We start from the raw sequence: 288358 nt of genomic DNA, 5'->3' as shown, positions 1-288358 counted from the left end.
CATTTTTAAATGTCAGCGGAATTCTGAGAACAATGGAAGAGTTCCGAAGCATTTTTAAACTTCAGCAGAATTCCGAGAACAATGGAAGAGTTCCGAAGCATACTTAAACTTCAGCGGAATTCCGAGAACAATGGAAGAGTTCAGAAGCATTTTTAAAAGTCAGCGGAATTCCGAGAACAATGGAAGAGTTCCGAAGCATTTTTAAAAGTCAGCGGAATTCCGAGAACAATGGAAGAGTTGTGAAGCATTTTTAAGCGTCAGCGGAATTCCGAGAACAATGGAAGAGTTCCGAAGCATTTTTAAACTTCAGCAGAATTCTGAGAACAATGGAAGAGTTCCGAAGCATTCTTAAACTTCAGCGGAATTCCGAGGACAATGGAAGAGTTCCGAAGCATTTTTAAATGTCAGCGGAATTCCGAGAACAATAGAAGAGTTGTGAAGCATTTTTAAGCGTCAGCGGAATTCTGAGAACAATGGAAGAGTTCCGAAGCATTTTTAAACTTCAGCAGAATTCTGAGAACAATGGAAGAGTTCTGAAGCATTCTTAAACTTCAGCGGAATTCCGAGAACAATTGAACAGTTTTGAAGCAATTTTAAGCGTCAGCGGAATTCCGACAACAATGGAAGAGTTCCGAAGCATTTTTAAAAGTCAGCGGAATTCTGAGAACAATAGAAGAGTTGTGAAGCATTTTTAAGCGTCAGCGGAATTCCGAGAACAATGGAAGAATTCCGAAGCATTTTTAAACTTCAAAACTTCAGAAGAATTCCGAGAACAATGGAAGAGTTCTGAAGCATTTTTAAACGTCAGCGGAATTTTGAAAACAATGGAAGATTTCCGAAGCATTTTTAAACGTCAGCGGAATTCTGCAAACACTGGAAGAGTTCCGAAGCATTTTTAAACTTCAGCGGAATTTGGAGAACAATCGAAGAGTTCCGAAGCATTTTTAAAAGTCAGCGGAATTCCGAGAACACTGGAAGAGTTCCGAAGCATTTTTAAACTTCAGCGGAATTTGGAGAACAATCGAAGAGTTCCGAAGCATTTTTAAAAGTCAGCGGAATTCCGAGAACAATGGAAGAGTTGTGAAGCATTTTTAAAAGTCAGCGGAATTCCGAGAACAATGGAAGAGTTGTGAAGCATTTTTAAAAGTCAGCGGAATTCCGAGAAAAATGGAAGAGTTGTGAAGCATTTTTAAACGTCAGCGGAATTCCGAGAACAATGGAAGAGTTCTGAAGCCTTTTTAAATGTCAGCGGAATTCCGAGAACAATGGAAGAGTTCCGAAGCATTTTTAAATGTCAGCGGAATTCTGAGAACAATGGAAGAGTTCCGAAGCATTTTTAAACTTCAGCAGAATTCCGAGAACAATGGAAGAGTTCCGAAGCATACTTAAACTTCAGCGGAATTGCGAGAACAATGGAAGAGTTCTGAAGCATTTTTAAAAGTCAGCGGAATACCGAGAACAATGGAAGAGTTGTGAAGCATTTTTAAACGTCAGCGGAATACCAGAACAATGGAAGAGTTCCGAAGCATTTTTAAATGTCAGCGGAATTCCGAGAACAATGGAAGAGTTCTGAAGCATTTTTAAACGTCAGCGGATTTTGAAAACAATGGAAGATTTCCGAAGCATTTTTAAACGTCAGCGGAATTCTGCGAACACTGGAAGAGTTCCGAAGCATTTTTAAACTTCAGCGGAATTTGGAGAACAATCGAAGAGTTCCGAAGCAATTTTAAAAGTCAGCGGAATTCCGAGAACAATGGAAGAGTTGTGAAGCATTTTTAAACGTCAGTGGAATTCCAAGAACAAAGGAAGAGTTCCGAAGCATTTTTAAACGTCAGCGGAATTCCGAGAACAATGGAAGAGTTCTGAAGGCTTTTTAAATGTCAGCGGAATTCCGAGAACACTGGAAGAGTTCCGAAGCATTTTTAAAAGTCAGCGAAATTCTGAGAACAATGGAAGAGTTCCGAAGCATTTTTAAACTTCAGCAGAATTCCGAGAACAATGGAAGAGTTCCGAAGCATACTTAAACTTCAGCGGAATTCCGAGAACAATGGAAGAGTTCAGAAGCATTTTTAAAAGTCAGCGGAATACCGAGAACAATGGAAGAGTTGTGAAGCATTTTTAAGCATCAGCGGAATTCCGAGAACAATGGAAGAGTTTCGAAGCATTTTTAAACTTCAGAAGAATTCTGAGAACAATGGAAGAGTTCCGAAGCATTCTTAAACTTCAGCAGAATTCCGAGAACAATGGAAGAGTTTCGAAGCATTTTTAAAAGTCAGCGGAATTAGGAGAACAATAGAAGAGTTGTGAAGCAATTTTAAGCGTCAGCGGAATTCCGAGAACAATGGAAGAGTTCCGAAGCATTTTTAAACGTCAGCGGAATTCCGAGAACAATGGAAGAGTTCTGAAGCATTTTTAAAAGTCAGCGGAATTCTGAGAACAATAGAAGAGTTGTGAAGCATTTTTAGGCGTCAGCGGAATTCCGAGAACAATGGAAGAATTCCGAAGCATTTTTAAACTTCAAAACTTAAGCGGAATTCCGAGAACAATGGAAGAGTTCCGAAGCATTTTTAAAAGTCAGCGGAATTCCGAGAACAATGGAAGAGTTCCGAAGCATTTTTAAAAGTCAGCAGAATTCCGAGAACAATAGAAGGGTACCAAAGCATGTTTAAACTTCAGCGGAATTCTGAGAACAATGTAAGCGTTCCGAAGCATTTTTAAACTTCACCGCAATTCCGAGAACAATGGAAGAGTTCCGAAGCATTTTTAAACGTCAGCGGAATTCCGAGAACAATGGAAGAGTTCTGAAGCATTTTTAAACGTCAGCGGATTTTGAAAACAATGGAAGATTTCCGAAGCATTTTTAAACGTCAGCGGAATTCTGCAAACACTGGAAGAGTTCCGAAGCATTTTTAAACTTCAGCGGAATTTGGAGAACAATCGAAGAGTTCCGAAGCAATTTTAAAAGTCAGCGGAATTCCGAGAACAATGGAAGAGTTGTGAAGCATTTTTAAACGTCAGTGGAATTCCAAGAACAAAGGAAGAGTTCCGAAGCATTTTAAACGTCAGCGGAATTCCGAGAACAATGGAAGAGTTCTGAAGACTTTTTAAATGTCAGCGGAATTCCGAGAACAATGGAAGAGTTCCGAAGCATTTTTAAATGTCAGCGAAATTCTGAGAACAATGGAAGAGTTCCGAAGCATTTTTAAACTTCAGCAGAATTCCGAGAACAATGGAATAGTTCCGAAGCATACTTAAACTTCAGCGGAATTCCGAGAACAATGGAAGAGTTCAGAAGCATTTTTAAAAGTCAGCGGAATACCGAGAACAATGGAAGAGTTGTGAAGCATTTTTAAGCATCAGCGGAATTCCGAGAACAATGGAAGAGTTCCGAAGCATTTTTAAACTTCAGCAGAATTCCGAGAACAATGGAAGAGTTCCGAAGCATACTTAAACTTCAGCGGAATTCCGAGAACAATGGAAGAGTTCAGAAGCATTTTTAAAAGTCAGCGGAATACCGAGAACAATGGAAGAGTTGTGAAGCATTTTTAAACGTCAGCGGAATACCAAAACACTGGAAGAGTTCCGAAGCATTTTTAAACTTCAGCAGAATTCCGAGAACAATGGAAGAGTTCCGAAGCAATTTTAAAAGTCAGCGGAATTCCGAGAACAATGGAAGAGTTGTGAAGCATTTTTAAACGTCAGTGGAATTCCAAGAACAAAGGAAGAGTTCCGAAGCATTTTTAAACGTCAGCAGAATTCCGAGAACAATGGAAGAGTTCTGAAGGCTTTTTAAATGTCAGCGGAATTCCGAGAACAATGGAAGAGTTCCGAAGCATTTTTAAATGTCAGCGGAATTCTGAGAACAGTGGAAGAGTTCCGAAGCATTTTTAAACTTCAGCAGAATTCCGAGAACAATGGAAGAGTTCCGAAGCATACTTAAACTTCAGCGGAATTCCGAGAACAATGGAAGAGTTCAGAAGCATTTTTAAAAGTCAGCGGAATTCCGAGAACAATGGAAGAGTTCCGAAGCATTTTTAAAAGTCAGCGGAATTCCGAGAACAATGGAAGAGTTGTGAAGCATTTTTAAGCGTCAGCGGAATTCCGAGAACAATGGAAGAGTTCCGAAGCATTTTTAAACTTCAGCAGAATTCTGAGAACAATGGAAGAGTTCCGAAGCATTCTTAAACTTCAGCGGAATTCCGAGGACAATGGAAGAGTTCCGAAGCATTTTTAAATGTCAGCGGAATTCCGAGAACAATAGAAGAGTTGTGAAGCATTTTTAAGCGTCAGCGGAATTCTGAGAACAATGGAAGAGTTCCGAAGCATTTTTAAACTTCAGCAGAATTCTGAGAACAATGGAAGAGTTCTGAAGCATTCTTAAACTTCAGCGGAATTCCGAGAACAATTGAACAGTTTTGAAGCAATTTTAAGCGTCAGCGGAATTCCGACAACAATGGAAGAGTTCCGAAGCATTTTTAAAAGTCAGCGGAATTCTGAGAACAATAGAAGAGTTGTGAAGCATTTTTAAGCGTCAGCGGAATTCCGAGAACAATGGAAGAATTCCGAAGCATTTTTAAACTTCAAAACTTCAGAAGAATTCCGAGAACAATGGAAGAGTTCTGAAGCATTTTTAAACGTCAGCGGAATTTTGAAAACAATGGAAGATTTCCGAAGCATTTTTAAACGTCAGCGGAATTCTGCAAACACTGGAAGAGTTCCGAAGCATTTTTAAACTTCAGCGGAATTTGGAGAACAATCGAAGAGTTCCGAAGCATTTTTAAAAGTCAGCGGAATTCCGAGAACACTGGAAGAGTTCCGAAGCATTTTTAAACTTCAGCGGAATTTGGAGAACAATCGAAGAGTTCCGAAGCATTTTTAAAAGTCAGCGGAATTCCGAGAACAATGGAAGAGTTGTGAAGCATTTTTAAAAGTCAGCGGAATTCCGAGAACAATGGAAGAGTTGTGAAGCATTTTTAAAAGTCAGCGGAATTCCGAGAAAAATGGAAGAGTTGTGAAGCATTTTTAAACGTCAGCGGAATTCCGAGAACAATGGAAGAGTTCTGAAGCCTTTTTAAATGTCAGCGGAATTCCGAGAACAATGGAAGAGTTCCGAAGCATTTTTAAATGTCAGCGGAATTCTGAGAACAATGGAAGAGTTCCGAAGCATTTTTAAACTTCAGCAGAATTCCGAGAACAATGGAAGAGTTCCGAAGCATACTTAAACTTCAGCGGAATTGCGAGAACAATGGAAGAGTTCTGAAGCATTTTTAAAAGTCAGCGGAATACCGAGAACAATGGAAGAGTTGTGAAGCATTTTTAAACGTCAGCGGAATACCAGAACAATGGAAGAGTTCCGAAGCATTTTTAAATGTCAGCGGAATTCCGAGAACAATGGAAGAGTTCTGAAGCATTTTTAAACGTCAGCGGATTTTGAAAACAATGGAAGATTTCCGAAGCATTTTTAAACGTCAGCGGAATTCTGCGAACACTGGAAGAGTTCCGAAGCATTTTTAAACTTCAGCGGAATTTGGAGAACAATCGAAGAGTTCCGAAGCAATTTTAAAAGTCAGCGGAATTCCGAGAACAATGGAAGAGTTGTGAAGCATTTTTAAACGTCAGTGGAATTCCAAGAACAAAGGAAGAGTTCCGAAGCATTTTTAAACGTCAGCGGAATTCCGAGAACAATGGAAGAGTTCTGAAGGCTTTTTAAATGTCAGCGGAATTCCGAGAACACTGGAAGAGTTCCGAAGCATTTTTAAAAGTCAGCGAAATTCTGAGAACAATGGAAGAGTTCCGAAGCATTTTTAAACTTCAGCAGAATTCCGAGAACAATGGAAGAGTTCCGAAGCATACTTAAACTTCAGCGGAATTCCGAGAACAATGGAAGAGTTCAGAAGCATTTTTAAAAGTCAGCGGAATACCGAGAACAATGGAAGAGTTGTGAAGCATTTTTAAGCATCAGCGGAATTCCGAGAACAATGGAAGAGTTTCGAAGCATTTTTAAACTTCAGAAGAATTCTGAGAACAATGGAAGAGTTCCGAAGCATTCTTAAACTTCAGCAGAATTCCGAGAACAATGGAAGAGTTTCGAAGCATTTTTAAAAGTCAGCGGAATTAGGAGAACAATAGAAGAGTTGTGAAGCAATTTTAAGCGTCAGCGGAATTCCGAGAACAATGGAAGAGTTCCGAAGCATTTTTAAACGTCAGCGGAATTCCGAGAACAATGGAAGAGTTCTGAAGCATTTTTAAAAGTCAGCGGAATTCTGAGAACAATAGAAGAGTTGTGAAGCATTTTTAGGCGTCAGCGGAATTCCGAGAACAATGGAAGAATTCCGAAGCATTTTTAAACTTCAAAACTTAAGCGGAATTCCGAGAACAATGGAAGAGTTCCGAAGCATTTTTAAAAGTCAGCGGAATTCCGAGAACAATGGAAGAGTTCCGAAGCATTTTTAAAAGTCAGCAGAATTCCGAGAACAATAGAAGGGTACCAAAGCATGTTTAAACTTCAGCGGAATTCTGAGAACAATGTAAGCGTTCCGAAGCATTTTTAAACTTCACCGCAATTCCGAGAACAATGGAAGAGTTCCGAAGCATTTTTAAACGTCAGCGGAATTCCGAGAACAATGGAAGAGTTCTGAAGCATTTTTAAACGTCAGCGGATTTTGAAAACAATGGAAGATTTCCGAAGCATTTTTAAACGTCAGCGGAATTCTGCAAACACTGGAAGAGTTCCGAAGCATTTTTAAACTTCAGCGGAATTTGGAGAACAATCGAAGAGTTCCGAAGCAATTTTAAAAGTCAGCGGAATTCCGAGAACAATGGAAGAGTTGTGAAGCATTTTTAAACGTCAGTGGAATTCCAAGAACAAAGGAAGAGTTCCGAAGCATTTTAAACGTCAGCGGAATTCCGAGAACAATGGAAGAGTTCTGAAGACTTTTTAAATGTCAGCGGAATTCCGAGAACAATGGAAGAGTTCCGAAGCATTTTTAAATGTCAGCGAAATTCTGAGAACAATGGAAGAGTTCCGAAGCATTTTTAAACTTCAGCAGAATTCCGAGAACAATGGAATAGTTCCGAAGCATACTTAAACTTCAGCGGAATTCCGAGAACAATGGAAGAGTTCAGAAGCATTTTTAAAAGTCAGCGGAATACCGAGAACAATGGAAGAGTTGTGAAGCATTTTTAAGCATCAGCGGAATTCCGAGAACAATGGAAGAGTTCCGAAGCATTTTTAAACTTCAGCAGAATTCCGAGAACAATGGAAGAGTTCCGAAGCATACTTAAACTTCAGCGGAATTCCGAGAACAATGGAAGAGTTCAGAAGCATTTTTAAAAGTCAGCGGAATACCGAGAACAATGGAAGAGTTGTGAAGCATTTTTAAACGTCAGCGGAATACCAAAACACTGGAAGAGTTCCGAAGCATTTTTAAACTTCAGCAGAATTCCGAGAACAATGGAAGAGTTCCGAAGCAATTTTAAAAGTCAGCGGAATTCCGAGAACAATGGAAGAGTTGTGAAGCATTTTTAAACGTCAGTGGAATTCCAAGAACAAAGGAAGAGTTCCGAAGCATTTTTAAACGTCAGCAGAATTCCGAGAACAATGGAAGAGTTCTGAAGGCTTTTTAAATGTCAGCGGAATTCCGAGAACAATGGAAGAGTTCCGAAGCATTTTTAAATGTCAGCGGAATTCTGAGAACAGTGGAAGAGTTCCGAAGCATTTTTAAACTTCAGCAGAATTCCGAGAACAATGGAAGAGTTCCGAAGCATACTTAAACTTCAGCGGAATTCCGAGAACAATGGAAGAGTTCAGAAGCATTTTTAAAAGTCAGCGGAATTCCGAGAACAATGGAAGAGTTCCGAAGCATTTTTAAAAGTCAGCGGAATTCCGAGAACAATGGAAGAGTTGTGAAGCATTTTTAAGCGTCAGCGGAATTCCGAGAACAATGGAAGAGTTCCGAAGCATTTTTAAACTTCAGCAGAATTCTGAGAACAATGGAAGAGTTCCGAAGCATTCTTAAACTTCAGCGGAATTCCGAGGACAATGGAAGAGTTCCGAAGCATTTTTAAATGTCAGCGGAATTCCGAGAACAATAGAAGAGTTGTGAAGCATTTTTAAGCGTCAGCGGAATTCTGAGAACAATGGAAGAGTTCCGAAGCATTTTTAAACTTCAGCAGAATTCTGAGAACAATGGAAGAGTTCTGAAGCATTCTTAAACTTCAGCGGAATTCCGAGAACAATGGAACAGTTTTGAAGCAATTTTAAGCGTCAGCGGAATTCCGACAACAATGGAAGAGTTCCGAAGCATTTTTAAAAGTCAGCGGAATTCTGAGAACAATAGAAGAGTTGTGAAGCATTTTTAAGCGTCAGCGGAATTCCGAGAACAATGGAAGAATTCCGAAGCATTTTTAAACTTCAAAACTTCAGAAGAATTCCGAGAACAATGGAAGAGTTCTGAAGCATTTTTAAACGTCAGCGGAATTTTGAAAACAATGGAAGATTTCCGAAGCATTTTTAAACGTCAGCGGAATTCTGCAAACACTGGAAGAGTTCCGAAGCATTTTTAAACTTCAGCGGAATTTGGAGAACAATCGAAGAGTTCCGAAGCATTTTTAAAAGTCAGCGGAATTCCGAGAACACTGGAAGAGTTCCGAAGCATTTTTAAACTTCAGCGGAATTTGGAGAACAATCGAAGAGTTCCGAAGCATTTTTAAAAGTCAGCGGAATTCCGAGAACAATGGAAGAGTTGTGAAGCATTTTTAAAAGTCAGCGGAATTCCGAGAACAATGGAAGAGTTGTGAAGCATTTTTAAAAGTCAGCGGAATTCCGAGAAAAATGGAAGAGTTGTGAAGCATTTTTAAACGTCAGCGGAATTCCGAGAACAATGGAAGAGTTCTGAAGCCTTTTTAAATGTCAGCGGAATTCCGAGAACAATGGAAGAGTTCCGAAGCATTTTTAAATGTCAGCGGAATTCTGAGAACAATGGAAGAGTTCCGAAGCATTTTTAAACTTCAGCAGAATTCCGAGAACAATGGAAGAGTTCCGAAGCATACTTAAACTTCAGCGGAATTGCGAGAACAATGGAAGAGTTCTGAAGCATTTTTAAAAGTCAGCGGAATACCGAGAACAATGGAAGAGTTGTGAAGCATTTTTAAACGTCAGCGGAATACCAGAACAATGGAAGAGTTCCGAAGCATTTTTAAATGTCAGCGGAATTCCGAGAACAATGGAAGAGTTCTGAAGCATTTTTAAACGTCAGCGGATTTTGAAAACAATGGAAGATTTCCGAAGCATTTTTAAACGTCAGCGGAATTCTGCGAACACTGGAAGAGTTCCGAAGCATTTTTAAACTTCAGCGGAATTTGGAGAACAATCGAAGAGTTCCGAAGCAATTTTAAAAGTCAGCGGAATTCCGAGAACAATGGAAGAGTTGTGAAGCATTTTTAAACGTCAGTGGAATTCCAAGAACAAAGGAAGAGTTCCGAAGCATTTTTAAACGTCAGCGGAATTCCGAGAACAATGGAAGAGTTCTGAAGGCTTTTTAAATGTCAGCGGAATTCCGAGAACAATGGAAGAGTTCCGAAGCATTTTTAAATGTCAGCGGAATTCTGAGAACAATGGAAGCGTTCCGAAGCATTTTTAAACTTCAGCAGAATTCCGAGAACAATGGAAGAGTTCCGAAGCATACTTAAACTTCAGCGGAATTCCGAGAACAATGGAAGAGTTCAGAAGCATTTTTAAAAGTCAGCGGAATACCGAGAACAATGGAAGAGTTGTGAAGCATTTTTAAGCATCAGCGGAATTCCGAGAACAATGGAAGAGTTCCGAAGCATTTTTAAACTTCAGAAGAATTCTGAGAACAATGGAAGAGTTCAGAAGCATTTTTAAAAGTCAGCGGAATTAGGAGAACAATAGAAGAGTTGTGAAGCAATTTTAAGCGTCAGCGGAATTCCGAGAACAATGGAAGAGTTCCGAAGCATTTTTAAACGTCAGCGGAATTCCGAGAACAATGGAAGAGTTCTGAAGCATTTTTAAAAGTCAGCGGAATTCTGAGAACAATAGAAGAGTTGTGAAGCATTTTTAGGCGTCAGCGGAATTCCGAGAACAATGGAAGAATTCCGAAGCATTTTTAAACGTCAGCGGAATTCCGAGAACAATGGAAGAGTTCTGAAGCATTTTTAAAAGTCAGCGGAATTCTGAGAACAATAGAAGAGTTGTGAAGCATTTTTAGGCGTCAGCGGAATTCCGAGAACAATGGAAGAGTTCCGAAGCATTTTTAAAAGTCAGCAGAATTCCGAGAACAATAGAAGGGTACCAAAGCATGTTTAAACTTCAGCGGAATTCTGAGAACAATGTAAGCGTTCCGAAGCATTTTTAAACTTCACCGCAATTCCGAGAACAATGGAAGAGTTCCGAAGCATTTTTAAACGTCAGCGGAATTCCGAGAACAATGGAAGAGTTCTGAAGCATTTTTAAAAGTCAGCGGAATTCTGAGAACAATAGAAGAGTTGTGAAGCATTTTTAGGCGTCAGCGGAATTCCGAGAACAATGGAAGAATTCCGAAGCATTTTTAAACTTCAAAACTTAAGCGGAATTCCGAGAACAATGGAAGAGTTCCGAAGCATTTTTAAATGTCAGCGGAATTCCGAGAACAATGGAAGAGTTCCGAAGCATTTTTAAAAGTCAGCAGAATTCCGAGAACAATAGAAGGGTACCAAAGCATGTTTAAACTTCAGCGGAATTCTGAGAACAATGTAAGCGTTCCGAAGCATTTTTAAACTTCACCGCAATTCCGAGAACAATGGAAGAGTTCCGAAGCATTTTTAAACGTCAGCGGATTTTGAAAACAATGGAAGATTTCCGAAGCATTTTTAAACGTCAGCGGAATTCTGCAAACACTGGAAGAGTTCCGAAGCATTTTTAAACTTCAGCGGAATTTGGAGAACAATCGAAGAGTTCCGAAGCAATTTTAAAAGTCAGCGGAATTCCGAGAACAATGGAAGAGTTGTGAAGCATTTTTAAACGTCAGTGGAATTCCAAGAACAAAGGAAGAGTTCCGAAGCATTTTAAACGTCAGCGGAATTCCGAGAACAATGGAAGAGTTCTGAAGACTTTTTAAATGTCAGCGGAATTCCGAGAACAATGGAAGAGTTCCGAAGCATTTTTAAATGTCAGCGAAATTCTGAGAACAATGGAAGAGTTCCGAAGCATTTTTAAACTTCAGCAGAATTCCGAGAACAATGGAAGAGTTCCGAAGCATACTTAAACTTCAGCGGAATTCCGAGAACAATGGAAGAGTTCAGAAGCATTTTTAAAAGTCAGCGGAATACCGAGAACAATGGAAGAGTTGTGAAGCATTTTTAAGCATCAGCGGAATTCCGAGAACAATGGAAGAGTTCCGAAGCATTTTTAAACTTCAGCAGAATTCCGAGAACAATGGAAGAGTTCCGAAGCATACTTAAACTTCAGCGGAATTCCGAGAACAATGGAAGAGTTCAGAAGCATTTTTAAAAGTCAGCGGAATACCGAGAACAATGGAAGAGTTGTGAAGCATTTTTAAACGTCAGCGGAATACCAAAACACTGGAAGAGTTCCGAAGCATTTTTAAACGTCAGCAGAATTCCGAGAACAATGGAAGAGTTCTGAAGGCTTTTTAAATGTCAGCGGAATTCCGAGAACAATGGAAGAGTTCCGAAGCATTTTTAAATGTCAGCGGAATTCTGAGAACAGTGGAAGAGTTCCGAAGCATTTTTAAACTTCAGCAGAATTCCGAGAACAATGGAAGAGTTCCGAAGCATACTTAAACTTCAGCGGAATTCCGAGAACAATGGAAGAGTTCAGAAGCATTTTTAAAAGTCAGCGGAATTCCGAGAACAATGGAAGAGTTCCGAAGCATTTTTAAAAGTCAGCGGAATTCCGAGAACAATGGAAGAGTTGTGAAGCATTTTTAAGCGTCAGCGGAATTCCGAGAACAATGGAAGAGTTCCGAAGCATTTTTAAACTTCAGCAGAATTCTGAGAACAATGGAAGAGTTCCGAAGCATTCTTAAACTTCAGCGGAATTCCGAGGACAATGGAAGAGTTCCGAAGCATTTTTAAATGTCAGCGGAATTCCGAGAACAATAGAAGAGTTGTGAAGCATTTTTAAGCGTCAGCGGAATTCTGAGAACAATGGAAGAGTTCCGAAGCATTTTTAAACTTCAGCAGAATTCTGAGAACAATGGAAGAGTTCTGAAGCATTCTTAAACTTCAGCGGAATTCCGAGAACAATGGAACAGTTTTGAAGCAATTTTAAGCGTCAGCGGAATTCCGACAACAATGGAAGAGTTCCGAAGCATTTTTAAAAGTCAGCGGAATTCTGAGAACAATAGAAGAGTTGTGAAGCATTTTTAAGCGTCAGCGGAATTTTGAAAACAATGGAAGATTTCCGAAGCATTTTTAAACGTCAGCGGAATTCTGCAAACACTGGAAGAGTTCCGAAGCATTTTTAAACTTCAGCGGAATTTGGAGAACAATCGAAGAGTTCCGAAGCATTTTTAAAAGTCAGCGGAATTCCGAGAACACTGGAAGAGTTCCGAAGCATTTTTAAACTTCAGCGGAATTTGGAGAACAATCGAAGAGTTCCGAAGCATTTTTAAAAGTCAGCGGAATTCCGAGAACAATGGAAGAGTTGTGAAGCATTTTTAAAAGTCAGCGGAATTCCGAGAACAATGGAAGAGTTGTGAAGCATTTTTAAAAGTCAGCGGAATTCCGAGAAAAATGGAAGAGTTGTGAAGCATTTTTAAACGTCAGCGGAATTCCGAGAACAATGGAAGAGTTCTGAAGCCTTTTTAAATGTCAGCGGAATTCCGAGAACAATGGAAGAGTTCCGAAGCATTTTTAAATGTCAGCGGAATTCTGAGAACAATGGAAGAGTTCCGAAGCATTTTTAAACTTCAGCAGAATTCCGAGAACAATGGAAGAGTTCCGAAGCATACTTAAACTTCAGCGGAATTGCGAGAACAATGGAAGAGTTCTGAAGCATTTTTAAAAGTCAGCGGAATACCGAGAACAATGGAAGAGTTGTGAAGCATTTTTAAACGTCAGCGGAATACCAGAACAATGGAAGAGTTCCGAAGCATTTTTAAATGTCAGCGGAATTCCGAGAACAATGGAAGAGTTCTGAAGCATTTTTAAACGTCAGCGGATTTTGAAAACAATGGAAGATTTCCGAAGCATTTTTAAACGTCAGCGGAATTCTGCGAACACTGGAAGAGTTCCGAAGCATTTTTAAACTTCAGCGGAATTTGGAGAACAATCGAAGAGTTCCGAAGCAATTTTAAAAGTCAGCGGAATTCCGAGAACAATGGAAGAGTTGTGAAGCATTTTTAAACGTCAGTGGAATTCCAAGAACAAAGGAAGAGTTCCGAAGCATTTTTAAACGTCAGCGGAATTCCGAGAACAATGGAAGAGTTCTGAAGGCTTTTTAAATGTCAGCGGAATTCCGAGAACACTGGAAGAGTTCCGAAGCATTTTTAAAAGTCAGCGAAATTCTGAGAACAATGGAAGAGTTCCGAAGCATTTTTAAACTTCAGCAGAATTCCGAGAACAATGGAAGAGTTCCGAAGCATACTTAAACTTCAGCGGAATTCCGAGAACAATGGAAGAGTTCAGAAGCATTTTTAAACTTCAGAAGAATTCTGAGAACAATGGAAGAGTTCCGAAGCATTCTTAAACTTCAGCAGAATTCCGAGAACAATGGAAGAGTTTCGAAGCATTTTTAAAAGTCAGCGGAATTAGGAGAACAATAGAAGAGTTGTGAAGCAATTTTAAGCGTCAGCGGAATTCCGAGAACAATGGAAGAGTTCCGAAGCATTTTTAAACGTCAGCGGAATTCCGAGAACAATGGAAGAGTTCTGAAGCATTTTTAAAAGTCAGCGGAATTCTGAGAACAATAGAAGAGTTGTGAAGCATTTTTAGGCGTCAGCGGAATTCCGAGAACAATGGAAGAATTCCGAAGCATTTTTAAACTTCAAAACTTAAGCGGAATTCCGAGAACAATGGAAGAGTTCCGAAGCATTTTTAAAAGTCAGCGGAATTCCGAGAACAATGGAAGAGTTCCGAAGCATTTTTAAAAGTCAGCAGAATTCCGAGAACAATAGAAGGGTACCAAAGCATGTTTAAACTTCAGCGGAATTCTGAGAACAATGTAAGCGTTCCGAAGCATTTTTAAACTTCACCGCAATTCCGAGAACAATGGAAGAGTTCCGAAGCATTTTTAAACGTCAGCGGAATTCCGAGAACAATGGAAGAGTTCTGAAGCATTTTTAAACGTCAGCGGATTTTGAAAACAATGGAAGATTTCCGAAGCATTTTTAAACGTCAGCGGAATTCTGCAAAAACTGGAAGAGTTCCGAAGCATTTTTAAACTTCAGCGGAATTTGGAGAACAATCGAAGAGTTCCGAAGCAATTTTAAAAGTCAGCGGAATTCCGAGAACAATGGAAGAGTTGTGAAGCATTTTTAAACGTCAGTGGAATTCCAAGAACAAAGGAAGAGTTCCGAAGCATTTTAAACGTCAGCGGAATTCCGAGAACAATGGAAGAGTTCAGAAGCATTTTTAAAAGTCAGCGGAATACCGAGAACAATGGAAGAGTTGTGAAGCATTTTTAAGCATCAGCGGAATTCCGAGAACAATGGAAGAGTTCCGAAGCATTTTTAAACTTCAGCAGAATTCCGAGAACAATGGAAGAGTTCCGAAGCATACTTAAACTTCAGCGGAATTCCGAGAACAATGGAAGAGTTCAGAAGCATTTTTAAAAGTCAGCGGAATACCGAGAACAATGGAAGAGTTGTGAAGCATTTTTAAACGTCAGCGGAATACCAAAACACTGGAAGAGTTCCGAAGCATTTTTAAACTTCAGCAGAATTCCGAGAACAATGGAAGAGTTCCGAAGCATACTTAAACTTCAGCGGAATTCCGAGAACAATGGAAGAGTTCCGAAGCAATTTTAAAAGTCAGCGGAATTCCGAGAACAATGGAAGAGTTGTGAAGCATTTTTAAACGTCAGTGGAATTCCAAGAACAAAGGAAGAGTTCCGAAGCATTTTTAAACGTCAGCAGAATTCCGAGAACAATGGAAGAGTTCTGAAGGCTTTTTAAATGTCAGCGGAATTCCGAGAACAATGGAAGAGTTCCGAAGCATTTTTAAATGTCAGCGGAATTCTGAGAACAGTGGAAGAGTTCCGAAGCATTTTTAAACTTCAGCAGAATTCCGAGAACAATGGAAGAGTTCCGAAGCATACTTAAACTTCAGCGGAATTCCGAGAACAATGGAAGAGTTCAGAAGCATTTTTAAAAGTCAGCGGAATTCCGAGAACAATGGAAGAGTTCCGAAGCATTTTTAAAAGTCAGCGGAATTCCGAGAACAATGGAAGAGTTGTGAAGCATTTTTAAGCGTCAGCGGAATTCCGAGAACAATGGAAGAGTTCCGAAGCATTTTTAAACTTCAGCAGAATTCTGAGAACAATGGAAGAGTTCCGAAGCATTCTTAAACTTCAGCGGAATTCCGAGGACAATGGAAGAGTTCCGAAGCATTTTTAAATGTCAGCGGAATTCCGAGAACAATAGAAGAGTTGTGAAGCATTTTTAAGCGTCAGCGGAATTCTGAGAACAATGGAAGAGTTCCGAAGCATTTTTAAACTTCAGCAGAATTCTGAGAACAATGGAAGAGTTCTGAAGCATTCTTAAACTTCAGCGGAATTCCGAGAACAATGGAACAGTTTTGAAGCAATTTTAAGCGTCAGCGGAATTCCGACAACAATGGAAGAGTTCCGAAGCATTTTTAAAAGTCAGCGGAATTCTGAGAACAATAGAAGAGTTGTGAAGCATTTTTAAGCGTCAGCGGAATTCCGAGAACAATGGAAGAATTCCGAAGCATTTTTAAACTTCAAAACTTCAGAAGAATTCCGAGAACAATGGAAGAGTTCTGAAGCATTTTTAAACGTCAGCGGAATTTTGAAAACAATGGAAGATTTCCGAAGCATTTTTAAACGTCAGCGGAATTCTGCAAACACTGGAAGAGTTCCGAAGCATTTTTAAACTTCAGCGGAATTTGGAGAACAATCGAAGAGTTCCGAAGCATTTTTAAAAGTCAGCGGAATTCCGAGAACACTGGAAGAGTTCCGAAGCATTTTTAAACTTCAGCGGAATTTGGAGAACAATCGAAGAGTTCCGAAGCATTTTTAAAAGTCAGCGGAATTCCGAGAACAATGGAAGAGTTGTGAAGCATTTTTAAACGTCAGCGGAATTCCGAGAACAATGGAAGAGTTCTGAAGCCTTTTTAAATGTCAGCGGAATTCCGAGAACAATGGAAGAGTTCCGAAGCATTTTTAAATGTCAGCGGAATTCTGAGAACAATGGAAGAGTTCCGAAGCATTTTTAAACTTCAGCAGAATTCCGAGAACAATGGAAGAGTTCCGAAGCATACTTAAACTTCAGCGGAATTGCGAGAACAATGGAAGAGTTCTGAAGCATTTTTAAAAGTCAGCGGAATACCGAGAACAATGGAAGAGTTGTGAAGCATTTTTAAACGTCAGCGGAATACCAGAACAATGGAAGAGTTCCGAAGCATTTTTAAATGTCAGCGGAATTCCGAGAACAATGGAAGAGTTCTGAAGCATTTTTAAACGTCAGCGGATTTTGAAAACAATGGAAGATTTCCGAAGCATTTTTAAACGTCAGCGGAATTCTGCGAACACTGGAAGAGTTCCGAAGCATTTTTAAACTTCAGCGGAATTTGGAGAACAATCGAAGAGTTCCGAAGCAATTTTAAAAGTCAGCGGAATTCCGAGAACAATGGAAGAGTTGTGAAGCATTTTTAAACGTCAGTGGAATTCCAAGAACAAAGGAAGAGTTCCGAAGCATTTTTAAACGTCAGCGGAATTCCGAGAACAATGGAAGAGTTCTGAAGGCTTTTTAAATGTCAGCGGAATTCCGAGAACAATGGAAGAGTTCCGAAGCATTTTTAAATGTCAGCGGAATTCTGAGAACAATGGAAGCGTTCCGAAGCATTTTTAAACTTCAGCAGAATTCCGAGAACAATGGAAGAGTTCCGAAGCATACTTAAACTTCAGCGGAATTCCGAGAACAATGGAAGAGTTCAGAAGCATTTTTAAAAGTCAGCGGAATACCGAGAACAATGGAAGAGTTGTGAAGCATTTTTAAGCATCAGCGGAATTCCGAGAACAATGGAAGAGTTCCGAAGCATTTTTAAACTTCAGAAGAATTCTGAGAACAATGGAAGAGTTCCGAAGCATTCTTAAACTTCAGCAGAATTCCGAGAACAATGGAAGAGTTTCGAAGCATTTTTAAAAGTCAGCGGAATTAGGAGAACAATAGAAGAGTTGTGAAGCAATTTTAAGCGTCAGCGGAATTCCGAGAACAATGGAAGAGTTCCGAAGCATTTTTAAACGTCAGCGGAATTCCGAGAACAATGGAAGAGTTCTGAAGCATTTTTAAAAGTCAGCGGAATTCTGAGAACAATAGAAGAGTTGTGAAGCATTTTTAGGCGTCAGCGGAATTCCGAGAACAATGGAAGAATTCCGAAGCATTTTTAAACTTCAAAACTTAAGCGGAATTCCGAGAACAATGGAAGAGTTCCGAAGCATTTTTAAAAGTCAGCGGAATTCCGAGAACAATGGAAGAGTTCCGAAGCATTTTTAAAAGTCAGCAGAATTCCGAGAACAATAGAAGGGTACCAAAGCATGTTTAAACTTCAGCGGAATTCTGAGAACAATGTAAGCGTTCCGAAGCATTTTTAAACTTCACCGCAATTCCGAGAACAATGGAAGAGTTCCGAAGCATTTTTAAACGTCAGCGGAATTCCGAGAACAATGGAAGAGTTCTGAAGCATTTTTAAAAGTCAGCGGAATTCTGAGAACAATAGAAGAGTTGTGAAGCATTTTTAGGCGTCAGCGGAATTCCGAGAACAATGGAAGAATTCCGAAGCATTTTTAAACTTCAAAACTTAAGCGGAATTCCGAGAACAATGGAAGAGTTCCGAAGCATTTTTAAAAGTCAGCGGAATTCCGAGAACAATGGAAGAGTTCCGAAGCATTTTTAAAAGTCAGCAGAATTCCGAGAACAATAGAAGGGTACCAAAGCATGTTTAAACTTCAGCGGAATTCTGAGAACAATGTAAGCGTTCCGAAGCATTTTTAAACTTCACCGCAATTCCGAGAACAATGGAAGAGTTCCGAAGCATTTTTAAACGTCAGCGGATTTTGAAAACAATGGAAGATTTCCGAAGCATTTTTAAACGTCAGCGGAATTCTGCAAACACTGGAAGAGTTCCGAAGCATTTTTAAACTTCAGCGGAATTTGGAGAACAATCGAAGAGTTCCGAAGCAATTTTAAAAGTCAGCGGAATTCCGAGAACAATGGAAGAGTTGTGAAGCATTTTTAAACGTCAGTGGAATTCCAAGAACAAAGGAAGAGTTCCGAAGCATTTTAAACGTCAGCGGAATTCCGAGAACAATGGAAGAGTTCTGAAGACTTTTTAAATGTCAGCGGAATTCCGAGAACAATGGAAGAGTTCCGAAGCATTTTTAAAAGTCAGCGGAATTCCGAGAACAATGGAAGAGTTCCGAAGCATTTTTAAAAGTCAGCGGAATTCCGAGAACAATGGAAGAGTTGTGAAGCATTTTTAAGCGTCAGCGGAATTCCGAGAACAATGGAAGAGTTCCGAAGCATTTTTAAACTTCAGCAGAATTCTGAGAACAATGGAAGAGTTCCGAAGCATTCTTAAACTTCAGCGGAATTCCGAGGACAATGGAAGAGTTCCGAAGCATTTTTAAATGTCAGCGGAATTCCGAGAACAATAGAAGAGTTGTGAAGCATTTTTAAGCGTCAGCGGAATTCTGAGAACAATGGAAGAGTTCCGAAGCATTTTTAAACTTCAGCAGAATTCTGAGAACAATGGAAGAGTTCTGAAGCATTCTTAAACTTCAGCGGAATTCCGAGAACAATGGAACAGTTTTGAAGCAATTTTAAGCGTCAGCGGAATTCCGACAACAATGGAAGAGTTCCGAAGCATTTTTAAAAGTCAGCGGAATTCTGAGAACAATAGAAGAGTTGTGAAGCATTTTTAAGCGTCAGCGGAATTCCGAGAACAATGGAAGAATTCCGAAGCATTTTTAAACTTCAAAACTTCAGAAGAATTCCGAGAACAATGGAAGAGTTCTGAAGCATTTTTAAACGTCAGCGGAATTTTGAAAACAAAGGAAGATTTCCGAAGCATTTTTAAACGTCAGCGGAATTCTGCAAACACTGGAAGAGTTCCGAAGCATTTTTAAACTTCAGCGGAATTTGGAGAACAATCGAAGAGTTCCGAAGCATTTTTAAAAGTCAGCGGAATTCCGAGAACACTGGAAGAGTTCCGAAGCATTTTTAAACTTCAGCGGAATTTGGAGAACAATCGAAGAGTTCCGAAGCATTTTTAAAAGTCAGCGGAATTCCGAGAACAATGGAAGAGTTGTGAAGCATTTTTAAAAGTCAGCGGAATTCCGAGAACAATGGAAGAGTTGTGAAGCATTTTTAAAAGTCAGCGGAATTCCGAGAAAAATGGAAGAGTTGTGAAGCATTTTTAAACGTCAGCGGAATTCCGAGAACAATGGAAGAGTTCTGAAGCCTTTTTAAATGTCAGCGGAATTCCGAGAACAATGGAAGAGTTCCGAAGCATTTTTAAATGTCAGCGGAATTCTGAGAACAATGGAAGAGTTCCGAAGCATTTTTAAACTTCAGCAGAATTCCGAGAACAATGGAAGAGTTCCGAAGCATACTTAAACTTCAGCGGAATTGCGAGAACAATGGAAGAGTTCTGAAGCATTTTTAAAAGTCAGCGGAATACCGAGAACAATGGAAGAGTTGTGAAGCATTTTTAAACGTCAGCGGAATACCAGAACAATGGAAGAGTTCCGAAGCATTTTTAAATGTCAGCGGAATTCCGAGAACAATGGAAGAGTTCTGAAGCATTTTTAAACGTCAGCGGATTTTGAAAACAATGGAAGATTTCCGAAGCATTTTTAAACGTCAGCGGAATTCTGCGAACACTGGAAGAGTTCCGAAGCATTTTTAAACTTCAGCGGAATTTGGAGAACAATCGAAGAGTTCCGAAGCAATTTTAAAAGTCAGCGGAATTCCGAGAACAATGGAAGAGTTGTGAAGCATTTTTAAACGTCAGTGGAATTCCAAGAACAAAGGAAGAGTTCCGAAGCATTTTTAAACGTCAGCGGAATTCCGAGAACAATGGAAGAGTTCCGAAGCATACTTAAACTTCAGCGGAATTCCGAGAACAATGGAAGAGTTCAGAAGCATTTTTAAAAGTCAGCGGAATACCGAGAACAATGGAAGAGTTGTGAAGCATTTTTAAGCATCAGCGGAATTCCGAGAACAATGGAAGAGTTCCGAAGCATTTTTAAACTTCAGAAGAATTCTGAGAACAATGGAAGAGTTCCGAAGCATTCTTAAACTTCAGCAGAATTCCGAGAACAATGGAAGAGTTTCGAAGCATTTTTAAAAGTCAGCGGAATTAGGAGAACAATAGAAGAGTTGTGAAGCAATTTTAAGCGTCAGCGGAATTCCGAGAACAATGGAAGAGTTCCGAAGCATTTTTAAACGTCAGCGGAATTCCGAGAACAATGGAAGAGTTCTGAAGCATTTTTAAAAGTCAGCGGAATTCTGAGAACAATAGAAGAGTTGTGAAGCATTTTTAGGCGTCAGCGGAATTCCGAGAACAATGGAAGAATTCCGAAGCATTTTTAAACTTCAAAACTTAAGCGGAATTCCGAGAACAATGGAAGAGTTCCGAAGCATTTTTAAAAGTCAGCGGAATTCCGAGAACAATGGAAGAGTTCCGAAGCATTTTTAAAAGTCAGCAGAATTCCGAGAACAATAGAAGGGTACCAAAGCATGTTTAAACTTCAGCGGAATTCTGAGAACAATGTAAGCGTTCCGAAGCATTTTTAAACTTCACCGCAATTCCGAGAACAATGGAAGAGTTCCGAAGCATTTTTAAACGTCAGCGGAATTCCGAGAACAATGGAAGAGTTCTGAAGCATTTTTAAACGTCAGCGGATTTTGAAAACAATGGAAGATTTCCGAAGCATTTTTAAACGTCAGCGGAATTCTGCAAACACTGGAAGAGTTCCGAAGCATTTTTAAACTTCAGCGGAATTTGGAGAACAATCGAAGAGTTCCGAAGCAATTTTAAAAGTCAGCGGAATTCCGAGAACAATGGAAGAGTTGTGAAGCATTTTTAAACGTCAGTGGAATTCCAAGAACAAAGGAAGAGTTCCGAAGCATTTTAAACGTCAGCGGAATTCCGAGAACAATGGAAGAGTTCTGAAGACTTTTTAAATGTCAGCGGAATTCCGAGAACAATGGAAGAGTTCCGAAGCATTTTTAAATGTCAGCGAAATTCTGAGAACAATGGAAGAGTTCCGAAGCATTTTTAAACTTCAGCAGAATTCCGAGAACAATGGAAGAGTTCCGAAGCATATTTAAACTTCAGCGGAATTCCGAGAACAATGGAAGAGTTCAGAAGCATTTTTAAAAGTCAGCGGAATACCGAGAACAATGGAAGAGTTGTGAAGCATTTTTAAGCATCAGCGGAATTCCGAGAACAATGGAAGAGTTCCGAAGCATTTTTAAACTTCAGCAGAATTCCGAGAACAATGGAAGAGTTCCGAAGCATACTTAAACTTCAGCGGAATTCCGAGAACAATGGAAGAGTTCAGAAGCATTTTTAAAAGTCAGCGGAATACCGAGAACAATGGAAGAGTTGTGAAGCATTTTTAAACGTCAGCGGAATACCAAAACACTGGAAGAGTTCCGAAGCATTTTTAAACTTCAGCAGAATTCCGAGAACAATGGAAGAGTTCCGAAGCATACTTAAACTTCAGCGGAATTCCGAGAACAATGGAAGAGTTCCGAAGCAATTTTAAAAGTCAGCGGAATTCCGAGAACAATGGAAGAGTTGTGAAGCATTTTTAAACGTCAGTGGAATTCCAAGAACAAAGGAAGAGTTCCGAAGCATTTTTAAACGTCAGCAGAATTCCGAGAACAATGGAAGAGTTCTGAAGGCTTTTTAAATGTCAGCGGAATTCCGAGAACAATGGAAGAGTTCCGAAGCATTTTTAAATGTCAGCGGAATTCTGAGAACAGTGGAAGAGTTCCGAAGCATTTTTAAACTTCAGCAGAATTCCGAGAACAATGGAAGAGTTCCGAAGCATACTTAAACTTCAGCGGAATTCCGAGAACAATGGAAGAGTTCAGAAGCATTTTTAAAAGTCAGCGGAATTCCGAGAACAATGGAAGAGTTCCGAAGCATTTTTAAAAGTCAGCGGAATTCCGAGAACAATGGAAGAGTTGTGAAGCATTTTTAAGCGTCAGCGGAATTCCGAGAACAATGGAAGAGTTCCGAAGCATTTTTAAACTTCAGCAGAATTCTGAGAACAATGGAAGAGTTCCGAAGCATTCTTAAACTTCAGCGGAATTCCGAGGACAATGGAAGAGTTCCGAAGCATTTTTAAATGTCAGCGGAATTCCGAGAACAATAGAAGAGTTGTGAAGCATTTTTAAGCGTCAGCGGAATTCTGAGAACAATGGAAGAGTTCCGAAGCATTTTTAAACTTCAGCAGAATTCTGAGAACAATGGAAGAGTTCTGAAGCATTCTTAAACTTCAGCGGAATTCCGAGAACAATGGAACAGTTTTGAAGCAATTTTAAGCGTCAGCGGAATTCCGACAACAATGGAAGAGTTCCGAAGCATTTTTAAAAGTCAGCGGAATTCTGAGAACAATAGAAGAGTTGTGAAGCATTTTTAAGCGTCAGCGGAATTCCGAGAACAATGGAAGAATTCCGAAGCATTTTTAAACTTCAAAACTTCAGAAGAATTCCGAGAACAATGGAAGAGTTCTGAAGCATTTTTAAACGTCAGCGGAATTTTGAAAACAATGGAAGATTTCCGAAGCATTTTTAAACGTCAGCGGAATTCTGCAAACACTGGAAGAGTTCCGAAGCATTTTTAAACTTCAGCGGAATTTGGAGAACAATCGAAGAGTTCCGAAGCATTTTTAAAAGTCAGCGGAATTCCGAGAACACTGGAAGAGTTCCGAAGCATTTTTAAACTTCAGCGGAATTTGGAGAACAATCGAAGAGTTCCGAAGAATTTTTAAAAGTCAGCGGAATTCCGAGAACAATGGAAGAGTTGTGAAGCATTTTTAAAAGTCAGCGGAATTCCGAGAACAATGGAAGAGTTGTGAAGCATTTTTAAAAGTCAGCGGAATTCTGAGAAAAATGGAAGAGTTGTGAAGCATTTTTAAACGTCAGCGGAATTCCGAGAACAATGGAAGAGTTCTGAAGCCTTTTTAAATGTCAGCGGAATTCCGAGAACAATGGAAGAGTTCCGAAGCATTTTTAAATGTCAGCGGAATTCTGAGAACAATGGAAGAGTTCCGAAGCATTTTTAAACTTCAGCAGAATTCCGAGAACAATGGAAGAGTTCCGAAGCATACTTAAACTTCAGCGGAATTGCGAGAACAATGGAAGAGTTCTGAAGCATTTTTAAAAGTCAGCGGAATACCGAGAACAATGGAAGAGTTGTGAAGCATTTTTAAACGTCAGCGGAATACCAGAACAATGGAAGAGTTCCGAAGCATTTTTAAATGTCAGCGGAATTCCGAGAACAATGGAAGAGTTCTGAAGCATTTTTAAACGTCAGCGGATTTTGAAAACAATGGAAGATTTCCGAAGCATTTTTAAACGTCAGCGGAATTCTGCGAACACTGGAAGAGTTCCGAAGCATTTTTAAACTTCAGCGGAATTTGGAGAACAATCGAAGAGTTCCGAAGCAATTTTAAAAGTCAGCGGAATTCCGAGAACAATGGAAGAGTTGTGAAGCATTTTTAAACGTCAGTGGAATTCCAAGAACAAAGGAAGAGTTCCGAAGCATTTTTAAACGTCAGCGGAATTCCGAGAACAATGGAAGAGTTCTGAAGGCTTTTTAAATGTCAGCGGAATTCCGAGAACACTGGAAGAGTTCCGAAGCATTTTTAAAAGTCAGCGAAATTCTGAGAACAATGGAAGAGTTCCGAAGCATTTTTAAACTTCAGCAGAATTCCGAGAACAATGGAAGAGTTCCGAAGCATACTTAAACTTCAGCGGAATTCCGAGAACAATGGAAGAGTTCAGAAGCATTTTTAAAAGTCAGCGGAATACCGAGAACAATGGAAGAGTTGTGAAGCATTTTTAAGCATCAGCGGAATTCCGAGAACAATGGAAGAGTTCCGAAGCATTTTTAAACTTCAGAAGAATTCTGAGAACAATGGAAGAGTTCCGAAGCATTCTTAAACTTCAGCAGAATTCCGAGAACAATGGAAGAGTTTCGAAGCATTTTTAAAAGTCAGCGGAATTAGGAGAACAATAGAAGAGTTGTGAAGCAATTTTAAGCGTCAGCGGAATTCCGAGAACAATGGAAGAGTTCCGAAGCATTTTTAAACGTCAGCGGAATTCCGAGAACAATGGAAGAGTTCTGAATCATTTTTAAAAGTCAGCGGAATTCTGAGAACAATAGAAGAGTTGTGAAGCATTTTTAGGCGTCAGCGGAATTCCGAGAACAATGGAAGAATTCCGAAGCATTTTTAAACTTCAAAACTTAAGCGGAATTCCGAGAACAATGGAAGAGTTCCGAAGCATTTTTAAAAGTCAGCGGAATTCCGAGAACAATGGAAGAGTTCCGAAGCATTTTTAAAAGTCAGCAGAATTCCGAGAACAATAGAAGGGTACCAAAGCATGTTTAAACTTCAGCGGAATTCTGAGAACAATGTAAGCGTTCCGAAGCATTTTTAAACTTCACCGCAATTCCGAGAACAATGGAAGAGTTCCGAAGCATTTTTAAACGTCAGCGGAATTCCGAGAACAATGGAAGAGTTCTGAAGCATTTTTAAACGTCAGCGGATTTTGAAAACAATGGAAGATTTCCGAAGCATTTTTAAACGTCAGCGGAATTCTGCAAACACTGGAAGAGTTCCGAAGCATTTTAAAACTTCAGCGGAATTTGGAGAACAATCGAAGAGTTCCGAAGCAATTTTAAAAGTCAGCGGAATTCCGAGAACAATGGAAGAGTTGTGAAGCATTTTTAAACGTCAGTGGAATTCCAAGAACAAAGGAAGAGTTCCGAAGCATTTTAAACGTCAGCGGAATTCCGAGAACAATGGAAGAGTTCTGAAGACTTTTTAAATGTCAGCGGAATTCCGAGAACAATGGAAGAGTTCCGAAGCATTTTTAAATGTCAGCGAAATTCTGAGAACAATGGAAGAGTTCCGAAGCATTTTTAAACTTCAGCAGAATTCCGAGAACAATGGAAGAGTTCCGAAGCATACTTAAACTTCAGCGGAATTCCGAGAACAATGGAAGAGTTCAGAAGCATTTTTAAAAGTCAGCGGAATACCGAGAACAATGGAAGAGTTGTGAAGCATTTTTAAGCATCAGCGGAATTCCGAGAACAATGGAAGAGTTCCGAAGCATTTTTAAACTTCAGCAGAATTCCGAGAACAATGGAAGAGTTCCGAAGCATACTTAAACTTCAGCGGAATTCCGAGAACAATGGAAGAGTTCAGAAGCATTTTTAAAAGTCAGCGGAATACCGAGAACAATGGAAGAGTTGTGAAGCATTTTTAAACGTCAGCGGAATACCAAAACAATGGAAGAGTTCCGAAGCATTTTTAAAAGTCAGCGGAATTCCGAGAACAATGGAAGAGTTCTGAAGCATTTTTAAACGTCAGCGGATTTTGAAAACAATGGAAGATTTCGGAAGCATTTTTAAACGTCAGCGGAATTCTGCAAACACTGGAAGAGTTCCGAAGCATTTTTAAACTTCAGCGGAATTTGGAGAACAATCGAAGAGTTCCGAAGCAATTTTTAAAAGTCAGCGGAATTCCGAGAACAATGGAAGAGTTGTGAAGCATTTTTAAACGTCAGTGGAATTCCAAGAACAAAGGAAGAGTTCCGAAGCATTTTTAAACGTCAGCGGAATTCCGAGAACAATGGAAGAGTTCTGAAGGCTTTTTAAATGTCAGCGGAATTCCGAGAACAATGGAAGAGTTCCGAAGCATTTTTAAATGTCAGCGGAATTCTGAGAACAATGGAAGAGTTCCGAAGCATTTTTAAACTTCAGCAGAATTCCGCGAACAATGGAAGAGTTCCGAAGCATACTTAAACTTCAGCAGAATTCTGAGAACAGTGGAAGAGTTCCGAAGCATTCTTAAACTTCAGCGGAATTCCGAGGACAATGGAAGAGTTCCGAAGCATTTTTAAATGTCAGCGGAATTCCGAGAACAATAGAAGAGTTGTGAAGCATTTTTAAGCGTCAGCGGAATTCTGAGAACAATGGAAGAGTTCCGAAGCATTTTTAAACTTCAGCAGAATTCTGAGAACAATGGAAGAGTTCTGAAGCATTCTTAAACTTCAGCGGAATTCCGAGAACAATGGAACAGTTTTGAAGCAATTTTAAGCGTCAGCGGAATTCCGACAACAATGGAAGAGTTCCGAAGCATTTTTAAAAGTCAGCGGAATTCTGAGAACAATAGAAGAGTTGTGAAGCATTTTTAAGCGTCAGCGGAATTCCGAGAACAATGGAAGAATTCCGAAGCATTTTTAAACTTCAAAACTTCAGAAGAATTCCGAGAACAATGGAAGAGTTCTGAAGCATTTTTAAACGTCAGCGGAATTTTGAAAACAATGGAAGATTTCCGAAGCATTTTTAAACGTCAGCGGAATTCTGAGAACAATGGAAGAGTTCCGAAGCATTTTTAAAAGTCAGCGGAATTCCGAGAACAATGGAAGAGTTGTGAAGCATTTTTAAAAGTCAGCGGAATTCCGAGAACAATGGAAGAGTTGTGAAGCATTTTTAAAAGACAGCGGAATTCCGAGAAAAGTGGAAGAGTTGTGAAGCATTTTTAAACGTCAGCGGAATTCCGAGAACAATGGAAGAGTTCTGAAGCATTTTTAAACTTCAGCAGAATTCTGAGAACAATGGAAGAGTTCCGAAGCATACTTAAACTTCAGCGGAATTCCGAGAACAATGGAAGAGTTCTGAAGCATTTTTAAAAGTCAGCGTAATTCTGAGAACAATAGAAGAGTTGTGAAGCATTTTTAAGCGTCAGCGGAATTCCGAGAACAATGGAAGAATTCCGAAGCATTTTTAAACTTCAAAACTTCAGCAGAATTCCGAGAACAATGGAAGAGTTCCGAAGCATTTTTAAAAGTCAGCGGAATTCCGAGAACAATGGAAGAGTTCCGAAGCATTTTTAAATGTCAGCGGAATTCTGAGAACAATGGAAGAGTTCCGAAGCATTTTTAAACTTCAGCAGAATTCCGCGAACAATGGAAGAGTTCCGAAGCATACTTAAACTTCAGCAGAATTCTGAGAACAATGGAAGAGTTCCGAAGCATTCTTAAACTTCAGCGGAATTCCGAGGACAATGGAAGAGTTCCGAAGAATTTTTAAATGTCAGCGGAATTCCGAGAACAATAGAAGAGTTGTGAAGCATTTTTAAGCGTCAGCGGAATTCTGAGAACAATGGAAGAGTTCCGAAGCATTTTTAAACTTCAGCAGAATTCTGAGAACAATGGAAGAGTTCTGAAGCATTCTTAAACTTCAGCGTAATTCCGAGAACAATGGAACAGTTTTGAAGCAATTTTAAGCGTCAGCGGAATTCCGACAACAATGGAAGAGTTCCGAAGCATTTTTAAAAGTCAGCGGAATTCTGAGAACAATAGAAGAGTTGTGAAGCATTTTTAAGCGTCAGCGGAATTCCGAGAACAATGGAACAATTCCGAAGCATTTTTAAACTTCAAAACTTCAGAAGAATTCCGAGAACAATGGAAGAGTTCTGAAGCATTTTTAAACGTCAGCGGAATTTTGAAAACAATGGAAGATTTCCGAAGCATTTTTAAACGTCAGCGGAATTCTGAGAACAATGGAAGAGTTCCGAAGCATTTTTAAAAGTCAGCGGAATTCCGAGAACAATGGAAGAGTTGTGAAGCATTTTTAAAAGTCAGCGGAATTCCGAGAACAATGGAAGAGTTGTGAAGCATTTTTAAAAGACAGCGGAATTCCGAGAAAAATGGAAGAGTTGTGAAGCATTTTTAAACGTCAGCGGAATTCCGAGAACAATGGAAGAGTTCTGAAGCCTTTTTAAATGTCAGCGGAATTCCGAGAACAATGGAAGAGTTCCGAAGCATTTTTAAATGTCAGCGGAATTCTGAGTACAATGGAAGAGTTCCGAAGCATTTTTAAACTTCAGCAGAATTCCGAGAACAATGGAAGAGTTCCGAAGCATACTTAAACTTCAGCGGAATTGCGAGAACAATGGAAGAGTTCTGAAGCATTTTTAAAAGTCAGCGGAATACCGAGAACAAAGGAAGAGTTGTGAAGCATTTTTAAACGTCAGCGGAATACCAGAACAATGGAAGAGTTCCGAAGCATTTTTAAACGTCAGCGGAATTCCGAGAACAATGGAAGAGTTCTGAAGCATTTTTAAACGTCAGCGGATTTTGAAAACAATGGAAGATTTCCGAAGCATTTTTAAACGTCAGCGGAATTCTGCAAACACTGGAAGAGTTCCGAAGCATTTTTAAACTTCAGCGGAATTTGGAGAACAATCGAAGAGTTCCGAAGCAATTTTAAAAGTCAGCGGAATTCCGAGAACAATGGAAGAGTTGTGAAGCATTTTTAAACGTCAGTGGAATTCCAAGAACAAAGGAAGAGTTCCGAAGCATTTTAAACGTCAGCGGAATTCCGAGAACAATGGAAGAGTTCTGAAGACTTTTTAAATGTCAGCGGAATTCCGAGAACAATGGAAGAGTTCCGAAGCATTTTTAAATGTCAGCGAAATTCTGAGAACAATGGAAGAGTTCCGAAGCATTTTTAAACTTCAGCAGAATTCCGAGAACAATGGAAGAGTTCCGAAGCATACTTAAACTTCAGCGGAATTCCGAGAACAATGGAAGAGTTCAGAAGCATTTTTAAAAGTCAGCGGAATACCGAGAACAATGGAAGAGTTGTGAAGCATTTTTAAGCATCAGCGGAATTCCGAGAACAATGGAAGAGTTCCGAAGCATTTTTAAACTTCAGCAGAATTCCGAGAACAATGGAAGAGTTCCGAAGCATACTTAAACTTCAGCGGAATTCCGAGAACAATGGAAGAGTTCAGAAGCATTTTTAAAAGTCAGCGGAATACCGAGAACAATGGAAGAGTTGTGAAGCATTTTTAAACGTCAGCGGAATACCAAAACAATGGAAGAGTTCCGAAGCATTTTTAAAAGTCAGCGGAATTCCGAGAACAATGGAAGAGTTCTGAAGCATTTTTAAACGTCAGCGGATTTTGAAAACAATGGAAGATTTCGGAAGCATTTTTAAACGTCAGCGGAATTCTGCAAACACTGGAAGAGTTCCGAAGCATTTTTAAACTTCAGCGGAATTTGGAGAACAATCGAAGAGTTCCGAAGCAATTTTAAAAGTCAGCGGAATTCCGAGAACAATGGAAGAGTTGTGAAGCATTTTTAAACGTCAGTGGAATTCCAAGAACAAAGGAAGAGTTCCGAAGCATTTTTAAACGTCAGCGGAATTCCGAGAACAATGGAAGAGTTCTGAAGGCTTTTTAAATGTCAGCGGAATTCCGAGAACAATGGAAGAGTTCCGAAGCATTTTTAAATGTCAGCGGAATTCTGAGAACAATGGAAGAGTTCCGAAGCATTTTTAAACTTCAGCAGAATTCCGCGAACAATGGAAGAGTTCCGAAGCATACTTAAACTTCAGCAGAATTCTGAGAACAGTGGAAGAGTTCCGAAGCATTCTTAAACTTCAGCGGAATTCCGAGGACAATGGAAGAGTTCCGAAGCATTTTTAAATGTCAGCGGAATTCCGAGAACAATAGAAGAGTTGTGAAGCATTTTTAAGCGTCAGCGGAATTCTGAGAACAATGGAAGAGTTCCGAAGCATTTTTAAACTTCAGCAGAATTCTGAGAACAATGGAAGAGTTCTGAAGCATTCTTAAACTTCAGCGGAATTCCGAGAACAATGGAACAGTTTTGAAGCAATTTTAAGCGTCAGCGGAATTCCGACAACAATGGAAGAGTTCCGAAGCATTTTTAAAAGTCAGCGGAATTCTGAGAACAATAGAAGAGTTGTGAAGCATTTTTAAGCGTCAGCGGAATTCCGAGAACAATGGAAGAATTCCGAAGCATTTTTAAACTTCAAAACTTCAGAAGAATTCCGAGAACAATGGAAGAGTTCTGAAGCATTTTTAAACGTCAGCGGAATTTTGAAAACAATGGAAGATTTCCGAAGCATTTTTAAACGTCAGCGGAATTCTGAGAACAATGGAAGAGTTCCGAAGCATTTTTAAAAGTCAGCGGAATTCCGAGAACAATGGAAGAGTTGTGAAGCATTTTTAAAAGTCAGCGGAATTCCGAGAACAATGGAAGAGTTGTGAAGCATTTTTAAAAGACAGCGGAATTCCGAGAAAAGTGGAAGAGTTGTGAAGCATTTTTAAACATCAGCGGAATTCCGAGAACAATGGAAGAGTTCTGAAGCATTTTTAAACTTCAGCAGAATTCTGAGAACAATGGAAGAGTTCCGAAGCATTCTTAAACTTCAGCGGAATTCCGAGAACAATGGAAGAGTTTCGAAGCATTTTTAAAAGTCAGCGGAATTCCGAGAACAATAGAAGAGTTGTGAAGCAATTTTAAGCGTCAGCGGAATTCCGAGAACAATGGAAGTGTTCCGAATCATTTTTAAACATCAGCGGAATTCCGAGAACAAAGGAAGAGTTCCGAAGCATTCTTAAACTTCAGCAGAATTCCGAGAACAATAGAAGTGTACCAAAGCATGTTTAAACTTCAGCGGAATTCTGAGAACAATGTAAGCGTTCCGAAGGATTTTTAAACTTCACCGCAATTCCGAGAACAATGGAAGAGTTCCGAAGCATTTTTAAACGTCAGCGGAATTCCGAGAACAATGGAAGAGTTCTGAAGCATTTTTAAACGTCAGCAGAATTTTGAAAACAATGGAAGATTTCCGAAGCATTTTTAAACGTCAGCGGAATTCTGCGAACACTGGAAGAGTTCCGAAGCATTTTTAAACTTCAACGGAATTCCGAGAACAATGGAAGAGTTGTGAAGCATTTTTAAAAGACAGCGGAATTCCGAGAACAATAGAAGAGTTGTGAAGCAATTTTAAGCGTCAGCGGAATTCCGAGAACAATGGAAGTGTTCCGAAGCATTTTTAAACGTCAGCGGAATTCCAAGAACAATGGAAGAGTTCTGAAGCATTTTTAAAAGTCAGCGGAATTCTGAGAACAATAGAAGAGTTGTGAAGCATTTTTAAGCGTCAGCGGAATTCCGAGAACAATGGAAGAATTCCGAAGCATTTTTAAACTTCAAAACTTCAGCAGAATTCCGAGAACAATGGAAGAGTTCCGAAGCATTCTTAAACTTCAGCGGAATTCCGAGAACAATGGAAGAGTTCCGAAGCATTTTTAAAAGTCAGCAGAATTCCGAGAACAATGGAAGAGTTCCGAAGCATTTTTAAATGTCAGCGGAATTCTGAGAACAATGGAAGAGTTCCGAAGCATTTTTAAACTTCAGCAGAATTCCGCGAACAATGGAAGAGTTCCGAAGCATACTTAAACTTAAGCAGAATTCTGAGAACAATGGAAGAGTTCCGAAGCATTTTTAAACTTCAGCAGAATTCTGAGAACAATGGAAGAGTTCTGAAGCATTCTTAAACTTCAGCGTAATTCCGAGAACAATGGAACAGTTTTGAAGCAATTTTAAGCGTCAGCGGAATTCCGACAACAATGGAAGAGTTCCGAAGCATTTTTAAAAGTCAGCGGAATTCTGAGAACAATAGAAGAGTTGTGAAGCATTTTTAAGCGTCAGCGGAATTCCGAGAACAATGGAACAATTCCGAAGCATTTTTAAACTTCAAAACTTCAGAAGAATTCCGAGAACAATGGAAGAGTTCTGAAGCATTTTTAAACGTCAGCGGAATTTTGAAAACAATGGAAGATTTCCGAAGCATTTTTAAACGTCAGCGGAATTCTGAGAACAATGGAAGAGTTCCGAAGCATTTTTAAAAGTCAGCGGAATTCCGAGAACAATGGAAGAGTTGTGAAGCATTTTTAAAAGTCAGCGGAATTCCGAGAACAATGGAAGAGTTGTGAAGCATTTTTAAAAGACAGCGGAATTCCGAGAAAAATGGAAGAGTTGTGAAGCATTTTTAAACGTCAGCGGAATTCCGAGAACAATGGAAGAGTTCTGAAGCCTTTTTAAATGTCAGCGGAATTCCGAGAACAATGGAAGAGTTCCGAAGCATTTTTAAATGTCAGCGGAATTCTGAGTACAATGGAAGAGTTCCGAAGCATTTTTAAACTTCAGCAGAATTCCGAGAACAATGGAAGAGTTCCGAAGCATACTTAAACTTCAGCGGAATTGCGAGAACAATGGAAGAGTTCTGAAGCATTTTTAAAAGTCAGCGGAATACCGAGAACAAAGGAAGAGTTGTGAAGCATTTTTAAACGTCAGCGGAATACCAGAACAATGGAAGAGTTCCGAAGCATTTTTAAATGTCAGCGGAATTCCGAGAACAATGGAAGAGTTCTGAAGCAATTTTAAACGTCAGCGGATTTTGAAAACAATGGAAGATTTCCGAAGCATTTTTAAACGTCAGCGGAATTCTGCGAACACTGGAAGAGTTCCGAAGCATTTTTAAACTTCAGCGGAATTTGGAGAACAATCGAAGAGTTCCGAAGCAATTTTAAAAGTCAGCGGAATTCCGAGAACAATGGAAGAGTTGTGAAGCATTTTAAAACGTCAGTGGAATTCCAAGAACAAAGGAAGAGTTCCGAAGCATTTTTAAACGTCAGCGGAATTCCGAGAACAATGGAAGAGTTCTGAAGGCTTTTTAAATGTCAGCGGAATTCCGAGAACAATGGAAGAGTTCCGAAGCATTTTTAAATGTCAGCGGAATTCTGAGAACAATGGAAGAGTTCCGAAGCATTTTTAAACTTCAGCAGAATTCCGAGAACAATGGAAGAGTTCCGAAGCATACTTAAACTTCAGCGGAATTCCGAGAACAATGGAAGAGTTCAGAAGCATTTTTAAAAGTCAGCGGAATACCGAGAACAATGGAAGAGTTGTGAAGCATTTTTAAGCATCAGCGGAATTCCGAGAACAATGGAAGAGTTCCGAAGCATTTTTAAACTTCAGAAGAATTCTGAGAACAATGGAAGAGTTCCGAAGCATTCTTAAACTTCAGCAGAATTCCGAGAACAATGGAAGAGTTTCGAAGCATTTTTAAAAGTCAGCGGAATTCTGAGAACAATAGAAGAGTTGTGAAGCATTTTTAAGCGTCAGCGGAATTCCGAGAACAATGGAACAATTCCGAAGCATTTTTAAACTTCAAAACTTCAGAAGAATTCCGAGAACAATGGAAGAGTTCTGAAGCATTTTTAAACATCAGCGGAATTTTGAAAACAATGGAAGATTTCCGAAGCATTTTTAAACGTCAGCGGAATTCTGAGAACAATGGAAGAGTTCCGAAGCATTTTTAAAAGTCAGCGGAATTCCGAGAACAATGGAAGAGTTGTGAAGCATTTTTAAAAGTCAGCGGAATTCCGAGAACAATGGAAGAGTTGTGAAGCATTTTTAAAAGACAGCGGAATTCCGAGAAAAATGGAAGAGTTGTGAAGCATTTTTAAAAGACAGCGGAATTCCGAGAACAATAGAAGAGTTGTGAAGCAATTTTAAGCGTCAGCGGAATTCCGAGAACAATGGAAGTGTTCCGAAGCATTTTTAAACGTCAGCGGAATTCCAAGAACAATGGAAGAGTTCTGAAGCATTTTTAAAAGTCAGCGGAATTCTGAGAACAATAGAAGAGTTGTGAAGCATTTTTAAGCGTCAGCGGAATTCCGAGAACAATGGAAGAATTCCGAAGCATTTTTAAACTTCAAAACTTCAGCAGAATTCCGAGAACAATGGAAGAGTTCCGAAGCATTCTTAAACTTCAGCGGAATTCCGAGAACAATGGAAGAGTTCCGAAGCATTTTTAAAAGTCAGCGGAATTCCGAGAACAATGGAAGAGTTCCGAAGCATTTTTAAATGTCCGCGGAATTCTGAGAACAATGGAAGAGTTCCGAAGCATTTTTAAACTTCAGCAGAATTCCGCGAACAATGGAAGAGTTCCGAAGCATACTTAAACTTCAGCAGAATTCTGAGAACAATGGAAGAGTTCCGAAGCATTCTTAAACTTCAGCGGAATTCCGAGGACAATGGAAGAGTTCCGAAGAATTTTTAAATGTCAGCGGAATTCCGAGAAAAATAGAAGAGTTGTGAAGCATTTTTAAACTTCAGCAGAATTCCGAGAACAATGGAAGAGTTCCGAAGCATACTTAAACTTCAGCGGAATTGCGAGAACAATGGAAGAGTTCTGAAGCATTTTTAAAAGTCAGCGGAATACCGAGAACAAAGGAAGAGTTGTGAAGCATTTTTAAACGTCAGCGGAATACCAGAACAATGGAAGAGTTCCGAAGCATTTTTAAACGTCAGCAGAATTCCGAGAACAATGGAAGAGTTCTGAAGCATTTTTAAACGTCAGCGGATTTTGAAAACAATGGAAGATTTCCGAAGCATTTTTAAACGTCAGCGGAATTCTGCAAACACTGGAAGAGTTCCGAAGCATTTTTAAACTTCAGCGGAATTTGGAGAACAATCGAAGAGTTCCGAAGCAATTTTAAAAGTCAGCGGAATTCCGACAACAATGGAAGAGTTGTGAAGCATTTTTAAACGTCAGTGGAATTCCAAGAACAAAGGAAGAGTTCCGAAGCATTTTAAACGTCAGCGGAATTCCGAGAACAATGGAAGAGTTCTGAAGACTTTTTAAATGTCAGCGGAATTCCGAGAACAATGGAAGAGTTCCGAAGCATTTTTAAATGTCAGCGAAATTCTGAGAACAATGGAAGTGTTCCGAAGCATTTTTAAACTTCAGCAGAATTCCGAGAACAATGGAAGAGTTCCGAAGCATACTTAAACTTCAGCGGAATTCCGAGAACAATGGAAGAGTTCAGAAGCATTTTTAAAAGTCAGCGGAATACCGAGAACAATGGAAGAGTTGTGAAGCATTTTTAAGCATCAGCGGAATTCCGAGAACAATGGAAGAGTTCCGAAGCATTTTTAAACTTCAGCAGAATTCCGAGAACAATGGAAGAGTTCCGAAGCATACTTAAACTTCAGCGGAATTCCGAGAACAATGGAAGAGTTCAGAAGCATTTTTAAAAGTCAGCGGAATACCGAGAACAATGGAAGAGTTGTGAAGCATTTTTAAACGTCAGCGGAATACCAAAACAATGGAAGAGTTCCGAAGCATTTTTAAAAGTCAGCGGAATTCTGAGTACAATGGAAGAGTTCCGAAGCATTTTTAAACTTCAGCAGAATTCCGAGAACAATGGAAGAGTTCCGAAGCATACTTAAACTTCAGCGGAATTGCGAGAACAATGGAAGAGTTCTGAAGCATTTTTAAAAGTCAGCGGAATACCGAGAACAAAGGAAGAGTTGTGAAGCATTTTTAAACGTCAGCGGAATACCAGAACAATGGAAGAGTTCCGAAGCATTTTTAAACGTCAGCGGAATTCCGAGAACAATGGAAGAGTTCTGAAGCATTTTTAAACGTCAGCGGATTTTGAAAACAATGGAAGATTTCCGAAGCATTTTTAAACGTCAGCGGAATTCTGCAAACACTGGAAGAGTTCCGAAGCATTTTTAAACTTCAGCGGAATTTGGAGAACAATCGAAGAGTTCCGAAGCAATTTTAAAAGTCAGCGGAATTCCGAGAACAATGGAAGAGTTGTGAAGCATTTTTAAACGTCAGTGGAATTCCAAGAACAAAGGAAGAGTTCCGAAGCATTTTAAACGTCAGCGGAATTCCGAGAACAATGGAAGAGTTCTGAAGACTTTTTAAATGTCAGCGGAATTCCGAGAACAATGGAAGAGTTCCGAAGCATTTTTAAATGTCAGCGAAATTCTGAGAACAATGGAAGAGTTCCGAAGCATTTTTAAACTTCAGCAGAATTCCGAGAACAATGGAAGAGTTCCGAAGCATACTTAAACTTCAGCGGAATTCCGAGAACAATGGAAGAGTTCAGAAGCATTTTTAAAAGTCAGCGGAATACCGAGAACAATGGAAGAGTTGTGAAGCATTTTTAAGCATCAGCGGAATTCCGAGAACAATGGAAGAGTTCCGAAGCATTTTTAAACTTCAGCAGAATTCCGAGAACAATGGAAGAGTTCCGAAGCATACTTAAACTTCAGCGGAATTCCGAGAACAATGGAAGAGTTCAGAAGCATTTTTAAAAGTCAGCGGAATACCGAGAACAATGGAAGAGTTGTGAAGCATTTTTAAACGTCAGCGGAATACCAAAACAATGGAAGAGTTCCGAAGCATTTTTAAAAGTCAGCGGAATTCCGAGAACAATGGAAGAGTTCTGAAGCATTTTTAAACGTCAGCGGATTTTGAAAACAATGGAAGATTTCGGAAGCATTTTTAAACGTCAGCGGAATTCTGCAAACACTGGAAGAGTTCCGAAGCATTTTTAAACTTCAGCGGAATTTGGAGAACAGTGGAAGAGTTCCGAAGCATTCTTAAACTTCAGCGGAATTCCGAGGACAATGGAAGAGTTCCGAAGCATTTTTAAATGTCAGCGGAATTCCGAGAACAATAGAAGAGTTGTGAAGCATTTTTAAGCGTCAGCGGAATTCTGAGAACAATGGAAGAGTTCCGAAGCATTTTTAAACTTCAGCAGAATTCTGAGAACAATGGAAGAGTTCTGAAGCATTCTTAAACTTCAGCGGAATTCCGAGAACAATGGAACAGTTTTGAAGCAATTTTAAGCGTCAGCGGAATTCCGACAACAATGGAAGAGTTCCGAAGCATTTTTAAAAGTCAGCGGAATTCTGAGAACAATAGAAGAGTTGTGAAGCATTTTTAAGCGTCAGCGGAATTCCGAGAACAATGGAAGAATTCCGAAGCATTTTTAAACTTCAAAACTTCAGAAGAATTCCGAGAACAATGGAAGAGTTCTGAAGCATTTTTAAACGTCAGCGGAATTTTGAAAACAATGGAAGATTTCCGAAGCATTTTTAAACGTCAGCGGAATTCTGAGAACATTGGAAGAGTTCCGAAGCATTTTTAAAAGTCAGCGGAATTCCGAGAACAATGGAAGAGTTGTGAAGCATTTTTAAAAGTCAGCGGAATTCCGAGAACAATGGAAGAGTTGTGAAGCATTTTTAAAAGACAGCGGAATTCCGAGAAAAGTGGAAGAGTTGTGAAGCATTTTTAAACGTCAGCGGAATTCCGAGAACAATGGAAGAGTTCTGAAGCATTTTTAAACTTCAGCAGAATTCTGAGAACAATGGAAGAGTTCCGAAGCATTCTTAAACTTCAGCGGAATTCCGAGAACAATGGAAGAGTTTCGAAGCATTTTTAAAAGTCAGCGGAATTCCGAGAACAATAGAAGAGTTGTGAAGCAATTTTAAGCGTCAGCGGAATTCCGAGAACAATGGAAGTGTTCCGAATCATTTTTAAACATCAGCGGAATTCCGAGAACAAAGGAAGAGTTCCGAAGCATTCTTAAACTTCAGCAGAATTCCGAGAACAATAGAAGTGTACCAAAGCATGTTTAAACTTCAGCGGAATTCTGAGAACAATGTAAGCGTTCCGAAGGATTTTTAAACTTCACCGCAATTCCGAGAACAATGGAAGAGTTCCGAAGCATTTTTAAACGTCAGCGGAATTCCGAGAACAATGGAAGAGTTCTGAAGCATTTTTAAACGTCAGCAGAATTTTGAAAACAATGGAAGATTTCCGAAGCATTTTTAAACGTCAGCGGAATTCTGCGAACACTGGAAGAGTTCCGAAGCATTCTTAAACTTCAGCGGAATTCCGAGAACAATGGAAGAGTTCCGAAGCATTTTTAAAAGTCAGCGGAATTCCGAGAACAATGGAAGAGTTCCGAAGCATTTTTAAATGTCAGCGGAATTCTGAGAACAATGGAAGAGTTCCGAAGCATTTTTAAACTTCAGCAGAATTCCGCGAACAATGGAAGAGTTCCGAAGCATTTTTAAAAGTCAGCGGAATTCCGAGAACAATGGAAGAGTTCCGAAGCATTTTTAAATGTCAGCGGAATTCTGAGAACAATGGAACAATTCCGAAGCATTTTTAAACTTCAAAACTTCAGAAGAATTCCGAGAACAATGGAAGAGTTCTGAAGCATTTTTAAACGTCAGCGGAATTTTGAAAACAATGGAAGATTTCCGAAGCATACTTAAACTTCAGCGGAATTGCGAGAACAATGGAAGAGTTCTGAAGCATTTTTAAAAGTCAGCGGAATACCGAGAACAAAGGAAGAGTTGTGAAGCATTTTTAAACGTCAGCGGAATACCAGAACAATGGAAGAGTTCCGAAGCATTTTTAAATGTCAGCGGAATTCCGAGAACAATGGAAGAGTTCTGAAGCAATTTTAAACGTCAGCGGATTTTGAAAACAATGGAAGATTTCCGAAGCATTTTTAAACGTCAGCGGAATTCTGGGAACACTGGAAGAGTTCCGAAGCATTTTTAAACTTCAGCGGAATTTGGAGAACAATCGAAGAGTTCCGAAGCAAATTTAAAAGTCAGCGGAATTCCGAGAACAATGGAAGAGTTGTGAAGCATTTTAAAACATCAGTGGAATTCCAAGAACAAAGGAAGAGTTCCGAAGCATTTTTAAACGTCAGCGGAATTCCGAGAACAATGGAAGAGTTCTGAAGGCTTTTTAAATGTCAGCGGAATTCCGAGAACAATGGAAGAGTTCCGAAGCATTTTTAAATGTCAGCGGAATTCTGAGAACAATGGAAGAGTTCCGAAGCATTTTTAAACTTCAGCAGAATTCCGAGAACAATGGAAGAGTTCCGAAGCATGCTTAAACTTCAGCGGAATTCCGAGAACAATGGAAGAGTTCAGAAGCATTTTTAAAAGTCAGCGGAATACCGAGAACAATGGAAGAGTTGTGAAGCATTTTTAAGCATCAGCGGAATTCCGAGAACAATGGAAGAGTTCCGAAGCATTTTTAAACTTCAGAAGAATTCTGAGAACAATGGAAGAGTTCCGAAGCATTCTTAAACTTCAGCAGAATTCCGAGAACAATGGAAGAGTTTCGAAGCATTTTTAAAAGTCAGCGGAATTCTGAGAACAATAGAAGAGTTGTGAAGCATTTTTAAGCGTCAGCGGAATTCCGAGAACAATGGAACAATTCCGAAGCATTTTTAAACTTCAAAACTTCAGAAGGATTCCGAGAACAATGGAAGAGTTCTGAAGCATTTTTAAACGTCAGCGGAATTTTGAAAACAATGGAAGATTTCCGAAGCATTTTTAAACGTCAGCGGAATTCTGAGAACAATGGAAGAGTTCCGAAGCATTTTTAAAAGTCAGCGGAATTCCGAGAACAATGGAAGAGTTGTGAAGCATTTTTAAAAGTCAGCGGAATTCCGAGAACAATGGAAGAGTTGTGAAGCATTTTTAAAAGACAGCGGAATTCCGAGAAAAATGGAAGAGTTGTGAAGCATTTTTAAAAGACAGCGGAATTCCGAGAACAATAGAAGAGTTGTGAAGCAATTTTAAGCGTCAGCGGAATTCCGAGAACAATGGAAGTGTTCCGAAGCATTTTTAAACGTCAGCGGAATTCCAAGAACAATGGAAGAGTTCTGAAGCATTTTTAAAAGTCAGCGGAATTCTGAGAACAATAGAAGAGTTGTGAAGCATTTTTAAGCGTCAGCGGAATTCCGAGAACAATGGAAGAATTCCGAAGCATTTTTAAACTTCAAAACTTCAGCAGAATTCCGAGAACAATGGAAGAGTTCCGAAGCATTCTTAAACTTCAGCGGAATTCCGAGAACAATGGAAGAGTTCCGAAGCATTTTTAAAAGTCAGCGGAATTCCGAGAACAATGGAAGAGTTCCGAAGCATTTTTAAATGTCAGCGGAATTCTGAGAACAATGGAAGAGTTCCGAAGCATTTTTAAACTTCAGCAGAATTCCGCGAACAATGGAAGAGTTCCGAAGCATACTTAAACTTCAGCAGAATTCTGAGAACAATGGAAGAGTTCCGAAGCATTCTTAAACTTCAGCGGAATTCCGAGGACAATGGAAGAGTTCCGAAGAATTTTTAAATGTCAGCGGAATTCCGAGAACAATAGAAGAGTTGTGAAGCATTTTTAAGCGTCAGCGGAATTCTGAGAACAATGGAAGAGTTCCGAAGCATTTTTAAACTTCAGCAGAATTCTGAGAACAATGGAAGAGTTCTGAAGCATTCTTAAACTTCAGCGTAATTCCGAGAACAATGGAACAGTTTTGAAGCAATTTTAAGCGTCAGCGGAATTCCGACAACAATGGAAGAGTTCCGAAGCATTTTTAAAAGTCAGCGGAATTCTGAGAACAATAGAAGAGTTGTGAAGCATTTTTAAGCGTCAGCGGAATTCCGAGAACAATGGAACAATTCCGAAGCATTTTTAAACTTCAAAACTTCAGAAGAATTCCGAGAACAATGGAAGAGTTCTGAAGCATTTTTAAACGTCAGCGGAATTTTGAAAACAATGGAAGATTTCCGAAGCATTTTTAAACGTCAGCGGAATTCTGAGAACAATGGAAGAGTTCCGAAGCATTTTTAAAAGTCAGCGGAATTCCGAGAACAATGGAAGAGTTGTGAAGCATTTTTAAAAGTCAGCGGAATTCCGAGAACAATGGAAGAGTTGTGAAGCATTTTTAAAAGACAGCGGAATTCCGAGAAAAATGGAAGAGTTGTGAAGCATTTTTAAACGTCAGCGGAATTCCGAGAACAATGGAAGAGTTCTGAAGCCTTTTTAAATGTCAGCGGAATTCCGAGAACAATGGAAGAGTTCCGAAGCATTTTTAAATGTCAGCGGAATTCTGAGTACAATGGAAGAGTTCCGAAGCATTTTTAAACTTCAGCAGAATTCCGAGAACAATGGAAGAGTTCCGAAGCATACTTAAACTTCAGCGGAATTGCGAGAACAATGGAAGAGTTCTGAAGCATTTTTAAAAGTCAGCGGAATACCGAGAACAAAGGAAGAGTTGTGAAGCATTTTTAAACGTCAGCGGAATACCAGAACAATGGAAGAGTTCCGAAGCATTTTTAAATGTCAGCGGAATTCCGAGAACAATGGAAGAGTTCTGAAGCAATTTTAAACGTCAGCGGATTTTGAAAACAATGGAAGATTTCCGAAGCATTTTTAAACGTCAGCGGAATTCTGCGAACACTGGAAGAGTTCCGAAGCATTTTTAAACTTCAGCGGAATTTGGAGAACAATCGAAGAGTTCCGAAGCAATTTTAAAAGTCAGCGGAATTCCGAGAACAATGGAAGAGTTGTGAAGCATTTTTAAACGTCAGCGGAATTCCGAGAACAATGGAAGAGTTCTGAAGGCTTTTTAAATGTCAGCGGAATTCCGAGAACAATGGAAGAGTTCCGAAGCATTTTTAAATGTCAGCGGAATTCTGAGAACAATGGAAGAGTTCCGAAGCATTTTTAAACTTCAGCAGAATTCCGAGAACAATGGAAGAGTTCCGAAGCATTTTTAAATGTCAGCGGAATTCCGAGAACAATGGAAGAGTTTCGAAGCATTTTTAAAAGTCAGCGGAATTCCGAGAACAATAGAAGAGTTGTGAAGCAATTTTAAGCGTCAGCGGAATTCCGAGAACAATGGAAGAGTTCCGAAGCATTTTTAAACGTCAGCGGAATTCCGAGAACAATGGAAGAGTTCTGAAGCATTTTTAAAAGTCAGCGGAATTCTGAGAACAATAGAAGAGTTGTGAAGCATTTTTAAGCATCAGCGGAATTCCGAGAACAATGGAAGAATTCCGAAGCATTTTTAAACTTCAAAACTTAAGCGGAATTCCGAGAACAATGGAAGAGTTCCGAAGCATTTTTAAAAGTCAGCGGAATTCCGAGAACAATGGAAGAGTTCCGAAGCATTTTTAAAAGTCAGCAGAATTCCGAGAACAATAGAAGGGTACCAAAGCATGTTTAAACTTCAGCGGAATTCTGAGAACAATGTAAGCGTTCCGAAGCATTTTTAAACTTCACCGGAATTCCGAGAACAATGGACGAGTTCCAAAGCATTTTTAAACGTCAGCGGAATTCCGAGAACAATGGAAGAGTTCTGAAGCATTTTTAAACGTCAGCGGAATTTTGAAAACAATGGAAGATTTCCGAAGCATTTTTAAACGTCAGCGGAATTCTGCGAACACTGGAAGAGTTCCGAAGCATTTTTAAACTTCAGCGGAATTTGGAGAACAATCGAAGAGTTCCGAAGCATTTTTAAAAGTCAGCAGAATTCCGAGAACAATGGAAGAGTTGTGAAGCATTTTTAAGCGTCAGCGGAATTCCGAGAACAATTGAAGAGTTCCGAAGCATTTTTAAACTTCAGCAGAATTCTGAGAACAATGGAAGAGTTCCGAAGCATTCTTAAACTTCAGCGGAATTCCGAGAACAATGGAAGAGTTTCGAAGCATTTTTAAAAGTCAGCGGAATTCCGAGAACAATAGAAGAGTTGTGAAGCAATTTTAAGCGTCAGCGGAATTCCGAGAACAATGGAAGTGTTCCGAATCATTTTTAAACATCAGCGGAATTCCGAGAACAAAGGAAGAGTTCCGAAGCATTCTTAAACTTCAGCAGAATTCCGAGAACAATAGAAGTGTACCAAAGCATGTTTAAGCTTCAGCGGAATTCTGAGAACAATGTAAGCGTTCCGAAGGATTTTTAAACTTCACCGCAATTCCGAGAACAATGGAAGAGTTCCGAAGCATTTTTAATCGTCAGCGGAATTCCGAGAACAATGGAAGAGTTCTGAAGCATTTTTAAACGTCAGCAGAATTTTGAAAACAATGGAAGATTTCCGAAGCATTTTTAAACGTCAGCGGAATTCTGCGAACACTGGAAGAGTTCCGAAGCATTTTTAAACTTCAACGGAATTCCGAGAACAATGGAAGAGTTGTGAAGCATTTTTAAAAGTCAGCGGAATTCCGAGAACAATAGAAGAGTTGTGAAGCAATTTTAAGCGTCAGCGGAATTCCGAGAACAATGGAAGTGTTCCGAAGCATTTTTAAACGTCAGCGGAATTCCAAGAACAATGGAAGAGTTCTGAAGCATTTTTAAAAGTCAGCGGAATTCTGAGAACAATAGAAGAGTTGTGAAGCATTTTTAAGCGTCAGCGGAATTCCGAGAACAATGGAAGAATTCCGAAGCATTTTTAAGCTTCAAAACTTCAGCAGAATTCCGAGAACAATGGAAGAGTTCCGAAGCATTCCTAAACTTCAGCGGAATTCCGAGAACAATGGAAGAGTTCCGAAGCATTTTTAAAAGTCAGCGGAATTCCGAGAACAATGGAAGAGTTCCGAAGCATTTTTAAAAGTCAGCAGAATTCCGAGAACAATGGAAGAGTTCCGAAGCATTTTTAAACGTCAGCGGAATTCTGCGAACACTTGAAGAGTTCCGAAGCATTTTTAAAAGTCAGCGGAATTCCGAGAACAATGGAAGAGTTGTGAAGCATTTTTAAGCGTCAGCGGAATTCCGAGAACAATGGAAAAATTCCGAAGCATTTTTAAACTTCAAAACTTCAGCGGAATTCCGAGAACAATGGAAGAGTTCCGAAGCATTTTTAAAAGTCAGCGGAATTCCGAGAACAATAGAAGGGTACCAAAGCATGTTTAAACTTCAGCGGAATTCTGAGAACAATGTAAGCGTTCCGAAGCATTTTTAAACTTCACCGCAATTCCGAGAACAATGGAAGAGTTCCGAAGCATTTTTAAACGTCAGCGGAATTCCGAGAACAATGGAAGAGTTCTGAAGCATTTTTAAACGTCAGCGGATTTTGAAAACAATGGAAGATTTCCGAAGCATTTTTAAACGTCAGCGGAATTCTGCAAACACTGGAAGAGTTCCGAAGCATTTTTAAACTTCAGCGGACTTTGGAGAACAATCGAAGAGTTCCGAAGCAATTTTAAAAGTCAGTGGAATTCCGAGAACAATGGAAGAGTTGTGAAGCATTTTTAAACGTCAGTGGAATTGCAAGAACAAAGGAAGAGTTCCGAAGCATTTTTAAACGTCAGCGGAATTCCGAGAACAATGGAAGAGTTCTGAAGGCTTTTTAAATGTCAGCGGAATTCCGAGAACAATGGAAGAGTTCCGAAGCATTTTTAAATGTCAGCGAAATTCTGAGAACAATGGAAGAGTTCCGAAGCATTTTTAAACTTCAGCAGAATTCCGAGAACAATGGAAGAGTTCCGAAGCATACTTAAACTTCAGCGGAATTCCGAGAACAATGGAAGAGTTCAGAAGCATTTTTAAAAGTCAGCGGAATTCCGAGAACAATGGAAGAGTTCTGAAGCATTTTTAAACGTCAGCGGATTTTGAAAACAATGGAAGATTTCCGAAGCATTTTTAAACGTCAGCGGAATTCTGCAAACACTGGAAGAGTTCCGAAGCATTTTTAAACTTCAGCGGACTTTGGAGAACAATCGAAGAGTTCCGAAGCAATTTTAAAAGTCAGTGGAATTCCGAGAACAATGGAAGAGTTGTGAAGCATTTTTAAACGTCAGTGGAATTGCAAGAACAAAGGAAGAGTTCCGAAGCATTTTTAAACGTCAGCGGAATTCCGAGAACAATGGAAGAGTTCTGAAGGCTTTTTAAATGTCAGCGGAATTCCGAGAACAATGGAAGAGTTCCGAAGCATTTTTAAATGTCAGCGAAATTCTGAGAACAATGGAAGAGTTCCGAAGCATTTTTAAACTTCAGCAGAATTCCGAGAACAATGGAAGAGTTCCGAAGCATACTTAAACTTCAGCGGAATTCCGAGAACAATGGAAGAGTTCAGAAGCATTTTTAAAAGTCAGCGGAATACCGAGAACAATGGAAGAGTTGTGAAGCATTTTTAAGCATCAGCGGAATTCCGAGAACAATGGAAGAGTTCCGAAGCATTTTTAAACTTCAGCAGAATTCCGAGAACAATGGAAGAGTTCCGAAGCATACTTAAACTTCAGCGGAATTCCGAGAACAATGGAAGAGTTCAGAAGCATTTTTAAAAGTCAGCGGAATACCGAGAACAATGGAAGAGTTGTGAAGCATTTTTAAACGTCAGCGGAATACCAAAACAATGGAAGAGTTCCGAAGCATTTTTAAAAGTCAGCGGAATTCCGAGAACAATGGAAGAGTTCTGAAGCATTTTTAAACGTCAGCGGATTTTGAAAACAATGGAAGATTTCGGAAGCATTTTTAAACGTCAGCGGAATTCTGCAAACACTGGAAGAGTTCCGAAGCATTTTTAAACTTCAGCGGAATTTGGAGAACAATCGAAGAGTTCCGAAGCAATTTTAAAAGTCAGCGGAATTCCGAGAACAATGGAAGAGTTGTGAAGCATTTTTAAACGTCAGTGGAATTCCAAGAACAAAGGAAGAGTTCCGAAGCATTTTTAAACGTCAGCGGAATTCCGAGGACAATGGAAGAGTTCCGAAGCATTTTTAAATGTCAGCGGAATTCCGAGAACAATAGAAGAGTTGTGAAGCATTTTTAAGCGTCAGCGGAATTCTGAGAACAATGGAAGAGTTCCGAAGCATTTTTAAACTTCAGCAGAATTCTGAGAACAATGGAAGAGTTCTGAAGCATTCTTAAACTTCAGCGGAATTCCGAGAACAATGGAACAGTTTTGAAGCAATTTTAAGCGTCAGCGGAATTCCGACAACAATGGAAGAGTTCCGAAGCATTTTTAAAAGTCAGCGGAATTCTGAGAACAATAGAAGAGTTGTGAAGCATTTTTAAGCGTCAGCGGAATTCCGAGAACAATGGAAGAATTCCGAAGCATTTTTAAACTTCAAAACTTCAGAAGAATTCCGAGAACAATGGAAGAGTTCTGAAGCATTTTTAAACGTCAGCGGAATTTTGAAAACAATGGAAGATTTCCGAAGCATTTTTAAACGTCAGCGGAATTCTGAGAACAATGGAAGAGTTCCGAAGCATTTTTAAAAGTCAGCGGAATTCCGAGAACAATGGAAGAGTTGTGAAGCATTTTTAAAAGTCAGCGGAATTCCGAGAACAATGGAAGAGTTGTGAAGCATTTTTAAAAGACAGCGGAATTCCGAGAAAAGTGGAAGAGTTGTGAAGCATTTTTAAACGTCAGCGGAATTCCGAGAACAATGGAAGAGTTCTGAAGCATTTTTAAACTTCAGCAGAATTCTGAGAACAATGGAAGAGTTCCGAAGCATTCTTAAACTTCAGCGGAATTCCGAGAACAATGGAAGAGTTTCGAAGCATTTTTAAAAGTCAGCGGAATTCCGAGAACAATAGAAGAGTTGTGAAGCAATTTTAAGCGTCAGCGGAATTCCGAGAACAATGGAAGTGTTCCGAATCATTTTTAAACATCAGCGGAATTCCGAGAACAAAGGAAGAGTTCCGAAGCATTCTTAAACTTCAGCAGAATTCCGAGAACAATAGAAGTGTACCAAAGCATGTTTAAACTTCAGCGGAATTCTGAGAACAATGTAAGCGTTCCGAAGGATTTTTAAACTTCACCGCAATTCCGAGAACAATGGAAGAGTTCCGAAGCATTTTTAAACGTCAGCGGAATTCCGAGAACAATGGAAGAGTTCTGAAGCATTTTTAAACGTCAGCAGAATTTTGAAAACAATGGAAGATTTCCGAAGCATTTTTAAACGTCAGCGGAATTCTGCGAACACTGGAAGAGTTCCGAAGCATTTTTAAACTTCAACGGAATTCCGAGAACAATGGAAGAGTTGTGAAGCATGTTTAAAAGACAGCGGAATTCCGAGAACAATAGAAGAGTTGTGAAGCAATTTTAAGCGTCAGCGGAATTCCGAGAACAATGGAAGTGTTCCGAAGCATTTTTAAACGTCAGCGGAATTCCAAGAACAATGGAAGAGTTCTGAAGCATTTTTAAAAGTCAGCGGAATTCTGAGAACAATAGAAGAGTTGTGAAGCATTTTTAAGCGTCAGCGGAATTCCGAGAGCAATGGAAGAATTCCGAAGCATTTTTAAACTTCAAAACTTCAGCAGAATTCCGAGAACAATGGAAGAGTTCCGAAGCATTCTTAAACTTCAGCGGAATTCCGAGAACAATGGAAGAGTTCCGAAGCATTTTTAAAAGTCAGCGGAATTCCGAGAACAATGGAAGAGTTCCGAAGCATTTTTAAATGTCAGCGGAATTCTGAGAACAATGGAAGAGTTCCGAAGCATTTTTAAACTTCAGCAGAATTCCGCGAACAATGGAAGAGTTCCGAAGCATACTTAAACTTCAGCAGAATTCTGAGAACAATGGAAGAGTTCCGAAGCATTCTTAAACTTCAGCGGAATTCCGAGGACAATGGAAGAGTTCCGAAGAATTTTTAAATGTCAGCGGAATTCGAGAACAATAGAAGAGTTGTGAAGCATTTTTAAGCGTCAGCGGAATTCTGAGAACAATGGAAGAGTTCCGAAGCATTTTTAAACTTCAGCAGAATTCTGAGAACAATGGAAGAGTTCTGAAGCATTCTTAAACTTCAGCGTAATTCCGAGAACAATGGAACAGTTTTGAAGCAATTTTAAGCGTCAGCGGAATTCCGACAACAATGGAAGAGTTCCGAAGCATTTTTAAAAGTCAGCGGAATTCTGAGAACAATAGAAGAGTTGTGAAGCATTTTTAAGCGTCAGCGGAATTCCGAGAACAATGGAACAATTCCGAAGCATTTTTAAACTTCAAAACTTCAGAAGAATTCCGAGAACAATGGAAGAGTTCTGAAGCATTTTTAAACGTCAGCGGAATTTTGAAAACAATGGAAGATTTCCGAAGCATTTTTAAACGTCAGCGGAATTCTGAGAACAATGGAAGAGTTCCGAAGCATTTTTAAAAGTCAGCGGAATTCCGAGAACAATGGAAGAGTTGTGAAGCATTTTTAAAAGTCAGCGGAATTCCGAGAACAATGGAAGAGTTGTGAAGCATTTTTAAAAGACAGCGGAATTCCGAGAAAAATGGAAGAGTTGTGAAGCATTTTTAAACGTCAGCGGAATTCCGAGAACAATGGAAGAGTTCTGAAGCCTTTTTAAATGTCAGCGGAATTCCGAGAACAATGGAAGAGTTCTGAAGCATTTTTAAATGTCAGCGGAATTCTGAGTACAATGGAAGAGTTCCGAAGCATTTTTAAACTTCAGCAGAATTCCGAGAACAATGGAAGAGTTCCGAAGCATACTTAAACTTCAGCGGAATTGCGAGAACAATGGAAGAGTTCTGAAGCATTTTTAAAAGTCAGCGGAATACCGAGAACAAAGGAAGAGTTGTGAAGCATTTTTAAACGTCAGCGGAATACCAGAACAATGGAAGAGTTCCGAAGCATTTTTAAATGTCAGCGGAATTCCGAGAACAATGGAAGAGTTCTGAAGCAATTTTAAACGTCAGCGGATTTTGAAAACAATGGAAGATTTCCGAAGCATTTTTAAACGTCAGCGGAATTCTGCGAACACTGGAAGAGTTCCGAAGCATTTTTAAACTTCAGCGGAATTTGGAGAACAATCGAAGAGTTCCGAAGCAATTTTAAAAGTCAGCGGAATTCCGAGAACAATGGAAGAGTTGTGAAGCATTTTAAAACGTCAGTGGAATTCCAAGAACAAAGGAAGAGTTCCGAAGCATTTTTAAACGTCAGCGGAATTCCGAGAACAATGGAAGAGTTCTGAAGGCTTTTTAAATGTCAGCGGAATTCCGAGAACAATGGAAGAGTTCCGAAGCATTTTTAAATGTCAGCGGAATTCTGAGAACAATGGAAGAGTTCCGAAGCATTTTTAAACTTCAGCAGAATTCCGAGAACAATGGAAGAGTTCCGAAGCATACTTAAACTTCAGCGGAATTCCGAGAACAATGGAAGAGTTCAGAAGCATTTTTAAAAGTCAGCGGAATACCGAGAACAATGGAAGAGTTGTGAAGCATTTTTAAGCATCAGCGGAATTCCGAGAACAATGGAAGAGTTCCGAAGCATTTTTAAACTTCAGAAGAATTCTGAGAACAATGGAAGAGTTCCGAAGCATTCTTAAACTTCAGCAGAATTCCGAGAACAATGGAAGAGTTTCGAAGCATTTTTAAAAGTCAGCGGAATTCTGAGAACAATAGAAGAGTTGTGAAGCATTTTTAAGCGTCAGCGGAATTCCGAGAACAATGGAACAATTCCGAAGCATTTTTAAACTTCAAAACTTCAGAAGAATTCCGAGAACAATGGAAGAGTTCTGAAGCATTTTTAAACGTCAGCGGAATTTTGAAAACAATGGAAGATTTCCGAAGCATTTTTAAACGTCAGCGGAATTCTGAGAACAATGGAAGAGTTGTGAAGCATTTTTAAAAGACAGCGGAATTCCGAGAACAATAGAAGAGTTGTGAAGCAATTTTAAGCGTCAGCGGAATTCCGAGAACAATGGAAGTGTTCCGAAGCATTTTTAAACGTCAGCGGAATTCCAAGAACAATGGAAGAGTTCTGAAGCATTTTTAAAAGTCAGCGGAATTCTGAGAACAATAGAAGAGTTGTGATGCATTTTTAAGCGTCAGCGGAATTCCGAGAACAATGGAAGAATTCCGAAGCATTTTTAAACTTCAAAACTTCAGCAGAATTCCGAGAACAATGGAAGAGTTCCGAAGCATTCTTAAACTTCAGCGGAATTCCGAGAACAATGGAAGAGTTCCGAAGCATTTTTAAAAGTCAGCGGAATTCCGAGAACAATGGAAGAGTTCCGAAGCATTTTTAAATGTCAGCGGAATTCTGAGAACAATGGAAGAGTTCCGAAGCATTTTTAAACTTCAGCAGAATTCCGCGAACAATGGAAGAGTTCCGAAGCATACTTAAACTTCAGCAGAATTCTGAGAACAATGGAAGAGTTCCGAAGCATTCTTAAACTTCAGCGGAATTCCGAGGACAATGGAAGAGTTCCGAAGAATTTTTAAATGTCAGCGGAATTCCGAGAACAATAGAAGAGTTGTGAAGCATTTTTAAGCGTCAGCGGAATTCTGAGAACAATGGAAGAGTTCCGAAGCATTTTTAAACTTCAGCAGAATTCTGAGAACAATGGAAGAGTTCTGAAGCATTCTTAAACTTCAGCGTAATTCCGAGAACAATGGAACAGTTTTGAAGCAATTTTAAGCGTCAGCGGAATTCCGACAACAATGGAAGAGTTCCGAAGCATTTTTAAAAGTCAGCGGAATTCTGAGAACAATAGAAGAGTTGTGAAGCATTTTTAAGCGTCAGCGGAATTCCGAGAACAATGGAACAATTCCGAAGCATTTTTAAACTTCAAAACTTCAGAAGAATTCCGAGAACAATGGAAGAGTTCTGAAGCATTTTTAAACGTCAGCGGAATTTTGAAAACAATGGAAGATTTCCGAAGCATTTTTAAACGTCAGCGGAATTCTGAGAACAATGGAAGAGTTCCGAAGCATTTTTAAAAGTCAGCGGAATTCCGAGAACAATGGAAGAGTTGTGAAGCATTTTTAAAAGTCAGCGGAATTCCGAGAACAATGGAAGAGTTGTGAAGCATTTTTAAAAGACAGCGGAATTCCGAGAAAAATGGAAGAGTTGTGAAGCATTTTTAAACGTCAGCGGAATTCCGAGAACAATGGAAGAGTTCTGAAGCCTTTTTAAATGTCAGCGGAATTCCGAGAACAATGGAAGAGTTCCGAAGCATTTTTAAATGTCAGCGGAATTCTGAGTACAATGGAAGAGTTCCGAAGCATTTTTAAACTTCAGCAGAATTCCGAGAACAATGGAAGAGTTCCGAAGCATACTTAAACTTCAGCGGAATTGCGAGAACAATGGAAGAGTTCTGAAGCATTTTTAAAAGTCAGCGGAATACCGAGAACAAAGGAAGAGTTGTGAAGCATTTTTAAACGTCAGCGGAATACCAGAACAATGGAAGAGTTCCGAAGCATTTTTAAATGTCAGCGGAATTCCGAGAACAATGGAAGAGTTCTGAAGCAATTTTAAACGTCAGCGGATTTTGAAAACAATGGAAGATTTCCGAAGCATTTTTAAACGTCAGCGGAATTCTGCGAACACTGGAAGAGTTCCGAAGCATTTTTAAACTTCAGCGGAATTTGGAGAACAATCGAAGAGTTCCGAAGCAATTTTAAAAGTCAGCGGAATTCCGAGAACAATGGAAGAGTTGTGAAGCATTTTAAAACGTCAGTGGAATTCCAAGAACAAAGGAAGAGTTCCGAAGCATTTTTAAACGTCAGCGGAATTCCGAGAACAATGGAAGAGTTCTGAAGGCTTTTTAAATGTCAGTGGAATTCCGAGAACAATGGAAGAGTTCCGAAGCATTTTTAAATGTCAGCGGAATTCTGAGAACAATGGAAGAGTTCCGAAGCATTTTTAAACTTCAGCAGAATTCCGAGAACAATGGAAGAGTTCCGAAGCATACTTAAACTTCAGCGGAATTCCGAGAACAATGGAAGAGTTCAGAAGCATTTTTAAAAGTCAGCGGAATACCGAGAACAATGGAAGAGTTGTGAAGCATTTTTAAGCATCAGCGGAATTCCGAGAACAATGGAAGAGTTCCGAAGCATTTTTAAACTTCAGAAGAATTCTGAGAACAATGGAAGAGTTCCGAAGCATTCTTAAACTTCAGCAGAATTCCGAGAACAATGGAAGAGTTTCGAAGCATTTTTAAAAGTCAGCGGAATTCCGAGAACAATAGAAGAGTTGTGAAGCAATTTTAAGCGTCAGCGGAATTCCGAGAACAATGGAAGAGTTCCGAAGCATTTTTAAACGTCAGCGGAATTCCGAGAACAATGGAAGAGTTCTGAAGCATTTTTAAAAGTCAGCGGAATTCTGAGAACAATAGAAGAGTTGTGAAGCATTTTTAAGCATCAGCGGAATTCCGAGAACAATGGAAGAATTCCGAAGCATTTTTAAACTTCAAAACTTAAGCGGAATTCCGAGAACAATGGAAGAGTTCCGAAGCATTTTTAAAAGTCAGCGGAATTCCGAGAACAATGGAAGAGTTCCGAAGCATTTTTAAAAGTCAGCAGAATTCCGAGAACAATAGAAGGGTACCAAAGCATGTTTAAACTTCAGCGGAATTCTGAGAACAATGTAAGCGTTCCGAAGCATTTTTAAACTTCACCGGAATTCCGAGAACAATGGACGAGTTCCAAAGCATTTTTAAACGTCAGCGGAATTCCGAGAACAATGGAAGAGTTCTGAAGCATTTTTAAACGTCAGCGGAATTTTGAAAACAATGGAAGATTTCCGAAGCATTTTTAAACGTCAGCGGAATTCTGCGAACACTGGAAGAGTTCCGAAGCATTTTTAAACTTCAACGGAATTCCGAGAACAATGGAAGAGTTGTGAAGCATTTTTAAAAGTCAGCGGAATTCCGAGAACAATAGAAGAGTTGTGAAGCAATTTTAAGCGTCAGCGGAATTCCGAGAACAATGGAAGTGTTCCGAAGCATTTTTAAACGTCAGCGGAATTCCAAGAACAATGGAAGAGTTCTGAAGCATTTTTAAAAGTCAGCGGAATTCTGAGAACAATAGAAGAGTTGTGAAGCATTTTTAAGCGTCAGCGGAATTCCGAGAACAATGGAAGAATTCCGAAGCATTTTTAAGCTTCAAAACTTCAGCAGAATTCCGAGAACAATGGAAGAGTTCCGAAGCATTCTTAAACTTCAGCGGAATTCCGAGAACAATGGAAGAGTTCCGAAGCATTTTTAAAAGTCAGCGGAATTCCGAGAACAATGGAAGAGTTCCGAAGCATTTTTAAAAGTCAGCAGAATTCCGAGAACAATGGAAGAGTTCTGAAGCATTTTTAAACGTCAGCGGAATTCTGCGAACACTTGAAGAGTTCCGAAGCATTTTTAAAAGTCAGCGGAATTCCGAGAACAATGGAAGAGTTGTGAAGCATTTTTAAGCGTCAGCGGAATTCCGAGAACAATGGAAAAATTCCGAAGCATTTTTAAACTTCAAAACTTCAGCGGAATTCCGAGAACAATGGAAGAGTTCCGAAGCATTTTTAAAAGTCAGCGGAATTCCGAGAACAATAGAAGGGTACCAAAGCATGTTTAAACTTCAGCGGAATTCTGAGAACAATGTAAGCGTTCCGAAGCATTTTTAAACTTCACCGCAATTCCGAGAACAATGGAAGAGTTCCGAAGCATTTTTAAACATCAGCGGAATTCCGAGAACAATGGAAGAGTTCTGAAGCATTTTTAAACGTCAGCGGATTTTGAAAACAATGGAAGATTTCCGAAGCATTTTTAAACGTCAGCGGAATTCCGAGAACAATGGAAGAGTTCCGAAGCATTTTTAAACGTCAGCGGAATTCCGAGAACAATGGAAGAGTTCCGAAGCATTTTTAAACTTCAGCGGACTTTGGAGAACAATCGAAGAGTTCCGAAGCAATTTTAAAAGTCAGTGGAATTCCGAGAACAATGGAAGAGTTGTGAAGCATTTTTAAACGTCAGTGGAATTGCAAGAACAAAGGAAGAGTTCCGAAGCATTTTTAAACGTCAGCGGAATTCCGAGAACAATGGAAGAGTTCTGAAGGCTTTTTAAATGTCAGCGGAATTCCGAGAACAATGGAAGAGTTCCGAAGCATTTTTAAATGTCAGCGGAATTCTGAGAACAATGGAAGAGTTCCGAAGCATTTTTAAACTTCAGCAAAATTCCGAGAACAATGGAAGAGTTCCGAAGCATACTTAAACTTCAGCGGAATTCCGAGAACAATGGAAGAGTTCAGAAGCATTTTTAAAAGTCAGCGGAATACCGAGAACAATGGAAGAGTTGTGAAGCATTTTTAAGCATCAGCGGAATTCCGAGAACAATGGAAGAGTTCCGAAGCATTTTTAAACTTCAGCAGAATTCCGAGAACAATGGAAGAGTTCCGAAGCATACTTAAACTTCAGCAGAATTCCAAGAACAATGGAAGAGTTCAGAAGCATTTTTAAAAGTCAGCGGAATACCCAGAACAATGGAAGAGTTGTGAAGCATTTTTAAACGTCAGCGGAATACCGAGAACAATGGAAGAGTTGTGAAGCATTTTTAAGCGTCAGCGGAATTCCGAGAACAATGGAAAAATTCCGAAGCATTTTTAAACTTCAAAACTTGAGCGGAATTCCGAGAACAATGGAAGAGTTCCGAAGCATACTTAAACTTCAGCAGAATTCCGAGAACAATGGAAGATTTCCGAAGCATTTTTAAACGTCAGCGGAATTCTGCGAACACTGGAAGAGTTCCGAAGCATTTTTAAAAGTCAGCGGAATGCCGAGAACAATGGAAGAGTTGTGAAGCATTTTTAAGCGTCAGCGGAATTCCGAGAACAATGGAAAAATTCCGAAGCATTTTTAAACTTCAAAACTTGAGCGGAATTCCGAGAACAATGGAAGAGTTCCGAAGCATTTTTAAAAGTCAGCGGAATTCCGAGAACAATGGAAGAGTTCCGAAGCATACTTAAACTTCAGCGGAATTCCGAGAACAATGGAAGAGTTCAGAAGCATTTTTAAAAGTCAGCGGAATACCGAGAACAATGGAAGAGTTGTGAAGCATTTTTAAGCATGAGCGGAATTCCGAGAACAATGGAAGAGTTCCGAAGCATTTTTAAACTTCAGCAGAATTCCGAGAACAATGGAAGAGTTCCGAAGCATACTTAAACTTCAGCGGAATTCCGAGAACAATGGAAGAGTTCAGAAGCATTTTTAAAAGTCAGCGGAATACCGAGAACAATGGAAGAGTTGTGAAGCATTTTTAAACGTCAGCGGAATACCAAAACAATGGAAGAGTTCCGAAGCATTTTTAAAAGTCAGCGGAATTCCGAGAACAATGGAAGAGTTCTGAAGCATTTTTAAACGTCAGCGGATTTTGAAAACAATGGAAGATTTCCGAAGCATTTTTAAACGTCAGCGGAATTCTGCAAACACTGGAAGAGTTCCGAAGCATTTTTAAACTTCAGCGGAATTTGGAGAACAATCGAAGAGTTCCGAAGCAATTTTAAAAGTCAGCGGAATTCCGAGAACAATGGAAGAGTTGTAAAGCATTTTTAAACGTCAGTGGAATTCCAAGAACAAAGGAAGAGTTCCGAAGCATTTTTAAACGTCAGCGGAATTCCGAGAACAATGGAAGAGTTCTGAAGGCTTTTTAAATGTCAGCGGAATTCCGAGAACAATGGAAGAGTTCCGAAGCATTTTTAAATGTCAGCGGAATTCTGAGAACAATGGAAGAGTTCCGAAGCATTTTTAAACTTCAGCAGAATTCCGCGAACAATGGAAGAGTTCCGAAGCATACTTAAACTTCAGCAGAATTCTGAGAACACTGGAAGAGTTCCGAAGCATTTTTAAAAGTCAGCGGAATGCCGAGAACAATGGAAGAGTTGTGAAGCATTTTTAAGCGTCAGCGGAATTCCGAGAACAATGGAAAAATTCCGAAGCATTTTTAAACTTCAAAACTTGAGCGGAATTCCGAGAACAATGGAAGAGTTCCGAAGCATTTTTAAAAGTCAGCGGAATTCCGAGAACAATGGAAGAGTTCCGAAGCATACTTAAACTTCAGCGGAATTCCGAGAACAATGGAAGAGTTCAGAAGCATTTTTAAAAGTCAGCGGAATACCGAGAACAATGGAAGAGTTGTGAAGCATTTTTAAGCATGAGCGGAATTCCGAGAACAATGGAAGAGTTCCGAAGCATTTTTAAACTTCAGCAGAATTCCGAGAACAATGGAAGAGTTCCGAAGCATACTTAAACTTCAGCGGAATTCCGAGAACAATGGAAGAGTTCAGAAGCATTTTTAAAAGTCAGCGGAATACCGAGAACAATGGAAGAGTTGTGAAGCATTTTTAAACGTCAGCGGAATACCAAAACAATGGAAGAGTTCCGAAGCATTTTTAAAAGTCAGCGGAATTCCGAGAACAATGGAAGAGTTCTGAAGCATTTTTAAACGTCAGCGGATTTTGAAAACAATGGAAGATTTCCGAAGCATTTTTAAACGTCAGCGGAAATCTGCAAACACTGGAAGAGTTCCGAAGCATTTTTAAACTTCAGCGGAATTTGGAGAACAATCGAAGAGTTCCGAAGCAATTTTAAAAGTCAGCGGAATTCCGAGAACAATGGAAGAGTTGTAAAGCATTTTTAAACGTCAGTGGAATTCCAAGAACAAAGGAAGAGTTCCGAAGCATTTTTAAACGTCAGCGGAATTCCGAGAACAATGGAAGAGTTCTGAAGGCTTTTTAAATGTCAGCGGAATTCCGAGAACAATGGAAGAGTTCCGAAGCATTTTTAAATGTCAGCGGAATTCTGAGAACAATGGAAGAGTTCCGAAGCATTTTTAAACTTCAGCAGAATTCCGCGAACAATGGAAGAGTTCCGAAGCATACTTAAACTTCAGCAGAATTCTGAGAACAATGGAAGAGTTCCGAAGCATTCTTAAACTTCAGCGGAATTCCGAGGACAATGGAAGAGTTCCGAAGCATTTTTAAATGTCAGCGGAATTCCGAGAACAATAGAAGAGTTGTGAAGCATTTTTAAGCGTCAGCGGAATTCTGAGAACAATGGAAGAGTTCCGAAGCATTTTTAAACTTCAGCAGAATTCTGAGAACAATGGAAGAGTTCTGAAGCATTCTTAAACTTCAGCGGAATTCCGAGAACAATGGAACAGTTTTGAAGCAATTTTAAGCGTCAGCGGAATTCCGACAACAATGGAAGAGTTCCGAAGCATTTTTAAAAGTCAGCGGAATTCTGAGAACAATAGAAGAGTTGTGAAGCATTTTTAAGCGTCAGCGGAATTCCGAGAACAATGGAACAATTCCGAAGCATTTTTAAACTTCAAAACTTCAGAAGAATTCCGAGAACAATGGAAGAGTTCTGAAGCATTTTTAAACGTCAGCGGAATTTTGAAAACAATGGAAGATTTCCGAAGCATTTTTAAACGTCAGCGGAATTCTGAGAACAATGGAAGAGTTCCGAAGCATTTTTAAAAGTCAGCGGAATTCCGAGAACAATGGAAGAGTTGTGAAGCATTTTTAAAAGTCAGCGGAATTCCGAGAACAATGGAAGAGTTGTGAAGCATTTTTAAAAGACAGCGGAATTCCGAGAAAAATGGAAGAGTTGTGAAGCATTTTTAAACGTCAGCGGAATTCCGAGAACAATGGAAGAGTTCTGAAGCCTTTTTAAATGTCAGCGGAATTCCGAGAACAATGGAAGAGTTCCGAAGCATTTTTAAATGTCAGCGGAATTCTGAGTACAATGGAAGAGTTCCGAAGCATTTTTAAACTTCAGCAGAATTCCGAAAACAATGGAAGAGTTCCGAAGCATACTTAAACTTCAGCGGAATTGCGAGAACAATGGAAGAGTTCTGAAGCATTTTTAAAAGTCAGCGGAATACCGAGAACAAAGGAAGAGTTGTGAAGCATTTTTAAACGTCAGCGGAATACCAGAACAATGGAAGAGTTCCGAAGCATTTTTAAATGTCAGCGGAATTCCGAGAACAATGGAAGAGTTCTGAAGCATTTTTAAACGTCAGCGGATTTTGAAAACAATGGAAGATTTCCGAAGCATTTTTAAACGTCAGCGGAATTCTGCGAACACTGGAAGAGTTCCGAAGCATTTTTAAACTTCAGCGGAATTTGGAGAACAATCGAAGAGTTCCGAAGCAATTTTAAAAGTCAGCGGAATTCCGAGAACAATGGAAGAGTTGTGAAGCATTTTAAAACGTCAGTGGAATTCCAAGAACAAAGGAAGAGTTCCGAAGCATTTTTAAACGTCAGCGGAATTCCGAGAACAATGGAAGAGTTCTGAAGGCTTTTTAAATGTCAGCGGAATTCCGAGAACAATGGAAGAGTTCCGAAGCATTTTCAAATGTCAGCGGAATTCTGAGAACAAATGAAGAGTTCCGAAGCATTTTTAAACTTCAGCAGAATTCCGAGAACAATGGAAGAGTTCCGAAGCATACTTAAACTTCAGCGGAATTCCGAGAACAATGGAAGAGTTCAGAAGCATTTTTAAAAGTCAGCGGAATACCGAGAACAATGGAAGAGTTGTGAAGCATTTTTAAGCATCAGCGGAATTCCGAGAACAATGGAAGAGTTCCGAAGCATTTTTAAACTTCAGAAGAATTCTGAGAACAATGGAAGAGTTCCGAAGCATTCTTAAACTTCAGCAGAATTCCGAGAACAATGGAAGAGTTTCGAAGCATTTTTAAAAGTCAGCGGAATTCCGAGAACAATAGAAGAGTTGTGAAGCAATTTTAAGCGTCAGCGGAATTCCGAGAACAATGGAAGAGTTCCGAAGCATTTTTAAACGTCAGCGGAATTCCGAGAACAATGGAAGAGTTCTGAAGCATTTTTAAAAGTCAGCGGAATTCTGAGAACAATAGAAGAGTTGTGAAGCATTTTTAAGCATCAGCGGAATTCCGAGAACAATGGAAGAATTCCGAAGCATTTTTAAACTTCAAAACTTAAGCGGAATTCCGAGAACAATGGAAGAGTTCCGAAGCATTTTTAAAAGTCAGCGGAATTCCGAGAACAATGGAAGAGTTCCGAAGCATTTTTAAAAGTCAGCAGAATTCCGAGAACAATAGAAGGGTACCAAAGCATGTTTAAACTTCAGCGGAATTCTGAGAACAATGTAAGCGTTCCGAAGCATTTTTAAACTTCACCGGAATTCCGAGAACAATGGACGAGTTCCAAAGCATTTTTAAACGTCAGCGGAATTCCGAGAACAATGGAAGAGTTCTGAAGCATTTTTAAACGTCAGCGGAATTTTGAAAACAATGGAAGATTTCCGAAGCATTTTTAAACGTCAGCGGAATTCTGCGAACACTGGAAGAGTTCCGAAGCATTTTTAAACTTCAACGGAATTCCGAGAACAATGGAAGAGTTGTGAAGCATTTTTAAAAGTCAGCGGAATTCCGAGAACAATAGAAGAGTTGTGAAGCAATTTTAAGCGTCAGCGGAATTCTGAGAACAATGGAAGTGTTCCGAAGCATTTTTAAACGTCAGCGGAATTCCAAGAACAATGGAAGAGTTCTGAAGCATTTTTAAAAGTCAGCGGAATTCTGAGAACAATAGAAGAGTTGTGAAGCATTTTTAAGCGTCAGCGGAATTCCGAGAACAATGGAAGAATTCCGAAGCATTTTTAAGCTTCAAAACTTCAGCAGAATTCCGAGAACAATGGAAGAGTTCCGAAGCATTCTTAAACTTCAGCGGAATTCCGAGAACAATGGAAGAGTTCCGAAGCATTTTTAAAAGTCAGCGGAATTCCGAGAACAATGGAAGAGTTCCGAAGCATTTTTAAAAGTCAGCAGAATTCCGAGAACAATGGAAGAGTTCCGAAGCATTTTTAAACGTCAGCGGAATTCTGCGAACACTTGAAGAGTTCCGAAGCATTTTTAAAAGTCAGCGGAATTCCGAGAACAATGGAAGAGTTGTGAAGCATTTTTAAGCGTCAGCGGAATTCCGAGAACAATGGAAAAATTCCGAAGCATTTTTAAACTTCAAAACTTCACCGGAATTCCGAGAACAATGGAAGAGTTCCGAAGCATTTTTAAAAGTCAGCAGAATTCCGAGAACAATAAAAGGGTACCAAAGCATGTTTAAACTTCAGCGGAATTCTGAGAACAATGTAAGCGTTCCGAAGCATTTTTAAACTTCACCGCAATTCCGAGAACAACGGAAGAGTTCCGAAGCATTTTTAAACGTCAGCGGAATTCCGAGAACAATGGAAGAGTTCTGAAGCATTTTTAAACGTCAGCGGATTTTGAAAACAATGGAAGATTTCCGAAGCATTTTTAAACGTCAGCGGAATTCTGCAAACACTGGAAGAGTTCCGAAGCATTTTTAAACTTCAGCGGAATTTGGAGAACAATCGAAGAGTTCCGAAGCAATTTTAAAAGTCAGCGGAATTCCGAGAACAATGGAAGAGTTCCGAAGCATTTTTAAAAGTCAGCGGAATTCTGAGAACAATAGAAGAGTTGTGAAGCATTTTTAAGCGTCAGCGGAATTCCGAGAACAATGGAAGAATTCCGAAGCATTTGTAAACTTCAAAACTTCAGAAGAATTCTGAGAACAATGGAAGAGTTCAGAAGCATTTTTAAACTTCAGCAGAATTCCGAGAACAATGGAAGAGTTCCGAAGCATACTTAAACTTCAGCGGAATTCCGAGAACAATGGAAGAGTTGTGAAGCATTTTTAAACGTCAGCGGAATTCCGAGAACAATGGAAGAGTTCTGAAGCCTTTTTAAATGTCAGCGGAATTCCGAGAACAATGGAAGAGTTCCGAAGCATTTTTAAATGTCAGCGGAATTCCGAGAACAATAGAAGAGTTGTGAAGCAATTTTAAGCGTCAGCGGAATTCCGAGAACAATGGAAGAGTTCCGAAGCATTTTTATACTTCAGCAGAATTCTGAGAACAATGGAAGAGTTCTGTAGCATTCTTAAACTTCAGCGGAATTCCGAGAACAATGGAACAGTTTTGAAGCAATTTTAAGCGTCAGCGGAATTCCGACAACAATGGAAGAGTTCCGAAGCATTTTTAAAAGTCAGCGGAATTCTGAGAACAATAGAAGAGTTGTGAAGCATTTTTAAGCGTCAGCGGAATTCCGAGAACAATGGAAGAATTCCGAAGCATTTGTAAACTTCAAAACTTCAGAAGAATTCCGAGAACAATGGAAGAGTTCCGAAGCATTTTTAAACTTCAGCAGAATTCCGAGAACAATGGAAGAGTTCCGAAGCATACTTAAACTTCATCGGAATTCCGAGAACAATGGAAGAGTTCTGAAGCATTTTTAAAAGTCAGCGGAATACCGAGAACAATGGAAGAGTTGTGAAGCATTTTTAAACGTCAGCGGAATACCAGAACAATGGAAGAGTTCCGAAGCATTTTTAAATGTCAGCGGAATTCCGAGAACAATGGAAGAGTTCTGAAGCATTTCTAAAAGTCAGCAGAATTCTGCGAACAATGGAAGAGTTGTGAAGCATTTTTAAACGTCAGCGGAATTCCGAGAGCAATGGAAGAGTTCTGAAGCATTTTTAAAAGTCAGCGGAATTCTGAGAACAATCGAAGAGTTGTGAAGCATTTTTAAGCGTCAGCGGAATTCCGAGAACAATGGAAGAATTCCGAAGCATTCTTAAACTTCAGCGGAATTCCGAGAACAATGGAAGAGTTCCGAAGCATTTTTAAAAGTCAGCGGAATTCCGAGAACAATGGAAGAGTTCCGAAGCATACTTAAACTTCAGCGGAATTCCGAGAACAATGTAAGAGTTCTGAATCATTTTTAAATGTCAGCGGAATACCAAGAACAATGGAAGAGTTGTGAAGCATTTTTAAACGTCAGCTGAATACCAGAACAATGGAAGAGTTCCGAAGCATTTTTAAATGTCAGCAGAATTCCGAGAACAATGGAAGAGTTCAGAAGCATTTTTAAAAGTCAGCGGAATACCCAGAACAATGGACGAGTTGTGAAGCATTTTTAAACGTCAGCGGAATACCAAAACAATGGAAGAGTTCCGAAGCATTTTTAATAGTCAGCGGAATTCCGAGAACAATGGAAGAGTTCTGAAGCATTTTTAAACGTCAGCGGAATTTTGAAAACAATGGAAGATTTCCGAAGCATTTTTAAACGTCAGCGGAATTCTGCGAACACTGGAAGAGTTCCGAAGCATTTTTAAACGTCAGCGGAATTCCGAGAACAATGGAAGAGTTCTGAAGCCTTTTTAAATGTCAGCGGAATTCCGAGAACAATGGAAGAGTTCCGAAGCATTTTTAAATGTCAGCGGAATTCTGAGAACAATGGAAGAGTTCCGAAGCATTTTTAAACTTCAGCAGAATTCCGAGAACAATGGAAGAGTTCCGAAGCATACTTAAACTTCAGCGGAATTCCGAGAACAATGGAAGAGTTCTGAAGCATTTTTAAATGTCAGCGGAATACCGAGAACAATGGAAGAGTTGTGAAGCATTTTTAAACGTCAGCGGAATACCAGAACAATGGAAGAGTTCCGAAGCATTTTTAAATGTCAGCGGAATTCCGAGAACAATGGAAGAGTTCTGAAGCATTTTTAAGCGTCAGCGGATTTTGAAAACAATGGAAGATTTCCGAAGCATTTTTAAACGTCAGCGGAATTCTGCAAACACTGGAAGAGTTCCGAAGCATTTTTAAACTTCAGCGGAATTTGGAGAACAATCGAAGAGTTCCGAAGCAATTTTAAAAGTCAGCGGAATTCCGAGAACAATGGAAGAGTTGTGAAGCATTTTTAAAAGTCAGTGGAATTCCAAGAACAAAGGAAGAGTTCCGAAGCATTTTTAAACGTCAGCGGAATTCCGAGAACAATGGAAGAGTTCTGAAGGCTTTTTAAATGTCAGCGGAATTCCGAGAACAATGGAAGAGTTCCGAAGCATTTTTAAATGTCAGCGGAATTCTGAGAACAATGGAAGAGTTCCGAAGCATTTTTAAACTTCAGCAGAATTCCGAGAACAATGGAAGAGTTCCGAAGCATACTTAAACTTCAGCGGAATTCCGAGAACAATGGAAGAGTTCAGAAGCATTTTTAAAAGTCAGCGGAATTCCGAGAACAATGGAAGAGTTCCGAAGCATTTTTAAAAGTCAGCGGAATTCCGAGAACAATGGAAGAGTTCCGAAGCATTTTTAAAAGTCAGCAGAATTCCGAGAACAATAGAAGGGTACCAAAGCATGTTTAAACTTCAGCGGAATTCTGAGAACAATGGAAGAGTTCCGAAGCATTTTTAAACGTCAGCGGAATTCTGCGAACACTGGAAGAGTTCCGAAGCATTTTTAAACTTCAGCGGAATTTGGAGAACAATCGAAGAGTTCCGAAGCATTTTTAAAAGTCAGCGGAATTCCGAGAACAATGGAAGAGTTGTGAAGCATTTTTAAGCATCAGCGGAATTCCGAGAACAATGGAAGAGTTCCGAAGCATTTTTAAACTTCAGCAGAATTCTGAGAACAATGGAAGAGTTCCGAAGCATTCTTAAACTTCATCGGAATTCCGAGGACAATGGAAGAGTTCCGAAGCATTTTTAAATGTCAGCGGAATTCCGAGAACAAAAGAAGAGTTGTGAAGCATTTTTAAGCGTCAGCGGAATTCCGAGAACAATGGAAGAGTTCCGAAGCATTTTTATACTTCAGCAGAATTCTGAGAACAATGGAAGAGTTCTGTAGCATTTTTAAACTTCAGCGGAATTCCGAGAACAATGGAACAGTTTTGAAGCAATTTTAAGCGTCAGCGGAATTCCGACAACAATGGAAGAGTTCCGAAGCATTTTTAAAAGTCAGCGGAATTCTGAGAACAATAGAAGAGTTGTGAAGCATTTTTAAGCGTCAGCGGAATTCCGAGAACAATGGAAGAATTCCGAAGCATTTGTAAACTTCAAAACTTCAGAAGAATTCCGAGAACAATGGAAGAGTTCCGAAGCATTTTTAAACTTCAGCAGAATTCCGAGAACAATGGAAGAGTTCCGAAGCATACTTAAACTTCATCGGAATTCCGAGAACAATGGAAGAGTTCTGAAGCATTTTTAAAAGTCAGCGGAATACCGAGAACAATGGAAGAGTTGTGAAGCATTTTTAAACGTCAGCGGAATACCAGAACAATGGAAGAGTTCCGAAGCATTTTTAAATGTCAGCGGAATTCCGAGAACAATGGAAGAGTTCTGAAGCATTTCTAAAAGTCAGCAGAATTCCGCGAACAATGGAAGAGTTGTGAAGCATTTTTAAACGTCAGCGGAATTCCGAGAACAATGGAAGAGTTCCGAAACATTTTTAAATGTCAGCGGAATTCTGAGAACAATGGAAGAGTTCCGAAGCATTTTTAAACTTCAGCAGAATTCCGAGAACAATGGAAGAGTTCCGAAGCATACTTAAACTTCAGCGGAATTCCGAGAACAATGGAAGAGTTCTGAAGCATTTTTAAAAGTCAGCGGAATACCAGAACAATGGAAGAGTTCCGAAGCATTTTTAAATGTCAGCGGAATTCCGAGAACAATGGAAGAGTTCTGAAGCATTTTTAAACGTCAGCGGATTTTGAAAACAATGGAAGATTTCCGAAGCATTTTTAAACGTCAGCGGAATTCTGCAAACACTGGAAGAGTTCCGAAGCATTTTTAAACTTCAGCGGAATTTGGAGAACAATCGAAGAGTTCCGAAGCAATTTTAAAAGTCAGCGGAATTCCGAGAACAATGGAAGAGTTGTGAAGCATTTTTAAACGTCAGTGGAATTCCAAGAACAAAGGAAGAGTTCCGAAGCATTTTTAAACGTCAGCGGAATTCCGAGAACAATGGAAGAGTTCTGAAGGCTTTTTAAATGTCAGCGGAATTCCGAGAACAATGGAAGAGTTCCGAAGCATTTTTAAATGTCAGCGGAATTCTGAGAACAATGGAAGAGTTCCGAAGCATTTTTAAACTTCAGCAGAATTCCGAGAACAATGGAAGAGTTCCGAAGCATTTTTAAACGTCAGCGGAATTCCGAGAACAATGGAAGAGTTCTGAAGCATTTTTAAAAGTCAGCGGAATTCTGAGAACAATAGAAGAGTTGTGAAGCATTTTTAAGCGTCAGCGGAATTCCGAGAACAATGGAAGAATTCCGAAGCATTTTTAAACTTCAAAACTTCAGCGGAATTCCGAGAACAATGGAAGAGTTCCGAAGCATTTTTAAAAGTCAGCGGAATTCCGAGAACAATGGAAGAGTTCCGAAGCATTTTTAAAAGTCAGCGGAATTCCGAGAGCAATGGAAGAGTTCTGAAGCATTTTTAAAAGTCAGCGGAATTCTGAGAACAATAGAAGAGTTGTGAAGCATTTTTAAGCGTCAGCGGAATTCCGAGAACAATGGAAGAATTCCGAAGCATTCTTAAACTTCAGCGGAATTCCGAGAACAATGGAAGAGTTCCGAAGCATTTTTAAAAGTCAGCGGAATTCCGAGAACAATGGAAGAGTTCCGAAGCATTTTTAAAAGTCAGCAGAATTCCGAGAACAATAGAAGGGTACCAAAGCATGTTTAAACTTCAGCGGAATTCTGAGAACAATGGAAGAGCTCCGAAGCATTTTTAAACGTCAGCGGAATTCCGAGAACAATGGAAGAGTTCTGAAGCATTTTTAAACGTCAGCGGAATTTTGAAAACAATGGAAGATTTCCGAAGCATTTTTAAACGTCAGCGGAATTCTGCGAACACTGGAAGAGTTCCGAAGCATTTTTAAAAGTCAGCGGAATTCCGAGAACAATGGAAGAGTTGTGAAGCATTTTTAAGCGTCAGCGGAATTCCGAGAACAATGGAAAAATTCCGAAGCATTTTTAAACTTCAAAACTTCAGCGGAATTCCGAGAACAATGGAAGAGTTCCGAAGCATTTTTAAAAGTCAGCGGAATTCCGAGAACAATGGAAGAGTTCCGAAGCATTTTTAAAAGTCAGCAGAATTCCGAGAACAATAGAAGGGTACCAAAGCATGTTTAAACTTCAGCGGAATTCTGAGAACAATGTAAGCGTTCCGAAGCATTTTTAAACTTCACCGGAATTCCGAGAACAATGGAAGAGTTCCGAAGCATTTTTAAACGTCAGCGGAATTCCGAGAACAATGGAAGAGTTCTGAAGCATTTTTAAACGTCAGCGGATTTTGAAAACAATGGAAGATTTCCGAAGCACTTTTAAACGTCAGCGGAATTCTGCAAACACTGGAAGAGTTCCGATGCATTTTTAAACTTCAGCGGAATTTGGAGAACAATCGAAGAGTTCCGAAGCAATTTTAAAAGTCAGCGGAATTCCGAGAACAATGGAAGAGTTGTGAAGCATTTTTAAACGTCAGTGGAATTCCAAGAACAAAGGAAGAGTTCCGAAGCATTTTTAAACGTCAGCGGAATTCCGAGAACAATGGAAGAGTTCTGAAGGCTTTTTAAATGTCAGCGGAATTCCGAGAACAATGGAAGAGTTCCGAAGCATTTTTAAATGTCAGCGGAATTCTGAGAACAATGGAAGAGTTCCGAAGCATTTTTAAACTTCAGCAGAATTCCGAGAACAATGGAAGAGTTCCGAAGCATACTTAAACTTCAGCGGAATTCCGAGAACAATGGAAGAGTTCAGAAGCATTTTTAAAAGTCAGCGGAATTCCGAGAACAATGGAAGAGTTCCGAAGCATTTTTAAAAGTCAGCGGAATTCCGAGAACAATGGAAGAGTTCCGAAGCATTTTTAAAAGTCAGCAGAATTCCGAGAACAATAGAAGGGTACCAAAGCATGTTTAAACTTCAGCGGAATTCCGAGAACAATGGAAGAGTTCTGAAGCATTTTTAAAAGTCAGCGGAATACCGAGAACAATGGAAGAGTTGTGAAGCATTTTTAAACGTCAGCGGAATACCAGAACAATGGAAGAGTTCCGAAGCATTTTTAAATGTCAGCGGAATTCCGAGAACAATGGAAGAGTTCTGAAGCATTTTTAAAAGTCAGCAGAATTCCGAGAACAATGGAAGAGTTGTGAAGCATTTTTAAACGTCAGCGGAATTCCGAGAACAAAGGAAGAGTTCTGAAGCCTTTTTAAATGTCAGCGGAATTCCGAGAACAATGGAAGAGTTCCGAAGCATTTTTAAATGTCAGCGGAATTCTGAGAACAATGGAAGAGTTCCGAAGCATTTTTAAACTTCAGCAGAATTCCGAGAACAATGGAAGAGTTCCGAAGCATACTTAAACTTCAGCGGAATTCCGAGAACAATGGAAGAGTTCTGAAGCATTTTTAAAAGTCAGCGGAATACCAGAACAATGGAAGAGTTCCGAAGCATTTTTAAATGTCAGCGGAATTCCGAGAACAATGGAAGAGTTCTGAAGCATTTTTAAACGTCAGCGGATTTTGAAAACAATGGAAGATTTCCGAAGCATTTTTAAACGTCAGCGGAATTCTGCAAACACTGGAAGAGTTCCGAAGGATTTTTAAACTTCAGCGGAATTTGGAGAACAATCGAAGAGTTCCGAAGCAATTTTAAAAGTCAGCGGAATTCCGAGAACAATGGAAGAGTTGTGAAGCATTTTTAAACGTCAGTGGAATTCCAAGAACAAAAGAAGAGTTCCGAAGCATTTTTAAACGTCAGCGGAATTCCGAGAACAATGGAAGAGTTCTGAAGGCTTTTTAAATGTCAGCGGAATTCCGAGAACAATGGAAGAGTTCCGAAGCATTTTTAAATGTCAGCGGAATTCTGAGAACAATGGAAGAGTTCCGAAGCATTTTTAAACTTCAGCAGAATTCCGAGAACAATGGAAGAGTTCCGAAGCATACTTAAACTTCAGCGGAATTCCGAGAACAATGGAAGAGTTCAGAAGCATTTTTAAAAGTCAGCGGAATACCGAGAACAATGGAAGAGTTGTGAAGCATTTTTAAGCATCAGCGGAATTCCGAGAACAATGGAAGAGTTCCGAAGCATTTTTAAACTTCAGAAGAATTCTGAGAACAATGGAAGAGTTTCGAAGCATTTTTAAAAGTCAGCGGAATTCCGAGAACAATAGAAGAGTTGTGAAGCAATTTTAAGCGTCAGCGGAATTCCGAGAACAATGGAAGAGTTCCGAAGCATTTTTAAACGTCAGCGGAATTCCGAGAACAATGGAAGAGTTCTGAAGCATTTTTAAAAGTCAGCGGAATTCTGAGAACAATAGAAGAGTTGTGAAGCATTTTTAAGCGTCAGCGGAATTCCGAGAACAATGGAAGAATTCCGAAGCATTTTTAAACTTCAAAACTTCAGCGGAATTCCGAGAACAATGGAAGAGTTCCGAAGCATTTTTAAAAGTCAGCGGAATTCCGAGAACAATGGAAGAGTTGTGAAGCATTTTTAAACGTCAGTGGAATTCCAAGAACAAAGGAAGAGTTCCGAAGCATTTTTAAACGTCAGCGGAATTCCGAGAACAATGGAAGAGTTCTGAAGGCTTTTTAAATGTCAGCGGAATTCCGAGAACAATGGAAGAGTTCCGAAGCATTTTTAAATGTCAGCGGAATTCTGAGAACAATGGAAGAGTTCCGAAGCATTTTTAAACTTCAGCAGAATTCCGAGAACAATGGAAGAGTTCCGAAGCATTTTTAAACGTCAGCGGAATTCCGAGAACAATGGAAGAGTTCTGAAGCATTTTTAAAAGTCAGCGGAATTCTGAGAACAATAGAAGAGTTGTGAAGCATTTTTAAGCGTCAGCGGAATTCCGAGAACAATGGAAGAATTCCGAAGCATTTTTAAACTTCAAAACTTCAGCGGAATTCCGAGAACAATGGAAGAGTTCCGAAGCATTTTTAAAAGTCAGCGGAATTCCGAGAACAATGGAAGAGTTCCGAAGCATTTTTAAAAGTCAGCGGAATTCCGAGAGCAATGGAAGAGTTCTGAAGCATTTTTAAACTTCAGCAGAATTCCGAGAACAATGGAAGAGTTCCGAAGCATTTTTAAACGTCAGCGGAATTCCGAGAACAATGGAAGAGTTCTGAAGCATTTTTAAAAGTCAGCGGAATTCTGAGAACAATAGAAGAGTTGTGAAGCATTTTTAAGCGTCAGCGGAATTCCGAGAACAATGGAAGAATTCCGAAGCATTCTTAAACTTCAGCGGAATTCCGAGAACAATGGAAGAGTTCCGAAGCATTTTTAAAAGTCAGCGGAATTCCGAGAACAATGGAAGAGTTCCGAAGCATTTTTAAAAGTCAGCAGAATTCCGAGAACAATAGAAGGGTACCAAAGCATGTTTAAACTTCAGCGGAATTCTGAGAACAATGGAAGAGCTCCGAAGCATTTTTAAACGTCAGCGGAATTCCGAGAACAATGGAAGAGTTCTGAAGCATTTTTAAACGTCAGCGGAATTTTGAAAACAATGGAAGATTTCCGAAGCATTTTTAAACGTCAGCGGAATTCTGCGAACACTGGAAGAGTTCCGAAGCATTTTTAAAAGTCAGCGGAATTCCGAGAACAATGGAAGAGTTGTGAAGCATTTTTAAGCGTCAGCGGAATTCCGAGAACAATGGAAAAATTCCGAAGCATTTTTAAACTTCAAAACTTCAGCGGAATTCCGAGAACAATGGAAGAGTTCCGAAGCATTTTTAAAAGTCAGCGGAATTCCGAGAACAATGGAAGAGTTCCGAAGCATTTTTAAAAGTCAGCAGAATTCCGAGAACAATAGAAGGGTACCAAAGCATGTTTAAACTTCAGCGGAATTCTGAGAACAATGTAAGCGTTCCGAAGCATTTTTAAACTTCACCGGAATTCCGAGAACAATGGAAGAGTTCCGAAGCATTTTTAAACGTCAGCGGAATTCCGAGAACAATGGAAGAGTTGTGAAGCATTTTTAAACGTCAGTGGAATTCCAAGAACAAAGGAAGAGTTCCGAAGCATTTTTAAACGTCAGCGGAATTCCGAGAACAATGGAAGAGTTCTGAAGGCTTTTTAAATGTCAGCGGAATTCCGAGAACAATGGAAGAGTTCCGAAGCATTTTTAAATGTCAGCGGAATTCTGAGAACAATGGAAGAGTTCCGAAGCATTTTTAAACTTCAGCAGAATTCCGAGAACAATGGAAGAGTTCCGAAGCATACTTAAACTTCAGCGGAATTCCGAGAACAATGGAAGAGTTCAGAAGCATTTTTAAAAGTCAGCGGAATTCCGAGAACAATGGAAGAGTTCCGAAGCATTTTTAAAAGTCAGCGGAATTCCGAGAACAATGGAAGAGTTCCGAAGCATTTTTAAAAGTCAGCAGAATTCCGAGAACAATAGAAGGGTACCAAAGCATGTTTAAACTTCAGCGGAATTCCGAGAACAATGGAAGAGTTCTGAAGCATTTTTAAAAGTCAGCGGAATACCGAGAACAATGGAAGAGTTGTGAAGCATTTTTAAACGTCAGCGGAATTCCGAGAACAATGGAAGAGTTCTGAAGCATTTTTAAACGTCATCGGATTTTGAAAACAATGGAAGATTTCCGAAGCACTTTTAAACGTCAGCGGAATTCTGCAAACACTGGAAGAGTTCCGATGCATTTTTAAACTTCAGCGGAATTTGGAGAACAATCGAAGAGTTCCGAAGCAATTTTAAAAGTCAGCGGAATTCCGAGAACAATGGAAGAGTTGTGAAGCATTTTTAAACGTCAGTGGAATTCCAAGAACAAAGGAAGAGTTCCGAAGCATTTTTAAACGTCAGCGGAATTCCGAGAACAATGGAAGAGTTCTGAAGGCTTTTTAAATGTCAGCGGAATTCCGAGAACAATGGAAGAGTTCCGAAGCATTTTTAAATGTCAGCGGAATTCTGAGAACAATGGAAGAGTTCCGAAGCATTTTTAAACTTCAGCAGAATTCCGAGAACAATGGAAGAGTTCCGAAGCATACTTAAACTTCAGCGGAATTCCGAGAACAATGGAAGAGTTCAGAAGCATTTTTAAAAGTCAGCGGAATTCCGAGAACAAGGGAAGAGTTCCGAAGCATTTTTAAAAGTCAGCGGAATTCCGAGAACAATGGAAGAGTTCCGAAGCATTTTTAAAAGTCAGCAGAATTCCGAGAACAATAGAAGGGTACCAAAGCATGCTTAAACTTCAGCGGAATTCCGAGAACAATGGAAGAGTTCTGAAGCATTTTTAAAAGTCAGCGGAATACCGAGAACAATGGAAGAGTTGTGAAGCATTTTTAAACGTCAGCGGAATACCAGAACAATGGAAGAGTTCCGAAGCATTTTTAAATGTCAGCGGAATTCCGAGAACAATGGAAGAGTTCTGAAGCATTTTTAAAAGTCAGCAGAATTCCGAGAACAATGGAAGAGTTGTGAAGCATTTTTAAACGTCAGCGGAATTCCGAGAACAATGGAAGAGTTCTGAAGCCTTTTTAAATGTCAGCGGAATTCCGAGAACAATGGAAGAGTTCCGAAGCATTTTTAAATGTCAGCGGAATTCTGAGAACAATGGAAGAGTTCCGAAGCATTTTTAAACTTCAGCAGAATTCCGAGAACAATGGAAGAGTTCCGAAGCATACTTAAACTTCAGCGGAATTCCGAGAACAATGGAAGAGTTCTGAAGCATTTTTAAAAGTCAGCGGAATACCAGAACAATGGAAGAGTTCCGAAGCATTTTTAAATGTCAGCGGAATTCCGAGAACAATGGAAGAGTTCTGAAGCATTTTTAAACGTCAGCGGATTTTGAAAACAATGGAAGATTTCCGAAGCATTTTTAAACGTCAGCGGAATTCTGCAAACACTGGAAGAGTTCCGAAGCATTTTTAAACTTCAGCGGAATTTGGAGAACAATCGAAGAGTTCCGAAGCAATTTTAAAAGTCAGCGGAATTCCGAGAACAATGGAAGAGTTGTGAAGCATTTTTAAACGTCAGTGGAATTCCAAGAACAAAAGAAGAGTTCCGAAGCATTTTTAAACGTCAGCGGAATTCCGAGAACAATGGAAGAGTTCTGAAGGCTTTTTAAATGTCAGCGGAATTCCGAGAACAATGGAAGAGTTCCGAAGCATTTTTAAATGTCAGCGGAATTCTGAGAACAATGGAAGAGTTCCGAAGCATTTTTAAACTTCAGCAGAATTCCGAGAACAATGGAAGAGTTCCGAAGCATACTTAAACTTCAGCGGAATTCCGAGAACAATGGAAGAGTTCAGAAGCATTTTTAAAAGTCAGCGGAATACCGAGAACAATGGAAGAGTTGTGAAGCATTTTTAAGCATCAGCGGAATTCCGAGAACAATGGAAGAGTTCCGAAGCATTTTTAAACTTCAGAAGAATTCTGAGAACAATGGAAGAGTTTCGAAGCATTTTTAAAAGTCAGCGGAATTCCGAGAACAATAGAAGAGTTGTGAAGCAATTTTAAGCGTCAGCGGAATTCCGAGAACAATGGAAGAGTTCCGAAGCATTTTTAAACGTCAGCGGAATTCCGAGAACAATGGAAGAGTTCTGAAGCATTTTTAAAAGTCAGCGGAATTCTGAGAACAATAGAATAGTTGTGAAGCATTTTTAAGCGTCAGCGGAATTCCGAGAACAATGGAAGAATTCCGAAGCATTTTTAAACTTCAAAACTTCAGCGGAATTCTGAGAACAATGGAAGAGCTCCGAAGCATTTTTAAACGTCAGCGGAATTCCGAGAACAATGGAAGAGTTCTGAAGCATTTTTAAACGTCAGCGGAATTTTGAAAACAATGGAAGATTTCCGAAGCATTTTTAAACGTCAGCGGAATTCTGCGAACACTGGAAGAGTTCCGAAGCATTTTTAAAAGTCAGCGGAATTCCGAGAACAATGGAAGAGTTGTGAAGCATTTTTAAGCGTCAGCGGAATTCCGAGAACAATGGAAAAATTCCGAAGCATTTTTAAACTTCAAAACTTCAGCGGAATTCCGAGAACAATGGAAGAGTTCCGAAGCATTTTTAAAAGTCAGCGGAATTCCGAGAACAATGGAAGAGTTCCGAAGCATTTTTAAAAGTCAGCAGAATTCCGAGAACAATAGAAGGGTACCAAAGCATGTTTAAACTTCAGCGGAATTCTGAGAACAATGTAAGCGTTCCGAAGCATTTTTAAACTTCACCGGAATTCCGAGAACAATGGAAGAGTTCCGAAGCATTTTTAAACGTCAGCGGAATTCCGAGAACAATGGAAGAGTTCTGAAGCATTTTTAAACGTCAGCGGATTTTGAAAACAATGGAAGATTTCCGAAGCACTTTTAAACGTCAGCGGAATTCTGCAAACACTGGAAGAGTTCCGATGCATTTTTAAACTTCAGCGGAATTTGGAGAACAATCGAAGAGTTCCGAAGCAATTTTAAAAGTCAGCGGAATTCCGAGAACAATGGAAGAGTTGTGAAGCATTTTTAAACGTCAGTGGAATTCCAAGAACAAAGGAAGAGTTCCGAAGCATTTTTAAACGTCAGCGGAATTCCGAGAACAATGGAAGAGTTCTGAAGGCTTTTTAAATGTCAGCGGAATTCCGAGAACAATGGAAGAGTTCCGAAGCATTTTTAAATGTCAGCGGAATTCTGAGAACAATGGAAGAGTTCCGAAGCATTTTTAAACTTCAGCAGAATTCCGAGAACAATGGAAGAGTTCCGAAGCATACTTAAACTTCAGCGGAATTCCGAGAACAATGGAAGAGTTCAGAAGCATTTTTAAAAGTCAGCGGAATTCCGAGAACAAGGGAAGAGTTCCGAAGCATTTTTAAAAGTCAGCGGAATTCCGAGAACAATGGAAGAGTTCCGAAGCATTTTTAAAAGTCAGCAGAATTCCGAGAACAATAGAAGGGTACCAAAGCATGCTTAAACTTCAGCGGAATTCCGAGAACAATGGAAGAGTTCTGAAGCATTTTTAAAAGTCAGCGGAATACCGAGAACAATGGAAGAGTTGTGAAGCATTTTTAAACGTCAGCGGAATACCAGAACAATGGAAGAGTTCCGAAGCATTTTTAAATGTCAGCGGAATTCCGAGAACAATGGAAGAGTTCTGAAGCATTTTTAAAAGTCAGCAGAATTCCGAGAACAATGGAAGAGTTGTGAAGCATTTTTAAACGTCAGCGGAATTCCGAGAACAATGGAAGAGTTCTGAAGCCTTTTTAAATGTCAGCGGAATTCCGAGAACAATGGAAGAGTTCCGAAGCATTTTTAAATGTCAGCGGAATTCTGAGAACAATGGAAGAGTTCCGAAGCATTTTTAAACTTCAGCAGAATTCCGAGAACAATGGAAGAGTTCCGAAGCATACTTAAACTTCAGCGGAATTCCGAGAACAATGGAAGAGTTCTGAAGCATTTTTAAAAGTCAGCGGAATACCAGAACAATGGAAGAGTTCCGAAGCATTTTTAAATGTCAGCGGAATTCCGAGAACAATGGAAGAGTTCTGAAGCATTTTTAAACGTCAGCGGATTTTGAAAACAATGGAAGATTTCCGAAGCATTTTTAAACGTCAGCGGAATTCTGCAAACACTGGAAGAGTTCCGAAGCATTTTTAAACTTCAGCGGAATTTGGAGAACAATCGAAGAGTTCCGAAGCAATTTTAAAAGTCAGCGGAATTCCGAGAACAATGGAAGAGTTGTGAAGCATTTTTAAACGTCAGTGGAATTCCAAGAACAAAAGAAGAGTTCCGAAGCATTTTTAAACGTCAGCGGAATTCCGAGAACAATGGAAGAGTTCTGAAGGCTTTTTAAATGTCAGCGGAATTCCGAGAACAATGGAAGAGTTCCGAAGCATTTTTAAATGTCAGCGGAATTCTGAGAACAATGGAAGAGTTCCGAAGCATTTTTAAACTTCAGCAGAATTCCGAGAACAATGGAAGAGTTCCGAAGCATACTTAAACTTCAGCGGAATTCCGAGAACAATGGAAGAGTTCAGAAGCATTTTTAAAAGTCAGCGGAATACCGAGAACAATGGAAGAGTTGTGAAGCATTTTTAAGCATCAGCGGAATTCCGAGAACAATGGAAGAGTTCCGAAGCATTTTTAAACTTCAGAAGAATTCTGAGAACAATGGAAGAGTTTCGAAGCATTTTTAAAAGTCAGCGGAATTCCGAGAACAATAGAAGAGTTGTGAAGCAATTTTAAGCGTCAGCGGAATTCCGAGAACAATGGAAGAGTTCCGAAGCATTTTTAAACGTCAGCGGAATTCCGAGAACAATGGAAGAGTTCTGAAGCATTTTTAAAAGTCAGCGGAATTCTGAGAACAATAGAATAGTTGTGAAGCATTTTTAAGCGTCAGCGGAATTCCGAGAACAATGGAAGAATTCCGAAGCATTTTTAAACTTCAAAACTTCAGCGGAATTCTGAGAACAATGGAAGAGCTCCGAAGCATTTTTAAACGTCAGCGGAATTCCGAGAACAATGGAAGAGTTCTGAAGCATTTTTAAACGTCAGCGGAATTTTGAAAACAATGGAAGATTTCCGAAGCATTTTTAAACGTCAGCGGAATTCTGCGAACACTGGAAGAGTTCCGAAGCATTTTTAAAAGTCAGCGGAATTCCGAGAACAATGGAAGAGTTGTGAAGCATTTTTAAGCGTCAGCGGAATTCCGAGAACAATGGAAAAATTCCGAAGCATTTTTAAACTTCAAAACTTCAGCGGAATTCCGAGAACAATGGAAGAGTTCCGAAGCATTTTTAAAAGTCAGCGGAATTCCGAGAACAATGGAAGAGTTCCGAAGCATTTTTAAAAGTCAGCAGAATTCCGAGAACAATAGAAGGGTACCAAAGCATGTTTAAACTTCAGCGGAATTCTGAGAACAATGTAAGCGTTCCGAAGCATTTTTAAACTTCACCGGAATTCCGAGAACAATGGAAGAGTTCCGAAGCATTTTTAAACGTCAGCGGAATTCCGAGAACAATGGAAGAGTTCTGAAGCATTTTTAAACGTCAGCGGATTTTGAAAACAATGGAAGATTTCCGAAGCACTTTTAAACGTCAGCGGAATTCTGCAAACACTGGAAGAGTTCCGATGCATTTTTAAACTTCAGCGGAATTTGGAGAACAATCGAAGAGTTCCGAAGCAATTTTAAAAGTCAGCGGAATTCCGAGAACAATGGAAGAGTTATGAAGCATTTTTAAACGTCAGTGGAATTCCAAGAACAAAGGAAGAGTTCCGAAGCATTTTTAAACGTCAGCGGAATTCCGAGAACAATGGAAGAGTTCTGAAGGCTTTTTAAATGTCAGCGGAATTCCGAGAACAATGGAAGAGTTCCGAAGCATTTTTAAATGTCAGCGGAATTCTGAGAACAATGGAAGAGTTCCGAAGCATTTTTAAACTTCAGCAGAATTCCGAGAACAATGGAAGAGTTCCGAAGCATACTTAAACTTCAGCGGAATTCCGAGAACAATGGAAGAGTTCAGAAGCATTTTTAAAAGTCAGCGGAATTCCGAGAACAATGGAAGAGTTCCGAAGCATTTTTAAAAGTCAGCGGAATTCCGAGAACAATGGAAGAGTTCCGAAGCATTTTTAAAAGTCAGCAGAATTCCGAGAACAATAGAAGGGTACCAAAGCATGTTTAAACTTCAGCGGAATTCCGAGAACAATGGAAGAGTTCTGAAGCATTTTTAAAAGTCAGCGGAATACCGAGAACAATGGAAGAGTTGTGAAGCATTTTTAAACGTCAGCGGAATACCAGAACAATGGAAGAGTTCCGAAGCATTTTTAAATGTCAGCGGAATTCCGAGAACAATGGAAGAGTTCTGAAGCATTTTTAAAAGTCAGCAGAATTCCGAGAACAATGGAAGAGTTGTGAAGCATTTTTAAACGTCAGCGGAATTCCGAGAACAAAGGAAGAGTTCTGAAGCCTTTTTAAATGTCAGCGGAATTCCGAGAACAATGGAAGAGTTCCGAAGCATTTTTAAATGTCAGCGGAATTCTGAGAACAATGGAAGAGTTCCGAAGCATTTTTAAACTTCAGCAGAATTCCGAGAACAATGGAAGAGTTCCGAAGCATACTTAAACTTCAGCGGAATTCCGAGAACAATGGAAGAGTTCTGAAGCATTTTTAAAAGTCAGCGGAATACCAGAACAATGGAAGAGTTCCGAAGTATTTTTAAATGTCAGCGGAATTCCGAGAACAATGGAAGAGTTCTGAAGCATTTTTAAACGTCAGCGGATTTTGAAAACAATGGAAGATTTCCGAAGCATTTTTAAACGTCAGCGGAATTCTGCAAACACTGGAAGAGTTCCGAAGCATTTTTAAACTTCAGCGGAATTTGGAGAACAATCGAAGAGTTCCGAAGCAATTTTAAAAGTCAGCGGAATTCCGAGAACAATGGAAGAGTTGTGAAGCATTTTTAAACGTCAGTGGAATTCCAAGAACAAAAGAAGAGTTCCGAAGCATTTTTAAACTTCAGCAGAATTCCGAGAACAATGGAAGAGTTCCGAAGCATACTTAAACTTCAGCGGAATTCCGAGAACAATGGAAGAGTTCAGAAGCATTTTTAAAAGTCAGCGGAATTCCGAGAACAATGGAAGAGTTCCGAAGCATTTTTAAAAGTCAGCGGAATTCCGAGAACAATGGAAGAGTTCCGAAGCATTTTTAAAAGTCAGCAGAATTCCGAGAACAATAGAAGGGTACCAAAGCATGTTTAAACTTCAGCGGAATTCCGAGAACAATGGAAGAGTTCTGAAGCATTTTTAAAAGTCAGCGGAATACCGAGAACAATGGAAGAGTTGTGAAGCATTTTTAAACGTCAGCGGAATACCAGAACAATGGAAGAGTTCCGAAGCATTTTTAAATGTCAGCGGAATTCCGAGAACAATGGAAGAGTTCTGAAGCATTTTTAAAAGTCAGCAGAATTCCGAGAACAATGGAAGAGTTGTGAAGCATTTTTAAACGTCAGCGGAATTCCGAGAACAAAGGAAGAGTTCTGAAGCCTTTTTAAATGTCAGCGGAATTCCGAGAACAATGGAAGAGTTCCGAAGCATTTTTAAATGTCAGCGGAATTCTGAGAACAATGGAAGAGTTCCGAAGCATTTTTAAACTTCAGCAGAATTCCGAGAACAATGGAAGAGTTCCGAAGCATACTTAAACTTCAGCGGAATTCCGAGAACAATGGAAGAGTTCTGAAGCATTTTTAAAAGTCAGCGGAATACCAGAACAATGGAAGAGTTCCGAAGTATTTTTAAATGTCAGCGGAATTCCGAGAACAATGGAAGAGTTCTGAAGCATTTTTAAACGTCAGCGGATTTTGAAAACAATGGAAGATTTCCGAAGCATTTTTAAACGTCAGCGGAATTCTGCAAACACTGGAAGAGTTCCGAAGCATTTTTAAACTTCAGCGGAATTTGGAGAACAATCGAAGAGTTCCGAAGCAATTTTAAAAGTCAGCGGAATTCCGAGAACAATGGAAGAGTTGTGAAGCATTTTTAAACGTCAGTGGAATTCCAAGAACAAAAGAAGAGTTCCGAAGCATTTTTAAACGTCAGCGGAATTCCGAGAACAATGGAAGAGTTCTGAAGGCTTTTTAAATGTCAGCGGAATTCCGAGAACAATGGAAGAGTTCCGAAGCATTTTTAAATGTCAGCGGAATTCTGAGAACAATGGAAGAGTTCCGAAGCATTTTTAAACTTCAGCAGAATTCCGAGAACAATGGAAGAGTTCCGAAGCATACTTAAACTTCAGCGGAATTCCGAGAACAATGGAAGAGTTCAGAAGCATTTTTAAAAGTCAGCGGAATACCGAGAACAATGGAAGAGTTGTGAAGCATTTTTAAGCATCAGCGGAATTCCGAGAACAATGGAAGAGTTCCGAAGCATTTTTAAACTTCAGAAGAATTCTGAGAACAATGGAAGAGTTTCGAAGCATTTTTAAAAGTCAGCGGAATTCCGAGAACAATAGAAGAGTTGTGAAGCAATTTTAAGCGTCAGCGGAATTCCGAGAACAATGGAAGAGTTCCGAAGCATTTTTAAACGTCAGCGGAATTCCGAGAACAATGGAAGAGTTCTGAAGCATTTTTAAAAGTCAGCGGAATTCTGAGAACAATAGAAGAGTTGTGAAGCATTTTTAAGCGTCAGCGGAATTCCGAGAACAATGGAAGAATTCCGAAGCATTTTTAAACTTCAAAACTTCAGCGGAATTCCGAGAACAATGGAAGAGTTCCGAAGCATTTTTAAAAGTCAGCGGAATTCCGAGAACAATGGAAGAGTTGTGAAGCATTTTTAAACGTCAGTGGAATTCCAAGAACAAAGGAAGAGTTCCGAAGCATTTTTAAACGTCAGCGGAATTCCGAGAACAATGGAAGAGTTCTGAAGGCTTTTTAAATGTCAGCGGAATTCCGAGAACAATGGAAGAGTTCCGAAGCATTTTTAAATGTCAGCGGAATTCTGAGAACAATGGAAGAGTTCCGAAGCATTTTTAAACTTCAGCAGAATTCCGAGAACAATGGAAGAGTTCCGAAGCATTTTTAAACGTCAGCGGAATTCCGAGAACAATGGAAGAGTTCTGAAGCATTTTTAAAAGTCAGCGGAATTCCGAGAACAATGGAAGAGTTCCGAAGCATTTTTAAAAGTCAGCGGAATTCCGAGAGCAATGGAAGAGTTCTGAAGCATTTTTAAAAGTCAGCGGAATTCTGAGAACAATAGAAGAGTTGTGAAGCATTTTTAAGCGTCAGCGGAATTCCGAGAACAATGGAAGAGTTCCGAAGCATTTTTAAACTTCAGCGGAATTCCGCGAACACTGGAAGAGTTCCGAAGCATTTTTAAAAGTCAGCGGAATTCCGAGAACAATGGAAGAGTTGTGAAGCATTTTTAAGCGTCAGCGGAATTCCGAGAACAATGGAAAAATTCCGAAGCATTTTTAAACTTCAGAAGAATTCTGAGAGCAATGGAAGAGTTTCGAAGCATTTTTAAAAGTCAGCGGAATTCCGAGAACAATAGAAGAGTTGTGAAGCATTTTTAAGCGTCAGCGGAATTCCGAGAACAATGGAAGAATTCCGAAGCATTCTTAAACTTCAGCGGAATTCCGAGAACAATGGAAGAGTTCCGAAGCATTTTTAAAAGTCAGCGGAATTCCGAGAACAATGGAAGAGTTCCGAAGCATTTTTAAAAGTCAGCAGAATTCCGAGAACAATAGAAGGGTACCAAAGCATGTTTAAACTTCAGCGGAATTCTGAGAACAATGGAAGAGCTCCGAAGCATTTTTAAACGTCAGCGGAATTCCGAGAACAATGGAAGAGTTCTGAAGCATTTTTAAACGTCAGCGGAATTTTGAAAACAATGGAAGATTTCCGAAGCATTTTTAAACGTCAGCGGAATTCTGCGAACACTGGAAGAGTTCCGAAGCATTTTTAAAAGTCAGCGGAATTCCGAGAACAATGGAAGAGTTGTGAAGCATTTTTAAGCGTCAGCGGAATTCCGAGAACAATGGAAAAATTCCGAAGCATTTTTAAACTTCAAAACTTCAGCGGAATTCCGAGAACAATGGAAGAGTTCCGAAGCATTTTTAAAAGTCAGCGGAATTCCGAGAACAATGGAAGTGTTCCGAAGCATTTTTAAAAGTCAGCAGAATTCCGAGAACAATAGAAGGGTACCAAAGCATGTTTAAACTTCAGCGGAATTCTGAGAACAATGTAAGCGTTCCGAAGCATTTTTAAACTTCACCGGAATTCCGAGAACAATGGAAGAGTTCCGAAGCATTTTTAAACGTCAGCGGAATTCCGAGAACAATGGAAGAGTTCTGAAGCATTTTTAAACGTCAGCGGATTTTGAAAACAATGGAAGATTTCCGAAGCACTTTTAAACGTCAGCGGAATTCTGCAAACACTGGAAGAGTTCCGATGCATTTTTAAACTTCAGCGGAATTTGGAGAACAATCGAAGAGTTCCGAAGCAATTTTAAAAGTCAGCGGAATTCCGAGAACAATGGAAGAGTTGTGAAGCATTTTTAAACGTCAGTGGAATTCCAAGAACAAAGGAAGAGTTCCGAAGCATTTTTAAACGTCAGCGGAATTCCGAGAACAATGGAAGAGTTCTGAAGGCTTTTTAAATGTCAGCGGAATTCCGAGAACAATGGAAGAGTTCCGAAGCATTTTTAAATGTCAGCGGAATTCTGAGAACAATGGAAGAGTTCCGAAGCATTTTTAAACTTCAGCAGAATTCCGAGAACAATGGAAGAGTTCCGAAGCATACTTAAACTTCAGCGGAATTCCGAGAACAATGGAAGAGTTCAGAAGCATTTTTAAAAGTCAGCGGAATTCCGAGAACAATGGAAGAGTTCCGAAGCATTTTTAAAAGTCAGCGGAATTCCGAGAACAATGGAAGAGTTCCGAAGCATTTTTAAAAGTCAGCAGAATTCCGAGAACAATAGAAGGGTACCAAAGCATGTTTAAACTTCAGCGGAATTCCGAGAACAATGGAAGAGTTCTGAAGCATTTTTAAAAGTCAGCGGAATACCGAGAACAATGGAAGAGTTGTGAAGCATTTTTAAACGTCAGCGGAATACCAGAACAATGGAAGAGTTCCGAAGCATTTTTAAATGTCAGCGGAATTCCGAGAACAATGGAAGAGTTCTGAAGCATTTTTAAAAGTCAGCAGAATTCCGAGAACAATGGAAGAGTTGTGAAGCATTTTTAAACGTCAGCGGAATTCCGAGAACAAAGGAAGAGTTCTGAAGCCTTTTTAAATGTCAGCGGAATTCCGAGAACAATGGAAGAGTTCCGAAGCATTTTTAAATGTCAGCGGAATTCTGAGAACAATGGAAGAGTTCCGAAGCATTTTTAAACTTCAGCAGAATTCCGAGAACAATGGAAGAGTTCCGAAGCATACTTAAACTTCAGCGGAATTCCGAGAACAATGGAAGAGTTCTGAAGCATTTTTAAAAGTCAGCGGAATACCAGAACAATGGAAGAGTTCCGAAGTATTTTTAAATGTCAGCGGAATTCCGAGAACAATGGAAGAGTTCTGAAGCATTTTTAAACGTCAGCGGATTTTGAAAACAATGGAAGATTTCCGAAGCATTTTTAAACGTCAGCGGAATTCTGCAAACACTGGAAGAGTTCCGAAGCATTTTTAAACTTCAGCGGAATTTGGAGAACAATCGAAGAGTTCCGAAGCAATTTTAAAAGTCAGCGGAATTCCGAGAACAATGGAAGAGTTGTGAAGCATTTTTAAACGTCAGTGGAATTCCAAGAACAAAAGAAGAGTTCCGAAGCATTTTTAAACGTCAGCGGAATTCCGAGAACAATGGAAGAGTTCTGAAGGCTTTTTAAATGTCAGCGGAATTCCGAGAACAATGGAAGAGTTCCGAAGCATTTTTAAATGTCAGCGGAATTCTGAGAACAATGGAAGAGTTCCGAAGCATTTTTAAACTTCAGCAGAATTCCGAGAACAATGGAAGAGTTCCGAAGCATACTTAAACTTCAGCGGAATTCCGAGAACAATGGAAGAGTTCAGAAGCATTTTTAAAAGTCAGCGGAATACCGAGAACAATGGAAGAGTTGTGAAGCATTTTTAAGCATCAGCGGAATTCCGAGAACAATGGAAGAGTTCCGAAGCATTTTTAAACTTCAGAAGAATTCTGAGAACAATGGAAGAGTTTCGAAGCATTTTTAAAAGTCAGCGGAATTCCGAGAACAATAGAAGAGTTGTGAAGCAATTTTAAGCGTCAGCGGAATTCCGAGAACAATGGAAGAGTTCCGAAGCATTTTTAAACGTCAGCGGAATTCCGAGAACAATGGAAGAGTTCTGAAGCATTTTTAAAAGTCAGCGGAATTCTGAGAACAATAGAAGAGTTGTGAAGCATTTTTAAGCGTCAGCGGAATTCCGAGAACAATGGAAGAATTCCGAAGCATTTTTAAACTTCAAAACTTCAGCGGAATTCCGAGAACAATGGAAGAGTTCCGAAGCATTTTTAAAAGTCAGCGGAATTCCGAGAACAATGGAAGAGTTGTGAAGCATTTTTAAACGTCAGTGGAATTCCAAGAACAAAGGAAGAGTTCCGAAGCATTTTTAAACGTCAGCGGAATTCCGAGAACAATGGAAGAGTTCTGAAGGCTTTTTAAATGTCAGCGGAATTCCGAGAACAATGGAAGAGTTCCGAAGCATTTTTAAATGTCAGCGGAATTCTGAGAACAATGGAAGAGTTCCGAAGCATTTTTAAACTTCAGCAGAATTCCGAGAACAATGGAAGAGTTCCGAAGCATTTTTAAACGTCAGCGGAATTCCGAGAACAATGGAAGAGTTCTGAAGCATTTTTAAAAGTCAGCGGAATTCCGAGAACAATGGAAGAGTTCCGAAGCATTTTTAAAAGTCAGCGGAATTCCGAGAGCAATGGAAGAGTTCTGAAGCATTTTTAAAAGTCAGCGGAATTCTGAGAACAATAGAAGAGTTGTGAAGCATTTTTAAGCGTCAGCGGAATTCCGAGAACAATGGAAGAGTTCCGAAGCATTTTTAAACTTCAGCGGAATTCCGCGAACACTGGAAGAGTTCCGAAGCATTTTTAAAAGTCAGCGGAATTCCGAGAACAATGGAAGAGTTGTGAAGCATTTTTAAGCGTCAGCGGAATTCCGAGAACAATGGAAAAATTCCGAAGCATTTTTAAACTTCAGAAGAATTCTGAGAGCAATGGAAGAGTTTCGAAGCATTTTTAAAAGTCAGCGGAATTCCGAGAACAATAGAAGAGTTGTGAAGCATTTTTAAGCGTCAGCGGAATTCCGAGAACAATGGAAGAATTCCGAAGCATTCTTAAACTTCAGCGGAATTCCGAGAACAATGGAAGAGTTCCGAAGCATTTTTAAAAGTCAGCGGAATTCCGAGAACAATGGAAGAGTTCCGAAGCATTTTTAAAAGTCAGCAGAATTCCGAGAACAATAGAAGGGTACCAAAGCATGTTTAAACTTCAGCGGAATTCTGAGAACAATGGAAGAGCTCCGAAGCATTTTTAAACGTCAGCGGAATTCCGAGAACAATGGAAGAGTTCTGAAGCATTTTTAAACGTCAGCGGAATTTTGAAAACAATGGAAGATTTCCGAAGCATTTTTAAACGTCAGCGGAATTCTGCGAACACTGGAAGAGTTCCGAAGCATTTTTAAAAGTCAGCGGAATTCCGAGAACAATGGAAGAGTTGTGAAGCATTTTTAAGCGTCAGCGGAATTCCGAGAACAATGGAAAAATTCCGAAGCATTTTTAAACTTCAAAACTTCAGCGGAATTCCGAGAACAATGGAAGAGTTCCGAAGCATTTTTAAAAGTCAGCGGAATTCCGAGAACAATGGAAGTGTTCCGAAGCATTTTTAAAAGTCAGCAGAATTCCGAGAACAATAGAAGGGTACCAAAGCATGTTTAAACTTCAGCGGAATTCTGAGAACAATGTAAGCGTTCCGAAGCATTTTTAAACTTCACCGGAATTCCGAGAACAATGGAAGAGTTCCGAAGCATTTTTAAACGTCAGCGGAATTCCGAGAACAATGGAAGAGTTCTGAAGCATTTTTAAACGTCAGCGGATTTTGAAAACAATGGAAGATTTCCGAAGCACTTTTAAACGTCAGCGGAATTCTGCAAACACTGGAAGAGTTCCGATGCATTTTTAAACTTCAGCGGAATTTGGAGAACAATCGAAGAGTTCCGAAGCAATTTTAAAAGTCAGCGGAATTCCGAGAACAATGGAAGAGTTGTGAAGCATTTTTAAACGTCAGTGGAATTCCAAGAACAAAGGAAGAGTTCCGAAGCATTTTTAAACGTCAGCGGAATTCCGAGAACAATGGAAGAGTTCTGAAGGCTTTTTAAATGTCAGCGGAATTCCGAGAACAATGGAAGAGTTCCGAAGCATTTTTAAATGTCAGCGGAATTCTGAGAACAATGGAAGAGTTCCGAAGCATTTTTAAACTTCAGCAGAATTCCGAGAACAATGGAAGAGTTCCGAAGCATACTTAAACTTCAGCGGAATTCCGAGAACAATGGAAGAGTTCAGAAGCATTTTTAAAAGTCAGCGGAATTCCGAGAACAATGGAAGAGTTCCGAAGCATTTTTAAAAGTCAGCGGAATTCCGAGAACAATGGAAGAGTTCCGAAGCATTTTTAAAAGTCAGCAGAATTCCGAGAACAATAGAAGGGTACCAAAGCATGTTTAAACTTCAGCGGAATTCCGAGAACAATGGAAGAGTTCTGAAGCATTTTTAAAAGTCAGCGGAATACCGAGAACAATGGAAGAGTTGTGAAGCATTTTTAAACGTCAGCGGAATACCAGAACAATGGAAGAGTTCCGAAGCATTTTTAAATGTCAGCGGAATTCCGAGAACAATGGAAGAGTTCTGAAGCATTTTTAAAAGTCAGCAGAATTCCGAGAACAATGGAAGAGTTGTGAAGCATTTTTAAACGTCAGCGGAATTCCGAGAACAATGGAAGAGTTCTGAAGCCTTTTTAAATGTCAGCGGAATTCCGAGAACAATGGAAGAGTTCCGAAGCATTTTTAAATGTCAGCGGAATTCTGAGAACAATGGAAGAGTTCCGAAGCATTTTTAAACTTCAGCAGAATTCCGAGAACAATGGAAGAGTTCCGAAGCATACTTAAACTTCAGCGGAATTCCGAGAACAATGGAAGAGTTCTGAAGCATTTTTAAAAGTCAGCGGAATACCAGAACAATGGAAGAGTTCCGAAGCATTTTTAAATGTCAGCGGAATTCCGAGAACAATGGAAGAGTTCTGAAGCATTTTTAAACGTCAGCGGATTTTGAAAACAATGGAAGATTTCCGAAGCATTTTTAAACGTCAGCGGAATTCTGCAAACACTGGAAGAGTTCCGAAGCATTTTTAAACTTCAGCGGAATTTGGAGAACAATCGAAGAGTTCCGAAGCAATTTTAAAAGTCAGCGGAATTCCGAGAACAATGGAAGAGTTGTGAAGCATTTTTAAACGTCAGTGGAATTCCAAGAACAAAAGAAGAGTTCCGAAGCATTTTTAAACGTCAGCGGAATTCCGAGAACAATGGAAGAGTTCTGAAGGCTTTTTAAATGTCAGCGGAATTCCGAGAACAATGGAAGAGTTCCGAAGCATTTTTAAATGTCAGCGGAATTCTGAGAACAATGGAAGAGTTCCGAAGCATTTTTAAACTTCAGCAGAATTCCGAGAACAATGGAAGAGTTCCGAAGCATACTTAAACTTCAGCGGAATTCCGAGAACAATGGAAGAGTTCAGAAGCATTTTTAAAAGTCAGCGGAATACCGAGAACAATGGAAGAGTTGTGAAGCATTTTTAAGCATCAGCGGAATTCCGAGAACAATGGAAGAGTTCCGAAGCATTTTTAAACTTCAGAAGAATTCTGAGAGCAATGGAAGAGTTTCGAAGCATTTTTAAAAGTCAGCGGAATTCCGAGAACAATAGAAGAGTTGTGAAGCAATTTTAAGCGTCAGCGGAATTCCGAGAACAATGGAAGAGTTCCGAAGCATTTTTAAACGTCAGCGGAATTCCGAGAACAATGGAAGAGTTCTGAAGCATTTTTAAAAGTCAGCGGAATTCTGAGAACAATAGAAGAGTTGTGAAGCATTTTTAAGCGTCAGCGGAATTCCGAGAACAATGGAAGAATTCCGAAGCATTTTTAAACTTCAAAACTTCAGCGGAATTCCGAGAACAATGGAAGAGTTCCGAAGCATTTTTAAAAGTCAGCGGAATTCCGAGAACAATGGAAGAGTTGTGAAGCATTTTTAAACGTCAGTGGAATTCCAAGAACAAAGGAAGAGTTCCGAAGCATTTTTAAACGTCAGCGGAATTCCGAGAACAATGGAAGAGTTCTGAAGGCTTTTTAAATGTCAGCGGAATTCCGAGAACAATGGAAGAGTTCCGAAGCATTTTTAAATGTCAGCGGAATTCTGAGAACAATGGAAGAGTTCCGAAGCATTTTTAAACTTCAGCAGAATTCCGAGAACAATGGAAGAGTTCCGAAGCATTTTTAAACGTCAGCGGAATTCCGAGAACAATGGAAGAGTTCTGAAGCATTTTTAAAAGTCAGCGGAATTCCGAGAACAATGGAAGAGTTCCGAAGCATTTTTAAAAGTCAGCGGAATTCCGAGAGCAATGGAAGAGTTCTGAAGCATTTTTAAAAGTCAGCGGAATTCTGAGAACAATAGAAGAGTTGTGAAGCATTTTTAAGCGTCAGCGGAATTCCGAGAACAATGGAAGAGTTCCGAAGCATTTTTAAACTTCAGCGGAATTCAGCGAACACTGGAAGAGTTCCGAAGCATTTTTAAAAGTCAGCGGAATTCCGAGAACAATGGAAGAGTTGTGAAGCATTTTTAAGCGTCAGCGGAATTCCGAGAACAATGGAAAAATTCCGAAGCATTTTTAAACTTCAGAAGAATTCTGAGAGCAATGGAAGAGTTTCGAAGCATTTTTAAAAGTCAGCGGAATTCCGAGAACAATAGAAGAGTTGTGAAGCATTTTTAAGCGTCAGCGGAATTCCGAGAACAATGGAAGAATTCCGAAGCATTCTTAAACTTCAGCGGAATTCCGAGAACAATGGAAGAGTTCCGAAGCATTTTTAAAAGTCAGCGGAATTCCGAGAACAATGGAAGAGTTCCGAAGCATTTTTAAAAGTCAGCAGAATTCCGAGAACAATAGAAGGGTACCAAAGCATGTTTAAACTTCAGCGGAATTCTGAGAACAATGGAAGAGCTCCGAAGCATTTTTAAACGTCAGCGGAATTCCGAGAACAATGGAAGAGTTCTGAAGCATTTTTAAACGTCAGCGGAATTTTGAAAACAATGGAAGATTTCCGAAGCATTTTTAAACGTCAGCGGAATTCTGCGAACACTGGAAGAGTTCCGAAGCATTTTTAAAAGTCAGCGGAATTCCGAGAACAATGGAAGAGTTGTGAAGCATTTTTAAGCGTCAGCGGAATTCCGAGAACAATGGAAAAATTCCGAAGCATTTTTAAACTTCAAAACTTCAGCGGAATTCCGAGAACAATGGAAGAGTTCCGAAGCATTTTTAAAAGTCAGCGGAATTCCGAGAACAATGGAAGAGTTCCGAAGCATTTTTAAAAGTCAGCAGAATTCCGAGAACAATAGAAGGGTACCAAAGCATGTTTAAACTTCAGCGGAATTCTGAGAACAATGTAAGCGTTCCGAAGCATTTTTAAACTTCACCGGAATTCCGAGAACAATGGAAGAGTTCCGAAGCATTTTTAAACGTCAGCGGAATTCCGAGAACAATGGAAGAGTTCTGAAGCATTTTTAAACGTCAGCGGATTTTGAAAACAATGGAAGATTTCCGAAGCACTTTTAAACGTCAGCGGAATTCTGCAAACACTGGAAGAGTTCCGATGCATTTTTAAACTTCAGCGGAATTTGGAGAACAATCGAAGAGTTCCGAAGCAATTTTAAAAGTCAGCGGAATTCCGAGAACAATGGAAGAGTTGTGAAGCATTTTTAAACGTCAGTGGAATTCCAAGAACAAAGGAAGAGTTCCGAAGCATTTTTAAACGTCAGCGGAATTCCGAGAACAATGGAAGAGTTCTGAAGGCTTTTTAAATGTCAGCGGAATTCCGAGAACAATGGAAGAGTTCCGAAGCATTTTTAAATGTCAGCGGAATTCTGAGAACAATGGAAGAGTTCCGAAGCATTTTTAAACTTCAGCAGAATTCCGAGAACAATGGAAGAGTTCCGAAGCATACTTAAACTTCAGCGGAATTCCGAGAACAATGGAAGAGTTCAGAAGCATTTTTAAAAGTCAGCGGAATTCCGAGAACAATGGAAGAGTTCCGAAGCATTTTTAAAAGTCAGCGGAATTCCGAGAACAATGGAAGAGTTCCGAAGCATTTTTAAAAGTCAGCAGAATTCCGAGAACAATAGAAGGGTACCAAAGCATGTTTAAACTTCAGCGGAATTCCGAGAACAATGGAAGAGTTCTGAAGCATTTTTAAAAGTCAGCGGAATACCGAGAACAATGGAAGAGTTGTGAAGCATTTTTAAACGTCAGCGGAATACCAGAACAATGGAAGAGTTCCGAAGCATTTTTAAATGTCAGCGGAATTCCGAGAACAATGGAAGAGTTCTGAAGCATTTTTAAAAGTCAGCAGAATTCCGAGAACAATGGAAGAGTTGTGAAGCATTTTTAAACGTCAGCGGAATTCCGAGAACAATGGAAGAGTTCTGAAGCCTTTTTAAATGTCAGCGGAATTCCGAGAACAATGGAAGAGTTCCGAAGCATTTTTAAATGTCAGCGGAATTCTGAGAACAATGGAAGAGTTCCGAAGCATTTTTAAACTTCAGCAGAATTCCGAGAACAATGGAAGAGTTCCGAAGCATACTTAAACTTCAGCGGAATTCCGAGAACAATGGAAGAGTTCTGAAGCATTTTTAAAAGTCAGCGGAATACCAGAACAATGGAAGAGTTCCGAAGCATTTTTAAATGTCAGCGGAATTCCGAGAACAATGGAAGAGTTCTGAAGCATTTTTAAACGTCAGCGGATTTTGAAAACAATGGAAGATTTCCGAAGCATTTTTAAACGTCAGCGGAATTCTGCAAACACTGGAAGAGTTCCGAAGCATTTTTAAACTTCAGCGGAATTTGGAGAACAATCGAAGAGTTCCGAAGCAATTTTAAAAGTCAGCGGAATTCCGAGAACAATGGAAGAGTTGTGAAGCATTTTTAAACGTCAGTGGAATTCCAAGAACAAAAGAAGAGTTCCGAAGCATTTTTAAACGTCAGCGGAATTCCGAGAACAATGGAAGAGTTCTGAAGGCTTTTTAAATGTCAGCGGAATTCCGAGAACAATGGAAGAGTTCCGAAGCATTTTTAAATGTCAGCGGAATTCTGAGAACAATGGAAGAGTTCCGAAGCATTTTTAAACTTCAGCAGAATTCCGAGAACAATGGAAGAGTTCCGAAGCATACTTAAACTTCAGCGGAATTCCGAGAACAATGGAAGAGTTCAGAAGCATTTTTAAAAGTCAGCGGAATACCGAGAACAATGGAAGAGTTGTGAAGCATTTTTAAGCATCAGCGGAATTCCGAGAACAATGGAAGAGTTCCGAAGCATTTTTAAACTTCAGAAGAATTCTGAGAACAATGGAAGAGTTTCGAAGCATTTTTAAAAGTCAGCGGAATTCCGAGAACAATAGAAGAGTTGTGAAGCAATTTTAAGCGTCAGCGGAATTCCGAGAACAATGGAAGAGTTCCGAAGCATTTTTAAACGTCAGCGGAATTCCGAGAACAATGGAAGAGTTCTGAAGCATTTTTAAAAGTCAGCGGAATTCTGAGAACAATAGAAGAGTTGTGAAGCATTTTTAAGCGTCAGCGGAATTCCGAGAACAATGGAAGAATTCCGAAGCATTTTTAAACTTCAAAACTTCAGCGGAATTCCGAGAACAATGGAAGAGTTCCGAAGCATTTTTAAAAGTCAGCGGAATTCCGAGAACAATGGAAGAGTTGTGAAGCATTTTTAAACGTCAGTGGAATTCCAAGAACAAAGGAAGAGTTCCGAAGCATTTTTAAACGTCAGCGGAATTCCGAGAACAATGGAAGAGTTCTGAAGGCTTTTTAAATGTCAGCGGAATTCCGAGAACAATGGAAGAGTTCCGAAGCATTTTTAAATGTCAGCGGAATTCTGAGAACAATGGAAGAGTTCCGAAGCATTTTTAAACTTCAGCAGAATTCCGAGAACAATGGAAGAGTTCCGAAGCATTTTTAAAAGTCAGCGGAATTCCGAGAACAATGGAAGAGTTCTGAAGCATTTTTAAAAGTCAGCGGAATTCTGAGAACAATAGAAGAGTTGTGAAGCATTTTTAAGCGTCAGCGGAATTCCGAGAACAATGGAGGAATTCCGAAGCATTCTTAAACTTCAGCGGTATTCCGAGAACAATGGAAGAGTTCCGAAGCATTTTTAAAAGTCAGCGGAATTCCGAGAACAATGGAAGAGTTCCGAAGCATTTTTAAAAGTCAGCAGAATTCCGAGAACAATAGAAGGGTACCAAAGCATGTTTAAACTTCAGCGGAATTCTGAGAACAATGGAAGAGTTCTGAAGCATTTTTAAAAGTCAGCGGAATACCAGAACAATGGAAGAGTTCCGAAGCATTTTTAAATGTCAGCGGAATTCCGAGAACAATGGAAGAGTTCTGAAGCATTTTTAAACGTCAGCGGATTTTGAAAACAATGGAAGATTTCCGAAGCATTTTTAAACGTCAGCGGAATTCTGCAAACACTGGAAGAGTTCCGAAGCATTTTTAAACTTCAGCGGAATTTGGAGAACAATCGAAGAGTTCCGAAGCAATTTTAAAAGTCAGCGGAATTCCGAGAACAATGGAAGAGTTGTGAAGCATTTTTAAACGTCAGTGGAATTCCAAGAACAAAAGAAGAGTTCCGAAGCATTTTTAAACGTCAGCGGAATTCCGAGAACAATGGAAGAGTTCTGAAGGCTTTTTAAATGTCAGCGGAATTCCGAGAACAATGGAAGAGTTCCGAAGCATTTTTAAATGTCAGCGGAATTCTGAGAACAATGGAAGAGTTCCGAAGCATTTTTAAACTTCAGCAGAATTCCGAGAACAATGGAAGAGTTCCGAAGCATACTTAAACTTCAGCGGAATTCCGAGAACAATGGAAGAGTTCAGAAGCATTTTTAAAAGTCAGCGGAATACCGAGAACAATGGAAGAGTTGTGAAGCATTTTTAAGCATCAGCGGAATTCCGAGAACAATGGAAGAGTTCCGAAGCATTTTTAAACTTCAGAAGAATTCTGAGAACAATGGAAGAGTTTCGAAGCATTTTTAAAAGTCAGCGGAATTCCGAGAACAATAGAAGAGTTGTGAAGCAATTTTAAGCGTCAGCGGAATTCCGAGAACAATGGAAGAGTTCCGAAGCATTTTTAAACGTCAGCGGAATTCCGAGAACAATGGAAGAGTTCTGAAGCATTTTTAAAAGTCAGCGGAATTCTGAGAACAATAGAATAGTTGTGAAGCATTTTTAAGCGTCAGCGGAATTCCAAGAACAATGGAAGAATTCCGAAGCATTTTTAAAAGTCAGCGGAATTCCGAGAACAATGGAAGAGTTGTGAAGCATTTTTAAACGTCAGTGGAATTCCAAGAACAAAGGAAGAGTTCCGAAGCATTTTTAAACGTCAGCGGAATTCCGAGAACAATGGAAGAGTTCTGAAGGCTTTTTAAATGTCAGCGGAATTCCGAGAACAATGGAAGAGTTCCGAAGCATTTTTAAATGTCAGCGGAATTCTGAGAACAATGGAAGAGTTCCGAAGCATTTTTAAACTTCAGCAGAATTCCGAGAACAATGGAAGAGTTCCGAAGCATTTTTAAAAGTCAGCGGAATTCCGAGAACAATGGAAGAGTTCTGAAGCATTTTTAAAAGTCAGCGGAATTCTGAGAACAATAGAAGAGTTGTGAAGCATTTTTAAGCGTCAGCGGAATTCCGAGAACAATGGAGGAATTCCGAAGCATTCTTAAACTTCAGCGGTATTCCGAGAACAATGGAAGAGTTCCGAAGCATTTTTAAAAGTCAGCGGAATTCCGAGAACAATGGAAGAGTTCCGAAGCATTTTTAAAAGTCAGCAGAATTCCGAGAACAATAGAAGGGTACCAAAACATGTTTAAACTTCAGCGGAATTCTGAGAACAATGGAAGAGTTCCGAAGCATTTTTAAACGTCAGCGGAATTCCGAGAACAATGGAAGAGTTCTGAAGCATTTTTAAACATCAGCGGAATTTTGAAAACAATGGAAGATTTCCGAAGCATTTTTAAACGTCAGCGGAATTCTGCGAACACTGGAAGAGTTCTGAAGCATTTTTAAAAGTCAGCGGAATTCCGAGAACAATGGAAGAGTTGTGAAGCATTTTTAAGCGTCAGCGGAATTCCGAGAACAATGGAAAAATTCCGAAGCATTTTTAAACTTCAAAACTTCAGCGGAATTCCGAGAACAATGGAAGATTTCCGAAGCATTTTTAAAAGTCAGCGGAATTCCGAGAACAATGGAAGAGTTCCGAAGCATTTTTAAAAGTCAGCAGAATTCCGAGAACAATAGAAGGGTACCAAAGCATGTTTAAACTTCAGCGGAATTCTGAGAACAATGTAAGCGTTCCGAAGCATTTTTAAACTTCACCGCAATTCCGAGAACAATGGAAGAGTTCCGAAGCATTTTTAAACGTCAGCGGAATTCCGAGAACAATGGAAGAGTTCTGAAGCATTTTTAAACGTCAGCGGATTTTGAAAACAATGGAAGATTTCCGAAGCATTTTTAAACGTCAGCGGAATTCTGCAAACACTGGAAGAGTTCCGAAGCATTTTTAAACTTCAGCGGAATTTGGAGAACAATCGAAGAGTTCCGAAGCAATTTTAAAAGTCAGCGGAATTCCGAGAACAATGGAAGAGTTGTGAAGCATTTTTAAACGTCAGTGGAATTCCAAGAACAAAGGAAGAGTTCCGAAGCATTTTTAAACGTCAGCGGAATTCCGAGAACAATGGAAGAGTTCTGAAGGCTTTTTAAATGTCAGCGGAATTCCGAGAACAATGGAAGAGTTCCGAAGCATTTTTAAATGTCAGCGGAATTCTGAGAACAATGGAAGAGTTCCGAAGCATTTTTAAACTTCAGCAGAATTCCGAGAACAATGGAAGAGTTCCGAAGCATACTTAAACTTCAGCGGAATTCCGAGAACAATGTAAGAGTTCAGAAGCATTTTTAAAAGTCAGCGGAATACCGAGAACAATGGAAGAGTTGTGAAGCATTTTTAAGCATCAGCGGAATTCCGAGAACAATGGAAGAGTTCCGAAGCATTTTTAAACTTCAGAAGAATTCTGAGAACAATGGAAGAGTTCCGAAGCATTCTTAAACTTCAGCGGAATTCCGAGAACAATGGAAGAGTTTCGAAGCATTTTTAAAAGTCAGCGGAATTCCGAGAACAATAGAAGAGTTGTGAAGCAATTTTAAGCGTCAGCGGAATTCCGAGAACAATGGAAGAGTTCCGAAGCATTTTTAAACGTCAGCGGAATTCCGAGAACAATGGAAGAGTTCTGAAGCATTTTTAAAAGTCAGCGGAATTCTGAGAACAATAGAAGAGTTGTGAAGCATTTTTAAGCGTCAGCGGAATTCCGAGAACAATGGAAGAATTCCGAAGCATTTTTAAACTTCAAAACTTCAGCGGAATTCCGAGAACAATGGAAGAGTTCCGAAGCATTTTTAAAAGTCAGCGGAATTCCGAGAACAATGGAAGAGTTCCGAAGCATTTTTAAAAGTCAGCGGAATTCCGAGAACAATGGAAGAGTTCCGAAGCATTTTTAAAAGTCAGCGGAATTCCGAGAACAATGGAAGAGTTCTGAAGCATTTTTAAAAGTCAGCGGAATTCTGAGAACAATAGAAGAGTTGTGAAGCATTTTTAAGCGTCAGCGGAATTCCGAGAACAATGGAGGAATTCCGTAGCATTCTTAAACTTCAGCGGTATTCCGAGAACAATGGAAGAGTTCCGAAGCATTTTTAAAAGTCAGCGGAATTCCGAGAACAATGGAAGAGTTCCGAAGCATTTTTAAAAGTCAGCAGAATTCCGAGAACAATAGAAGGGTACCAAAGCATGTTTAAACTTCAGCGGAATTCTGAGAACAATGGAAGAGTTCTGAAGCATTTTTAAAAGTCAGCGGAATACCAGAACAATGGAAGAGTTCCGAAGCATTTTTAAATGTCAGCGGAATTCCGAGAACAATGGAAGAGTTCTGAAGCATTTTTAAACGTCAGCGGATTTTGAAAACAATGGAAGATTTCCGAAGCATTTTTAAACGTCAGCGGAATTCTGCAAACACTGGAAGAGTTCCGAAGCATTTTTAAACTTCAGCGGAATTTGGAGAACAATCGAAGAGTTCCGAAGCAATTTTAAAAGTCAGCGGAATTCCGAGAACAATGGAAGAGTTGTGAAGCATTTTTAAACGTCAGTGGAATTCCAAGAACAAAAGAAGAGTTCCGAAGCATTTTTAAACGTCAGCGGAATTCCGAGAACAATGGAAGAGTTCTGAAGGCTTTTTAAATGTCAGCGGAATTCCGAGAACAATGGAAGAGTTCCGAAGCATTTTTAAATGTCAGCGGAATTCTGAGAACAATGGAAGAGTTCCGAAGCATTTTTAAACTTCAGCAGAATTCCGAGAACAATGGAAGAGTTCCGAAGCATACTTAAACTTCAGCGGAATTCCGAGAACAATGGAAGAGTTCAGAAGCATTTTTAAAAGTCAGCGGAATACCGAGAACAATGGAAGAGTTGTGAAGCATTTTTAAGCATCAGCGGAATTCCGAGAACAATGGAAGAGTTCCGAAGCATTTTTAAACTTCAGAAGAATTCTGAGAACAATGGAAGAGTTTCGAAGCATTTTTAAAAGTCAGCGGAATTCCGAGAACAATAGAAGAGTTGTGAAGCAATTTTAAGCGTCAGCGGAATTCCGAGAACAATGGAAGAGTTCCGAAGCATTTTTAAACGTCAGCGGAATTCCGAGAACAATGGAAGAGTTCTGAAGCATTTTTAAAAGTCAGCGGAATTCTGAGAACAATAGAAGAGTTGTGAAGCATTTTTAAGCGTCAGCGGAATTCCGAGAACAATGGAAGAATTCCGAAGCATTTTTAAACTTCAAAACTTCAGCGGAATTCCGAGAACAATGGAAGAGTTCCGAAGCATTTTTAAAAGTCAGCGGAATTCCGAGAACAATGGAAGAGTTGTGAAGCATTTTTAAACGTCAGTGGAATTCCAAGAACAAAGGAAGAGTTCCGAAGCATTTTTAAACGTCAGCGGAATTCCGAGAACAATGGAAGAGTTCTGAAGGCTTTTTAAATGTCAGCGGAATTCCGAGAACAATGGAAGAGTTCCGAAGCATTTTTAAATGTCAGCGGAATTCTGAGAACAATGGAAGAGTTCCGAAGCATTTTTAAACTTCAGCAGAATTCCGAGAACAATGGAAGAGTTCCGAAGCATTTTTAAAAGTCAGCGGAATTCCGAGAACAATGGAAGAGTTCTGAAGCATTTTTAAAAGTCAGCGGAATTCTGAGAACAATAGAAGAGTTGTGAAGCATTTTTAAGCGTCAGCGGAATTCCGAGAACAATGGAGGAATTCCGAAGCATTCTTAAACTTCAGCGGTATTCCGAGAACAATGGAAGAGTTCCGAAGCATTTTTAAAAGTCAGCGGAATTCCGAGAACAATGGAAGAGTTCCGAAGCATTTTTAAAAGTCAGCAGAATTCCGAGAACAATAGAAGGGTACCAAAGCATGTTTAAACTTCAGCGGAATTCTGAGAACAATGGAAGAGCTCCGAAGCATTTTTAAACGTCAGCGGAATTCCGAGAACAATGGAAGAGTTCTGAAGCATTTTTAAACGTCAGCGGAATTTTGAAAACAATGGAAGATTTCCGAAGCATTTTTAAACGTCAGCGGAATTCTGCGAACACTGGAAGAGTTCCGAAGCATTTTTAAAAGTCAGCGGAATTCCGAGAACAATGGAAGAGTTGTGAAGCATTTTTAAGCGTCAGCGGAATTCCGAGAACAATGGAAAAATTCCGAAGCATTTTTAAACTTCAAAACTTCAGCGGAATTCCGAGAACAATGGAAGAGTTCCGAAGCATTTTTAAAAGTCAGCGGAATTCCGAGAACAATGGAAGAGTTCCGAAGCATTTTTAAAAGTCAGCAGAATTCCGAGAACAATAGAAGGGTACCAAAGCATGTTTAAACTTCAGCGGAATTCTGAGAACAATGTAAGCGTTCCGAAGCATTTTTAAACTTCACCGGAATTCCGAGAACAATGGAAGAGTTCCGAAGCATTTTTAAACTTCACCGGAATTCCGAGAACAATGGAAGAGTTGTGAAGCATTTTTAAACGTCAGTGGAATTCCAAGAACAAAGGAAGAGTTCCGAAGCATTTTTAAACGTCAGCGGAATTCCGAGAACAATGGAAGAGTTCTGAAGGCTTTTTAAATGTCAGCGGAATTCCGAGAACAATGGAAGAGTTCCGAAGCATTTTTAAATGTCAGCGGAATTCTGAGAACAATGGAAGAGTTCCGAAGCATTTTTAAACTTCAGCAGAATTCCGAGAACAATGGAAGAGTTCCGAAGCATTTTTAAAAGTCAGCGGAATTCCGAGAACAATGGAAGAGTTCTGAAGCATTTTTAAAAGTCAGCGGAATTCTGAGAACAATAGAAGAGTTGTGAAGCATTTTTAAGCGTCAGCGGAATTCCGAGAACAATGGAGGAATTCCGAAGCATTCTTAAACTTCAGCGGTATTCCGAGAACAATGGAAGAGTTCCGAAGCATTTTTAAAAGTCAGCGGAATTCCGAGAACAATGGAAGAGTTCCGAAGCATTTTTAAAAGTCAGCAGAATTCCGAGAACAATAGAAGGGTACCAAAGCATGTTTAAACTTCAGCGGAATTCTGAGAACAATGGAAGAGTTCCGAAGCATTTTTAAACGTCAGCGGAATTCCGAGAACAATGGAAGAGTTCTGAAGCATTTTTAAACGTCAGCGGAATTTTGAAAACAATGGAAGATTTCCGAAGCATTTTTAAACGTCAGCGGAATTCTGCGAACACTGGAAGAGTTCTGAAGCATTTTTAAAAGTCAGCGGAATTCCGAGAACAATGGAAGAGTTGTGAAGCATTTTTAAGCGTCAGCGGAATTCCGAGAACAATGGAAAAATTCCGAAGCATTTTTAAACTTCAAAACTTCAGCGGAATTCCGAGAACAATGGAAGATTTCCGAAGCATTTTTAAAAGTCAGCGGAATTCCGAGAACAATGGAAGAGTTCCGAAGCATTTTTAAAAGTCAGCAGAATTCCGAGAACAATAGAAGGGTACCAAAGCATGTTTAAACTTCAGCGGAATTCTGAGAACAATGTAAGCGTTCCGAAGCATTTTTAAACTTCACCGCAATTCCGAGAACAATGGAAGAGTTCCGAAGCATTTTTAAACGTCAGCGGAATTCCGAGAACAATGGAAGAGTTCTGAAGCATTTTTAAACGTCAGCGGATTTTGAAAACAATGGAAGATTTCCGAAGCATTTTTAAACGTCAGCGGAATTCTGCAAACACTGGAAGAGTTCCGAAGCATTTTTAAACTTCAGCGGAATTTGGAGAACAATCGAAGAGTTCCGAAGCAATTTTAAAAGTCAGCGGAATTCCGAGAACAATGGAAGAGTTGTGAAGCATTTTTAAACGTCAGTGGAATTCCAAGAACAAAGGAAGAGTTCCGAAGCATTTTTAAACGTCAGCGGAATTCCGAGAACAATGGAAGAGTTCTGAAGGCTTTTTAAATGTCAGCGGAATTCCGAGAACAATGGAAGAGTTCCGAAGCATTTTTAAATGTCAGCGGAATTCTGAGAACAATGGAAGAGTTCCGAAGCATTTTTAAACTTCAGCAGAATTCCGAGAACAATGGAAGAGTTCCGAAGCATACTTAAACTTCAGCGGAATTCCGAGAACAATGTAAGAGTTCAGAAGCATTTTTAAAAGTCAGCGGAATACCGAGAACAATGGAAGAGTTGTGAAGCATTTTTAAGCATCAGCGGAATTCCGAGAACAATGGAAGAGTTCCGAAGCATTTTTAAACTTCAGAAGAATTCTGAGAACAATGGAAGAGTTCCGAAGCATTCTTAAACTTCAGCGGAATTCCGAGAACAATGGAAGAGTTTCAAAGCATTTTTAAAAGTCAGCGGAATTCCGAGAACAATAGAAGAGTTCCGAAGCATTTTTAAACGTCAGCGGAATTCCGAGAACAATGGAAGAGTTCTGAAGCATTTTTAAAAGTCAGCGGAATTCTGAGAACAATAGAAGAGTTGTGAAGCATTTTTAAGCGTCAGCGGAATTCCGAGAACAATGGAAGAGTTCAGAAGCATTTTTAAAAGTCAGCGGAATACCGAGAACAATGGAAGAGTTGTGAAGCATTTTTAAGCATCAGCGGAATTCCGAGAACAATGGAAGAGTTCCGAAGCATTTTTAAACTTCAGAAGAATTCTGAGAACAATGGAAGAGTTCCGAAGCATTCTTAAACTTCAGCGGAATTCCGAGAACAATGGAAGAGTTTCGAAGCATTTTTAAAAGTCAGCGGAATTCCGAGAACAATAGAAGAGTTGTGAAGCAATTTTAAGCGTCAGCGGAATTCCGAGAACAATGGAAGAGTTCCGAAGCATTTTTAAACGTCAGCGGAATTCCGAGAACAATGGAAGAGTTCTGAAGCATTTTTAAAAGTCAGCGGAATTCTGAGAACAATAGAAGAGTTGTGAAGCATTTTTAAGCGTCAGCGGAATTCCGAGAACAATGGAAGAATTCCGAAGCATTTTTAAACTTCAAAACTTCAGCGGAATTCCGAGAACAATGGAAGAGTTCCGAAGCATTTTTAAAAGTCAGCGGAATTCCGAGAACAATGGAAGAGTTCCGAAGCATTTTTAAAAGTCAGCGGAATTCCGAGAACAATGGAAGAGTTCCGAAGCATTTTTAAAAGTCAGCGGAATTCCGAGAACAATGGAAGAGTTCTGAAGCATTTTTAAAAGTCAGCGGAATTCTGAGAACAATAGAAGAGTTGTGAAGCATTTTTAAGCGTCAGCGGAATTCCGAGAACAATGGAGGAATTCCGAAGCATTCTTAAACTTCAGCGGTATTCCGAGAACAATGGAAGAGTTCCGAAGCATTTTTAAAAGTCAGCGGAATTCCGAGAACAATGGAAGAGTTCCGAAGCATTTTTAAAAGTCAGCAGAATTCCGAGAACAATAGAAGGGTACCAAAGCATGTTTAAACTTCAGCGGAATTCTGAGAACAATGGAAGAGTTCTGAAGCATTTTTAAAAGTCAGCGGAATACCAGAACAATGGAAGAGTTCCGAAGCATTTTTAAATGTCAGCGGAATTCCGAGAACAATGGAAGAGTTCTGAAGCATTTTTAAACGTCAGCGGATTTTGAAAACAATGGAAGATTTCCGAAGCATTTTTAAACGTCAGCGGATTTTGAAAACAATGGAAGATTTCCGAAGCATTTTTAAACGTCAGCGGAATTCTGCAAACACTGGAAGAGTTCCGAAGCATTTTTAAACTTCAGCGGAATTTGGAGAACAATCGAAGAGTTCCGAAGCAATTTTAAAAGTCAGCGGAATTCCGAGAACAATGGAAGAGTTGTGAAGCATTTTTAAACGTCAGTGGAATTCCAAGAACAAAAGAAGAGTTCCGAAGCATTTTTAAACGTCAGCGGAATTCCGAGAACAATGGAAGAGTTCTGAAGGCTTTTTAAATGTCAGCGGAATTCCGAGAACAATGGAAGAGTTCCGAAGCATTTTTAAATGTCAGCGGAATTCTGAGAACAATGGAAGAGTTCCGAAGCATTTTTAAACTTCAGCAGAATTCCGAGAACAATGGAAGAGTTCCGAAGCATACTTAAACTTCAGCGGAATTCCGAGAACAATGGAAGAGTTCAGAAGCATTTTTAAAAGTCAGCGGAATACCGAGAACAATGGAAGAGTTGTGAAGCATTTTTAAGCATCAGCGGAATTCCGAGAACAATGGAAGAGTTCCGAAGCATTTTTAAACTTCAGAAGAATTCTGAGAACAATGGAAGAGTTTCGAAGCATTTTTAAAAGTCAGCGGAATTCCGAGAACAATAGAAGAGTTGTGAAGCAATTTTAAGCGTCAGCGGAATTCCGAGAACAATGGAAGAGTTCCGAAGCATTTTTAAACGTCAGCGGAATTCCGAGAACAATGGAAGAGTTCTGAAGCATTTTTAAAAGTCAGCGGAATTCTGAGAACAATAGAAGAGTTGTGAAGCATTTTAAAGCGTCAGCGGAATTCCGAGAACAATGGAAGAATTCCGAAGCATTTTTAAACTTCAAAACTTCAGCGGAATTCCGAGAACAATGGAAGAGTTCCGAAGCATTTTTAAAAGTCAGCGGAATTCCGAGAACAATGGAAGAGTTGTGAAGCATTTTTAAACGTCAGTGGAATTCCAAGAACAAAGGAAGAGTTCCGAAGCATTTTTAAACGTCAGCGGAATTCCGAGAACAATGGAAGAGTTCTGAAGGCTTTTTAAATGTCAGCGGAATTCCGAGAACAATGGAAGAGTTCCGAAGCATTTTTAAATGTCAGCGGAATTCTGAGAACAATGGAAGAGTTCCGAAGCATTTTTAAACTTCAGCAGAATTCCGAGAACAATGGAAGAGTTCCGAAGCATTTTTAAAAGTCAGCGGAATTCCGAGAACAATGGAAGAGTTCTGAAGCATTTTTAAAAGTCAGCGGAATTCTGAGAACAATAGAAGAGTTGTGAAGCATTTTTAAGCGTCAGCGGAATTCCGAGAACAATGGAGGAATTCCGAAGCATTCTTAAACTTCAGCGGTATTCCGAGAACAATGGAAGAGTTCCGAAGCATTTTTAAAAGTCAGCGGAATTCCGAGAACAATGGAAGAGTTCCGAAGCATTTTTAAAAGTCAGCAGAATTCCGAGAACAATAGAAGGGTACCAAAGCATGTTTAAACTTCAGCGGAATTCTGAGAACAATGGAAGAGTTCTGAAGCATTTTTAAAAGTCAGCGGAATACCAGAACAATGGAAGAGTTCCGAAGCATTTTTAAATGTCAGCGGAATTCCGAGAACAATGGAAGAGTTCTGAAGCATTTTTAAACGTCAGCGGATTTTGAAAACAATGGAAGATTTCCGAAGCATTTTTAAACGTCAGCGGAATTCTGCAAACACTGGAAGAGTTCCGAAGCATTTTTAAACTTCAGCGGAATTTGGAGAACAATCGAAGAGTTCCGAAGCAATTTTAAAAGTCAGCGGAATTCCGAGAACAATGGAAGAGTTGTGAAGCATTTTTAAACGTCAGTGGAATTCCAAGAACAAAAGAAGAGTTCCGAAGCATTTTTAAACGTCAGCGGAATTCCGAGAACAATGGAAGAGTTCTGAAGGCTTTTTAAATGTCAGCGGAATTCCGAGAACAATGGAAGAGTTCCGAAGCATTTTTAAATGTCAGCGGAATTCTGAGAACAATGGAAGAGTTCCGAAGCATTTTTAAACTTCAGCAGAATTCCGAGAACAATGGAAGAGTTCCGAAGCATACTTAAACTTCAGCGGAATTCCGAGAACAATGGAAGAGTTCTGAAGCCTTTTTAAATGTCAGCGGAATTCCGAGAACAATGGAAGAGTTCCGAAACATTTTTAAATGTCAGCGGAATTCTGAGAACAATGGAAGATTTCCGAAGCATTTTTAAACGTCAGCGGAATTCTGTGAACACAGGAAGAGTTCCGAAGCATTTTTAAAAGTCAGCGGAATTCCGAGAACAATGGAAGAGTTGTGAAGCATTTTTAAACGTCAGCGGAATTCCGAGAACAATGGAAGAGTTCCGAAGCATTTTTAAACGTCAGCGGAATTCCGAGAACAAGTGAAGAGTTCTGAAGGCTTTTTTAATGTCTGCGGAATTCCGAGAACAATGGAAGAGTTCCGAAGCATTTTTAAATGTCAGCGGAATTCTGAGAAAAATGGAAGAGTTCCAAAGCATTTTTAAACTTCAGCAGAATTCCGAGAACAATGGAAGAGTTCCGAAGCATACTTAAACTTCAGCGGAATTCCGAGAACAAAGGAAGAGTTCAGAAGCATTTTTAAAAGTCAGCTGAATACCGAGAACAATGGAAGAGTTGTGAAGCATTTTTAAGCATCAGCGGAATTCCGAGAACAATGGAAGAGTTCCGAAGCATTTTTAAACGTCAGCGGAATTCCGAGAACAATGAAAGAGTTCTGAAGCCTTTTTAAATGTCAGCGGAATTCCGAGAACAATGGAAGAGTTCTGAAGCCTTTTTAAATGTCAGCGGAATTCCGAGAACAATGGAAGAGTTCTGAAGCCTTTTTAAATGTCAGCGGAATTCCGAGAACAATGGAAGAGTTCCGAAGCATTTTTAAATGTCAGCGGAATTCTGAGAACAATGGAAGAGTTCCGAAGCATTTTTAAACTTCAGCGGAATTCCGAGAACAATGGAAGAGTTCTGAAGCATTTTTAAATGTCAGCGGAATTCCGAGAACAATAGAAGAGATCCGAAGCATTTTTAAACGTCAGCGGAATTCCGAGAACAATGGAAGAGTTGTGAAGCATTTTTAAACGTCAGCGGAATTCCGAGAACAATGGAAGAGTTCCGAAGCATTTTTAAACGTCAGCGGAATTCCGAGAACAATGGAAGAGTTCTGAAGCCTTTTTAAATGTCAGCGGAATTCCGAGAACAATGGAAGAGTTCCGAAGCATTTTTAAATGTCAGCGGAATTCTGAGAACAATGGAAGAGTTCCGAAGCATTTTTAAACTTCAGCAGAATTCCGAGAACAATGGAAGAGTTCCGAAGCATACTTAAACTTCAGCGGAATTCCGAGAACAATGGAAGAGTTCTGAAGCATTTTTAAAAGTCAGCGGAATACCGAGAACAATGGAAGAGTTGTGAAGCATTTTTAAACGTCAGCGGAATTCCAGAACAATGGAAGAGTTCCGATGCATTTTTAAATGTCAGCGGAATTCCGAGAACAATGAAAGAGTTCCGAAGCATTTTTAAACGTCAGCGGAATTCCGAGAACAATGGAAGAGTTGTGAAGCATTTTTAAACGTCAGCGGAATTCCGAGAACAATGGAAGAGTTCCGAAGCATTTTTAAACGTCAGCGGAATTCCGAGAACAATGGAAGAGTTCTGAAGCATTTTTAAACGTCAGCGGAATTCCGAGAACAATGGAAGAGTTCTGAAGCCTTTTTAAATGTCAGCGGAATTCCGAGAACAATGGAAGAGTTCTGAAGCCTTTTTAAATGTCAGCGGAATTCCGAGAACAATGGAAGAGTTCCGAAGCATTTTTAAATGTCAGCGGAATTCTGAGAACAATGGAAGAGTTCCGAAGCATTTTTAAACTTCAGCGGAATTCCAAGAACAATGGAAGAGTTCTGAAGCATTTTTAAAAGTCAGCAGAATTCTGAGAACAATAGAAGAGTTGTGAAGCATTTTTAAGCGTCAGCGGAATTCCGAGAACAATGGAAGAATTCCGAAGCATTTTTAAACTTCAAAACTTCAGCAGAATTCCGAGAACAATGGAAAAGTTCCGAAGCATTCTTAAACTTCAGCGGAATTCCGAGAACAATGGAAGAGTTCCGAAGCATTTTTAAAAGTCAGCGGAATTCCAAGAACAATGGAAGAGTTCCGAAGCATTTTTAAAAGTCAGCAGAATTCCGAGAACAATAGAAGGGTACCAAAGCATGTTTAAACTTCAGCGGAATTCTGAGAACAATGTAAGCGTTCCGAAGCATTTTTAAACTTCACTGCAATTCCGAGAACAATGGAAGAGTTCCGAAGCATTTTTAAACGTCAGCGGAATTCCGAGAACAATGGAAGAGTTCTGAAGCATTTTTAAACGTCAGCGGATTTTGAAAACAATGGAAGATTTCCGAAGCATTTTTAAACGTCAGCGGAATTCTGCAAACACTGGAAGAGTTCCGAAGCATTTTTAAACTTCAGCGGAATTTGGAGAACAATCAAAGAGTTCCGAAGCAATTTTAAAAGTCAGCAGAATTCCGAGAACAATGGAAGAGTTGTGAAGCATTTTTAAACGTCAGTGGAATTCCAAGAACAAAGGAGGAGTTCCGAAGCATTTTTAAACGTCAGCGGAATTCCGAGAACAATGCAAGAGTTCCGAAGCATTTTTAAACGTCAGTGGAATTCCAAGAACAAAGGAAGAGTTCCGAAGCATTTTTAAACGTCAGCGGAATTCCGAGAACAATGGAAGAGTTCCGAAGCATACTTAAACTTCAGCGGAATTCCGAGAACAATGGAAGAGTTCTGAAGCATTTTTAAAAGTCAGCGGAATTCCGAGAACAATGGAAGAGTTCCGAAGCATTTTTAAAAGTCAGCGGAATTCCGAGAACAATGGAAGAGTTCCGAAGCATTTTTAAAAGTCAGCAGAATTCCGAGAACAATAGAAGGGTACCAAAGCATGTTTAAACTTCAGCGGAATTCTGAGAACAATGGAAGAGTTCCGAAGCATTTTTAAACATCAGCGGAATTCCGAGAACAATGGAAGAGTTCTGAAGCATTTTTAAACGTCAGCGGAATTTTGAAAACAATGGAAGATTTCCGAAGCATTTTTAAACGTCAGCGAAATTCTGCGAACACTGGAAGAGTTCCGAAGCATTTTTAAACTTCAGCGGAATTTGGAGAACAATCGAAGAGTTCCGAAGCATTTTTAAAAGTCAGCGGAATTCCGAGAACAATGGAAGAGTTCTGAAGCATTTTTAAACGTCAGCGGAATTCCGAGAACAATGGAAGAGTTCTGAAGCCTTTTTAAATGTCAGCGGAATTCCGAGAACAATGGAAGAGTTCCGAAGCCTTTTTAAATGTCAGCGGAATTCCGAGAACAATGGAAGAGTTCCGAAGCATTTTTAAATGTCAGCGGAATTCTGAGAACAATGAAAGAGTTCCGAAGCATTTTTAAACTTCAGCAGAATTCCGAGAACAATGGAAGAGTTCCGAAGCATACTTAAACGTCAGCGGAATTCCGAGAACAATGGAAGAGTTCTGAAGCCTTTTTAAATGTCAGCGGAATTCCGAGAACAATGGAAGAGTTCCGAAGCATTTTTAAATGTCAGCGGAATTCTGAGAACAATGGAAGAGGTCCGAAGCATTTTTAAACTTCAGCAGAATTCCGAGAACAATGGAAGAGTTCCGAAGCATACTTAAACTTCAGCGGAATTCCGAGAACAATGGAAGAGTTCTGAAGCATTTTTAAAAGTCAGCGGAATACCGAGAACAATGGAAGAGTTGTGAAGCATTTTTAAACGTCAGCGGAATTCCAGAACAATGGAAGAGTTCCGATGCATTTTTAAATGTCAGCGGAATTCCGAGAACAATGGAAGAGTTCTGAAGCATTTTTAAACGTCAGCGGAATTTCGAGAACAATGGAAGAGTTCTGAAGCCTTTTTAAATGTCAGCGGAATTCCGAGAACAATGGAAGAGTTCTGAAGCCTTTTTAAATGTCAGCGGAATTCCGAGAACAATGGAAGAGTTCCGAAGCATTTTTAAATGTCAGCGGAATTCTGAGAACAATGGAAGAGTTCCGAAGCATTTTTAAACTTCAGCGGAATTCCAAGAACAATGGAAGAGTTCTGAAGCATTTTTAAAAGTCAGCAGAATTCTGAGAACAATAGAAGAGTTGTGAAGCATTTTTAAGCGTCAGCGGAATTCCGAGAACAATGGAAGAATTCCGAAGCATTTTTAAACTTCAAAACTTCAGCAGAATTCCGAGAACAATGGAAAAGTTCCGAAGCATTCTTAAACTTCAGCGAAATTCCGAGAACAATGGAAGAGTTCCGAAGCATTTTTAAAAGTCAGCGGAATTCCAAGAACAATGGAAGAGTTCCGAAGCATTTTTAAAAGTCAGCAGAATTCCGAGAACAATAGAAGGGTACCAAAGCATGTTTAAACTTCAGCGGAATTCTGAGAACAATGTAAGCGTTCCGAAGCATTTTTAAACTTCACTGCAATTCCGAGAACAATGGAAGAGTTCCGAAGCATTTTTAAACGTCAGCGGAATTCCGAGAACAATGGAAGAGTTCTGAAGCATTTTTAAACGTCAGCGGATTTTGAAAACAATGGAAGATTTCCGAAGCATTTTTAAACGTCAGCGGAATTCTGCAAACACTGGAAGAGTTCCGAAGCATTTTTAAACTTCAGCGGAATTTGGAGAACAATCAAAGAGTTCCGAAGCAATTTTAAAAGTCAGCGGAATTCCGAGAACAATGGAAGAGTTGTGAAGCATTTTTAAACGTCAGTGGAATTCCAAGAACAAAGGAGGAGTTCCGAAGCATTTTTAAACGTCAGCGGAATTCCGAGAACAATGCAAGAGTTCCGAAGCATTTTTAAACGTCAGTGGAATTCCAAGAACAAAGGAAGAGTTCCGAAGCATTTTTAAACGTCAGCGGAATTCCGAGAACAATGGAAGAGTTCCGAAGCATACTTAAACTTCAGCGGAATTCCGAGAACAATGGAAGAGTTCTGAAGCATTTTTAAAAGTCAGCGGAATTCCGAGAACAATGGAAGAGTTCCGAAGCATTTTTAAAAGTCAGCGGAATTCCGAGAACAATGGAAGAGTTCCGAAGCATTTTTAAAAGTCAGCAGAATTCCGAGAACAATAGAAGGGTACCAAAGCATGTTTAAACTTCAGCGGAATTCTGAGAACAATGGAAGAGTTCCGAAGCATTTTTAAACATCAGCGGAATTCCGAGAACAATGGAAGAGTTCTGAAGCATTTTTAAACGTCAGCGGAATTTTGAAAACAATGGAAGATTTCCGAAGCATTTTTAAACGTCAGCGAAATTCTGCGAACACTGGAAGAGTTCCGAAGCATTTTTAAACTTCAGCGGAATTTGGAGAACAATCGAAGAGTTCCGAAGCATTTTTAAAAGTCAGCGGAATTCCGAGAACAATGGAAGAGTTCTGAAGCATTTTTAAACGTCAGCGGAATTCCGAGAACAATGGAAGAGTTCTGAAGCCTTTTTAAATGTCAGCGGAATTCCGAGAACAATGGAAGAGTTCCGAAGCCTTTTTAAATGTCAGCGGAATTCCGAGAACAATGGAAGAGTTCCGAAGCATTTTTAAATGTCAGCGGAATTCTGAGAACAATGAAAGAGTTCCGAAGCATTTTTAAACTTCAGCAGAATTCCGAGAACAATGGAAGAGTTCCGAAGCATACTTAAACGTCAGCGGAATTCCGTGAACAATGGAAGAGTTCTGAAGCATTTTTAAAAGTCAGCGGAATTCTGAGAACAATAGAAGAGTTGTGAAGCATTTTTAAGCGTCAGCGGAATTCCGAGAACAATGGAAGATTTCCGAAGCATTTTTAAACGTCAGCGGAATTCCGAGAACAATGGAAGAGTTCTGAAGCCTTTTTAAATGTCAGCGGAATTCCGAGAACAATGGAAGAGTTCTGAAGCCTTTTTAAATGTCAGCGGAATTCCGAGAACAATGGAAGAGTTCCGAAGCATTTTTAAACGTCAGCGGAATTCCGAGAACAATGGAAGAGTTCCGAAGCATTTTTAAACGTCAGCGGAATTCCGAGAACAATGGAAGAGTTCTGAAGCCTTTTTAAATGTCAGCGGAATTCCGAGAACAATGGAAGAGTTCTGAAGCCTTTTTAAATGTCAGCGGAATTCCGAGTACAATGGAAGAGTTCCGAAGCATTTTTAAATGTCAGCGGAATTCTGAGAACAATGGAAGTGTTCCGAAGCATTTTTAAACGTCAGCGGAATTCCGTGAACAATGGAAGAGTTCTGAAGCATTTTTAAAAGTCAGCGGAATTCTGAGAACAATAGAAGAGTTGTGAAGCATTTTTAAGCGTCAGCGGAATTCCGAGAACAATGGAAGATTTCCGAAGCATTTTTAAACGTCAGCGGAATTCCGAGAACAATGGAAGAGTTCTGAAGCCTTTTTAAATGTCAGCGGAATTCCGAGAACAATGGAAGAGTTCTGAAGCCTTTTTAAATGTCAGCGGAATTCCGAGAACAATGGAAGAGTTCCGAAGCATTTTTAAATGTCAGCGGAATTCTGAGAACAATGGAAGTGTTCCGAAGCATTTTTAAACGTCAGCGGAATTCCGTGAACAATGGAAGAGTTCTGAAGCATTTTTAAAAGTCAGCGGAATTCTGAGAACAATAGAAGAGTTGTGAAGCATTTTTAAGCGTCAGCGGAATTCTGCGAACACTGGAAGAGTTCCGAAGCATTTTTAAACTTCAGCGGAATTTGGAGAACAATCGAAGAGTTCCGAAGCATTTTTAAAAGTCAGCGGAATTCCGAGAACAATGGAAGAGTTGTGAAGCATTTTTAAGCGTCAGCGGAATTCCGAGAACAATGGAAGAGTTCCGAAGCATTTTTAAACTTCAGCAGAATTCTGAGAACAATGGAAGAGTTCCGAAACATTCTTAAACTTCAGCGGAATTCCGAGGACAATGGAAGAGTTTCGAAGCATTTTTAAAAGTCAGCGGAATTCCGAGAACAATAGAAGAGTTGTGAAGCAATTTTAAGCGTCAGCGGAATTCCGAGAACAATGGAAGTGTTCCGAAGCATTTTTAAACGTCAGCGGAATTCCGTGAACAATGGAAGAGTTCTGAAGCATTTTTAAAAGTCAGCGGAATTCTGAGAACAATAGAAGAGTTGTGAAGCATTTTTAAGCGTCAGCGGAATTTGGAGAACAATCGAAGAGTTCCGAAGCATTTTTAAAAGTCAGCGGAATTCCGAGAACAATGGAAGAGTTCTGAAGCATTTTTAAACGTCAGCGGAATTCCGAGAACAATGGAAGAGTTCTGAAGCCTTTTTAAATGTCAGCGGAATTCCGAGAACAATGGAAGAGTTCCGAAGCCTTTTTAAATGTCAGCGGAATTCCGAGAACAATGGAAGAGTTCCGAAGCATTTTTAAATGTCAGCGGAATTCTGAGAACAATGAAAGAGTTCCGAAGCATTTTTAAACTTCAGCAGAATTCCGAGAACAATGGAAGAGTTCCGAAGCATACTTAAACGTCAGCGGAATTCCGAGAACAATGGAAGAGTTCTGAAGCCTTTTTAAATGTCAGCGGAATTCCGAGAACAATGGAAGAGTTCCGAAGCATTTTTAAATGTCAGCGGAATTCTGAGAACAATGGAAGTGTTCCGAAGCATTTTTAAACGTCAGCGGAATTCCGTGAACAATGGAAGAGTTCTGAAGCATTTTTAAAAGTCAGCGGAATTCTGAGAACAATAGAAGAGTTGTGAAGCATTTTTAAGCGTCAGCGGAATTCCGAGAACAATGGAAGATTTCCGAAGCATTTTTAAACGTCAGCGGAATTCCGAGAACAATGGAAGAGTTCTGAAGCCTTTTTAAATGTCAGCGGAATTCCGAGAACAATGGAAGAGTTCTGAAGCCTTTTTAAATGTCAGCGGAATTCCGAGAACAATGGAAGAGTTCCGAAGCATTTTTAAACGTCAGCGGAATTCCGAGAACAATGGAAGAGTTCCGAAGCATTTTTAAACGTCAGCGGAATTCCGAGAACAATGGAAGAGTTCTGAAGCCTTTTTAAATGTCAGCGGAATTCCGAGAACAATGGAAGAGTTCTGAAGCCTTTTTAAATGTCAGCGGAATTCCGAGAACAATGGAAGAGTTCCGAAGCATTTTTAAATGTCAGCGGAATTCTGAGAACAATGGAAGTGTTCCGAAGCATTTTTAAACGTCAGCGGAATTCCGTGAACAATGGAAGAGTTCTGAAGCATTTTTTAAAGTCAGCGGAATTCTGAGAACAATAGAAGAGTTGTGAAGCATTTTTAAGCGTCAGCGGAATTCCGAGAACAATGGAAGATTTCCGAAGCATTTTTAAACGTCAGCGGAATTCCGAGAACAATGGAAGAGTTCTGAAGCCTTTTTAAATGTCAGCGGAATTCCGAGAACAATGGAAGAGTTCTGAAGCCTTTTTAAATGTCAGCGGAATTCCGAGAACAATGGAAGAGTTCCGAAGCATTTTTAAATGTCAGCGGAATTCTGAGAACAATGGAAGTGTTCCGAAGCATTTTTAAACGTCAGCGGAATTCCGTGAACAATGGAAGAGTTCTGAAGCATTTTTAAAAGTCAGCGGAATTCTGAGAACAATAGAAGAGTTGTGAAGCATTTTTAAGCGTCAGCGGAATTCTGCGAACACTGGAAGAGTTCCGAAGCATTTTTAAACTTCAGCGGAATTTGGAGAACAATCGAAGAGTTCCGAAGCATTTTTAAAAGTCAGCGGAATTCCGAGAACAATGGAAGAGTTGTGAAGCATTTTTAAGCGTCAGCGGAATTCCGAGAACAATGGAAGAGTTCCGAAGCATTTTTAAACTTCAGCAGAATTCTGAGAACAATGGAAGAGTTCCGAAACATTCTTAAACTTCAGCGGAATTCCGAGGACAATGGAAGAGTTTCGAAGCATTTTTAAAAGTCAGCGGAATTCCGAGAACAATAGAAGAGTTGTGAAGCAATTTTAAGCGTCAGCGGAATTCCGAGAACAATGGAAGTGTTCCGAAGCATTTTTAAACGTCAGCGGAATTCCGTGAACAATGGAAGAGTTCTGAAGCATTTTTAAAAGTCAGCGGAATTCTGAGAACAATAGAAGAGTTGTGAAGCATTTTTAAGCGTCAGCGGAATTCCGAGAACAATGGAAGAATTCCGAAGCATTTTTAAACTTCAAAACTTCAGCAGAATTCCGAGAACAATGGAAGAGTTCCGAAGCATTCTTAAACTTCAGCGGAATTCCGAGAACAATGGAAGAGTTCCGAAGCATTTTTAAAAGTCAGCGGAATTCCGAGAACAATGGAAGAGTTCCGAAGCATTTTTAAAAGTCAGCAGAATTCCGTGAACAATAGAACGGTACCAAAGCATGTTTAAACTTCAGCGGAATTCTGAGAACAATGGAAGAGTTCCGAAGCATTTTTAAACGTCAACGGAATTCCGAGAACAATGGAAGAGTTCTGAAGCATTTTTAAACGTCAGCGGAATTTTGAAAACAATGGAAGATTTCCGAAGCATTTTTAAACGTCAGCGGAATTCTGCGATCACTGGAAGAGTTCCGAAGCATTTTTAAAAGTCAGCGGAATTCCGAGAACAATGGAAGAGTTGTGAAGCATTTTAAGCGTCAGCGGAATTCCGAGAACAATGGAAGAATTCCGAAGCATTTTTAAACTTCAAAACTTCAGCGGAATTCCGAGAACAATGGAAGAGTTCCGAAGCATTTTTAAAAGTCAGCGGAATTCCGAGAACAATGGAAGAGTTCCGAAGCATTTTTAAAAGTCAGCAGAATTCCGAGAACAATAGAAGGGTACCAAAGCATGTTTAAACTTCAGCGGAATTCTGAGAACAATGTAAGCGTTCCGAAGCATTTTTAAACTTCACCGCAATTCCGAGAACAATGGAAGAGTTCCGAAGCATTATTAAACGTCAGCGGAATTCCGAGAACAACGGAAGAGTTCTGAAGCATTTTTAAACGTCAGCGGAATTTTGAAAACAATGGAAGATTTCCGAAGCATTTTTAAACGTCAGCGGAATTCTGCGAACACTGGAAGAGTTCCGAAGCATTTTTAAACTTCAGCGGAATTTGGAGAACAATCGAAGAGTACCGAAGCATTTTTAAAAGACAGCGGAATTCCGAGAACAATGGAAGAGTTGTGAAGCATTTTTAAGCGTCAGCGGAATTCCGAGAATAATGGAAGAGTTCCGAAGCATTTTTAAACTTCAGCAGATTTCTGAGAACAATGGAAGCGTTCCGAAACATTCTTAAACTTCAGCGGAATTCCGAGGACAATGGAAGAGTTTCGAAGCATTTTTAAAAGTCAGCGGAATTCCGAGAATAATAGAAGAGTTGTGAAGCAATTTTAAGCATCAGCGGAATTCCGAGAACAATGGAAGTGTTCCGAAGCATTTTTAAACGTCAGCGGAATTCCGAGAACAATGGAAGAGTTCTGAAGCATTTTTAAAAGTCAGCAGAATTCTGAGAACAATAGAAGAGTTGTGAAGCATTTTTAAGCGTCAGCGGAATTCCGAGAACAATGGAAGAATTCCGAAGCATTTTTAAACTTCAAAACTTCTGCAGAATTCCGAGAACAATGGAAAAGTTCCGAAGCATTCTTAAACTTCAGCGGAATTCCGAGAACAATGGAAGAGTTCCGAAGCATACTTAAACTTCAGCGGAATTCCGAGAACAATGGAAGAGTTCTGAAGCATTTTTAAACGTCAGCGGAATTCCGAGAACAATGGAAGATTTCCGAAGCATTTTTAAACGTCAGCGGAATTCCGAAAACAATGGAAGAGTTCTGAATCCTTTATAAATGTCAGCAGAATTCCGAGAACAATGGAAGAGTTCCGAAGCATTTTTAAATGTCAGCGTAATTCTGAGAACAATGGAAGAGTTCCGAAGCATTTTTAAACTTCAGCAGAATTCCGAGAACAATGGAAGAGTTCCGAAGCATACTTAAACTTCAGCGGAATTCCGAGAACAATGGAAGAGTTCTGAAGCATTTTTAAAAGTCAGCTTTATACCGAGAACAATGGAAGAGTTGTGAAGCATTTTTTAACGTCAGCGGAATTCCAGAACAATGGAAGAGTTCCGAAGCATTTTTAAATGTCAGCGGAATTCCGAGAACAATGGAAGAGTTCCAAAACATTTTTAAATGTCAGCAGAATTCCGAGAACAATGGAAGAGTTCCGAAGCAATTTTAAACTACAGCAGAATTCCGAGAACAATGGAAGAGTTCTGAAGCCTTTTTAAATGTCAGCGGAATTCCGAGAACAATGGAAGAGTTCCGAAACATTTTTAAATGTCAGCGGAATTCTGAGAACAATGGAAGATTTCCGAAGCATTTTTAAACGTCAGCGGAATTCTGAGAACAATGGAAGAGTTCCGAAGCATTTTTAAACTTCAGCAGAATTCCGAGAACAATGGAAGAGTTCCGAAGCATACTTAAACTTCAGCGGAATTCCGAGAACAATGGAAGAGTTCTGAAGCATTTTTAAAAGTCAGCGGAATACCGAGAACAATGGAAGAGTTGTGAAGCATTTTTAAACGTCAGCGGAATTCCAGAACAATGGAAGAGTTCCGATGCATTTTTAAATGTCAGCGGAATTCCGAGAACAATGAAAGAGTTCCGAAGCATTTTTAAACGTCAGCGGAATTCCGAGAACAATGGAAGAGTTGTGAAGCATTTTTAAACGTCAGCGGAATTCCGAGAACAATGGAAGAGTTCCGAAGCATTTTTAAACGTCAGCGGAATTCCGAGAACAATGGAAGAGTTCTGAAGCATTTTTAAACGTCAGCGGAATTCCGAGAACAATGGAAGAGTTCTGAAGCCTTTTTAAATGTCAGCGGAATTCCGAGAACAATGGAAGAGTTCTGAAGCCTTTTTAAATGTCAGCGGAATTCCGAGAACAATGGAAGAGTTCCGAAGCATTTTTAAATGTCAGCGGAATTCTGAGAACAATGGAAGAGTTCCGAAGCATTTTTAAACTTCAGCGGAATTCCAAGAACAATGGAAGAGTTCTGAAGCATTTTTAAAAGTCAGCAGAATTCTGAGAACAATAGAAGAGTTGTGAAGCATTTTTAAGCGTCAGCGGAATTCCGAGAACAATGGAAGAATTCCGAAGCATTTTTAAACTTCAAAACTTCAGCAGAATTCCGAGAACAATGGAAAAGTTCCGAAGCATTCTTAAACTTCAGCGGAATTCCGAGAACAATGGAAGAGTTCCGAAGCATTTTTAAAAGTCAGCGGAATTCCAAGAACAATGGAAGAGTTCTGAAGCATTTTTAAAAGTCAGCAGAATTCCGAGAACAATAGAAGGGTACCAAAGCATGTTTAAACTTCAGCGGAATTCTGAGAACAATGTAAGCGTTCCGAAGCATTTTTAAACTTCACTGCAATTCCGAGAACAATGGAAGAGTTCCGAAGCATTTTTAAACGTCAGCGGAATTCCGAGAACAATGGAAGAGTTCTGAAGCATTTTTAAACGTCAGCGGATTTTGAAAACAATGGAAGATTTCCGAAGCATTTTTAAACGTCAGCGGAATTCTGCAAACACTGGAAGAGTTCCGAAGCATTTTTAAACTTCAGCGGAATTTGGAGAACAATCAAAGAGTTCCGAAGCAATTTTAAAAGTCAGCGGAATTCCGAGAACAATGGAAGAGTTGTGAAGCATTTTTAAACGTCAGTGGAATTCCAAGAACAAAGGAGGAGTTCCGAAGCATTTTTAAACGTCAGCGGAATTCCGAGAACAATGCAAGAGTTCCGAAGCATTTTTAAACGTCAGTGGAATTCCAAGAACAAAGGAAGAGTTCCGAAGCATTTTTAAACGTCAGCGGAATTCCGAGAACAATGGAAGAGTTCCGAAGCATACTTAAACTTCAGCGGAATTCCGAGAACAATGGAAGAGTTCTGAAGCATTTTTAAAAGTCAGCGGAATTCCGAGAACAATGGAAGAGTTCCGAAGCATTTTTAAAAGTCAGCGGAATTCCGAGAACAATGGAAGAGTTCCGAAGCATTTTTAAAAGTCAGCAGAATTCCGAGAACAATAGAAGGGTACCAAAGCATGTTTAAACTTCAGCGGAATTCTGAGAACAATGGAAGAGTTCCGAAGCATTTTTAAACATCAGCGGAATTCCGAGAACAATGGAAGAGTTCTGAAGCATTTTTAAACGTCAGCGGAATTTTGAAAACAATGGAAGATTTCCGAAGCATTTTTAAACGTCAGCGAAATTCTGCGAACACTGGAAGAGTTCCGAAGCATTTTTAAACTTCAGCGGAATTTGGAGAACAATCGAAGAGTTCCGAAGCATTTTTAAAAGTCAGCGGAATTCCGAGAACAATGGAAGAGTTCTGAAGCATTTTTAAACGTCAGCGGAATTCCGAGAACAATGGAAGAGTTCTGAAGCCTTTTTAAATGTCAGCGGAATTCCGAGAACAATGGAAGAGTTCCGAAGCCTTTTTAAATGTCAGCGGAATTCCGAGAACAATGGAAGAGTTCCGAAGCATTTTTAAATGTCAGCGGAATTCTGAGAACAATGAAAGAGTTCCGAAGCATTTTTAAACTTCAGCAGAATTCCGAGAACAATGGAAGAGTTCCGAAGCATACTTAAACGTCAGCGGAATTCCGAGAACAATGGAAGAGTTCTGAAGCCTTTTTAAATGTCAGCGGAATTCCGAGAACAATGGAAGAGTTCCGAAGCATTTTTAAATGTCAGCGGAATTCTGAGAACAATGGAAGAGGTCCGAAGCATTTTTAAACTTCAGCAGAATTCCGAGAACAATGGAAGAGTTCCGAAGCATACTTAAACTTCAGCGGAATTCCGAGAACAATGGAAGAGTTCTGAAGCATTTTTAAAAGTCAGCGGAATACCGAGAACAATGGAAGAGTTGTGAAGCATTTTTAAACGTCAGCGGAATTCCAGAACAATGGAAGAGTTCCGATGCATTTTTAAATGTCAGCGGAATTCCGAGAACAATGAAAGAGTTCCGAAGCATTTTTAAACGTCAGCGGAATTCCGAGAACAATGGAAGAGTTGTGAAGCATTTTTAAACGTCAGCGGAATTCCGAGAACAATGGAAGAGTTCCGAAGCATTTTTAAACGTCAGCGGAATTCCGAGAACAATGGAAGAGTTCTGAAGCATTTTTAAACGTCAGCGGAATTCCGAGAACAATGGAAGAGTTCTGAAGCCTTTTTAAATGTCAGCGGAATTCCGAGAACAATGGAAGAGTTCTGAAGCCTTTTTAAATGTCAGCGGAATTCCGAGAACAATGGAAGAGTTCCGAAGCATTTTTAAATGTCAGCGGAATTCTGAGAACAATGGAAGAGTTCCGAAGCATTTTTAAACTTCAGCGGAATTCCAAGAACAATGGAAGAGTTCTGAAGCATTTTTAAAAGTCAGCAGAATTCTGAGAACAATAGAAGAGTTGTGAAGCATTTTTAAGCGTCAGCGGAATTCCGAGAACAATGGAAGAATTCCGAAGCATTTTTAAACTTCAAAACTTCAGCAGAATTCCGAGAACAATGGAAAAGTTCCGAAGCATTCTTAAACTTCAGCGGAATTCCGAGAACAATGGAAGAGTTCCGAAGCATTTTTAAAAGTCAGCGGAATTCCAAGAACAATGGAAGAGTTCCGAAGCATTTTTAAAAGTCAGCAGAATTCCGAGAACAATAGAAGGGTACCAAAGCATGTTTAAACTTCAGCGGAATTCTGAGAACAATGTAAGCGTTCCGAAGCATTTTTAAACTTCACTGCAATTCCGAGAACAATGGAAGAGTTCCGAAGCATTTTTAAACGTCAGCGGAATTCCGAGAACAATGGAAGAGTTGTGAAGCATTTTTAAACGTCAGTGGAATTCCAAGAACAAAGGAGGAGTTCCGAAGCATTTTTAAACGTCAGCGGAATTCCGAGAACAATGGAAGAGTTCCGAAGCATACTTAAACTTCAGCGGAATTCCGAGAACAATGGAAGAGTTCTGAAGCATTTTTAAAAGTCAGCGGAATTCCGAGAACAATGGAAGAGTTCCGAAGCATTTTTAAAAGTCAGCGGAATTCCGAGAACAATGGAAGAGTTCCGAAGCATTTTTAAAAGTCAGCAGAATTCCGAGAACAATAGAAGGGTACCAAAGCATGTTTAAACTTCAGCGGAATTCTGAGAACAATGGAAGAGTTCCGAAGCATTTTTAAACATCAGCGGAATTCCGAGAACAATGGAAGAGTTCTGAAGCATTTTTAAACGTCAGCGGAATTTTGAAAACAATGGAAGATTTCCGAAGCATTTTTAAACGTCAGCGAAATTCTGCGAACACTGGAAGAGTTCCGAAGCATTTTTAAACTTCAGCGGAATTTGGAGAACAATCGAAGAGTTCCGAAGCATTTTTAAAAGTCAGCGGAATTCCGAGAACAATGGAAGAGTTCTGAAGCATTTTTAAACGTCAGCGGAATTCCGAGAACAATGGAAGAGTTCTGAAGCCTTTTTAAATGTCAGCGGAATTCCGAGAACAATGGAAGAGTTCCGAAGCCTTTTTAAATGTCAGCGGAATTCCGAGAACAATGGAAGAGTTCCGAAGCATTTTTAAATGTCAGCGGAATTCTGAGAACAATGAAAGAGTTCCGAAGCATTTTTAAACTTCAGCAGAATTCCGAGAACAATGGAAGAGTTCCGAAGCATACTTAAACTTCAGCGGAATTCCGAGAACAATGGAAGAGTTCTGAAGCATTTTTAAACGTCAGCGGAATTCCGAGAACAATGGAAGATTTCCGAAGCATTTTTAAACGTCAGCGGAATTCCGAAAACAATGGAAGAGTTCTGAATCCTTTATAAATGTCAGCAGAATTCCGAGAACAATGGAAGAGTTCCGAAGCATACTTAAACTTCAGCGGAATTCCGAGAACAATGGAAGAGTTCTGAAGCATTTTTAAAAGTCAGCGGAATACCGAGAACAATGGAAGAGTTGTGAAGCATTTTTTAACGTCAGCGGAATTCCAGAACAATGGAAGAGTTCCGAAGCATTTTTAAATGTCAGCGGAATTCCGAGAACAATGGAAGAGTTCCAAAACATTTTTAAATGTCAGCAGAATTCCGAGAACAATGGAAGAGTTCCGAAGCAATTTTAAACTACAGCAGAATTCCGAGAACAATGGAAGAGTTCTGAAGCCTTTTTAAATGTCAGCGGAATTCCGAGAACAATGGAAGAGTTCCGAAACATTTTTAAATGTCAGCGGAATTCTGAGAACAATGGAAGATTTCCGAAGCATTTTTAAACGTCAGCGGAATTCTGTGAACACTGGAAGAGTTCCGAAGCATTTTTAAACTTCAGCGGAATTTGGAGAACAATCGAAGAGTTCCGAAGCATTTTTAAAAGTCAGCGGAATTCCGAGAACAATGGAAGAGTTGTGAAGCATTTTTAAACGTCAGCGGAATTCCGAGAACAATGGAAGAGTTCCGAAGCATTTTTAAACGTCAGCGGAATTCCGAGAACAATTGAAGAGTTCTGAAGGCTTTTTTAATGTCTGCGGAATTCCGAGAACAATGGAAGAGTTCCGAAGCATTTTTAAATGTCAGCGGAATTCTGAGAAAAATGGAAGAGTTCCAAAGCATTTTTAAACTTCAGCAGAATTCCGAGAACAATGGAAGAGTTCCGAAGCATACTTAAACTTCAGCGGAATTCCGAGAACAAAGGAAGAGTTCAGAAGCATTTTTAAAAGTCAGCTGAATACCGAGAACAATGGAAGAGTTGTGAAGCATTTTTAAGCATCAGCGGAATTCCGAGAACAATGGAAGAGTTCCGAAGCATTTTTAAACGTCAGCGGAATTCCGAGAACAATGAAAGAGTTCTGAAGCCTTTTTAAATGTCAGCAGAATTCCGAGAACAATGGAAGAGTTCTGAAGCCTTTTTAAATGTCAGCGGAATTCCGAGAACAATGGAAGAGTTCTGAAGCCTTTTTAAATATCAGCGGAATTCCGAGAACAATGGAAGAGTTCCGAAGCATTTTTAAATGTCAGCGGAATTCTGAGAACAATGGAAGAGTTCCGAAGCATTTTTAAACTTCAGCGGAATTCCGAGAACAATGGAAGAGTTCTGAAGCATTTTTAAATGTCAGCGGAATTCCGAGAACAATAGAAGAGATCCGAAGCATTTTTAAACGTCAGCGGAATTCCGAGAACAATGGAAGAGTTGTGAAGCATTTTTAAACGTCAGCGGAATTCCGAGAACAATGGAAGAGTTCCGAAGCATTTTTAAACGTCAGTGGAATTCCGAGAACAATGGAAGAGTTCTGAAGCCTTTTTAAATGTCAGCGGAATTCCGAGAACAATGGAAGAGTTCCGAAGCATTTTTAAATGTCAGCGGAATTCTGAGAACAATGGAAGAGTTCCGAAGCATTTTTAAACGTCAGCGGAATTCCGTGAACAATGGAAGAGTTCTGAAGCATTTTTAAAAGTCAGCGGAATTCTGAGAACAATAGAAGAGTTGTGAAGCATTTTTAAGCGTCAGCGGAATTCCGAGAACAATGGAAGATTTCCGAAGCATTTTTAAACGTCAGCGGAATTCTGCGAACACTGGAAGAGTTCCGAAGCATTTTTAAACTTCAGCGGAATTTGGAGAACAATCGAAGAGTTCCGAAGCATTTTTAAAAGTCAGCGGAATTCCGAGAACAATGGAAGAGTTGTGAAGCATTTTTAAGCGTCAGCGGAATTCCGAGAACAATGGAAGAGTTCCGAAGCATTTTTAAACTTCAGCAGAATTCTGAGAACAATGGAAGAGTTCCGAAACATTCTTAAACTTCAGCGGAATTCCGAGGACAATGGAAGAGTTTCGAAGCATTTTTAAAAGTCAGCGGAATTCCGAGAACAATAGAAGAGTTGTGAAGCAATTTTAAGCGTCAGCGGAATTCCGAGAACAATGGAAGTGTTCCGAAGCATTTTTAAACGTCAGCGGAATTCCGTGAACAATGGAAGAGTTCTGAAGCATTTTTAAAAGTCAGCGGAATTCTGAGAACAATAGAAGAGTTGTGAAGCATTTTTAAGCGTCAGCGGAATTCCGAGAACAATGGAAGAATTCCGAAGCATTTTTAAACTTCAAAACTTCAGCAGAATTCCGAGAACAATGGAAGAGTTCCGAAGCATTCTTAAACTTCAGCGGAATTCCGAGAACAATGGAAGAGTTCCGAAGCATTTTTAAAAGTCAGCGGAATTCCGAGAACAATGGAAGAGTTCCGAAGCATTTTTAAAAGTCAGCAGAATTCCGTGAACAATAGAACGGTACCAAAGCATGTTTAAACTTCAGCGGAATTCTGAGAACAATGGAAGAGTTCCGAAGCATTTTTAAACGTCAACGGAATTCCGAGAACAATGGAAGAGTTCTGAAGCATTTTTAAACGTCAGCGGAATTTTGAAAACAATGGAAGATTTCCGAAGCATTTTTAAACGTCAGCGGAATTCTGCGATCACTGGAAGAGTTCCGAAGCATTTTTAAAAGTCAGCGGAATTCCGAGAACAATGGAAGAGTTGTGAAGCATTTTAAGCGTCAGCGGAATTCCGAGAACAATGGAAGAATTCCGAAGCATTTTTAAACTTCAAAACTTCAGCGGAATTCCGAGAACAATGGAAGAGTTCCGAAGCATTTTTAAAAGTCAGCGGAATTCCGAGAACAATGGAAGAGTTCCGAAGCATTTTTAAAAGTCAGCAGAATTCCGAGAACAATAGAAGGGTACCAAAGCATGTTTAAACTTCAGCGGAATTCTGAGAACAATGTAAGCGTTCCGAAGCATTTTTAAACTTCACCGCAATTCCGAGAACAATGGAAGTGTTCCGAAGCATTTTTAAACGTCAGCGGAATTCCGAGAACAATGGAAGAGTTCTGAAGCATTTTTAAAAGTCAGCAGAATTCTGAGAACAATAGAAGAGTTGTGAAGCATTTTTAAGCGTCAGCGGAATTCCGAGAACAATGGAAGAATTCCGAAGCATTTTTAAACTTCAAAACTTCAGCAGAATTCCGAGAACAATGGAAAAGTTCCGAAGCATTCTTAAACTTCAGCGGAATTCCGAGAACAATGGAAGAGTTCCGAAGCATTTTTAAAAGTCAGCGGAATTCCAAGAACAATGGAAGAGTTCCGAAGCATTTTTAAAAGTCAGCAGAATTCCGAGAACAATAGAAGGGTACCAAAGCATGTTTAAACTTCAGCGGAATTCTGAGAACAATGTAAGCGTTCCGAAGCATTTTTAAACTTCACTGCAATTCCGAGAACAATGGAAGAGTTCCGAAGCATTTTTAAACGTCAGCGGAATTCCGAGAACAATGGAAGAGTTCTGAAGCATTTTTAAACGTCAGCGGATTTTGAAAACAATGGAAGATTTCCGAAGCATTTTTAAACGTCAGCGGAATTCTGCAAACACTGGAAGAGTTCCGAAGCATTTTTAAACTTCAGCGGAATTTGGAGAACAATCAAAGAGTTCCGAAGCAATTTTAAAAGTCAGCGGAATTCCGAGAACAATGGAAGAGTTGTGAAGCATTTTTAAACGTCAGTGGAATTCCAAGAACAAAGGAGGAGTTCCGAAGCATTTTTAAACGTCAGCGGAATTCCGAGAACAATGCAAGAGTTCCGAAGCATTTTTAAACGTCAGTGGAATTCCAAGAACAAAGGAAGAGTTCCGAAGCATTTTTAAACGTCAGCGGAATTCCGAGAACAATGGAAGAGTTCCGAAGCATACTTAAACTTCAGCGGAATTCCGAGAACAATGGAAGAGTTCTGAAGCATTTTTAAAAGTCAGCGGAATTCCGAGAACAATGGAAGAGTTCCGAAGCATTTTTAAAAGTCAGCGGAATTCCGAGAACAATGGAAGAGTTCCGAAGCATTTTTAAAAGTCAGCAGAATTCCGAGAACAATAGAAGGGTACCAAAGCATGTTTAAACTTCAGCGGAATTCTGAGAACAATGGAAGAGTTCCGAAGCATTTTTAAACATCAGCGGAATTCCGAGAACAATGGAAGAGTTCTGAAGCATTTTTAAACGTCAGCGGAATTTTGAAAACAATGGAAGATTTCCGAAGCATTTTTAAACGTCAGCGAAATTCTGCGAACACTGGAAGAGTTCCGAAGCATTTTTAAACTTCAGCGGAATTTGGAGAACAATCGAAGAGTTCCGAAGCATTTTTAAAAGTCAGCGGAATTCCGAGAACAATGGAAGAGTTCTGAAGCATTTTTAAACGTCAGCGGAATTCCGAGAACAATGGAAGAGTTCTGAAGCCTTTTTAAATGTCAGCGGAATTCCGAGAACAATGGAAGAGTTCCGAAGCCTTTTTAAATGTCAGCGGAATTCCGAGAACAATGGAAGAGTTCCGAAGCATTTTTAAATGTCAGCGGAATTCTGAGAACAATGAAAGAGTTCCGAAGCATTTTTAAACTTCAGCAGAATTCCGAGAACAATGGAAGAGTTCCGAAGCATACTTAAACTTCAGCGGAATTCCGAGAACAATGGAAGAGTTCTGAAGCATTTTTAAACGTCAGCGGAATTCCGAGAACAATGGAAGATTTCCGAAGCATTTTTAAAAGTCAGCGGAATACCGAGAACAATGGAAGAGTTGTGAAGCATTTTTTAACGTCAGCGGAATTCCAGAACAATGGAAGAGTTCCGAAGCATTTTTAAATGTCAGCGGAATTCCGAGAACAATGGAAGAGTTCCAAAACATTTTTAAATGTCAGCAGAATTCCGAGAACAATGGAAGAGTTCCGAAGCAATTTTAAACTACAGCAGAATTCTGAGAACAATGGAAGAGTTCTGAAGCCTTTTTAAATGTCAGCGGAATTCTGTGAACACTGGAAGAGTTCCGAAGCATTTTTAAACTTCAGCGGAATTTGGAGAACAATCGAAGAGTTCCGAAGCATTTTTAAAAGTCAGCGGAATTCCGAGAACAATGGAAGAGTTGTGAAGCATTTTTAAACGTCAGCGGAATTCCGAGAACAATTGAAGAGTTCTGAAGGCTTTTTTAATGTCTGCGGAATTCCGAGAACAATGGAAGAGTTCCGAAGCATTTTTAAATGTCAGCGGAATTCTGAGAAAAATGGAAGAGTTCCAAAGCATTTTTAAACTTCAGCAGAATTCCGAGAACAATGGAAGAGTTCCGAAGCATACTTAAACTTCAGCGGAATTCCGAGAACAAAGGAAGAGTTCAGAAGCATTTTTAAAAGTCAGCTGAATACCGAGAACAATGGAAGAGTTGTGAAGCATTTTTAAGCATCAGCGGAATTCCGAGAACAATGGAAGAGTTCCGAAGCATTTTTAAACGTCAGCGGAATTCCGAGAACAATGAAAGAGTTCTGAAGCCTTTTTAAATGTCAGCGGAATTCCGAGAACAATGGAAGAGTTCTGAAGCCTTTTTAAATGTCAGCGGAATTCCGAGAACAATGGAAGAGTTCTGAAGCCTTTTTAAATGTCAGCGGAATTCCGAGAACAATGGAAGAGTTCCGAAGCATTTTTAAATGTCAGCGGAATTCTGAGAACAATGGAAGAGTTCCGAAGCATTTTTAAACTTCAGCGGAATTCCGAGAACAATGGAAGAGTTCTGAAGCATTTTTAAATGTCAGCGGAATTCCGAGAACAATAGAAGAGATCCGAAGCATTTTTAAACGTCAGCGGAATTCCGAGAACAATGGAAGAGTTGTGAAGCATTTTTAAACGTCAGCGGAATTCCGAGAACAATGGAAGAGTTCCGAAGCATTTTTAAACGTCAGCGGAATTCCGAGAACAATGGAAGAGTTCTGAAGCCTTTTTAAATGTCAGCGGAATTCCGAGAACAATGGAAGAGTTCCGAAGCATTTTTAAATGTCAGCGGAATTCTGAGAACAATGGAAGAGTTCCGAAGCATTTTTAAACTTCAGCAGAATTCCGAGAACAATGGAAGAGTTCCGAAGCATACTTAAACTTCAGCGGAATTCCGAGAACAATGGAAGAGTTCTGAAGCATTTTTAAAAGTCAGCGGAATACCGAGAACAATGGAAGAGTTGTGAAGCATTTTTAAACGTCAGCGGAATTCCAGAACAATGGAAGAGTTCCGATGCATTTTTAAATGTCAGCGGAATTCCGAGAACAATGAAAGAGTTCCGAAGCATTTTTAAACGTCAGCGGAATTCCGAGAACAATGGAAGAGTTGTGAAGCATTTTTAAACGTCAGCGGAATTCCGAGAACAATGAAAGAGTTCCGAAGCATTTTTAAACGTCAGCGGAATTCCGAGAACAATGGAAGAGTTCTGAAGCATTTTTAAAAGTCAGCAGAATTCTGAGAACAATAGAAGAGTTGTGAAGCATTTTTAAGCGTCAGCGGAATTCCGAGAACAATGGAAGAATTCCGAAGCATTTTTAAACTTCAAAACTTCAGCAGAATTCCGAGAACAATGGAAAAGTTCCGAAGCATTCTTAAACTTCAGCGGAATTCCGAGAACAATGGAAGAGTTCCGAAGCATTTTTAAAAGTCAGCGGAATTCCAAGAACAATGGAAGAGTTCCGAAGCATTTTTAAAAGTCAGCAGAATTCCGAGAACAATAGAAGGGTACCAAAGCATGTTTAAACTTCAGCGGAATTCTGAGAACAATGTAAGCGTTCCGAAGCATTTTTAAACTTCACTGCAATTCCGAGAACAATGGAAGAGTTCCGAAGCATTTTTAAACGTCAGCGGAATTCCGAGAACAATGGAAGAGTTCTGAAGCATTTTTAAACGTCAGCGGATTTTGAAAACAATGGAAGATTTCCGAAGCATTTTTAAACGTCAGCGGAATTCTGCAAACACTGGAAGAGTTCCGAAGCATTTTTAAACTTCAGCGGAATTTGGAGAACAATCAAAGAGTTCCGAAGCAATTTTAAAAGTCAGCGGAATTCCGAGAACAATGGAAGAGTTGTGAAGCATTTTTAAACGTCAGTGGAATTCCAAGAACAAAGGAGGAGTTCCGAAGCATTTTTAAACGTCAGCGGAATTCCGAGAACAATGCAAGAGTTCCGAAGCATTTTTAAACGTCAGTGGAATTCCAAGAACAAAGGAAGAGTTCCGAAGCATTTTTAAACGTCAGCGGAATTCCGAGAACAATGGAAGAGTTCCGAAGCATACTTAAACTTCAGCGGAATTCCGAGAACAATGGAAGAGTTCTGAAGCATTTTTAAAAGTCAGCGGAATTCCGAGAACAATGGAAGAGTTCCGAAGCATTTTTAAAAGTCAGCGGAATTCCGAGAACAATGGAAGAGTTCCGAAGCATTTTTAAAAGTCAGCAGAATTCCGAGAACAATAGAAGGGTACCAAAGCATGTTTAAACTTCAGCGGAATTCTGAGAACAATGGAAGAGTTCCGAAGCATTTTTAAACATCAGCGGAATTCCGAGAACAATGGAAGAGTTCTGAAGCATTTTTAAACGTCAGCGGAATTTTGAAAACAATGGAAGATTTCCGAAGCATTTTTAAACGTCAGCGAAATTCTGCGAACACTGGAAGAGTTCCGAAGCATTTTTAAACTTCAGCGGAATTTGGAGAACAATCGAAGAGTTCCGAAGCATTTTTAAAAGTCAGCGGAATTCCGAGAACAATGGAAGAGTTCTGAAGCATTTTTAAACGTCAGCGGAATTCCGAGAACAATGGAAGAGTTCTGAAGCCTTTTTAAATGTCAGCGGAATTCCGAGAACAATGGAAGAGTTCCGAAGCCTTTTTAAATGTCAGCGGAATTCCGAGAACAATGGAAGAGTTCCGAAGCATTTTTAAATGTCAGCGGAATTCTGAGAACAATGAAAGAGTTCCGAAGCATTTTTAAACTTCAGCAGAATTCCGAGAACAATGGAAGAGTTCCGAAGCATACTTAAACTTCAGCGGAATTCCGAGAACAATGGAAGAGTTCTGAAGCATTTTTAAAAGTCAGCGGAATACCGAGAACAATGGAAGAGTTGTGAAGCATTTTTTAACGTCAGCGGAATTCCAGAACAATGGAAGAGTTCCGAAGCATTTTTAAATGTCAGCGGAATTCCGAGAACAATGGAAGAGTTCCAAAACATTTTTAAATGTCAGCAGAATTCCGAGAACAATGGAAGAGTTCCGAAGCAATTTTAAACTACAGCAGAATTCTGAGAACAATGGAAGAGTTCTGAAGCCTTTTTAAATGTCAGCGGAATTCCGAGAACAATGGAAGAGTTCCGAAACATTTTTAAATGTCAGCGGAATTCTGAGAACAATGGAAGATTTCCGAAGCATTTTTAAACGTCAGCGGAATTCTGTGAACACTGGAAGAGTTCCGAAGCATTTTTAAACTTCAGCGGAATTTGGAGAACAATCAAAGAGTTCCGAAGCATTTTTAAAAGTCAGCGGAATTCCGAGAACAATGGAAGAGTTGTGAAGCATTTTTAAACGTCAGCGGAATTCCGAGAACAATGGAAGAGTTCCGAAGCATTTTTAAACGTCAGCGGAATTCCGAGAACAATTGAAGAGTTCTGAAGGCTTTTTTAATGTCTGCGGAATTCCGAGAACAATGGAAGAGTTCCGAAGCATTTTTAAATGTCAGCGGAATTCTGAGAAAAATGGAAGAGTTCCAAAGCATTTTTAAACTTCAGCAGAATTCCGAGAACAATGGAAGAGTTCCGAAGCATACTTAAACTTCAGCGGAATTCCGAGAACAGAGGAAGAGTTCAGAAGCATTTTTAAAAGTCAGCTGAATACCGAGAACAATGGAAGAGTTGTGAAGCATTTTTAAGCATCAGCGGAATTCCGAGAACAATGGAAGAGTTCCGAAGCATTTTTAAACGTCAGCGGAATTCCGAGAACAATGAAAGAGTTCTGAAGACTTTTTAAATGTCAGCGGAATTCCGAGAACAATGGAAGAGTTCTGAAGCCTTTTTAAATGTCAGCGGAATTCCGAGAACAATGGAAGAGTTCTGAAGCCTTTTTAAATGTCAGCGGAATTCCGAGAACAATGGAAGAGTTCCGAAGCATTTTTAAATGTCAGCGGAATTCTGAGAACAATGGAAGAGTTCCGAAGCATTTTTAAACTTCAGCGGAATTCCGAGAACAATGGAAGAGTTCTGAAGCATTTTTAAATGTCAGCGGAATTCCGAGAACAATAGAAGAGATCCGAAGCATTTTTAAACGTCAGCGGAATTCCGAGAACAATGGAAGAGTTGTGAAGCATTTTTAAACGTCAGCGGAATTCCGAGAACAATGGAAGAGTTCCGAAGCATTTTTAAACGTCAGCGGAATTCCGAGAACAATGGAAGAGTTCTGAAGCCTTTTTAAATGTCAGCGGAATTCCGAGAACAATGGAAGAGTTCCGAAGCATTTTTAAATGTCAGCGGAATTCTGAGAACAATGGAAGAGTTCCGAAGCATTTTTAAACTTCAGCAGAATTCCGAGAACAATGGAAGAGTTCCGAAGCATACTTAAACTTCAGCGGAATTCCGAGAACAATGGAAGAGTTCTGAAGCATTTTTAAAAGTCAGCGGAATACCGAGAACAATGGAAGAGTTGTGAAGCATTTTTAAACGTCAGCGGAATTCCAGAACAATGGAAGAGTTCCGATGCATTTTTAAATGTCAGCGGAATTCCGAGAACAATGAAAGAGTTCCGAAGCATTTTTAAACGTCAGCGGAATTCCGAGAACAATGGAAGAGTTGTGAAGCATTTTTAAACGTCAGCGGAATTCCGAGAACAATGAAAGAGTTCCGAAGCATTTTTAAACGTCAGCGGAATTCCGAGAACAATGGAAGAGTTCTGAAGCATTTTTAAAAGTCAGCAGAATTCTGAGAACAAAGGAAGAGTTGTGAAGCATTTTTAAGCGTCAGCGGAAATCCGAGAACAATGGAAGAATTCTGAAGCATTTTTAAACTTCAAAACTTCAGCAGAATTCCGAGAACAATGGAAAAGTTCCGAAGCATTCTTAAACTTCAGCGGAATTCCGAGAACAATGGAAGAGTTCCGAAGCATTTTTAAAAGTCAGCGGAATTCCAAGAACAATGGAAGAGTTCCGAAGCATTTTTAAAAGTCAGCAGAATTCCGAGAACAATAGAAGGGTACCAAAGCATGTTTAAACTTCAGCGGAATTCTGAGAACAATGTAAGCGTTCCGAAGCATTTTTAAACTTCACTGCAATTCCGAGAACAATGGAAGAGTTCCGAAGCATTTTTAAACGTCAGCGGAATTCCGAGAACAATGGAAGAGTTCTGAAGCATTTTTAAACGTCAGCGGATTTTGAAAACAATGGAAGATTTCCGAAGCATTTTTAAACGTCAGCGGAATTCTGCAAACACTGGAAGAGTTCCGAAGCATTTTTAAACTTCAGCGGAATTTGGAGAACAATCAAAGAGTTCCGAAGCAATTTTAAAAGTCAGCGGAATTCCGAGAACAATGGAAGAGTTGTGAAGCATTTTTAAACGTCAGTGGAATTCCAAGAACAAAGGAGGAGTTCCGAAGCATTTTTAAACGTCAGCGGAATTCCGAGAACAATGCAAGAGTTCCGAAGCATTTTTAAACGTCAGTGGAATTCCAAGAACAAAGGAAGAGTTCCGAAGCATTTTTAAACGTCAGCGGAATTCCGAGAACAATGGAAGAGTTCCGAAGCATACTTAAACTTCAGCGGAATTCCGAGAACAATGGAAGAGTTCTGAAGCATTTTTAAAAGTCAGCGGAATTCCGAGAACAATGGAAGAGTTCCGAAGCATTTTTAAAAGTCAGCGGAATTCCGAGAACAATGGAAGAGTTCCGAAGCATTTTTAAAAGTCAGCAGAATTCCGAGAACAATAGAAGGGTACCAAAGCATGTTTAAACTTCAGCGGAATTCTGAGAACAATGGAAGAGTTCCGAAGCATTTTTAAACATCAGCGGAATTCCGAGAACAATGGAAGAGTTCTGAAGCATTTTTAAACGTCAGCGGAATTTTGAAAACAATGGAAGATTTCCGAAGCATTTTTAAACGTCAGCGAAATTCTGCGAACACTGGAAGAGTTCCGAAGCATTTTTAAACTTCAGCGGAATTTGGAGAACAATCGAAGAGTTCCGAAGCCTTTTTAAATGTCAGCGGAATTCCGAGAACAATGGAAGAGTTCCGAAGCATTTTTAAATGTCAGCGGAATTCTGAGAACAATGGAAGAGTTCCGAAGCATTTTTAAACTTCAGCAGAATTCCGAGAACAATGGAAGAGTTCCGAAGCATACTTAAACTTCAGCGGAATTCCGAGAACAATGGAAGAGTTCTGAAGCATTTTTAAAAGTCAGCGGAATACCGAGAACAATGGAAGAGTTGTGAAGCATTTTTTAACGTCAGCGGAATTCCAGAACAATGGAAGAGTTCCGAAGCATTTTTAAATGTCAGCGGAATTCCGAGAACAATGGAAGAGTTCCAAAACATTTTTAAATGTCAGCAGAATTCCGAGAACAATGGAAGAGTTCCGAAGCAATTTTAAACTACAGCAGAATTCCGAGAACAATGGAAGAGTTCTGAAGCCTTTTTAAATGTCAGCGGAATTCCGAGAACAATGGAAGAGTTCCGAAACATTTTTAAATGTCAGCGGAATTCTGAGAACAATGGAAGATTTCCGAAGCATTTTTAAACGTCAGCGGAATTCTGTGAACACTGGAAGAGTTCCGAAGCATTTTTAAACTTCAGCGGAATTTGGAGAACAATCGAAGAGTTCCGAAGCATTTTTAAAAGTCAGCGGAATTCCGAGAACAATGGAAGAGTTGTGAAGCATTTTTAAACGTCAGCGGAATTCCGAGAACAATGGAAGAGTTCCGAAGCATTTTTAAACGTCAGCGGAATTCCGAGAACAATTGAAGAGTTCTGAAGGCTTTTTTAATGTCTGCGGAATTCCGAGAACAATGGAAGAGTTCCGAAGCATTTTTAAATGTCAGCGGAATTCTGAGAAAAATGGAAGAGTTCCAAAGCATTTTTAAACTTCAGCAGAATTCCGAGAACAATGGAAGAGTTCCGAAGCATACTTAAACTTCAGCGGAATTCCGAGAACAAAGGAAGAGTTCAGAAGCATTTTTAAAAGTCAGCTGAATACCGAGAACAATGGAAGAGTTGTGAAGCATTTTTAAGCATCAGCGGAATTCCGAGAACAATGGAAGAGTTCCGAAGCATTTTTAAACGTCAGCGGAATTCCGAGAACAATGAAAGAGTTCTGAAGCCTTTTTAAATGTCAGCGGAATTCCGAGAACAATGGAAGAGTTCTGAAGCCTTTTTAAATGTCAGCGGAATTCCGAGAACAATGGAAGAGTTCTGAAGCCTTTTTAAATATCAGCGGAATTCCGAGAACAATGGAAGAGTTCCGAAGCATTTTTAAATGTCAGCGGAATTCTGAGAACAATGGAAGAGTTCCGAAGCATTTTTAAACTTCAGCGGAATTCCGAGAACAATGGAAGAGTTCTGAAGCATTTTTAAATGTCAGCGGAATTCCGAGAACAATAGAAGAGATCCGAAGCATTTTTAAACGTCAGCGGAATTCCGAGAACAATGGAAGAGTTGTGAAGCATTTTTAAACGTCAGCGGAATTCCGAGAACAATGCAAGAGTTCCGAAGCATTTTTAAACGTCAGTGGAATTCCAAGAACAAAGGAAGAGTTCCGAAGCATTTTTAAACGTCAGCGGAATTCCGAGAACAATGGAAGAGTTCCGAAGCATACTTAAACTTCAGCGGAATTCCGAGAACAATGGAAGAGTTCTGAAGCATTTTTAAAAGTCAGCGGAATTCCGAGAACAATGGAAGAGTTCCGAAGCATTTTTAAAAGTCAGCGGAATTCCGAGAACAATGGAAGAGTTCCGAAGCATTTTTAAAAGTCAGCAGAATTCCGAGAACAATAGAAGGGTACCAAAGCATGTTTAAACTTCAGCGGAATTCTGAGAACAATGGAAGAGTTCCGAAGCATTTTTAAACATCAGCGGAATTCCGAGAACAATGGAAGAGTTCTGAAGCATTTTTAAACGTCAGCGGAATTTTGAAAACAATGGAAGATTTCCGAAGCATTTTTAAACGTCAGCGAAATTCTGCGAACACTGGAAGAGTTCCGAAGCATTTTTAAACTTCAGCGGAATTTTTAGAACAATCGAAGAGTTCCGAAGCATTTTTAAAAGTCAGCGGAATTCCGAGAACAATGGAAGAGTTCTGAAGCATTTTTAAACGTCAGCGGAATTCCGAGAACAATGGAAGAGTTCTGAAGCCTTTTTAAATGTCAGCGGAATTCCGAGAACAATGGAAGAGTTCCGAAGCCTTTTTAAATGTCAGCGGAATTCCGAGAACAATGGAAGAGTTCCGAAGCATTTTTAAATGTCAGCGGAATTCTGAGAACAATGAAAGAGTTCCGAAGCATTTTTAAACTTCAGCAGAATTCCGAGAACAATGGAAGAGTTCCGAAGCATACTTAAACTTCAGCGGAATTCCGAGAACAATGGAAGAGTTCTGAAGCATTTTTAAACGTCAGCGGAATTCCGAGAACAATGGAAGATTTCCGAAGCATTTTTAAACGTCAGCGGAATTCCGAAAACAATGGAAGAGTTCTGAATCCTTTATAAATGTCAGCAGAATTCCGAGAACAATGGAAGAGTTCCGAAGCATTTTTAAATGTCAGCGTAATTCTGAGAACAATGGAAGAGTTCCGAAGTATTTTTAAACTTCAGCAGAATTCCGAGAACAATGGAAGAGTTCCGAAGCATACTTAAACTTCAGCGGAATTCCGAGAACAATGGAAGAGTTCTGAAGCATTTTTAAAAGTCAGCGGAATACCGAGAACAATGGAAGAGTTGTGAAGCATTTTTTAACGTCAGCGGAATTCCAGAACAATGGAAGAGTTCCGAAGCATTTTTAAATGTCAGCGGAATTCCGAGAACAATGGAAGAGTTCCAAAACATTTTTAAATGTCAGCAGAATTCCGAGAACAATGGAAGAGTTCCGAAGCAATTTTAAACTACAGCAGAATTCTGAGAACAATGGAAGAGTTCTGAAGCCTTTTTAAATGTCAGCGGAATTCTGTGAACACTGGAAGAGTTCCGAAGCATTTTTAAACTTCAGCGGAATTTGGAGAACAATCGAAGAGTTCCGAAGCATTTTTAAAAGTCAGCGGAATTCCGAGAACAATGGAAGAGTTGTGAAGCATTTTTAAACGTCAGCGGAATTCCGAGAACAATTGAAGAGTTCTGAAGGCTTTTTTAATGTCTGCGGAATTCCGAGAACAATGGAAGAGTTCCGAAGCATTTTTAAATGTCAGCGGAATTCTGAGAAAAATGGAAGAGTTCCAAAGCATTTTTAAACTTCAGCAGAATTCCGAGAACAATGGAAGAGTTCCGAAGCATACTTAAACTTCAGCGGAATTCCGAGAACAAAGGAAGAGTTCAGAAGCATTTTTAAAAGTCAGCTGAATACCGAGAACAATGGAAGAGTTGTGAAGCATTTTTAAGCATCAGCGGAATTCCGAGAACAATGGAAGAGTTCCGAAGCATTTTTAAACGTCAGCGGAATTCCGAGAACAATGAAAGAGTTCTGAAGCCTTTTTAAATGTCAGCGGAATTCCGAGAACAATGGAAGAGTTCTGAAGCCTTTTTAAATGTCAGCGGAATTCCGAGAACAATGGAAGAGTTCTGAAGCCTTTTTAAATGTCAGCGGAATTCCGAGAACAATGGAAGAGTTCCGAAGCATTTTTAAATGTCAGCGGAATTCTGAGAACAATGGAAGAGTTCCGAAGCATTTTTAAACTTCAGCGGAATTCCGAGAACAATGGAAGAGTTCTGAAGCATTTTTAAATGTCAGCGGAATTCCGAGAACAATAGAAGAGATCCGAAGCATTTTTAAACGTCAGCGGAATTCCGAGAACAATGGAAGAGTTGTGAAGCATTTTTAAACGTCAGCGGAATTCCGAGAACAATGGAAGAGTTCCGAAGCATTTTTAAACGTCAGCGGAATTCCGAGAACAATGGAAGAGTTCTGAAGCCTTTTTAAATGTCAGCGGAATTCCGAGAACAATGGAAGAGTTCCGAAGCATTTTTAAATGTCAGCGGAATTCTGAGAACAATGGAAGAGTTCCGAAGCATTTTTAAACTTCAGCAGAATTCCGAGAACAATGGAAGAGTTCCGAAGCATACTTAAACTTCAGCGGAATTCCGAGAACAATGGAAGAGTTCTGAAGCATTTTTAAAAGTCAGCGGAATACCGAGAACAATGGAAGAGTTGTGAAGCATTTTTAAACGTCAGCGGAATTCCAGAACAATGGAAGAGTTCCGATGCATTTTTAAATGTCAGCGGAATTCCGAGAACAATGAAAGAGTTCCGAAGCATTTTTAAACGTCAGCGGAATTCCGAGAACAATGGAAGAGTTGTGAAGCATTTTTAAACGTCAGCGGAATTCCGAGAACAATGAAAGAGTTCCGAAGCATTTTTAAACGTCAGCGGAATTCCGAGAACAATGGAAGAGTTCTGAAGCATTTTTAAAAGTCAGCAGAATTCTGAGAACAATAGAAGAGTTGTGAAGCATTTTTAAGCGTCAGCGGAATTCCGAGAACAATGGAAGAATTCCGAAGCATTTTTAAACTTCAAAACTTCAGCAGAATTCCGAGAACAATGGAAAAGTTCCGAAGCATTCTTAAACTTCAGCGGAATTCCGAGAACAATGGAAGAGTTCCGAAGCATTTTTAAAAGTCAGCGGAATTCCAAGAACAATGGAAGAGTTCCGAAGCATTTTTAAAAGTCAGCAGAATTCCGAGAACAATAGAAGGGTACCAAAGCATGTTTAAACTTCAGCGGAATTCTGAGAACAATGTAAGCGTTCCGAAGCATTTTTAAACTTCACTGCAATTCCGAGAACAATGGAAGAGTTCCGAAGCATTTTTAAACGTCAGCGGAATTCCGAGAACAATGGAAGAGTTCTGAAGCATTTTTAAACGTCAGCGGATTTTGAAAACAATGGAAGATTTCCGAAGCATTTTTAAACGTCAGCGGAATTCTGCAAACACTGGAAGAGTTCCGAAGCATTTTTAAACTTCAGCGGAATTTGGAGAACAATCAAAGAGTTCCGAAGCAATTTTAAAAGTCAGCGGAATTCCGAGAACAATGGAAGAGTTGTGAAGCATTTTTAAACGTCAGTGGAATTCCAAGAACAAAGGAGGAGTTCCGAAGCATTTTTAAACGTCAGCGGAATTCCGAGAACAATGCAAGAGTTCCGAAGCATTTTTAAACGTCAGTGGAATTCCAAGAACAAAGGAAGAGTTCCGAAGCATTTTTAAACGTCAGCGGAATTCCGAGAACAATGGAAGAGTTCCGAAGCATACTTAAACTTCAGCGGAATTCCGAGAACAATGGAAGAGTTCTGAAGCATTTTTAAAAGTCAGCGGAATTCCGAGAACAATGGAAGAGTTCCGAAGCATTTTTAAAAGTCAGCGGAATTCCGAGAACAATGGAAGAGTTCCGAAGCATTTTTAAAAGTCAGCAGAATTCCGAGAACAATAGAAGGGTACCAAAGCATGTTTAAACTTCAGCGGAATTCTGAGAACAATGGAAGAGTTCCGAAGCATTTTTAAACATCAGCGGAATTCCGAGAACAATGGAAGAGTTCTGAAGCATTTTTAAACGTCAGCGGAATTTTGAAAACAATGGAAGATTTCCGAAGCATTTTTAAACGTCAGCGAAATTCTGCGAACACTGGAAGAGTTCCGAAGCATTTTTAAACTTCAGCGGAATTTGGAGAACAATCGAAGAGTTCCGAAGCATTTTTAAAAGTCAGCGGAATTCCGAGAACAATGGAAGAGTTCTGAAGCATTTTTAAACGTCAGCGGAATTCCGAGAACAATGGAAGAGTTCTGAAGCCTTTTTAAATGTCAGCGGAATTCCGAGAACAATGGAAGAGTTCCGAAGCCTTTTTAAATGTCAGCGGAATTCCGAGAACAATGGAAGAGTTCCGAAGCATTTTTAAATGTCAGCGGAATTCTGAGAACAATGAAAGAGTTCCGAAGCATTTTTAAACTTCAGCAGAATTCCGAGAACAATGGAAGAGTTCCGAAGCATACTTAAACTTCAGCGGAATTCCGAGAACAATGGAAGAGTTCTGAAGCATTTTTAAAAGTCAGCGGAATTCCGAGAACAATGGAAGAGTTCCGAAGCATTTTTAAATGTCAGCGGAATTCCGAGAACAATGGAAGAGTTCCAAAACATTTTTAAATGTCAGCAGAATTCCGAGAACAATGGAAGAGTTCCGAAGCAATTTTAAACTACAGCAGAATTCTGAGAACAATGGAAGAGTTCTGAAGCCTTTTTAAATGTCAGCGGAATTCCGAGAACAATGGAAGAGTTCCGAAACATTTTTAAATGTCAGCGGAATTCTGAGAACAATGGAAGATTTCCGAAGCATTTTTAAACGTCAGCGGAATTCTGTGAACACTGGAAGAGTTCCGAAGCATTTTTAAACTTCAGCGGAATTTGGAGAACAATCGAAGAGTTCCGAAGCATTTTTAAAAGTCAGCGGAATTCCGAGAACAATGGAAGAGTTGTGAAGCATTTTTAAACGTCAGCGGAATTCCGAGAACAATGGAAGAGTTCCGAAGCATTTTTAAACGTCAGCGGAATTCCGAGAACAATTGAAGAGTTCTGAAGGCTTTTTTAATGTCTGCGGAATTCCGAGAACAATGGAAGAGTTCCGAAGCATTTTTAAATGTCAGCGGAATTCTGAGAAAAATGGAAGAGTTCCAAAGCATTTTTAAACTTCAGCAGAATTCCGAGAACAATGGAAGAGTTCCGAAGCATACTTAAACTTCAGCGGAATTCCGAGAACAAAGGAAGAGTTCAGAAGCATTTTTAAAAGTCAGCTGAATACCGAGAACAATGGAAGAGTTGTGAAGCATTTTTAAGCATCAGCGGAATTCCGAGAACAATGGAAGAGTTCCGAAGCATTTTTAAACGTCAGCGGAATTCCGAGAACAATGAAAGAGTTCTGAAGCCTTTTTAAATGTCAGCGGAATTCCGAGAACAATGGAAGAGTTCTGAAGCCTTTTTAAATGTCAGCGGAATTCCGAGAACAATGGAAAAGTTCTGAAGCCTTTTTAAATGTCAGCGGAATTCCGAGAACAATGGAAGAGTTCCGAAGCATTTTTAAATGTCAGCGGAATTCTGAGAACAATGGAAGAGTTCCGAAGCATTTTTAAACTTCAGCGGAATTCCGAGAACAATGGAAGAGTTCTGAAGCATTTTTAAATGTCAGCGGAATTCCGAGAACAATAGAAGAGATCCGAAGCATTTTTAAACGTCAGCGGAATTCCGAGAACAATGGAAGAGTTGTGAAGCATTTTTAAACGTCAGCGGAATTCCGAGAACAATGGAAGAGTTCCGAAGCATTTTTAAACGTCAGCGGAATTCCGAGAACAATGGAAGAGTTCTGAAGCCTTTTTAAATGTCAGCGGAATTCCGAGAACAATGGAAGAGTTCCGAAGCATTTTTAAATGTCAGCGGAATTCTGAGAACAATGGAAGAGTTCCGAATCATTTTTAAACTTCAGCAGAATTCCGAGAACAATGGAAGAGTTCCGAAGCATACTTAAACTTCAGCGGAATTCCGAGAACAATGGAAGAGTTCTGAAGCATTTTTAAAAGTCAGCGGAATACCGAGAACAATGGAAGAGTTGTGAAGCATTTTTAAACGTCAGCGGAATTCCAGAACAATGGAAGAGTTCCGATGCATTTTTAAATGTCAGCGGAATTCCGAGAACAATGAAAGAGTTCCGAAGCATTTTTAAACGTCAGCGGAATTCCGAGAACAATGGAAGAGTTGTGAAGCATTTTTAAACGTCAGCGGAATTCCGAGAACAATGAAAGAGTTCCGAAGCATTTTTAAACGTCAGCGGAATTCCGAGAACAATGGAAGAGTTCTGAAGCATTTTTAAAAGTCAGCAGAATTCTGAGAACAAAGGAAGAGTTGTGAAGCATTTTTAAGCGTCAGCGGAAATCCGAGAACAATGGAAGAATTCCGAAGCATTTTTAAACTTCAAAACTTCAGCAGAATTCCGAGAACAATGGAAAAGTTCCGAAGCATTCTTAAACTTCAGCGGAATTCCGAGAACAATGGAAGAGTTCCGAAGCATTTTTAAAAGTCAGCGGAATTCCAAGAACAATGGAAGAGTTCCGAAGCATTTTTAAAAGTCAGCAGAATTCCGAGAACAATAGAAGGGTACCAAAGCATGTTTAAACTTCAGCGGAATTCTGAGAACAATGTAAGCGTTCCGAAGCATTTTTAAACTTCACTGCAATTCCGAGAACAATGGAAGAGTTCCGAAGCATTTTTAAACGTCAGCGGAATTCCGAGAACAATGGAAGAGTTCTGAAGCATTTTTAAACGTCAGCGGATTTTGAAAACAATGGAAGATTTCCGAAGCATTTTTAAACGTCAGCGGAATTCTGCAAACACTGGAAGAGTTCCGAAGCATTTTTAAACTTCAGCGGAAATTGGAGAACAATCAAAGAGTTCCGAAGCAATTTTAAAAGTCAGCGGAATTCCGAGAACAATGGAAGAGTTGTGAAGCATTTTTAAACGTCAGTGGAATTCCAAGAACAAAGGAGGAGTTCCGAAGCATTTTTAAACGTCAGCGGAATTCCGAGAACAATGCAAGAGTTCCGAAGCATTTTTAAACGTCAGTGGAATTCCAAGAACAAAGGAAGAGTTCCGAAGCATTTTTAAACGTCAGCGGAATTCCGAGAACAATGGAAGAGTTCCGAAGCATACTTAAACTTCAGCGGAATTCCGAGAACAATGGAAGAGTTCTGAAGCATTTTTAAAAGTCAGCGGAATTCCGAGAACAATGGAAGAGTTCCGAAGCATTTTTAAAAGTCAGCGGAATTCCGAGAACAATGGAAGAGTTCCGAAGCATTTTTAAAAGTCAGCAGAATTCCGAGAACAATAGAAGGGTACCAAAGCATGTTTAAACTTCAGCGGAATTCTGAGAACAATGGAAGAGTTCCGAAGCATTTTTAAACATCAGCGGAATTCCGAGAACAATGGAAGAGTTCTGAAGCATTTTTAAACGTCAGCGGAATTTTGAAAACAATGGAAGATTTCCGAAGCATTTTTAAACGTCAGCGAAATTCTGCGAACACTGGAAGAGTTCCGAAGCATTTTTAAACTTCAGCGGAATTTGGAGAACAATCGAAGAGTTCCGAAGCCTTTTTAAATGTCAGCGGAATTCCGAGAACAATGGAAGAGTTCCGAAGCATTTTTAAATGTCAGCGGAATTCTGAGAACAATGGAAGAGTTCCGAAGCATTTTTAAACTTCAGCAGAATTCCGAGAACAATGGAAGAGTTCCGAAGCATACTTAAACTTCAGCGGAATTCCGAGAACAATGGAAGAGTTCTGAAGCATTTTTAAAAGTCAGCGGAATACCGAGAACAATGGAAGAGTTGTGAAGCATTTTTTAACGTCAGCGGAATTCCAGAACAATGGAAGAGTTCCGAAGCATTTTTAAATGTCAGCGGAATTCCGAGAACAATGGAAGAGTTCCAAAACATTTTTAAATGTCAGCAGAATTCCGAGAACAATGGAAGAGTTCCGAAGCAATTTTAAACTACAGCAGAATTCCGAGAACAATGGAAGAGTTCTGAAGCCTTTTTAAATGTCAGCGGAATTCCGAGAACAATGGAAGAGTTCCGAAACATTTTTAAATGTCAGCGGAATTCTGAGAACAATGGAAGATTTCCGAAGCATTTTTAAACTTCAGCGGAATTCCGAGAACAATGGAAGAGTTCTGAAGCATTTTTAAATGTCAGCGGAATTCCGAGAACAATAGAAGAGATCCGAAGCATTTTTAAACGTCAGCGGAATTCCGAGAACAATGGAAGAGTTGTGAAGCATTTTTAAACGTCAGCGGAATTCCGAGAACAATGGAAGAGTTCCGAAGCATTTTTAAACGTCAGCGGAATTCCGAGAACAATGGAAGAGTTCTGAAGCCTTTTTAAATGTCAGCGGAATTCCGAGAACAATGGAAGAGTTCCGAAGCATTTTTAAATGTCAGCGGAATTCTGAGAACAATGGAAGAGTTCCGAAGCATTTTTAAACTTCAGCAGAATTCCGAGAACAATGGAAGAGTTCCGAAGCATACTTAAACTTCAGCGGAATTCCGAGAACAATGGAAGAGTTCTGAAGCATTTTTAAAAGTCAGCGGAATACCGAGAACAATGGAAGAGTTGTGAAGCATTTTTAAACGTCAGCGGAATTCCAGAACAATGGAAGAGTTCCGATGCATTTTTAAATGTCAGCGGAATTCCGAGAACAATGAAAGAGTTCCGAAGCATTTTTAAACTTCAGCGGAATTCCGAGAACAATGGAAGAGTTCTGAAGCATTTTTAAATGTCAGCGGAATTCCGAGAACAATAGAAGAGATCCGAAGCATTTTTAAACGTCAGCGGAATTCCGAGAACAATGGAAGAGTTGTGAAGCATTTTTAAACGTCAGCGGAATTCCGAGAACAATGGAAGAGTTCCGAAGCATTTTTAAACGTCAGCGGAATTCCGAGAACAATGGAAGAGTTCTGAAGCCTTTTTAAATGTCAGCGGAATTCCGAGAACAATGGAAGAGTTCCGAAGCATTTTTAAATGTCAGCGGAATTCTGAGAACAATGGAAGAGTTCCGAAGCATTTTTAAACTTCAGCAGAATTCCGAGAACAATGGAAGAGTTCCGAAGCATACTTAAACTTCAGCGGAATTCCGAGAACAATGGAAGAGTTCTGAAGCATTTTTAAAAGTCAGCGGAATACCGAGAACAATGGAAGAGTTGTGAAGCATTTTTAAACGTCAGCGGAATTCCAGAACAATGGAAGAGTTCCGATGCATTTTTAAATGTCAGCGGAATTCCGAGAACAATGAAAGAGTTCCGAAGCATTTTTAAACGTCAGCGGAATTCCGAGAACAATGGAAGAGTTGTGAAGCATTTTTAAACGTCAGCGGAATTCCGAGAACAATGAAAGAGTTCCGAAGCATTTTTAAACGTCAGCGGAATTCCGAGAACAATGGAAGAGTTCTGAAGCATTTTTAAAAGTCAGCAGAATTCTGAGAACAAAGGAAGAGTTGTGAAGCATTTTTAAGCGTCAGCGGAAATCCGAGAACAATGGAAGAATTCCGAAGCATTTTTAAACTTCAAAACTTCAGCAGAATTCCGAGAACAATGGAAAAGTTCCGAAGCATTCTTAAACTTCAGCGGAATTCCGAGAACAATGGAAGAGTTCCGAAGCATTTTTAAAAGTCAGCGGAATTCCAAGAACAATGGAAGAGTTCCGAAGCATTTTTAAAAGTCAGCAGAATTCCGAGAACAATAGAAGGGTACCAAAGCATGTTTAAACTTCAGCGGAATTCTGAGAACAATGTAAGCGTTCCGAAGCATTTTTAAACTTCACTGCAATTCCGAGAACAATGGAAGAGTTCCGAAGCATTTTTAAACGTCAGCGGAATTCCGAGAACAATGGAAGAGTTCTGAAGCATTTTTAAACGTCAGCGGATTTTGAAAACAATGGAAGATTTCCGAAGCATTTTTAAACGTCAGCGGAATTCTGCAAACACTGGAAGAGTTCCGAAGCATTTTTAAACTTCAGCGGAAATTGGAGAACAATCAAAGAGTTCCGAAGCAATTTTAAAAGTCAGCGGAATTCCGAGAACAATGGAAGAGTTGTGAAGCATTTTTAAACGTCAGTGGAATTCCAAGAACAAAGGAGGAGTTCCGAAGCATTTTTAAACGTCAGCGGAATTCCGAGAACAATGCAAGAGTTCCGAAGCATTTTTAAACGTCAGTGGAATTCCAAGAACAAAGGAAGAGTTCCGAAGCATTTTTAAACGTCAGCGGAATTCCGAGAACAATGGAAGAGTTCCGAAGCATACTTAAACTTCAGCGGAATTCCGAGAACAATGGAAGAGTTCTGAAGCATTTTTAAAAGTCAGCGGAATTCCGAGAACAATGGAAGAGTTCCGAAGCATTTTTAAAAGTCAGCGGAATTCCGAGAACAATGGAAGAGTTCCGAAGCATTTTTAAAAGTCAGCAGAATTCCGAGAACAATAGAAGGGTACCAAAGCATGTTTAAACTTCAGCGGAATTCTGAGAACAATGGAAGAGTTCCGAAGCATTTTTAAACATCAGCGGAATTCCGAGAACAATGGAAGAGTTCTGAAGCATTTTTAAACGTCAGCGGAATTTTGAAAACAATGGAAGATTTCCGAAGCATTTTTAAACGTCAGCGAAATTCTGCGAACACTGGAAGAGTTCCGAAGCATTTTTAAACTTCAGCGGAATTTGGAGAACAATCGAAGAGTTCCGAAGCCTTTTTAAATGTCAGCGGAATTCCGAGAACAATGGAAGAGTTCCGAAGCATTTTTAAATGTCAGCGGAATTCTGAGAACAATGGAAGAGTTCCGAAGCATTTTTAAACTTCAGCAGAATTCCGAGAACAATGGAAGAGTTCCGAAGCATACTTAAACTTCAGCGGAATTCCGAGAACAATGGAAGAGTTCTGAAGCATTTTTAAAAGTCAGCGGAATACCGAGAACAATGGAAGAGTTGTGAAGCATTTTTTAACGTCAGCGGAATTCCAGAACAATGGAAGAGTTCCGAAGCATTTTTAAATGTCAGCGGAATTCCGAGAACAATGGAAGAGTTCCAAAACATTTTTAAATGTCAGCAGAATTCCGAGAACAATGGAAGAGTTCCGAAGCAATTTTAAACTACAGCAGAATTCCGAGAACAATGGAAGAGTTCTGAAGCCTTTTTAAATGTCAGCGGAATTCCGAGAACAATGGAAGAGTTCCGAAACATTTTTAAATGTCAGCGGAATTCTGAGAACAATGGAAGATTTCCGAAGCATTTTTAAACTTCAGCGGAATTCCGAGAACAATGGAAGAGTTCTGAAGCATTTTTAAATGTCAGCGGAATTCCGAGAACAATAGAAGAGATCCGAAGCATTTTTAAACGTCAGCGGAATTCCGAGAACAATGGAAGAGTTGTGAAGCATTTTTAAACGTCAGCGGAATTCCGAGAACAATGGAAGAGTTCCGAAGCATTTTTAAACGTCAGCGGAATTCCGAGAACAATGGAAGAGTTCTGAAGCCTTTTTAAATGTCAGCGGAATTCCGAGAACAATGGAAGAGTTCCGAAGCATTTTTAAATGTCAGCGGAATTCTGAGAACAATGGAAGAGTTCCGAAGCATTTTTAAACTTCAGCAGAATTCCGAGAACAATGGAAGAGTTCCGAAGCATACTTAAACTTCAGCGGAATTCCGAGAACAATGGAAGAGTTCTGAAGCATTTTTAAAAGTCAGCGGAATACCGAGAACAATGGAAGAGTTGTGAAGCATTTTTAAACGTCAGCGGAATTCCAGAACAATGGAAGAGTTCCGATGCATTTTTAAATGTCAGCGGAATTCCGAGAACAATGAAAGAGTTCCGAAGCATTTTTAAACTTCAGCGGAATTCCGAGAACAATGGAAGAGTTCTGAAGCATTTTTAAATGTCAGCGGAATTCCGAGAACAATAGAAGAGATCCGAAGCATTTTTAAACGTCAGCGGAATTCCGAGAACAATGGAAGAGTTGTGAAGCATTTTTAAACGTCAGCGGAATTCCGAGAACAATGGAAGAGTTCCGAAGCATTTTTAAACGTCAGCGGAATTCCGAGAACAATGGAAGAGTTCTGAAGCCTTTTTAAATGTCAGCGGAATTCCGAGAACAATGGAAGAGTTCCGAAGCATTTTTAAATGTCAGCGGAATTCTGAGAACAATGGAAGAGTTCCGAAGCATTTTTAAACTTCAGCAGAATTCCGAGAACAATGGAAGAGTTCCGAAGCATACTTAAACTTCAGCGGAATTCCGAGAACAATGGAAGAGTTCTGAAGCATTTTTAAAAGTCAGCGGAATACCGAGAACAATGGAAGAGTTGTGAAGCATTTTTAAACGTCAGCGGAATTCCAGAACAATGGAAGAGTTCCGATGCATTTTTAAATGTCAGCGGAATTCCGAGAACAATGAAAGAGTTCCGAAGCATTTTTAAACGTCAGCGGAATTCCGAGAACAATGGAAGAGTTGTGAAGCATTTTTAAACGTCAGCGGAATTCCGAGAACAATGAAAGAGTTCCGAAGCATTTTTAAACGTCAGCGGAATTCCGAGAACAATGGAAGAGTTCTGAAGCATTTTTAAAAGTCAGCAGAATTCTGAGAACAAAGGAAGAGTTGTGAAGCATTTTTAAGCGTCAGCGGAAATCCGAGAACAATGGAAGAATTCCGAAGCATTTTTAAACTTCAAAACTTCAGCAGAATTCCGAGAACAATGGAAAAGTTCCGAAGCATTCTTAAACTTCAGCGGAATTCCGAGAACAATGGAAGAGTTCCGAAGCATTTTTAAAAGTCAGCGGAATTCCAAGAACAATGGAAGAGTTCCGAAGCATTTTTAAAAGTCAGCAGAATTCCGAGAACAATAGAAGGGTACCAAAGCATGTTTAAACTTCAGCGGAATTCTGAGAACAATGTAAGCGTTAAGAAGCATTTTTAAACTTCACTGCAATTCCGAGAACAATGGAAGAGTTCCGAAGCATTTTTAAACGTCAGCGGAATTCCGAGAACAATGGAAGAGTTCTGAAGCATTTTTAAACGTCAGCGGATTTTGAAAACAATGGAAGATTTCCGAAGCATTTTTAAACGTCAGCGGAATTCTGCAAACACTGGAAGAGTTCCGAAGCATTTTTAAACTTCAGCGGAATTTGGAGAACAATCAAAGAGTTCCGAAGCAATTTTAAAAGTCAGCGGAATTCCGAGAACAATGGAAGAGTTGTGAAGCATTTTTAAACGTCAGTGGAATTCCAAGAACAAAGGAGGAGTTCCGAAGCATTTTTAAACGTCAGCGGAATTCCGAGAACAATGCAAGAGTTCCGAAGCATTTTTAAACGTCAGTGGAATTCCAAGAACAAAGGAAGAGTTCCGAAGCATTTTTAAACGTCAGCGGAATTCCGAGAACAATGGAAGAGTTCCGAAGCATACTTAAACTTCAGCGGAATTCCGAGAACAATGGAAGAGTTCTGAAGCATTTTTAAAAGTCAGCGGAATTCCGAGAACAATGGAAGAGTTCCGAAGCATTTTTAAAAGTCAGCGGAATTCCGAGAACAATGGAAGAGTTCCGAAGCATTTTTAAAAGTCAGCAGAATTCCGAGAACAATAGAAGGGTACCAAAGCATGTTTAAACTTCAGCGGAATTCTGAGAACAATGGAAGAGTTCCGAAGCATTTTTAAACATCAGCGGAATTCCGAGAACAATGGAAGAGTTCTGAAGCATTTTTAAACGTCAGCGGAATTTTGAAAACAATGGAAGATTTCCGAAGCATTTTTAAACGTCAGCGAAATTCTGCGAACACTGGAAGAGTTCCGAAGCATTTTTAAACTTCAGCGGAATTTGGAGAACAATCGAAGAGTTCCGAAGCCTTTTTAAATGTCAGCGGAATTCCGAGAACAATGGAAGAGTTCCGAAGCATTTTTAAATGTCAGCGGAATTCTGAGAACAATGGAAGAGTTCCGAAGCATTTTTAAACTTCAGCAGAATTCCGAGAACAATGGAAGAGTTCCGAAGCATACTTAAACTTCAGCGGAATTCCGAGAACAATGGAAGAGTTCTGAAGCATTTTTAAAAGTCAGCGGAATACCGAGAACAATGGAAGAGTTGTGAAGCATTTTTTAACGTCAGCGGAATTCCAGAACAATGGAAGTGTTCCGAAGCATTTTTAAATGTCAGCGGAATTCCGAGAACAATGGAAGAGTTCCAAAACATTTTTAAATGTCAGCAGAATTCCGAGAACAATGGAAGAGTTCCGAAGCAATTTTAAACTACAGCAGAATTCCGAGAACAATGGAAGAGTTCTGAAGCCTTTTTAAATGTCAGCGGAATTCCGAGAACAATGGAAGAGTTCCGAAACATTTTTAAATGTCAGCGGAATTCTGAGAACAATGGAAGATTTCCGAAGCATTTTTAAACGTCAGCGGAATTCTGTGAACACTGGAAGAGTTCCGAAGCATTTTTAAACTTCAGCGGAATTTGGAGAACAATCGAAGAGTTCCGAAGCATTTTTAAAAGTCAGCGGAATTCCGAGAACAATGGAAGAGTTGTGAAGCATTTTTAAACGTCAGCGGAATTCCGAGAACAATGGAAGAGTTCCGAAGCATTTTTAAACGTCAGCGGAATTCCGAGAACAATTGAAGAGTTCTGAAGGCTTTTTTAATGTCTGCGGAATTCCGAGAACAATGGAAGAGTTCCGAAGCATTTTTAAATGTCAGCGGAATTCTGAGAAAAATGGAAGAGTTCCAAAGCATTTTTAAACTTCAGCAGAATTCCGAGAACAATGGAAGAGTTCCGAAGCATACTTAAACTTCAGCGGAATTCCGAGAACAAAGGAAGAGTTCAGAAGCATTTTTAAAAGTCAGCTGAATACCGAGAACAATGGAAGAGTTGTGAAGCATTTTTAAGCATCAGCGGAATTCCGAGAACAATGGAAGAGTTCCGAAGCATTTTTAAACGTCAGCGGAATTCCGAGAACAATGAAAGAGTTCTGAAGCCTTTTTAAATGTCAGCGGAATTCCGAGAACAATGGAAGAGTTCTGAAGCCTTTTTAAATGTCAGCGGAATTCCGAGAACAATGGAAGAGTTCTGAAGCCTTTTTAAATATCAGCGGAATTCCGAGAACAATGGAAGAGTTCCGAAGCATTTTTAAATGTCAGCGGAATTCTGAGAACAATGGAAGAGTTCCGAAGCATTTTTAAACTTCAGCGGAATTCCGAGAACAATGGAAGAGTTCTGAAGCATTTTTAAATGTCAGCGGAATTCCGAGAACAATAGAAGAGATCCGAAGCATTTTTAAACGTCAGCGGAATTCCGAGAACAATGGAAGAGTTGTGAAGCATTTTTAAACGTCAGCGGAATTCCGAGAACAATGGAAGAGTTCCGAAGCATTTTTAAACGTCAGCGGAATTCCGAGAACAATGGAAGAGTTCTGAAGCCTTTTTAAATGTCAGCGGAATTCCGAGAACAATGGAAGAGTTCCGAAGCATTTTTAAATGTCAGCGGAATTCTGAGAACAATGGAAGAGTTCCGAAGCATTTTTAAACTTCAGCAGAATTCCGAGAACAATGGAAGAGTTCCGAAGCATACTTAAACTTCAGCGGAATTCCGAGAACAATGGAAGAGTTCTGAAGCATTTTTAAAAGTCAGCGGAATACCGAGAACAATGGAAGAGTTGTGAAGCATTTTTAAACGTCAGCGGAATTCCAGAACAATGGAAGAGTTCCGATGCATTTTTAAATGTCAGCGGAATTCCGAGAACAATGAAAGAGTTCCGAAGCATTTTTAAACGTCAGCGGAATTCCGAGAACAATGGAAGAGTTGTGAAGCATTTTTAAACGTCAGCGGAATTCCGAGAACAATGGAAGAGTTCCGAAGCATTTTTAAACGTCAGCGGAATTCCGAGAACAATGGAAGAGTTCTGAAGCATTTTTAAACGTCAGCGGAATTCCGAGAACAATGGAAGAGTTCTGAAGCCTTTTTAAATGTCAGCGGAATTCCGAGAACAATGGAAGAGTTCTGAAGCCTTTTTAAATGTCAGCGGAATTCCGAGAACAATGGAAGAGTTCCGAAGCATTTTTAAATGTCAGCGGAATTCTGAGAACAATGGAAGAGTTCCGAAGCATTTTTAAACTTCAGCGGAATTCCAAGAACAATGGAAGAGTTCTGAAGCATTTTTAAATGTCAGCGGAATTCCGAGAACAATGGAAGAGTTCTGAAGCCTTTTTAAATGTCAGCGGAATTCCGAGAACAATGGAAGAGTTCCGAAGCATTTTTAAATGTCAGCGGAATTCTGAGAACAATGGAAGAGTTCCGAAGCATTTTTAAACTTCAACGGAATTCCGAGAACAATGGAAGAGCTCTGAATCCTTTATAAATGTCAGCAGAATTCCGAGAACAATGGAAGAGTTCCGAAGCATTTTTAAATGTCAGCGTAATTCTGAGAACAATGGAAGAGTTGTGAAGCATTTTTAAACGTCAGCGGAATTCCGAGAACAATGGAAGAGTTCCGAAGCATTTTTAAACGTCAGCGGAATTCCGAGAACAATGGAAGAGTTCTGAAGCCTTTTTAAATGTCAGCGGAATTCCGAGAACAATGGAAGAGTTCCGAAGCATTTTTAAATGTCAGCGGAATTCTGAGAACAATGGAAGAGTTCCGAAGCATTTTTAAACTTCAGCAGAATTCCGAGAACAATGGAAGAGTTCCGAAGCATACTTAAACTTCAGCGGAATTCCGAGAACAATGGAAGAGTTCTGAAGCATTTTTAAAAGTCAGCGGAATACCGAGAACAATGGAAGAGTTGTGAAGCATTTTTAAACGTCAGCGGAATTCCAGAACAATGGAAGAGTTCCGATGCATTTTTAAATGTCAGCGGAATTCCGAGAACAATGAAAGAGTTCCGAAGCATTTTTAAACTTCAGCGGAATTCCGAGAACAATGGAAGAGTTCTGAAGCATTTTTAAATGTCAGCGGAATTCCGAGAACAATAGAAGAGATCCGAAGCATTTTTAAACGTCAGCGGAATTCCGAGAACAATGGAAGAGTTGTGAAGCATTTTTAAACGTCAGCGGAATTCCGAGAACAATGGAAGAGTTCCGAAGCATTTTTAAACGTCAGCGGAATTCCGAGAACAATGGAAGAGTTCTGAAGCCTTTTTAAATGTCAGCGGAATTCCGAGAACAATGGAAGAGTTCCGAAGCATTTTTAAATGTCAGCGGAATTCTGAGAACAATGGAAGAGTTCCGAAGCATTTTTAAACTTCAGCAGAATTCCGAGAACAATGGAAGAGTTCCGAAGCATACTTAAACTTCAGCGGAATTCCGAGAACAATGGAAGAGTTCTGAAGCATTTTTAAAAGTCAGCGGAATACCGAGAACAATGGAAGAGTTGTGAAGCATTTTTAAACGTCAGCGGAATTCCAGAACAATGGAAGAGTTCCGATGCATTTTTAAATGTCAGCGGAATTCCGAGAACAATGAAAGAGTTCCGAAGCATTTTTAAACGTCAGCGGAATTCCGAGAACAATGGAAGAGTTGTGAAGCATTTTTAAACGTCAGCGGAATTCCGAGAACAATGAAAGAGTTCCGAAGCATTTTTAAACGTCAGCGGAATTCCGAGAACAATGGAAGAGTTCTGAAGCATTTTTAAAAGTCAGCAGAATTCTGAGAACAAAGGAAGAGTTGTGAAGCATTTTTAAGCGTCAGCGGAAATCCGAGAACAATGGAAGAATTCCGAAGCATTTTTAAACTTCAAAACTTCAGCAGAATTCCGAGAACAATGGAAAAGTTCCGAAGCATTCTTAAACTTCAGCGGAATTCCGAGAACAATGGAAGAGTTCCGAAGCATTTTTAAAAGTCAGCGGAATTCCAAGAACAATGGAAGAGTTCCGAAGCATTTTTAAAAGTCAGCAGAATTCCGAGAACAATAGAAGGGTACCAAAGCATGTTTAAACTTCAGCGGAATTCTGAGAACAATGTAAGCGTTAAGAAGCATTTTTAAACTTCACTGCAATTCCGAGAACAATGGAAGAGTTCCGAAGCATTTTTAAACGTCAGCGGAATTCCGAGAACAATGGAAGAGTTCTGAAGCATTTTTAAACGTCAGCGGATTTTGAAAACAATGGAAGATTTCCGAAGCATTTTTAAACGTCAGCGGAATTCTGCAAACACTGGAAGAGTTCCGAAGCATTTTTAAACTTCAGCGGAATTTGGAGAACAATCAAAGAGTTCCGAAGCAATTTTAAAAGTCAGCGGAATTCCGAGAACAATGGAAGAGTTGTGAAGCATTTTTAAACGTCAGTGGAATTCCAAGAACAAAGGAGGAGTTCCGAAGCATTTTTAAACGTCAGCGGAATTCCGAGAACAATGCAAGAGTTCCGAAGCATTTTTAAACGTCAGTGGAATTCCAAGAACAAAGGAAGAGTTCCGAAGCATTTTTAAACGTCAGCGGAATTCCGAGAACAATGGAAGAGTTCCGAAGCATACTTAAACTTCAGCGGAATTCCGAGAACAATGGAAGAGTTCTGAAGCATTTTTAAAAGTCAGCGGAATTCCGAGAACAATGGAAGAGTTCCGAAGCATTTTTAAAAGTCAGCGGAATTCCGAGAACAATGGAAGAGTTCCGAAGCATTTTTAAAAGTCAGCAGAATTCCGAGAACAATAGAAGGGTACCAAAGCATGTTTAAACTTCAGCGGAATTCTGAGAACAATGGAAGAGTTCCGAAGCATTTTTAAACATCAGCGGAATTCCGAGAACAATGGAAGAGTTCTGAAGCATTTTTAAACGTCAGCGGAATTTTGAAAACAATGGAAGATTTCCGAAGCATTTTTAAACGTCAGCGAAATTCTGCGAACACTGGAAGAGTTCCGAAGCATTTTTAAACTTCAGCGGAATTTGGAGAACAATCGAAGAGTTCCGAAGCCTTTTTAAATGTCAGCGGAATTCCGAGAACAATGGAAGAGTTCCGAAGCATTTTTAAATGTCAGCGGAATTCTGAGAACAATGGAAGAGTTCCGAAGCATTTTTAAACTTCAGCAGAATTCCGAGAACAATGGAAGAGTTCCGAAGCATACTTAAACTTCAGCGGAATTCCGAGAACAATGGAAGAGTTCTGAAGCATTTTTAAAAGTCAGCGGAATACCGAGAACAATGGAAGAGTTGTGAAGCATTTTTTAACGTCAGCGGAATTCCAGAACAATGGAAGTGTTCCGAAGCATTTTTAAATGTCAGCGGAATTCCGAGAACAATGGAAGAGTTCCAAAACATTTTTAAATGTCAGCAGAATTCCGAGAACAATGGAAGAGTTCCGAAGCAATTTTAAACTACAGCAGAATTCCGAGAACAATGGAAGAGTTCTGAAGCCTTTTTAAATGTCAGCGGAATTCCGAGAACAATGGAAGAGTTCCGAAACATTTTTAAATGTCAGCGGAATTCTGAGAACAATGGAAGATTTCCGAAGCATTTTTAAACGTCAGCGGAATTCTGTGAACACTGGAAGAGTTCCGAAGCATTTTTAAACTTCAGCGGAATTTGGAGAACAATCGAAGAGTTCCGAAGCATTTTTAAAAGTCAGCGGAATTCCGAGAACAATGGAAGAGTTGTGAAGCATTTTTAAACGTCAGCGGAATTCCGAGAACAATGGAAGAGTTCCGAAGCATTTTTAAACGTCAGCGGAATTCCGAGAACAATTGAAGAGTTCTGAAGGCTTTTTTAATGTCTGCGGAATTCCGAGAACAATGGAAGAGTTCCGAAGCATTTTTAAATGTCAGCGGAATTCTGAGAAAAATGGAAGAGTTCCAAAGCATTTTTAAACTTCAGCAGAATTCCGAGAACAATGGAAGAGTTCCGAAGCATACTTAAACTTCAGCGGAATTCCGAGAACAAAGGAAGAGTTCAGAAGCATTTTTAAAAGTCAGCTGAATACCGAGAACAATGGAAGAGTTGTGAAGCATTTTTAAGCATCAGCGGAATTCCGAGAACAATGGAAGAGTTCCGAAGCATTTTTAAACGTCAGCGGAATTCCGAGAACAATGAAAGAGTTCTGAAGCCTTTTTAAATGTCAGCGGAATTCCGAGAACAATGGAAGAGTTCTGAAGCCTTTTTAAATGTCAGCGGAATTCCGAGAACAATGGAAGAGTTCTGAAGCCTTTTTAAATATCAGCGGAATTCCGAGAACAATGGAAGAGTTCCGAAGCATTTTTAAATGTCAGCGGAATTCTGAGAACAATGGAAGAGTTCCGAAGCATTTTTAAACTTCAGCGGAATTCCGAGAACAATGGAAGAGTTCTGAAGCATTTTTAAATGTCAGCGGAATTCCGAGAACAATAGAAGAGATCCGAAGCATTTTTAAACGTCAGCGGAATTCCGAGAACAATGGAAGAGTTGTGAAGCATTTTTAAACGTCAGCGGAATTCCGAGAACAATGGAAGAGTTCCGAAGCATTTTTAAACGTCAGCGGAATTCCGAGAACAATGGAAGAGTTCTGAAGCCTTTTTAAATGTCAGCGGAATTCCGAGAACAATGGAAGAGTTCCGAAGCATTTTTAAATGTCAGCGGAATTCTGAGAACAATGGAAGAGTTCCGAAGCATTTTTAAACTTCAGCAGAATTCCGAGAACAATGGAAGAGTTCCGAAGCATACTTAAACTTCAGCGGAATTCCGAGAACAATGGAAGAGTTCTGAAGCATTTTTAAAAGTCAGCGGAATACCGAGAACAATGGAAGAGTTGTGAAGCATTTTTAAACGTCAGCGGAATTCCAGAACAATGGAAGAGTTCCGATGCATTTTTAAATGTCAGCGGAATTCCGAGAACAATGAAAGAGTTCCGAAGCATTTTTAAACGTCAGCGGAATTCCGAGAACAATGGAAGAGTTGTGAAGCATTTTTAAACGTCAGCGGAATTCCGAGAACAATGGAAGAGTTCCGAAGCATTTTTAAACGTCAGCGGAATTCCGAGAACAATGGAAGAGTTCTGAAGCATTTTTAAACGTCAGCGGAATTCCGAGAACAATGGAAGAGTTCTGAAGCCTTTTTAAATGTCAGCGGAATTCCGAGAACAATGGAAGAGTTCTGAAGCCTTTTTAAATGTCAGCGGAATTCCGAGAACAATGGAAGAGTTCCGAAGCATTTTTAAATGTCAGCGGAATTCTGAGAACAATGGAAGAGTTCCGAAGCATTTTTAAACTTCAGCGGAATTCCAAGAACAATGGAAGAGTTCTGAAGCATTTTTAAATGTCAGCGGAATTCCGAGAACAATGGAAGAGTTCTGAAGCCTTTTTAAATGTCAGCGGAATTCCGAGAACAATGGAAGAGTTCCGAAGCATTTTTAAATGTCAGCGGAATTCTGAGAACAATGGAAGAGTTCCGAAGCATTTTTAAACTTCAACGGAATTCCGAGAACAATGGAAGAGCTCTGAATCCTTTATAAATGTCAGCAGAATTCCGAGAACAATGGAAGAGTTCCGAAGCATTTTTAAATGTCAGCGTAATTCTGAGAACAATGGAAGAGTTGTGAAGCATTTTTAAACGTCAGCGGAATTCCGAGAACAATGGAAGAGTTCCGAAGCATTTTTAAACGTCAGCGGAATTCCGAGAACAATGGAAGAGTTCTGAAGCCTTTTTAAATGTCAGCGGAATTCCGAGAACAATGGAAGAGTTCCGAAGCATTTTTAAATGTCAGCGGAATTCTGAGAACAATGGAAGAGTTCCGAAGCATTTTTAAACTTCAGCAGAATTCCGAGAACAATGGAAGAGTTCCGAAGCATACTTAAACTTCAGCGGAATTCCGAGAACAATGGAAGAGTTCTGAAGCATTTTTAAAAGTCAGCGGAATACCGAGAACAATGGAAGAGTTGTGAAGCATTTTTAAACGTCAGCGGAATTCCAGAACAATGGAAGAGTTCCGATGCATTTTTAAATGTCAGCGGAATTCCGAGAACAATGAAAGAGTTCCGAAGCATTTTTAAACGTCAGCGGAATTCCGAGAACAATGGAAGAGTTGTGAAGCATTTTTAAACGTCAGCGGAATTCCGAGAACAATGGAAGAGTTCCGAAGCATTTTTAAACGTCAGCGGAATTCCGAGAACAATGGAAGAGTCCTGAAGCATTTTTAAACGTCAGCGAAATTCCGAGAACAATGGAAGAGTTCTGAAGCCTTTTTAAATGTCAGCGGAATTCCGAGAACAATGGAAGAGTTCTGAAGCCTTTTTAAATGTCAGCGGAATTCCGAGAACAATGGAAGAGTTCCGAAGCATTTTTAAATGTCAGCGGAATTCTGAGAACAATGGAAGAGTTCCGAAGCATTTTTAAACTTCAGCGGAATTCCAAGAACAATGGAAGAGTTCTGAAGCATTTTTAAATGTCAGCGGAATTCCGAGAACAATGGAAGAGTTCTGAAGCCTTTTTAAATGTCAGCGGAATTCCGAGAACAATGGAAGAGTTCCGAAGCATTTTTAAACTTCAACGGAATTCCGAGAACAATGGAAGAGTTCTGAATCCTTTATAAATGTCAGCAGAATTCCGAGAACAATGGAAGAGTTCCGAAGCATTTTTAAATGTCAGCGTAATTCTGAGAACAATGGAAGAGTTCCGAAGCATTTTTAAACTTCAGCAGAATTCCGAGAACAATGGAAGAGTTCTGAATCCTTTATAAATGTCAGCAGAATTCCGAGAACAATGGAAGAGTTCCGAAGCATTTTTAAATGTCAGCGTAATTCTGAGAACAATAGAAGAGATCCGAAGCATTTTTAAACGTCAGCGGAATTCCGAGAACAATGGAAGAGTTGTGAAGCATTTTTAAACGTCAGCGGAATTCCGAGAACAATGGAAGAGTTCCGAAGCATTTTTAAACGTCAGCGGAATTCCGAGAACAATGGAAGAGTTCTGAAGCATTTTTAAAAGTCAGCGGAATACCGAGAACAATGGAAGAGTTGTGAAGCATTTTTAAACGTCAGCGGAATTCCAGAACAATGGAAGAGTTCCGATGCATTTTTAAATGTCAGCGGAATTCCGAGAACAATGAAAGAGTTCCGAAGCATTTTTAAACGTCAGCGGAATTCCGAGAACAATGGAAGAGTTGTGAAGCATTTTTAAACGTCAGCGGAATTCCGAGAACAATGGAAGAGTTCCGAAGCATTTTTAAACGTCAGCGGAATTCCGAGAACAATGGAAGAGTTCTGAAGCATTTTTAAAAGTCAGCAGAATTCTGAGAACAATAGAAGAGTTGTGAAGCATTTTTAAGCGTCAGCGGAATTCCGAGAACAATGGAAGAATTCCGAAGCATTTTTAAACTTCAAAACTTCAGCAGAATTCCGAGAACAATGGAAAAGTTCCGAAGCATTCTTAAACTTCAGCGGAATTCCGAGAACAATGGAAGAGTTCCGAAGCATTTTTAAAAGTCAGCGGAATTCCAAGAACAATGGAAGAGTTCCGAAGCATTTTTAAAAGTCAGCAGAATTCCGAGAACAATAGAAGGGTACCAAAGCATGTTTAAACTTCAGCGGAATTCTGAGAACAATGTAAGCGTTCCGAAGCATTTTTAAACTTCACTGCAATTCCGAGAACAATGGAAGAGTTCCGAAGCATTTTTAAACGTCAGCGGAATTCCGAGAACAATGGAAGAGTTCTGAAGCATTTTTAAACGTCAGCGGATTTTGAAAACAATGGAAGATTTCCGAAGCATTTTTAAACGTCAGCGGAATTCTGCAAACACTGGAAGAGTTCCGAAGCATTTTTAAACTTCAGCGGAATTTGGAGAACAATCAAAGAGTTCCGAAGCAATTTTAAAAGTCAGCGGAATTCCGAGAACAATGGAAGAGTTGTGAAGCATTTTTAAACGTCAGTGGAATTCCAAGAACAAAGGAGGAGTTCCGAAGCATTTTTAAACGTCAGCGGAATTCCGAGAACAATGCAAGAGTTCCGAAGCATTTTTAAACGTCAGTGGAATTCCAAGAACAAAGGAAGAGTTCCGAAGCATTTTTAAACGTCAGCGGAATTCCGAGAACAATGGAAGAGTTCCGAAGCATACTTAAACTTCAGCGGAATTCCGAGAACAATGGAAGAGTTCTGAAGCATTTTTAAAAGTCAGCGGAATTCCGAGAACAATGGAAGAGTTCCGAAGCATTTTTAAAAGTCAGCGGAATTCCGAGAACAATGGAAGAGTTCCGAAGCATTTTTAAAAGTCAGCAGAATTCCGAGAACAATAGAAGGGTACCAAAGCATGTTTAAACTTCAGCGGAATTCTGAGAACAATGGAAGAGTTCCGAAGCATTTTTAAACATCAGCGGAATTCCGAGAACAATGGAAGAGTTCTGAAGCATTTTTAAACGTCAGCGGAATTTTGAAAACAATGGAAGATTTCCGAAGCATTTTTAAACGTCAGCGAAATTCTGCGAACACTGGAAGAGTTCCGAAGCATTTTTAAACTTCAGCGGAATTTGGAGAACAATCGAAGAGTTCCGAAGCATTTTTAAAAGTCAGCGGAATTCCGAGAACAATGGAAGAGTTCTGAAGCATTTTTAAACGTCAGCGGAATTCCGAGAACAATGGAAGAGTTCTGAAGCCTTTTTAAATGTCAGCGGAATTCCGAGAACAATGGAAGAGTTCCGAAGCCTTTTTAAATGTCAGCGGAATTCCGAGAACAATGGAAGAGTTCCGAAGCATTTTTAAATGTCAGCGGAATTCTGAGAACAATGGAAGAGTTCCGAAGCATTTTTAAACTTCAGCAGAATTCCGAGAACAATGGAAGAGTTCCGAAGCATACTTAAACTTCAGCGGAATTCCGAGAACAATGGAAGAGTTCTGAAGCATTTTTAAAAGTCAGCGGAATACCGAGAACAATGGAAGAGTTGTGAAGCATTTTTTAACGTCAGCGGAATTCCAGAACAATGGAAGAGTTCCGAAGCATTTTTAAATGTCAGCGGAATTCCGAGAACAATGGAAGAGTTCCAAAACATTTTTAAATGTCAGCAGAATTCCGAGAACAATGGAAGAGTTCCGAAGCAATTTTAAACTACAGCAGAATTCCGAGAACAATGGAAGAGTTCTGAAGCCTTTTTAAATGTCAGCGGAATTCCGAGAACAATGGAAGAGTTCCGAAACATTTTTAAATGTCAGCGGAATTCTGAGAACAATGGAAGATTTCCGAAGCATTTTTAAACGTCAGCGGAATTCTGTGAACACTGGAAGAGTTCCGAAGCATTTTTAAACTTCAGCGGAATTTGGAGAACAATCGAAGAGTTCCGAAGCATTTTTAAAAGTCAGCGGAATTCCGAGAACAATGGAAGAGTTGTGAAGCATTTTTAAACGTCAGCGGAATTCCGAGAACAATGGAAGAGTTCCGAAGCATTTTTAAACGTCAGCGGAATTCCGAGAACAATTGAAGAGTTCTGAAGGCTTTTTTAATGTCTGCGGAATTCCGAGAACAATGGAAGAGTTCCGAAGCATTTTTAAATGTCAGCGGAATTCTGAGAAAAATGGAAGAGTTCCAAAGCATTTTTAAACTTCAGCAGAATTCCGAGAACAATGAAAGAGTTCCGAAGCATACTTAAACTTCAGCGGAATTCCGAGAACAAAGGAAGAGTTCAGAAGCATTTTTAAAAGTCAGCTGAATACCGAGGACAATGGAAGAGTTGTGAAGCATTTTTAAGCATCAGCGGAATTCCGAGAACAATGGAAGAGTTCCGAAGCATTTTTAAACGTCAGCGGAATTCCGAGAACAATGAAAGAGTTCTGAAGCCTTTTTAAATGTCAGCGGAATTCCGAGAACAATGGAAGAGTTCTGAAGCCTTTTTAAATGTCAGCGGAATTCCGAGAACAATGGAAGAGTTCTGAAGCCTTTTTAAATATCAGCGGAATTCCGAGAACAATGGAAGAGTTCCGAAGCATTTTTAAATGTCAGCGGAATTCTGAGAACAATGGAAGAGTTCCGAAGCATTTTTAAACTTCAGCGGAATTCCGAGAACAATGGAAGAGTTCTGAAGCATTTTTAAATGTCAGCGGAATTCCGAGAACAATAGAAGAGATCCGAAGCATTTTTAAACGTCAGCGGAATTCCGAGAACAATGGAAGAGTTGTGAAGCATTTTTAAACGTCAGCGGAATTCCGAGAACAATGGAAGAGTTCCGAAGCATTTTTAAACGTCAGCGGAATTCCGAGAACAATGGAAGAGTTCTGAAGCCTTTTTAAATGTCAGCGGAATTCCGAGAACAATGGAAGAGTTCCGAAGCATTTTTAAATGTCAGCGGAATTCTGAGAACAATGGAAGAGTTCCGAAGCATTTTTAAACTTCAGCAGAATTCCGAGAACAATGGAAGAGTTCCGAAGCATACTTAAACTTCAGCGGAATTCCGAGAACAATGGAAGAGTTCTGAAGCATTTTTAAAAGTCAGCGGAATACCGAGAACAATGGAAGAGTTGTGAAGCATTTTTAAACGTCAGCGGAATTCCAGAACAATGGAAGAGTTCCGATGCATTTTTAAATGTCAGCGGAATTCCGAGAACAATGAAAGAGTTCCGAAGCATTTTTAAACGTCAGCGGAATTCCGAGAACAATGGAAGAGTTGTGAAGCATTTTTAAACGTCAGCGGAATTCCGAGAACAATGGAAGAGTTCCGAAGCATTTTTAAACGTCAGCGGAATTCCGAGAACAATGGAAGAGTTCTGAAGCATTTTTAAACGTCAGCGGAATTCCGAGAACAATGGAAGAGTTCTGAAGCCTTTTTAAATGTCAGCGGAATTCCGAGAACAATGGAAGAGTTCTGAAGCCTTTTTAAATGTCAGCGGAATTCCGAGAACAATGGAAGAGTTCCGAAGCATTTTTAAATGTCAGCGGAATTCTGAGAACAATGGAAGAGTTCCGAAGCATTTTTAAACTTCAGCGGAATTCCAAGAACAATGGAAGAGTTCTGAAGCATTTTTAAATGTCAGCGGAATTCCGAGAACAATGGAAGAGTTCTGAAGCCTTTTTAAATGTCAGCGGAATTCCGAGAACAATGGAAGAGTTCCGAAGCATTTTTAAATGTCAGCGGAATTCTGAGAACAATGGAAGAGTTCCGAAGCATTTTTAAACTTCAACGGAATTCCGAGAACAATGGAAGAGTTCTGAATCCTTTATAAATGTCAGCAGAATTCCGAGAACAATGGAAGAGTTCCGAAGCATTTTTAAATGTCAGCGTAATTCTGAGAACAATGGAAGAGTTCCGAAGCATTTTTAAACTTCAGCAGAATTCCGAGAACAATGGAAGAGTTCCGAAGCATACTTAAACTTCAGCGGAATTCCGAGAACAATGGAAGAGTTCTGAAGCATTTTTTAACGTCAGCGGAATTCCAGAACAATGGAAGAGTTCCGAAGCATTTTTAAATGTCAGCGGAATTCCGAGAACAATGGAAGAGTTCCAAAACATTTTTAAATGTCAGCAGAATTCCGAGAACAATGGAAGAGTTCCGAAGCAATTTTAAACTACAGCAGAATTCCGAGAACAATGGAAGAGTTCTGAAGCCTTTTTAAATGTCAGCGGAATTCCGAGAACAATGGAAGAGTTCCGAAACATTTTTAAATGTCAGCGGAATTCTGAGAACAATGGAAGAGTTCCGAAGCATTTTTAAACTTCAGCGGAATTCCAAGAACAATGGAAGAGTTCTGAAGCATTTTTAAATGTCAGCGGAATTCCGAGAACAATGGAAGAGTTCTGAAGCCTTTTTAAATGTCAGCGGAATTCCGAGAACAATGGAAGAGTTCCGAAGCATTTTTAAATGTCAGCGGAATTCTGAGAACAATGGAAGAGTTCCGAAGCATTTTTAAACTTCAACGGAATTCCGAGAACAATGGAAGAGTTCTGAATCCTTTATAAATGTCAGCAGAATTCCGAGAACAATGGAAGAGTTCCGAAGCATTTTTAAATGTCAGCGTAATTCTGAGAACAATGGAAGAGTTCCGAAGCATTTTTAAACTTCAGCAGAATTCCGAGAACAATGGAAGAGTTCCGAAGCATACTTAAACTTCAGCGGAATTCCGAGAACAATGGAAGAGTTCTGAAGCATTTTTAAAAGTCAGCGGAATACCGAGAACAATGGAAGAGTTGTGAAGCATTTTCTAACGTCAGCGGAATTCCAGAACAATGGAAGAGTTCCGAAGCATTTTTAAATGTCAGCGGAAATCCGAGAACAATGGAAGAGTTCCAAAACATTTTTAAATGTCAGCAGAATTCCGAGAACAATGGAAGAGTTCCGAAGCAATTTTAAACTACAGCAGAATTCCGAGAACAATGGAAGAGTTCTGAAGCCTTTTTAAATGTCAGCGGAATTCCGAGAACAATGGAAGAGTTCCGAAACATTTTTAAATGTCAGCGGAATTCTGAGAACAATGGAAGATTTCCGAAGCATTTTTAAACGTCAGCGGAATTCTGTGAACACTGGAAGAGTTCCGAAGCATTTTTAAACTTCAGCGGAATTTGGAGAACAATCGAAGAGTTCCGAAGCATTTTTAAAAGTCAGCGGAATTCCGAGAACAATGGAAGAGTTGTGAAGCATTTTTAAACGTCAGCGGAATTCCGAGAACAATGGAAGAGTTCCGAAGCATTATTAAACGTCAGCGGAATTCCGAGAACAATTGAAGAGTTCTGAAGGCTTTTTAAATGTCTGCGGAATTCCGAGAACAATGGAAGAGTTCCGAAGCATTTTTAAATGTCAGCGGAATTCTGAGAAAAATGGAAGAGTTCCAAAGCATTTTTAAACTTCAGCAGAATTCCGAGAACAATGGAAGAGTTCCGAAGCATACTTAAACTTCAGCGGAATTCCGAGAACAATGAAAGAGTTCAGAAGCATTTTTAAAAGTCAGCTGAATACCGAGAACAATGGAAGAGTTGTGAAGCATTTTTAAGCATCAGCGGAATTCCGAGAACAATGGAAGAGTTCCGAAGCATTTTTAAACGTCAGCGGAATTCCGAGAACAATGAAAGAGTTCTGAAGCCTTTTTAAATGTCAGCGGAATTCCGAGAACAATGGAAGAGTTCTGAAGCCTTTTTAAATGTCAGCGGAATTCCGAGAACAATAGAAGAGATCCGAAGCATTTTTAAACGTCAGCGGAATTCCGAGAACAATGGAAGAGTTGTGAAGCATTTTTAAACGTCAGCGGAATTCCGAGAACAATGGAAGAGTTCCGAAGCATTTTTAAACGTCAGCGGAATTCCGAGAACAATGGAAGAGTTCTGAAGCCTTTTTAAATGTCAGCGGAATTCCGAGAACAATGGAAGAGTTCCGAAGCATTTTTAAATGTCAGCGGAATTCTGAGAACAATGGAAGAGTTCCGAAGCATTTTTAAACTTCAGCAGAATTCCGAGAACAATGGAAGAGTTCCGAAGCATACTTAAACTTCAGCGGAATTCCGAGAACAATGGAAGAGTTCTGAAGCATTTTTAAAAGTCAGCGGAATACCGAGAACAATGGAAGAGTTGTGAAGCATTTTTAAACGTCAGCGGAATTCCAGAACAATGGAAGAGTTCCGATGCATTTTTAAATGTCAGCGGAATTCCGAGAACAATGAAAGAGTTCCGAAGCATTTTTAAACGTCAGCGGAATTCCGAGAACAATGGAAGAGTTGTGAAGCATTTTTAAACGTCAGCGGAATTCCGAGAACAATGGAAGAGTTCCGAAGCATTTTTAAACGTCAGCGGAATTCCGAGAACAATGGAAGAGTTCTGAAGCATTTTTAAACGTCAGCGGAATTCCGAGAACAATGGAAGAGTTCTGAAGCCTTTTTAAATGTCAGCGGAATTCCGAGAACAATGGAAGAGTTCTGAAGCCTTTTTAAATGTCAGCGGAATTCCGAGAACAATGGAAGAGTTCCGAAGCATTTTTAAATGTCAGCGGAATTCTGAGAACAATGGAAGAGTTCCGAAGCATTTTTAAACTTCAGCGGAATTCCAAGAACAATGGAAGAGTTCTGAAGCATTTTTAAATGTCAGCGGAATTCCGAGAACAATGGAAGAGTTCTGAAGCCTTTTTAAATGTCAGCGGAATTCCGAGAACAATGGAAGAGTTCCGAAGCATTTTTAAATGTCAGCGGAATTCTGAGAACAATGGAAGAGTTCCGAAGCATTTTTAAACTTCAACGGAATTCCGAGAACAATGGAAGAGTTCTGAAGCATTTTTAAATGTCAGCGGAATTCCGAGAACAATAGAAGAGATCCGAAGCATTTTTAAACGTCAGCGGAATTCCGAGAACAATGGAAGAGTTGTGAAGCATTTTTAAACGTCAGCGGAATTCCGAGAACAATGGAAGAGTTCTGAAGCCTTTTTAAATGTCAGCGGAATTCCGAGAACAATGGAAGAGTTCTGAAGCCTTTTTAAATGTCAGCGGAATTCCGAGAACAATGGAAGAGTTTCGAAACATTTTTAAATGTCAGCGGAATTCTGAGAACAATGGAAGATTTCCGAAGCATTTTTAAACGTCAGCGGAATTCTGTGAACACTGGAAGAGTTCCGAAGCATTTTTAAACTTCAGTGGAATTTGGAGAACAATCGAAGAGTTCCGAAGCATTTTTAAAAGTCAGCGGAATTCCGAGAACAATGGAAGAGTTGTGAAGCATTTTTAAACGTCAGCGGAATTCCGAGAAAAATGGAAGAGTTCCGAAGCATTTTTAAACGTAGCGGAATTCCGAGAACAATGGAAGAGTTCTGAAGGCTTTTTAAATGTCAGCGGAATTCCGAGAACAATGGAAGAGTTCCGAAGCATTTTTAAATGTCAGCGGAATTCTGAGAAAAATGGAAGAGTTCCAAAGCATTTTTAAACTTCAGCAGAATTCCGAGAACAATGGAAGAGTTCCGAAGCATACTTAAACTTTAGCGGAATTCCGAGAACAATGGAAGAGTTCAGAAGCATTTTTAAAAGTCAGCTGAATACCGAGAACAATGGAAGAGTTGTGAAGCATTTTTAAGCATCAGCGGAATTCCGAGAACAATGGAAGAGTTCCGAAGCATTTTTAAACGTCAGCGGAATTCCGAGAACAATGAAAGAGTTCTGAAGCCTTTTTAAATGTCAGCGGAATTCCGAGAACAATGGAAGAGTTCTGAAGCCTTTTTAAATGTCAGCGGAATTCCGAGAACAATGGAAGAGTTCTGAAGCCTTTTTAAATGTCAGCGGAATTCCGAGAACAATGGAAGAGTTCCGAAGCATTTTTAAATGTCAGCGGAATTCTGAGAACAATGGAAGAGTTCCGAAGCATTTTTAAACTTCAGCGGAATTCCGAGAACAATGGAAGAGTTCTGAAGCATTTTTAAATGTCAGCGGAATTCCGAGAACAATAGAAGAGATCCGAAGCATTTTTAAACGTCAGCGGAATTCCGAGAACAATGGAAGAGTTGTGAAGCATTTTTAAAAGTCAGCGGAATTCCGAGAACAATGGAAGAGTTCCGAAGCATTTTTAAACGTCAGCGGAATTCCGAGAACAATGGAAGAGTTCTGAAGCCTTTTTAAATGTCAGCGGAATTCCGAGAACAATGGAAGAGTTCCGAAGCATTTTTAAATGTCAGCGGAATTCTGAGAACAATGGAAGAGTTCCGAAGCATTTTTAAACTTCAGCAGAAATCCGAGAACAATGGAAGAGTTCCGAAGCATACTTAAACTCCAGCGGAATTCCGAGAACAATGGAAGAGTTCTGAAGCATTTTTAAAAGTCATCGGAATACCGAGAACAATGGAAGAGTTGTGAAGCATTTTTAAACGTCAGCGGAATTCCAGAACAATGGAAGAGTTCCGATGCATTTTTAAATGTCAGCTGAATTCCGAGAACAATGGAAGAGTTCTGAAGCATTTTTAAATGTCAGCGGAATTCCGAGAACAATGGAAGAGTTCTGAAGCATTTTTAAATGTCAGCGGAATTCCGAGAACAATAGAAGAGATCCGAAGCATTTTTAAACGTCAGCGGAATTCCGAGAACAATGGAAGAGTTCTGAAGCCTTTTTAAATGTCAGCGGAATTCCGAGAACAATGGAAGAGTTCCAAAGCATACTTAAACTTCAGCGGGATTCCGAGAACAATGGAAGAGTTCTGAAGCATTTTTAAAAGTCAGCGGAATACCGAGAACAATGGAAGAGTTGTGAAGCATTTTTAAACGTCAGCGGAATTCCAGAACAATGGAAGAGTTCCGATGCATTTTTAAATGTCAGCGGAATTCCGAGAACAATGGAAGAGTTCCGAAGCATTTTTAAACGTCAGCGGAATTCCGAGAACAATGGAAGAGTTGTGAAGCATTTTTAAACGTCAGCGGAATTCCGAGAACAATGGAAGAGTTCCGAAGCATTTTTAAACGTCAGCGGAATTCCGAGAACAATGGAACAGTTCTGAAGCCTTTATAAATGTCAGCGGAATTCCGAGAACAATGGAAGAGTTGTGAAGCATTTTTAAGCATCAGCGGAATTCCGAGAACAAGGGAAGAGTTCCGAAGCATTTTTAAACGTCAGCAGAATTCCGAGAACAATGGAAGAGTTCTGAAGCCTTTTTAAATGTCAGCGGAATTCCGAAAACAATGGAAGAGTTCTGAAGCCTTTTTAAATGTCAGCGGAATTCCGAGAACAATGGAAGAGTTCCGAAGCATTTTTAAATGTCAGCGGAATTCTGAGAACAATGGAAGAGTTCCGAAGCATTTTTAAACTTCAGCGGAATTCCGAGAACAATGGAAGAGTTGTGAAGCATTTTTAAACGTCAGCGGAATTCCAGAACAATGGAAGAGTTCCGATGCATTTTTAAATGTCAGCTGAATTCCGAGAACAATGGAAGAGTTCCGAAGCATTTTTAAACGTCAGCGGAATTCCGAGAACAATGGAAGAGTTGTGAAGCATTTTTAAACGTCAGCGGAATTCCGAGAACAATGGAAGAGTTGTGAAGCATTTTTAAACGTCAGCGGAATTCCGAGAACAATGGAAGAGTTCCGAAGCATTTTTAAACGTCAGCGGAATTCCGAGAACAATGGAAGAGTTCTGAAGCATTTTTAAATGTCAGCGGAATTCCGAGAACAATGGAAGAGTTCTGAAGCATTTTTAAATGTCAGCGGAATTCCGAGAATAATAGAAGAGATCCGAAGCATTTTTAAACGTCAGCGGAATTCCGAGAACAATGGAAGAGTTCTGAAGCCTTTTTAAATGTCAGCGGAATTCCGAGAACAATGGAAGAGTTCCAAAGCATACTTAAACTTCAGCGGGATTCCGAGAACAATGGAAGAGTTCTGAAGCATTTTTAAAAGTCAGCGGAATACCGAGAACAATGGAAGAGTTGTGAAGCATTTTTAAACGTCAGCGGAATTCCAGAACAATGGAAGAGTTCCGATGCATTTTTAAATGTCAGCGGAATTCCGAGAACAATGGAAGAGTTCCGAAGCATTTTTAAACGTCAGCGGAATTCCGAGAACAATGGAAGAGTTGTGAAGCATTTTTCAACGTCAGCGGAATTCCGAGAACAATGGAAGAGTTCCGAAGCATTTTTAAACGTCAGCGGAATTCCGAGAACAATGGAAGAGTTCTGAAGCCTTTATAAATGTCAGCGGAATTCCGAGAACAATGGAAGAGTTGTGAAGCATTTTTAAGCATCAGCGGAATTCCGAGAACAAGGGAAGAGTTCCGAAGCATTTTTAAACGTCAGCAGAATTCCGAGAACAATGGAAGAGTTCTGAAGCCTTTTTAAATGTCAGCGGAATTCCGAAAACAATGGAAGAGTTCTGAAGCCTTTTTAAATGTCAGCGGAATTCCGAGAACAATGGAAGAGTTCCGAAGCATTTTTAAATGTCAGCGGAATTCTGAGAACAATGGAAGAGTTCCGAAGCATTTTTAAACTTCAGCGGAATTCCGAGAACAATGGAAGAGTTCTGAAGCATTTTTAAATGTCAGCGGAATTCCGAGAACAATAGAAGAGATCCGAAGCATTTTTAAACATCAGCGGAATTCCGAGAACAATGGAAGAGTTGTGAAGCATTTTTAAACGTCAGCGGAATTCCGAAAACAATGGAAGAGTTCCGAAGCATTTTTAAACGTCAGCGGAATTCCGAGAACAATGGAGGTGTTCTGAAGCATTTTTAAATGTCAGCGGAAATCTGAGAACAATGGAAGAGTTCCGAAGCATTTTTAAACTTCAGCAGAATTCCGAGAACAATGGAAGAGTTCCGAAGTATACTTAAACTTCAGCGGAATTCCGAGAACAATGGAAGAGTTCTGAAGCATTTTTAAAAGTTAGCGGAATACCGAGAACAATGGAAGAGTTGTGAAGCATTTTTAAACGTCAGCGGAATTCCAGAACAATGGAAGAGTTCCGATGCATTTTTAAACTTCAGCGGAATTCCGAGAACAATGGAAGAGTTCCGAAGCATTTTTAAAAGTCAGCGGAATTCTGAGAACAATGGAAGAGTTCTGAAGCATTTTTAAAAGTCAGCAGAATTCCGAGAACAATAGAAGGGTACCAAAGCATGTTTAAACTTCAGCGGAATTCTGAGAACAATGGAAGAGTTCCGAAGCATTTTTAAACGTCAGCGGAATTCCGAGAACAATGGAAGAGTTCTGAAGCATTTTTAAACGTCAGCGGAATTTTGAAAACAATGGAAGATTTCCGAAGCATTTTTAAACGTCAGCGGAATTCTCCGAACACTGGAAGAGTTCCGAAGCATTTTTAAAAGTCAGCGGAATTCCGAGAACAATGGAAGAGTTGTGAAGCATTTTTAAGCGTCAGCGGAATTCCGAGAACAATGGAAAAATTCCGAAGCATTTTTAAACTTCAAAACTTCATCGGAATTCCGAGAACAATGGAAGAGTTCCGAAGCATTTTTAAAAGTCAGCGGAATTCCGAGAACAATGGAAGAGTTCCGAAGCATTTTTAAAAGTCAGCAGAATTCCGAGAACAATAGAAGGGTACCAAAGCATGTTTAAACTTCAGCGGAATTCTGAGAACAATGTAAGCGTTCCGAAGCATTTTTAAACTTCACTGCAATTCCGAGAACAATGGAAGAGTTCCGAAGCATTTTTAAACGTCAGCGGAATTCCGAGAACAATGGAAGAGTTCTGAAGCATTTTTAAACGTCAGCGGATTTTGAAAACAATGGAAGATTTCTGAAGCATTTTTAAACGTCAGCGGAATTCTGCAAACACTGGAAGAGTTCCGAAGCATTTTTAAACTTCAGCGGAATTTGGAGAACAATCGAAGAGTTCCGAAGCAATTTTAAAAGTCAGCGGAATTCCGAGAACAATGGAAGAGTTGTGAAGCATTTTTAAAAGTCAGTGGAATTCCAAGAACAAAGGAAGAGTTCCGAAGCATTTTTAAACGTCAGCGGAATTCCGAGAACAATGGAAGAGTTCTGAAGGCTTTTTAAATGTCAGCGGAATTCCGAGAACAATGGAGGAGTTCCGAAGCATTTTTAAATGTCAGCGGAATTCTGAGAACAATGGAAGAGTTCCGAAGCATTTTTAAACTTCAGCAGAATTCCGAGAACAATGGAAGAGTTCCGAAGCATACTTAAACTTCAGCGGAATTCCGAGAACAATGGAAGAGTTCAGAAGCATTTTTAAAAGTCAGCGGAATTCCGAGAACAATGGAAGAGTTCCGAAGCATTTTTAAAAGTCAGCGGAATTCCGAGAACAATGGAAGAGTTCCGAAGCATTTTTAAAAGTCAGCAGAATTCCGAGAACAATAGAAGGGTACCAAAGCATGTTTAAACTTCAGCGGAATTCTGAGAACAATGGAAGAGTTCCGAAGCATTTTTAAACGTCAGCGGAATTCCGAGAACAATGGAAGAGTTCTGAAGGCTTTTTAAATGTCAGCGGAATTCCGAGAACAATGGAGGAGTTCCGAAGCATTTTTAAATGTCAGCGGAATTCTGAGAACAATGGAAGAGTTCCGAAGCATTTTTAAACTTCAGCAGAATTCCGAGAACAATGGAAGAGTTCCGAAGCATACTTAAACTTCAGCGGAATTCCGAGAACAATGGAAGAGTTCAGAAGCATTTTTAAAAGTCAGCGGAATTCCGAGAACAATGGAAGAGTTCCGAAGCATTTTTAAAAGTCAGCGGAATTCCGAGAACAATGGAAGAGTTCCGAAGCATTTTTAAAAGTCAGCAGAATTCCGAGAACAATAGAAGGGTACCAAAGCATGTTTAAACTTCAGCGGAATTCTGAGAACAATGGAAGAGTTCCGAAGCATTTTTAAACGTCAGCGGAATTCCGAGAACAATGGAAGAGTTCCGAAGCATTTTTAAACTTCAGCGGAATTTGGAGAACAATCGAAGAGTTCTGAAGCATTTTTAAAAGTCAGCGGAATTCCGAGAACAATGGAAGAGTTCTGAAGCATTTTTAAACTTCAGCGGAATTCCGAGAACAATGGAAGAGTTCTGAAGCATTTTTAAAAGTCAGCGGAATACCGAGAACAATGGAAGAGTTGTGAAGCATTTTTAAACGTCAGCGGAATTCCAGAACAATGGAAGAGTTCCGATGCATTTTTAAATGTCAGCGGAATTCCGAGAACAATGAAAGAGTTCCGAAGCATTTTTAAACGTCAGCGGAATTCCGAGAACAATGGAAGAGTTGTGAAGCATTTTTAAACGTCAGCGGAATTCCGAGAACAATGGAAGAGTTCCGAAGCATTTTTAAACGTCAGCGGAATTCCGAGAACAATGGAAGAGTTCTGAAGCATTTTTAAACGTCAGCGGAATTCCGAGAACAATGGAAGAGTTCTGAAGCCTTTTTAAATGTCAGCGGAATTCCGAGAACAATGGAAGAGTTCTGAAGCCTTTTTAAATGTCAGCGGAATTCCGAGAACAATGGAAGAGTTCCGAAGCATTTTTAAATGTCAGCGGAATTCTGAGAACAATGGAAGAGTTCCGAAGCATTTTTAAACTTCAGCGGAATTCCAAGAACAATGGAAGAGTTCTGAAGCATTTTTAAATGTCAGCGGAATTCCGAGAACAATGGAAGAGTTCTGAAGCCTTTTTAAATGTCAGCGGAATTCCGAGAACAATGGAAGAGTTCCGAAGCATTTTTAAATGTCAGCGGAATTCTGAGAACAATGGAAGAGTTCCGAAGCATTTTTAAACTTCAACGGAATTCCGAGAACAATGGAAGAGTTCTGAAGCATTTTTAAATGTCAGCGGAATTCCGAGAACAATAGAAGAGATCCGAAGCATTTTTAAACGTCAGCGGAATTCCGAGAACAATGGAAGAGTTGTGAAGCATTTTTAAACGTCAGCGGAATTCCGAGAACAATGGAAGAGTTCTGAAGCCTTTTTAAATGTCAGCGGAATTCCGAGAACAATGGAAGAGTTCTGAAGCCTTTTTAAATGTCAGCGGAATTCCGAGAACAATGGAAGAGTTTCGAAACATTTTTAAATGTCAGCGGAATTCTGAGAACAATGGAAGATTTCCGAAGCATTTTTAAACGTCAGCGGAATTCTGTGAACACTGGAAGAGTTCCGAAGCATTTTTAAACTTCAGTGGAATTTGGAGAACAATCGAAGAGTTCCGAAGCATTTTTAAAAGTCAGCGGAATTCCGAGAACAATGGAAGAGTTGTGAAGCATTTTTAAACGTCAGCGGAATTCCGAGAAAAATGGAAGAGTTCCGAAGCATTTTTAAACGTAGCGGAATTCCGAGAACAATGGAAGAGTTCTGAAGGCTTTTTAAATGTCAGCGGAATTCCGAGAACAATGGAAGAGTTCCGAAGCATTTTTAAATGTCAGCGGAATTCTGAGAAAAATGGAAGAGTTCCAAAGCATTTTTAAACTTCAGCAGAATTCCGAGAACAATGGAAGAGTTCCGAAGCATACTTAAACCTTAGCGGAATTCCGAGAACAATGGAAGAGTTCAGAAGCATTTTTAAAAGTCAGCTGAATACCGAGAACAATGGAAGAGTTGTGAAGCATTTTTAAGCATCAGCGGAATTCCGAGAACAATGGAAGAGTTCCGAAGCATTTTTAAACGTCAGCGGAATTCCGAGAACAATGAAAGAGTTCTGAAGCCTTTTTAAATGTCAGCGGAATTCCGAGAACAATGGAAGAGTTCTGAAGCCTTTTTAAATGTCAGCGGAATTCCGAGAACAATGGAAGAGTTCTGAAGCCTTTTTAAATGTCAGCGGAATTCCGAGAACAATGGAAGAGTTCCGAAGCATTTTTAAATGTCAGCGGAATTCTGAGAACAATGGAAGAGTTCCGAAGCATTTTTAAACTTCAGCGGAATTCCGAGAACAATGGAAGAGTTCTGAAGCATTTTTAAATGTCAGCGGAATTCCGAGAACAATAGAAGAGATCCGAAGCATTTTTAAACGTCAGCGGAATTCCGAGAACAATGGAAGAGTTGTGAAGCATTTTTAAAAGTCAGCGGAATTCCGAGAACAATGGAAGAGTTCCGAAGCATTTTTAAACGTCAGCGGAATTCCGAGAACAATGGAAGAGTTCTGAAGCCTTTTTAAATGTCAGCGGAATTCCGAGAACAATGGAAGAGTTCCGAAGCATTTTTAAATGTCAGCGGAATTCTGAGAACAATGGAAGAGTTCCGAAGCATTTTTAAACTTCAGCAGAAATCCGAGAACAATGGAAGAGTTCCGAAGCATACTTAAACTCCAGCGGAATTCCGAGAACAATGGAAGAGTTCTGAAGCATTTTTAAAAGTCATCGGAATACCGAGAACAATGGAAGAGTTGTGAAGCATTTTTAAACGTCAGCGGAATTCCAGAACAATGGAAGAGTTCCGATGCATTTTTAAATGTCAGCTGAATTCCGAGAACAATGGAAGAGTTCTGAAGCATTTTTAAATGTCAGCGGAATTCCGAGAACAATGGAAGAGTTCTGAAGCATTTTTAAATGTCAGCGGAATTCCGAGAACAATAGAAGAGATCCGAAGCATTTTTAAACGTCAGCGGAATTCCGAGAACAATGGAAGAGTTCTGAAGCCTTTTTAAATGTCAGCGGAATTCCGAGAACAATGGAAGAGTTCCAAAGCATACTTAAACTTCAGCGGGATTCCGAGAACAATGGAAGAGTTCTGAAGCATTTTTAAAAGTCAGCGGAATACCGAGAACAATGGAAGAGTTGTGAAGCATTTTTAAACGTCAGCGGAATTCCAGAACAATGGAAGAGTTCCGATGCATTTTTAAATGTCAGCGGAATTCCGAGAACAATGGAAGAGTTCCGAAGCATTTTTAAACGTCAGCGGAATTCCGAGAACAATGGAAGAGTTGTGAAGCATTTTTAAACGTCAGCGGAATTCCGAGAACAATGGAAGAGTTCCGAAGCATTTTTAAACGTCAGCGGAATTCCGAGAACAATGGAACAGTTCTGAAGCCTTTATAAATGTCAGCGGAATTCCGAGAACAATGGAAGAGTTGTGAAGCATTTTTAAGCATCAGCGGAATTCCGAGAACAAGGGAAGAGTTCCGAAGCATTTTTAAACGTCAGCAGAATTCCGAGAACAATGGAAGAGTTCTGAAGCCTTTTTAAATGTCAGCGGAATTCCGAAAACAATGGAAGAGTTCTGAAGCCTTTTTAAATGTCAGCGGAATTCCGAGAACAATGGAAGAGTTCCGAAGCATTTTTAAATGTCAGCGGAATTCTGAGAACAATGGAAGAGTTCCGAAGCATTTTTAAACTTCAGCGGAATTCCGAGAACAATGGAAGAGTTGTGAAGCATTTTTAAACGTCAGCGGAATTCCAGAACAATGGAAGAGTTCCGATGCATTTTTAAATGTCAGCTGAATTCCGAGAACAATGGAAGAGTTCCGAAGCATTTTTAAACGTCAGCGGAATTCCGAGAACAATGGAAGAGTTGTGAAGCATTTTTAAACGTCAGCGGAATTCCGAGAACAATGGAAGAGTTGTGAAGCATTTTTAAACGTCAGCGGAATTCCGAGAACAATGGAAGAGTTCCGAAGCATTTTTAAACGTCAGCGGAATTCCGAGAACAATGGAAGAGTTCTGAAGCATTTTTAAATGTCAGCGGAATTCCGAGAACAATGGAAGAGTTCTGAAGCATTTTTAAATGTCAGCGGAATTCCGAGAACAATAGAAGAGATCCGAAGCATTTTTAAACGTCAGCGGAATTCCGAGAACAATGGAAGAGTTCTGAAGCCTTTTTAAATGTCAGCGGAATTCCGAGAACAATGGAAGAGTTCCAAAGCATACTTAAACTTCAGCGGGATTCCGAGAACAATGGAAGAGTTCTGAAGCATTTTTAAAAGTCAGCGGAATACCGAGAACAATGGAAGAGTTGTGAAGCATTTTTAAACGTCAGCGGAATTCCAGAACAATGGAAGAGTTCCGATGCATTTTTAAATGTCAGCGGAATTCCGAGAACAATGGAAGAGTTCCGAAGCATTTTTAAACGTCAGCGGAATTCCGAGAACAATGGAAGAGTTGTGAAGCATTTTTAAACGTCAGCGGAATTCCGAGAACAATGGAAGAGTTCCGAAGCATTTTTAAACGTCAGCGGAATTCCGAGAACAATGGAAGAGTTCTGAAGCCTTTATAAATGTCAGCGGAATTCCGAGAACAATGGAAGAGTTGTGAAGCATTTTTAAGCATCAGCGGAATTCCGAGAACAATAGAAGAGTTCCGAAGCATTTTTAAACGTCAGCAGAATTCCGAGAACAATGGAAGAGTTCTGAAGCCTTTTTAAATGTCAGCGGAATTCCGAAAACAATGGAAGAGTTCTGAAGCCTTTTTAAATGTCAGCGGAATTCCGAGAACAATGGAAGAGTTCCGAAGCATTTTTAAATGTCAGCGGAATTCTGAGAACAATGGAAGAGTTCCGAAGCATTTTTAAACTTCAGCGGAATTCCGAGAACAATGGAAGAGTTCTGAAGCATTTTTAAATGTCAGCGGAATTCCGAGAACAATAGAAGAGATCCGAAGCATTTTTAAACATCAGCGGAATTCCGAGAACAATGGAAGAGTTGTGAAGCATTTTTAAACGTCAGCGGAATTCCGAAAACAATGGAAGAGTTCCGAAGCATTTTTAAACGTCAGCGGAATTCCGAGAACAATGGAGGTGTTCTGAAGCATTTTTAAATGTCAGCGGAAATCTGAGAACAATGGAAGAGTTCCGAAGCATTTTTAAACTTCAGCAGAATTCCGAGAACAATGGAAGAGTTCCGAAGTATACTTAAACTTCAGCGGAATTCCGAGAACAATGGAAGAGTTCTGAAGCATTTTTAAAAGTTAGCGGAATACCGAGAACAATGGAAGAGTTGTGAAGCATTTTTAAACGTCAGCGGAATTCCAGAACAATGGAAGAGTTCCGATGCATTTTTAAACTTCAGCGGAATTCCGAGAACAATGGAAGAGTTCCGAAGCATTTTTAAAAGTCAGCGGAATTCTGAGAACAATGGAAGAGTTCTGAAGCATTTTTAAAAGTCAGCAGAATTCCGAGAACAATAGAAGGGTACCAAAGCATGTTTAAACTTCAGCGGAATTCTGAGAACAATGGAAGAGTTCCGAAGCATTTTTAAACGTCAGCGGAATTCCGAGAACAATGGAAGAGTTCTGAAGCATTTTTAAACGTCAGCGGAATTTTGAAAACAATGGAAGATTTCCGAAGCATTTTTAAACGTCAGCGGAATTCTCCGAACACTGGAAGAGTTCCGAAGCATTTTTAAAAGTCAGCGGAATTCCGAGAACAATGGAAGAGTTGTGAAGCATTTTTAAGCGTCAGCGGAATTCCGAGAACAATGGAAAAATTCCGAAGCATTTTTAAACTTCAAAACTTCAGCGGAATTCCGAGAACAATGGAAGAGTTCCGAAGCATTTTTAAAAGTCAGCGGAATTCCGAGAACAATGGAAGAGTTCCGAAGCATTTTTAAAAGTCAGCAGAATTCCGAGAACAATAGAAGGGTACCAAAGCATGTTTAAACTTCAGCGGAATTCTGAGAACAATGTAAGCGTTCCGAAGCATTTTTAAACTTCACTGCAATTCCGAGAACAATGGAAGAGTTCCGAAGCATTTTTAAACGTCAGCGGAATTCCGAGAACAATGGAAGAGTTCTGAAGCATTTTTAAACGTCAGCGGATTTTGAAAACAATGGAAGATTTCCGAAGCATTTTTAAACGTCAGCGGAATTCTGCAAACACTGGAAGAGTTCCGAAGCATTTTTAAACTTCAGCGGAATTTGGAGAACAATCGAAGAGTTCCGAAGCAATTTTAAAAGTCAGCGGAATTCCGAGAACAATGGAAGAGTTGTGAAGCATTTTTAAAAGTCAGTGGAATTCCAAGAACAAAGGAAGAGTTCCGAAGCATTTTTAAACGTCAGCGGAATTCCGAGAACAATGGAAGAGTTCTGAAGGCTTTTTAAATGTCAGCGGAATTCCGAGAACAATGGAGGAGTTCCGAAGCATTTTTAAATGTCAGCGGAATTCTGAGAACAATGGAAGAGTTCCGAAGCATTTTTAAACTTCAGCAGAATTCCGAGAACAATGGAAGAGTTCCGAAGCATACTTAAACTTCAGCGGAATTCCGAGAACAATGGAAGAGTTCAGAAGCATTTTTAAAAGTCAGCGGAATTCCGAGAACAATGGAAGAGTTCCGAAGCATTTTTAAATGTCAGCGGAATTCTGAGAACAATGGAAGAGTTCCGAAGCATTTTTAAACTTCAACGGAATTCCGAGAACAATGGAAGAGTTCTGAAGCATTTTTAAATGTCAGCGGAATTCCGAGAACAATAGAAGAGATCCGAAGCATTTTTAAACGTCAGCGGAATTCCGAGAACAATGGAAGAGTTGTGAAGCATTTTTAAACGTCAGCGGAATTCCGAGAACAATGGAAGAGTTCTGAAGCCTTTTTAAATGTCAGCGGAATTCCGAGAACAATGGAAGAGTTCTGAAGCCTTTTTAAATGTCAGCGGAATTCCGAGAACAATGGAAGAGTTTCGAAACATTTTTAAATGTCAGCGGAATTCTGAGAACAATGGAAGATTTCCGAAGCATTTTTAAACGTCAGCGGAATTCTGTGAACACTGGAAGAGTTCCGAAGCATTTTTAAACTTCAGTGGAATTTGGAGAACAATCGAAGAGTTCCGAAGCATTTTTAAAAGTCAGCGGAATTCCGAGAACAATGGAAGAGTTGTGAAGCATTTTTAAACGTCAGCGGAATTCCGAGAAAAATGGAAGAGTTCCGAAGCATTTTTAAACGTAGCGGAATTCCGAGAACAATGGAAGAGTTCTGAAGGCTTTTTAAATGTCAGCGGAATTCCGAGAACAATGGAAGAGTTCCGAAGCATTTTTAAATGTCAGCGGAATTCTGAGAAAAATGGAAGAGTTCCAAAGCATTTTTAAACTTCAGCAGAATTCCGAGAACAATGGAAGAGTTCCGAAGCATACTTAAACCTTAGCGGAATTCCGAGAACAATGGAAGAGTTCAGAAGCATTTTTAAAAGTCAGCTGAATACCGAGAACAATGGAAGAGTTGTGAAGCATTTTTAAGCATCAGCGGAATTCCGAGAACAATGGAAGAGTTCCGAAGCATTTTTAAACGTCAGCGGAATTCCGAGAACAATGAAAGAGTTCTGAAGCCTTTTTAAATGTCAGCGGAATTCCGAGAACAATGGAAGAGTTCTGAAGCCTTTTTAAATGTCAGCGGAATTCCGAGAACAATGGAAGAGTTCTGAAGCCTTTTTAAATGTCAGCGGAATTCCGAGAACAATGGAAGAGTTCCGAAGCATTTTTAAATGTCAGCGGAATTCTGAGAACAATGGAAGAGTTCCGAAGCATTTTTAAACTTCAGCGGAATTCCGAGAACAATGGAAGAGTTCTGAAGCATTTTTAAATGTCAGCGGAATTCCGAGAACAATAGAAGAGATCCGAAGCATTTTTAAACGTCAGCGGAATTCCGAGAACAATGGAAGAGTTGTGAAGCATTTTTAAAAGTCAGCGGAATTCCGAGAACAATGGAAGAGTTCCGAAGCATTTTTAAACGTCAGCGGAATTCCGAGAACAATGGAAGAGTTCTGAAGCCTTTTTAAATGTCAGCGGAATTCCGAGAACAATGGAAGAGTTCCGAAGCATTTTTAAATGTCAGCGGAATTCTGAGAACAATGGAAGAGTTCCGAAGCATTTTTAAACTTCAGCAGAAATCCGAGAACAATGGAAGAGTTCCGAAGCATACTTAAACTCCAGCGGAATTCCGAGAACAATGGAAGAGTTCTGAAGCATTTTTAAAAGTCATCGGAATACCGAGAACAATGGAAGAGTTGTGAAGCATTTTTAAACGTCAGCGGAATTCCAGAACAATGGAAGAGTTCCGATGCATTTTTAAATGTCAGCTGAATTCCGAGAACAATGGAAGAGTTCTGAAGCATTTTTAAATGTCAGCGGAATTCCGAGAACAATGGAAGAGTTCTGAAGCATTTTTAAATGTCAGCGGAATTCCGAGAACAATAGAAGAGATCCGAAGCATTTTTAAACGTCAGCGGAATTCCGAGAACAATGGAAGAGTTCTGAAGCCTTTTTAAATGTCAGCGGAATTCCGAGAACAATGGAAGAGTTCCAAAGCATACTTAAACTTCAGCGGGATTCCGAGAACAATGGAAGAGTTCTGAAGCATTTTTAAAAGTCAGCGGAATACCGAGAACAATGGAAGAGTTGTGAAGCATTTTTAAACGTCAGCGGAATTCCAGAACAATGGAAGAGTTCCGATGCATTTTTAAATGTCAGCGGAATTCCGAGAACAATGGAAGAGTTCCGAAGCATTTTTAAACGTCAGCGGAATTCCGAGAACAATGGAAGAGTTGTGAAGCATTTTTAAACGTCAGCGGAATTCCGAGAACAATGGAAGAGTTCCGAAGCATTTTTAAACGTCAGCGGAATTCCGAGAACAATGGAACAGTTCTGAAGCCTTTATAAATGTCAGCGGAATTCCGAGAACAATGGAAGAGTTGTGAAGCATTTTTAAGCATCAGCGGAATTCCGAGAACAAGGGAAGAGTTCCGAAGCATTTTTAAACGTCAGCAGAATTCCGAGAACAATGGAAGAGTTCTGAAGCCTTTTTAAATGTCAGCGGAATTCCGAAAACAATGGAAGAGTTCTGAAGCCTTTTTAAATGTCAGCGGAATTCCGAGAACAATGGAAGAGTTCCGAAGCATTTTTAAATGTCAGCGGAATTCTGAGAACAATGGAAGAGTTCCGAAGCATTTTTAAACTTCAGCGGAATTCCGAGAACAATGGAAGAGTTGTGAAGCATTTTTAAACGTCAGCGGAATTCCAGAACAATGGAAGAGTTCCGATGCATTTTTAAATGTCAGCTGAATTCCGAGAACAATGGAAGAGTTCCGAAGCATTTTTAAACGTCAGCGGAATTCCGAGAACAATGGAAGAGTTGTGAAGCATTTTTAAACGTCAGCGGAATTCCGAGAACAATGGAAGAGTTGTGAAGCATTTTTAAACGTCAGCGGAATTCCGAGAACAATGGAAGAGTTCCGAAGCATTTTTAAACGTCAGCGGAATTCCGAGAACAATGGAAGAGTTCTGAAGCATTTTTAAATGTCAGCGGAATTCCGAGAACAATGGAAGAGTTCTGAAGCATTTTTAAATGTCAGCGGAATTCCGAGAACAATAGAAGAGATCCGAAGCATTTTTAAACGTCAGCGGAATTCCGAGAACAATGGAAGAGTTCTGAAGCCTTTTTAAATGTCAGCGGAATTCCGAGAACAATGGAAGAGTTCCAAAGCATACTTAAACTTCAGCGGGATTCCGAGAACAATGGAAGAGTTCTGAAGCATTTTTAAAAGTCAGCGGAATACCGAGAACAATGGAAGAGTTGTGAAGCATTTTTAAACGTCAGCGGAATTCCAGAACAATGGAAGAGTTCCGATGCATTTTTAAATGTCAGCGGAATTCCGAGAACAATGGAAGAGTTCCGAAGCATTTTTAAACGTCAGCGGAATTCCGAGAACAATGGAAGAGTTGTGAAGCATTTTTAAACGTCAGCGGAATTCCGAGAACAATGGAAGAGTTCCGAAGCATTTTTAAACGTCAGCGGAATTCCGAGAACAATGGAAGAGTTCTGAAGCCTTTATAAATGTCAGCGGAATTCCGAGAACAATGGAAGAGTTGTGAAGCATTTTTAAGCATCAGCGGAATTCCGAGAACAATAGAAGAGTTCCGAAGCATTTTTAAACGTCAGCAGAATTCCGAGAACAATGGAAGAGTTCTGAAGCCTTTTTAAATGTCAGCGGAATTCCGAAAACAATGGAAGAGTTCTGAAGCCTTTTTAAATGTCAGCGGAATTCCGAGAACAATGGAAGAGTTCCGAAGCATTTTTAAATGTCAGCGGAATTCTGAGAACAATGGAAGAGTTCCGAAGCATTTTTAAACTTCAGCGGAATTCCGAGAACAATGGAAGAGTTCTGAAGCATTTTTAAATGTCAGCGGAATTCCGAGAACAATAGAAGAGATCCGAAGCATTTTTAAACATCAGCGGAATTCCGAGAACAATGGAAGAGTTGTGAAGCATTTTTAAACGTCAGCGGAATTCCGAAAACAATGGAAGAGTTCCGAAGCATTTTTAAACGTCAGCGGAATTCCGAGAACAATGGAGGTGTTCTGAAGCATTTTTAAATGTCAGCGGAAATCTGAGAACAATGGAAGAGTTCCGAAGCATTTTTAAACTTCAGCAGAATTCCGAGAACAATGGAAGAGTTCCGAAGTATACTTAAACTTCAGCGGAATTCCGAGAACAATGGAAGAGTTCTGAAGCATTTTTAAAAGTTAGCGGAATACCGAGAACAATGGAAGAGTTGTGAAGCATTTTTAAACGTCAGCGGAATTCCAGAACAATGGAAGAGTTCCGATGCATTTTTAAACTTCAGCGGAATTCCGAGAACAATGGAAGAGTTCCGAAGCATTTTTAAAAGTCAGCGGAATTCTGAGAACAATGGAAGAGTTCTGAAGCATTTTTAAAAGTCAGCAGAATTCCGAGAACAATAGAAGGGTACCAAAGCATGTTTAAACTTCAGCGGAATTCTGAGAACAATGGAAGAGTTCCGAAGCATTTTTAAACGTCAGCGGAATTCCGAGAACAATGGAAGAGTTCTGAAGCATTTTTAAACGTCAGCGGAATTTTGAAAACAATGGAAGATTTCCGAAGCATTTTTAAACGTCAGCGGAATTCTCCGAACACTGGAAGAGTTCCGAAGCATTTTTAAAAGTCAGCGGAATTCCGAGAACAATGGAAGAGTTGTGAAGCATTTTTAAGCGTCAGCGGAATTCCGAGAACAATGGAAAAATTCCGAAGCATTTTTAAACTTCAAAACTTCAGCGGAATTCCGAGAACAATGGAAGAGTTCCGAAGCATTTTTAAAAGTCAGCGGAATTCCGAGAACAATGGAAGAGTTCCGAAGCATTTTTAAAAGTCAGCAGAATTCCGAGAACAATAGAAGGGTACCAAAGCATGTTTAAACTTCAGCGGAATTCTGAGAACAATGTAAGCGTTCCGAAGCATTTTTAAACTTCACTGCAATTCCGAGAACAATGGAAGAGTTCCGAAGCATTTTTAAACGTCAGCGGAATTCCGAGAACAATGGAAGAGTTCTGAAGCATTTTTAAACGTCAGCGGATTTTGAAAACAATGGAAGATTTCCGAAGCATTTTTAAACGTCAGCGGAATTCTGCAAACACTGGAAGAGTTCCGAAGCATTTTTAAACTTCAGCGGAATTTGGAGAACAATCGAAGAGTTCCGAAGCAATTTTAAAAGTCAGCGGAATTCCGAGAACAATGGAAGAGTTGTGAAGCATTTTTAAAAGTCAGTGGAATTCCAAGAACAAAGGAAGAGTTCCGAAGCATTTTTAAACGTCAGCGGAATTCCGAGAACAATGGAAGAGTTCTGAAGGCTTTTTAAATGTCAGCGGAATTCCGAGAACAATGGAGGAGTTCCGAAGCATTTTTAAATGTCAGCGGAATTCTGAGAACAATGGAAGAGTTCCGAAGCATTTTTAAACTTCAGCAGAATTCCGAGAACAATGGAAGAGTTCCGAAGCATACTTAAACTTCAGCGGAATTCCGAGAACAATGGAAGAGTTCAGAAGCATTTTTAAAAGTCAGCGGAATTCCGAGAACAATGGAAGAGTTCCGAAGCATTTTTAAAAGTCAGCGGAATTCCGAGAACAATGGAAGAGTTCCGAAGCATTTTTAAAAGTCAGCAGAATTCCGAGAACAATAGAAGGGTACCAAAGCATGTTTAAACTTCAACGGAATTCTGAGAACAATGGAAGAGTTCCGAAGCATTTTTAAACGTCAGCGGAATTCCGAGAACAATGGAAGAGTTCTGAAGCATTTTTAAACGTCAGCGGAATTTTGAAAACAATGGAAGATTTCCGAAGCATTTTTAAACGTCAGCGAAATTCTGCGAACACTGGAAGAGTTCCGAAGCATTTTTAAACTTCAGCGGAATTTGGAGAACAATCGAAGAGTTCTGAAGCATTTTTAAAAGTCAGCGGAATTCCGAGAACAATGGAAGAGTTCTGAAGCATTTTTAAATGTCAGCGGAATTCCGAGAACAATAGAAGAGATCCGAAGCATTTTTAAACGTCAGCGGAATTCCGAGAACAATGGAAGAGTTCCGAAGCATTTTTAAATGTCAGCGGAATTCTGAGAACAATGGAAGAGTTCCGAAGCATTTTTAAACTTCAGCAGAATTCCAAGAACAATGGAAGAGTTCCGAAGCATACTTAAACTTCAGCGGAATTCCGAGAACAATGGAAGAGTTCTGAAGCATTTTTAAACGTCAGCGGAATTCCGAGAACAATGGAAGATTTCCGAAGCATTTTTAAACGTCAGCGGAATTCCGAAAACAATGGAAGAGTTCTGAATCCTTTATAAATGTCAGCAGAATTCCGAGAACAATGGAAGAGTTCCGAAGCATTTTTAAATGTCAGCGTAATTCTGAGAACAATGGAAGAGTTCCGAAGCATTTTTAAACTTCAGCAGAATTCCGAGAACAATGGAAGAGTTCCGAAGCATACTTAAACTTCAGCGGAATTCCGAGAACAATGGAAGAGTTGTGAAGCATTTTTTAACGTCAGCGGAATTCCAGAACAATGGAAGAGTTACGAAGCATTTTTAAATGTCAGCGGAATTCCGAGAACAATGGAAGAGTTCCAAAACATTTTTAAATGTCAGCAGAATTCCGAGAACAATGGAAGAGTTCCGAAGCAATTTTAAACTACAGCAGAATTCCGAGAACAATGGAAGAGTTCTGAAGCCTTTTTAAATGTCAGCGGAATTCCGAGAACAATGGAAGAGTTCCGAAACATTTTTAAATGTCAGTGGAATTCTGAGAACAATGGAAGATTTCCGAAGCATTTTTAAACGTCAGCGGAATTCTGTGAACACTGGAAGAGTTCCGAAGCATTTTTAAACTTCAGCGGAATTTGGAGAACAATCGAAGAGTTCCGAAGCATTTTTAAAAGTCAGCGGAATTCCGAGAACAATGGAAGAGTTGTGAAGCATTTTTAAACGTCAGCGGAATTCCGAGAACAATGGAAGAGTTCAGAAGCATTTTTAAAAGTCAGCTGAATACCGAGAACAATGGAAGAGTTGTGAAGCATTTTTAAGCATCAGCGGAATTCCGAGAACAATGGAAGAGTTCCGAAGCATTTTTAAACGTCAGCGGAATTCCGAGAACAATGGAAGAGTTCCGAAGCATTTTTAAAAGTCAGCTGAATACCGAGAACAATGGAAGAGTTGTGAAGCATTTTTAAGCATCAGCGGAATTCCGAGAACAATGGAAGAGTTCCGAAGCATTTTTAAACGTCAGCGGAATTCCGAGAACAATGGAAGAGTTCCGAAGCATTTTTAAACGTCAGCGGAATTCCGAGAACAATGAAAGAGTTCTGAAGCCTTTTTAAATGTCAGCGGAATTCCGAGAACAATGGAAGAGTTCTGAAGCCTTTTTAAATGTCAGCGGAATTCCGAAAACAATGGAAGAGTTCTGAAGCCTTTTTAAATGTCAGCGGAATTCCGAGAACAATGGAAGAGTTCCGAAGCATTTTTAAATGTCAGCGGAATTCTGAGAACAATGGAAGAGTTCCGAAGCATTTTTAAACTTCAGCGGAATTCCGAGAACAATGGAAGAGTTCTGAAGCATTTTTAAATGTCAGCGGAATTCCGAGAACAATAGAAGAGATCCGAAGCATTTTTAAACATCAGCGGAATTCCGAGAACAATGGAAGAGTTGTGAAGCATTTTTAAACGTCAGCGGAATTCCGAAAACAATGGAAGAGTTCCGAAGCATTTTTAAACGTCAGCGTAATTCCGAGAACAATGGAGGAGTTCTGAAGCATTTTTAAATGTCAGCGGAAATCTGAGAACAATGGAAGAGTTCCGAAGCATTTTTAAACTTCAGCAGAATTCCGAGAACAATGGAAGAGTTCCGAAGTATACTTAAACTTCAGCGGAATTCCGAGAACAATGGAAGAGTTCTGAAGCATTTTTAAAAGTTAGCGGAATACCGAGAACAATGGAAGAGTTGTGAAGCATTTTTAAACGTCAGCGGAATTCCAGAACAATGGAAGAGTTCCGATGCATTTTTAAACTTCAGCGGAATTCCGAGAACAATGGAAGAGTTCCGAAGCATTTTTAAAAGTCAGCGGAATTCTGAGAACAATGGAAGAGTTCTGAAGCATTTTTAAAAGTCAGCATAATTCCGAGAACAATAGAAGGGTACCAAAGCATGTTTAAACGTCAGCGGAATTCCGAGAACAATGGAAGAGTTCCGAAGCATTTTTAAATGTCAGCGGAATTCTGAGAACAATGGAAGAGTTCCGAAGCATTTTTAAACTTCAGCAGAATTCCAAGAACAATGGAAGAGTTCCGAAGCATACTTAAACTTCAGCGGAATTCCGAGAACAATGGAAGAGTTCTGAAGCATTTTTAAACGTCAGCGGAATTCCGAGAACAATGGAAGATTTCCGAAGCATTTTTAAACGTCAGCGGAATTCCGAAAACAATGGAAGAGTTCTGAATCCTTTATAAATGTCAGCAGAATTCCGAGAACAATGGAAGAGTTCCGAAGCATTTTTAAATGTCAGCGTAATTCTGAGAACAATGGAAGAGTTCCGAAGCATTTTTAAACTTCAGCAGAATTCCGAGAACAATGGAAGAGTTCCGAAGCATACTTAAACTTCAGCGGAATTCCGAGAACAATGGAAGAGTTGTGAAGCATTTTTTAACGTCAGCGGAATTCCAGAACAATGGAAGAGTTACGAAGCATTTTTAAATGTCAGCGGAATTCCGAGAACAATGGAAGAGTTCCAAAACATTTTTAAATGTCAGCAGAATTCCGAGAACAATGGAAGAGTTCCGAAGCAATTTTAAACTACAGCAGAATTCCGAGAACAATGGAAGAGTTCTGAAGCGTTTTTAAATGTCAGCGGAATTCCGAGAACAATGGAAGAGTTCCGAAACATTTTTAAATGTCAGTGGAATTCTGAGAACAATGGAAGATTTCCGAAGCATTTTTAAACGTCAGCGGAATTCTGTGAACACTGGAAGAGTTCCGAAGCATTTTTAAACTTCAGCGGAATTTGGAGAACAATCGAAGAGTTCCGAAGCATTTTTAAAAGTCAGCGGAATTCCGAGAACAATGGAAGAGTTGTGAAGCATTTTTAAACGTCAGCGGAATTCCGAGAACAATGGAAGAGTTCAGAAGCATTTTTAAAAGTCAGCTGAATACCGAGAACAATGGAAGAGTTGTGAAGCATTTTTAAGCATCAGCGGAATTCCGAGAACAATGGAAGAGTTCCGAAGCATTTTTAAACGTCAGCGGAATTCCGAGAACAATGGAAGAGTTCCGAAGCATTTTTAAAAGTCAGCTGAATACCGAGAACAATGGAAGAGTTGTGAAGCATTTTTAAGCATCAGCGGAATTCCGAGAACAATGGAAGAGTTCCGAAGCATTTTTAAACGTCAGCGGAATTCCGAGAACAATGGAAGAGTTCCGAAGCATTTTTAAACGTCAGCGGAATTCCGAGAACAATGAAAGAGTTCTGAAGCCTTTTTAAATGTCAGCGGAATTCCGAGAACAATGGAAGAGTTCTGAAGCCTTTTTAAATGTCAGCGGAATTCCGAAAACAATGGAAGAGTTCTGAAGCCTTTTTAAATGTCAGCGGAATTCCGAGAACAATGGAAGAGTTCCGAAGCATTTTTAAATGTCAGCGGAATTCTGAGAACAATGGAAGAGTTCCGAAGCATTTTTAAACTTCAGCGGAATTCCGAGAACAATGGAAGAGTTCTGAAGCATTTTTAAATGTCAGCGGAATTCCGAGAACAATAGAAGAGATCCGAAGCATTTTTAAACATCAGCGGAATTCCGAGAACAATGGAAGAGTTGTGAAGCATTTTTAAACGTCAGCGGAATTCCGAAAACAATGGAAGAGTTCCGAAGCATTTTTAAACGTCAGCGTAATTCCGAGAACAATGGAGGAGTTCTGAAGCATTTTTAAATGTCAGCGGAAATCTGAGAACAATGGAAGAGTTCCGAAGCATTTTTAAACTTCAGCAGAATTCCGAGAACAATGGAAGAGTTCCGAAGTATACTTAAACTTCAGCGGAATTCCGAGAACAATGGAAGAGTTCTGAAGCATTTTTAAAAGTTAGCGGAATACCGAGAACAATGGAAGAGTTGTGAAGCATTTTTAAACGTCAGCGGAATTCCAGAACAATGGAAGAGTTCCGATGCATTTTTAAACTTCAGCGGAATTCCGAGAACAATGGAAGAGTTCCGAAGCATTTTTAAAAGTCAGCGGAATTCTGAGAACAATGGAAGAGTTCTGAAGCATTTTTAAAAGTCAGCATAATTCCGAGAACAATAGAAGGGTACCAAAGCATGTTTAAACTTCAGCGGAATTCTGAGAACAATGGAAGAGTTCCGAAGCATTTTTAAACGTCAGCGGAATTCCAAGAACAATGGAAGAGTTCTGAAGCATTTTTAAACGTCAGCGGAATTTTGAAAACAATGGAAGATTTCCGAAGCATTTTTAAACGTCAGCGGAATTCTGCGAACACTGGAAGAGTTCCGAAGCATTTTTAAAAGTCAGCGGAATTCCGAGAACAATGGAAGAGTTGTGAAGCATTTTTAAGCGTCAGCGGAATTCCGAGAACAATGGAAAAATTCCGAAGCATTTTTAAACTTCAAAACTTCAGCGGAATTCCGAGAACAATGGAAGAGTTCCGAAGCATTTTTAAAAGTCAGCGGAATTCCGAGAACAATGGAAGAGTTCCGAAGCATTTTTAAAAGTCAGCAGAATTCCGAGAACAATAGAAGGGTACCAAAGCATGTTTAAACTTCAGCGGAATTCTGAGAACAATGTAAGCGTTCCGAAGCATTTTTAAACTTCACTGCAATTCCGAGAACAATGGAAGAGTTCCGAAGCATTTTTAAACGTCAGCGGAATTCCGAGAACAATGGAAGAGTTCTGAAGCATTTTTAAACGTCAGCGGATTTTGAAAACAATGGAAGATTTCCGAAGCATTTTTAAACGTCAGCGGAATTCTGCAAACACTGGAAGAGTTCCGAAGCATTTTTAAACTTCAGCGGAATTTGGAGAACAATCGAAGAGTTCCGAAGCAATTTTAAAAGTCAGCGGAATTCCGAGAACAATGGAAGAGTTGTGAAGCATTTTTAAAAGTCAGTGGAATTCCAAGAACAAAGGAAGAGTTCCGAAGCTTTTTTAAACGTCAGCGGAATTCCGAGAACAATGGAAGAGTTCTGAAGGCTTTTTAAATGTCAGCGGAATTCCGAGAACAATGGAGGAGTTCCGAAGCATTTTTAAATGTCAGCGGAATTCTGAGAACAATGGAAGAGTTCCGTAGCATTTTTAAACTTCAGCAGAATTCCGAGAACAATGGAAGAGTTCCGAAGCATACTTAAACTTCAGCGGAATTCCGAGAACAATGGAAGAGTTCAGAAGCATTTTTAAAAGTCAGCGGAATTCCGAGAACAATGGAAGAGTTCCGAAGCATTTTTAAAAGTCAGCGGAATTCCGAGAACAATGGAAGAGTTCCGAAGCATTTTTAAAAGTCAGCAGAATTCCGAGAACAATAGAAGGGTACCAAAGCATGTTTAAACTTCAGCGGAATTCTGAGAACAATGGAAGAGTTCCGAAGCATTTTTAAACGTCAGCGGAATTCCGAGAACAATGGAAGAGTTCTGAAGCATTTTTAAACGTCAGCGGAATTTTGAAAACAATGGAAGATTTCCGAAGCATTTTTAAACGTCAGCGAAATTCTGCGAACACTGGAAGAGTTCCGAAGCATTTTTAAACTTCAGCGGAATTTGGAGAACAATCGAAGAGTTCCGAAGCATTTTTAAAAGTCAGCGGAATTCCGAGAACAATGGAAGAGTTCTGAAGCATTTTTAAATGTCAGTGGAATTCCGAGAACAATAGAAGAGATCCGAAGCATTTTTAAACGTCAGCGGAATTCCGAGAACAATGGAAGAGTTCCGAAGCATTTTTAAATGTCAGCGGAATTCTGAGAACAATGGAAGAGTTCCGAAGCATTTTTAAACTTCAGCAGAAATCCGAGAACAATGGAAGAGTTCCGAAGCATACTTAAACTTCAGCGGAATTCCGAGAACAATGGAAGAGTTCTGAAGCATTTTTAAACGTCAGCGGAATTCCGAGAACAATGGAAGATTTCCGAAGCATTTTTAATCGTCAGCGGAATTCCGAAAACAATGGAAGAGTTCTGAATCCTTTATAAATGTCAGCAGAATTCCCAGAACAATGGAAGAGTTCCGAAGCATTTTTAAATGTCAGCGTAATTCTGAGAACAATGGAAGAGTTCCGAAGCATTTTTAAACTTCAGCAGAATTCCGAGAACAATGGAAGAGTTCCGAAGCATACTTAAACTTCAGCGGAATTCCGAGAACAATGGAAGAGTTCTGAAGCATTTTTAAAAGTCAGCGGAATACCGAGAACAATGGAAGAGTTGTGAAGCATTTTTTAACGTCAGCGGAATTCCAGAACAATGGAAGAGTTACGAAGCATTTTTAAATGTCAGCGGAATTCCGAGAACAATGGAAGAGTTCCAAAACATTTTTAAATGTCAGCAGAATTCCGAGAACAATGGAAGAGTTCTGAAGCCTTTTTAAATGTCAGCGGAATTCCGAGAACAATGGAAGAGTTCCGAAACATTTTTAAATGTCAGCGGAATTCTGAGAACAATGGAAGATTTCCGAAGCATTTTTAAACGTCAGCGGAATTCTGTGAACACTGGAAGAGTTCCGAAGCATTTTTAAACTTCAGCGGAATTTGGAGAACAATCGAAGAGTTCCGAAGCATTTTTAAAAGTCAGCGGAATTCCGAGAACAATGGAAGAGTTGTGAAGCATTTTTAAACGTCAGCGGAATTCCGAGAACAATGGAAGAGTTCCGAAGCATTTTTAAACGTCAGCGGAATTCCGAGAACAATGGAAGAGTTCTGAAGGCTTTTTAAATGTCAGCGGAATTCCGAGAACAATGGAAGAGTTCCGAAGCATTTTTAAATGTCAGCGGAATTCTGAGAAAAATGGAAGAGTTCCAAAGCATTTTTAAACTTCAGCAGAATTCCGAGAACAATGGAAGAGTTCCGAAGCATACTTAAACTTCAGCGGAATTCCGAGAACAATGGAAGAGTTCAGAAGCATTTTTAAAAGTCAGCTGAATACCGAGAACAATGGAAGAGTTGTGAAGCATTTTTAAGCATCAGCGGAATTCCGAGAACAATGGAAGAGTTCCGAAGCATTTTTAAACGTCAGCGGAATTCCGAGAACAATGGAAGAGTTCCGAAGCATTTTTAAACGTCAGCGGAATTCCGAGAACAATGAAAGAGTTCTGAAGCCTTTTTAAATGTCAGCGGAATTCCGAGAACAATGGAAGAGTTCTGAAGCCTTTTTAAATGTCAGCGGAATTCCGAGAACAATGGAAGAGTTCCGAAGCATTTTTAAATGTCAGCGGAATTCTGAGAACAATGGAAGAGTTCCGAAGCATTTTTAAACTTCAGCAGAAATCCGAGAACAATGGAAGAGTTCCGAAGCATACTTAAACTTCAGCGGAATTCCGAGAACAATGGAAGAGTTCTGAAGCATTTTTAAAAGTCAGCGGAATACCGAGAACAATGGAAGAGTTGTGAAGCATTTTTAAACGTCAGCGGAATTCCAGAACAATGGAAGAGTTCCGATGCATTTTTAAATGTCAGCGGAATTCCGAGAACAATGGAAGAGTTCCGAAGCATTTTTAAACGTCAGCGGAATTCCGAGAACAATGGAAGAGTTGTGAAGCATTTTTAAACGTCAGCGGAATTCCGAGAACAATGGAAGAGTTCCGAAGCATTTTTAAACGTCAGCGGAATTCCGAGAACAATGGAAGAGTTCTGAAGCATTTTTAAATGTCAGCGGAATTCCGAGAACAATGGAAGAGTTCTGAAGCCTTTTTAAATGTCAGCGGAATTCCGAGAACAATGGAAGAGTTCTGAAGCCTTTTTAAATGTCAGCGGAATTCCGAGAACAATGGAAGAGTTCCGAAGCATTTTTAAATGTCAGCGGAATTCTGAGAACAATGGAAGAGTTCCGAAGCATTTTTAAACTTCAGCGGAATTCCAAGAACAATGGAAGAGTTCTGAAGCATTTTTAAATGTCAGCGGAATTCCGAGAACAATAGAAGAGATCCGAAGCATTTTTAAACGTCAGCGGAATTCCGAGAACAATGGAAGAGTTCTGAAGCCTTTTTAAATGTCAGCGTAATTCCGAGAACAATGGAAGAGTTCCGAAGCATTTTTAAATGTCAGCGGAAATCTGAGAACAATGGAAGAGTTCCGAAGCATTTTTAAACTTCAGCAGATTCCGAGAACAATGGAAGAGTTCCGAAGCATACTTAAACTTCAGCGGGATTCCGAGAACAATGGAAGAGTTCTGAAGCATTTTTAAAAGTCAGCGGAATACCGAGAACAATGGCAGAGTTGTGAAGCATTTTTAAACGTCAGCGGAATTCCAGAACAATGGAAGAGTTCCGATGCATTTTTAAATGTCAGCGGAATTCCGAGAACAATGGAAGAGTTCCGAAGCATTTTTAAACGTCAGCGGAATTCCGAGAACAATGGAAGAGTTCCGAAGCATTTTTAAACGTCAGCGGAATTCCGAGAACAATGGAAGAGTTCTGAAGCCTTTATAAATGTCAGCGGAATTCCGAGAACAATGGAAGAGTTCTGAAGCCTTTTTAAATGTCAGCGGAATTCCGAGAACAATGGAAGAGTTCCGAAGCATTTTTAAATGTCAGCGGAATTCTGAGAACAATGGAAGAGTTCCGAAGCATTTTTAAACTTCAGCGGAATTCCGAGAACAATGGAAGAATTCTGAAGCATTTTTAAATGTCAGCGGAATTCCCAGAACAATAGAAGAGATCCGAAGCATTTTTAAACATCAGCGGAATTCCGAGAACAATGGAAGAGTTGTGAAGCATTTTTAAACGTCAGCGGAATTCCAGAACAATGGAAGAGTTCCGATGCATTTTTAAATGTCAGCGGAATTCCGAGAACAATGGAAGAGTTCCGAAGCATTTTTAAACGTCAGCGGAATTCCGAGAACAATGGAAGAGTTGTGAAGCATTTTTAAGCGTCAGCGGAATTCCGAGAACAATGGAAGAGTTCCGAAGCATTTTTAAACGTCAGCGGAATTCCGAGAACAATGGAAGAGTTCTGAAGCATTTTTAAATGTCAGCGGAATTCCGAGAACAATGTAAGAGTTCTGAAGCCTTTTTAAATGTCAGCGGAATTCTGAGAAAAATGGAAGAGTTCCAAAGCATTTTTAAACTTCAGCAGAATTCCGAGAACAATGGAAGAGTTCCGAAGCATACTTAAACTTCAGCGGAATTCCGAGAACAATGGAAGAGTTCAGAAGCATTTTTAAAAGTCAGCTGAATACCGAGAACAATGGAAGAGTTGTGAAGCATTTTTAAGCATCAGCGGAATTCCGAGAACAATGGAAGAGTTCCGAAGCATTTTTAAACGTCAGCGGAATTCCGAGAACAATGGAAGAGTTCCGAAGCATTTTTAAACGTCAGCGGAATTCCGAGAACAATGAAAGAGTTCTGAAGCCTTTTTAAATGTCAGCGGAATTCCGAGAACAATGGAAGAGTTCTGAAGCCTTTTTAAATGTCAGCGGAATTCCGAGAACAATGGAAGAGTTCCGAAGCATTTTTAAATGTCAGCGGAATTCTGAGAACAATGGAAGAGTTCCGAAGCATTTTTAAACTTCAGCAGAAATCCGAGAACAATGGAAGAGTTCCGAAGCATACTTAAACTTCAGCGGAATTCCGAGAACAATGGAAGAGTTCTGAAGCATTTTTAAACGTCAGCGGAATTCCGAGAACAATGGAAGAGTTCTGAAGCATTTTTAAATGTCAGCGGAATTCCGAGAACAATGGAAGAGTTCTGAAGCCTTTTTAAATGTCAGCGGAATTCTGAGAACAATGGAAGAGTTCTGAAGCCTTTTTAAATGTCAGCGGAATTCCGAGAACAATGGAAGAGTTCCGAAGCATTTTTAAATGTCAGCGGAATTCTGAGAACAATGGAAGAGTTCCGAAGCATTTTTAAACTTCAGCGGAATTCCAAGAACAATGGAAGAGTTCTGAAGCATTTTTAAATGTCAGCGGAATTCCGAGAACAATAGAAGAGATCCGAAGCATTTTTAAACGTCAGCGGAATTCCGAGAACAATGGAAGAGTTCTGAAGCCTTTTTAAATGTCAGCGTAATTCCGAGAACAATGGAAGAGTTCCGAAGCATTTTTAAACGTCAGCGGAATTCCGAGAACAATGAAAGAGTTCTGAAGCCTTTTTAAATGTCAGCGGAATTCCGAGAACAATGGAAGAGTTCTGAAGCCTTTTTAAATGTCAGCGGAATTCCGAGAACAATGGAAGAGTTCCGAAGCATTTTTAAATGTCAGCGGAATTCTGAGAACAATGGAAGAGTTCCGAAGCATTTTTAAACTTCAGCAGAAATCCGAGAACAATGGAAGAGTTCCGAAGCATACTTAAACTTCAGCGGAATTCCGAGAACAATGGAAGAGTTCTGAAGCATTTTTAAAAGTCAGCGGAATACCGAGAACAATGGAAGAGTTGTGAAGCATTTTTAAACGTCAGCGGAATTCCAGAACAATGGAAGAGTTCCGATGCATTTTTAAATGTCAGCGGAATTCCGAGAACAATGGAAGAGTTCCGAAGCATTTTTAAACGTCAGCGGAATTCCGAGAACAATGGAAGAGTTGTGAAGCATTTTTAAACGTCAGCGGAATTCCGAGAACAATGGAAGAGTTCCGAAGCATTTTTAAACGTCAGCGGAATTCCGAGAACAATGGAAGAGTTCTGAAGCATTTTTAAATGTCAGCGGAATTCCGAGAACAATGGAAGAGTTCTGAAGCCTTTTTAAATGTCAGCGGAATTCCGAGAACAATGGAAGAGTTCTGAAGCCTTTTTAAATGTCAGCGGAATTCCGAGAACAATGGAAGAGTTCCGAAGCATTTTTAAATGTCAGCGGAATTCTGAGAACAATGGAAGAGTTCCGAAGCATTTTTAAACTTCAGCGGAATTCCAAGAACAATGGAAGAGTTCTGAAGCATTTTTAAATGTCAGCGGAATTCCGAGAACAATAGAAGAGATCCGAAGCATTTTTAAACGTCAGCGGAATTCCGAGAACAATGGAAGAGTTCTGAAGCCTTTTTAAATGTCAGCGTAATTCCGAGAACAATGGAAGAGTTCCGAAGCATTTTTAAATGTCAGCGGAAATCTGAGAACAATGGAAGAGTTCCGAAGCATTTTTAAACTTCAGCAGATTCCGAGAACAATGGAAGAGTTCCGAAGCATACTTAAACTTCAGCGGGATTCCGAGAACAATGGAAGAGTTCTGAAGCATTTTTAAAAGTCAGCGGAATACCGAGAACAATGGCAGAGTTGTGAAGCATTTTTAAACGTCAGCGGAATTCCAGAACAATGGAAGAGTTCCGATGCATTTTTAAATGTCAGCGGAATTCCGAGAACAATGGAAGAGTTCCGAAGCATTTTTAAACGTCAGCGGAATTCCGAGAACAATGGAAGAGTTGTGAAGCATTTTTAAACGTCAGCGGAATTCCGAGAACAATGGAAGAGTTCCGAAGCATTTTTAAACGTCAGCGGAATTCCGAGAACAATGGAAGAGTTCTGAAGCCTTTATAAATGTCAGCGGAATTCCGAGAACAATGGAAGAGTTCTGAAGCCTTTTTAAATGTCAGCGGAATTCCGAGAACAATGGAAGAGTTCCGAAGCATTTTTAAATGTCAGCGGAATTCTGAGAACAATGGAAGAGTTCCGAAGCATTTTTAAACTTCAGCGGAATTCCGAGAACAATGGAAGAATTCTGAAGCATTTTTAAATGTCAGCGGAATTCCCAGAACAATAGAAGAGATCCGAAGCATTTTTAAACATCAGCGGAATTCCGAGAACAATGGAAGAGTTGTGAAGCATTTTTAAACGTCAGCGGAATTCCAGAACAATGGAAGAGTTCCGATGCATTTTTAAATGTCAGCGGAATTCCGAGAACAATGGAAGAGTTCCGAAGCATTTTTAAACGTCAGCGGAATTCCGAGAACAATGGAAGAGTTGTGAAGCATTTTTAAGCGTCAGCGGAATTCCGAGAACAATGGAAGAGTTCCGAAGCATTTTTAAACGTCAGCGGAATTCCGAGAACAATGGAAGAGTTCTGAAGCATTTTTAAATGTCAGCGGAATTCCGAGAACAATGTAAGAGTTCTGAAGCCTTTTTAAATGTCAGCGGAATTCTGAGAAAAATGGAAGAGTTCCAAAGCATTTTTAAACTTCAGCAGAATTCCGAGAACAATGGAAGAGTTCCGAAGCATACTTAAACTTCAGCGGAATTCCGAGAACAATGGAAGAGTTCAGAAGCATTTTTAAAAGTCAGCTGAATACCGAGAACAATGGAAGAGTTGTGAAGCATTTTTAAGCATCAGCGGAATTCCGAGAACAATGGAAGAGTTCCGAAGCATTTTTAAACGTCAGCGGAATTCCGAGAACAATGGAAGAGTTCCGAAGCATTTTTAAACGTCAGCGGAATTCCGAGAACAATGAAAGAGTTCTGAAGCCTTTTTAAATGTCAGCGGAATTCCGAGAACAATGGAAGAGTTCTGAAGCCTTTTTAAATGTCAGCGGAATTCCGAGAACAATGGAAGAGTTCCGAAGCATTTTTAAATGTCAGCGGAATTCTGAGAACAATGGAAGAGTTCCGAAGCATTTTTAAACTTCAGCAGAAATCCGAGAACAATGGAAGAGTTCCGAAGCATACTTAAACTTCAGCGGAATTCCGAGAACAATGGAAGAGTTCTGAAGCATTTTTAAAAGTCAGCGGAATACCGAGAACAATGGAAGAGTTCCGAAGCATTTTTAAACGTCAGCGGAATTCCGAGAACAATGGAAGAGTTGTGAAGCATTTTTAAACGTCAGCGGAATTCCAGAACAATGGAAGAGTTCCGATGCATTTTTAAATGTCAGCGGAATTCCGAGAACAATGGAAGAGTTCCGAAGCATTTTTAAACGTCAGCGGAATTCCGAGAACAATGGAAGAGTTCCGAAGCATTTTTAAACGTCAGCGGAATTCCGAGAACAATGAAAGAGTTCTGAAGCCTTTTTAAATGTCAGCGGAATTCCGAGAACAATGGAAGAGTTCTGAAGCCTTTTTAAATGTCAGCGGAATTCCGAGAACAATGGAAGAGTTCCGAAGCATTTTTAAATGTCAGCGGAATTCTGAGAACAATGGAAGAGTTCCGAAGCATTTTTAAACTTCAGCAGAAATCCGAGAACAATGGAAGAGTTCCGAAGCATACTTAAACTTCAGCGGAATTCCGAGAACAATGGAAGAGTTCTGAAGCATTTTTAAAAGTCAGCGGAATACCGAGAACAATGGAAGAGTTCCGAAGCATTTTTAAACGTCAGCGGAATTCCGAGAACAATGGAAGAGTTGTGAAGCATTTTTAAACGTCAGCGGAATTCCAGAACAATGGAAGAGTTCCGATGCATTTTTAAATGTCAGCGGAATTCCGAGAACAATGGAAGAGTTCCGAAGCATTTTTAAACGTCAGCGGAATTCCGAGAACAATGGAAGAGTTGTGAAGCATTTTTAAACGTCAGCGGAATTCCGAGAACAATGGAAGAGTTCCGAAGCATTTTTAAACGTCAGCGGAATTCCGAGAACAATGGAAGAGTTCTGAAGCATTTTTAAATGTCAGCGGAATTCCGAGAACAATGGAAGAGTTCTGAAGCCTTTTTAAATGTCAGCGGAATTCTGAGAACAATGGAAGAGTTCTGAAGCCTTTTTAAATGTCAGCGGAATTCCGAGAACAATGGAAGAGTTCCGAAGCATTTTTAAATGTCAGCGGAATTCTGAGAACAATGGAAGAGTTCCGAAGCATTTTTAAACTTCAGCGGAATTCCAAGAACAATGGAAGAGTTCTGAAGCATTTTTAAATGTCAGCGGAATTCCGAGAACAATAGAAGAGATCCGAAGCATTTTTAAACGTCAGCGGAATTCCGAGAACAATGGAAGAGTTCTGAAGCCTTTTTAAATGTCAGCGTAATTCCGAGAACAATGGAAGAGTTCCGAAGCATTTTTAAATGTCAGCGGAAATCTGAGAACAATGGAAGAGTTCCGAAGCATTTTTAAACTTCAGCAGATTCCGAGAACAATGGAAGAGTTCCGAAGCATACTTAAACTTCAGCGGGATTCCGAGAACAATGGAAGAGTTCTGAAGCATTTTTAAAAGTCAGCGGAATACCGAGAACAATGGCAGAGTTGTGAAGCATTTTTAAACGTCAGCGGAATTCCAGAACAATGGAAGAGTTCCGATGCATTTTTAAATGTCAGCGGAATTCCGAGAACAATGGAAGAGTTCCGAAGCATTTTTAAATGTCAGCGGAATTCCGAGAACAATGGAAGAGTTGTGAAGCATTTTTAAACGTCAGCGGAATTCCGAGAACAATGGAAGAGTTCCGAAGCATTTTTAAACGTCAGCGGAATTCCGAGAACAATGGAAGAGTTCTGAAGCCTTTATAAATGTCAGCGGAATTCCGAGAACAATGGAAGAGTTCTGAAGCCTTTTTAAATGTCAGCGGAATTCCGAGAACAATGGAAGAGTTCCGAAGCATTTTTAAATGTCAGCGGAATTCTGAGAACAATGGAAGAGTTCCGAAGCATTTTTAAACTTCAGCGGAATTCCGAGAACAATGGAAGAATTCTGAAGCATTTTTAAATGTCAGCGGAATTCCCAGAACAATAGAAGAGATCCGAAGCATTTTTAAACATCAGCGGAATTCCGAGAACAATGGAAGAGTTGTGAAGCATTTTTAAACGTCAGCGGAATTCCAGAACAATGGAAGAGTTCCGATGCATTTTTAAATGTCAGCGGAATTCCGAGAACAATGGAAGAGTTCCGAAGCATTTTTAAACGTCAGCGGAATTCCGAGAACAATGGAAGAGTTGTGAAGCATTTTTAAGCGTCAGCGGAATTCCGAGAACAATGGAAGAGTTCCGAAGCATTTTTAAACGTCAGCGGAATTCCGAGAACAATGGAAGAGTTCTGAAGCATTTTTAAATGTCAGCGGAATTCCGAGAACAATGTAAGAGTTCTGAAGCCTTTTTAAATGTCAGCGGAATTCCGAGAACAATGGAAGAGTTCTGAAGCCTTTTTAAATGTCAACGGAATTCCGAGAACAATGGAAGAGTTCCGAAGCATTTTTAAATGTCAGCGGAATTCTGAGAACAATGGAAGAGTTCCGAAGCATTTTTAAACTTCAGCGGAATTCCAAGAACAATGGAAGAGTTCTGAAGCATTTTTAAATGTCAGCGGAATTCCGAGAACAATAGAAGAGATCCGAAGCATTTTTAAACGTCAGCGGAATTCCGAGAACAATGGAAGAGTTCTGAAGCCTTTTTAAATGTCAGCGGAATTCCGAGAACAATGGAAGAGTTCCGAAGCATTTTTAAATGTCAGCGGAATTCTGAGAACAATGGAAGAGTTCCGAAGCATTTTTAAACTTCAGCAGATTCCGAGAACAATGGAAGAGTTCCGAAGCATACTTAAACTTCAGCGGGATTCCGAGAACAATGGAAGAGTTCTGAAGCATTTTTGAAAAGTCAGCGGAATACCGAGAACAATGGAAGAGTTGTGAAGCATTTTTAAACGTCAGCGGAATTCCAGAACAATGGAAGAGTTCCGATGCATTTTTAAATGTCAGCGGAATTCCGAGAACAATGGAAGAGTTCCGAAGCATTTTTAAACGTCAGCGGAATTCCGAGAACAATGGAAAAGTTGTGAAGCATTTTTAAATGTCAGCGGAATTCCGAGAACAATGGAAGAGTTCCGAAGCATTTTTAAACGTCAGCGGAATTCCGAGAACAATGGAAGAGTTCTGAAGCCTTTATAAATGTCAGCGGAATTCCGAGAACAATGGAAGAGTTGTGAAGCATTATTAAACGTCAGCGAAATTCCGAGAACAATGGAAGAGTTCCGAAGCATTTTTAAACGTCAGCGGAATTCCGAGAACAATGGAAGAGTTCTGAAGCATTTTTAAATGTCAGCGGAATTCCGAGAACAATGGAAGAGTTCTGAAGCCTTTTTAAATGTCAGCGGAATTCCGAGAACAATGGAAGAGTTCTGAAGCCTTTTTAAATGTCAGCGGAATTCCGAGAACAATGGAAGAGTTCCGAAGCATTTTTAAATGTCAGCGGAATTCTGAGATCAATGGAAGAGTTCCAAAGCATTTTTAAACTTCAGCGGAATTCCAAGAACAATGGAAGATTTCTGAAGCATTTTTAAATGTCAGCGGAATTCCGAGAACAATAGAAGAGATCCGAAGCAATTTTAAACGTCAGCGGAATTCCGAGAACAATGGAAGAGTTCTGAAGCCTTTTTAAATGTCAGCGGAATTCCGAGAACAATGGAAGAGTTCCGAAGCATTTTTAAATGTCAGCGGAATTCTGAGAACAATGGAAGAGTTCCGAAGCATTTTTAAACTTCAGCAGATTCCGAGAACAATGGAAGAGTTCCGAAGCATACTTAAACTTCAGCGGGATTCCGAGAACAATGGAAGAGTTCTGAGGCATTTTTAAAAGTCAGCGGAATACCGAGAACAATGGAAGAGTTGTGAAGCATTTTTAAACGTCAGCGGAATTCCAGAACAATGGAAGAGTTCCGATGCATTTTTAAATGTCAGCGGAATTCCGAGAACAATGGAAGAGTTCCGAAGCATTTTTAAACGTCAGCGGAATTCCGAGAACAATGGAAGAGTTGTGAAGCATTTTTAAACGTCAGCGGAATTCCGAGAACAATGGAAGAGTTCCGAAGCATTTTTAAACGTCAGCGGAATTCCGAGAACAATGGAAGAGTTCTGAAGCCTTTATAAATGTCAGCGGAATTCCGAGAACAATGGAAGAGTTCCGAGGCATTTTTAAATGTCAGCAGAATTCTGAGAACAATGGAAGAGTTCCGAAGCATTTTTAAACTTCAGCAGAATTCCGAGAACAATGGAAGAGTTCCGAAGCATACTTAAACTTCAGCGGAATTCCGAGAACAATGGAAGAGTTCAGAAGCATTTTTAAAAGTCAGCTGAATACCGAGAACAATGGAAGAGTTGTGAAGCATTTTTAAGCATCAGCGGAATTCCGAGAGCAAGGGAAGAGTTCCGAAGCATTTTTAAACGTCAGCAGAATTCCGAGAACAATGGAAGAGTTGTGAAGCATTTTTAAACGTCAGCGGAATTCCAGAACAATGGAAGAGTTCCGATGCATTTTTAAATGTCAGCGGAATTCCGAGAACAATGGAAGAGTTCCGAAGCATTTTTAAACGTCAGCGGAATTCCGAGAACAATGGAAGAGTTGTGAAGCATTATTAAACGTCAGCGAAATTCCGAGAACAATGGAAGAGTTCCGAAGCATTTTTAAACGTCAGCGGAATTCCGAGAACAATGGAAGAGTTCTGAAGCATTTTTAAATGTCAGCGGAATTCCGAGAACAATGGAAGAGTTCTGAAGCCTTTTTAAATGTCAGCGGAATTCCGAGAACAATGGAAGAGTTCTGAAGCCTTTTTAAATGTCAGCGGAATTCCGAGAACAATGGAAGAGTTCCGAAGCATTTTTAAATGTCAGCGGAATTCTGAGAACAATGGAAGAGTTCCAAAGCATTTTTAAACTTCAGCGGAATTCCAAGAACAATGGAAGAGTTCTGAAGCATTTTTAAATGTCAGCGCAATTCCGAGAACAATAGAAGAGATCCGAAGCATTTTTAAACGTCAGCGGAATTCCGAGAACAATGGAAGAGTTCTGAAGCCTTTTTAAATGTCAGCGGAATTCCGAGAACAATGGAAGAGTTCCGAAGCATTTTTAAATGTCAGCGGAATTCTGAGAACAATGGAAGAGTTCCGAAGCATTTTTAAACTTCAGCAGATTCCGAGAACAATGGAAGAGTTCCGAAGCATACTTAAACTTCAGCGGGATTCCGAGAACAATGGAAGAGTTCTGAAGCATTTTTAAAAGTCAGCGGAATACCGAGAACAATGGAAGAGTTGTGAAGCATTTTTAAACGTCAGCGGAATTCCAGAACAATGGAAGAGTTCCGATGCATTTTTAAATGTCAGCGGAATTCCGAGAACAATGGAAGAGTTCCGAAGCATTTTTAAACGTCAGCGGAATTCCGAGAACAATGGAAGAGTTGTGAAGCATTTTTAAACGTCAGCGGAATTCCGAGAACAATGGAAGAGTTCCGAAGCATTTTTAAACGTCAGCGGAATTCCGAGAACAATGGAAGAGTTCTGAAGCCTTTATAAATGTCAGCGGAATTCCGAGAACAATGGAAGAGTTCCGAGGCATTTTTAAATGTCAGCAGAATTCTGAGAACAATGGAAGAGTTCCGAAGCATTTTTAAACTTCAGCAGAATTCCGAGAACAATGGAAGATTTCCGAAGCATACTTAAACTTCAGCGGAATTCCGAGAACAATGGAAGAGTTCAGAAGCATTTTTAAAAGTCAGCTGAATACCGAGAACAATGGAAGAGTTGTGAAGCATTTTTAAGCATCAGCGGAATTCCGAGAACAAGGGAAGAGTTCCGAAGCATTTTTAAACGTCAGCAGAATTCCGAGAACAATGGAAGAGTTCTGAAGCCTTTTTAAATGTCAGCGGAATTCCGAAAACAATGGAAGAGTTCTGAAGCCTTTTTAAATGTCAGCGGAATTCCGAGAACAATGGAAGAGTTCCGAAGCATTTTTAAATGTCAGCGGAATTCTGAGAACAATGGAAGAGTTCCGAAGCATTTTTAAACTTCAGCGGAATTCCGAGAACAATGGAAGAGTTCTGAAGCATTTTTAAATGTCAGCGGAATTCCGAGAACAATAGAAGAGATCCGAAGCATTTTTAAACATCAGCGGAATTCCGAGAACAATGGAAGAGTTGTGAAGCATTTTTAAACGTCAGCGGAATTCCGAAAACAATGGAAGAGTTCCGAAGCATTTTTAAACGTCAGCGGAATTCCGAGAACAATGGAGGAGTTCTGAAGCCTTTTTAAATGTCAGCGGAATTCCGAGAACAATGGAAGAGTTCTGAAGCATTTTTAAATGTCAGCGGAAATCTGAGAACAATGGAAGAGTTCCGAAGCATTTTTAAACTTCAGCAGAATTCCGAGAACAATGGAAGAGTTCCGAAGTATACTTAAACTTCAGCGGAATTCCGAGAACAATGGAAGAGTTCTGAAGCATTTTTAAAAGTTAGCGGAATACCGAGAACAATGGAAGAGTTGTGAAGCATTTTTAAACGTCAGCGGAATTCCAGAACAATGGAAGAGTTCCGATGCATTTTTAAACTTCAGCAGAATTCCGAGAACAATGGAAGAGTTCCGAAGCATTTTTAAAAGTCAGCGGAATTCTGAGAACAATGGAAGAGTTCTGAAGCATTTTTAAAAGTCAGCAGAATTCCGAGAACAATAGAAGGGTACCAAAGCATGTTTAAACTTCAGCGGAATTCTGAGAACAATGGAAGAGTTCCGAAGCATTTTTAAACGTCAGCGGAATTCCGAGAACAATGGAAGAGTTCTGAAGCATTTTTAAACGTCAGCGGAATTTTGAAAACAATGGAAGATTTCCGAAGCATTTTTAAACGTCAGCGGAATTCTGCGAACACTGGAAGAGTTCCGAAGCATTTTTAAAAGTCAGCGGAATTCCGAGAACAATGGAAGAGTTCCGAAGCATTTTTAAACGTCAGCGGAATTCCGAGAACAATGGAAGAGTTGTGAAGCATTATTAAACGTCAGCGAAATTCCGAGAACAATGGAAGAGTTCCGAAGCATTTTTAAACGTCAGCGGAATTCCGAGAACAATGGAAGAGTTCTGAAGCATTTTTAAATGTCAGCGGAATTCCGAGAACAATGGAAGAGTTCTGAAGCCTTTTTAAATGTCAGCGGAATTCCGAGTACAATGGAAGAGTTCTGAAGCCTTTTTAAATGTCAGCGGAATTCCGAGAACAATGGAAGAGTTCCGAAGCATTTTTAAATGTCAGCGGAATTCTGAGAACAATGGAAGAGTTCCAAAGCATTTTTAAACTTCAGCGGAATTCCAAGAACAATGGAAGATTTCTGAAGCATTTTTAAATGTCAGCGGAATTCCGAGAACAATAGAAGAGATCCGAAGCAATTTTAAACGTCAGCGGAATTCCGAGAACAATGGAAGAGTTCTGAAGCCTTTTTAAATGTCAGCGGAATTCCGAGAACAATGGAAGAGTTCCGAAGCATTTTTAAATGTCAGCGGAATTCTGAGAACAATGGAAGAGTTCCGAAGCATTTTTAAACTTCAGCAGATTCCGAGAACAATGGAAGAGTTCCGAAGCATACTTAAACTTCAGCGGGATTCCGAGAACAATGGAAGAGTTCTGAGGCATTTTTAAAAGTCAGCGGAATACCGAGAACAATGGAAGAGTTGTGAAGCATTTTTAAACGTCAGCGGAATTCCAGAACAATGGAAGAGTTCCGATGCATTTTTAAATGTCAGCGGAATTCCGAGAACAATGGAAGAGTTCCGAAGCATTTTTAAACGTCAGCGGAATTCCGAGAACAATGGAAGAGTTGTGAAGCATTTTTAAACGTCAGCGGAATTCCGAGAACAATGGAAGAGTTCCGAAGCATTTTTAAACGTCAGCGGAATTCCGAGAACAATGGAAGAGTTCTGAAGCCTTTATAAACTTCAGCAGAATTCCGAGAACAATGGAAGAGTTCCGAAGCATACTTAAACTTCAGCGGAATTCCGAGAACAATGGAAGAGTTCAGAAGCATTTTTAAAAGTCAGCTGAATACCGAGAACAATGGAAGAGTTGTGAAGCATTTTTAAGCATCAGCGGAATTCCGAGAACAAGGGAAGAGTTCCGAAGCATTTTTAAACGTCAGCAGAATTCCGAGAACAATGGAAGAGTTGTGAAGCATTTTTAAACGTCAGCGGAATTCCAGAACAATGGAAGAGTTCCGATGCATTTTTAAATGTCAGCGGAATTCCGAGAACAATGGAAGAGTTCCGAAGCATTTTTAAACGTCAGCGGAATTCCGAGAACAATGGAAGAGTTGTGAAGCATTATTAAACGTCAGCGAAATTCCGAGAACAATGGAAGAGTTCCGAAGCATTTTTAAACGTCAGCAGAATTCCGAGAACAATGGAAGAGTTCTGAAGCATTTTTAAATGTCAGCGGAATTCCGAGAACAATGGAAGAGTTCTGAAGACTTTTTAAATGTCAGCGGAATTCCGAGAACAATGGAAGAGTTCTGAAGCCTTTTTAAATGTCAGCGGAATTCCGAGAACAATGGAAGAGTTCCGAAGCATTTTTAAATGTCAGCGGAATTCTGAGAACAATGGAAGAGTTCCAAAGCATTTTTAAACTTCAGCGGAATTCCAAGAACAATGGAAGAGTTCTGAAGCATTTTTAAATGTCAGCGCAATTCCGAGAACAATAGAAGAGATCCGAAGCATTTTTAAACGTCAGCGGAATTCCGAGAACAATGGAAGAGTTCTGAAGCCTTTTTAAATGTCAGCGGAATTCCGAGAACAATGGAAGAGTTCCGAAGCATTTTTAAATGTCAGCGGAATTCTGAGAACAATGGAAGAGTTCCGAAGCATTTTTAAACTTCAGCAGATTCCGAGAACAATGGAAGAGTTCCGAAGCATACTTAAACTTCAGCGGGATTCCGAGAACAATGGAAGAGTTCTGAAGCATTTTTAAAAGTCAGCGGAATACCGAGAACAATGGAAGAGTTGTGAAGCATTTTTAAACGTCAGCGGAATTCCAGAACAATGGAAGAGTTCCGATGCATTTTTAAATGTCAGCGGAATTCCGAGAACAATGGAAGAGTTCCGAAGTATACTTAAACTTCAGCGGAATTCCGAGAACAATGGAAGAGTTCTGAAGCATTTTTAAAAGTTAGCGGAATACCGAGAACAATGGAAGAGTTGTGAAGCATTTTTAAACGTCAGCGGAATTCCAGAACAATGGAAGAGTTCCGATGCATTTTTAAACTTCAGCAGAATTCCGAGAACAATGGAAGAGTTCCGAAGCATTTTTAAAAGTCAGCGGAATTCTGAGAACAATGGAAGAGTTCTGAAGCATTTTTAAAAGTCAGCAGAATTCCGAGAACAATAGAAGGGTACCAAAGCATGTTTAAACTTCAGCGGAATTCTGAGAACAATGGAAGAGTTCCGAAGCATTTTTAAACGTCAGCGGAATTCCGAGAACAATGGAAGAGTTCTGAAGCATTTTTAAACGTCAGCGGAATTTTGAAAACAATGGAAGATTTCCGAAGCATTTTTAAACGTCAGCGGAATTCTGCGAACACTGGAAGAGTTCCGAAGCATTTTTAAAAGTCAGCGGAATTCCGAGAACAATGGAAGAGTTCCGAAGCATTTTTAAACGTCAGCGGAATTCCGAGAACAATGGAAGAGTTGTGAAGCATTATTAAACGTCAGCGAAATTCCGAGAACAATGGAAGAGTTCCGAAGCATTTTTAAACGTCAGCGGAATTCCGAGAACAATGGAAGAGTTCTGAAGCATTTTTAAATGTCAGCGGAATTCCGAGAACAATGGAAGAGTTCTGAAGCCTTTTTAAATGTCAGCGGAATTCCGAGTACAATGGAAGAGTTCTGAAGCCTTTTTAAATGTCAGCGGAATTCCGAGAACAATGGAAGAGTTCCGAAGCATTTTTAAATGTCAGCGGAATTCTGAGAACAATGGAAGAGTTCCAAAGCATTTTTAAACTTCAGCGGAATTCCAAGAACAATGGAAGATTTCTGAAGCATTTTTAAATGTCAGCGGAATTCCGAGAACAATGGAGGAGTTCTGAAGCCTTTTTAAATGTCAGCGGAATTCCGAGAACAATGGAAGAGTTCTGAAGCATTTTTAAATGTCAGCGGAAATCTGAGAACAATGGAAGAGTTCCGAAGCATTTTTAAACTTCAGCAGAATTCCGAGAACAATGGAAGAGTTCCGAAGTATACTTAAACTTCAGCGGAATTCCGAGAACAATGGAAGAGTTCTGAAGCATTTTTAAAAGTTAGCGGAATACCGAGAACAATGGAAGAGTTGTGAAGCATTTTTAAACGTCAGCGGAATTCCAGAACAATGGAAGAGTTCCGATGCATTTTTAAACTTCAGCAGAATTCCGAGAACAATGGAAGAGTTCCGAAGCATTTTTAAAAGTCAGCGGAATTCTGAGAACAATGGAAGAGTTCTGAAGCATTTTTAAAAGTCAGCAGAATTCCGAGAACAATAGAAGGGTACCAAAGCATGTTTAAACTTCAGCGGAATTCTGAGAACAATGGAAGAGTTCCGAAGCATTTTTAAACGTCAGCGGAATTCCGAGAACAATGGAAGAGTTCTGAAGCATTTTTAAACGTCAGCGGAATTTTGAAAACAATGGAAGATTTCCGAAGCATTTTTAAACGTCAGCGGAATTCTGCGAACACTGGAAGAGTTCCGAAGCATTTTTAAAAGTCAGCGGAATTCCGAGAACAATGGAAGAGTTCCGAAGCATTTTTAAACGTCAGCGGAATTCCGAGAACAATGGAAGAGTTGTGAAGCATTATTAAACGTCAGCGAAATTCCGAGAACAATGGAAGAGTTCCGAAGCATTTTTAAACGTCAGCGGAATTCCGAGAACAATGGAAGAGTTCTGAAGCATTTTTAAATGTCAGCGGAATTCCGAGAACAATGGAAGAGTTCTGAAGCCTTTTTAAATGTCAGCGGAATTCCGAGTACAATGGAAGAGTTCTGAAGCCTTTTTAAATGTCAGCGGAATTCCGAGAACAATGGAAGAGTTCCGAAGCATTTTTAAATGTCAGCGGAATTCTGAGAACAATGGAAGAGTTCCAAAGCATTTTTAAACTTCAGCGGAATTCCAAGAACAATGGAAGATTTCTGAAGCATTTTTAAATGTCAGCGGAATTCCGAGAACAATAGAAGAGATCCGAAGCAATTTTAAACGTCAGCGGAATTCCGAGAACAATGGAAGAGTTCTGAAGCCTTTTTAAATGTCAGCGGAATTCCGAGAACAATGGAAGAGTTCCGAAGCATTTTTAAATGTCAGCGGAATTCTGAGAACAATGGAAGAGTTCCGAAGCATTTTTAAACTTCAGCAGATTCCGAGAACAATGGAAGAGTTCCGAAGCATACTTAAACTTCAGCGGGATTCCGAGAACAATGGAAGAGTTCTGAGGCATTTTTAAAAGTCAGCGGAATACCGAGAACAATGGAAGAGTTGTGAAGCATTTTTAAACGTCAGCGGAATTCCAGAACAATGGAAGAGTTCCGATGCATTTTTAAATGTCAGCGGAATTCCGAGAACAATGGAAGAGTTCCGAAGCATTTTTAAACGTCAGCGGAATTCCGAGAACAATGGAAGAGTTGTGAAGCATTTTTAAACGTCAGCGGAATTCCGAGAACAATGGAAGAGTTCCGAAGCATTTTTAAACGTCAGCGGAATTCCGAGAACAATGGAAGAGTTCTGAAGCCTTTATAAACTTCAGCAGAATTCCGAGAACAATGGAAGAGTTCCGAAGCATACTTAAACTTCAGCGGAATTCCGAGAACAATGGAAGAGTTCAGAAGCATTTTTAAAAGTCAGCTGAATACCGAGAACAATGGAAGAGTTGTGAAGCATTTTTAAGCATCAGCGGAATTCCGAGAACAAGGGAAGAGTTCCGAAGCATTTTTAAACGTCAGCAGAATTCCGAGAACAATGGAAGAGTTGTGAAGCATTTTTAAACGTCAGCGGAATTCCAGAACAATGGAAGAGTTCCGATGCATTTTTAAATGTCAGCGGAATTCCGAGAACAATGGAAGAGTTCCGAAGCATTTTTAAACGTCAGCGGAATTCCGAGAACAATGGAAGAGTTGTGAAGCATTATTAAACGTCAGCGAAATTCCGAGAACAATGGAAGAGTTCCGAAGCATTTTTAAACGTCAGCAGAATTCCGAGAACAATGGAAGAGTTCTGAAGCATTTTTAAATGTCAGCGGAATTCCGAGAACAATGGAAGAGTTCTGAAGACTTTTTAAATGTCAGCGGAATTCCGAGAACAATGGAAGAGTTCTGAAGCCTTTTTAAATGTCAGCGGAATTCCGAGAACAATGGAAGAGTTCCGAAGCATTTTTAAATGTCAGCGGAATTCTGAGAACAATGGAAGAGTTCCAAAGCATTTTTAAACTTCAGCGGAATTCCAAGAACAATGGAAGAGTTCTGAAGCATTTTTAAATGTCAGCGCAATTCCGAGAACAATAGAAGAGATCCGAAGCATTTTTAAACGTCAGCGGAATTCCGAGAACAATGGAAGAGTTCTGAAGCCTTTTTAAATGTCAGCGGAATTCCGAGAACAATGGAAGAGTTCCGAAGCATTTTTAAATGTCAGCGGAATTCTGAGAACAATGGAAGAGTTCCGAAGCATTTTTAAACTTCAGCAGATTCCGAGAACAATGGAAGAGTTCCGAAGCATACTTAAACTTCAGCGGGATTCCGAGAACAATGGAAGAGTTCTGAAGCATTTTTAAAAGTCAGCGGAATACCGAGAACAATGGAAGAGTTGTGAAGCATTTTTAAACGTCAGCGGAATTCCAGAACAATGGAAGAGTTCCGATGCATTTTTAAATGTCAGCGGAATTCCGAGAACAATGGAAGAGTTCCGAAGTATACTTAAACTTCAGCGGAATTCCGAGAACAATGGAAGAGTTCTGAAGCATTTTTAAAAGTTAGCGGAATACCGAGAACAATGGAAGAGTTGTGAAGCATTTTTAAACGTCAGCGGAATTCCAGAACAATGGAAGAGTTCCGATGCATTTTTAAACTTCAGCAGAATTCCGAGAACAATGGAAGAGTTCCGAAGCATTTTTAAAAGTCAGCGGAATTCTGAGAACAATGGAAGAGTTCTGAAGCATTTTTAAAAGTCAGCAGAATTCCGAGAACAATAGAAGGGTACCAAAGCATGTTTAAACTTCAGCGGAATTCTGAGAACAATGGAAGAGTTCCGAAGCATTTTTAAACGTCAGCGGAATTCCGAGAACAATGGAAGAGTTCTGAAGCATTTTTAAACGTCAGCGGAATTTTGAAAACAATGGAAGATTTCCGAAGCATTTTTAAACGTCAGCGGAATTCTGCGAACACTGGAAGAGTTCCGAAGCATTTTTAAAAGTCAGCGGAATTCCGAGAACAATGGAAGAGTTCCGAAGCATTTTTAAACGTCAGCGGAATTCCGAGAACAATGGAAGAGTTGTGAAGCATTATTAAACGTCAGCGAAATTCCGAGAACAATGGAAGAGTTCCGAAGCATTTTTAAACGTCAGCGGAATTCCGAGAACAATGGAAGAGTTCTGAAGCATTTTTAAATGTCAGCGGAATTCCGAGAACAATGGAAGAGTTCTGAAGCCTTTTTAAATGTCAGCGGAATTCCGAGTACAATGGAAGAGTTCTGAAGCCTTTTTAAATGTCAGCGGAATTCCGAGAACAATGGAAGAGTTCCGAAGCATTTTTAAATGTCAGCGGAATTCTGAGAACAATGGAAGAGTTCCAAAGCATTTTTAAACTTCAGCGGAATTCCAAGAACAATGGAAGATTTCTGAAGCATTTTTAAATGTCAGCGGAATTCCGAGAACAATAGAAGAGATCCGAAGCAATTTTAAACGTCAGCGGAATTCCGAGAACAATGGAAGAGTTCTGAAGCCTTTTTAAATGTCAGCGGAATTCCGAGAACAATGGAAGAGTTCCGAAGCATTTTTAAATGTCAGCGGAATTCTGAGAACAATGGAAGAGTTCCGAAGCATTTTTAAACTTCAGCAGATTCCGAGAACAATGGAAGAGTTCCGAAGCATACTTAAACTTCAGCGGGATTCCGAGAACAATGGAAGAGTTCTGAGGCATTTTTAAAAGTCAGCGGAATACCGAGAACAATGGAAGAGTTGTGAAGCATTTTTAAACGTCAGCGGAATTCCAGAACAATGGAAGAGTTCCGATGCATTTTTAAATGTCAGCGGAATTCCGAGAACAATGGAAGAGTTCCGAAGCATTTTTAAACGTCAGCGGAATTCCGAGAACAATGGAAGAGTTGTGAAGCATTTTTAAACGTCAGCGGAATTCCGAGAACAATGGAAGAGTTCCGAAGCATTTTTAAACGTCAGCGGAATTCCGAGAACAATGGAAGAGTTCTGAAGCCTTTATAAATGTCAGCGGAATTCCGAGAACAATGGAAGAGTTCCGAGGCATTTTTAAATGTCAGCAGAATTCTGAGAACAATGGAAGAGTTCCGAAGCATTTTTAAACTTCAGCAGAATTCCGAGAACAATGGAAGAGTTCCGAAGCATACTTAAACTTCAGCGGAATTCCGAGAACAATGGAAGAGTTCAGAAGCATTTTTAAAAGTCAGCTGAATACCGAGAACAATGGAAGAGTTGTGAAGCATTTTTAAGCATCAGCGGAATTCCGAGAACAAGGGAAGAGTTCCGAAGCATTTTTAAACGTCAGCAGAATTCCGAGAACAATGGAAGAGTTGTGAAGCATTTTTAAACGTCAGCGGAATTCCAGAACAATGGAAGAGTTCCGATGCATTTTTAAATGTCAGCGGAATTCCGAGAACAATGGAAGAGTTCCGAAGCATTTTTAAACGTCAGCGGAATTCCGAGAACAATGGAAGAGTTGTGAAGCATTATTAAACGTCAGCGAAATTCCGAGAACAATGGAAGAGTTCCGAAGCATTTTTAAACGTCAGCAGAATTCCGAGAACAATGGAAGAGTTCTGAAGCATTTTTAAATGTCAGCGGAATTCCGAGAACAATGGAAGAGTTCTGAAGACTTTTTAAATGTCAGCGGAATTCCGAGAACAATGGAAGAGTTCTGAAGCCTTTTTAAATGTCAGCGGAATTCCGAGAACAATGGAAGAGTTCCGAAGCATTTTTAAATGTCAGCGGAATTCTGAGAACAATGGAAGAGTTCCAAAGCATTTTTAAACTTCAGCGGAATTCCAAGAACAATGGAAGAGTTCTGAAGCATTTTTAAATGTCAGCGCAATTCCGAGAACAATAGAAGAGATCCGAAGCATTTTTAAACGTCAGCGGAATTCCGAGAACAATGGAAGAGTTCTGAAGCCTTTTTAAATGTCAGCGGAATTCCGAGAACAATGGAAGAGTTCCGAAGCATTTTTAAATGTCAGCGGAATTCTGAGAACAATGGAAGAGTTCCGAAGCATTTTTAAACTTCAGCAGATTCCGAGAACAATGGAAGAGTTCCGAAGCATACTTAAACTTCAGCGGGATTCCGAGAACAATGGAAGAGTTCTGAAGCATTTTTAAAAGTCAGCGGAATACCGAGAACAATGGAAGAGTTGTGAAGCATTTTTAAACGTCAGCGGAATTCCAGAACAATGGAAGAGTTCCGATGCATTTTTAAATGTCAGCGGAATTCCGAGAACAATGGAAGAGTTCCGAAGCATTTTTAAACGTCAGCGGAATTCCGAGAACAATGGAAGAGTTGTGAAGCATTTTTAAACGTCAGCGGAATTCCGAGAACAATGGAAGAGTTCCGAAGCATTTTTAAACGTCAGCGGAATTCCGAGAACAATGGAAGAGTTCTGAAGCCTTTATAAATGTCAGCGGAATTCCGAGAACAATGGAAGAGTTCCGAGGCATTTTTAAATGTCAGCAGAATTCTGAGAACAATGGAAGAGTTCCGAAGCATTTTTAAACTTCAGCAGAATTCCGAGAACAATGGAAGAGTTCCGAAGCATACTTAAACTTCAGCGGAATTCCGAGAACAATGGAAGAGTTCAAAAGCATTTTTAAAAGTCAGCTGAATACCGAGAACAATGGAAGAGTTGTGAAGCATTTTTAAGCATCAGCGGAATTCCGAGAACAAGGGAAGAGTTCCGAAGCATTTTTAAACGTCAGCAGAATTCCGAGAACAATGGAAGAGTTCTGAAGCCTTTTTAAATGTCAGCGGAATTCCGAAAACAATGGAAGAGTTCTGAAGCCTTTTTAAATGTCAGCGGAATTCCGAGAACAATGGAAGAGTTCCGAAGCATTTTTAAATGTCAGCGGAATTCTGAGAACAATGGAAGAGTTCCGAAGCATTTTTAAACTTCAGCGGAATTCCGAGAACAATGGAAGAGTTCTGAAGCATTTTTAAATGTCAGCGGAATTCCGAGAACAATAGAAGAGATCCGAAGCATTTTTAAACATCAGCGGAATTCCGAGAACAATGGAAGAGTTGTGAAGCATTTTTAAACGTCAGCGGAATTCCGAAAACAATGGAAGAGTTCCGAAGCATTTTTAAACGTCAGCGGAATTCCGAGAACAATGGAGGAGTTCTGAAGCCTTTTTAAATGTCAGCGGAATTCCGAGAACAATGGAAGAGTTCTGAAGCATTTTTAAATGTCAGCGGAAATCTGAGAACAATGGAAGAGTTCCGAAGCATTTTTAAACTTCAGCAGAATTCCGAGAACAATGGAAGAGTTCCGAAGTATACTTAAACTTCAGCGGAATTCCGAGAACAATGGAAGAGTTCTGAAGCATTTTTAAAAGTTAGCGGAATACCGAGAACAATGGAAGAGTTGTGAAGCATTTTTAAACGTCAGCGGAATTCCAGAACAATGGAAGAGTTCCGATGCATTTTTAAACTTCAGCAGAATTCCGAGAACAATGGAAGAGTTCCGAAGCATTTTTAAAAGTCAGCGGAATTCTGAGAACAATGGAAGAGTTCTGAAGCATTTTTAAAAGTCAGCAGAATTCCGAGAACAATAGAAGGGTACCAAAGCATGTTTAAACTTCAGCGGAATTCTGAGAACAATGGAAGAGTTCCGAAGCATTTTTAAACGTCAGCGGAATTCCGAGAACAATGGAAGAGTTCTGAAGCATTTTTAAACGTCAGCGGAATTTTGAAAACAATGGAAGATTTCCGAAGCATTTTTAAACGTCAGCGGAATTCTGCGAACACTGGAAGAGTTCCGAAGCATTTTTAAAAGTCAGCGGAATTCCGAGAACAATGGAAGAGTTGTGAAGCATTTTTAAGCGTCAGCGGAATTCCGAGAACAATGGAAAAATTCCGAAGCATTTTTAAACTTCAAAACTTCAGCGGAATTCCGAGAACAATGGAAGAGTTCCGAAGCATTTTTAAAAGTCAGCGGAATTCCGAGAACAATGGAAGAGTTCCGAAGCATTTTTAAAAGTCAGCAGAATTCCGAGAACAATAGAAGGGTACCAAAGCATGTTTAAACTTCAGCGGAATTCTGAGAACAATGTAAGCGTTCCGAAGCATTTTTAAACTTCACTGCAATTCCGAGAACAATGGAAGAGTTCCGAAGCATTTTTAAACGTCAGCGGAATTCTGCAAACACTGGAAGAGTTCCGAAGCATTTTTAAACTTCAGCGGAATTTGGAGAACAATCGAAGAGTTCCGAAGCAATTTTAAAAGTCAGCGGAATTCCGAGAACAATGGAAGAGTTGTGAAGCATTTTTAAACGTCAGTGGAATTCCAAGAACAAAGGAAGAGTTCCGAAGCATTTTTAAACTTCAGCAGAATTCCGAGAACAATGGAAGAGTTCCGAAGCATACTTAAACTTAAGCGGAATTCCGAGAACAATGGAAGAGTTCAGAAGCATTTTTAAAAGTCAGCGGAATTCCGAGAACAATGGAAGAGTTCCGAAGCATTTTTAAAAGTCAGCTGAATTCCGAGAACAATGGAAGAGTTCCGAAGCATTTTTAAAAGTCAGCACAATTCCGAGAACAATAGAAGGGTACCAAAGCATGTTTAAACTTCAGCGGAATTCTGAGAACAATGGAAGAGTTCCGAAGCATTTTTAAACGTCAGCGGAATTCCGAGAACAATGGAAGAGTTCTGAAGCATTTTTAAACGTCAGCGGAATTTTGAAAACAATGGAAGATTTCCGAAGCATTTTTAAACGTCATCGAAATTCTGCGAACACTGGAAGAGTTCCGAAGCATTTTTAAACTTCAGCGGAATTTGGAGAACAATCGAAGAGTTCCGAAGCATTTTTAAAAGTCAGCGGAATTCCGAGAACAATGGAAGAGTTCCGAAGCATTTTTAAATGTCAGCGGAATTCTGAGAACAATGGAAGAGTTCCGAAGCATTTTTAAACTTCAGCAGAATTCCGAGAACAATGGAAGAGTTCCGAAGCATACTTAAACTTCAGCGGAATTCCGAGAACAATGGAAGAGTTCTGAAGCATTTTTAAACGTCAGCGGAATTCCGAGAACAATGGAAGATTTCCGAAGCATTTTTAAACGTCAGCGGAATTCCGAAAACAATGGAAGAGTTTTGAATCCTTTATAAATGTCAGCAGAATTCCGAGAACAATGGAAGAGTTCCGAAGCATTTTTAAATGTCATCGTAATTCTGAGAACAATGGAAGAGTTCCGAAGCATTTTTAAACTTCAGCAGAATTCCGAGAACAATGGAAGAGTTCCGAAGCATACTTAAACTTCAGCGGAATTCCGAGAACAATGGAAGAGTTCTGAAGCATTTTTAAAAGTCAGCGGAATACCGAGAACAATGGAAGAGTTGTGAAGCATTTTTTAACGTCAGCGGAATTCCAGAACAATGGAAGAGTTACGAAGCATTTTTAAATGTCAGCGGAATTCCGAGAACAATGGAAGAGTTCCAAAACATTTTTAAATGTCAGCAGAATTCCGAGAACAATGGAAGAGTTCCGAAGCAATTTTAAACTACTGCAGAATTCCGAGAACAATGGAAGAGTTCTGAAGCCTTTTTAAATGTCAGCGGAATTCCGAGAACAATGGAAGAGTTCCGAAACATTTTTAAACTTCAGCGGAATTTGGAGAACAATCGAAGAGTTCCGAAGCATTTTTAATAGTCAGCGGAATTCCGAGAACAATGGAAGAGTTGTGAAGCATTTTTAAACGTCAGCGGAATTCCGAGAACAATGGAAGAGTTCCGAAGCATTTTTAAACGTCAGCGGAATTCCGAGAACAATGGAAGAGTTCTGAAGGCTTTTTAAATGTCAGCGGAATTCCAAGAACAATGGAAGAGTTCCGAAGCATTTTTAAATGTCAGCGGAATTCTGAGAACAATGGAAGAGTTCCGAAGCATTTTTAAACTTCAGCAGAAATCCGTGAACAATGGAAGAGTTCCGAAGCATACTTAAACTTCAGCGAATTCCGAGAACAATGGAAGAGTTCTGAAGCATTTTTAAAAGTCAGCGGAATACCGAGAACAATGGAAGAGTTGTGAAGCATTTTTAAACGTCAGCGGAATTCCAGAACAATGGAAGAGTTCCGATGCATTTTTAAATGTCAGCGGAATTCCGAGAACAATGGAAGAGTTCCGAAGCATTTTTAAACGTCAGCGGAATTCCGAGAACAATGGAAGAGTTGTGAAGCATTTTTAAACGTCAGCGGAATTCCGAGAACAATGGAAGAGTTCCGAAGCATTTTTAAACGTCAGCGGAATTCCGAGAACAATGGAAGAGTTCTGAAGCATTTTTAAATGTCAGCGGAATTCCGAGAACAATGGAAGAGTTCTGAAGCCTTTTTAAATGTCAGCGGAATTCCGAGAACAATGGAAGAGTTCTGAAGCCTTTTTAAATGTCAACGGAATTCCGAGAACAATGGAAGAGTTCCGAAGCATTTTTAAATGTCAGCGGAATTCTGAGAACAATGGAAGAGTTCCGAAGCATTTTTAAACTTCAGCGGAATTCCAAGAACAATGGAAGAGTTCTGAAGCATTTTTAAATGTCAGCGGAATTCCGAGAACAATAGAAGAGATCCGAAGCATTTTTAAACGTCAGCGGAATTCCGAGAACAATGGAAGAGTTCTGAAGCCTTTTTAAATGTCAGCGTAATTCCGAGAACAATGGAAGAGTTCCGAAGCATTTTTAAATGTCAGCGGAATTCTGAGAACAATGGAAGAGTTCCGAAGCATTTTTAAACTTCAGCAGATTCCGAGAACAATGGAAGAGTTCCGAAGCATACTTAAACTTCAGCGGGATTCCGAGAACAATGGAAGAGTTCTGAAGCATTTTTAAAAGTCAGCGGAATACCGAGAACAATGGAAGAGTTGTGAAGCATTTTTAAACGTCAGCGGAATTCCAGAACAATGGAAGAGTTCCGATGCATTTTTAAATGTCAGCGGATTTCCGAGAACAATGGAAGAGTTCCGAAGCATTTTTAAACGTCAGCGGAATTCCGAGAACAATGGAAGAGTTGTGAAGCATTTTTAAACGTCAGAGGAATTCCGAGAACAGTGGAAGAGTTCCGAAGCATTTTTAAACGTCAGCGGAATTCCGAGAACAATGGAAGAGTTCTGAAGCCTTTATAAATGTCAGCGGAATTCCGAGAACAATGGAAGAGTTCTGAAGCCTTTTTAAATGTCAGCGGAATTCCGAGAACAATGGAAGAGTTCCGAAGCATTTTTAAATGTCAGCGGAATTCTGAGAACAATGGAAGAGTTCCGAAGCATTTTTAAACTTCAGCGGAATTCCGAGAACAATGGAAGAGTTCTGAAGCCTTTTTAAATGTCAGCGGAATTCCGAGAACAATAGAAGAGATCCGAAGCATTTTTAAACATCAGCGGAATTCCGAGAACAATGGAAGAGTTGTGAAGCATTTTTAAACGTCAGCGGAATTCCAGAACAATGGAAGAGTTCCGATGCATTTTTAAATGTCAGCGGAATTCAGAGAACAATGGAAGAGTTCCGAAGCATTTTTAAACGTCAGCGGAATTCCGAGAACAATGGAAGAGTTGTGAAGCATTTTTAAGCGTCAGCGGAATTCCGAGAACAATGGAAGAGTTCCGAAGCATTTTTAAACGTCAGCGGAATTCCGAGAACAATGGAAGAGTTCTGAAGCATTTTTAAATGTCAGCGGAATTCCGAGAACAATGGAATAGTTCTGAAGCCTTTTTAAATGTCAGCGGAATTCCGAGAACAATGGAAGAGTTCTGAAGCCTTTTTAAATGTCAATGGAATTCCGAGAACAATGGAAGAGTTCCGAAGCATTTTTAAATGTCAGCGGAATTCTGAGAACAATGGAAGAGTTCCGAAGCATTTTTAAACTTCAGCGGAATTCCAAGAACAATGGAAGAGTTCTGAAGCATTTTTAAATGTCAGCGGAATTCCGAGAACAATGGAAGAGTTCTGAAGCATTTTTAAAAGTCAGCAGAATTCCGAGAACAATAGAAGGGTACCAAAGCATGTTTAAACTTCAGCGGAATTCTGAGAACAATGGAAGAGTTCCGAAGCATTTTTAAACTTCAGCAGAATTCCGAGAACAATGGAAGAGTTCCGAAGCAATTTTAAACTACTGCAGAATTCCGAGAACAATGGAAGAGTTCTGAAGCCTTTTTAAATGTCAGCGGAATTCCGAGAACAATGGAAGAGTTCCGAAACATTTTTAAACTTCAGCGGAATTTGGAGAACAATCGAAGAGTTCCGAAGCATTTTTAATAGTCAGCGGAATTCCGAGAACAATGGAAGAGTTGTGAAGCATTTTTAAACGTCAGCGGAATTCCGAGAACAATGGAAGAGTTCCGAAGCATTTTTAAACGTCAGCGGAATTCCGAGAACAATGGAAGAGTTCTGAAGGCTTTTTAAATGTCAGCGGAATTCCGAGAACAATGGAAGAGTTCCGAAGCATTTTTAAATGTCAGCGGAATTCTGAGAAAAATGGAAGAGTTCCAAAGCATTTTTAAACTTCAGCAGAATTCCGAGAACAATGGAAGAGTTCCGAAGCATACTTAAACTTCAGCGGAATTCCGAGAACAATGGAAGAGTTCAGAAGCATTTTTAAAAGTCAGCTGAATACCGAGAACAATGGAAGAGTTGTGAAGCATTTTTAAGCATCAGCGGAATTCCGAGAACAATGGAAGAGTTACGAAGCATTTTTAAACGTCAGCGGAATTCCGAGAACAATGGAAGAGTTCCGAAGCATTTTTAAACGTCAGCGGAATTCCGAGAACAATGAAAGAGTTCTGAAGCCTTTTTAAATGTCAGCGGAATTCCGAGAACAATGGAAGAGTTCTGAAGGCTTTTTAAATGTCAGCGGAATTCCAAGAACAATGGAAGAGTTCCGAAGCATTTTTAAATGTCAGCGGAATTCTGAGAACAATGGAAGAGTTCCGAAGCATTTTTAAACTTCAGCAGAAATCCGTGAACAATGGAAGAGTTCCGAAGCATACTTAAACTTCAGCGAATTCCGAGAACAATGGAAGAGTTCTGAAGCATTTTTAAAAGTCAGCGGAACACCGAGAACAATGGAAGAGTTCCGAAGCATTTTTAAACGTCAGCGGAATTCCGAGAACAATGGAAGAGTTGTGAAGCATTTTTAAACGTCAGCGGAATTCCGAGAACAATGGAAGAGTTCCGAAGCATTTTTAAACGTCAGCGGAATTCCGAGAACAATGGAAGAGTTCTGAAGCATTTTTAAATGTCAGCGGAATTCCGAGAACAATGGAAGAGTTCTGAAGCCTTTTTAAATGTCAGCGGAATTCCGAGAACAATGGAAGAGTTCTGAAGCCTTTTTAAATGTCAGCGGAATTCCGAGAACAATGGAAGAGTTCCGAAGCATTTTTAAATGTCAGCGGAATTCTGAGAACAATGGAAGAGTTCCGAAGCATTTTTAAACTTCAGCGGAATTCCAAGAACAATGGAAGAGTTCTGAAGCATTTTTAAATGTCAGCGGAATTCCGAGAACAATAGAAGAGATCCGAAGCATTTTTAAACGTCAGCGGAATTCCGAGAACAATGGAAGAGTTCTGAAGCCTTTTTAAATGTCAGCGTAATTCCGAGAACAATGGAAGAGTTCCGAAGCATTTTTAAATGTCAGCGGAATTCTGAGAACAATGGAAGAGTTCCGAAGCATTTTTAAACTTCAGCAGATTCCGAGAACAATGGAAGAGTTCCGAAGCATACTTAAACTTCAGCGGGATTCCGAGAACAATGGAAGAGTTCTGAAGCATTTTTAAAAGTCAGCGGAATACCGAGAACAATGGAAGAGTTGTGAAGCATTTTTAAACGTCAGCGGAATTCCAGAACAATGGAAGAGTTCCGATGCATTTTTAAATGTCAGCGGAATTCCGAGAACAATGGAAGAGTTCCGAAGCATTTTTAAACGTCAGCGGAATTCCGAGAACAATGGAAGAGTTGTGAAGCATTTTTAAACGTCAGCGGAATTCCGAGAACAGTGGAAGAGTTCCGAAGCATTTTTAAACGTCAGCGGAATTCCGAGAACAATGGAAGAGTTCTGAAGCCTTTATAAATGTCAGCGGAATTCCGAGAACAATGGAAGAGTTCTGAAGCCTTTTTAAATGTCAGCGGAATTCCGAGAACAATGGAAGAGTTCCGAAGCATTTTTAAATGTCAGCGGAATTCTGAGAACAATGGAAGAGTTCCGAAGCATTTTTAAACTTCAGCGGAATTCCGAGAACAATGGAAGAGTTCTGAAGCCTTTTTAAATGTCAGCGGAATTCCGAGAACAATAGAAGAGATCCGAAGCATTTTTAAACATCAGCGGAATTCCGAGAACAATGGAAGAGTTGTGAAGCATTTTTAAACGTCAGCGGAATTCCAGAACAATGGAAGAGTTCCGATGCATTTTTAAATGTCAGCGGAATTCAGAGAACAATGGAAGAGTTCCGAAGCATTTTTAAACGTCAGCGGAATTCCGAGAACAATGGAAGAGTTGTGAAGCATTTTTAAGCGTCAGCGGAATTCCGAGAACAATGGAAGAGTTCCGAAGCATTTTTAAACGTCAGCGGAATTCCGAGAACAATGGAAGAGTTCTGAAGCATTTTTAAATGTCAGCGGAATTCCGAGAACAATGGAATAGTTCTGAAGCCTTTTTAAATGTCAGCGGAATTCCGAGAACAATGGAAGAGTTCTGAAGCCTTTTTAAATGTCAATGGAATTCCGAGAACAATGGAAGAGTTCCGAAGCATTTTTAAATGTCAGCGGAATTCTGAGAACAATGGAAGAGTTCCGAAGCATTTTTAAACTTCAGCGGAATTCCAAGAACAATGGAAGAGTTCTGAAGCCTTTTTAAATGTCAGCGGAATTCCGAGAACAATGGAAGAGTTCCGAAACATTTTTAAACTTCAGCGGAATTTGGAGAACAATCGAAGAGTTCCGAAGCATTTTTAATAGTCAGCGGAATTCCGAGAACAATGGAAGAGTTGTGAAGCATTTTTAAACGTCAGCGGAATTCCGAGAACAATGGAAGAGTTCCGAAGCATTTTTAAACGTCAGCGGAATTCCGAGAACAATGGAAGAGTTCTGAAGGCTTTTTAAATGTCAGCGGAATTCCGAGAACAATGGAAGAGTTCCGAAGCATTTTTAAATGTCAGCGGAATTCTGAGAAAAATGGAAGAGTTCCAAAGCATTTTTAAACTTCAGCAGAATTCCGAGAACAATGGAAGAGTTCCGAAGCATACTTAAACTTCAGCGGAATTCCGAGAACAATGGAAGAGTTCAGAAGCATTTTTAAAAGTCAGCTGAATACCGAGAACAATGGAAGAGTTGTGAAGCATTTTTAAGCATCAGCGGAATTCCGAGAACAATGGAAGAGTTACGAAGCATTTTTAAACGTCAGCGGAATTCCGAGAACAATGGAAGAGTTCCGAAGCATTTTTAAACGTCAGCGGAATTCCGAGAACAATGAAAGAGTTCTGAAGCCTTTTTAAATGTCAGCGGAATTCCGAGAACAATGGAAGAGTTCTGAAGGCTTTTTAAATGTCAGCGGAATTCCAAGAACAATGGAAGAGTTCCGAAGCATTTTTAAATGTCAGCGGAATTCTGAGAACAATGGAAGAGTTCCGAAGCATTTTTAAACTTCAGCAGAAATCCGTGAACAATGGAAGAGTTCCGAAGCATACTTAAACTTCAGCGAATTCCGAGAACAATGGAAGAGTTCTGAAGCATTTTTAAAAGTCAGCGGAATACCGAGAACAATGGAAGAGTTCCGAAGCATTTTTAAACGTCAGCGGAATTCCGAGAACAATGGAAGAGTTGTGAAGCATTTTTAAACGTCAGCGGAATTCCGAGAACAATGGAAGAGTTCCGAAGCATTTTTAAACGTCAGCGGAATTCCGAGAACAATGGAAGAGTTCTGAAGCATTTTTAAATGTCAGCGGAATTCCGAGAACAATGGAAGAGTTCTGAAGCCTTTTTAAATGTCAGCGGAATTCCGAGAACAATGGAAGAGTTCTGAAGCCTTTTTAAATGTCAGCGGAATTCCGAGAACAATGGAAGAGTTCCGAAGCATTTTTAAATGTCAGCGGAATTCTGAGAACAATGGAAGAGTTCCGAAGCATTTTTAAACTTCAGCGGAATTCCAAGAACAATGGAAGAGTTCTGAAGCATTTTTAAATGTCAGCGGAATTCCGAGAACAATAGAAGAGATCCGAAGCATTTTTAAACGTCAGCGGAATTCCGAGAACAATGGAAGAGTTCTGAAGCCTTTTTAAATGTCAGCGTAATTCCGAGAACAATGGAAGAGTTCCGAAGCATTTTTAAATGTCAGCGGAATTCTGAGAACAATGGAAGAGTTCCGAAGCATTTTTAAACTTCAGCAGATTCCGAGAACAATGGAAGAGTTCCGAAGCATACTTAAACTTCAGCGGGATTCCGAGAACAATGGAAGAGTTCTGAAGCATTTTTAAAAGTCAGCGGAATACCGAGAACAATGGAAGAGTTGTGAAGCATTTTTAAACGTCAGCGGAATTCCAGAACAATGGAAGAGTTCCGATGCATTTTTAAATGTCAGCGGAATTCCGAGAACAATGGAAGAGTTCCGAAGCATTTTTAAACGTCAGCGGAATTCCGAGAACAATGGAAGAGTTGTGAAGCATTTTTAAACGTCAGCGGAATTCCGAGAACAGTGGAAGAGTTCCGAAGCATTTTTAAACGTCAGCGGAATTCCGAGAACAATGGAAGAGTTCTGAAGCCTTTATAAATGTCAGCGGAATTCCGAGAACAATGGAAGAGTTCTGAAGCCTTTTTAAATGTCAGCGGAATTCCGAGAACAATGGAAGAGTTCCGAAGCATTTTTAAATGTCAGCGGAATTCTGAGAACAATGGAAGAGTTCCGAAACATTTTTAAACTTCAGCGGAATTCCGAGAACAATGGAAGAGTTCTGAAGCCTTTTTAAATGTCAGCGGAATTCCGAGAACAATAGAAGAGATCCGAAGCATTTTTAAACATCAGCGGAATTCCGAGAACAATGGAAGAGTTGTGAAGCATTTTTAAACGTCAGCGGAATTCCAGAACAATGGAAGAGTTCCGATGCATTTTTAAATGTCAGCGGAATTCAGAGAACAATGGAAGAGTTCCGAAGCATTTTTAAACGTCAGCGGAATTCCGAGAACAATGGAAGAGTTGTGAAGCATTTTTAAGCGTCAGCGGAATTCCGAGAACAATGGAAGAGTTCCGAAGCATTTTTAAACGTCAGCGGAATTCCGAGAACAATGGAAGAGTTCTGAAGCATTTTTAAATGTCAGCGGAATTCCGAGAACAATGGAATAGTTCTGAAGCCTTTTTAAATGTCAGCGGAATTCCGAGAACAATGGAAGAGTTCTGAAGCCTTTTTAAATGTCAATGGAATTCCGAGAACAATGGAAGAGTTCCGAAGCATTTTTAAATGTCAGCGGAATTCTGAGAACAATGGAAGAGTTCCGAAGCATTTTTAAACTTCAGCGGAATTCCAAGAACAATGGAAGAGTTCTGAAGCATTTTTAAATGTCAGCGGAATTCCGAGAACAATGGAAGAGTTCTGAAGCATTTTTAAAAGTCAGCAGAATTCCGAGAACAATAGAAGGGTACCAAAGCATGTTTAAACTTCAGCGGAATTCTGAGAACAATGGAAGAGTTCCGAAGCATTTTTAAACGTCAGCGGAATTCCGAGAACAATGGAAGAGTTCTGAAGGATTTTTAAACGTCAGCGGAATTTTGAAAACAATGGAAGATTTCCGAAGCATTTTTAAACGTCAGCGGAATTCTGCGAACACTGGAAGAGTTCCGAAGCATTTTTAAAAGTCAGCGGAATTCCGAGAACAATGGAAGAGTTGTGAAGCATTTTTAAGCGTCAGCGGAATTCCGAGAACAATGGAAAAATTCCGAAGCATTTTTAAACTTCAAAACTTCAGCGGAATTCCGAGAACAATGGAAGAGTTCCGAAGCATTTTTAAAAGTCAGCGGAATTCCGAGAACAATGGAAGAGTTCCGAAGCATTTTTAAAAGTCAGCAGAATTCCGAGAACAATAGAAGGGTACCAAAGCATGTTTAAACTTCAGCGGAATTCTGAGAACAATGTAAGCGTTCCGAAGCATTTTTAAACTTCACTGCAATTCCGAGAACAATGGAAGAGTTCCGAAGCATTTTTAAACGTCAGCGGAATTCCGAGAACAATGGAAGAGTTCTGAAGCATTTTTAAACGTCAGCGGATTTTGAAAACAATGGAAGATTTCCGAAGCATTTTTAAACGTCAGCGGAATTCTGCAAACACTGGAAGAGTTCCGAAGCATTTTTAAACTTCAGCGGAATTTGGAGAACAATCGAAGAGTTCCGAAGCAATTTTAAAAGTCAGCGGAATTCCGAGAACAATGGAAGAGTTGTGAAGCATTTTTAAACGTCAGTGGAATTCCAAGAACAAAGGAAGAGTTCCGAAGCATTTTTAAACTTCAGCAGAATTCCGAGAACAATGGAAGAGTTCCGAAGCATACTTAAACTTCAGCGGAATTCCGAGAACAATGAAAGAGTTCAGAAGCATTTTTAAAAGTCAGCGGAATTCCGAGAACAATGGAAGAGTTCCGAAGCATTTTTAAAAGTCAGCGGAATTCCGAGAACAATGGAAGAGTTCCGAAGCATTTTTAAAAGTCAGCACAATTCCGAGAACAATAGAAGGGTACCAAAGCATGTTTAAACTTCAGCGGAATTCTGAGAACAATGGAAGAGTTCCGAAGCATTTTTAAACGTCAGCGGAATTCCGAGAACAATGGAAGAGTTCTGAAGCATTTTTAAACGTCAGCGGAATTTTGAAAACAATGGAAGATTTCCGAAGCATTTTTAAACGTCAGCGAAATTCTGCGAACACTGGAAGAGTTCCGAAGCATTTTTAAACTTCAGCGGAATTTGGAGAACAATCGAAGAGTTCCGAAGCATTTTTAAAAGTCAGCGGAATTCCGAGAACAATGGAAGAGTTCCGAAGCATTTTTAAATGTCAGCGGAATTCTGAGAACAATGGAAGAGTTCCGAAGCATTTTTAAATGTCAGCGGAATTCCGAGAACAATGGAAGAGTTCCAAAACATTTTTAAATGTCAGCAGAATTCCGAGAACAATGGAAGAGTTCCGAAGCAATTTTAAACTACTGCAGAATTCCGAGAACAATGGAAGAGTTCTGAAGCCTTTTTAAATGTCAGCGGAATTCCGAGAACAATGGAAGAGTTCCGAAACATTTTTAAACTTCAGCGGAATTTGGAGAACAATCGAAGAGTTCCGAAGCATTTTTAATAGTCAGCGGAATTCCGAGAACAATGGAAGAGTTGTGAAGCATTTTTAAACGTCAGCGGAATTCCGAGAACAATGGAAGAGTTCCGAAGCATTTTTAAACGTCAGCGGAATTCCGAGAACAATGGAAGAGTTCTGAAGGCTTTTTAAATGTCAGCGGAATTCCGAGAACAATGGAAGAGTTCCGAAGCATTTTTAAATGTCAGCGGAATTCTGAGAAAAATGGAAGAGTTCCAAAGCATTTTTAAACTTCAGCAGAATTCCGAGAACAATGGAAGAGTTCCGAAGCATACTTAAACTTCAGCGGAATTCCGAGAACAATGGAAGAGTTCAGAAGCATTTTTAAAAGTCAGCTGAATACCGAGAACAATGGAAGAGTTGTGAAGCATTTTTAAGCATCAGCGGAATTCCGAGAACAATGGAAGAGTTCCGAAGCATTTTTAAACGTCAGCGGAATTCCGAGAACAATGGAAGAGTTCCGAAGCATTTTTAAACGTCAGCGGAATTCCGAGAACAATGAAAGAGTTCTGAAGCCTTTTTAAATGTCAGCGGAATTCCGAGAACAATGGAAGAGTTCTGAAGGCTTTTTAAATGTCAGCGGAATTCCAAGAACAATGGAAGAGTTCCGAAGCATTTTTAAATGTCAGCGGAATTCTGAGAACAATGGAAGAGTTCCGAAGCATTTTTAAACTTCAGCAGAAATCCGTGAACAATGGAAGAGTTCCGAAGCATACTTAAACTTCAGCGAATTCCGAGAACAATGGAAGAGTTCTGAAGCATTTTTAAAAGTCAGCGGAATACCGAGAACAATGGAAGAGTTGTGAAGCATTTTTAAACGTCAGCGGAATTCCAGAACAATGGAAGAGTTCCGATGCATTTTTAAATGTCAGCGGAATTCCGAGAACAATGGAAGAGTTCCGAAGCATTTTTAAACGTCAGCGGAATTCCGAGAACAATGGAAGAGTTGTGAAGCATTTTTAAACGTCAGCGGAATTCCGAGAACAATGGAAGAGTTCCGAAGCATTTTTAAACGTCAGCGGAATTCCGAGAACAATGGAAGAGTTCTGAAGCATTTTTAAATGTCAGCGGAATTCCGAGAACAATGGAAGAGTTCTGAAGCCTTTTTAAATGTCAGCGGAATTCCGAGAACAATGGAAGAGTTCTGAAGCCTTTTTAAATGTCAGCGGAATTCCGAGAACAATGGAAGAGTTCCGAAGCATTTTTAAATGTCAGCGGAATTCTGAGAACAATGGAAGAGTTCCGAAGCATTTTTAAACTTCAGCGGAATTCCAAGAACAATGGAAGAGTTCTGAAGCATTTTTAAATGTCAGCGGAATTCCGAGAACAATAGAAGAGATCCGAAGCATTTTTAAACGTCAGCGGAATTCCGAGAACAATGGAAGAGTTCTGAAGCCTTTTTAAATGTCAGCGTAATTCCGAGAACAATGGAAGAGTTCCGAAGCATTTTTAAATGTCAGCGGAATTCTGAGAACAATGGAAGAGTTCCGAAGCATTTTTAAACTTCAGCAGATTCCGAGAACAATGGAAGAGTTCCGAAGCATACTTAAACTTCAGCGGGATTCCGAGAACAATGGAAGAGTTCTGAAGCATTTTTAAAAGTCAGCGGAATACCGAGAACAATGGAAGAGTTGTGAAGCATTTTTAAACGTCAGCGGAATTCCAGAACAATGGAAGAGTTCCGATGCATTTTTAAATGTCAGCGGAATTCCGAGAACAATGGAAGAGTTCCGAAGCATTTTTAAACGTCAGCGGAATTCCGAGAACAATGGAAGAGTTGTGAAGCATTTTTAAACGTCAGCGGAATTCCGAGAACAGTGGAAGAGTTCCGAAGCATTTTTAAACGTCAGCGGAATTCCGAGAACAATGGAAGAGTTCTGAAGCCTTTATAAATGTCAGCGGAATTCCGAGAACAATGGAAGAGTTCTGAAGCCTTTTTAAATGTCAGCGGAATTCCGAGAACAATGGAAGAGTTCCGAAGCATTTTTAAATGTCAGCGGAATTCTGAGAACAATGGAAGAGTTCCGAAGCATTTTTAAACTTCAGCGGAATTCCGAGAACAATGGAAGAGTTCTGAAGCCTTTTTAAATGTCAGCGGAATTCCGAGAACAATAGAAGAGATCCGAAGCATTTTTAAACATCAGCGGAATTCCGAGAACAATGGAAGAGTTGTGAAGCATTTTTAAACGTCAGCGGAATTCCAGAACAATGGAAGAGTTCCGATGCATTTTTAAATGTCAGCGGAATTCAGAGAACAATGGAAGAGTTCCGAAGCATTTTTAAACGTCAGCGGAATTCCGAGAACAATGGAAGAGTTGTGAAGCATTTTTAAGCGTCAGCGGAATTCCGAGAACAATGGAAGAGTTCCGAAGCATTTTTAAACGTCAGCGGAATTCCGAGAACAATGGAAGAGTTCTGAAGCATTTTTAAATGTCAGCGGAATTCCGAGAACAATGGAATAGTTCTGAAGCCTTTTTAAATGTCAGCGGAATTCCGAGAACAATGGAAGAGTTCTGAAGCCTTTTTAAATGTCAATGGAATTCCGAGAACAATGGAAGAGTTCCGAAGCATTTTTAAATGTCAGCGGAATTCTGAGAACAATGGAAGAGTTCCGAAGCATTTTTAAACTTCAGCGGAATTCCAAGAACAATGGAAGAGTTCTGAAGCATTTTTAAATGTCAGCGGAATTCCGAGAACAATGGAAGAGTTCTGAAGCATTTTTAAAAGTCAGCAGAATTCCGAGAACAATAGAAGGGTACCAAAGCATGTTTAAACTTCAGCGGAATTCTGAGAACAATGGAAGAGTTCCGAAGCATTTTTAAACGTCAGCGGAATTCCGAGAACAATGGAAGAGTTCTGAAGCATTTTTAAACGTCAGCGGAATTTTGAAAACAATGGAAGATTTCCGAAGCATTTTTAAACGTCAGCGGAATTCTGCGAACACTGGAAGAGTTCCGAAGCATTTTTAAAAGTCAGCGGAATTCCGAGAACAATGGAAGAGTTGTGAAGCATTTTTAAGCGTCAGCGGAATTCCGAGAACAATGGAAAAATTCCGAAGCATTTTTAAACTTCAAAACTTCAGCGGAATTCCAAGAACAATGGAAGAGTTCCGAAGCATTTTTAAAAGTCAGCGGAATTCCGAGAACAATGGAAGAGTTCCGAAGCATTTTTAAAAGTCAGCAGAATTCCGAGAACAATAGAAGGGTACCAAAGCATGTTTAAACTTCAGCGGAATTCTGAGAACAATGTAAGCGTTCCGAAGCATTTTTAAACTTCACTGCAATTCCGAGAACAATGGAAGAGTTCCGAAGCATTTTTAAACGTCAGCGGAATTCCGAGAACAATGGAAGAGTTCTGAAGCATTTTTAAACGTCAGCGGATTTTGAAAACAATGGAAGATTTCCGAAGCATTTTTAAACGTCAGCGGAATTCTGCAAACACTGGAAGAGTTCCGAAGCATTTTTAAACTTCAGCGGAATTTGGAGAACAATCGAAGAGTTCCGAAGCAATTTTAAAAGTCAGCGGAATTCCGAGAACAATGGAAGAGTTGTGAAGCATTTTTAAACGTCAGTGGAATTCCAAGAACAAAGGAAGAGTTCCGAAGCATTTTTAAACTTCAGCAGAATTCCGAGAACAATGGAAGAGTTCCGAAGCATACTTAAACTTCAGCGGAATTCCGAGAACAATGGAAGAGTTCCGAAGCATTTTTAAAAGTCAGCACAATTCCGAGAACAATAGAAGGGTACCAAAGCATGTTTAAACTTCAGCGGAATTCTGAGAACAATGGAAGAGTTCCGAAGCATTTTTAAACGTCAGCGGAATTCCGAGAACAATGGAAGAGTTCTGAAGCATTTTTAAACGTCAGCGGAATTTTGAAAACAATGGAAGATTTCCGAAGCATTTTTAAACGTCAGCGAAATTCTGCGAACACTGGAAGAGTTCCGAAGCATTTTTAAACTTCAGCGGAATTTGGAGAACAATCGAAGAGTTCCGAAGCATTTTTAAAAGTCAGCGGAATTCCGAGAACAATGGAAGAGTTCCGAAGCATTTTTAAATGTCAGCGGAATTCTGAGAACAATGGAAGAGTTCCGAAGCATTTTTAAACTTCAGCAGAATTCCGAGAACAATGGAAGAGTTCCGAAGCATACTTAAACTTCAGCGGAATTCCGAGAACAATGGAAGAGTTCTGAAGCATTTTTAAACGTCAGCGGAATTCCGAGAACAATGGAAGATTTCCGAAGCATTTTTAAACGTCAGCGGAATTCCGAGAACAATGGAAGAGTTCTGAATCCTTTATAAATGTCAGCGTAATTCCGAGAACAATGGAAGAGTTCCGAAGCATTTTTAAATGTCAGCGGAATTCTGAGAACAATGGAAGAGTTCCGAAGCATTTTTAAACTTCAGCAGATTCCGAGAACAATGGAAGAGTTCCGAAGCATACTTAAACTTCAGCGGGATTCCGAGAACAATGGAAGAGTTCCGAAGCATTTTTAAACGTCAGCGGAATTCCGAGAACAATGGAAGAGTTCTGAAGCATTTTTAAATGTCAGCGGAATTCCGAGAACAATGGAAGAGTTCTGAAGCCTTTTTAAATGTCAGCGGAATTCCGAGAACAATGGAAGAGTTCTGAAGCCTTTTTAAATGTCAGCGGAATTCCGAGAACAATGGAAGAGTTCCGAAGCATTTTTAAATGTCAGCGGAATTCTGAGAACAATGGAAGAGTTCCGAAGCATTTTTAAACTTCAGCGGAATTCCAAGAACAATGGAAGAGTTCTGAAGCATTTTTAAATGTCAGCGGAATTCCGAGAACAATAGAAGAGATCCGAAGCATTTTTAAACGTCAGCGGAATTCCGAGAACAATGGAAGAGTTCTGAAGCCTTTTTAAATGTCAGCGTAATTCCGAGAACAATGGAAGAGTTCCGAAGCATTTTTAAATGTCAGCGGAATTCTGAGAACAATGGAAGAGTTCCGAAGCATTTTTAAACTTCAGCAGATTCCGAGAACAATGGAAGAGTTCCGAAGCATACTTAAACTTCAGCGGGATTCCGAGAACAATGGAAGAGTTCTGAAGCATTTTTAAAAGTCAGCGGAATACCGAGAACAATGGAAGAGTTGTGAAGCATTTTTAAACGTCAGCGGAATTCCAGAACAATGGAAGAGTTCCGAAGCATTTTTAAACGTCAGCGGAATTCCGAGAACAATGGAAGAGTTCTGAAGCCTTTATAAATGTCAGCGGAATTCCGAGAACAATGGAAGAGTTCTGAAGCCTTTTTAAATGTCAGCGGAATTCCGAGAACAATGGATGAGTTCCGAAGCATTTTTAAATGTCAGCGGAATTCTGAGAACAATGGAAGAGTTCCGAAGCATTTTTAAACTTCAGCGGAATTCCGAGAACAATGGAAGAGTTCTGAAGCCTTTTTAAATGTCAGCGGAATTCCGAGAACAATAGAAGAGATCCGAAGCATTTTTAAACATCAGCGGAATTCCGAGAACAATGGAAGAGTTGTGAAGCATTTTTAAACGTCAGCGGAATTCCAGAACAATGGAAGAGTTCCGATGCATTTTAAAATGTCAGCGGAATTCAGAGAACAATGGAAGAGTTCCGAAGCATTTTTAAACGTCAGCGGAATTCCGAGAACAATGGAAGAGTTGTGAAGCATTTTTAAGCGTCAGCGGAATTCCGAGAACAATGGAAGAGTTCCGAAGCATTTTTAAACGTCAGCGGAATTCCGAGAACAATGGAAGAGTTCTGAAGCATTTTTAAATGTCAGCGGAATTCCGAGAACAATGGAATCGTTCTGAAGCCTTTTTAAATGTCAGCGGAATTCCGAGAACAATGGAAGAGTTCTGAAGCCTTTTTAAATGTCAATGGAATTCCGAGAACAATGGAAGAGTTCCGAAGCATTTTTAAATGTCAGCGGAATTCTGAGAACAATGGAAGAGTTCCGAAGCATTTTTAAACTTCAGCGGAATTCCAAGAACAATGGAAGAGTTCTGAAGCATTTTTAAATGTCAGCGGAATTCCGAGAACAATGGAAGAGTTCTGAAGCATTTTTAAAAGTCAGCAGAATTCCGAGAACAATAGAAGGGTACCAAAGCATGTTTAAACTTCAGCGGAATTCTGAGAACAATGGAAGAGTTCCGAAGCATTTTTAAACGTCAGCGGAATTCCGAGAACAATGGAAGAGTTCTGAAGCATTTTTAAACGTCAGCGGAATTTTGAAAACAATGGAAGATTTCCGAAGCATTTTTAAACGTCAGCGGAATTCTGCGAACACTGGAAGAGTTCCGAAGCATTTTTAAAAGTCAGCGGAATTCCGAGAACAATGGAAGAGTTGTGAAGCATTTTTAAGCGTCAGCGGAATTCCGAGAACAATGGAAAAATTCCGAAGCATTTTTAAACTTCAAAACTTCAGCGGAATTCCGAGAACAATGGAAGAGTTCCGAAGCATTTTTAAAAGTCAGCGGAATTCCGAGAACAATGGAAGAGTTCCGAAGCATTTTTAAAAGTCAGCAGAATTCCGAGAACAATAGAAGGGTACCAAAGCATGTTTAAACTTCAGCGGAATTCTGAGAACAATGTAAGCGTTCCGAAACATTTTTAAACTTCACTGCAATTCCGAGAACAATGGAAGAGTTCCGAAGCATTTTTAAACGTCAGCGGAATTCCGAGAACAATGGAAGAGTTCTGAAGCATTTTTAAACGTCAGCGGATTTTGAAAACAATGGAAGATTTCCGAAGCATTTTTAAACGTCAGCGGAATTCTGCAAACACTGGAAGAGTTCCGAAGCATTTTTAAACTTCAGCGGAATTTGGAGAACAATCGAAGAGTTCCGAAGCAATTTTAAAAGTCAGCGGAATTCCGAGAACAATGGAAGAGTTGTGAAGCATTTTTAAACGTCAGTGGAATTCCAAGAACAAAGGAAGAGTTCCGAAGCATTTTTAAACTTCAGCAGAATTCCGAGAACAATGGAAGAGTTCCGAAGCATACTTAAACTTCAGCGGAATTCCGAGAACAATGGAAGAGTTCAGAAGCATTTTTAAAAGTCAGCGGAATTCCGAGAACAATGGAAGAGTTCCGAAGCATTTTTAAAAGTCAGCGGAATTCCGAGAACAATGGAAGAGTTCCGAAGCATTTTTAAAAGTCAGCACAATTCCGAGAACAATAGAAGGGTACCAAAGCATGTTTAAACTTCAGCGGAATTCTGAGAACAATGGAAGAGTTCCGAAGCATTTTTAAACGTCAGCGGAATTCCGAGAACAATGGAAGAGTTCTGAAGCATTTTTAAACGTCAGCGGAATTTTGAAAACAATGGAAGATTTCCGAAGCATTTTTAAACGTCAGCGAAATTCTGCGAACACTGGAAGAGTTCCGAAGCATTTTTAAACTTCAGCGGAATTTGGAGAACAATCGAAGAGTTCCGAAGCATTTTTAAAAGTCAGCGGAATTCCGAGAACAATGGAAGAGTTCCGAAGCATTTTTAAATGTCAGCGGAATTCTGAGAACAATGGAAGAGTTCCGAAGCATTTTTAAACTTCAGCAGAATTCCGAGAACAATGGAAGAGTTCCGAAGCATACTTAAACTTCAGCGGAATTCCGAGAACAATGGAAGAGTTCTGAAGCATTTTTAAACGTCAGCGGAATTCCGAGAACAATGGAAGATTTCCGAAGCATTTTTAAACGTCAGCGGAATTCCGAGAACAATGGAAGAGTTCTGAATCCTTTATAAATGTCAGCGTAATTCCGAGAACAATGGAAGAGTTCCGAAGCATTTTTAAATGTCAGCGGAATTCTGAGAACAATGGAAGAGTTCCGAAGCATTTTTAAACTTCAGCAGATTCCGAGAACAATGGAAGAGTTCCGAAGCATACTTAAACTTCAGCGGGATTCCGAGAACAATGGAAGAGTTCTGAAGCATTTTTAAAAGTCAGCGGAATACCGAGAACAATGGAAGAGTTGTGAAGCATTTTTAAACGTCAGCGGAATTCCAGAACAATGGAAGAGTTCAGATGCATTTTTAAATGTCAGCGGAATTCCGAGAACAATGGAAGAGTTCCGAAGCATTTTTAAACGTCAGCGGAATTCCGAGAACAATGGAAGAGTTGTGAAGCATTTTTAAACGTCAGCGGAATTCCGAGAACAGTGGAAGAGTTCCGAAGCATTTTTAAACGTCAGCGGAATTCCGAGAACAATGGAAGAGTTCTGAAGCCTTTATAAATGTCAGCGGAATTCCGAGAACAATGGAAGAGTTCTGAAGCCTTTTTAAATGTCAGCGGAATTCCGAGAACAATGGAAGAGTTCCGAAGCATTTTTAAATGTCAGCGGAATTCTGAGAACAATGGAAGAGTTCCGAAGCATTTTTAAACTTCAGCGGAATTCCGAGAACAATGGAAGAGTTCTGAAGCCTTTTTAAATGTCAGCGGAATTCCGAGAACAATAGAAGAGATCCGAAGCATTTTTAAACATCAGCGGAATTCCGAGAACAATGGAAGAGTTGTGAAGCATTTTTAAACGTCAGCGGAATTCCAGAACAATGGAAGAGTTCCGATGCATTTTTAAATGTCAGCGGAATTCCGAGAACAATGGAAGAGTTCCGAAGCATTTTTAAACGTCAGCGGAATTCCGAGAACAATGGAAGAGTTGTGAAGCATTTTTAAGCGTCAGCGGAATTCCGAGAACAATGGAAGAGTTCCGAAGCATTTTTAAACGTCAGCGGAATTCCGAGAACAATGGAAGAGTTCTGAAGCATTTTTAAATGTCAGCGGAATTCCGAGAACAATGGAATAGTTCTGAAGCCTTTTTAAATGTCAGCGGAATTCCGAGAACAATGGAAGAGTTCTGAAGCCTTTTTAAATGTCAATGGAATTCCGAGAACAATGGAAGAGTTCCGAAGCATTTTTAAATGTCAGCGGAATTCTGAGAACAATGGAAGAGTTCCGAAGCATTTTTAAACTTCAGCGGAATTCCAAGAACAATGGAAGAGTTCTGAAGCATTTTTAAATGTCAGCGGAATTCCGAGAACAATGGAAGAGTTCTGAAGCATTTTTAAAAGTCAGCAGAATTCCGAGAACAATAGAAGGGTACCAAAGCATGTTTAAACTTCAGCGGAATTCTGAGAACAATGGAAGAGTTCCGAAGCATTTTTAAACGTCAGCGGAATTCCGAGAACAATGGAAGAGTTCTGAAGCATTTTTAAACGTCAGCGGAATTTTGAAAACAATGGAAGATTTCCGAAGCATTTTTAAACGTCAGCGGAATTCTGCGAACACTGGAAGAGTTCCGAAGCATTTTTAAAAGTCAGCGGAATTCCGAGAACAATGGAAGAGTTGTGAAGCATTTTTAAGCGTCAGCGGAATTCCGAGAACAATGGAAAAATTCCGAAGCATTTTTAAACTTCAAAACTTCAGCGGAATTCCGAGAACAATGGAAGAGTTCCGATGCATTTTTAAAAGTCAGCGGAATTCCGAGAACAATGGAAGAGTTCCGAAGCATTTTTAAAAGTCAGCAGAATTCCGAGAACAATAGAACGGTACCAAAGCATGTTTAAACTTCAGCGGAATTCTGAGAACAATGTAAGCGTTCCGAAGCATTTTTAAACTTCTCAGCGGAATTCCGAGAACAATGGAAGATTTCCGAAGCATTTTTAAACGTCAGCGAAATTCTGCGAACACTGGAAGAGTTCCGAAGCATTTTTAAACTTCAGCGGAATTTGGAGAACAATCGAAGAGTTCCGAAGCATTTTTAAAAGTCAGCGGAATTCCGAGAACAATGGAAGAGTTCCGAAGCATTTTTAAATGTCAGCGGAATTCTGAGAACAATGGAAGAGTTCCGAAGCATTTTTAAACTTCAGCAGAATTCCGAGAACAATGGAAGAGTTCCGAAGCATACTTAAACTTCAGCGGAATTCCGAGAACAATGGAAGAGTTCTGAAGCATTTTTAAACGTCAGCGGAATTCCGAGAACAATGGAAGATTTCCGAAGCATTTTTAAACGTCAGCGGAATTCCGAAAACAATGGAAGAGTTCTGAATCCTTTATAAATGTCAGCAGAATTCTGAGAACAATGGAAGAGTTCCGAAGCATTTTTAAATGTCATCGTAATTCTGAGAACAATGGAAGAGTTCCGAAGCATTTTTAAACTTCAGCAGAATTCCGAGAACAATGGAAGAGTTCCGAAGCATACTTAAACTTCAGCGGAATTCCGAGAACAATGGAAGAGTTCTGAAGCATTTTTAAAAGTCAGCGGAATACCGAGAACAATGGAAGAGTTGTGAAGCATTTTTTAACGTCAGCGGAATTCCAGAACAATGGAAGAGTTACGAAGCATTTTTAAATGTCAGCGGAATTCCGAGAACAATGGAAGAGTTCCAAAACATTTTTAAATGTCAGCAGAATTCCGAGAACAATGGAAGAGTTCCGAAGCAATTTTAAACTACTGCAGAATTCCGAGAACAATGGAAGAGTTCTGAAGCCTTTTTAAATGTCAGCGGAATTCCGAGAACAATGGAAGAGTTCCGAAACATTTTTAAACTTCAGCGGAATTTGGAGAACAATTGAAGAGTTCCGAAGCATTTTTAATAGTCAGCGGAATTCCGAGAACAATGGAAGAGTTGTGAAGCATTTTTAAACGTCAGCGGAATTCCGAGAACAATGGAAGAGTTCCGAAGCATTTTTAAACGTCAGCGGAATTCCGAGAACAATGGAAGAGTTCTGAAGGCTTTTTAAATGTCAGCGGAATTCCGAGAACAATGGAAGAGTTCCGAAGCATTTTTAAATGTCAGCGGAATTCTGAGAAAAATGGAAGAGTTCCAAAGCATTTTTAAACTTCAGCAGAATTCCGAGAACAATGGAAGAGTTCCGAAGCATACTTAAACTTCAGCGGAATTCCGAGAACAATGGAAGAGTTCAGAAGCATTTTTAAAAGTCAGCTGAATACCGAGAACAATGGAAGAGTTGTGAAGCATTTTTAAGCATCAGCGGAATTCCGAGAACAATGGAAGAGTTCCGAAGCATTTTTAAACGTCAGCGGAATTCCGAGAACAATGGAAGAGTTCCGAAGCATTTTTAAACGTCAGCGGAATTCCGAGAACAATGAAAGAGTTCTGAAGCCTTTTTAAATGTCAGCGGAATTCCGAGAACAATGGAAGAGTTCTGAAGGCTTTTTAAATGTCAGCGGAATTCCAAGAACAATGGAAGAGTTCCGAAGCATTTTTAAATGTCAGCGGAATTCTGAGAACAATGGAAGAGTTCCGAAGCATTTTTAAACTTCAGCAGAAATCCGTGAACAATGGAAGAGTTCCGAAGCATACTTAAACTTCAGCGAATTCCGAGAACAATGGAAGAGTTCTGAAGCATTTTTAAAAGTCAGCGGAATACCGAGAACAATGGAAGAGTTGTGAAGCATTTTTAAACGTCAGCGGAATTCCAGAACAATGGAAGAGTTCCGATGCATTTTTAAATGTCAGCGGAATTCCGAGAACAATGGAAGAGTTCCGAAGCATTTTTAAACGTCAGCGGAATTCCGAGAACAATGGAAGAGTTGTGAAGCATTTTTAAACGTCAGCGGAATTCCGAGAACAATGGAAGAGTTCCGAAGCATTTTTAAACGTCAGCGGAATTCCGAGAACAATGGAAGAGTTCTGAAGCATTTTTAAATGTCAGCGGAATTCCGAGAACAATGGAAGAGTTCTGAAGCCTTTTTAAATGTCAGCGGAATTCCGAGAACAATGGAAGAGTTCTGAAGCCTTTTTAAATGTCAGCGGAATTCCGAGAACAATGGAAGAGTTCCGAAGCATTTTTAAATGTCAGCGGAATTCTGAGAACAATGGAAGAGTTCCGAAGCATTTTTAAACTTCAGCGGAATTCCAAGAACAATGGAAGAGTTCTGAAGCATTTTTAAATGTCAGCGGAATTCCGAGAACAATAGAAGAGATCCGAAGCATTTTTAAACGTCAGCGGAATTCCGAGAACAATGGAAGAGTTCTGAAGCCTTTTTAAATGTCAGCGTAATTCCGAGAACAATGGAAGAGTTCCGAAGCATTTTTAAATGTCAGCGGAATTCTGAGAACAATGGAAGAGTTCCGAAGCATTTTTAAACTTCAGCAGATTCCGAGAACAATGGAAGAGTTCCGAAGCATACTTAAACTTCAGCGGGATTCCGAGAACAATGGAAGAGTTCTGAAGCATTTTTAAAAGTCAGCGGAATACCGAGAACAATGGAAGAGTTGTGAAGCATTTTTAAACGTCAGCGGAATTCCAGAACAATGGAAGAGTTCCGATGCATTTTTAAATGTCAGCGGAATTCCGAGAACAATGGAAGAGTTCCGAAGCATTTTTAAACGTCAGCGGAATTCCGAGAACAATGGAAGAGTTGTGAAGCATTTTTAAACGTCAGCGGAATTCCGAGAACAGTGGAAGAGTTCCGAAGCATTTTTAAACGTCAGCGGAATTCCGAGAACAATGGAAGAGTTCTGAAGCCTTTATAAATGTCAGCGGAATTTCGAGAACAATGGAAGAGTTCTGAAGCCTTTTTAAATGTCAGCGGAATTCCGAGAACAATGGAAGAGTTCCGAAGCATTTTTAAATGTCAGCGGAATTCTGAGAACAATGGAAGAGTTCCGAAGCATTTTTAAACTTCAGCGGAATTCCGAGAACAATGGAAGAGTTCTAAAGCCTTTTTAAATGTCAGCGGAATTCCGAGAACAATAGAAGAGATCCGAAGCATTTTTAAACATCAGCGGAATTCCGAGAACAATGGAAGAGTTGTGAAGCATTTTTAAACGTCAGCGGAATTCCAGAACAATGGAAGAGTTCCGATGCATTTTTAAATGTCAGCGGAATTCCGAGAACAATGGAAGAGTTCCGAAGCATTTTTAAACGTCAGCGGAATTCCGAGAACAATGGAAGAGTTGTGAAGCATTTTTAAGCGTCAGCGGAATTCCGAGAACAATGGAAGAGTTCCGAAGCATTTTTAAACGTCAGCGGAATTCCGAGAACAATGGAAGAGTTCTGAAGCATTTTTAAATGTCAGCGGAATTCCGAGAACAATGGAATAGTTCTGAAGCCTTTTTAAATGTCAGCGGAATTCCGAGAACAATGGAAGAGTTCTGAAGCCTTTTTAAATGTCAATGGAATTCCGAGAACAATGGAAGAGTTCCGAAGCATTTTTAAATGTCAGCGGAATTCTGAGAACAATGGAAGAGTTCCGAAGCATTTTTAAACTTCAGCGGAATTCCAAGAACAATGGAAGAGTTCTGAAGCATTTTTAAATGTCAGCGGAATTCCGAGAACAATAGAAGAGATCCGAAGCATTTTTAAACGTCAGCGGAATTCCGAGAACAATGGAAGAGTTCTGAAGCCTTTTTAAATGTCAGCGGAATTCCGAGAACAATGGAAGAGTTCCGAAGCATTTTTAAATGTCAGCGGAATTCTGAGAACAATGGAAGAGTTCCGAAGCATTTTTAAACTTCAGCAGATTCCGAGAACAATGGAAGAGTTCCGAAGCATACTTAAACTTCAGCGGGATTCCGAGAACAATGGAAGAGTTCTGAAGCATTTTTAAAAGTCAGCGGAATACCGAGAACAATGGAAGAGTTGTGAAGCATTTTTAAACGTCAGCGGAATTCCAGAACAATGGAAGAGTTCCGATGCATTTTTAAATGTCAGCGGAATTCCGAGAACAATGGAAGAGTTCCGAAGCATTTTTAAACGTCAGCGGAATTCCGAGAACAATGGAAGAGTTGTGAAGCATTTTTAAACGTCAGCGGAATTCCGAGAACAATGGAAGAGTTCCGATGCATTTTTAAATGTCAGCGGAATTCCGAGAACAATGGAAGAGTTCCGAAGCATTTTTAAACGTCAGCGGAATTCCGAGAACAATGGAAGAGTTCCGAAGCATTTTTAAACGTCAGCGGAATTCCGAGAACAATGGAAGAGTTCTGAAGCCTTTATAAATGTCAGCGGAATTCCGAGAACAATGGAAGAGTTCCGAGGCATTTTTAAATGTCAGCGGAATTCTGAGAACAATGGAAGAGTTCCGAAGCATTTTTAAACTTCAGCAGAATTCCGAGAACAATGGAAGAGTTCCGAAGCATACTTAAACTTCAGCGGAATTCCGAGAACAATGGAAGAGTTCAGAAGCATTTTTAAAAGTCAGCTGAATACCGAGAACAATGGAAGAGTTGTGAAGCATTTTTAAGCATCAGCGGAATTCCGAGAACAAGGGAAGAGTTCCGAAGCATTTTTAAACGTCAGCAGAATTCCGAGAACAATGGAAGAGTCCTGAAGCCTTTTTAAATGTCAGCGGAATTCCGAAAACAATGGAAGAGTTCTGAAGCCTTTTTAAATGTCAGCGGAATTCCGAGAACAATGGAAGAGTTCCGAAGCATTTTTAAATGTCAGCGGAATTCTGAGAACAATGGAAGAGTTCCGAAGCATTTTTAAACTTCAGCGGAATTCCGAGAACAATGGAAGAGTTCTGAAGCATTTTTAAATGTCAGCGGAATTCCGAGAACAATAGAAGAGATCCGAAGCATTTTTAAACATCAGCGGAATTCCGAGAACAATGGAAGAGTTGTGAAGCAATTTTAAACGTCAGCGGAATTCCGAAAACAATGGAAGAGTTCCGAAGCATTTTTAAACGTCAGCGGAATTCCGAGAACAATGGAGGAGTTCTGAAGCCTTTTTAAATGTCAGCGGAATTCCGAGAACAATGGAAGAGTTCTGAAGCATTTTTAAATGTCACCGGAAATCTGAGAACAATGGAAGAGTTCCGAAGCATTTTTAAACTTCAGCAGAATTCCGAGAACAATGGAAGAGTTCTGAAGCATTTTTAAAAGTTAGCGGAATACCGAGAACAATGGAAGAGTTGTGAAGCATTTTTAAACGTCAGCGGAATTCCAGAACAATGGAAGAGTTCCGATGCATTTTTAAACTTCAGTGGAATTCCGAGAACAATGGAAGAGTTCCGAAGCATTTTTAAAAGTCAGCAGAATTCTGAGAACAATGGAAGAGTTCCGAAGCATTTTTAAAAGTCAGCAGAATTCCGAGAACAATAGAAAGGTACCAAAGCATGTTTAAACTTCAGCGGAATTCTGAGAACAATGGAAGAGTTCCGAAGCATTTTTAAACGTCAGCGGAATTCCGAGAACAATGGAAGAGTTCTGAAGCATTTTTAAACGTCAGCGGATTTTGAAAACAATGGAAGATTTCCGAAGCATTTTTAAACATCAGCGGAATTCTGCAAACACTGGAAGAGTTCCGAAGCATTTTTAAACTTCAGCGGAATTTGGAGAACAATCGAAGAGTTCCGAAGCAATTTTAAAAGTCAGCGGAATTCCGAGAACAATGGAAGAGTTGTGAAGCATTTTTAAACGTCAGTGGAATTCCAAGAACAAAGGAAGAGTTCCGAAGCATTTTTAAACGTCAGCGGAATTCCGAGAACAATGGAAGAGTTCTGAAGGCTTTTTAAATGTCAGCGGAATTCCGAGAACAATGGAGGAGTTCCGAAGCATTTTTAAATGTCAGCGGAATTCTGAGAACAATGGAAGAGTTCCGAAGCATTTTTAAACTTCAGCAGAATTCCGAGAACAATGGAAGAGTTCCGAAGCATACTTAAACTTCAGCGGAATTCCGAGAATAATGGAAGAGTTCAGAAGCATTTTTAAAAGTCAGCGGAATTCCGAGAACAATGGAAGAGTTCTGAAGCCTTTTTAAATGTCAGCGGAATTCCGAGAACAATGGAAGAGTTCTGAAGCCTTTTTAAATGTCAGCGGAATTCCGAGAACAATGGAAGAGTTCCGAAGCATTTTTAAATGTCAGCGGAATTCTGAGAACAATGGAAGAGTTCCGAAGCATTTTTAAACTTCAGCGGAATTCCAAGAACAATGGAAGAGTTCTGAAGCATTTTTAAATGTCAGCGGAATTCCGAGAACAATAGAAGAGATCCGAAGCATTTTTAAACGTCAGCGGAATTCCGAGAACAATGGAAGAGTTCTGAAGCCTTTTTAAATGTCAGCGTAATTCCGAGAACAATGGAAGAGTTCCGAAGCATTTTTAAATGTCAGCGGAATTCTGAGAACAATGGAAGAGTTCCGAAGCATTTTTAAACTTCAGCAGATTCCGAGAACAATGGAAGAGTTCCGAAGCATACTTAAACTTCAGCGGGATTCCGAGAACAATGGAAGAGTTCTGAAGCATTTTTAAAAGTCAGCGGAATACCGAGAACAATGGAAGAGTTGTGAAGCATTTTTAAACGTCAGCGGAATTCCAGAACAATGGAAGAGTTCCGATGCATTTTTAAATGTCAGCGGAATTCCGAGAACAATGGAAGAGTTCCGAAGCATTTTTAAACGTCAGCGGAATTCCGAGAACAATGGAAGAGTTGTGAAGCATTTTTAAACGTCAGCGGAATTCCGAGAACAGTGGAAGAGTTCCGAAGCATTTTTAAACGTCAGCGGAATTCCGAGAACAATGGAAGAGTTCTGAAGCCTTTATAAATGTCAGCGGAATTCCGAGAACAATGGAAGAGTTCTGAAGCCTTTTTAAATGTCAGCGGAATTCCGAGAACAATGGAAGAGTTCCGAAGCATTTTTAAATGTCAGCGGAATTCTGAGAACAATGGAAGAGTTCCGAAGCATTTTTAAACTTCAGCGGAATTCCGAGAACAATGGAAGAGTTCTGAAGCCTTTTTAAATGTCAGCGGAATTCCGAGAACAATAGAAGAGATCCGAAGCATTTTTAAACATCAGCGGAATTCCGAGAACAATGGAAGAGTTGTGAAGCATTTTTAAACGTCAGCGGAATTCCAGAACAATGGAAGAGTTCCGATGCATTTTTAAATGTCAGCGGAATTCCGAGAACAATGGAAGAGTTCCGAAGCATTTTTAAACGTCAGCGGAATTCCGAGAACAATGGAAGAGTTGTGAAGCATTTTTAAGCGTCAGCGGAATTCCGAGAACAATGGAAGAGTTCCGAAGCATTTTTAAACGTCAGCGGAATTCCGAGAACAATGGAAGAGTTCTGAAGCATTTTTAAATGTCAGCGGAATTCCGAGAACAATGGAATAGTTCTGAAGCCTTTTTAAATGTCAGCGGAATTCCGAGAACAATGGAAGAGTTCTGAAGCCTTTTTAAATGTCAATGGAATTCCGAGAACAATGGAAGAGTTCCGAAGCATTTTTAAATGTCAGCGGAATTCTGAGAACAATGGAAGAGTTCCGAAGCATTTTTAAACTTCAGCGGAATTCCAAGAACAATGGAAGAGTTCCGAAGCATTTTTAAACGTCAGCGGAATTCCGAGAACAATGGAAGAGTTCTGAAGCATTTTTAAAAGTCAGCGGAATACCGAGAACAATGGAAGAGTTGTGAAGCATTTTTAAACGTCAGCGGAATTCCAGAACAATGGAAGAGTTCCGATGCATTTTTAAATGTCAGCGGAATTCCGAGAACAATGGAAGAGTTCCGAAGCATTTTTAAACGTCAGCGGAATTCCGAGAACAATGGAAGAGTTCCGAAGCATTTTTAAACGTCAGCGGAATTCCGAGAACAATGGAAGAGTTCTGAAGCCTTTATAAATGTCAGCGGAATTCCGAGAACAATGGAAGAGTTCCGAGGCATTTTTAAATGTCAGCGGAATTCTGAGAACAATGGAAGAGTTCCGAAGCATTTTTAAACTTCAGCAGAATTCCGAGAACAATGGAAGAGTTCCGAAGCATACTTAAACTTCAGCGGAATTCCGAGAACAATGGAAGAGTTCAGAAGCATTTTTAAAAGTCAGCTGAATACCGAGAACAATGGAAGAGTTGTGAAGCATTTTTAAGCATCAGCGGAATTCCGAGAACAAGGGAAGAGTTCCGAAGCATTTTTAAACGTCAGCAGAATTCCGAGAACAATGGAAGAGTCCTGAAGCCTTTTTAAATGTCAGCGGAATTCCGAAAACAATGGAAGAGTTCTGAAGCCTTTTTAAATGTCAGCGGAATTCCGAGAACAATGGAAGAGTTCCGAAGCATTTTTAAATGTCAGCGGAATTCTGAGAACAATGGAAGAGTTCCGAAGCATTTTTAAACTTCAGCGGAATTCCGAGAACAATGGAAGAGTTCTGAAGCATTTTTAAATGTCAGCGGAATTCCGAGAACAATAGAAGAGATCCGAAGCATTTTTAAACATCAGCGGAATTCCGAGAACAATGGAAGAGTTGTGAAGCAATTTTAAACGTCAGCGGAATTCCGAAAACAATGGAAGAGTTCCGAAGCATTTTTAAACGTCAGCGGAATTCCGAGAACAATGGAGGAGTTCTGAAGCCTTTTTAAATGTCAGCGGAATTCCGAGAACAATGGAAGAGTTCTGAAGCATTTTTAAATGTCACCGGAAATCTGAGAACAATGGAAGAGTTCCGAAGCATTTTTAAACTTCAGCAGAATTCCGAGAACAATGGAAGAGTTCTGAAGCATTTTTAAAAGTTAGCGGAATACCGAGAACAATGGAAGAGTTGTGAAGCATTTTTAAACGTCAGCGGAATTCCAGAACAATGGAAGAGTTCCGATGCATTTTTAAACTTCAGTGGAATTCCGAGAACAATGGAAGAGTTCCGAAGCATTTTTAAAAGTCAGCAGAATTCTGAGAACAATGGAAGAGTTCCGAAGCATTTTTAAAAGTCAGCAGAATTCCGAGAACAATAGAAAGGTACCAAAGCATGTTTAAACTTCAGCGGAATTCTGAGAACAATGGAAGAGTTCCGAAGCATTTTTAAACGTCAGCGGAATTCCGAGAACAATGGAAGAGTTCTGAAGCATTTTTAAACGTCAGCGGATTTTGAAAACAATGGAAGATTTCCGAAGCATTTTTAAACATCAGCGGAATTCTGCAAACACTGGAAGAGTTCCGAAGCATTTTTAAACTTCAGCGGAATTTGGAGAACAATCGAAGAGTTCCGAAGCAATTTTAAAAGTCAGCGGAATTCCGAGAACAATGGAAGAGTTGTGAAGCATTTTTAAACGTCAGTGGAATTCCAAGAACAAAGGAAGAGTTCCGAAGCATTTTTAAACGTCAGCGGAATTCCGAGAACAATGGAAGAGTTCTGAAGGCTTTTTAAATGTCAGCGGAATTCCGAGAACAATGGAGGAGTTCCGAAGCATTTTTAAATGTCAGCGGAATTCTGAGAACAATGGAAGAGTTCCGAAGCATTTTTAAACTTCAGCAGAATTCCGAGAACAATGGAAGAGTTCCGAAGCATACTTAAACTTCAGCGGAATTCCGAGAATAATGGAAGAGTTCAGAAGCATTTTTAAAAGTCAGCGGAATTCCGAGAACAATGGAAGAGTTCCGAAGCATTTTTAAAAGTCAGCGGAATTCCGAGAACAATGGAAGAGTTCCGAAGCATTTTTAAAAGTCAGCAGAATTCCGAGAACAATAGAAGGGTACCAAAGCATGTTTAAACTTCAGCGGAATTCTGAGAACAATGGAAGAGTTCCGAAGCATTTTTAAACGTCAGCGGAATTCCGAGAACAATGGAAGAGTTCTGAAGCATTTTTAAACGTCAGCGGAATTTTGAAAACAATGGAAGATTTCCGAAGCATTTTTAAACGTCAGCGAAATTCTGCGAACACTGGAAGAGTTCCGAAGCATTTTTAAACTTCAGCGGAATTTGGAGAACAATCGAAGAGTTCCGAAGCATTTTTAAAAGTCAGCGGAATTCCGAGAACAATGGAAGAGTTCTGAAGCATTTTTAAATGTCAGCGGAATTCCGAGAACAATAGAAGAGATCCGAAGCATTTTTAAACGTCAGCGGAATTCCGAGAACAATGGAAGAGTTCCGAAGCATTTTTAAACGTCAGCGGAATTCCGAGAACAATGGAAGAGTTCTGAAGCCTTTTTAAATGTCAGCGGAATTCCGAGAACAATGGAAGAGTTCCGAAGCATTTTTAAATGTCAGCGTAATTCTGAGAACAATGGAAGAGTTCCGAAGCATTTTTAAACGTCAGCGGAATTCCGAGAACAATGGAAGAGTTCTGAAGGCTTTTTAAATGTCAGCGGAATTCCGAGAACAATGGAGGAGTTCCGAAGCATTTTTAAATGTCAGCGGAATTCTGAGCACAATGGAAGAGTTCCGAAGCATTTTTAAACTTCAGCAGAATTCCGAGAACAATGGAAGAGTTCCGAAGCATACTTAAACTTCAGCGGAATTCCGAGAATAATGGAAGAGTTCAGAAGCATTTTTAAAAGTCAGCGGAATTCCGAGAACAATGGAAGAGTTCCGAAGCATTTTTAAAAGTCAGCGGAATTCCGAGAACAATGGAAGAGTTCCGAAGCATTTTTAAAAGTCAGCAGAATTCCGAGAACAATAGAAGGGTACCAAAGCATGTTTAAACTTTAGCGGAATTCTGAGAACAATGGAAGAGTTCCGAAGCATTTTTAAACGTCAGCGGAATTCCGAGAACAATGGAAGAGTTCTGAAGCATTTTTAAACGTCAGCGGAATTTTGAAAACAATGGAAGATTTCCGAAGCATTTTTAAACGTCAGCGAAATTCTGCGAACACTGGAAGAGTTCCGAAGCATTTTTAAACTTCAGCGGAATTTGGAGAACAATCGAAGAGTTCCGAAGCATTTTTAAAAGTCAGCGGAATTCCGAGAACAATGGAAGAGTTCTGAAGCATCTTTAAATGTCAGCGGAATTCCGAGAACAATAGAAGAGATCCGAAGCATTTTTAAACGTCAGCGGAATTCCGAGAACAATGGAAGAGTTCCGAAGCATTTTTAAACGTCAGCGGAATTCCGAGAACAATGGAAGAGTTCTGAAGCCTTTTTAAATGTCAGCGGAATTCCGAGAACAATGGAAGAGTTCCGAAGCATTTTTAAAAGTCAGCGTAATTCTGAGAACAATGGAAGAGTTCCGAAGCATTTTTAAACTTCAGCAGAATTCCGAGAACAATGGAAGAGTTCCGAAGCATACTTAAACTTCAGCGGAATTCCGAGAACAATGGAAGAGTTCTGAAGCATTTTTAAAAGTCAGCGGAATACCGAGAACAATGGAAGAGTTGTGAAGCATTTTTTAACGTCAGCGGAATTCCAGAACAATGGAAGAGTTACGAAGCATTTTTAAATGTCAGCGGAATTCCGAGAACAATGGAAGAGTTCCAAAACATTTTTAAATGTCAGCAGAATTCCGAGAACAATGGAAGAGTTCTGAAGCCTTTTTAAATGTCAGCGGAATTCCGAGAACAATGGAAGAGTTCCGAAACATTTTTAAATGTCAGCGGAATTCTGAGAACAATGGAAGATTTCCGAAGCATTTTTAAACGTCAGCGGAATTCTGTGAACACTGGAAGAGTTCCGAAGCATTTTTAAACTTCAGCGGAATTTGGAGAACAATCGAAGAGTTCCGAAGCATTTTTAAAAGTCAGCGGAATTCCGAGAACAATGGAAGAGTTGTGAAGCATTTTTAAACGTCAGCGGAATTCCAGAACAATGGAAGAGTTCCGATGCATTTTTAAATGTCAGCGGAATTCCGAGAACAATGGAAGAGTTCCGAAGCATTTTTAAACGTCAGCGGAATTCCGAGAACAATGGAAGAGTTGTGAAGCATTTTTAAGCGTCAGCGGAATTCCGAGAACAATGGAAGAGTTCCGAAGCATTTTTAAACGTCAGCGGAATTCCGAGAACAATGGAAGAGTTCTGAAGCATTTTTAAATGTCAGCGGAATTCCGAGAACAATGGAAGAGTTCTGAAGCCTTTTTAAATGTCAGCGGAATTCCGAGAACAATGGAAGAGTTCTGAAGCCTTTTTAAATGTCAACGGAATTCCGAGAACAATGGAAGAGTCCCGAAGCATTTTTAAATGTCAGCGGAATTCTGAGAACAATGGAAGAGTTCCGAAGCATTTTTAAACTTCAGCGGAATTCCAAGAACAATGGAAGAGTTCTGAAGCATTTTTAAATGTCAGCGGAATTCCGAGAACAATAGAAGAGATCCAAAGCATTTTTAAACGTCAGCGGAATTCCGAGAACAATGGAAGAGTTCTGAAGCCTTTTTAAATGTCAGCGGAATTCCGAGAACAATGGAAGAGTTCCGAAGCATTTTTAAATGTCAGCGGAATTCTGAGAACAATGGAAGAGTTCCGAAGCATTTTTAAACTTCAGCAGAATTCCGAGAACAATGGAAGAGTCCTGAAGCCTTTTTAAATGTCAGCGGAATTCCGAAAACAATGGAAGAGTTCTGAAGCCTTTTTAAATGTCAGCGGAATTCCGAGAACAATGGAACAGTTCCGAAGCATTTTTAAATGTCAGCGGAATTCTGAGAACAATGGAAGAGTTCCGAAGCATTTTTAAACTTCAGCGGAATTCCGAGAACAATGGAAGAGTTCTGAAGCATTTTTAAATGTCAGCGGAATTCCGAGAACAATAGTAGAGATCCGAAGCATTTTTAAACATCAGCGGAATTCCGAGAACAATGGAAGAGTTGTGAAGCATTTTTAAACGTCAGCGGAATTCCGAAAACAATGGAAGAGTTCCGAAGCATTTTTAAACGTCAGCGGAATTCCGAGAACAATGGAGGAGTTCTGAAGCCTTTTTAAATGTCAGCGGAATTCCGAGAACAATGGAAGAGTTCTGAAGCATTTTTAAATGTCACCGGAAATCTGAGAACAATGGAAGAGTTCCGAAGCATTTTTAAACTTCAGCAGAATTCCGAGAACAATGGAAGAGTTCCGAAGTATACTTAAACTTCAGCGGAATTCCGAGAACAATGGAAGAGTTCTGAAGCATTTTTAAAAGTTAGCGGAATGCCGAGAACAATGGAAGAGTTGTGAAGCATTTTTAAACGTCAGCGGAATTCCAGAACAATGGAAGAGTTCCGATGCATTTTTAAACTTCAGCGGAATTCCGAGAACAATGGAAGAGTTCCGAAGCATTTTTAAAAGTCAGCAGAATTCTGAGAACAATGGAAGAGTTCCGAAGCATTTTTAAAAGTCAGCAGAATTCCGAGAACAATAGAAGGGTACCAAAGCATGTTTAAACTTCAGCGGAATTCTGAGAACAATGGAAGAGTTCCGAAGCATTTTTAAACGTCAGCGGAATTCCGAGAACAATGGAAGAGTTCTGAAGCATTTTTAAACGTCAGCGGAATTTTGAAAACAATGGAAGATTTCCGAAGCACTTTTAAACGTCAGCGGAATTCTGCGAACACTGGAAGAGTTCCGAAGCATTTTTAAAAGTCAGCGGAATTCCGAGAACAATGGAAGAGTTGTGAAGCATTTTTAAGCGTCAGCGGAATTCCGAGAACAATGGAAAAATTCCGAAGCATTTTTAAACTTCAAAACTTCAGCGGAATTCCGAGAACAATGGAAGAGTTCCGAAGCATTTTTAAAAGTCAGCGGAATTCCGAGAACAATGGAAGAGTTCAGAAGCATTTTTAAAAGTCAGCAGAATTCCGAGAACAATAGAAGGGTACCAAAGCATGTTTAAACTTCAGCGGAATTCTGAGAACAATGTAAGCGTTCCGAAGCATTTTTAAACTTCACTGCAATTCCGAGAACAATGGAAGAGTTCCGAAGCATTTTTAAACGTCAGCGGAATTCCGAGAACAATGGAAGAGTTCTGAAGCATTTTTAAACGTCAGCGGATTTTGAAAACAATGGAAGATTTCCGAAGCATTTTTAAACATCAGCGGAATTCTGCAAACACTGGAAGAGTTCCGAAGCATTTTTAAACTTCAGCGGAATTTGGAGAACAATCGAAGAGTTCCGAAGCAATTTTAAAAGTCAGCGGAATTCCGAGAACAATGGAAGAGTTGTGAAGCATTTTTAAACGTCAGTGGAATTCCAAGAACAAAGGAAGAGTTCCGAAGCATTTTTAAATGTCAGCGGAATTCTGAGAACAATGGAAGAGTTCCGAAGCATTTTTAAACTTCAGCAGAATTCCGAGAACAATGGAAGAGTTCCGAAGCATACTTAAACTTCAGCGGAATTCCGAGAATAATGGAAGAGTTCAGAAGCATTTTTAAAAGTCAGCGGAATTCCGAGAACAATGGAAGAGTTCCGAAGCATTTTTAAAAGTCAGCGGAATTCCGAGAACAATGGAAGAGTTCCGAAGCATTTTTAAAAGTCAGCAGAATTCCGAGAACAATAGAAGGGTACCAAAGCATGTTTAAACTTCAGCGGAATTCTGAGAACAATGGAAGAGTTCCGAAGCATTTTTAAACGTCAGCGGAATTCCGAGAACAATGGAAGAGTTCTGAAGCATTTTTAAACGTCAGCGGAATTTTGAAAACAATGGAAGATTTCCGAAGCATTTTCAAACGTCAGCGAAATTCTGCGAACACTGGAAGAGTTCCGAAGCATTTTTAAAAGTCAGCGGAATTCCGAGAACAATGGAAGAGTTCTGAAGCATTTTTAAATTTCAGCGGAATTCCGAGAACAATAGAAGAGATCCGAAGCATTTTTAAACGTCAGCGGAATTCCGAGAACAATGGAAGAGTTCCGAAGCATTTTTAAACGTCAGCGGAATTCCGAGAACAATGGAAGAGTTCGGAAGCCTTTTTAAATGTCAGCGGAATTCCGAGAACAATGGAAGAGTTCCGAAGCATTTTTAAATGTCAGCGGAATTCTGAGAACAATGGAAGAGTTCCGAAGCATTTTTAAACTTCAGCAGAATTCCGAGAACAATGGAAGAGTTCCGAAGCATACTTAAACTTCAGCGGAATTCCTAGAACAATGGAAGAGTTCTGAAGCATTTTTAAACGTCAGCGGAATTCCGAGAACAATGGAAGATTTCCGAAGCATTTTTAAACGTCAGCGGAATTCCGAAAAAAATGGAAGAGTTCTGAATCCTTTATAAATGTCAGCAGAATTCCGAGAACAATGGAAGAGTTCCGAAGCATTTTTAAATGTCAGCGTAATTCTGAGAACAATGGAAGAGTTCCGAAGCATTTTTAAACTTCAGCAGAATTCCGAGAACAATGGAAGAGTTCCGAAGCATACTTAAACTTCAGCGGAATTCCGAGAACAATGGAAGAGTTCTGAAGCATTTTTAAAAGTCAGCGGAATACCGAGAACAATGGAAGAGTTGTGAAGCATTTTTTAACGTCAGCGGAATTCCAGAACAATGGAAGAGTTACGAAGCATTTTTAAATGTCAGCGGAATTCCGAGAACAATGAAAGAGTTCTGAAGCCTTTTTAAATGTCAGCGGAATTCCGAGAACAATGGAAGAGTTGTGAAGCATTTTTAAGCATCAGCGGAATTCCGAGAACAATGGAAGAGTTCCGAAGCATTTTTAAACGTCAGCGGAATTCCGAGAACAATGAAAGAGTTCTGAAGCCTTTTTAAATGTCAGCGGAATTCCGAGAACAATGGAAGAGTTCTGAAGCCTTTTTAAATGTCAGCGGAATTCCGAGAACAATGGAAGAGTTCTGAAGCCTTTTTAAATGTCAGCGGAATTCCGAGAACAATGGAAGAGTTCCGAAGCATTTTTAAATGTCAGCGGAATTCTGAGAACAATGGAAGAGTTCCGAAGCATTTTTAAACTTCAACGGAATTCCGAGAACAATGGAAGAGTTCTGAAGCATTTTTAAATGTCAGCGGAATTCCGAGAACAATAGAAGAGATCCGAAGCATTTTTAAACGTCAGCGGAATTCCGAGAACAATGGAAGAGTTGTGAAGCATTTTTAAACGTCAGCGGAATTCCGAGAACAATGGAAGAGTTCCGAAGCATTTTTAAACGTCAGCGGAATTCCGAGAACAATGGAAGAGTTCTGAAGCCTTTTTAAATATCAGCGGAATTCCGAGAACAATGGAAGAGTTCCGAAGCATTTTTAAATGTCAGCGGAATTCTGAGAACAATGGAAGAGTTCCGAAGCATTTTTAAACTTCAGCAGAATTCCGAGAACAATGGAAGAGTTCTGAAGCCTTTTTAAATGTCAGCGGAATTCCGAGAACAATGGAAGAGTTCCGAAGCATTTTTAAATGTCAGCGGAATTCTGAGAACAATGGAAGAGTTCCGAAGCATTTTTAAACTTCAGCGGAATTCCGAGAACAATGGAAGAGTTCTGAAGCATTTTTAAATGTCAGCGGAATTCCGAGAACAATAGAAGAGATCCGAAGCATTTTTAAACGTCAGCGGAATTCCGAGAACAATGGAAGAGTTGTGAAGCATTTTTAAACGTCAGCGGAATTCCGAGAACAATGGAAGAGTTCCGAAGCATTTTTAAATGTCAGCGGAATTCCGAGAACAATGGAAGAGTTCTGAAGCCTTTTTAAATGTCAGCGGAATTCCGAGAACAATGGAAGAGTTCCGAAGCATTTTTAAATGTCAGCGGAATTCTGAGAACAATGGAAGTGTTCCGAAGAATTTTTAAACTTCAGCAGAATTCCGAGAACAATGGAAGAGTTCCGAAGAATACTTAAACTTCAGCGGAATTCCGAGAACAATGGAAGAGTTCTGAAGCATTTTTAAAAGTCAGCGGAATACCGAGAACAATGGAAGAGTTGTGAAGCATTTTTAAACGTCAGCGGAATTCCAGAACAATGGAAGAGTTCCGATGCATTTTTAAATGTCAGCGGAATTCCGAGAACAATGGAAGAGTTCCGAAGCATTTTTAAACGTCAGCGGAATTCCGAGAACAATGGAAGAGTTGTGAAGCATTTTTAAACGTCAGCGGAATTCCGAGAACAATGGAAGAGTTCCGAAGCATTTTTAAACGTCAGCGGAATTCCGAGAACAATGGAAGAGTTCTGAAGCCTTTTTAAATGTCAGCGGAATTCCGAGAACAATGGAAGAGTTCTGAAGCCTTTTTAAATGTCAGCGTAATTCTGAGAACAATGGAAGAGTTCCGAAGCATTTTTAAACTTCAGCAGAATTCCGAGAACAATGGAAGAGTTCCGAAGCATACTTAAACTTCAGCGGAATTCCGAGAACAATGGAAGAGTTCTGAAGCATTTTTAAAAGTCAGCGGAATACCGAGAACAATGGAAGAGTTGTGAAGCATTTTTTAACGTCAGCGGAATTCCAGAACAATGGAAGAGTTACGAAGCATTTTTAAATGTCAGCGGAATTCCGAGAACAATGAAAGAGTTCTGAAGCCTTTTTAAATGTCAGCGGAATTCCGAGAACAATGGAAGAGTTGTGAAGCATTTTTAAGCATCAGCGGAATTCCGAGAACAATGGAAGAGTTCCGAAGCATTTTTAAACGTCAGCGGAATTCCGAGAACAATGAAAGAGTTCTGAAGCCTTTTTAAATGTCAGCGGAATTCCGAGAACAATGGAAGAGTTCTGAAGCCTTTTTAAATGTCAGCGGAATTCCGAGAACAATGGAAGAGTTCTGAAGCCTTTTTAAATGTCAGCGGAATTCCGAGAACAATGGAAGAGTTCCGAAGCATTTTTAAATGTCAGCGGAATTCTGAGAACAATGGAAGAGTTCCGAAGCATTTTTAAACTTCAGCGGAATTCCGAGAACAATGGAAGAGTTCTGAAGCATTTTTAAATGTCAGCGGAATTCCGAGAACAATAGAAGAGATCCGAAGCATTTTTAAACGTCAGCGGAATTCCGAGAACAATGGAAGAGTTGTGAAGCATTTTTAAACGTCAGCGGAATTCCGAGAACAATGGAAGAGTTCCGAAGCATTTTTAAACGTCAGCAGAATTCCGAGAACAATGGAAGAGTTCTGAAGCCTTTTTAAATGTCAGCGGAATTCCGAGAACAATGGAAGAGTTCCGAAGCATTTTTAAATGTCAGCGGAATTCTGAGAACAATGGAAGAGTTCCGAAGCATTTTTAAACTTCAGCAGAATTCCGAGAACAATGGAAGAGTTCTGAAGCCTTTTTAAATGTCAGCGGAATTCCGAGAACAATGGAAGAGTTCCGAAGCATTTTTAAATGTCAGCGGAATTCTGAGAACAATGGAAGAGTTCCGAAGCATTTTTAAACTTCAGCGGAATTCCGAGAACAATGGAAGAGTTCTGAAGCATTTTTAAATGTCAGCGGAATTCCGAGAACAATAGAAGAGATCCGAAGCATTTTTAAACGTCAGCGGAATTCCGAGAACAATGGAAGAGTTGTGAAGCATTTTTAAACGTCAGCGGAATTCCGAGAACAATGGATGAGTTCCGAAGCATTTTTAAATGTCAGCGGAATTCCGAGAACAATGGAAGAGTTCTGAAGCCTTTTTAAATGTCAGCGGAATTCCGAGAACAATGGAAGAGTTCCGAAGCATTTTTAAATGTCAGCGGAATTCTGAGAACAATGGAAGTGTTCCGAAGCATTTTTAAACTTCAGCAGAATTCCGAGAACAATGGAAGAGTTCCGAAGAATACTTAAACTTCAGCGGAATTCCGAGAACAATGGAAGAGTTCTGAAGCATTTTTAAAAGTCAGCGGAATACCGAGAACAATGGAAGAGTTGTGAAGCATTTTTAAACGTCAGCGGAATTCCAGAACAATGGAAGAGTTCCGATGCATTTTTAAATGTCAGCGGAATTCCGAGAACAATGGAAGAGTTCCGAAGCATTTTTAAACGTCAGCGGAATTCCGAGAACAATGGAAGAGTTGTTGAGCATTTTTAAACGTCAGCAGAATTCCGAGAACAATGGAAGAGTTCCGAAGCATTTTTAAACGTCAGCGGAATTCCGAGAACAATGGAAGAGTTCTGAAGCCTTTTTAAATGTCAGCGGAATTCCGAGAACAATGGAAGAGTTCTGAAGCCTTTTTAAATGTCAGCGGAATTCCGAGAACAATGGAAGAGTTCCGAAGCATTTTTAAACGTCAGCGGAATTCCGAGAACAATGGAAGAGTTCTGAAGCCTTTTTAAATGTCAGCGGAATTCCGAGAACAATGGAAGAGTTCTGAAGCCTTTTTAAATGTCAGCGGAATTCCGAGAACAATGGAAGAGTTCTGAAGCCTTTTTAAATGTCAGCGGAATTCCGAGAACAATGGAAGAGTTCCGAAGCATTTTTAAATGTCAGCGGAATTCTGAGAACAATGGAAGAGTTCCGAAGCATTTTTAAACTTCAGCAGAATTCCGAGAACAATGGAAGAGTTCTGAAGCCTTTTTAAATGTCAGCGGAATTCCGAGAACAATGGAAGAGTTCCGAAGCATTTTTAAATGTCAGCGGAATTCTGAGAACAATGGAAGAGTTCCGAAGCATTTTTAAACTTCAGCGGAATTCCGAGAACAATGGAAGAGTTCTGAAGCATTTTTAAATGTCAGCGGAATTCCGAGAACAATAGAAGAGATCCGAAGCATTTTTAAACGTCAGCGGAATTCCGAGAACAATGGAAGAGTTGTGAAGCATTTTTAAACGTCAGCGGAATTCCGAGAACAATGGAAGAGTTCCGAAGCATTTTTAAATGTCAGCGGAATTCCGAGAACAATGGAAGAGTTCTGAAGCCTTTTTAAATGTCAGCGGAATTCCGAGAACAATGGAAGAGTTCCGAAGCATTTTTAAATGTCAGCGGAATTCTGAGAACAATGGAAGTGTTCCGAAGCATTTTTAAACTTCAGCAGAATTCCGAGAACAATGGAAGAGTTCCGAAGAATACTTAAACTTCAGCGGAATTCCGAGAACAATGGAAGAGTTCTGAAGCATTTTTAAAAGTCAGCGGAATACCGAGAACAATGGAAGAGTTGTGAAGCATTTTTAAACGTCAGCGGAATTCCAGAACAATGGAAGAGTTCCGATGCATTTTTAAATGTCAGCGGAATTCCGAGAACAATGGAAGAGTTCCGAAGCATTTTTAAACGTCAGCGGAATTCCGAGAACAATGGAAGAGTTGTGAAGCATTTTTAAACGTCAGCGGAATTCCGAGAACAATGGAAGAGTTCCGAAGCATTTTTAAACGTCAGCGGAATTCCGAGAACAATGGAAGAGTTCTGAAGCCTTTTTAAATGTCAGCGGAATTCCGAGAACAATGGAAGAGTTCTGAAGCCTTTTTAAATGTCAGCGTAATTCTGAGAACAATGGAAGAGTTCCGAAGCATTTTTAAACTTCAGCAGAATTCCGAGAACAATGGAAGAGTTCCGAAGCATACTTAAACTTCAGCGGAATTCCGAGAACAATGGAAGAGTTCTGAAGCATTTTTAAAAGTCAGCGGAATACCGAGAACAATGGAAGAGTTGTGAAGCATTTTTTAACGTCAGCGGAATTCCAGAACAATGGAAGAGTTACGAAGCATTTTTAAATGTCAGCGGAATTCCGAGAACAATGAAAGAGTTCTGAAGCCTTTTTAAATGTCAGCGGAATTCCGAGAACAATGGAAGAGTTGTGAAGCATTTTTAAGCATCAGCGGAATTCCGAGAACAATGGAAGAGTTCCGAAGCATTTTTAAACGTCAGCGGAATTCCGAGAACAATGAAAGAGTTCTGAAGCCTTTTTAAATGTCAGCGGAATTCCGAGAACAATGGAAGAGTTCTGAAGCCTTTTTAAATGTCAGCGGAATTCCGAGAACAATGGAAGAGTTCTGAAGCCTTTTTAAATGTCAGCGGAATTCCGAGAACAATGGAAGAGTTCCGAAGCATTTTTAAATGTCAGCGGAATTCTGAGAACAATGGAAGAGTTCCGAAGCATTTTTAAACTTCAGCGGAATTCCGAGAACAATGGAAGAGTTGTGAAGCATTTTTAAACGTCAGCGGAATTCCGAGAACAATGGAAGAGTTCCGAAGCATTTTTAAACGTCAGCGGAATTCCGAGAACAATGGAAGAGTTCTGAAGCCTTTTTAAATGTCAGCGGAATTCCGAGAACAATGGAAGAGTTCCGAAGCATTTTTAAATGTCAGCGGAATTCTGAGAACAATGGAAGAGTTCCGAAGCATTTTTAAACTTCAGCAGAATTCCGAGAACAATGGAAGAGTTCTGAAGCCTTTTTAAATGTCAGCGGAATTCCGAGAACAATGGAAGAGTTCCGAAGCATTTTTAAATGTCAGCGGAATTCTGAGAACAATGGAAGAGTTCCGAAGCATTTTTAAACTTCAGCGGAATTCCGAGAACAATGGAAGAGTTCTGAAGCATTTTTAAATGTCAGCGGAATTCCGAGAACAATAGAAGAGATCCGAAGCATTTTTAAACGTCAGCGGAATTCCGAGAACAATGGAAGAGTTGTGAAGCATTTTTAAACGTCAGCGGAATTCCGAGAACAATGGATGAGTTCCGAAGCATTTTTAAATGTCAGCGGAATTCCGAGAACAATGGAAGAGTTCTGAAGCCTTTTTAAATGTCAGCGGAATTCCGAGAACAATGGAAGAGTTCCGAAGCATTTTTAAATGTCAGCGGAATTCTGAGAACAATGGAAGTGTTCCGAAGCATTTTTAAACTTCAGCAGAATTCCGAGAACAATGGAAGAGTTCCGAAGAATACTTAAACTTCAGCGGAATTCCGAGAACAATGGAAGAGTTCTGAAGCATTTTTAAAAGTCAGCGGAATACCGAGAACAATGGAAGAGTTGTGAAGCATTTTTAAACGTCAGCGGAATTCCAGAACAATGGAAGAGTTCCGATGCATTTTTAAATGTCAGCGGAATTCCGAGAACAATGGAAGAGTTCCGAAGCATTTTTAAACGTCAGCGGAATTCCGAGAACAATGGAAGAGTTGTTGAGCATTTTTAAACGTCAGCGGAATTCCGAGAACAATGGAAGAGTTCCGAAGCATTTTTAAACGTCAGCGGAATTCCGAGAACAATGGAAGAGTTCTGAAGCCTTTTTAAATGTCAGCGGAATTCCGAGAACAATGGAAGAGTTCTGAAGCCTTTTTAAATGTCAGCGGAATTCCGAGAACAATGGAAGAGTTCCGAAGCATTTTTAAACGTCAGCGGAATTCCGAGAACAATGGAAGAGTTCTGAAGCCTTTTTAAATGTCAGCGGAATTCCGAGAACAATGGAAGAGTTCTGAAGCCTTTTTAAATGTCAGCGGAATTCCGAGAACAATGGAAGAGTTCTGAAGCCTTTTTAAATGTCAGCGGAATTCCGAGAACAATGGAAGAGTTTCGAAACATTTTTAAATGTCAGCGGAATTCTGAGAACAATGGAAGATTTCCGAAGCATTTTTAAACGTCAGCGGAATTCCGAGAACAATGGAAGAGTTCCGAAGCATTTTTAAATGTCAGCGGAATTCTGAGAACAATGGAAGAGTTCCGAAGCATTTTTAAACTTCAGCGGAATTCCAAGAACAATGGAAGAGTTGTGAAGCATTTTTAAACGTCAGCGGAATTCCGAGAACAATGGAAGAGTTCTGAAGCATTTTTAAATGTCAGCGGAATTCCGAGAACAATAGAAGAGATCCGAAGCATTTTTAAACGTCAGCGGAATTCCGAGAACAATGGAAGAGTTGTGAAGCATTTTTAAACGTCAGCGGAATTCCGAGAACAATGGAAGAGTTCCGAAGCATTTTTAAACGTCAGCAGAATTCCGAGAACAATGGAAGAGTTCTGAAGCCTTTTTAAATGTCAGCGGAATTCCGAGAACAATGGAAGAGTTCCGAAGCATTTTTAAATGTCAGCGGAATTCTGAGAACAATGGAAGAGTTCCGAAGCATTTTTAAACTTCAGCAGAATTCCGAGAACAATGGAAGAGTTCTGAAGCCTTTTTAAATGTCAGCGGAATTCCGAGAACAATGGAAGAGTTCCGAAGCATTTTTAAATGTCAGCGGAATTCTGAGAACAATGGAAGAGTTCCGAAGCATTTTTAAACTTCAGCGGAATTCCGAGAACAATGGAAGAGTTCTGAAGCATTTTTAAATGTCAGCGGAATTCCGAGAACAATAGAAGAGATCCGAAGCATTTTTAAACGTCAGCGGAATTCCGAGAACAATGGAAGAGTTGTGAAGCATTTTTAAACGTCAGCGGAATTCCGAGAACAATGGATGAGTTCCGAAGCATTTTTAAATGTCAGCGGAATTCCGAGAACAATGGAAGAGTTCTGAAGCCTTTTTAAATGTCAGCGGAATTCCGAGAACAATGGAAGAGTTCCGAAGCATTTTTAAATGTCAGCGGAATTCTGAGAACAATGGAAGTGTTCCGAAGCATTTTTAAACTTCAGCAGAATTCCGAGAACAATGGAAGAGTTCCGAAGAATACTTAAACTTCAGCGGAATTCCGAGAACAATGGAAGAGTTCTGAAGCATTTTTAAAAGTCAGCGGAATACCGAGAACAATGGAAGAGTTGTGAAGCATTTTTAAACGTCAGCGGAATTCCAGAACAATGGAAGAGTTCCGATGCATTTTTAAATGTCAGCGGAATTCCGAGAACAATGGAAGAGTTCCGAAGCATTTTTAAACGTCAGCGGAATTCCGAGAACAATGGAAGAGTTGTTGAGCATTTTTAAACGTCAGCAGAATTCCGAGAACAATGGAAGAGTTCCGAAGCATTTTTAAACGTCAGCGGAATTCCGAGAACAATGGAAGAGTTCTGAAGCCTTTTTAAATGTCAGCGGAATTCCGAGAACAATGGAAGAGTTCTGAAGCCTTTTTAAATGTCAGCGGAATTCCGAGAACAATGGAAGAGTTCCGAAGCATTTTTAAACGTCAGCGGAATTCCGAGAACAATGGAAGAGTTCTGAAGCCTTTTTAAATGTCAGCGGAATTCCGAGAACAATGGAAGAGTTCTGAAGCCTTTTTAAATGTCAGCGGAATTCCGAGAACAATGGAAGAGTTCTGAAGCCTTTTTAAATGTCAGCGGAATTCCGAGAACAATGGAAGAGTTCCGAAGCATTTTTAAATGTCAGCGGAATTCTGAGAACAATGGAAGAGTTCCGAAGCATTTTTAAACTTCAGCAGAATTCCGAGAACAATGGAAGAGTTCTGAAGCCTTTTTAAATGTCAGCGGAATTCCGAGAACAATGGAAGAGTTCCGAAGCATTTTTAAATGTCAGCGGAATTCTGAGAACAATGGAAGAGTTCCGAAGCATTTTTAAACTTCAGCGGAATTCCGAGAACAATGGAAGAGTTCTGAAGCATTTTTAAATGTCAGCGGAATTCCGAGAACAATAGAAGAGATCCGAAGCATTTTTAAACGTCAGCGGAATTCCGAGAACAATGGAAGAGTTGTGAAGCATTTTTAAACGTCAGCGGAATTCCGAGAACAATGGAAGAGTTCCGAAGCATTTTTAAATGTCAGCGGAATTCCGAGAACAATGGAAGAGTTCTGAAGCCTTTTTAAATGTCAGCGGAATTCCGAGAACAATGGAAGAGTTCCGAAGCATTTTTAAATGTCAGCGGAATTCTGAGAACAATGGAAGTGTTCCGAAGCATTTTTAAACTTCAGCAGAATTCCGAGAACAATGGAAGAGTTCCGAAGAATACTTAAACTTCAGCGGAATTCCGAGAACAATGGAAGAGTTCTGAAGCATTTTTAAAAGTCAGCGGAATACCGAGAACAATGGAAGAGTTGTGAAGCATTTTTAAACGTCAGCGGAATTCCAGAACAATGGAAGAGTTCCGATGCATTTTTAAATGTCAGCGGAATTCCGAGAACAATGGAAGAGTTCCGAAGCATTTTTAAACGTCAGCGGAATTCCGAGAACAATGGAAGAGTTGTGAAGCATTTTTAAACGTCAGCGGAATTCCGAGAACAATGGAAGAGTTCCGAAGCATTTTTAAACGTCAGCGGAATTCCGAGAACAATGGAAGAGTTCTGAAGCCTTTTTAAATGTCAGCGGAATTCCGAGAACAATGGAAGAGTTCTGAAGCCTTTTTAAATGTCAGCGTAATTCTGAGAACAATGGAAGAGTTCCGAAGCATTTTTAAACTTCAGCAGAATTCCGAGAACAATGGAAGAGTTCCGAAGCATACTTAAACTTCAGCGGAATTCCGAGAACAATGGAAGAGTTCTGAAGCATTTTTAAAAGTCAGCGGAATACCGAGAACAATGGAAGAGTTGTGAAGCATTTTTTAACGTCAGCGGAATTCCAGAACAATGGAAGAGTTACGAAGCATTTTTAAATGTCAGCGGAATTCCGAGAACAATGAAAGAGTTCTGAAGCCTTTTTAAATGTCAGCGGAATTCCGAGAACAATGGAAGAGTTGTGAAGCATTTTTAAGCATCAGCGGAATTCCGAGAACAATGGAAGAGTTCCGAAGCATTTTTAAACGTCAGCGGAATTCCGAGAACAATGAAAGAGTTCTGAAGCCTTTTTAAATGTCAGCGGAATTCCGAGAACAATGGAAGAGTTCTGAAGCCTTTTTAAATGTCAGCGGAATTCCGAGAACAATGGAAGAGTTCTGAAGCCTTTTTAAATGTCAGCGGAATTCCGAGAACAATGGAAGAGTTCCGAAGCATTTTTAAATGTCAGCGGAATTCTGAGAACAATGGAAGAGTTCCGAAGCATTTTTAAACTTCAGCGGAATTCCGAGAACAATGGAAGAGTTGTGAAGCATTTTTAAACGTCAGCGGAATTCCGAGAACAATGGAAGAGTTCCGAAGCATTTTTAAACGTCAGCGGAATTCCGAGAACAATGGAAGAGTTCTGAAGCCTTTTTAAATGTCAGCGGAATTCCGAGAACAATGGAAGAGTTCCGAAGCATTTTTAAATGTCAGCGGAATTCTGAGAACAATGGAAGAGTTCCGAAGCATTTTTAAACTTCAGCAGAATTCCGAGAACAATGGAAGAGTTCTGAAGCCTTTTTAAATGTCAGCGGAATTCCGAGAACAATGGAAGAGTTCCGAAGCATTTTTAAATGTCAGCGGAATTCTGAGAACAATGGAAGAGTTCCGAAGCATTTTTAAACTTCAGCGGAATTCCGAGAACAATGGAAGAGTTCTGAAGCATTTTTAAATGTCAGCGGAATTCCGAGAACAATAGAAGAGATCCGAAGCATTTTTAAACGTCAGCGGAATTCCGAGAACAATGGAAGAGTTGTGAAGCATTTTTAAACGTCAGCGGAATTCCGAGAACAATGGATGAGTTCCGAAGCATTTTTAAATGTCAGCGGAATTCCGAGAACAATGGAAGAGTTCTGAAGCCTTTTTAAATGTCAGCGGAATTCCGAGAACAATGGAAGAGTTCCGAAGCATTTTTAAATGTCAGCGGAATTCTGAGAACAATGGAAGTGTTCCGAAGCATTTTTAAACTTCAGCAGAATTCCGAGAACAATGGAAGAGTTCCGAAGAATACTTAAACTTCAGCGGAATTCCGAGAACAATGGAAGAGTTCTGAAGCATTTTTAAAAGTCAGCGGAATACCGAGAACAATGGAAGAGTTGTGAAGCATTTTTAAACGTCAGCGGAATTCCAGAACAATGGAAGAGTTCCGATGCATTTTTAAATGTCAGCGGAATTCCGAGAACAATGGAAGAGTTCCGAAGCATTTTTAAACGTCAGCGGAATTCCGAGAACAATGGAAGAGTTGTTGAGCATTTTTAAACGTCAGCGGAATTCCGAGAACAATGGAAGAGTTCCGAAGCATTTTTAAACGTCAGCGGAATTCCGAGAACAATGGAAGAGTTCTGAAGCCTTTTTAAATGTCAGCGGAATTCCGAGAACAATGGAAGAGTTCTGAAGCCTTTTTAAATGTCAGCGGAATTCCGAGAACAATGGAAGAGTTCCGAAGCATTTTTAAACGTCAGCGGAATTCCGAGAACAATGGAAGAGTTCTGAAGCCTTTTTAAATGTCAGCGGAATTCCGAGAACAATGGAAGAGTTCTGAAGCCTTTTTAAATGTCAGCGGAATTCCGAGAACAATGGAAGAGTTCTGAAGCCTTTTTAAATGTCAGCGGAATTCCGAGAACAATGGAAGAGTTTCGAAACATTTTTAAATGTCAGCGGAATTCTGAGAACAATGGAAGATTTCCGAAGCATTTTTAAACGTCAGCGGAATTCCGAGAACAATGGAAGAGTTCCGAAGCATTTTTAAATGTCAGCGGAATTCTGAGAACAATGGAAGAGTTCCGAAGCATTTTTAAACTTCAGCGGAATTCCAAGAACAATGGAAGAGTTCTGAAGCATTTTTAAATGTCAGCAGAATTCCGAGAACAATAGAAGAGATCCGAAGCATTTTTAAACGTCAGCGGAATTCCGAGAACAATGGAAGAGTTCTGAAGCCTTTTTAAATGTCAGCGGAATTCCGAGAACAATGGAAGAGTTCCGAAGCATTTTTAAATGTCAGCGGAATTCTGAGAACAATGGAAGAGTTCCGAAGCATTTTTAAACTTCAGCAGATTCCGAGAACAATGGAAGAGTTCCGAAGCATACTTAAACTTCAGCGGGATTCCGAGAACAATGGAAGAGTTCTGAAGCATTTTTAAAAGTCAGCAGAATACCGAGAACAATGGAAGAGTTGTGAAGCATTTTTAAACGTCAGCGGAATTCCAGAACAATGGAAGAGTTCCGATGCATTTTTAAATGTCAGCGGAATTCCGAGAACAATGGAAGAGTTCCGAAGCATTTTTAAACGTCAGCGGAATTCCGAGAACAATGGAAGAGTTGTGAAGCATTTTTAAACGTCAGCGGAATTCCGAGAACAATGGAAGAGTTCCGAAGCATTTTTAAACGTCAGCGGAATTCCGAGAACAATGGAAGAGTTCTGAAGCCTTTATAAATGTCAGCGGAATTCCGAGAACAATGGAAGAGTTCCGAGGCATTTTTAAATGTCAGCGGAATTCTGAGAACAATGGAAGAGTTCCGAAGCATTTTTAAACTTCAGCAGAATTCCGAGAACAATGGAAGAGTTCTGAAGCATTTTTAAAAGTCAGCGGAATACCTAGAACAATGGAAGAGTTGTGAAGCATTTTTAAACGTCAGCGGAATTCCAGAACAATGGAAGAGTTCCGATGCATTTTTAAATGTCAGCGGAATTCCGAGAACAATGGAAGAGTTGCGAAGCATTTTTAAACGTCAGCGGAATTCCGAGAACAATGGAAGAGTTGTGAAGCATTTTTAAACGTCAGCGGAATTCCGAGAACAATGGAAGAGTTCCGAAGCATTTTTAAACGTCAGCGGAATTCCGAGAACAATGGAAGAGTTCTGAAGCATTTTTAAACGTCAGCGGAATTCCGAGAACAATGGAAGAGTTCTGAAGCCTTTTTAAATGTCAGCGGAATTCCGAGAACAATGGAAGAGTTCTGAAGCCTTTTTAAATGTCAGCGGAATTCCGAGAACAATGGAAGAGTTCCGAAGCATTTTTAAATGTCAGCGGAATTCTGAGAACAATGGAAGAGTTCCGAAGCATTTTTAAACTTCAGCGGAATTCCAAGAACAATGGAAGAGTTCTGAAGCATTTTTAAATGTCAGCAGAATTCCGAGAACAATAGAAGAGATCCGAAGCATTTTTAAACGTCAGCGGAATTCCGAGAACAATGGAAGAGTTCTGAAGCCTTTTTAAATGTCAGCGGAATTCCGAGAACAATGGAAGAGTTCCGAAGCATTTTTAAATGTCAGCGGAATTCTGAGAACAATGGAAGAGTTCCGAAGCATTTTTAAACTTCAGCAGATTCCGAGAACAATGGAAGAGTTCCGAAGCATACTTAAACTTCAGCGGGATTCCGAGAACAATGGAAGAGTTCTGAAGCATTTTTAAAAGTCAGGGGAATACCGAGAACAATGGAAGAGTTGTGAAGCATTTTTAAACGTCAGCGGAATTCCAGAACAATGGAAGAGTTCCGATGCATTTTTAAACTTCAGCAGATTCCGAGAACAATGGAAGAGTTCCGAAGCATACTTAAACTTCAGCGGGATTCCGAGAACAATGGAAGAGTTCCGAAGCATTTTTAAACGTCAGCGGAATTCCGAGAACAATGGAAGAGTTGTGAAGCATTTTTAAACGTCAGCGGAATTCCGAGAACAATGGAAGAGTTCCGAAGCATTTTTAAACGTCAGCGGAATTCCGAGAACAATGGAAGAGTTCTGAAGCCTTTATAAATGTCAGCGGAATTCCGAGAACAATGGAAGAGTTCCGAGGCATTTTTAAATGTCAGCGGAATTCTGAGAACAATGGAAGAGTTCCGAAGCATTTTTAAACTTCAGCAGAATTCCGAGAACAATGGAAGAGTTCCGAAGCATACTTAAACTTCAGCGGAATTCCGAGAACAATGGAAGAGTTCAGAAGCATTTTTAAAAGTCAGCTAAATACCGAGAACAATGGAAGAGTTGTGAAGCATTTTTAAGCATCAGCGGAATTCCGAGAACAAGGGAAGAGTTCCGAAGCATTTTTAAACGTCAGCAGAATTCCGAGAACAATGGAAGAGTTCTGAAGCCTTTTTAAATGTCAGCGGAATTCCGAAAACAATGGAAGAGTTCTGAAGCCTTTTTAAATGTCAGCGGAATTCCGAGAACAATGGAAGAGTTCCGAAGCATTTTTAAATGTCAGCGGAATTCTGAGAACATTGGAAGAGTTCCGAAGCATTTTTAAACATCAGCGGAATTCCGAGAACAATGGAAGAGTTCTGAAGCATTTTTAAATGTCAGCGGAATTCCGAGAACAATAGAAGAGATCCGAAGCATTTTTAAACATCAGCGGAATTCCGAGAACAATGGAAGAGTTGTGAAGCATTTTTAAACGTCAGCGGAATTCCGAAAACAATGGAAGAGTTCCGAAGCATTTTTAAACGTCAGCGGAATTCCGAGAACAATGGAGGAGTTCTGAAGCCTTTTTAAATGTCAGCGGAATTCCGAGAACAATGGAAGAGTTCTGAAGCATTTTTAAATGTCAGCGGAAATCTGAGAACAATGGAAGAGTTCCGAAGCATTTTTAAACTTCAGCAGAATTCCGAGAACAATGGAAGAGTTCCGAAGTATACTTAAACTTCAGCGGAATTCCGAGAACAATGGAAGAGTTCTGAAGCATTTTTAAAAGTTAGCGGAATACCGAGAACAATGGAAGAGTTGTGAAGCATTTTTAAACGTCAGCGGAATTCCAGAACAATGGAAGAGTTCCGATGCATTTTTAAACGTCAGCGGAATTCCAGAACAATGGAAGAGTTCCGAAGCATTTTTAAATGTCAGCGGAATTCCGAGAACAATGGAAGAGTTCCAAAACATTTTTAAATGTCAGCAGAATTCCGAGAACAATGGAAAATTTCCGAAGCAATTTTAAACTACAGCAGAATTCCGAGAACAATGGAAGAGTTCTGAAGCCTTTTTAAATGTCAGCGGAATTCCGAGAACAATGGAAGAGTTCCGAAACATTTTTAAATGTCAGCGGAATTCTTAGAACAATGGAAGAGTTCCGAAGCATTTTTAAACTTCATCAGAATTCCGAGAACAATGGAAGAGTTCTGAAGCATTTTTAAACGTCAGCGGAATTCCGAGAACAATGGAAGAGTTCTGAAGCATTTTTAAACATCAGCAGAATTCCGAGAACAATGGAAGAGTTCTGAAGCCTTTTTAAATGTCAGCGGAATTCCGAGAACAATGGAAGAGTCCTGAAGCATACTTAAACTTCAGCGGAATTCCGAGAACAATGGAAGAGTTCTGAAGCATTTTTAAAAGTCAGCGGAATACCGAGAACAATGGAAGAGTTGTGAAGCATTTTTAAACGTCAGCGGAATTCCAGAACAATGGAAGAGTTCCGATGCATTTTTAAATGTCAGCGGAATTCCGAGAACAATGGAAGAGTTCCGAAGCATTTTTAAACGTCAGTGGAATTCCGAGAACAATGGAAGAGTTGTGAAGCATTTTTAAACGTCAGCGGAATTCCGAGAACAATGGAAGAGTTCCGAAGCATTTTTAAACGTCAGCGGAATTCCGAGAACAATGGAAGAGTTCTGAAGCCTTTATAAATGTCACCGGAATTCCGAGAACAATGAAAGAGTTCCGAGGCATTTTTAAATGTCAGCGGAATTCTGAGAACAATGGAAGAGTTCCGAAGCATTTTTAAACTTCAGCAGATTCCGAGAACAATGGAAGAGTTCCGAAGCATACTTAAACTTCAGCGGGATTCCGAGAACAATGGAAGAGTTCTGAAGCATTTTTAAAAGTCAGCAGAATACCGAGAACAATGGAAGAGTTGTGAAGCATTTTTAAACGTCAGCGGAATTCCAGAACAATGGAAGAGTTCCGATGCATTTTTAAATGTCAGCGGAATTCCGAGAACAATGGAAGAGTTGTGAAGCATTTTTAAACGTCAGCGGAATTCCGAGAACAATGGAAGAGTTCCGAAGCATTTTTAAACGTCAGCGGAATTCCGAGAACAATGGAAGAGTTCTGAAGCCTTTATAAATGTCAGCGGAATTCCGAGAACAATGGAAGAGTTCCGAGGCATTTTTAAATGTCAGCGGAATTCTGAGAACAATGGAAGAGTTCCGAAGCATTTTTAAACTTCAGCAGAATTCCGAGAACAATGGAAGAGTTCTGAAGCATTTTTAAAAGTCAGCGGAATACCTAGAACAATGGAAGAGTTGTGAAGCATTTTTAAACGTCAGCGGAATTCCAGAACAATGGAAGAGTTCCGATGCATTTTTAAATGTCAGCGGAATTCCGAGAACAATGGAAGAGTTGCGAAGCATTTTTAAACGTCAGCGGAATTCCGAGAACAATGGAAGAGTTGTGAAGCATTTTTAAACGTCAGCGGAATTCCGAGAACAATGGAAGAGTTGTGAAGCATTTTTAAACGTCAGCGGAATTCCGAGAACAATGGATGAGTTCCGAAGCATTTTTAAATGTCAGCGGAATTCCGAGAACAATGGAAGAGTTCTGAAGCCTTTTTAAATGTCAGCGGAATTCCGAGAACAATGGAAGAGTTCCGAAGCATTTTTAAATGTCAGCGGAATTCTGAGAACAATGGAAGTGTTCCGAAGCATTTTTAAACTTCAGCAGAATTCCGAGAACAATGGAAGAGTTCCGAAGAATACTTAAACTTCAGCGGAATTCCGAGAACAATGGAAGAGTTCTGAAGCATTTTTAAAAGTCAGCGGAATACCGAGAACAATGGAAGAGTTGTGAAGCATTTTTAAACGTCAGCGGAATTCCAGAACAATGGAAGAGTTCCGATGCATTTTTAAATGTCAGCGGAATTCCGAGAACAATGGAAGAGTTCCGAAGCATTTTTAAACGTCAGCGGAATTCCGAGAACAATGGAAGAGTTGTTGAGCATTTTTAAACGTCAGCGGAATTCCGAGAACAATGGAAGAGTTCCGAAGCATTTTTAAACGTCAGCGGAATTCCGAGAACAATGGAAGAGTTCTGAAGCCTTTTTAAATGTCAGCGGAATTCCGAGAACAATGGAAGAGTTCTGAAGCCTTTTTAAATGTCAGCGGAATTCCGAGAACAATGGAAGAGTTCCGAAGCATTTTTAAACGTCAGCGGAATTCCGAGAACAATGGAAGAGTTCTGAAGCCTTTTTAAATGTCAGCGGAATTCCGAGAACAATGGAAGAGTTCTGAAGCCTTTTTAAATGTCAGCGGAATTCCGAGAACAATGGAAGAGTTCTGAAGCCTTTTTAAATGTCAGCGGAATTCCGAGAACAATGGAAGAGTTTCGAAACATTTTTAAATGTCAGCGGAATTCTGAGAACAATGGAAGATTTCCGAAGCATTTTTAAACGTCAGCGGAATTCCGAGAACAATGGAAGAGTTCCGAAGCATTTTTAAATGTCAGCGGAATTCTGAGAACAATGGAAGAGTTCCGAAGCATTTTTAAACTTCAGCGGAATTCCAAGAACAATGGAAGAGTTCTGAAGCATTTTTAAATGTCAGCAGAATTCCGAGAACAATAGAAGAGATCCGAAGCATTTTTAAACGTCAGCGGAATTCCGAGAACAATGGAAGAGTTCTGAAGCCTTTTTAAATGTCAGCGGAATTCCGAGAACAATGGAAGAGTTCCGAAGCATTTTTAAATGTCAGCGGAATTCTGAGAACAATGGAAGAGTTCCGAAGCATTTTTAAACTTCAGCGGAATTCCAAGAACAATGGAAGAGTTCTGAAGCATTTTTAAATGTCAGCAGAATTCCGAGAACAATAGAAGAGATCCGAAGCATTTTTAAACGTCAGCGGAATTCCGAGAACAATGGAAGAGTTCTGAAGCCTTTTTAAATGTCAGCGGAATTCCGAGAACAATGGAAGAGTTCTGAAGCCTTTTTAAATGTCAGCGGAATTCCGAGAACAATGGAAGAGTTCTGAAGCCTTTTTAAATGTCAGCGGAATTCCGAGAACAATGGAAGAGTTTCGAAACATTTTTAAATGTCAGCGGAATTCTGAGAACAATGGAAGATTTCCGAAGCATTTTTAAACGTCAGCGGAATTCCGAGAACAATGGAAGAGTTCCGAAGCATTTTTAAACGTCAGCGGAATTCCGAGAACAATGGAAGAGTTCTGAAGCCTTTTTAAATGTCAGCGGAATTCCGAGAACAATGGAAGAGTTCTGAAGCCTTTTTAAATGTCAGCGGAATTCCGAGAACAATGGAAGAGTTCTGAAGCATTTTTAAATGTCAGCAGAATTCCGAGAACAATAGAAGAGATCCGAAGCATTTTTAAACGTCAGCGGAATTCCGAGAACAATGGAAGAGTTCTGAAGCCTTTTTAAATGTCAGCGGAATTCCGAGAACAATGGAAGAGTTCCGAAGCATTTTTAAATGTCAGCGGAATTCTGAGAACAATGGAAGAGTTCCGAAGCATTTTTAAACTTCAGCAGATTCCGAGAACAATGGAAGAGTTCCGAAGCATACTTAAACTTCAGCGGGATTCCGAGAACAATGGAAGAGTTCTGAAGCATTTTTAAAAGTCAGCAGAATACCGAGAACAATGGAAGAGTTGTGAAGCATTTTTAAACGTCAGCGGAATTCCAGAACAATGGAAGAGTTCCGATGCATTTTTAAATGTCAGCGGAATTCCGAGAACAATGGAAGAGTTGTGAAGCATTTTTAAACGTCAGCGGAATTCCGAGAACAATGGAAGAGTTCCGAAGCATTTTTAAACGTCAGCGGAATTCCGAGAACAATGGAAGAGTTCTGAAGCCTTTATAAATGTCAGCGGAATTCCGAGAACAATGGAAGAGTTCCGAGGCATTTTTAAATGTCAGCGGAATTCTGAGAACAATGGAAGAGTTCCGAAGCATTTTTAAACTTCAGCAGAATTCCGAGAACAATGGAAGAGTTCTGAAGCATTTTTAAAAGTCAGTGGAATACCTAGAACAATGGAAGAGTTGTGAAGCATTTTTAAACGTCAGCGGAATTCCAGAACAATGGAAGAGTTCCGATGCATTTTTAAATGTCAGCGGAATTCCGAGAACAATGGAAGAGTTGCGAAGCATTTTTAAACGTCAGCGGAATTCCGAGAACAATGGAAGAGTTGTGAAGCATTTTTAAACGTCAGCGGAATTCCGAGAACAATGGAAGAGTTCCGAAGCATTTTTAAACGTCAGCGGAATTCCGAGAACAATGGAAGAGTTCTGAAGCATTTTTAAATGTCAGCAGAATTCCGAGAACAATAGAAGAGATCCGAAGCATTTTTAAACGTCAGCGGAATTCCGAGAACAATGGAAGAGTTCTGAAGCCTTTTTAAATGTCAGCGGAATTCCGAGAACAATGGAAGAGTTCCGAAGCATTTTTAAATGTCAGCGGAATTCTGAGAACAATGGAAGAGTTCCGAAGCATTTTTAAACTTCAGCAGATTCCGAGAACAATGGAAGAGTTCCGAAGCATACTTAAACTTCAGCGGGATTCCGAGAACAATGGAAGAGTTCTGAAGCATTTTTAAAAGTCAGGGGAATACCGAGAACAATGGAAGAGTTGTGAAGCATTTTTAAACGTCAGCGGAATTCCAGAACAATGGAAGAGTTCCGATGCATTTTTAAATGTCAGCGGAATTCCGAGAACAATGGAAGAGTTCCGAAGCATTTTTAAACGTCAGCGGAATTCCGAGAACAATGGAAGAGTTGTGAAGCATTTTTAAACGTCAGCGGAATTCCGAGAACAATGGAAGAGTTCCGAAGCATTTTTAAACGTCAGCGGAATTCCGAGAACAATGGAAGAGTTCTGAAGCCTTTATAAATGTCAGCGGAATTCTGAGAACAATGGAAGAGTTCCGAGGCATTTTTAAATGTCAGCGGAATTCTGAGAACAATGGAAGAGTTCCGAAGCATTTTTAAACTTCAGCAGAATTCCGAGAACAATGGAAGAGTTCCGAAGCATACTTAAACTTCAGCGGAATTCCGAGAACAATGGAAGAGTTCAGAAGCATTTTTAAAAGTCAGCTAAATACCGAGAACAATGGAAGAGTTGTGAAGCATTTTTAAGCATCAGCGGAATTCCGAGAACAAGGGAAGAGTTCCGAAGCATTTTTAAACGTCAGCAGAATTCCGAGAACAATGGAAGAGTTCTGAAGCCTTTTTAAATGTCAGCGGAATTCCGAAAACAATGGAAGAGTTCTGAAGCCTTTTTAAATGTCAGCGGAATTCCGAGAACAATGGAAGAGTTCCGAAGCATTTTTAAATGTCAGCGGAATTCTGAGAACATTGGAAGAGTTCCGAAGCATTTTTAAACATCAGCGGAATTCCGAGAACAATGGAAGAGTTCTGAAGCATTTTTAAATGTCAGCGGAATTCCGAGAACAATAGAAGAGATCCGAAGCATTTTTAAACATCAGCGGAATTCCGAGAACAATGGAAGAGTTGTGAAGCATTTTTAAACGTCAGCGGAATTCCGAAAACAATGGAAGAGTTCCGAAGCATTTTTAAACGTCAGCGGAATTCCGAGAACAATGGAGGAGTTCTGAAGCCTTTTTAAATGTCAGCGGAATTCCGAGAACAATGGAAGAGTTCTGAAGCATTTTTAAATGTCAGCGGAAATCTGAGAACAATGGAAGAGTTCCGAAGCATTTTTAAACTTCAGCAGAATTCCGAGAACAATGGAAGAGTTCCGAAGTATACTTAAACTTCAGCGGAATTCCGAGAACAATGGAAGAGTTCTGAAGCATTTTTAAAAGTTAGCGGAATACCGAGAACAATGGAAGAGTTGTGAAGCATTTTTAAACGTCAGCGGAATTCCAGAACAATGGAAGAGTTCCGATGCATTTTTAAACGTCAGCGGAATTCCAGAACAATGGAAGAGTTCCGAAGCATTTTTAAATGTCAGCGGAATTCCGAGAACAATGGAAGAGTTCTGAAGCCTTTTTAAATGTCAGCGGAATTCCGAAAACAATGGAAGAGTTCTGAAGCCTTTTTAAATGTCAGCGGAATTCCGAGAACAATGGAAGAGTTCCGAAGCATTTTTAAATGTCAGCGGAATTCTGAGAACATTGGAAGAGTTCCGAAGCATTTTTAAACATCAGCGGAATTCCGAGAACAATGGAAGAGTTCTGAAGCATTTTTAAATGTCAGCAGAATTCCGAGAACAATAGAAGAGATCCGAAGCATTTTTAAACATCAGCGGAATTCCGAGAACAATGGAAGAGTTCTGAAGCATTTTTAAAAGTTAGCGGAATACCGAGAACAATGGAAGAGTTGTGAAGCATTTTTAAACGTCAGCGGAATTCCAGAACAATGGAAGAGTTCCGATGCATTTTTAAACGTCAGCGGAATTCCAGAACAATGGAAGAGTTCCGAAGCATTTTTAAATGTCAGCGGAATTCCGAGAACAATGGAAGAGTTCCAAAACATTTTTAAATGTCAGCAGAATTCCGAGAACAATGGAAAATTTCCGAAGCAATTTTAAACTACAGCAGAATTCCGAGAACAATGGAAGAGTTCTGAAGCCTTTTTAAATGTCAGCGGAATTCCGAGAACAATGGAAGAGTTCCGAAACATTTTTAAATGTCAGCGGAATTCTTAGAACAATGGAAGAGTTCCGAAGCATTTTTAAACTTCATCAGAATTCCGAGAACAATGGAAGAGTTCCGAAACATTTTTAAATGTCAGCGGAATTCTTAGAACAATGGAAGAGTCCTGAAGCATACTTAAACTTCAGCGGAATTCCGAGAACAATGGAAGAGTTCTGAAGCATTTTTAAAAGTCAGCGGAATACCGAGAACAATGGAAGAGTTGTGAAGCATTTTTAAACGTCAGCGGAATTCCAGAACAATGGAAGAGTTCCGATGCATTTTTAAATGTCAGCGGAATTCCGAGAACAATGGAAGAGTTCCGAAGCATTTTTAAACGTCAGTGGAATTCCGAGAACAATGGAAGAGTTGTGAAGCATTTTTAAACGTCAGCGGAATTCCGAGAACAATGGAAGAGTTCCGAAGCATTTTTAAACGTCAGCGGAATTCCGAGAACAATGGAAGAGTTCTGAAGCCTTTATAAATGTCACCGGAATTCCGAGAACAATGAAAGAGTTCCGAGGCATTTTTAAATGTCAGCGGAATTCTGAGAACAATGGAAGAGTTCCGAAGCATTTTTAAACTTCAGCAGATTCCGAGAACAATGGAAGAGTTCCGAAGCATACTTAAACTTCAGCGGGATTCCGAGAACAATGGAAGAGTTCTGAAGCATTTTTAAAAGTCAGCAGAATACCGAGAACAATGGAAGAGTTGTGAAGCATTTTTAAACGTCAGCGGAATTCCAGAACAATGGAAGAGTTCCGATGCATTTTTAAATGTCAGCGGAATTCCGAGAACAATGGAAGAGTTGTGAAGCATTTTTAAACGTCAGCGGAATTCCGAGAACAATGGAAGAGTTCCGAAGCATTTTTAAACGTCAGCGGAATTCCGAGAACAATGGAAGAGTTCTGAAGCCTTTATAAATGTCAGCGGAATTCCGAGAACAATGGAAGAGTTCCGAGGCATTTTTAAATGTCAGCGGAATTCTGAGAACAATGGAAGAGTTCCGAAGCATTTTTAAACTTCAGCAGAATTCCGAGAACAATGGAAGAGTTCTGAAGCATTTTTAAAAGTCAGCGGAATACCTAGAACAATGGAAGAGTTGTGAAGCATTTTTAAACGTCAGCGGAATTCCAGAACAATGGAAGAGTTCCGATGCATTTTTAAATGTCAGCGGAATTCCGAGAACAATGGAAGAGTTGCGAAGCATTTTTAAACGTCAGCGGAATTCCGAGAACAATGGAAGAGTTGTGAAGCATTTTTAAACGTCAGCGGAATTCCGAGAACAATGGAAGAGTTCCGAAGCATTTTTAAACGTCAGCGGAATTCCGAGAACAATGGAAGAGTTCTGAAGCATTTTTAAACGTCAGCGGAATTCCGAGAACAATGGAAGAGTTCTGAAGCCTTTTTAAATGTCAGCGGAATTCCGAGAACAATGGAAGAGTTCTGAAGCCTTTTTAAATGTCAGCGGAATTCCGAGAACAATGGAAGAGTTCCGAAGCATTTTTAAATGTCAGCGGAATTCTGAGAACAATGGAAGAGTTCCGAAGCATTTTTAAACGTCAGCGGAATTCCGAGAACAATGGAAGAGTTGTGAAGCATTTTTAAACGTCAGCGGAATTCCGAGAACAATGGAAGAGTTCCGAAGCATTTTTAAACGTCAGCGGAATTCCGAGAACAATGGAAGAGTTCTGAAGCCTTTATAAATGTCAGCGGAATTCCGAGAACAATGGAAGAGTTCCGAGGCATTTTTAAATGTCAGCGGAATTCTGAGAACAATGGAAGAGTTCCGAAGCATTTTTAAACTTCAGCAGAATTCCGAGAACAATGGAAGAGTTCCGAAGCATACTTAAACTTCAGCGGAATTCCGAGAACAATGGAAGAGTTCAGAAGCATTTTTAAAAGTCAGCTAAATACCGAGAACAATGGAAGAGTTGTGAAGCATTTTTAAGCATCAGCGGAATTCCGAGAACAAGGGAAGAGTTCCGAAGCATTTTTAAACGTCAGCAGAATTCCGAGAACAATGGAAGAGTTCTGAAGCCTTTTTAAATGTCAGCGGAATTCCGAAAACAATGGAAGAGTTCTGAAGCCTTTTTAAATGTCAGCGGAATTCCGAGAACAATGGAAGAGTTCCGAAGCATTTTTAAATGTCAGCGGAATTCTGAGAACATTGGAAGAGTTCCGAAGCATTTTTAAACATCAGCGGAATTCCGAGAACAATGGAAGAGTTCTGAAGCATTTTTAAATGTCAGCGGAATTCCGAGAACAATAGAAGAGATCCGAAGCATTTTTAAACATCAGCGGAATTCCGAGAACAATGGAAGAGTTGTGAAGCATTTTTAAACGTCAGCGGAATTCCGAAAACAATGGAAGAGTTACGAAGCATTTTTAAACGTCAGCGGAATTCCGAGAACAATGGAGGAGTTCTGAAGCCTTTTTAAATGTCAGCGGAATTCCGAGAACAATGGAAGAGTTCTGAAGCATTTTTAAATGTCAGCGGAAATCTGAGAACAATGGAAGAGTTCCGAAGCATTTTTAAACTTCAGCAGAATTCCGAGAACAATGGAAGAGTTCCGAAGTATACTTAAACTTCAGCGGAATTCCGAGAACAATGGAAGAGTTCTGAAGCATTTTTAAAAGTTAGCGGAATACCGAGAACAATGGAAGAGTTGTGAAGCATTTTTAAACGTCAGCGGAATTCCAGAACAATGGAAGAGTTCCGATGCATTTTTAAACGTCAGCGGAATTCCAGAACAATGGAAGAGTTCCGAAGCATTTTTAAATGTCAGCGGAATTCCGAGAACAATGGAAGAGTTCCAAAACATTTTTAAATGTCAGCAGAATTCCGAGAACAATGGAAAATTTCCGAAGCAATTTTAAACTACAGCAGAATTCCGAGAACAATGGAAGAGTTCTGAAGCCTTTTTAAATGTCAGCGGAATTCCGAGAACAATGGAAGAGTTCCGAAACATTTTTAAATGTCAGCGGAATTCTGAGAACATTGGAAGAGTTCCGAAGCATTTTTAAACATCAGCGGAATTCCGAGAACAATGGAAGAGTTCTGAAGCATTTTTAAATGTCAGCAGAATTCCGAGAACAATAGAAGAGATCCGAAGCATTTTTAAACATCAGCGGAATTCCGAGAACAATGGAAGAGTTCTGAAGCATTTTTAAAAGTTAGCGGAATACCGAGAACAATGGAAGAGTTGTGAAGCATTTTTAAACGTCAGCGGAATTCCAGAACAATGGAAGAGTTCCGATGCATTTTTAAACGTCAGCGGAATTCCAGAACAATGGAAGAGTTCCGAAGCATTTTTAAATGTCAGCGGAATTCCGAGAACAATGGAAGAGTTCCAAAACATTTTTAAATGTCAGCAGAATTCCGAGAACAATGGAAAATTTCCGAAGCAATTTTAAACTACAGCAGAATTCCGAGAACAATGGAAGAGTTCTGAAGCCTTTTTAAATGTCAGCGGAATTCCGAGAACAATGGAAGAGTTCCGAAACATTTTTAAATGTCAGCGGAATTCTTAGAACAATGGAAGAGTTCCGAAGCATTTTTAAACTTCATCAGAATTCCGAGAACAATGGAAGAGTTCCGAAACATTTTTAAATGTCAGCGGAATTCTTAGAACAATGGAAGAGTCCTGAAGCATACTTAAACTTCAGCGGAATTCCGAGAACAATGGAAGAGTTCTGAAGCATTTTTAAAAGTCAGCGGAATACCGAGAACAATGGAAGAGTTGTGAAGCATTTTTAAACGTCAGCGGAATTCCAGAACAATGGAAGAGTTCCGATGCATTTTTAAATGTCAGCGGAATTCCGAGAACAATGGAAGAGTTCCGAAGCATTTTTAAACGTCAGTGGAATTCCGAGAACAATGGAAGAGTTGTGAAGCATTTTTAAACGTCAGCGGAATTCCGAGAACAATGGAAGAGTTCCGAAGCATTTTTAAACGTCAGCGGAATTCCGAGAACAATGGAAGAGTTCTGAAGCCTTTATAAATGTCACCGGAATTCCGAGAACAATGAAAGAGTTCCGAGGCATTTTTAAATGTCAGCGGAATTCTGAGAACAATGGAAGAGTTCCGAAGCATTTTTAAACTTCAGCAGATTCCGAGAACAATGGAAGAGTTCCGAAGCATACTTAAACTTCAGCGGGATTCCGAGAACAATGGAAGAGTTCTGAAGCATTTTTAAAAGTCAGCAGAATACCGAGAACAATGGAAGAGTTGTGAAGCATTTTTAAACGTCAGCGGAATTCCAGAACAATGGAAGAGTTCCGATGCATTTTTAAATGTCAGCGGAATTCCGAGAACAATGGAAGAGTTGTGAAGCATTTTTAAACGTCAGCGGAATTCCGAGAACAATGGAAGAGTTCCGAAGCATTTTTAAACGTCAGCGGAATTCCGAGAACAATGGAAGAGTTCTGAAGCCTTTATAAATGTCAGCGGAATTCCGAGAACAATGGAAGAGTTCCGAGGCATTTTTAAATGTCAGCGGAATTCTGAGAACAATGGAAGAGTTCCGAAGCATTTTTAAACTTCAGCAGAATTCCGAGAACAATGGAAGAGTTCTGAAGCATTTTTAAAAGTCAGCGGAATACCTAGAACAATGGAAGAGTTGTGAAGCATTTTTAAACGTCAGCGGAATTCCAGAACAATGGAAGAGTTCCGATGCATTTTTAAATGTCAGCGGAATTCCGAGAACAATGGAAGAGTTGCGAAGCATTTTTAAACGTCAGCGGAATTCCGAGAACAATGGAAGAGTTGTGAAGCATTTTTAAACGTCAGCGGAATTCCGAGAACAATGGAAGAGTTCCGAAGCATTTTTAAACGTCAGCGGAATTCCGAGAACAATGGAAGAGTTCTGAAGCATTTTTAAACGTCAGCGGAATTCCGAGAACAATGGAAGAGTTCTGAAGCCTTTTTAAATGTCAGCGGAATTCCGAGAACAATGGAAGAGTTCTGAAGCCTTTTTAAATGTCAGCGGAATTCCGAGAACAATGGAAGAGTTCCGAAGCATTTTTAAATGTCAGCGGAATTCTGAGAACAATGGAAGAGTTCCGAAGCATTTTTAAACGTCAGCGGAATTCCGAGAACAATGGAAGAGTTGTGAAGCATTTTTAAACGTCAGCGGAATTCCGAGAACAATGGAAGAGTTCCGAAGCATTTTTAAACGTCAGCGGAATTCCGAGAACAATGGAAGAGTTCTGAAGCCTTTATAAATGTCAGCGGAATTCCGAGAACAATGGAAGAGTTCCGAGGCATTTTTAAATGTCAGCGGAATTCTGAGAACAATGGAAGAGTTCCGAAGCATTTTTAAACTTCAGCAGAATTCCGAGAACAATGGAAGAGTTCCGAAGCATACTTAAACTTCAGCGGAATTCCGAGAACAATGGAAGAGTTCAGAAGCATTTTTAAAAGTCAGCTAAATACCGAGAACAATGGAAGAGTTGTGAAGCATTTTTAAGCATCAGCGGAATTCCGAGAACAAGGGAAGAGTTCCGAAGCATTTTTAAACGTCAGCAGAATTCCGAGAACAATGGAAGAGTTCTGAAGCCTTTTTAAATGTCAGCGGAATTCCGAAAACAATGGAAGAGTTCTGAAGCCTTTTTAAATGTCAGCGGAATTCCGAGAACAATGGAAGAGTTCCGAAGCATTTTTAAATGTCAGCGGAATTCTGAGAACATTGGAAGAGTTCCGAAGCATTTTTAAACATCAGCGGAATTCCGAGAACAATGGAAGAGTTCTGAAGCATTTTTAAATGTCAGCGGAATTCCGAGAACAATAGAAGAGATCCGAAGCATTTTTAAACATCAGCGGAATTCCGAGAACAATGGAAGAGTTGTGAAGCATTTTTAAACGTCAGCGGAATTCCGAAAACAATGGAAGAGTTACGAAGCATTTTTAAACGTCAGCGGAATTCCGAGAACAATGGAGGAGTTCTGAAGCCTTTTTAAATGTCAGCGGAATTCCGAGAACAATGGAAGAGTTCTGAAGCATTTTTAAATGTCAGCGGAAATCTGAGAACAATGGAAGAGTTCCGAAGCATTTTTAAACTTCAGCAGAATTCCGAGAACAATGGAAGAGTTCCGAAGTATACTTAAACTTCAGCGGAATTCCGAGAACAATGGAAGAGTTCTGAAGCATTTTTAAAAGTTAGCGGAATACCGAGAACAATGGAAGAGTTGTGAAGCATTTTTAAACGTCAGCGGAATTCCAGAACAATGGAAGAGTTCCGATGCATTTTTAAACGTCAGCGGAATTCCAGAACAATGGAAGAGTTCCGAAGCATTTTTAAATGTCAGCGGAATTCCGAGAACAATGGAAGAGTTCCAAAACATTTTTAAATGTCAGCAGAATTCCGAGAACAATGGAAAATTTCCGAAGCAATTTTAAACTACAGCAGAATTCCGAGAACAATGGAAGAGTTCTGAAGCCTTTTTAAATGTCAGCGGAATTCCGAGAACAATGGAAGAGTTCCGAAACATTTTTAAATGTCAGCGGAATTCTTAGAACAATGGAAGAGTTCCGAAGCATTTTTAAACTTCATCAGAATTCCGAGAACAATGGAAGAGTTCTGAAGCATTTTTAAACGTCAGCGGAATTCCGAGAACAATGGAAGAGTTCTGAAGCATTTTTAAACATCAGCGGAATTCCGAGAACAATGGAAGAGTTCTGAAGCCTTTTTAAATGTCAGCGGAATTCCGAGAACAATGGAAGAGTCCTGAAGCATACTTAAACTTCAGCGGAATTCCGAGAACAATGGAAGAGTTCTGAAGCATTTTTAAAAGTCAGCGGAATACCGAGAACAATGGAAGAGTTGTGAAGCATTTTTAAACGTCAGCGGAATTCCAGAACAATGGAAGAGTTCCGATGCATTTTTAAATGTCAGCGGAATTCCGAGAACAATGGAAGAGTTCCGAAGCATTTTTAAACGTCAGTGGAATTCCGAGAACAATGGAAGAGTTGTGAAGCATTTTTAAACGTCAGCGGAATTCCGAGAACAATGGAAGAGTTCCGAAGCATTTTTAAACGTCAGCGGAATTCCGAGAACAATGGAAGAGTTCTGAAGCCTTTATAAATGTCACCGGAATTCCGAGAACAATGAAAGAGTTCCGAGGCATTTTTAAATGTCAGCGGAATTCTGAGAACAATGGAAGAGTTCCGAAGCATTTTTAAACTTCAGCAGAATTCCGAGAACAATGGAAGAGTTCCGAAGCATTTTTAAACGTCAGCGGAATTCCGAGAACAATGGAAGAGTTCTGAAGCCTTTTTAAATGTCAGCGGAATTCCGAGAACAATGGAAGAGTTCTGAAGCCTTTTTAAATGTCTGCGGAATTCCGAGAACAATGGAAGAGTTCCGAAGCATTTTTAAATGTCAGCGGAATTCTGAGAACAATGGAAGAGTTCCGAAGCATTTTTAAACTTCAGCGGAATTCCGAGAACAATGGAAGAGTTCTGAAGCATTTTTAAATGTCAGCGGAATTCCGAGAACAATGGAAGAGTTCCGAAGCATTTTTAAATGTCAGCGGAATTCTGAGAAAAATGGAAGAGTTCCAAAGCATTTTTAAACTTCAGCAGAATTCCGAGAACAATGGAAGAGTTCCGAAGCATACTTAAACTTTAGCGGAATTCCGAGAACAATGGAAGAGTTCAGAAGCATTTTTAAAAGTCAGCTGAATGCCGAGAACAATGGAAGAGTTGTGAAGCATTTTTAAGCATCAGCGGAATTCCGAGAACAATGGAAGAGTTCCGAAGCATTTGTAAACGTCAGCGGAATTCCGAGAACAAAGAAAGAGTTCTGAAGCCTTTTTAAATGTCAGCGGAATTCCGAGAACAATGGAAGAGTTCTGAAGCCTTTTTAAATGTCAGCGGAATTCCGAGAACAATGGAAGAGTTCTGAATCCTTTTTAAATGTCAGCGGAATTCCGAGAACAATGGAAGAGTTCCGGAGCATTTTTAAATGTCAGCGGAATTCTGAGAACAATGGAAGAGTTCCGAAGCATTTTTAAACTTCAGCGGAATTCCGAGAACAATGGAAGAGTTCTGAAGCATTTTTAAACGTCAGCGGAATTCCGAGAACAATAGAAGAGATCCGAAGCATTTTTAAACGTCAGCGGTATTCCGAGAACAATGGAAGAGTTGTGAAGCATTTTTAAACGTCAGCGGAATTCCGAGAACAATGGAAGAGTTCTGAAGCCTTTTTAAATTTCAGCGGAATTCCGAGAACAATGGAAGAGTTCTGAAGCCTTTTTAAATGTCAGCGGAATTCCGAGAACAATGGAAGAGTTCCGAAGCATTTTTAAATGTCAGCGGAATTCTGAGAACAATGGAAGAGTTCCGAAGCATTTTTAAACTTCAGCAGATTCCGAGAACAATGGAAGAGTTCCGAAGCATACTTAAACTTCAGCGGGATTCCGAGAACAATGGAAGAGTTCTGAAGCATTTTTAAAAGTCAGCGGAATACCGAGAACAATGGAAGAGTTGTGAAGCATTTTTAAACGTCAGCGGAATTCCAGAACAATGGAAGAGTTCCGATGCATTTTTAAATGTCAGCGGAATTCCGAGAACAATGGAAGAGTTCCGAAGCATTTTTAAACGTCAGCGGAATTCCGAGAACAATGGAAGAGTTCTGAAGCATTTTTAAACGTCAGCGGAATTCCGAGAACAATGGAAGAGTTCTGAAGCCTTTTTAAATGTCAGCGGAATTCCGAGAACAATGGAAGAGTTCTGAAGCCTTTTTAAATGTCAGCGGAATTCCGAGAACAATGGAAGAGTTCCGAAGCATTTTTAAATGTCAGCGGAATTCTGAGAACAATGGAAGAGTTCCGAAGCATTTTTAAACTTCAGCGGAATTCCAAGAACAATGGAAGAGTTCTGAAGCATTTTTAAATGTCAGCAGAATTCCAAGAACAATAGAAGAGATCCGAAGCATTTTTAAACGTCAGCGGAATTCCGAGAACAATGGAAGAGTTCTGAAGCCTTTTTAAATGTCAGCGGAATTCCGAGAACAATGGAAGAGTTCCGAAGCATTTTTAAATGTCAGCGGAATTCTGAGAACAATGGAAGAGTTGTGAAGCATTTTTAAACGTCAGCGGAATTCCGAAAACAATGGAAGAGTTCCGAAGCATTTTTAAACGTCAGCGGAATTCCGAGAACAATGGAGGAGTTCTGAAGCCTTTTTAAATGTCAGCGGAATTCCGAGAACAATGGAAGAGTTCTGAAGCATTTTTAAATGTCAGCGGAAATCTGAGAACAATGGAAGAGTTCCGAAGCATTTTTAAACTTCAGCAGAATTCCGAGAACAATGGAAGAGTTCCGAAGTATACTTAAACTTCAGCGGAATTCCGAGAACAATGGAAGAGTTCTGAAGCAATTTTAAAAGTTAGCGGAATACCGAGAACAATGGAAGAGTTGTGAAGCCTTTATAAATGTCAGCGGAATTCCGAGAACAATGGAAGAGTTCCGAGGCATTTTTAAATGTCAGCGGAATTCTGAGAACAATGGAAGAGTTCCGAAGCATTTTTAAACTTCAGCAGAATTCCGAGAACAATGGAAGAGTTCCGAAGCATACTTAAACTTCAGCGGAATTCCGAGAACAATGGAAGAGTTCAGAAGCATTTTTAAAAGTCAGCTAAATACCGAGAACAATGGAAGAGTTGTGAAGCATTTTTAAGCATCAGCGGAATTCCGAGAACAAGGGAAGAGTTCCGAAGCATTTTTAAACGTCAGCAGAATTCCGAGAACAATGGAAGAGTTCTGAAGCCTTTTTAAATGTCAGCGGAATTCCGAAAACAATGGAAGAGTTCTGAAGCCTTTTTAAATGTCAGCGGAATTCCGAGAACAATGGAAGAGTTCCGAAGCATTTTTAAATGTCAGCGGAATTCTGAGAACATTGGAAGAGTTCCGAAGCATTTTTAAACATCAGCGGAATTCCGAGAACAATGGAAGAGTTCTGAAGCATTTTTAAATGTCAGCGGAATTCCGAGAACAATAGAAGATTTCCGAAGCATTTTTAAACATCAGCGGAATTCCGAGAACAATGGAAGAGTTGTGAAGCATTTTTAAACGTCAGCGGAATTCCGAAAACAATGGAAGAGTTACGAAGCATTTTTAAACGTCAGCGGAATTCCGAGAACAATGGAGGAGTTCTGAAGCCTTTTTAAATGTCAGCGGAATTCCGAGAACAATGGAAGAGTTCTGAAGCATTTTTAAATGTCAGCGGAAATCTGAGAACAATGGAAGAGTTCCGAAGCATTTTTAAACTTCAGCAGAATTCCGAGAACAATGGAAGAGTTCCGAAGTATACTTAAACTTCAGCGGAATTCCGAGAACAATGGAAGAGTTCTGAAGCATTTTTAAAAGTTAGCGGAATACCGAGAACAATGGAAGAGTTGTGAAGCATTTTTAAACGTCAGCGGAATTCCAGAACAATGGAAGAGTTCCGATGCATTTTTAAACGTCAGCGGAATTCCAGAACAATGGAAGAGTTCCGAAGCATTTTTAAATGTCAGCGGAATTCCGAGAACAATGGAAGAGTTCCAAAACATTTTTAAATGTCAGCAGAATTCCGAGAACAATGGAAAATTTCCGAAGCAATTTTAAACTACAGCAGAATTCCGAGAACAATGGAAGAGTTCTGAAGCCTTTTTAAATGTCAGCGGAATTCCGAGAACAATGGAAGAGTTCCGAAACATTTTTAAATGTCAGCGGAATTCTTAGAACAATGGAAGAGTTCCGAAGCATTTTTAAACTTCATCAGAATTCCGAGAACAATGGAAGAGTTCTGAAGCATTTTTAAACGTCAGCGGAATTCCGAGAACAATGGAAGAGTTCTGAAGCATTTTTAAACATCAGCGGAATTCCGAGAACAATGGAAGAGTTCTGAAGCCTTTTTAAATGTCAGCGGAATTCCGAGAACAATGGAAGAGTCCTGAAGCATACTTAAACTTCAGCGGAATTCCGAGAACAATGGAAGAGTTCTGAAGCATTTTTAAAAGTCAGCGGAATACCGAGAACAATGGAAGAGTTGTGAAGCATTTTTAAACGTCAGCGGAATTCCAGAACAATGGAAGAGTTCCGATGCATTTTTAAATGTCAGCGGAATTCCGAGAACAATGGAAGAGTTCCGAAGCATTTTTAAACGTCAGTGGAATTCCGAGAACAATGGAAGAGTTGTGAAGCATTTTTAAACGTCAGCGGAATTCCGAGAACAATGGAAGAGTTCCGAAGCATTTTTAAACGTCAGCGGAATTCCGAGAACAATGGAAGAGTTCTGAAGCCTTTATAAATGTCACCGGAATTCCGAGAACAATGAAAGAGTTCCGAGGCATTTTTAAATGTCAGCGGAATTCTGAGAACAATGGAAGAGTTCCGAAGCATTTTTAAACTTCAGCAGAATTCCGAGAACAATGGAAGAGTTCCGAAGCATTTTTAAACGTCAGCGGAATTCCGAGAACAATGGAAGAGTTCTGAAGCCTTTTTAAATGTCAGCGGAATTCCGAGAACAATGGAAGAGTTCTGAAGCCTTTTTAAATGTCTGCGGAATTCCGAGAACAATGGAAGAGTTCCGAAGCATTTTTAAATGTCAGCGGAATTCTGAGAACAATGGAAGAGTTCCGAAGCATTTTTAAACTTCAGCGGAATTCCGAGAACAATGGAAGAGTTCTGAAGCATTTTTAAATGTCAGCGGAATTCCGAGAACAATGGAAGAGTTCCGAAGCATTTTTAAATGTCAGCGGAATTCTGAGAAAAATGGAAGAGTTCCAAAGCATTTTTAAACTTCAGCAGAATTCCGAGAACAATGGAAGAGTTCCGAAGCATACTTAAACTTTAGCGGAATTCCGAGAACAATGGAAGAGTTCAGAAGCATTTTTAAAAGTCAGCTGAATGCCGAGAACAATGGAAGAGTTGTGAAGCATTTTTAAGCATCAGCGGAATTCCGAGAACAATGGAAGAGTTCCGAAGCATTTGTAAACGTCAGCGGAATTCCGAGAACAAAGAAAGAGTTCTGAAGCCTTTTTAAATGTCAGCGGAATTCCGAGAACAATGGAAGAGTTCTGAAGCCTTTTTAAATGTCAGCGGAATTCCGAGAACAATGGAAGAGTTCTGAATCCTTTTTAAATGTCAGCGGAATTCCGAGAACAATGGAAGAGTTCCGGAGCATTTTTAAATGTCAGCGGAATTCTGAGAACAATGGAAGAGTTCCGAAGCATTTTTAAACTTCAGCGGAATTCCGAGAACAATGGAAGAGTTCTGAAGCATTTTTAAATGTCAGCGGAATTCCGAGAACAATAGAAGAGATCCGAAGCATTTTTAAACGTCAGCGGTATTCCGAGAACAATGGAAGAGTTGTGAAGCATTTTTAAACGTCAGCGGAATTCCGAGAACAATGGAAGAGTTCTGAAGCCTTTTTAAATTTCAGCGGAATTCCGAGAACAATGGAAGAGTTCTGAAGCCTTTTTAAATGTCAGCGGAATTCCGAGAACAATGGAAGAGTTCCGAAGCATTTTTAAATGTCAGCGGAATTCTGAGAACAATGGAAGAGTTCCGAAGCATTTTTAAACTTCAGCAGATTCCGAGAACAATGGAAGAGTTCCGAAGCATACTTAAACTTCAGCGGGATTCCGAGAACAATGGAAGAGTTCTGAAGCATTTTTAAAAGTCAGCGGAATACCGAGAACAATGGAAGAGTTGTGAAGCATTTTTAAACGTCAGCGGAATTCCAGAACAATGGAAGAGTTCCGATGCATTTTTAAATGTCAGCGGAATTCCGAGAACAATGGAAGAGTTCCGAAGCATTTTTAAACGTCAGCGGAATTCCGAGAACAATGGAAGAGTTCCGAAGCATTTTTAAATGTCAGCGGAATTCTGAGAACAATGGAAGAGTTCCGAAGCATTTTTAAACTTCAGCGGAATTCCAAGAACAATGGAAGAGTTCTGAAGCATTTTTAAATGTCAGCAGAATTCCAAGAACAATAGAAGAGATCCGAAGCATTTTTAAACGTCAGCGGAATTCCGAGAACAATGGAAGAGTTCTGAAGCCTTTTTAAATGTCAGCGGAATTCCGAGAACAATGGAAGAGTTCCGAAGCATTTTTAAATGTCAGCGGAATTCTGAGAACAATGGAAGAGTTGTGAAGCATTTTTAAACGTCAGCGGAATTCCGAAAACAATGGAAGAGTTCCGAAGCATTTTTAAACGTCAGCGGAATTCCGAGAACAATGGAGGAGTTCTGAAGCCTTTTTAAATGTCAGCGGAATTCCGAGAACAATGGAAGAGTTCTGAAGCATTTTTAAATGTCAGCGGAAATCTGAGAACAATGGAAGAGTTCCGAAGCATTTTTAAACTTCAGCAGAATTCCGAGAACAATGGAAGAGTTCCGAAGTATACTTAAACTTCAGCGGAATTCCGAGAACAATGGAAGAGTTCTGAAGCAATTTTAAAAGTTAGCGGAATACCGAGAACAATGGAAGAGTTGTGAAGCATTTTTAAACGTCAGCGGAATTCCAGAACAATGGAAGAGTTCCGATGCATTTTTAAACGTCAGCGGAATTCCAGAACAATGGAAGAGTTCCGAAGCATTTTTAAATGTCAGCGGAATTCCGAGAACAATGGAAGAGTTCCAAAACATTTTTAAATGTCAGCAGAATTCCGAGAACAATGGAAAATTTCCGAAGCAATTTTAAACTACAGCAGAATTCCGAGAACAATGGAAGAGTTCTGAAGCCTTTTTAAATGTCAGCGGAATTCCGAGAACAATGGAAGAGTTCCGAAACATTTTTAAATGTCAGCGGAATTCTTAGAACAATGGAAGAGTTCCGAAGCATTTTTAAACTTCATCAGAATTCCGAGAACAATGGAAGAGTTCTGAAGCATTTTTAAACGTCAGCGGAATTCCGAGAACAATGGAAGAGTTCTGAAGCATTTTTAAACATCAGCGGAATTCCGAGAACAATGGAAGAGTTCTGAAGCCTTTTTAAATGTCAGCGGAATTCCGAGAACAATGGAAGAGTTCCGAAACATTTTTAAATGTCAGCAGAATTCCGAGAACAATGGAAGAGTTCCGAAGCATACTTAAACTTCAGCGGAATTCCGAGAACAATGGAAGAGTTCTGAAGCATTTTTAAAAGTCAGCGGAATACCGAGAACAATGGAAGAGTTGTGAAGCATTTTTAAACGTCAGCGGAATTCCAGAACAATGGAAGAGTTCCGATGCATTTTTAAATGTCAGCGGAATTCCGAGAACAATGGAAGAGTTCCGAAGCATTTTTAAACGTCAGTGGAATTCCGAGAACAATGGAAGAGTTGTGAAGCATTTTTAAACGTCAGCGGAATTCCGAGAACAATGGAAGAGTTCCGAAGCATTTTTAAACGTCAGCGGAATTCCGAGAACAATGGAAGAGTTCTGAAGCCTTTATAAATGTCACCGGAATTCCGAGAACAATGAAAGAGTTCCGAGGCATTTTTAAATGTCAGCGGAATTCTGAGAACAATGGAAGAGTTCCGAAGCATTTTTAAACTTCAGCAGAATTCCGAGAACAATGGAAGAGTTCCGAAGAATTTTTAAACGTCAGCGGAATTCCGAGAACAATGGAAGAGTTCTGAAGCCTTTTTAAATGTCAGCGGAATTCCGAGAACAATGGAAGAGTTCTGAAGCCTTTTTAAATGTCTGCGGAATTCCGAGAACAATGGAAGAGTTCCGAAGCATTTTTAAATGTCAGCGGAATTCTGAGAACAATGGAAGAGTTCCGAAGCATTTTTAAACTTCAGCGGAATTCCGAGAACAATGGAAGAGTTCTGAAGCATTTTTAAATGTCAGCGGAATTCCGAGAACAATGGAAGAGTTCCGAAGCATTTTTAAATGTCAGCGGAATTCTGAGAAAAATGGAAGAGTTCCAAAGCATTTTTAAACTTCAGCAGAATTCCGAGAACAATGGAAGAGTTCCGAAGCATACTTAAACTTTAGCGGAATTCCGAGAACAATGGAAGAGTTCAGAAGCATTTTTAAAAGTCAGCTGAATGCCGAGAACAATGGAAGAGTTGTGAAGCATTTTTAAGCATCAGCGGAATTCCGAGAACAATGGAAGAGTTCCGAAGCATTTTTAAACGTCAGCGGAATTCCGAGAACAAAGAAAGAGTTCTGAAGCCTTTTTAAATGTCAGCGGAATTCCGAGAACAATGGAAGAGTTCTGAAGCCTTTTTAAATGTCAGCGGAATTCCGAGAACAATGGAAGAGTTCTGAATCCTTTTTAAATGTCAGCGGAATTCCGAGAACAATGGAAGAGTTCCGGAGCATTTTTAAATGTCAGCGGAATTCTGAGAACAATGGAAGAGTTCCGAAGCATTTTTAAACTTCAGCGGAATTCCGAGAACAATGGAAGAGTTCTGAAGCATTTTTAAATGTCAGCGGAATTCCGAGAACAATAGAAGAGATCCGAAGCATTTTTAAACGTCAGCGGTATTCCGAGAACAATGGAAGAGTTGTGAAGCATTTTTAAACGTCAGCGGAATTCCGAGAACAATGGAAGAGTTCTGAAGCCTTTTTAAATTTCAGCGGAATTCCGAGAACAATGGAAGAGTTCTGAAGCCTTTTTAAATGTCAGCGGAATTCCGAGAACAATGGAAGAGTTCCGAAGCATTTTTAAATGTCAGCGGAATTCTGAGAACAATGGAAGAGTTCCGAAGCATTTTTAAACTTCAGCAGATTCCGAGAACAATGGAAGAGTTCCGAAGCATACTTAAACTTCAGCGGGATTCCGAGAACAATGGAAGAGTTCTGAAGCATTTTTAAAAGTCAGCGGAATACCGAGAACAATGGAAGAGTTGTGAAGCATTTTTAAACGTCAGCGGAATTCCAGAACAATGGAAGAGTTCCGATGCATTTTTAAATGTCAGCGGAATTCCGAGAACAATGGAAGAGTTCCGAAGCATTTTTAAACGTCAGCGGAATTCCGAGAACAATGGAAGAGTTCTGAAGCATTTTTAAACGTCAGCGGAATTCCGAGAACAATGGAAGAGTTCTGAAGCCTTTTTAAATGTCAGCGGAATTCCGAGAACAATGGAAGAGTTCTGAAGCCTTTTTAAATGTCAGCGGAATTCCGAGAACAATGGAAGAGTTCCGAAGCATTTTTAAATGTCAGCGGAATTCTGAGAACAATGGAAGAGTTCCGAAGCATTTTTAAACTTCAGCGGAATTCCAAGAACAATGGAAGAGTTCTGAAGCATTTTTAAATGTCAGCAGAATTCCGAGAACAATAGAAGAGATCCGAAGCATTTTTAAACGTCAGCGGAATTCCGAGAACAATGGAAGAGTTCTGAAGCCTTTTTAAATGTCAGCGGAATTCCGAGAACAATGGAAGAGTTCCGAAGCATTTTTAAATGTCAGCGGAATTCTGAGAACAATGGAAGAGTTCCGAAGCATTTTTAAACTTCAGCAGATTCCGAGAACAATGGAAGAGTTGTGAAGCATACTTAAACTTCAGCGGGATTCCGAGAACAATGGAAGAGTTCTGAAGCATTTTTAAAAGTCAGGGGAATACCGAGAACAATGGAAGAGTTGTGAAGCATTTTTAAACGTCAGCGGAATTCCAGAACAATGGAAGAGTTCCGATGCATTTTTAAATGTCAGCGGAATTCCGAGAACAATGGAAGAGTTCCGAAGCATTTTTAAACGTCAGCGGAATTCCGAGAACAATGGAAGAGTTGTGAAGCATTTTTAAACGTCAGCGGAATTCCGAGAACAATGGAAGAGTTCCGAAGAATTTTTAAACGTCAGCGGAATTCCGAGAACAATGGAAGAGTTCTGAAGCCTTTATAAATGTCAGCGGAATTCCGAGAACAATGGAAGAGTTCCGAGGCATTTTTAAATGTCAGCGGAATTCTGAGAACAATGGAAGAGTTCCGAAGCATTTTTAAACTTCAGCAGAATTCCGAGAACAATGGAAGAGTTCCGAAGCATACTTAAACTTCAGCGGAATTCCGAGAACAATGGAAGAGTTCAGAAGCATTTTTAAAAGTCAGCTAAATACCGAGAACAATGGAAGAGTTGTGAAGCATTTTTAAGCATCAGCGGAATTCCGAGAACAAGGGAAGAGTTCCGAAGCATTTTTAAACGTCAGCAGAATTCCGAGAACAATGGAAGAGTTCTGAAGCCTTTTTAAATGTCAGCGGAATTCCGAAAACAATGGAAGAGTTCTGAAGCCTTTTTAAATGTCAGCGGAATTCCGAGAACAATGGAAGAGTTCCGAAGCATTTTTAAATGTCAGCGGAATTCTGAGAACAATGGAAGAGTTCCGAAGCATTTTTAAACATCAGCGGAATTCCGAGAACAATGGAAGAGTTCTGAAGCATTTTTAAATGTCAGCGGAATTCCGAGAACAATAGAAGAGATCCGAAGCATTTTTAAACATCAGCGGAATTCCGAGAACAATGGAAGAGTTGTGAAGCATTTTTAAACGTCAGCGGAATTCCGAAAACAATGGAAGAGTTCCGAAGCATTTTTAAACGTCAGCGGAATTCCGAGAACAATGGATGAGTTCTGAAGCCTTTTTAAATGTCAGCGGAATTCCGAGAACAATGGAAGAGTTCTGAAGCATTTTTAAATGTCAGCGGAAATCTGAGAACAATGGAAGAGTTCCGAAGCATTTTTAAACTTCAGCAGAATTCCGAGAACAATGGAAGAGTTCCGAAGTATACTTAAACTTCAGCGGAATTCCGAGAACAATGGAAGAGTTCTGAAGCATTTTTAAAAGTTAGCGGAATACCGAGAACAATGGAAGAGTTGTGAAGCATTTTTAAACGTCAGCGGAATTCCAGAACAATGGAAGAGTTCCGATGCATTTTTAAACGTCAGCGGAATTCCAGAACAATGGAAGAGTTCCGAAGCATTTTTAAATGTCAGCGGAATTCCGAGAACAATGGAAGAGTTCCAAAACATTTTTAAATGTCAGCAGAATTCCGAGAACAATGGAAAATTTCCGAAGCAATTTTAAACTACAGCAGAATTCCGAGAACAATGGAAGAGTTCTGAAGCCTTTTTAAATGTCAGCGGAATTCCGAGAACAATGGAAGAGTTCCGAAACATTTTTAAATGTCAGCGGAATTCTTAGAACAATGGAAGAGTTCCGAAGCATTTTTAAACTTCATCAGAATTCCGAGAACAATGGAAGAGTTCTGAAGCATTTTTAAACGTCAGCGGAATTCCGAGAACAATGGAAGAGTTCTGAAGCATTTTTAAACATCAGCGGAATTCCGAGAACAATGGAAGAGTTCTGAAGCCTTTTTAAATGTCAGCGGAATTCCGAGAACAATGGAAGAGTTCCGAAACATTTTTAAATGTCAGCAGAATTCCGAGAACAATGGAAGAGTTCCGAAGCATACTTAAACTTCAGCGGAATTCCGAGAACAATGGAAGAGTTCTGAAGCATTTTTAAAAGTCAGCGGAATACCGAGAACAATGGAAGAGTTGTGAAGCATTTTTAAACGTCAGCGGAATTCCAGAACAATGGAAGAGTTCCGATGCATTTTTAAATGTCAGCGGAATTCCGAGAACAATGGAAGAGTTCCGAAGCATTTTTAAACGTCAGTGGAATTCCGAGAACAATGGAAGAGTTGTGAAGCATTTTTAAACGTCAGCGGAATTCCGAGAACAATGGAAGAGTTCCGAAGCATTTTTAAACGTCAGCGGAATTCCGAGAACAATGGAAGAGTTCTGAAGCCTTTATAAATGTCACCGGAATTCCGAGAACAATGAAAGAGTTCCGAAGCATTTTTAAACGTCAGCGGAATTCCGAGAACAATGGAAGAGTTCTGAAGCCTTTTTATATGTCAGCGGAATTCCGAGAACAATGGAAGAGTTCTGAAGCCTTTTTAAATGTCAGCGGAATTCCGAGAACAATGGAAGAGTTCTGAAGCATTTTTAAATGTCAGCGGAATTCTGAGAACAATGGAAGAGTTCCGAAGCATTTTTAAACTTCAGCGGAATTCCGAGAACAATGGAAGAGTTCTGAAGCATTTTTAAATGTCAGCGGAATTCCGAGAACAATGGAAGAGTTCCGAAGCATTTTTAAATGTCAGCGGAATTCTGAGAAAAATGGAAGAGTTCCAAAGCATTTTTAAACTTCAGCAGAATTCCGAGAACAATGGAAGAGTTCCGAAGCATACTTAAACTTTAGCGGAATTCCGAGAACAATGGAAGAGTTCAGAAGCATTTTTAAAAGTCAGCTGAATACCGAGAACAATGGAAGAGTTGTGAAGCATTTTTAAGCATCAGCGGAATTCCGAGAACAATGGAAGAGTTCCGAAGCATTTTTAAACGTCAGCGGAATTCCGAGAACAAAGAAAGAGTTCTGAAGCCTTTTTAAATGTCAGCGGAATTCCGAGAACAATGGAAGAGTTCTGAAGCCTTTTTAAATGTCAGCGGAATTCCGAGAACAATGGAAGAGTTCTGAAGCCTTTTCAAATGTCAGCGGAATTCCGAGAACAATGGAAGAGTTCCGGAGCATTTTTAAATGTCAGCGGAATTCTGAGAACAATGGAAGAGTTCCGAAGCATTTTTAAACTTCAGCGGAATTCCGAGAACAATGGAAGAGTTCTGAAGCATTTTTAAATGTCAGCGGAATTCCGAGAACAATAGAAGAGATCCGAAGCATTTTTAAACGTCAGCGGTATTCCGAGAACAATGGAAGAGTTGTGAAGCATTTTTAAACGTCAGCGGAATTCCGAGAACAATGGAAGAGTTCCGAAGCATTTTTAAACGTCAGCGGGATTCCGAGAACAATGGAAGAGTTCTGAAGCCTTTTTAAATGTCAGCGGAATTCCGAGAACAATGGAAGAGTTCCGAAGCATTTTTAAATGTCAGCGGAATTCTGAGAACAATGGAAGAGTTCCGAAGCATTTTTAAACTTCAGCAGAATTCCGAGAACAATGGAAGAGTTCCGAAGCATTTTTAAACGTCAGCGGAATTCCAAGAACAATGGAAGAGTTCTGAAGCATTTTTAAACGTCAGCGGAATTCCGAGAACAATGGAAGAGTTCTGAAGCCTTTTTAAATGTCAGCGGAATTCCGAGAACAATGGAAGAGTTCTGAAGCCTTTTTAAATGTCAGCGGAATTCCGAGAACAATGGAAGAGTTCCGAAGCATTTTTAAATGTCAGCGGAATTCTGAGAACAATGGAAGAGTTCCGAAGCATTTTTAAACTTCAGCAGATTCCGAGAACAATGGAAGAGTTCCGAAGCATACTTAAACTTCAGCGGGATTCCGAGAACAATGGAAGAGTTCTGAAGCATTTTTAAAAGTCAGCGGAATACCGAGAACAATGGAAGAGTTGTGAAGCATTTTTAAACTTCAGCGGGATTCCGAGAACAATGGAAGAGTTCCGAAGCATACTTAAACTTCAGCGGGATTCCGAGAACAATGGAAGAGTTCCGAAGCATTTTTAAATGTCAGCGGAATTCTGAGAACAATGGAAGAGTTCCGAAGCATTTTTAAACTTCAGCGGAATTCCGAGAACAATGGAAGAGTTCTGAAGCATTTTTAAATGTCAGCGGAATTCCGAGAACAATAGAAGAGATCCGAAGCATTTTTAAACATCAGCGGAATTCCGAGAACAATGGAAGAGTTGTGAAGCATTTTTAAACGTCAGCGGAATTCCGAAAACAATGGAAGAGTTCCGAAGCATTTTTAAACGTCAGCGGAATTCCGAGAACAATGGAGGAGTTCTGAAGCCTTTTTAAATGTCAGCGGAATTCCGAGAACAATGGAAGAGTTCTGAAGCATTTTTAAATGTCAGCGGAAATCTGAGAACAATGGAAGAGTTCCGAAGCATTTTTAAACTTCAGCAGAATTCCGAGAACAATGGAAGAGTTCCGAAGCATACTTAAACTTCAGCGGAATTCCGAGAACAATGGAAGAGTTCTGAAGCATTTTCAAAAGTTCGCGGAATACCGAGAACAATGGAAGAGTTGTGAAGCATTTTTAAACGTCAGCGGAATTCCAGAACAATGGAAGAGTTCCGATGCATTTTTAAACGTCAGCGGAATTCCGAGAACAATGGAAGAGTTCTGAAGCATTTTTAAATGTCAGCGGAATTCCGAGAACAATGGAAGAGTTCCGAAGCATTTTTAAATGTCAGCGGAATTTTGAGAAAAATGGAAGAGTTCCAAAGCATTTTTAAACTTCAGCAGAATTCCGAGAACAATGGAAGAGTTCCGAAGCATACTTAAACTTTAGCGGAATTCCGAGAACAATGGAAGAGTTCAGAAGCATTTTTAAAAGTCAGCTGAATACCGAGAACAATGGAAGAGTTGTGAAGCATTTTTAAGCATCAGCGGAATTCCGAGAACAATGGAAGAGTTCCGAAGCATTTTTAAACGTCAGCGGAATTCCGAGAACAAAGAAAGAGTTCTGAAGCCTTTTTAAATGTCAGCGGAATTCCGAGAACAATGGAAGAGTTCTGAAGCCTTTTTAAATGTCAGCGGAATTCCGAGAACAATGGAAGAGTTCTGAAGCCTTTTTAAATGTCAGCGGAATTCCGAGAACAATGGAAGAGTTCCGGAGCATTTTTAAATGTCAGCGGAATTCTGAGAACA

Source organism: Phyllobates terribilis, unplaced genomic scaffold (assembly GCF_046119375.1).
Source record: "Phyllobates terribilis strain yellow unplaced genomic scaffold, ASM4611937v1 Scaffold_28__1_contigs__length_16237799, whole genome shotgun sequence".
Taxonomy (NCBI): Eukaryota; Metazoa; Chordata; class Amphibia; order Anura; family Dendrobatidae; genus Phyllobates; species Phyllobates terribilis.
Note: the sequence above shows the minus strand (reverse complement) of the source record.